The sequence below is a fragment of the Mauremys reevesii genome, linkage group 1 (genome assembly GCF_016161935.1).
Source record: "Mauremys reevesii isolate NIE-2019 linkage group 1, ASM1616193v1, whole genome shotgun sequence".
Taxonomy (NCBI): Eukaryota; Metazoa; Chordata; order Testudines; family Geoemydidae; genus Mauremys; species Mauremys reevesii.
The window spans coordinates 127,441,335-127,725,345 of NC_052623.1; the positions used below are offsets into that span (position 1 = coordinate 127,441,335).

Sequence of the window (284,011 nt, forward strand, 5' to 3'; positions counted from 1 at the left end):
ACTGCTTTGGGCGGCAAAAACGATGAAGGCAGCCCTGGAGTAGGCACTTGAAATATTTGTTTATCCATTTCAAAGGAAATAAATACTATTACCTAAATTCAAGCTCAGCTAAAGACAACAGAATTCTACTAGAGATATTTGATCCATTATTACCAGAAATACTCTCTCCATAGGAATTTTATGCATTTACTCTCTGAGCCAAATTCAGCTTGGAGTAAATGGGTAAAACTTCCCTATGGAAGTATGTGGGCCAAAAAAAGTGATGAGACAAAAGGTTATGCAAATTGATCATGAAACTTGTTTAAGCAGCAAATTAATGCAATTTACATAATACTGTATGCAGTGTTGTTGTAGCTGTATTGTTCCCAGGATATTAGAGAGACAAGGTGAGTGAAGTATCCTGGCACCAGTAACCACCACATGGACCCTACACGACACTTGAACATCAATTTATCAAGAGTGTCCAACAAAAGATATTATCTCACCCACCCTTACATAGTACTAGTATTCAGTGAGTGTGCAAAACAAATATGTCTTGCATGCTGAGGGAACAAAAAGGGTGTGTCTGCAGCAAGAAAAGGAACTTATGGGAGAGGATAAGATAAAGCATGCCTGTCCCTTTTTTAAACCTATGTCCCCATCATTCCTAGCAGTAGCCAAATTGAGCCTGGGCATAAACAAATGCAACCCACCTCTGACTGCAATGGGAGAGGCAACAGTTTAGGGACTGCTATCATCCAATGGAGAAAGCATAGATCTAGGGCTCAGGAACTTGGGTTTCATCCGTTCCTGTAGTACGTGTCCCCTAAGTATGTGACACGGGCACGTCATTTAGTTGCTCTGCACCTCATTTTCTCTCTTTGTACAATAGTACTTTGTCACAATAATACTTACCGGCCTTGGCAGAACACTTTGAGATCTATGGATAAAAAGCTAATGTGGGTAAGCTCTTATCAGTTTACACATCTATAAAAATGAATATCAAGTTCCTCACACTAATCATGGAAAGGTTGAGTAAAATCATTTGTAAAGTTCAAAAAATCCTTGAATGGAAAGTGGTAAAGTATATTAGTAAGTACAATGCGCAATATTAGCATTATTATTGTGGAAAATATCTCAAAGGCAGATAAGTGAATCTTTTATCTGGAGACATTAATTGAATAATAAAGATTTACTCCTAATTCAATGTTCAAAAAGCTTTAGATCCACAAAAAATTTTCAAGTTGCAGCTTCTACTACTGAATTTCTTTGCTCATTAGATCAATAAAGGAAAAAGAATGGTTCGCCTTATGGCCCAGTTACTGAAATCTGGCAAAGCTTATACTGAATGTATTTATATTGCTGATGTGAGATTTGAAGAAGCCTTCATTTACTAAACTGACACATAGCATGCACAATTTGGGGGTGTCTCTAAACTTCTGTTTAAAATGTATGGCTTGCCCTCAGAGTCAAGTGAACATTTTTGGATATTTAATTTGCCAGAGTAATTTCCAGATGACCAGTTTCCTCCAAACAGTCCACTAACACTAAGTGAGACTAAGGGAGCTATTAAATACTGGGTCTGTTACTTGGGAGATCTCCATTTCTAGATAGCATTCCTGCTGATATTTATAAGAAATATTCTGATTCACTTATATGTCACATTCTAAATATTTTTAATTCCTCCAAAGAGACAATGCAGGTGGTTTAATATGCATTACAGGATAACTTTAATTTTCTGTCCAAATCAGCTGTGGAGCCAAAACAACCTATAATGTAGGCCCATCTCCCTTATAAATGTTGAGAGAGGGCTCCTTGCCAAAAATACATCCATTTGCATCCAAAATATAATAACTAGTTATGTTCATACAGCCTTTTCTTACAGTGGGAATTCCTTTAAATGATCTTTGACACCCTATCAATGGTTAGTGATGGGTGAACTTCAAAGGTACCGTTCATTAAAGCATCTAAAATACGACTTGTTTCTCCACACTTCATTGAAACTCTTTAGTTAGAAAATCTTTTAACATCTGTCATACTCATGAGTTGTTCAATATTTGCAGCTTCCAGCTAAGCCACATATGTGAAATATTGAACAACAGACTCTATAATATCTCTAATACTAGAAGGGAATGAATTTAGGTTTGGGTGAAAGATATTTAGGATGGTTCCTACTGTATCAGCAGGACACACTCTCTGTTCCTAATATAGCAGTTATAGCTGAGAAGGCACTTCCAGGTTGCATTATCTTTCGATAGCTTCCTTTTTTCAATAGGTGGGGGGCCCTAAACAGAGGAGGATGGCATCCCAGGGAGACTTGCTGGCTGTGAATGCCCTGTCAGCATGGCTCCATTGGAGCCATGGCGCTCGTAATAGGGGGAGGGGCTTCTTGGGGACAGAAAATCAGAATGGGGAAACCAAGGGCCCTGGTTTCCCAGGAATCCTCTGAAATTGTCCACATGTTTGAAGCTTGCTTTTCTGAGGAACGAGGAGAAACACATACTACTTCCCTATCAGAACAATTAAGGACAAAAATCCCCACACAGAGAACTTCCCAGTTTATTCCTTCCTTAGCTCCTTCTCTCAGCTTCTCTATGATTAGAGGAACTGAGAAAGGATCTCTGGAATTGCCTCCCCAAAACTACTTTTATGTTTTTTATATGTAATTGTAATATAATATATGGTTGTTGTCACAACCCCTTTCTCCCCCATCTCCCCGCCAAGTCTGTCATCTTAGATATGCCCCTAGAGAGGCAGCCACAAAACATGGGCCTCTACCACTTGAGTTAAAGGAGTATATTTATTAGCTGGTAGCAACAGTAGGCTGTTATCCTGTATGTGGACCAGCAATTAGAGGGAATGTGACACTCTTAGGGCATAGGTACACAGGGATTTTAAATCAGCTTAGTTTATTCCTTCTAAGTGCACCACATTAACTATATCAAACACAAGTGCATCCATACAGCTTTGATGGGTGGCCAGTTTAAGGGCTTGTCTTCATGTGCATATTGCAGCAGCGCAGTTGCACCAGTGTAGCTGCACCCTGCAGTGTTTTAGTTAAGACGCTACTATGCTGACAAGGGAGTTAATCCATCTCTCTGAGGAGCAGTAGCTATGTAATGGGAGAAGCCCTCCCATTGACATAGTGCTGTCTACATCAGGGGCTAGGTTGGTATAACTATGTCTCTCAGAAGAGTGGATTTTTCATGCTGTTGAGTGATATAGTTATACCGATATAAATTTGTAGTGTAGACCTGGCCTAATGTACTTCCCATGTTAATAATTACACCCCCACACCTCTGCACTTCTTCCAATTAACTCTTCGGCATTCTGGGGAGATATTCCATTGTGTGATGTTCTGCCACTTAGCTGTGAGCTTTCTGGGATTTTTTCCTGGTGCATTATGGGATGCCTACAGGAACCCCTACAGGAATTCTGGGACTTGGGGTCAAACTAATAAACTCTCACATTTCTTTTCCTGGTATCCCATCATTCATCTTTATTTTGCCAGAGCCATTTTCAGACTGCTCTGAGGCAGCATGAAGAAGACACTGCTGAGCACCATAATCATGACAGTCATTTATAGGAACATGTACTGGCAGTCATGCAGCTGGATGCATTTGGATCAGTGGCTTTGGAGGGCTTTGAATGCCTTGGCAATACTTCTAGGGATGGAGGAGTAGCAGGAGGATGAAACTGAATAGTTACTTCTGCAGGGCATTTATCTGGAACCGCTTCTCTTGGTGGAGTGCTGATTCTGGGCTTGGTCATCTAGCTGGGACTGGTGGAAAGGCTAGTGAGGCAGAACTGGGGTGTCCAACAGTGACTGCTTAAATCCAGGATTTGGAAGGCTACTTTCCTAGAGATCATCCTGGAGCTACAGAGTTACACTCAACATAAGAGTCTGCATTTGGCCATCACCAGCTGGAAGTTTGCTACCCCTATTGCTATCAGTCAATAGCTAATCAGTTTGGTGTTGGTAGATCAATTGTCAGGACTGTTGTCATAGAGATTTGCAATGGTATTCAGAGAATGCTGCTGTGTTGCATCATAAAGCTTGGCAGTGCATAGGAGGTTATTGACAGCTTTGCACAGAGGAGGTTTCCAAACAGTAAATGGGTTACTGATGGGACTCATGTAGCTCTTCCAGGTCCTCTACACCAGGCCAAAGCCTCTTTTAACAGGAAGGGTACTTCTCCATGGTGCTGCAAGACTGGTTGATCACCATGGCAGGCTCATCAATATAAATGTGGGGTGGTCTGGAAAGGTCCATGAGGCTCCTTGAGGATGTTTAGAATCTCAGACCTGTTCTCTGGAATGAGCAAGGGAACATTTGCTTCCCAGACCGCCAGGGAAATTAATGGTGGTGTGATTCCTTCTGTCACCCTGGAAGATGCAGCTTAACCTCTGCTTCCCTGGTTTATGGAAGCTTTTACTGAATTCTTGGACAAAAGAACGTAGTAGCTGCAAAATGGCAGTGAAGTGTGCATTTGGAAGAATGAAGGGTAGGTGGAAGTGCCTACAAAAACATGACAATGGTTATTCTGCTGGTGTGCTGGGACCACGACTTATCTTGCTGACCTGTATCGCCTCATTGATTCCTTGTACTCCTTTGTCAGGAATCTGTCTGTTGTCTTATACTTAGACTGTAAGCTCTCTGGGGCAGGGACAGTCATTTTGTTCTGTGTTTGTATAGTGCTTGGGACAATGGAGTCCCAGTTCATGATTTGGGCTCCTAAGCTCTATGGTCATAAATCATAGCTAGTAATAATAGTTGATAAATAAGAAAGTTGGATATTTCTCATCATCAGGCACAGGGAACCACCTGGTGTGAGAGGTGTCTGTTTATGGGACCCTTCAGGAGGCAGGTAAGAGATCTGCAGGAGGCGGTGGCTTGTCTGCATATCATCTGGGAGTGCAAGGACTTCTGCAGGATGCACATGGAAACATATGGGATGGAGGATGTTAGCTGACTACAGATGATTACCAGGTTGGCATTGCTACAATCTACCCCACTTGGGTGTAGGGAATCTGAGATCATACTAAAGGGACTAGGGGAGAGAGAGCGTAAAGCCCCATTCCCTTCAAACACAAGTGGACTGTTTAGCTCAATTTGTGTCAAAGAGACCCCTGCTTAAGCAGATGGGGGCACCCCAAGGATTTTTCAGTGTCTGCACAGTAGAAGGTGCCTGTCAGCAGCATGAGAACTGTGACAGATGGAAATACTTTTTCCACATTACTTCCCCCTTTTATGGGACCCCTGTACCAGTGCTGTGGATGGAGTGTTACAGGAGGTAGCAGCAGAAAGTTAGCCATTGCGTGTGCCCCTGTGCAGGCTGTCCTTATGTTGGAGGATGTTACCCTGAGGAATGTCCCCAGGAGACATAAAAAAGATCTGATTTAAAATGACAGTAGGCAAACCAGGAAGATATGCAGCACCGCTATTTACCAGGGTGGTGTTTCCCCAGCTGTTGCAGAAGTGGAAGAGACACACTAGTTATATGAGTGGCCCTGATAAGGTTGCATTGCTTTGCAATGTGTGTGCCATAATAAACCGCTATCTTTCCCTTAAATAGAATCATAGAAGCATAGGGTTAGAAGGGACCATAAAGGTCATCTAGATTCAAGATTTGTTGTGACTAAACCATCCAAGACAGATGGCTATCCAGCCTCCTTTTGAAAACCCCCAGTGAAGGAGCTTCCATGTCTTCTCTAGACAGTCTGTTGCATTGTCCTACTGTTCTTAGAATTAAGAAGTTTTTCCTGCCATTTAATCTAAAGCTGCTATGCTGTAGTTTGAACCCATTACCTCTTGTCCTGACCTCTGTGGCAAGAGAGAATGATTTTCTCCATCTTTTTAGGGCAGCCTTTCAAGTATTTGAAGACTGCTATCATGTCCCCCCTTATTCTCCTCTTTTCCAAACTAAACATACCCAGTTCCTTCAGCCTTTGCTCATATGGCTTGCATTCCATCCCTTTGATCATGTTTCTCACTCACCTCTAGATCCTTTCCAGTTTCTCAACATCCTTTCTATACAGCAGTGACCAAAATTGACCTACCCAGGGCCGAGTATAGTGGTACTATCATCTCCTGTGACTTGCATGCTATGCCTCTGTTAATGCAACCCAAAATTACATTTGCTTTTTTTGCAACAGTATTGCATTATTGACTCGTGTTGAGGTTGTGATCCACCACAACTCCCAGATCCTTCTTAGCGGTACTGCGGCCAAGCAAGTTTTCCCTAATTCTGTATTTATGCATTTTTTCTGAATTTATGCACTTTTTTCCCCTGAGTGTAGAACCTTACATGTGTCTTCGTTAAATTTCATTTTGTTGTCTATAGCCCAGTTTTCCATTTTATCAAGATTCTTTTGAATTTTACCTCTATCAACACCTCCCCCAGCTTTGTGTCATCTGCAGATTTGATCAGTATGCTCTCTTCCTACATCCAGGTCATTAATAAAAATGTTAAACAACACCAGACCCAGAACAGATCCCTGTTTAACCTATCTCCAATCTGACATCATTCCATTAATTGTTACTTTGTGCTTGTGATAGTTTAACCAACTATGTATCCACTTAATGCTAGTTCTACCGAGCCTGCATTTCTCCAGCTTACTTATGAGAATGTCATGTGGGACTGTATCAAAAGCCTTGCTAAAGTCCCGGAATATTATATCCACCACATTCCCCTTCCCACCAAAACAATTACCTTCTCAAAGAAGGAAATCCAGCTGGTTTGGCATGATTTGTTCTTAGTAAATCCATGCTAATGATCACCCCTGCTTCCTCCAGGTATTTGCAAATTGACTTGAATTCATTCAAATTAGTCAAAAGATCTCTGCCATGTTATTTACTTATCCTGATCTGCATCCATTCCCCTTTATTGTCTTTGGTAACTTCACTAGTCATCTGGTCACGTGTTAATTTTTGTGTGACAAATGAAGCAAAGTAGGCACTGAGCAACTCCACCTTCTTATCTTCCATTATCAGTTTGTCTTCTCCATTGAGCAGCAGACTCACACCATCCCTGATCTTTCTTTTTTTGTAGAATTCCTTCTTTTTGTCTCTAACATTTCTTGCCAGCTGTAACTCATTCCTTGCTTTGGCTTTCCTGATTTTTTGTCCCTACAAGATTGTGCTGTTCCCATGTATACTTCCTCGGTGACTGCAGCGTATCAGGAGAGAAAATTAGTAGAAAGCATCTTGGGAAAGTGGGTATGGGAGCTGCACATGTGGCCAATGGTTGTGGGATTTGATACTTCAGGGAAATAAAAAAATATATAGCTGTCAGTTCCTGGCACTGATGCCATTTTGATCACACTACAGGTGGTGTTAAATGCCAAACAGGTGAAGAGAGCCTTCTAGCTTCACCAACATGGTGGCAGACAGCTGATAGCTGGAAAATCCTAAACAGTTGTGATGTAATGCAGTACTACTTAATGGTAGAGCTCTCCTCCGCATCATTTTCAGGCTGGCTGTTGGTAGAGCTTTCCTCCACAGCAGTTTCAGTCTAGCTGTCTGAATGTGGTTCTTGTGTAATCTCTGACCCTCCCAGGTTGTACAGTTCTTGGCTGCTCAGAAAAATCTCTTGGTCAGACGCCATGCTATACATGGTATCATGGATGCTTGTTGAGTTGTCCTGAGTGCTTAATGGAAAACTATCTACTACATCATTCTTGAGTGTAGAGGTGGCATTGTTTGCAAAAATGTGATCCTGATGTTCATTTTATGGGCAGGTAGTGGGAGCATTATCCAAAGTTCTGCTCTTGTCCCTTGCCTTTAGGTACTTCTACTCCTTTGCTTTGACTTGGCACTGGGAGTGCTCCCTCGCCTTCAATTGCTCTGACAGTTTCTTGTAGATATCTGCATTCTAGTGACTCTTCTCCAGATGGGACTGGACATGCAGCTCTCCAAAGTGGGCAGTCAAGCCCAGGAGCTCAACACGGGTCCATCTGGAATCATGGTGGGCATGGTTGCTCTAATGGGTATGTGACTGTGCATGTGTGAAATCACTGACAGATATGGCCATTTCCAACTATATCCTTACTGAATTAAGTTATATATAATTCAATAAGGTAAGTTTATCTTAGGAGTGCATTGTACTAAGAATGCGAAGGTTTATATATTGTGAACTGCTATGTAACTTCTTTAAGGAGGAGACATGGTTAATATAAATCCTGGGAACCCTTCAAGGTATCAAGGGACCCTTTTGCAACAAAATGTGCTAGACTAACAAAATTAAGTGGGATTCCTAGGAGCTAGTTGGGAGGAGGGGAATGAAAATTACCCCCATCTCTGGATCCATCCTTTTGAAGCTGCACCTTGGTGAGAAACCCATTGTTTGGCTAATTACCTATTAACAATCTCTTCAAAGACCCAAACTTGAATAGGAGGGATTCAGATTCATGAGGGTTCTTGTTCTGAGCAAAAGGTGTTCCGAACTTGTAATGATAGGAAAACCCCTTGGTGAGGTTTGAAAAACTGTTCACCTGCCAGGCCCCTTTTTGGAGATGGCAAGATCTCTGCTAGGCTTATTAACATGCTTGTAGGTCTAATATGTTTCTCTGTAATGCTTTCACCTTCAGAATAAATGTGCTTGTTACAAAAGAGCTGTGTGGTAATTTATAACTGCTGGAAACTATGCTGTTTACCATCTCTGAGGAGAAAAGTAAAGCAGGCCTGCTTAGGCATTCAGTGGGGAATTCAACGTAGGTTGGGAACTGTACAGCCTGGAAACACGCTGGTCGGAAGAGAGAAAGTTGAAGATCTCCACCCAAGAGAAGCATCAGCTGGGGAGGCTGGAAGATTAAGATTGGGTGCCCCTGCTGGACTGTAGAGAGGGGAAACGGATGTAGTTGCCCTGAACTGAGACATTCACCCCTACCTGTTATCAGAAAGGGGCACACACAGTTGCATGTCTGCATTTAAACATTGGCAGTGTTGTTGTAGCCGTGTTGGTTCAAGGATATTAGAGAGACAAGGTGGGTGAGATAATACCTCTTATTGGACCAACTTATGAAGAACAATGTAGTTCTAAAATATCTCTCACCAGCTGAAGTTGGTCCATTAAACGATATTACCTCATCCACCTTGTCTCCCTAGCATTTAAATGGACATCTGGTAAAGATGACCTTGGAGCAGAGGAGGGCATACAGGTACACAAACAGGCAGATCCAGGTGTGAAGCAAATATCTGTGGGATAGCAGTTGGAGGACTGCCAGAAGGGAAGTAGTTAGGAATGTTTCCATATATACCTTAAAGCAGACAAACTCCCTGCAAAGAAGAGGATTCATTACTGTGATCCAAGATGCCAAATAACTGGATTTTTAAAAACGGCTCTTTAATGTGAATAAACTAAAGCCAACTTATACTTATGTCAGTATAAGTATACTTATGTCAGTATAAACTAAAGTATAAGTATACTTATGTCAGTATAAACTAAAGCCAACTTATACTTATGTCAGTATAACTATGTCACTCAAGGGTGTGAAAAATCCACACCCCTAGGTGATGTAGTTATACTGACCTAACCCCCTGGGTAAACAGCACTGTCAATGGGAGAGCTTCTCCTGCCAACATAGCTACTGCCTCTCAGGGAGGTGGATTAAACTGTGCCAACAGAGAAGCTCTGCTGTCAGCGTAGTAGCATCATCGCTAAAGCGCTATGGTGGCACAGCTACACCAGTGCAGCTGCACCGCTCCAGTGCTGTACGTGAAGACAAGTCCGACATTAATCCAAGTCCGACATTAATCCTGGTCCTTCAACAGTGTATTGCATTAGCCACAATGCTGGAGTAATTTTTGCTTTGACTTTGCAAGTCTTTAACTTTAAGTAGATATATTAAAAAACAAACAAACAAAAAGCTACTTGCAGCTTCAGAATGGCTTTTCCACTGAGTTAAAAAACACAAACAAACAAAAAACATCTCACATTCTCATGGGGATGCAGATTTCCCCCCTCCCCCTTTCTGTCCATTAATAGTTAGATATTAAGATTCATTCATTCTAAAGAGGACTTCATGACTACCTGAGTCAGATTCTGAAGTCGTCCGAGGTGAACAAGATGGGGATATTTCCATTTCAGAGAGGTCAGCAAATCATCAGTACTCAGCAATAGATCCTGTTTTAATATAGGTGACATAAGCAATTGGACTACACTAGCAATGTTCTTCTATACAGTATATTTCAGGCTTACAGTAGGAGTTTGATTCCTCACTTAGGAATCTCTGACTTGGAAGTAAATCACAAGTCCTTTACAGTTATTGCTCTAAATAAACTAGTTTTTCCCCCATAGCTGATGTTAGCTGAAATCCTCGAGAGCTCACTTATCTTGGCATATGCTCTCTCAATTCCAAGTGCACTTGCTGTCATCATTACGTACAGTACACTAAGAGCCATAGTCTAATCTTGCCACATAATCTGAAAAAAAAAGTCTTGTTACTGTAAATACAATGACAGATTTGGTCAGACACATAATGGCATTCACAGTGTATCAGAGATAAGAATATGGGTCATCTTGAGTCTTGCATCTTTCATACCAGTGTAAATGTATTGACTTCAGTGAGAGTGCTCTGGATTTACATCAAAATAAGACCCTTAACCTTCAGCATTGACTTTGTTAGGTGACATTAATGCTGTTAAGATAATTATGGTTTCCAATTTGCATTAATTACTGCAAATGGTTTCCTAGTTCCTGGCCATTCATGGTCCATGGGACATGAAGGCAATTCCTTCAAAGAAAAAGTGAAGAAAAGAACAAGATCTTGTACTGAATCAGCTAAAAGGGAAAGCAGAGCACTAAATGTTAAAGGGAGGCTAGGTTTTGTGATGTTCGGCATAGATTTGTGAAGAAAAGAGATGCATACATGTCTGAGACTGAAGACAAGCTTATCTTTGTCTATTCCTTCAGATAAATAGTTGAAGAACAGTTCATCTTTGTGAAAAATATGATCTCCAGGAAGTGTTGCTAAGGTCAGTGAAACTTACAATGGTATGAAGTACTTGTTGTGTATGGTGGTACACCTACAGGCTACCACTATGCTTACAGCCAAGGGTGTAATTCCCAGCTCATGTAGACATGGTTATGCAAGTTCTCATTGAGCTAGTGTAGCCATGGTAGCATAGGCAACAGACAGTGGTGGCACGGGTTAGCCGCCCTGTGTACATATGACAAGGTCCAGGTGGATTTGTACTCAGGGCAGCTATCCCTTGCTAGTGCTTGGCACTGCTTGTGCTACCATGGCTACACTACTATTTTTAGCACACTATCTCATTAAGAGCTAGTGTGAGTATATCTATATTAGCTGGTAATCATGCCCCTAGCTCCAAGTGTTGGTGTAGACATAGTGGTATGCTCTCTAAATACTGCTCAAGTCAGTGAGACCCATGATGATGTTTCAGTCAAGTATTGCTTGTACAAGTTAAAATGCACTCACATTTCAATAAGTGTTAACAAATTCAGGAACAACATTGTTATCTAGTCTTGGAGCAATATTACGACACATGATATGACTAATTTATGTTAATAATTCTGTAGTGTGAATCTCTGGATTGCTATAGGATTTGGGAATATCTCTCACTATTGTCTTTTCATCCAAGATTGGTGTGCTGTGCTTACCTTGAACTCAGTAGGACTACTCACATGAGTAATGTTACTTATGTAGGCATGTCTTTACAGTATCATGGCTAAAGTATAAGTGAGGAAATTCATGAGAGATTTAAACATATAGGGCCAGATCCTTGTCTGATATTGGCAAAGCTCCAGCTCCATCAATGAAGCTACACTGATTTACACCAGATGATGATCAGGCTCATTCTGTATAAATCGGACAGTGCAGATAACATTCATCCTAGATTATTAGGAAAAGCAACTAACAAATGTATGGTACAACTGATCACTGGTTCTGAAAAAATAATGGGCTACTGGGCTACGCAAAACTTAAAAAAAAGCAAATATTATAGCAATTTAAAAAAAAAGACCTAATAGTTATCCTGGCAATTACCATTCTATATGAGTAACTGCTTTCCCTAGTTAAGAGACAAGGTGTGTGAGGTAATATCTTACATTGGACCAATTTCTATTATGAAAGAGACAAGCTTTTAATCTGCACAGAGGACTTCTTCGAGTCCTAGTAAGCAAATGCTTAATCTGATTAAATCCTCTAAGCATCTAGTAAAGTATAGGGCCTTCTCTAATTTGTATTGGACACTTTGAGCCACTTCATCAGTTGGGGTAAGTCAGTCATAGAGCTAGGCTGACTTACACCAGCTGAGGATCTGGCTCTGTTCAAACAGACAAGTTTCTGTGTAACATCAAAGAAGCAATTTGTGCTCTATAATATAATGCTGAAAGCGTGAAGCAGAATAGATGGCACAGGGGACTATTGAGTTATGGAACTTTTTAAAGTCTAGGTTATTTGTACATATCTTACTAAAATCAGCCACTGCACTGTGGGCATCTAGTAGCAGTCCAGTAGAGCGATTATTAAAATAAGAAAAAAGTTTTTGCTAACATTTTAAATTTTCCAACCAGCTCTAATGTTCAGTGATTTACATGAAATACCATAAATAGACGGCTTCATTGTGTTTCTTAGAGCGCAGATGGTCACATTAACAAAAAAATCCACCCCAATTTGTCATCTTGTCATCAGTCTCCATAAAGAAGCCAAGGACTTAGGGACCTCAGAGACTGAACTATTCTCACCTCTAGAACAAGTTGTTCCAAGTCATAGGTAAGCCACATTGATTAGAAGCTGTAAATAAGCCTCTTCCACCACTACCCATGCTGTGCCCACTATATGGAGTTTCCAGAAGACTTTCAATAATTCAGCACACACACACATACGCATTTACGTACACAAAGAATAATTATACAAAATAAATCAAATGAGAGGGAGAGAGATGGGGTTTAGCTGAAATCCAACCCTGCACAGAGGGCCAGCACAAGGAATATGCACATCTTAAGCCCTATTTTAGCTATTGGGGCTTAAATAGGATTTAAGTAGCAGATAGGTCTTAAACCTATTGCACAACAATGACTTTCACCCTGGGGGCTTAGCTTGGGTTTGGGGAAACTACACCCAACTTTTTGTATGCTACCAGACACTACTATTAGTTCTACCTATAAAAAGAACTGACATACTTCTATTATGTTGCCACAAAATATTTTTCTTGCTTTTTAAAATTATAACCTTTTACTTGAAATAAATATATGGAAAGCTTGCAGTCTGTCTGGGGAAAGCAAGAGCTGTTCATTAAGAGCAACTGTTATGAACAGCATGTGCTAAATTTTTACCCTGTTCTCTCTTCCTGGTCAAAAGGGTCCTCTCCCACCTCCTGCCACCTCACCTTTTCTCTGTTAGGAGCATTGCAAATGCACTTAACATTGTAGGGACAGTAACAGTTTATTGTTAGACTCTAAATATGTTACATACAACATGTGTTCTGATTTTCAGTTGATCATGCTGTACCAGAGGGGAGGAAATGCAATTATAATAAAAATGACACACTAACTGGTATTTCTGAAGGCAGTTTTTAGAATTTAAATTGTGACCTCAATGTAGACCATAAATATAAAATTCATATGTGCTCTGCTTCCTGCATATAATTACCTATCACAAGGTTCATAGTTTAAATGAAATTCTTTATGAAGCAAGAAATGGTATCATAGCACACTCTGGCTTAATGCCCTTCAGGATACATCAAGCAAAGATATGTTTTCTAATTTTAAAGAGAAATAAAAACATGTGGAACATATGCATGTTTGATGCTGTAATCCTATCAGAATATTTTTGCTTTTATTCAATTTTCCTCACTGAATGCTTCCTTTTCCTCATCCATTCAGGGCGGGACATCAAGTTCCCTGAGATAGCTAGTGATGTGAGCAATCTGCATGATCTTTCAGATTCTTTTTCACCTTATTCCCTGGGTGTCAAATCTCCCTCTTCCCCTTCCTCCAGCCTTCCCTGTTCCCATCTGTTTAGACATATGAGTTAGGTAGAACATATAGCAAATAAATCATTTTTATCCTCATTAATCCAGATCCTGTACAGAGTTTGTTTTTATTTCTTCTTAATCTTCATCTTTTTTATACCTATGGGATGGCCCCCAATACTTTCCGTGCAGTTGGTTTGGGTAATTTAATCTTAGAAAACATGGATTCACTGGCCCTTCCCAAAGGTCACCTCCAATGGCACCTGACATGCTAACCTATTCAGCTCCAGCAGAGTGTTCTCTCTGCAGTGTACAGAAGTGTAGAAACCACCTCCATGGACACACTGTCATGCCCCTTTCTGTATACAGAATCAGCAATATTTAAACAGTATGGAAGTCTTACATGGGTCTTGTGCACCAGGATGAATGTCACCCGTTGTGATTTGAGAAATCTCTAAATTCAAGGCCCATATTCCCCTCTGTCTAGACATGTGGTTAAGTTGATCAGCAATGGCTGCCATTCACATGTAGCAAATAAAACATTTTTGTCCTCAAGATTCAAGGATCTGTATGGAGTTTTTCTTCATATTTTTATACTCTAAAACTTTCCAAGAAATCTTTAATCACTTATGGGCAAATGCCAGAAATGTCCATATCTATCTTAGTCAGTGGATAACCTTATTCTTTCTTCATTATCTTATTTCCTCTTGATGGATTTGTCTTTGCTCTCAAGTTTCCTATGTTCCTTGGTCTCTTGTTTGAGAATCTTAATAGTGTACTCAGTGGGGTGATCTGACTGGTTCTTACAGCTGCACATATGAACTTTTATTTTGAAAGTAGGGAGCCTGATTCAAAAACATCTTCAGGTCATCACCACTTGCTTTCAAATGCTTTCTCAATATTCTGTCATATCTGGCTATCTAAATGGGCATTTCTGTATGGTTATAAAAATGTGGGGGAAAATTACATTTTTCCAAATAAATATTTTGCTCTGTATCTTGGCTTTAAAAAATTAATTTTAAAATTGTCCCTAATCATGAAAACAACAATATAGTTTATGCTTTTTATGAATATATTAAATTAAACAATTAGTTAATTCACTTATGTCAGTGATGAGCCCAAAGATCATAGCAAATCTCAAACTAGTATTTAGGAGAAGATTATGGAACATCTGGGATTAATTTGCAAAGAAGACATCTTACAAAGATGGCAGATGTCGGGTAGCATTGCTGCCAATAGTGTGACCATTTTGAAGATTGATTGCTGTGCAGAGAGGGTAAAAAGGTTAGAGAGCATGTTAAAAATCTGTCAATGCAAAGTGCATTTTCACTTTTTTTTTTCAATTTGATGATCATATACACTGGGAAATGGAAAAGAAAACTACTCAGTTATTCCATCCTTTCCCTTTCCCACTGCAGAATTGTTCCATACTGTATTTTTGCCAGTGCTTTGTGCATTCTAGTTTAAAATAACTGAAATATTGGGGCTTCATTCACTTTTTTTGAAGACAGTTTCACAGTCCAAGGTCCAGATTCTCTTTCAACATCATGTGACTAATTCCTAGTAAATTCAATATGGATTGCTCGTATTTTCAAGTGGGAGACGGGATCACATCACTAGGCACTGTTTTTTCTATTGCACTTAGATTCAACTCTTTGGACTCTACTAGAAAATTCCTTTCTCTTCTTGGGGTCTATACTCTTCAGATACTGTAATTGTAGATGGTTACCATATCATCCCCTTAGGGTATATCTACACGGGGATAAAAGCCCTGTGGTTTGGCCATGGTTGTCTTGGGTCAGCTGACTTGGGCTCGGGATATGGGGCTAAAAATTGCTGTGTAGATGTTTGGGCTTGGGCTAGAGCCTGAATGCTGGGATCCTCCACCCTTGCAGGGCCCCAGAGCTTGGGCTCCAGTCCAAGCCTGAATGTCTACACAACAATTTTTCAGCTGTGGAGGCTGAGCCCTGCAAGCCTGAGAAAGCTGACCCAAGCCATCTGTGTGATTTTTTTAATCATTATGTAGGCCTACCCTTAGTTGTCATTCAGCCATGGAAGTTACACATTGTTATTTATTCTGATCTGTCCTTCTAAACCTTAAGGAACTCTACTGCCCCCTCAGTACATTGTATAGCTTTTCTCTAAATTCTCTACTATGTCAAGAATGGTGATCTATATAGGGCATCTATTATTACTATTTATTGCTATTTATTATTAACTTAATATAGACTATAAAGTGTTACATTAATTTAGGTGCAGTGCCACTCTTAGATCTCATTATTTTCACTTACCCCAATGATAATATTCTTGCTCCTATTTGTCCATAAGTATCAGCTCTTTGGAGCAGGAGTCATCTTCTTGTCCTATGTTGGTGCGGTGCCGTGATCAGTGAGACAGCAGTATGAATGATAAATAACAATCAAAGTTTATTGGCATGCATTCAAACAATCTCACAACATCTATTCCTTACTAGTCATAGTTTTCATTTGTAGATTTTTATCCTAAATGGTGTTTCCATATCTTCCAGTGCCAAACAAAATCATGTTACTTACTACTTATTGAGAAAGTAAATCTTTCTCCTACATTTTCCCTTCTGTTTGAATGATTTATTTTAGAGAACTACTACAGAGTTTTATTCTGTAGAACAATCCTGTCTGCATCTCAGCTTCTTCTTTTATGTTGAAATATTAGATACAAGTCCTTTCTTTTCACAAGCTCCCAAGGAAGGATTTGCTTCTTCAGATCTTCTGCTTAGCTATCTCCCTCTTCAAACTTTTATTTGGATTAAGCACATTTGATATTAATCAGTCCACAGTACAGGCATCTGCCATCTAAGACCATTACCATTAATTTCCATGTAAGCCTTTCAAATACCCAGACATCTGGATAAACCAATCCTGAACTTCTCAGGTGAGGCTGCATAATACAGTATTTCTTTTGGGTAGCCCACTTTTTTGTCCTGAATCCTTATATTACTTTTCAACCGTGTGAATGTTGCAAAACTTCTTATACTTGGTTTACTTGGGTCTAAATGGGATATTAGTAAAGCAAAACATACATCATTCAGTGAACGCAATCATGTCTGGAAGTCTCCATGTGTTGTGGAGTGATCCCAGGCTCCCCAGCCACATAGGTATCAGTTGAAACACCTCCCTTATCCTCCCCTAGGGAGGAAACCTGGGATCTATTTATGTGTTCTTTGTAGTTGATAAAAAGATTACAAATGGCTGGTTAACATTTTGAGTTTATTCTTTACTACTGATTAGCATGGCCAGTTTTAAAACATTAAAACAAATGAGGACATACTTTTAAAATATATTTTCTTTACTGCTCAGAGCTTCTAGGGAAGTTAGATATCTAAGCCCAAGGGTCAGGCAATTGGTTCCAGTCTAGAGACTCAGACTGGAGAAATTCTCCGGGGCTTTTGTTATGGAACAGAAAGAGAGCTGAACCGTTAGTGAAAATGTATGACTTCATTGCATGGAGAAGTGTGTGTGTGGGAGTAATAATAGAGAGGTACCTCAATCACTACTGTGCGATAATTTTAATGAAGAAAATACGATCTGCACTCCTCAGCAAGGATTTAACAGCAGAGTGCTGTACTGAGATCCAACATTATTAACACTTCATTACAAAACTATACTGAAGCATAGAGCACACTAAGTATCGCACATAATTAAAAACTAGACTATTGGTGTCACATGGATTTCTTATTGTGCTTATTTGTTTACTTATAAGTTTATAAAATAAAATCAGTAATTGGCAATGGGGTTTCAGATACTCATAGAATATGAATATTAAATAAATAATTGTTAACCGTAATGGCAAACAAAGCATTTTCACTTACTTAAATTACATTCCAAATCCATATATGGCAGATGGACTAGTTTCAAATGAAGTTTCAAATGAATAACTAACCATTTGTCAGTAATGCTTTGCAGCTTTTCAGTGTCAAGCTTTTCCCAATAAATTTGCTAAATATTTTGGCCCCTCTTGTCAGTCAGTTAGAATTAGGATTTTCTAAATAAAATGGAATCAGCAAAAACTCTCAAATTATCAGACATGTGCAGTTGATAAGGAATTTACTAATCTTTGCCCTGTAATTGCTGACCTTTGCAATTCTCCTCATGAGTCTTTCAGGGCAATATTGCCGCTGAGAGGGAAACATGCACATTGCAGAAGCTACTGTCTAATATCTATACATTGACCATATTGGCAAGTAATCTCTCTCTCCATCTCAAATCTAAATGATATCAAACAAATTGCTTCTGTTGCATTTTTTTTTTCTTCACCTCACAGATAGTGATTGTTGATCACCTCCTTTCAGGTCTAGATAAAGGACATGCCACAGGCACTAATTTACTTAACCCACAACCATAGTGTCAGTTTTTCCTCTAAACTCAAACTCTGTCATCACCATACTGTTTCTTTGTCCTGATTCTCTGCCTGTCCCCTGCATGGCTTTCAAATGAGTTTATTATAATTACAGTGCTTGTTGTCAGAACCCCTTCTTCTGTCTCTTGAAGTGCCTCCCACGGTCATTGCCGACTCCGGAGCCCCTTGTTGTCATTTTTTACATTAATGACATTCCCAGCATACCTGAAACCTGAAATATTTATGTTTGCAGATGACAGTGTTCCTCTGTTTGCTGCTAATGTCTCTTCTCTCCTTTGAAAAGGCATATGTGATCAAGTAGCTTAATAATATGCAGTACCTCTCTCATCTCTGCCCTTCTCGCTTGACAGAAATGTGGTTATACTTTTTTCCTGCTAGCAGATTAGTTATCCTTTCATACAGCACAAACTTTACAGTTCTAGAAAAGTAGCTTATCTGCCACTTTAACAAGCTACAAATGACTTACATCCTTGGAGGTGGTCCCTTCAGGTCAGAGTTGAGTTCATTGGCAGGTCAGTGTTGGGGGAAGCCTGCACAACTTCTAAATTTTGCTGCACATCTACGATAGGGAGTGGACTGCAGTTTCCAGGACTGTTCTTTACAAACAAAAACAAACAAACAAAAAAACAGGAGGAGAGAACCAGTATCTTTTCTGAGGGCTAAATTCATTTGTAGAAATTAAATAAATAACTCTAGTGAAACATTCTGATTAGTTCAAAGGAACAGAGTTCTAATCTATTTAAAATATGAAGTACCTTTGGATTAAACCATGTAAACTAATATTAACTTTGGGAATGCTGTGAGTAGGCAGGTAAAAAGGGAGAGAAATGCTGAGGAAAATAAATTAGTGGAAAAAAAAGGAAATGTTGGGAATTTTCCTTTTCTTTCAGTAAGAGATCAATGTTCTTCTAGTGCTGAAAAGTGTACTTTTTTGGTGTAAAATAAAGAAAGGAATCAGTCTAACTCGTGGACAAAACTGCATCCATTAAAAATTAAACAGGACAGGATGGCTCAGGTGGATGATAATTCAACTCTAAATCATCAATTAAAACATAACCCCAGTTGGTAGAAACCAACTGCCCTGTACATCAATATGTTCATCTCCAACACTTGGTTTCGGCACAGAAATCTAACTGGAAGTTAGTGCAGCATTAATTCCTCCAAAGTCACTTTCATGGCTGCTACTGAGTAGCTGCAAGGAGACTCAAAAATGGTATTAAGGCCAATGCAGTCAGACAAAGTTAGTATGTAAAGTTATGTTGCAGCAGGATGGGCACTCCTGCCTCTGTGTGTCTGAGGGAGCTTGGAAGATTTGTGGAGTAGGCAGGGAATGAGCTCCTAAACTCCTCCCATGAGAGGTGGTGGTGTTCTGAAAAATGTGAGCAGAATCATACAGAGTTTTCAGTCCCATCTGGTTTTCTGCAGGGGTCTGTAACGTTCCTTAAGAAGGTACACAAAATCAGCACAGCAAAGCAGTTTCTGTGAAGCTAAATCAGGCTACACTCAAAATGGAAGATGCAACCTTAGATCTGCATGTGGGCTTTCGCTCCATGAGTCTGTAATAAACATGATATTACTGGAGAAAGGGGCAGGCCTTATTGTTACTCCACAGCACCTCTTTGCCAAGTGACCATAGCAGACTAGAAGAGAGTCTGTTTCCATTTTACTGTATGTACATAAAATGTCAATGCCCATGGCAAATGACCTCCACCTGTACATAGACAAGGGTAGTACATTCATACTCTTTCTTCTGAACCATTCAATACTGTTGATCACCAGATAAACATGCCCTATCTTCAGGAAACTGCAGGTTCAAATTAAAATGCCCTGAAAGGGTTCTGGTTCTTCTTAGACTGAAGACAGACAGTATCCCAATTGTTCCTCTACTGCCAAAGCCCTCACTTATGGTGGAATCCCACCCAGCTCAATGTTCTCCCCCAGGTTATCCAGCATCTATATGAAGTCACTAGGAGAGGCAGTGAGACAACATGGACAGCAATGCCAAAAGTATGCAGTTGACATCTGATAGATCTGGCAATTCCCTGCAATGTCCTGGACAAACCTTGCTGAATTAAGTTTAAGTATTCTAGGACTTCATTGCATTAAATATGTGAACGTCTTTGAATTCTTGTGGGATTGTATGTAATGTCTCTTGGGAGGAGATATGGCTAATGAAAACCTTGGCAAGTATTATGAGCTTCAAAAGACTCTTTAAAAAAAAACCTGTCTGCCAGAAAAGAAAAAACTTTTACTTAAGTGGATTTCCTAGGAAATACTTGGGAAAAGAGGAAATGCAAATTCCCACCTCTGGACTTAACCTTTTGAAGCTACGGCCAAAGGAGAAACCTACTGTCTTCCTTTTTTTTCTTCCACCAGCTGCATATGTTTCTCCTTCCCAGAGGCTAGCAAAGATTAGAAGGTGAAAAAAATGCACTTGGTGTGAAATGTTCTCGGAGCTCATGCTGTCCTCCCACACTGACAGCACAGCAGAATGTGCGGAGGCAGACAATGTCAGAGTGCAGGAAAGCACAATATGAACGCGAGGAGAGATGGCGGGCTGAAGATGATAGGTGGGGTCAGCTTGCTGTCAGAAGGCAGGAGTCAATACTCAGGCAGCTGGAGCATCAAACTCATATGCTCCAGTGTATGGTTGAGCTGCAGGAAAGGCAGCAGGGGCACAGACTGCTGCTACAGCCCCTGTGTAACCAACTGTCTTCCTCCCCATTTTCCATAGCCTCCTCACCCAGATGCCCAAGAATGCGGTGGGGAGGCATCCGGCCACCCAGCCACTCCATCCCAGAGGATTGCCCAGGCAACAGAAGGCTGGCATTCAATAAGTTTTAAAGTTTAAAGTGCAGTGTGGCCTTGTCCTTCCCTCCTCCATCACCCCTCCTGGGCTACCTTGGCCGTTATCCCTCTATTTGTGTGATGAATTAATAAAGAATGCATGAATGTGAAGCAACAATGACTTTATTGCCTCTGCAAGCGGTGATTGAAGGGGGGATGGGAGAGTGGTTAGCTTACAGGGAGGTAGAGTGAACCAAGGGGAGGCGGGGCGTCATCAAGGAGAAACAAACAGAACTTTCACACCGTAGCCTGGCCAGTCATGAAACTGGTTTTCAAAGCTTCTCTGATGTGCATTGAACCCTCCTGTACTCTTCTAACTGCCCTGGTGTCTGGCTGTGTGTAATCAGCGGCTAGGCGATTTGCCTCAACCTCCCACCCCACCATAAAGGTCTCCCCCTTACTCGCACAGATATTGTGGAGTGCACAGGAAGCAATAATAACAATGGGAATATTGGTTTTGCTGAAGTCTATCCAAGTCAGTAAACTGCGCCAGCGTCCCTTTAAACGTCCAAATGCACATTCTACCACCATTCTGCACTTGCTCAGCCTATAGTTGAACAGCTCCTGACTACTGTCCAGGCTGCCTGTGTATGGCTTCATGCGCCATGGCATTAAGGGGTACGCTGGGTCCCCAAGGATAACTATAGGCATTTCAATATCCTCAATGGTTATTTTCTGGTCTGGGAAGAAAGTCCCTTCCTGCAGCTTTTGAAACAGGCTAGAGTTTCTGAAGATGCGAGCGTCATGTACCTTTCCTGGCCATCCAACGTTGATGTTAGTGAAATGTCCCTTGTGATCCACCAGTGCTTGCAGCACCATTGAAAAGTACCCCCTTTCAGTTTATGTACTCACTGGCTTGGTGCTCTGGTGTCAAGATAGGGATATGGGTTCTGTCTATCGCCCCACCACAGTTAGGGATTCCCATTGCAGCAAAGCCATCCACTATGGCCTGCACATTTCCCAGAGTTACTACCCTTGATATCAGCAGCTCTTTGATTGCATTGGCTTTGATTGCATTGGATCCCAGCAGCTCCCACAGTAGATTTGCCCACTCCAAATTGATGCCCAACTGACCGGTAGCTGTCTGGCGTTGCAAGCTTCCACAGGGCTATCGCCACTCATTTCTCAACTGTGAGGGCTGCTCTCATCTTTGTATTCTGGCGCTTCAAGGCAGGGGAAAGCAAGTCACAAAGTTCCATGAAAATGCCCTTATGCGCGCGAAAGTTTCGCAGCCACTGGAATTCGTCTCAGACCTGCAACACTATGTGGTCCCACCAGTCTGTGCTTGTATCCCAGGCCCAGAATCGGTGTTCCATGGCATGAACCTGCCCCATTAACACCGTGATGTGCACATTGCTGGGCCTCCTACTTTGTGAGACGTCTATGTCCCTGTCCTCATCACTCTCGTCACTGCGCTGCCGTCGCCTCCTCGCCTGGTTTTGCTTTTGCAGGTTCTGATTCTGCATATACTGCAGGATAATGCGCATGGTATTTACAGTGCTCACAATTGCCGTGGTGATCTGAGCGGGCTTCATGTTCCCAGTGCTATGGCGTCTGCGCTGAAAAAAAGGCACGAAACGATTGTCTGCCGTTGCTCTGATGGAAGGAGGGACGACTGATGTCATGGCTTACAGGGAATTAAAATCAACAAAGAGGGTGGCTTTGCGTCAAGGAGAAACACAAACAACTGTCACACAGAGTGGCCCCCTCAAGGATTGAACTCAAAACCCTGGGTTTAGCAGGCCGTTGATTTCACGGAGGGAGTGGGGAGCAAATGAATACAAAACAAATCTGGTCTAGCTCTTGTTTTGATCCGCTCCATCTATCTTATACATCTTAGTCTGGCAGCAGATGGTGCAGTATAACTGCTAGCCATTGTCATCTCCTGGGTGCTCAGCAGAAGATGCTGCATTACAATTGCTAGCCATCGTCATCTCCTGGGTGCTCGCCAGTATGATTGGGGAATGACCTAGCTGAGTCACTCTCATGTCTGCCCACGCGCCCCTGACCGGCCTCACCGAGATTGGCTAAAAGAGCACCCAAGAGTATGATGACAATGGCTAGTAGTTGTAATGCATGGTCTGCTGCCAAAAGGCAATGAGCTGCTGCTGTGTAGCAATGCAGTCCCATGTCTGCCAGCACCCAGGAGACATACAGTGATGGTGAGCTGAGTGGGCTCCATGCTTGCCGTGGTATGGTGTCTGCACAGGTAACCCAGGAAAAAAGGTGCGAAACAATTGTCTGCTGTTGCTTTCAAGGAAGGAGGGAGCGAGGGAGAGGGGGGGTCTGATGACATGTACCCAGAACCACCCACAACACTGTTTTTGCCACATCAGGCATTGGGATCTCAACCCATAATTCCAATGGGCAGCGGAGACTGTGGGAACTGTGGGCTAGCTATCCACAGATACCCACAGTGCAATGCTCCGGAAGTCGACGCTAGCATCAGTACTGTGGACACAGTCCGCCGACTTAATGCACTTAGAGCATTTTGTGTGGGGACACACACAATCAACTGTATAAAAACGATTTCTTAAAAAAATGGCTTCTATTAATTCGACCTAATTTCGTAGTGTAGACATACCCTAAGAATCAGAGGAGTGAAGTTCTGGAACAGTCTTCCAAGGGGATCAGGGTGGGGTGGGGGATGAGGGACTCTGTGTGTGTGTTTGTGTGGGGGGAACCTAACTGGCTTCAAAAACTGAGCTTGATAAATTTATGGAGGGGATGGTATGATGAGACTGCCTACAATGGTACGTAGCCCACTGGCGACTGCTAGCAGCAAATATCTCCAGTGGCAATGATGGGACACTAGATGGGGAGGGCTCTGAGTTACTAAGGAGAATTCTCTCCAAGGTGTCTGGCTGCTGGGTCTTGCCCACGTGCTCAGGGTCTAACTGATCACCGTATTTGGGGTCAGGAAGGAATTTTCCCCTGGGTCAAATTGGCAGAGATCCTGGGAGTTTTTTTGCCTTCTTCTGCAGCATGGAGCATGGGTCACTTGCAGGTTTCAACTAATGTAAATGGTGGCTTCTCTGTAACTTGAAGCCTTTAAATCATGATTTGAGGACTTCAGTAACTCAGCCAGAGGTTAGGGGTCTATTACAGGAGTGGATGGGTGAGGTTCTGTGACCAGCACTGTTCAGGAGGTCAGACTAGATGATCATGATGGACCCTTCTGACCATAAAGTCTATGAATCACTGATCTTTCCTGTTCAAAAGGCAGGCTTCTGCTCATTGCACAAGCTGTGTGACCTTCACCTTTAGCCCCAGATACAGTGAGTTGCATTAATCCAGTCTGGATGTCAAGGATCACAGTGACTAGTTTCTCATCAGGATTGGAGTACCAACATCTCCACTGAGCACTAAGAAAGATGGAATTTTTGCTGATATCTAAATATATAGGAGATATGATAAGTGTAACATGACTGTGTGCTAGTGTGATATTTGGCAGGCAGATGTCCCCAGCAGCTCAGTGTCCTTGCTAATTCCATGCCAGGGTAACATCCTCTATTGCAATTGCTAAAGATGATGTGAGGGTGAAATTTAAAAAATAATAATAATAATAAAAAAAATCTAAGGATGAAGTAGCAGAAACCCTCAGTTCTTTCCAGCCCATTGTACTTAGTGTGACAGGAAAGTTAGTCTTTGACATATAAATAAGCAAAGAAACATAGAAAAAGAGAAGTTCAACCACATAAAAATGCAATATGCAATCTATAAAAATAATCCTGTCAGAAAATGGTTAGAGCTACATAAAATGCATAGAGTAGAATCCTACTCTCATGTACTGTGCCTGAAGCTACACCATGTTGTGCTGATCCCATCAGATATCCCAAACTAAGAAAAGTTAAGTCTTGCTTGTACTTCAAGGTTCTTCCCCAATCTGAACTTTAGGGTACAAATGTGGGGACCTGCATGGACACTTCTAAGCTTAATTACTAGCTTAGATCTGGTAACACTGCCACCATCCAGAAATTTCAGTGTCTGGATCACTTTTTGTTCCCCAAAACCTTCCCCTCCCTGGGCAGCCTTGAGAGGCTTTTTCACCAAGTTTGTGGTGAACACCGATCCAACCCCTTGGATCTTAACACAAAGAGAATTTAACCATCCTCCCTCCCTTCCCCCACCAATTCCTGGTGAGTCCAGATTCAATCCCCTTGGATCTTAACACAAGGGAAAAAATCAATCAGGTTCTTAAAAAGAAAGCTTTTAATTAAAGAAAGAAAGGTAAAAATTATCTCTGTAAAATCAGGATGGAAAATACTTTACAGGGTAATCAAATTTATATAGCCCAGAGGAACCCCCCTCTAGCCTTAGGTTCAAAGTTACAGCAAACAGAGGTAAAATCCTCTCAGCAAAAAGGAACATTTACAAGTTGAGAAAACAAAAATAAGACTAACACGCCTTGCCTGGCTATTACTTACAAGTTTGAAACATGAGAGACTGATTCAGAAAGATTTGGAGAGCCTGGATTGATGTCTGGTCCCTCTTAGTCCCAAGAGCGAACAACCCCCAAACAAAGAGCACAAACAAAAGACTTCCCTCCACCAAGATCTGAAAGTATCTTGTCCCCTTATTGGTTCTCTGGTCAGGTGTCAGCCAGGTTTACTGAGCTTCTTAACCCTTTACAGGTAAAAGAGACATTAACCCTTAACTATCTGTTTATGACACCATCAGATATCCCAAACTAAGAAAAGTTAAGTCTTGCTCGTACTTGGATAAGAACCTCTAAGGAACAACTAGGAGCTGCAGGAAAGGGCAAAGCAATTCAACTGACAACATTCTGGATATAACTGTATCAATGCACCAGTGTTTCAACATAGGTCTAAAGGGCACTGTACTGATGGAGATGTCTCTTGGATGAGATGTAAAAGTCACACCCTAATCATTTGCGGTGATTTAAATTTCCGAGGGCATTTTTAATTTAGTCGGCCTTTTAAAATTTATTTGGCCTGATATCCTGCCCAAATTTTAACTCAAGTAATTACAATCTACCATTCTAAATTCCCCTTGAAGTTTCAATTGGATATGATAGAGTTCTTCACTTCTTTTTGTAAACAGTGGCATACTTTTGCTGTGAGCTGGTAAGCACCTGATGCATTTCAGAAGGCATTCCAGTGGTGGATATAGAGTATATGTTTTTAAAATCACTTTGGGATATTAAATATCATTGTGCATTCCCCTTGTCTGGGTACCTACAGAATCTTTTGATCATTGTGATTTTTTTTTTGCTAGAAAAATAGTTTGAAAAAACTGTTTGCTTTGAATTAGTTTTGACCTCCCCTACATGGAGAATTTATAATCATTGTGCTAAGCCGTACTGAAGCTTCAGTTTACCTGAAGCTGGCAAAGACTAAGCACATTGGTTTATTATGTGCACTCTCCTAACCCAATCAAGTTGATAAATATATAGTCTTCAAACAATAACTATAAATCAGAATGCATTTTGGGTAAGATATAGCTTTGTTTTGTTCAATCATGTATTTGTGCAATCACAAAGTTTGAATGAATGTTCAGTTGCTCATATAAGTACTGTTCAGAATGAAGGTCTGCATTGCCTTGAAATAACTGACAAGCTGTGATGATGAAAAATACTGATGCTTAGGTCCAGTGTTGCTGATTTAGCAGTATGAAACAATAAATCAAAACATTTCCATAAAGAAAGGGTGCAATGATGATAGGCACTGCAAGCAAGAAAGGGGAAAACTCAAAAATCCTGCTCCCTGTGGATCCTATAAGAATCAATTGCTGCTTTCGCCATCCTGATGGCTCTGCAGATAGTGAAACCCCAGATTCAAAATGAGCTGTGGGAGAGCAGGGCTTGCAAATACAACAGAGGAAATACATTTAGTCCCTTGAAGAAATCATTCATGAACAACCCTTAGTGGTCAATATATTGTGCTGTATCAGCCGTTTAAAACATACACAGTGAGAGGGGCAATTTGTAATGGCTTAGTGAACCAGTACTTTTTCACAGGACTGTCATGTTATGCTCCAGAACTTAACCATTCATTTAAAAAATATTAAAAGATTTTCTGCTGCTTTTCATATTGTGTAGTAATTTATATGTATGCAAGGTGAGTACAGAGTGGGTGTAAATCACAGCTTTTCTGGTTTGTTAGCCTTTTTTTACCTACTTTGCACAGGTGTAAATAACTGTATCAGGTAAAAATCAGCAGAGAATGAGACCATGAGTCTCTGGGCATTATCTTTGTAAAGCTAAACCTTGAATATATGAGTATAACCGATGCAGCCATGTTTGCCCAAGTCTACAGGTAGCCTACAACAATAACTGGGAGGGGTGTAAACTGTCCTATCCCTTTCAAATGGTCATTAATGCTTAAGACAGTGAGCTTTGAGATTTAAATATAGCAGATATAAATGGCCAAAGCTTCATTGACCTAACCCAGAGCAGCATTTAAAATTCAAGCCATGTTGCTTATTGGCAGCTGGTCACGTGATATTGTTTGTGCACTTGGATTGGATGGGCATTAATCTTATCAGGAGAAAGCCTTGGAAAAGCACTCTAGGAAAGGATGGTAGTTTATGGAGAGAGTCATTTCTCGAAACTTATAATTTCACTTCTCCTAACAATGGGGCTTATAATTTTTACAGGAACTCAATGTTATTCTGTTCATCTATTTGGGACAGGAGACTTTTAAGGCTGCATAATGTAGGGAATTTTAGAAAATTCTAAACACTTGGGCTACCATAGGACATTTGCAAGGCATCGTTCCTGTATGAATTGTTCAAATAGCAGGTTTATTGGCTGGATCAGAGTATATGTTTATATTTTCCCTAATGCTTTCCCACAGAACAACTTCATATGCAGATGCAATCCCAGTTGCAAAACATGTGGTCAGATTTTTTTCTGTGACTCATTTTAACTGTGTTTGTGCCAGGAGTACAGTGATGGGACTTGTCTATGCAATCTGAGGCAATATCCACTCCATATATAATGTACCCTTTCCAGTGCAAATAACCTTGTAATTCTGGCCTTGAAGTTGTGAAGGCAACATTAGCACCAGATGAATCCACTGGAAGAGAAAGCACATGCTTAAAGCAAGAGCCAGAACAAATTCTCCAGATGTTTCTGTCCAGTTTAACACGGGTTAGTCTTTGTCTCTGTTTATAATGCTTACAGAGTATATTCAAAGAAGCACCCCCATGTTGCTGAAAATTATTTCCTTACTGCTTCCTTCTGAGAGATGAACATACGTAAATTGTTTATGAAAGCTCATCTCTGACAAAATGTATCTACTTTCCTTGAGGTACGTGATTTACCAAAATCTCCATTTAAGGGCTAGGAACTGGGTGTCTCAGGGGACTGGTAATGAGATACAGAGAAGAGTTCTGTAAAAGTTCAAAACAAAAGCACAAACCATGTGAATCTCACCTGGTTTTATGCCTTGTTGGAAAGAGCCACTTATATTTCTGCATAGGAGTCAGACACAGTTTGTGGTATTGCATGGTTTTGATATTAAATCAGATGAAACACAGGGGTGTCAACTAAATTTTCCTTTGAGAATCTGATTGTGTTGAACCCTAAACTCAAACTGTAACTCACAATTATAAGGATTAACATATAAAATGTTTGCATGAATCTCTGAAATAAAACAGCAAATTTCCACACAGCTCTAACAGACAGACTAGCATCTCTATGGGGCAAATACTGCTCCTGTATTTAAACTCCCCTGGCAACTAACCTGATGCAGTTCTGCTTCAGAAGGTGAAGCAAGTTTCCATGTGGTCATGCAAAGGGTGGTAACCCTAAGCAGTGCAGAGTCAATTCCACAGGGACCAAAATACAATGGATAGAGCCAGCGTGGGCTGTGGAAAGGATAGGAGCAGTGCTAGAGCATCCTTTGCTACATGTGTTTTACTGTCCTCCCTTCCTGCAAAGACGATGCATTTGAGGGCTGCAAGAATTTCTGTAGAGGGGCTCTGTAGCCCGATGAGAGATTTCTCTACCCTGTGTTCCTTGCTTTGCACAGACAAGTAACCAGGCTGCTGCATTGGATTTGGACTTTAGTCACCAACCCAGGTGGGTGGGGACAAAAAGTTTTGAACTATCTAGTTGTTTAGCGTGACTTAAGTGAAGTAAATAAATTGTCCTCTTCCTGCTAACAAGCCACCATCATCTCTAGTTGGTACCTTTTTGTTTTCAGTCTCTCAGAAAGGCCAAGCACTGACTGGGCATGGTCACTGAATTATTCTTTAATCCCCTAGAGATGGTCACTCGCTATAAGGGTTGAGACATATTGTTGCAATGATATGGGGAAGCTTGTAGGTCTGTCCATTCATAACTCTTCTATGGCTAAAGAGGGGATTTCAAGGATATAAATAAAGCACTTCCATCAGCACTTAATTTGCTTGTAAAAGCGGGAGGGGATATTTGTCTATTAGGGAGAAATATCAAGTTGAACTTGCATTCCTTGGATGGGAACAATTAAAAGGAAAGCCCCATAAAATATGTCTGTTCACAGGAGAGACCCGGACAATGCAGCAGAGCTAGACATAGCACCACTGAAAGTAATGCTCACACTTGGCTTTCAGACAGACACCTGCTCTGAAAATCCATGACTCAATGGACCATGTTCATTAACCCACACATTATTTTCTAATATTGTCACATTTTATTATTCTGAAACTTGGACAGTTCCCATGAGTAAGGATCATCCTCCAGAAATGCACTTTGCATTCTATGGGGAGTGAAGGGGAAGTTGGAAGAAAATATAGGTTTTTTTTACATTATTGACATTAAAAGTCTAACAATCTGGACATGTCTACACTGATTTTGATGTTCATTCTTGATGTGCAGCTCAGCAGTGAACATTGACCTGACTAAACCAAAAATCTCTTGGCATTTTTCTTTTCATACAACTCATAAGATAAGTGTTAGGGCTTTTGGAAAGCCAGACTCCAGGCTCTTCCACTTTCTCTGTTTCAAGGAACCGAACTTCTTCATTTGATTACTGATTCCTTTCACCTTCTATGATGGGTAAGCAAAGTAACCTCACAAATTATTGTGGCTTCATGTCTGGGAGGATTTGGCCTTTAATTTTCAGGACAGTACTGTTCCAGAATTCCCTTCAGTCTTTGGTAGAGCAGAGCCTCAATCTCCAGTGACTGTAAATCCTTGCAGAAGTCAATCAAGGAATTTCATTCAACATCCAGAGGGAAACCCCTCTCTAGATCACTGAGTCTTCCTGGGGTGAGTGACCTTCCTTTGGACCTTTGCCAAAGTTGCCGTAAAGTACAGCACCAACCTTGCTCTGGTGTTTTCAGTTAAACGAAGGGCCAAGAATGATTTTCATCATGCCTTGCACCTTTTTAAATTTTAGGACAAATCAAATGTGAAGTTTGGAGATAAGAAGGTGGATAGTTTTAGTTGATTTCTTCTGCTGAAGAAGTTTGCTTCTAATCTCAAGTAAGGTTAAGCATACCCTACACTGAATCTCAAAAATAGAAATCCTCTACAGCTGCTAAACTTCAGAAAGTGATGCATAATTCTTTCTTTGAGAAAAACCATCAGTTTACTGACAGGAGAAACTTCACTACAACTTCTAATTAAAAAAACCAGATCTGTGTAATTTCTCAGACTGTCTTCAGCAGTGAATTACTGTGTCAGTGTGTTTCAACATCTGTGATAACTTTAGATGGCTAGTCAGAAGTTTGTCATGTTGATAGAAATCTACCAAGACAAACAAGGCAATTAATCAGAAAGTTATTTAATTTTTAGACTATATAAGACTATTATAAAAGCAAACCATGGTGCTTCTAGAATCAATCATTTTTAGTTGGAAATCGACCAAGTAGGAATTTATTTTATATTATGCAGTTAAGTCTTCAAAACAGTTTTTTTTTTTTAAGGGGAAAAGTGGTACAATAAGATCTGTTACAAAAAAAGAGTGAGGCAAAAGAGAAGCTAATAAGGGTAATAGGGAAAGAAAAGAATGTGCTGTATTTGTAATTCTTACAGGTGGGAAGCTAAACATTCCCCTGATGGCAGCGGGATTCTATCTAGGCACTGCTCCGTTTTTTCCTTGATGGCTGCTTTTAGCATTCTGTCACATTTACTTTCTTTGTATTCCTTTCTAGAGGAAATAATATATTCCTATAGTAGCAGAATTACATTCTCCTGCTTTGAAACTTCAGCTTTGACTAGACAAGATTGTGGCAACTGTCTTTTGTTCAGTCTTTTAAACGATATCCAGAAAAGTGTGTGTTCTTGCTCAAAGGAAGGCTTCAGCTTGTATTGTATCAGATTGTATCCTGGAAGCTTTTTCCTTCCTTGTTTTCTCATTCTTGTTTCTTTTCAGACTGTTTCTGTATCCTTGAGCGCTACTCAGCAACTTTTAGACTAGCCAATAAGAATTTGGAGGGATGGGGAACAACTTAGCAAACACCTTTGCAGAGCAGATCATTGTTTCTGACTGTGTGTTACTTGGAGGTCAGACAAACAGATTTGTTTAAAATGATATTTTATTGACTTTTAATACAACAGTGAGGTGAGACATCAAAATATCCAGATGACTAATTAAAAATACCAATATTGTCATGTATCAGAAATGACTCTAATAATGAGAAATTCCATTGCACCTCCCTCACGAGATATCTGGAAAGTGGGGGAAAGGTGTTATAATCAAACAGCATTATGTAATTCTCATTAGTGTCTTTTTACTAGGGCCATTGCCACAACGAGGCAGCCATAATGGGTCTGGAATTGGTGTGCGGCCCAAGAAGAAATACAAACGAATGCTGAGCAATTAAATCAAAATTAATCTGGGACATATACATTTGCTGTTGAAGCACCCTGTGAAGCTAAGAATTTCTTTGGATTTCAAATGTATTTACAGCATGTAGAAATTAACCCTGTGTCTCTCTTAGGGGAACTGTAACATCAAGGTTCTGCTGTGCTTAATGGCCCTCTCTTTCATTTCCCGTGTATAACCAATTGGGCCCATGTTCCTTTGAGAAACAGGTTCAGATTCAACACCTGAGGGAGGTTGAATTAGTGTGGGTTATAAGGAAACAAAAACAAACTTATTGTAAGACAAGCTGCAGTAATTAAAAAAACAAACAAACATAGCTCAACCTCTGCCCTCACCAGTTCAGGCCAATTTGTAAATAAAACCAATAGAAAGAGAACATGTCTCTTGAGACATACAGGAAGAAAGGGAAGATATTAAGTTTTGAAATTACAATATAATACAGCTAAATCAAAGTACCATAAACGCTCATGTAATCATTGCAGAATGACGGTTACAGAATCGTTACTGCAAAAATAGACAGAAACTGTTGAGGGAAGTTAGAAAATTTACAAATTCATTGCAGTTTCAGGCTCATAATATGTAGATAGCTGTCAAAATACTTGAGTCTGTTTATAATATTGTTTCTAATCCTGAATCCTCGGGAGCCACCTGAAGGTCCACATCTGAGGCTTTTTGATTTCTCTGATCATTAAGAGGGAGATTTCCAGAGGCACAAATAGGTGTTAAGGGCCAGATGCTCAAAAAGATTTGGGCATTGTAACACCGAGCATCACACTGCCTAATTGGTAGGCTGCTAAAATATAACAGGAACAATACTGAGATGCTCAAAGCCTGAGGTAGCTGTGTGGGCTCCCATGGAATGAATGGGGAGAGATAGGTGCCTTACAAAGTGGTGATCAAAGGGAAAATAGATGAGGTTCCATTGGCCAGATGCACAACAATAGATAGGGCCTAGCTTCTACTGATTTCAATAGAAGGTAGGAGTATATATCTGTAAGGGTCTGGTCAAGGCAGCCCAAGAGACTCATAACAGCAGCCTTGAAGCTGGCATGCACAAATAGCCTTCCCCCCTCAGAACAGTAGACCCACTGAGGAGGTGTAAGGAGCTTCTTATGGTGAAAGCACAAGGACATGTACAGAACCATCTAAAAAGTGCTATCTTCAAACATGAAATCGTAAGGACACAGACTAAGACACTTGACTGTGAAGATCTACACAGCACAGCACACACCAGGACTCAGAGTTTAAGGCCAGAAGGGACCACCAATCTGACCTGTATATCACAGTCCACCACCACCACCCAGCAACATTACACAAAACCCATCAACCAAAATTAGACCAAAGTATTACAGCCCACAGGAAACTTGAGTGTTACATGTGACAGAGCATAGATAGACCAGTGCCCGGGGCCCCAGCAATGGAAGGGAAATGATTAAATGAGATATAACCAGATGATCCTGGCAAATGACCTGCACACACACACGGCAGAGGAAGGTGACCCCCCTCCCAAATAATCACTGCCAATCTAATCTGGAGGAAAATTCCATCCTGACCCCACATATGGTGACCAGTTAGACCCTGAGCATGTGAACAAGAACCAGCCAGGCAAGTACCTGAGAGAATGCTCTGTGCCACCTCAGAGCCCTGTCCCATCCTGCCCAGTGTCCCATCTCCAGCTGTGACCATTCCTGATGCTTCCAAGAAAGGAAATTAAAAAAAAAAAGACGAAAACCCAGAATATTCTGGTGAGTGGGGGAAATTCCATCCTGATCCCTGCAGGTGGTCATCTGGAAGCCTGAAGCATGAGCTTTTAGGAGCATAAACATAAACCTGAAGTGAGCTCTAGGGCTGTTTAGCCCTGTGCCCAACCCTCAAGCAACCCCATCATACAATCACACCCATACATTTGTCTAGCTCTCTCTTTAAATTATTTAAATTGTTTGCCTCCACAGCTTCTATTGGGAGGCTGTTTCAGAACCTCACCCCTCTGATGGTTAGAGACCTTCTAATTTCCAACCTGAATTTGTTCATAACTTGTTCATACCGCTTTGTTCTTGTGCCACCTTGTTCTTGGTCCTTTAGTTTAAATAGCTCTTCACCCTCCCTGGTATTTACCCCCCTAATGTATTTCTAGAGAGAAATCATACCCCTTCTCAGACTTCTTTTTGCTAGATTATACAAGCCAAGCTCTGCCAGTGTCCTCTCATGAGATAGGTCATTCCCCTGATCATCCTAGTAGCTATTCTCTGCACAAATAGACAATACACTCTACACATGGTAACTTTAAAAATCCTTCCAAACACCAGAGAAACATGTGATCTAAGACACATACAAGAGAGCAGAACAACCAAGAGGAAGGGGAATATGGGGGACTGAATTGCACTGTTACAGACACACACAAAAATGTCCTATCCCTTTTCCACAGGTTCAGCCACCTGGGAGACCCCAGGCAAAGCACATCCTAGCAGAAGTCACAATCATCTTCCAGAAATGCCCTGCACCTATGGCAGCAAGGACATCATCGAGCTACGCATTGGAGCTGTTCAAGAGAACAGATGAAGGTGCTGTCTCCTGTCATGGGAAACAGAGCTGCTGTACCCCCGGACTTAGCTACCTCCTTAAAGGATATGATGATCCAAATGTATGCCAGAGTGCTGGCTGGCCTCTGGAAAAAATCAGATCCACCATGAACTCATTCCTCTGCTGAAACACACATGCTCCAGGACCACCCAGAAGCCTTGTCAGGCAAGGAAAGAAGACAGCACAGATGCCCCCCACCCACTCTTCAAAACAACACCCTACAGGTTCCCCTACCATACTGCCCCCTCTCCCACTGTGCATAGCTCCCACAGAACACCACAGCAGGATAGTGAACACTCCAATGCTGACCGCTGCCACGAAAGAATGAAGGGAGGGGAAGGACAGGAGTTTCATGGTTGGACACATCAGCAACAGCCACCCTGAGACAGGCACAGCCCACCCCCTCACAACTGGCCTAGTGAGGGAACCCCAATGCTCCATTGGGACCACACACAGGAGAGGAAAATGTGATCAAGAACATGGGGACACACAGATCTGTACTAGGAAGTGGAGTCCCCTCATATCCTGCTCCTCTCCTCCACCCCCAGAGAACAATTCTTTGTTTATTAATTCCTGGGCTTGGGGGCTTTATTTTGGGCATAGGCCATAGCATTCCTGTTCTGGCAGTCCTGTTCTGTGCTGTGACCCACATGGTGCTGGATGATGTTCACACTTACTCATTAATACCCAACATTCATTAATTCACAATGAGCTCCTCTGTCATTAGTGCAAATTAGTGACATTCTGCTATATAATTGGCACTTTGAATAACATTTGAAGTTGAACAATGACGATGCACTTTAGGAAGCATATGACAAAATATGGGAAAGCAACAGGCCCTGATTAATGCTTAGGTGTTTTACTGAAGAGGGATAGACTTAAAGTTAAATATGCGGTTAAATTCCTTGCTGATTTGAGGCCTTAGCCAATATTATATCTCCCACAGTTCAGGGAGAGTGTCTGCCATTTGTGAATCAGGCTCACAGTTTAGGAGGCTTGTTAAACCCAAGACTAGTACTGGATTTCAAGTAGTGGCAGTAGCTGAGAGCACTTTTCCATCTCTGCCCAGTAAAGCAAATGCAACTGTTTCTTTCAGATGCTGACATTGCTGCTCTTGCTCATGGGCTTGTCATTTCGACACGAGACTGCTGTAATGCTTGGCATGTGGAGCTACATCTTGACACCACCTCAAAACAAAATCTGGTGTAGAATGGCTGCTTTTAGGGCCTTGTCCAGAACACACTGAAGTTAATGAGAGTATTTCCATTAACTTCAGTGTGCTTTAGATCTGGGCCTTTAAGCAGAGCTTCTGTGGTAAGCACATAACACTAGTGTACCAGGATCTATACTGACTACCTGCTGGTTTAAGATATTGGTTGACAGTACATGCCATTAGTTCAATACACAGCATTCAGTAAGCAACCACTCCGCTGAAGAGACTGTGAGGGAATCTTATCTTCATCAAGCTATGAGCTCAAGGGTGGACAATTGGGTGAAGGTGAGAGATAGGTAAATGCTAAAACATTAATGCATATGCTAGAAAAATAACAAAACTATAATATTCCTTAAATAATTATAATGTAATCAATATGTCATCAGTACTCAATTATATAAAGATATATATAAATAGTTATGCTTTGTCCAGTGCAACTTTGTTATTTTTTTAAAGTCAACTTTACTGGAAGTCAATCCAGTTAAAGGATAAAAGGATGCTAGATGGAAAGTCTTATTGAGAATATTTAGGTGTGTAGATCTGCACTTTTACATTTTTTACCATCTAAATCGCAGTGGAATTCAAGTCTTTGATGCCTGTTAGATCCACTTTTTATGAGACAGAATTTTTAATATTAGAAGTTGGATAGTACTAAAGTAACTTCTGAATCCCAGTTGTTTAAGAAAAAAATGAGGAATTCAGTAATAAAAAACACTGATTCTTCTCACATAGAATTTCTAGACCTTGAGCTAGATTCTTCACACACACACACACACAGTTGAGGGCCAACTTCTGTCCTGTTGTAGTTCCTCTCACCCCTTCCATGCTCTCCACCCCCGCCCTTGTTTTTCAATAATCAGTAATGGCATTTCTAAGGTCATCAAAATTAATGAGTTATTATCAGCTTATTTCAAATTTTACAGGAAAAAAGGTGCTTTTGTTACTCAGAACCCTCTGTGCCCACTTCATGGCAAAGGCAAATTTCATAACATTGCCAGTTTGAACAGGATGGGTGTAGCTGGACAAAGACCTTGGCCCTGTTTAATTTCACTAATGATGAGTTAATACACGTATGGTTTTATGTGTAGCAAGTACACATTTAAATCCAAATGGCTTAAACACAGAATTCTATAAAGCTAATATCTGACCTTTTTCAGATCTCTCCTCAAGACTATCTTCTAAGTGATGTCCATGGGAAACTGACTACACCTAAGATGATACTGGAACTTAGGCTCTTTTATGCGTTTGATTATGTCCCATAATTAAAAACAAAACAAAACAAACAAGCATAAACCCATCTTTTAAATATTTCAGAACCATCAAACTATGCACATTGATAGTCTTTGGGACCAGTGATTTCCCATTCCTCTTGCCCCTGTTCTTCCTCCCCAGTTCTATCCTTTTGGGTTTTTTCAGCCACCTGTTGCATTAAATTAGGCCCTAACTCTGCAAACGCTTACACAAGTGAGTAACTTTATGTATGTTAGCAGTCCCATTGAACTTTAGAGACTGCTGTCACTGTTACAGAAGTAGCTACAACTTTATCCCCTTTCTGGTGTCTCTGAGTGCACCCCACCAGGCTTCATGCCGTTACCTTCCTGGGGTGTAATTTTGCAATTCCCTCACTCATAGATCAGGCTCTGGGTTACAGTACCAATGACATATCAACCATGCTGACCCAGCAGATCTGAGTGCAGTTTTTCCCTTTGTGCGCCTGCAACCTGTGGTGAATAGAGTTCTCAGACAGCCTGCTTAAAGGAGAGGATTGTTTTGTTTTAACAATAGGAACATAGTACAACATGAGAAGAAAAAAAAAGGATTTTAAAACAACAGTCTATATGCATGTCTGTCTTATCTAAAGGCTTTCCATCCTCTACAGAAGCCTAGGAAAGCCTAACTTCTTCAGATATCCCTGATGGGTGTCCATGTGTGTCAGGCTGAACAACATCTCATCAACAACTGCTCCCCTCCTCCCACAAGATAAAGTAACTTCTAATCCAGCCTGAGTGCTTTATTTTCTCAGTTCCTGGGCTTTTAGGCCCTGCTGTCCATAACCAATTTGGAAGGGCTCAGTGGAGGTCGAGACAGTCTCTTCAGGGACAACAATTCTCCCATTGTCCTGCAACAGCTCCTAGTGTTTGCTGAGGGGTGTCTTATTTTGAAGCATTGTTATGGCTGCCTGTCTGTTTCCCAGCAGCCCTGTTGATTGAACCCAATATATAGACACAGAGAAAACATCCAATAACCAGGTCAACATACAATATTGATATATTTTTACAGAGCTGCTCCACTTCCACCACAGCTAGTCAGGTGCATAAAGTTACTCACATGCATACGTGTTTGCTAGCTAGGGGCTTTAGATTGTGAGTTCTTTCAGGCAACGCTCATGTGTTTCTAAATGTTTGCCAAGCGCCTAACACAATGGAGTCTTGATCTCTGACATGGTGCTCTTGGACTCTACCAAAACGCAAATAATAAATGACAATAGTGATTAATCATTAACAATAATGAGGGATTCACAGCAGGGTCCTTATTACATGTAACCATTCTTCAGATTCATGTGTAGTTCCATACTTGTATTGCAAACCTCATAAACAGAGGAGGTCAATGGGAAAATCCATCCGTGAGGACTGTGGTGTAATTATCAGTCCACTCCCTCTCTCTCATTTGAGAGCTGGTCAGGAAATTATTTTTCCCCATAATTTTTTTGGACAAAAATGAAATTTTTCAAAAATCTTCATTTTTTTCAGGTTTTTAGGCTGATTTTTAAAAAAGAGTGAATGTATAAATCATAAACATGGGAGTTACTGTTCTCAGGTTACCTCGGTAAACATACAGTGTAGTAGTATATTTTAAGCAGTGTCATTCACAGTAGATTTCAGTCCACTGAATCTAACTTTGTAGTTAGAGGATGACTTATAATTACTGAAGCAAATGATGAAATACCATAGTAAACAAAATGACCATAAGGGGCACACTTCCATACAAATGTTTATCTTCATTAATGTTGAGGTGAAAATGGGCAGCCTGCCAGCATAGTAAATGGATATTAAAGTCAGATACTAATCCTCTCCAATAATTGCTACAGGTACATTAATTAATTGCTAACTTACAGTGGAATTCCTATGGAGGTGCATATCCCATTGACATAAATACCACATTAGTTCATCCCGATTTATTAAAATACCAGATGAATTAATAACGATTGGTCACTTGTTTTAAAGTGTTCCTGTCAGCTAACAGATGGAAAATCCTAATTCATTTTTTCTTGGTCCATTGTGTTATCCATGTTGAGCCCTTTTGGCATTCATATAGTGGTAGTATGGAATTCCAGAAGAATTCTGTTATACAGGCATTGGAAATTATTAACAATTACAGGGGTTTCTGTATTCCTTGTGTTACCAGCAAATAGCATATTCCTTAAGTTCTTGTCACGTGGAAATTTTTTGCCTCCCTGATTCCTTCGTTGTTTAAAACTAAAGCATAAGTGGGAGATTTTTTTCCCCTGGTATCCTGATAGCTGACTAAATTAACACTGCTCTCTGATCAGCAAATGACTGGGCTTTGTGGGACCAAAAAAAGGGTGATCAAACAGATCATCCGCCTGGTTTGACAGGTGTGGAGTTGAGTTGCACATGTACCTCTCCTGTGTCTGACATCAGCAGCAGGAGGGGTGGAGTAGTTCAGGGAGTTAGTGCATTTACAGTTGTTACCAGGGAAACAAGAAAAATTGCAGCCATACTGTACTTTATGTAATATAATCAGAATCTGGCTGCAATCACAGAACATTTGTCTGACATTTTATAGCTATATACCATACAATACAGTAAGTGGTGAAAAATGCCAATATTTTTATAAGAACTTTTGTTATGGCATGGGTTTGTCTTACATAAAACATTAATTAGAATTTTTAAGACAGGAACTAAAAGGGAATGAGAAATATAAATATGTCTATGTTCACCTACCTGCTAAAATAACTAAATTCAGTTTTTATCACAACGTCATTAATCTTCTTGCTTTGATAGGTCAGTATTGCAGATGGTGCTTTTGTACTCTGAGGGTATGTCGACTTTGCAATGAGAGCATCCCACAATGGTCTCACCTTCTTTTGGCTCTGGGAGTGAAAATCTGAGTTTCCACTTGATAGTACATGGCTCCCACTTCTCTAAGCAAGTTAGTCAATCCTGCTCCATTGACAATACACAATAATGCAAACTGCAAACAAAAAATGTGTGCTGAAAGAATGGTAAGGTTTCAGAGACAAACAGGAAAACATTGGGAAATGTCAGAATAAAGTTGCTTGTGCAATGTTGATTCTATCCCCTTGTGTTTATGCATGTTCATTGTCTTGCCCAGCATCCCCTAGGAAGAGGGGTAAAACCTCTGTGGAATAGGGTAAAACCCTTGTCTCTATTCTAGTGCCTCAAACACAAAATGACTATATATTCTGAGCAAGGGGTCCTGAAGAACAAAGAGCATAGTATCACTGCACATAGGGACTGAGTTAAAGTTACGCAGGCAGTCTTAATTCTTGTATTTCCTAACTATTGCTTACATAATTCTGCATTCTTAACATTCTTTTAATGTTGAGGGTTGTTTTCTTTTCATGTAATTTTCTAGTGTTTTCCTTTTCATAGCAATTGTTCAGGGGAGGAGGAGCGGGGAGTAATCCTGGCTAGCTGTACCTATGAACTCTGGATCCACTGCACAAACCTGTACCACTTGATCTAAAGGAATAACTGGTAACAATAGAAAGTTGTTATCCTCTAAGTGGACTAGCCACTAGAGCGGGGAATAAAACAAATATTTCCCCAGTGCCGTACATGGTTATTTACTAGATTGTAAAGAAATGTTAAAAATCATGAATCCTGATTTCTAGTCTTTGTTCTGGAGACGTGTAGGCCCAGAACTACTAAGACACTTAGGTGCTTTAACCCCAGATTTAGGCACTACTGAAATACAGAGACCCACAGCTCAATTGCCACCTACCCCTGTATGTACCTAAACTCAACTAGCACCTAAATTTTCACTGTAAAATTTCCTATGCATGTAAATTTCTTCCTCTGGGCATGTTCAGTGCTGCCTTAGGTAGGGACTGGGACATGTATCTTTTGCCGAAGCCCCAGCGTGATTCTCAAATGAGATGGAGATAGGTGTTCCACTGCCTATCTTGCCTACAGGGTCTGATTCGGCAGGTGTACTCAGAATATATCCATCTCCACAAAAAATATCTGGTAGGGGAGAGAGGAACTCCCCTCCCCCTGCCAATCTTTAGTGGTTAGGCTACTGCTTCAGCATGTGGGAAACCCCCTGTTCAATTTCCTCTTCTACCTGACAAGAAAGGATGTGAACAGGAATTTCCATCCTTTGTGGTGAGTGCCCTAACCGCTGGACTACAGAGTCATTCTCACTCTCTTGTGTATTAAATAATTTAATATTAATTGGCCAGAGTAGAATGGCTTCAACAGGAGAGATTGAGGGAGCCCCACATCAGACTGTCTCATAGCTCAGTGGTTAGGGCCCTCACTTCAGAGAAGGGGAAATGACTGTGGATTGCAAACAAAGATAGGGGGCCCCTTGTAGTCTAGATTTAGGCTCCTAACTCTGTGAGAGGTAAGGGTGTTGGGGCATAGCCTTTTCACTGGCTTCTCCCATTGGCTGTCTTAGGAAGCTCCCTGCCTAGTACGTTGGCTTTGTGGATCCCATTCTCAGGTCAACCATTGTATATGGAGCCTAATGTGGTGTATTAAGGACTGTGTTGGATTCACAAGCTATCATTTTAAGAATGTGGGGCAGGGGATGGGGGCAGCTCCTGCTTACAGCCTTTGTAGGAAAGCATAAGATCAGAGCCAGTCTGGGTGCCTCCATTTAGAGATCTAGCTCTGTATCTACCATATAGGTGACCAAGTGGGGGTCTGGAAGCAGTGGCATGCTCATGTAGTTGATATATAGGAAGCTCTTTGGAACTGGAGGTGCTCAATGCAGATGAAAAGTTCATACATTTTAGCAGCAAGCTCCTAACAAATTCCACTGAACATGTACACATGACAGTTTTCAGAGACATATAAATCAGCCAGGTCTGCTGGGCATAGCAAAAGGCAGCATTGTCTCCAGTACCTCTGCCAAATTTCATTTTCCTGCTTCAGCACATGAAGCTACTCTCACTCTTCAAAGAAAGAGGTGGAATATTTATTTAACATTGCAACACTATCTCAGATATGCTTTGCACTGCAGCTTTTCAGAAAAGCTGATCATGAGGAAGAAAGCCAGCATGAAAATGTTGCAAAATTCTCAGCAACTGAGAATGGAAATGTCAGGCCACCTTGACTATTGGCATCTCTATTAGCTCCCTCCTCAATGATGACTTGCACTTTCATACTGTCAGGTTTGTCACACAGAGACAGAGGCAAAATGGACACTAGCAACAACAGCAACTTTACCATTATAAAAAGGTTATAAACTGTATCCAGCACTCAGTAAAGATGTGCTGCTTTATTCTTCACACAGCACAGACTAGTGACTAAACATTATAATTCAGTTTAAGATTTCTATCACATCTTCCCCCTTTATTTTTGCTTTTCCTCCATTTTTACACTTTTAAAACTATAAAACTAATTTTAAATAACTTTAAATCTCAAGCCATGTCTCTTTGTTACTCATCCCTTAATCATACTATTTTAAAAACTATATGGCCAGAAGGGGTAATGCTTGGTGATTAGGCTGTCTTCTATTTGCAAAGGATATCTTTTGGCAGGTTTGGAAAAGGTGAATCATCTTCTTCTCCAGATTCGGCATTTGCACTTTGTAGAGTCTGCTCAGTGGATTGTTCAGTCTCTGGAACAAACTGAAGATGTTGACAGTGTCTGTTGAACTTCCCACCATCTATCTCATCAGTGCATCATCTGTGTGAGGCATTCTTTTTCTTTTTCAGCAGCTAGGGTTCTCCATCCTTTTCCTGAATCCAGTTTGACACAAACAGGTCACCAGATTCCACATTAGGCAATTCTCTGTGTAACAGTGGTTATGAAAGTGTTCATAAACTCTCCCCCCACCCTTTTTGATCTGATTTGGCTATTTTTCTCAGGGTCTGGCCTCTTTCAGGCTACATTGTTTTCCAGGGTTGGAACAGTCCCGAGTTGCCTTCCTATCAGAAGCTGGGCTGGGCTATAGCCAGTAGCTACAAACAATGTTGATCAGTCGCTCAGAAGAGCAAGAAATGGATCTGCTGGCTTCAATATATTCTTGGCTGTATGCACAGCCCCTCAGCCTCTCCATTTGCTTCTGGGTAGTGAAGGCTGCTAGTGATATGTTAAAAATCATATTTTGTTTGGAATGTCTTAAATTCAGCGGTAGTGAATTGTGTTCTGTTGTCCATCAATAATTGTTCCAGAATACTAAATGGATGAATGTGCTCTTTAATTTCTCAATAGCATTGCAATATGTTGTATCTTTCAAATATATTACTTCAATATATCTAGGAAAATATTCCATTACAGCTAAGCAAAGATGTCCTCTGAAGTCACATAAATCTGCTGCTAGCCTCTTACAGAGTCTGTCTGATAGGTGTTGCTATTAAAGGCTTTTTTTGCATTGTGTTGATCTGTTAGTTCTGCAATGTTCACATGAAGATACTTTATTCTTCATGTCTTTGCCAATTCCACGCCATCACACTGGCCGATTGGCCCAGTCTTGGCATTTAGTTAGTTCTTGATATCTTTCCTGAATGAGAGCTAGAATTTCTCCTCTCAAAACTCTTGGATGACTGTGTGCAGGGGCGGTTCTAGACATTGGGCCACCCCAAGCACGGCGGCACGCTGCGGGGGGCGCTCTGCCGGTCGCCGGTCCCGTGGCTCCGGTGGACCTCCCACAGGCGTGCCTGAGGAGGGTCCGCTGGTCCCGCGGCTCACCAAAGCCGCGGGACCAGCGGACCCTCTGCAGGCATGCTGCCAAAGGCACCCTGCCTGCTGCCCTCCCGGCGACCGGCAGAGTGCCCCCTGCGGCATGCCACCCCAAGCACGCGCTTGGCGTGCTGGGGCCTGGAGCCTCCCCTGACTGTGTGATCACCTTTAACTATTAATCCATTGGACTAATTTAATTGTCTGACTACAGAAAAGTAGTCTCTTGCCACAGCCATAGTGCTCTTTAGATACTTGGGCCATCCTGCCTGAATGTAAGTAAACTAATAACTGCTTGGAGTTGCTTATCTGCCAAGGTTGCTTAGCATGTATCATTTCCTGCCTGATACTGGCTTGTAAACTTCCAGACATCCATGACTTTACATCTTCCTCTAGCCTACAGGCGCTTGACTGCAATTCTGAGCTGTCTGTTATTACCAGATTTTTACCAGGAATTTATTCAGTGATTGAGTTAACTTGCATTAGCCTAATCAAACGATGTTGGCATCTCAGCAGTGCTTGATCCAGGCCTTTTCTGTTGCTAAGGGTCATGTGACCCAAGAATGTTTTGATGCCAACTTGCAAGGAGGTGCATAGGGGTTACAAGAAACTCTTGAGTATGGATGTATATTCTAGTTCACCAAATAATGTCATCTGAGGTCTCCAATGAAAGCTGGTGTCACATTGGTCATCAGTATCATTTGTGAAGTGCATGTACAGATGTTATGTAAAAAGTTATGTGTATAAAAACTGAAAATATGTTCTTTAAGTCTGTATCAAAGTACTAGTTACCAGTAAAGGTGAAAGCAGGATTTTTGTCAGATAAGAGATGTTTATCCTCTCTCTGTTCACATGTAAACTGAATGTAGACTTATTCACAATCGGTCTCCTATCAGCAGCCTGAACTGAATGCAAATGGAGAATTGTATGAACTTCAGAAAAAAACTAACAGGAAGAGAAAGAAAACATGTTATGATTTTGTTTTATATGTCATTATTTGTTACCTGTATTCTTACTCACTGTCCCTTGAATCTCTAGTCATTGATAACAAATTTATCCTTATTTTCATTGTAAATATATCTCAGTGCTGTGATGTTAAGCAAAGTGATGATCCTGAGTTGAATTTTGCAAGCTGTTCCTTTGGGAATGGCAGGCCTGGCAATTCTGTCAGTGTTCAGTGACTAAGGGGCTGGACACTTCAAGGGAAAGCTCCAAGCATTTTCTAGTTGTTGTGTGCCTGTCGCTAGCTGTACAGAGGGAACAAATCCTGTACTGGGTAGGAAAGGCGGGTTAGGGGCTGGAAGGTAGTGCTTGTGCTGCCAGAGGTTGTTGGTTTCAAGGAGCTGATCCATACCAGGCACAGATATGACTGCTTCACACTAAGGTCAGGTAGTGGTGAGGTGCCTCACAACCTCGGTTTATGGTCTGTTACCAGTTTAAATGAAACCAACCCACACAAATAACTGTAGAAATTCTCACATGCCCATACACTTGACAGACATCCCTTTCCAATATGCACATATTGTTTTGCTCCTTCTGTAAGTGTACGAGAGCAAAATGCAACTGACTTCCACACAGATCCATCTAACTGTAACAATACACCACCAAGGCCATAGCTACTGGCATCAGCAATGACCATTGTGAGTTTGTTTATATCGTATAACTTTAAAACCAGAGCAGTTGAAATCACTTCTTTTACCCTTTTGAAAAGAGTCTCTTGATTTGTCCCCCATAGCCAGGATGTATGTGACCTTAACAATTCATTCCGTGGTTTTGTCACTGTAAAAAGGTCTTGTAGGGTACAGGCCAAGATAACTTACTATCCACAGCATGTGTCTCAGTTCTGATACATTGGTTGGTGTATTAAATTCTCTAATTGCTTTTATTTTCTCAAGGCTAGGGCTAATTCCATTTTTGTTTATTATCTGTCCCCAAAATTCAATTTGGTTCAGGCAGAAAACACAATTTTCTTTATTTAGCTTGAGTCTGGACTCACTGATTAAGCTCAGAACCTCACTGAGGATTTTGTCATGTTCTTCCATTGAGGATCCATTTACTAATGTTGTTCAGAAAAATGATACCCCCTTTTACAGAGACAAGGTGGGTAATATCTTTTATTGGACCAATGTCTGTTGGTGAGAGAGACAAGCTTTTGAGCCACAGAGAGCTCTTGTGTGGCTGGAATGTTTTTCTCTCTCACCAACAGATGTTGGTCCAATAAAAGACATTACCTCACCAACCGTGTCTCTCTTATATCATGGGGCTAACATGGCTACAACTACACTGCATACCCCCCATTTATGTTCTTTAGCAGCTCTGCCATCTTTTTTTGAAAAAATTCAGGAGTGCTGGTCATCCAAAAAGGAAATCTTTGAAGGCAAAATCTTCCAAAGACAGTTTAGCATTCTGATTGGCTAAAAGAATTTACCAGAAAACAAATGAGGTATCTAGCTTGGAGAATACATTAGATCCTGCCACTTTAGAGATGGAGTCTTCTAGTGTTGGGAAGATATATTTTTTTCTCACTACTGCTTCATTAACTCTTTTAAGATCTATGAAGATTTGATTTTCTCATTTTTCTTTAGTGCACCAAGCAGTTGGCTCAAGGATTTTCTCAATTATGCCATTCTTTTCCATTGTCTGTAACTTACTTTGTAAAGTAACAGGATAGGAATGGGGCATATGTAGACTATATGATTCAGCATTGTCACAAGTTTATCCCTACTGCATCTCCTTTTAAAAATCCAATATCACCAAATATTTCATCAACTTCTTCCACTTTTCTCTGATCCTCTAATCACATACACATTAGAATGAAAGCTTTTCTCTCTAAAGTGTTCTTTGTTTTTGCCTTACAAAGCACACGTTTCTGCTATGTCATATAAGCCTGTTATGAAAGATTCCACAGACTCCCCATGTTTTTGGAGACACTGGTAGAAACATGCATGCTCATAAACCACATTACTTATAAAATGTTCATCAACCTTAACCAGCACCAGAGCATAATTGTTTCTGTGGCTGTCTTCTCCAAAGGCAAAGGATTGAAAAATGTGTTTGGCTTCCCTGCCCAGAGCACAGACTCCATACGCTTCTCATGGAGCTTAGCTGCAATGAGAAAACATGCAAACTGCTCCTTCCAATCAGGCCAGTCCGATCTGTTGAAGCTAAAGCTCTCTGGGGTATGACCTGGTGTCTTGACACAATTCTGCTGTTTAGATTGTTTTTCTTCAGACACCATGTCAGGTTCATTACACAAAGACAGAAGCAAAATGAATGCCAGCAACAACAACTTTATTGTTTGTTTGTTTTTTTTTAAAGAGAGAGAGATTGTAGGCTGTCTCCAGCATTTGGTAAAGATGTGTTGCTGTATTCTTCACACAGCACCACCTAGTGACTATACATAGTGCAGTTTAAGCTCTCCATCACTATACACTTGCATTCCAATTACCGTATTTTCTGCACCATAAGGCGCACCGGATTATAAGGCGCAGTCTCAATTACGGGATCTATTTCTGTACTTAACCCATACATAAGGTGCACCGTATTATAAGGCGCATGCTAAAACATACGGTCTACAAAAAAGGGTAACGGTGTTCATAGTGTAGTAAAAAGGTAACGGAAGCAAAACAGTGAGTTTAGTTGAACTTTATTCTACTATTTAACAATACACTCACATTATTTTTTAATCAATCTTCTCCCACAAATCCATCAAAGTCCTCATCTTCTGTGTCTGAATTGAACAGCTGGGCAATTTCGCCATCAAACATGCCGGGTTCTCTCTCATCATTGTCGGAGTCAGTCTCGTTGCCAGGTGGCTGTTCAGCAATGATGCCGGCTTTCGCGAAAGCTCGGACAACAGTTAAAGCAGATACCTTAGCCCAGGCATCCACAATCCATTCACATATGGTGGCATAACTCGCCCAGCGCTGCCTCCCAGTGTTAGTAAAGGTGTGTTCGCCATCTGTCATCCATCGCTCCCACGCCGTTCGCAACTTCACTTTGAACGCCCTGTTTACACCAATGTCCAGCGGTTGGAGTTCTTTTGTTAATCCTCCCGGAATGATGGCAAGCTCCGAATTCATTTGCTTCACTTGGTTTTTCACAGTAGCGGTAAGATGGGAACGCATGGAGTCGCAGATCAACAGGGACGGTGATGCGTGGAAAAAACCATCCGGTCTCTTTACATACACCTCTCTCAGCCACTCTCTCATTTTCTCCTCATCCATCCAGCCCTTTTGATTGGCCTTAACGATGATTCCAGCTGGAAACTTTTCTTTTGGCAGCGTCTTCCTCTTAAAAATGACCATAGGTGGTAGTTTCTGTCCATTACCGTGGCAACCAAGAACAACAGTGAAAGCCGACTTCTCATGCCCCGTGGTGCGTATCAATACCGTGCTGGTCCCCTTTTTCTCCACAGTATGGTTCACGGGGATGTCAAAAGCGAGGGGGAGCGCATCCATGTTGGTGATGTGGTTGGGCTGGATCTTTTTGTCAGTAATCTTGTTACTGCAGTAGGTGCGGAAGATGGCCAGCTTTTCTTTGTAATCCGCCGGCAGTTGCTGCGCCACGGTAATTCTTGCGCGGATGGAGAGATGACGCCTTTTCATAAAACAAAAGCACCAAGACGGACCTCCTTGAAAGTGTTCGATCTTCATGTCTTGTGCTATCGTTGTTGCCTTCAGTCGAATGGTGACTGTAGAGACGCTTCTCCTGGCTGTTCTTTGTTCAATAATACATTGTTCAAGTTGGTCTTCTAACTGTGGCCACCTCGATTTGTTCCCGTGGAAACTCTGTTTCGTCTTCTTAACTTGGCGCAGTTCATTTTCTTGCTTCCTCCACTTCCGAACAATAGATTCATTGATGTTGAATTCTTTCGCAGCTGCTCTATTCCCATTTACAACCGCGTAACTGATAGCCTGTAGTTTGAATTGTGCCTCGTGAGCATGTCTCTTCACTGGTGCCATTTTCGGGGGTCCTTAGACAAACAAATGTTGTTTTGCAGCATACCGGTAGTATACCTACCGGAGGAGTGGAGAAGGTAAACGTACATACTGTACGTATTATGTAATGTTCTCTGATTGGTTTATCGCTGCCAGTGTACGTAGTTTACGTATTACGTCCCTGTGTCAGCGAAAAATGGTCCGACAGTCAATCAAGCAAAGCGCTTACCAAAGTTGCACAACAACATTTTTACAGATTTTGGAACTCAGTGCACACATAAGGCGCACCGGATTATAAGACGCACGGCCAATTTTTGAGAAAATTTAAGGCTCTTAGGTGCGCCTTATAGTGCGGAAAATACGGTAATTCAAAGAGTTTTAACAAATGCGGAGAAGTTAAGCTTTAACACCTAAGGGGACGGGGGGGCTATTATTCCTGTTGTACAGATGAGGAAACTGAGGCACAGAGCAGGCAAGCTACTTTACCCAAGGCCATATAGCAATTAATTAGGAAAACTAGGATTAGGACCAACCTCTCCTGACTCCTACTTATTTCTCCTCTATTTTAATTGCTGCTCACAAAGTGCCTTAAACATAAACACTATCAAAACCATCCTCATTCACTCTGACTGACAGCAGCTCTTCCTGAGCTGCAGAAGTTCCCTGTGCTATCTTCACAGGGGTGGGGTGGTAAAGAGGATGTACAGTTGTGTATTTTAATTACAGACATGTTTTACTCAAGGAGAAAAATAAACAGATGAAAAACGCCGAAGCATGTCAGATCTACATAATTAATTGGGGCTCCAGCTAGGGTGCCACTAGGTTGCTGGCAGTCAGTGAGTTTAGCAACAATTCGAGGATGAAGAAGGATGTGAGGAAAGAAAACGAAAACATGCTCAAAGCCTCAGATTTTATTTTTTAATTGAGAGCATATTAAAAACATCACTACTGTGCTCAGTCATCTCAGCGAGCCACATGCTCATTTAAAAGCATAAATAAAAAATAGAACAGTTTAAAGTATTTTCTTCCAGAATAAAAGTAAGAAAGAACCCCTCAGAAAGACTTTTTCTTGAAAAATCAGCTTCCAAAGAAAAGCCTTAGAACAACTAAAATCCCGCTTTTATAATGGAACTTGTAATTTAATGAGGAAATTATTTATGAAGTATTTGCTCTGCACCTGAAAATACCTCCAGTGAAATTATATTTGGCAACCTGAAGCACTTTGAAGTCGATGGAGTGGCAATAAAAATTAGGCCTTCATTAAAGAGCAGTGCCTTTTCCCCAGCAAACTGGTACAGCCTCGAGAGGTCAAACTCTGACTGCCACAGAGCTCTGCCCAAGTCCTGCCTGTGTGCTACACATGGAAGCAATTTTGCCCATATTCTCTGCTGTTCTCTATGAATTTTTCTCTTGCATTCCCTTCCCTTCTCCCCACCCCGCTTTTTTAAGGCTCCCTTCTACAGCTTTCATGTTGCATTTAGGAAATTAACAATAACTGTCAAATTACTCCACAAATAGGAGAATATAAGTTTGGAAGGAGTAGAACTTGCCTTTTGCCCTAGGGCCAATTCAGCGGAGGAGCAACAAAGGGATCCTTGAGAGGCATTTGGATAGGCTGCTTCAGCAACTCCGGCTTTTATTTTATCAACTGCACGCAATTTTTCCATTGGAATTTTTCCCCCCTTCCTGTAAGTTATTCATTCCCCTTGAGCACCCCACTTGCGCTATGGAATAGAAAATGTACTGAGAACTATTACTATGACTGGGAACTATTACAATGACTTTCAAGTGTACGTGTGTATTAACCCTTACTAAGAGATGGGGGAGGGGTGTCGGAATAGGTGGTTCTGTGTCAAATTATATCCAAAAGACTGATTTTGGTTTAGAATAAATGATTCTCACTTGTGCATACAGAGGCAATATAAGGAGGGGTGGGCGAGGGGAGAAAATAGTTACTTTAATTAAATACTGTAATCTATGGGGGGAAAGTGTGAGAAGAGAGCTCTGAGGAATTGTAATCTATGGAGATGTAAGCTAATTACTTAATCACTTGCATTTGTAAATCTTATTATTGGAAAAGAAATTACTGCAGTGATTAAATTACAGATATTTATCTGCTAATAGCCCTGATTAACTAGTGATGCTAATCTGTCATTTTGAAAGCCAATATTAACGGCATCAATCTCGCAGAACAATAAACAGTTTATATGAAAGAAAACTTTGTCCTTGTAAAGTCCAGATGTGCAAAGGGAATGTGGAATGTGTGAGATTCTGGAATCGGTTTGCTGGATCATAATAGTTGATTTTCTCACATTAAGTTGTTTTGGCCCACTAAGTCGTTGTCAAGCACAAAGGAATACTTAGTTATGAACAAATGCTGTCTTATACTGCAAAAGCAATTTACTTAGCAGCACTTCTAGGGTAAATAAATAAATCCCAGGCATAATTTATTACCAGAAAGTTATTAAGGCTCCAGAAAGCAGGTAGGCCAGGGAGAGTTATTAAAAAGTCTTGCTCACACAGGTTTCAGAAAGAAAAGGTACCTGATAAAAGCCAAAGAAAGGCATAATGTATCTTTTTTTGAGCAGATACCTGACTGATGCTATTGATTTTACCTTGGGTTAAATAAACTTTTTCTTTTTAATCAAGGAAAGTGATGAAGTGGAAAAGTGGAAAGACTGGTGCCTTAATTTCCTCTACATTTTGCAGGATGTTTTAGAAGGAAATGAAACTCCAGCAAATAAGCCCAGGTTAGAACATCAGAGGAAATTTGCTGTTTAGTAGACAATGGCTAAAGTACCCAGAGATCAAGTTTCCTGTTTAGGCTGTTCAAAAATGTAGTGGAAAAAAATGAAAAAATAGCCACAAATGCTTGCCTTGCTAGACTTGTACCTCAACTGTATCTAGAAGTGTAGTCTTTATGATGACCAGATGTTACTATTTTCTGGGAATATTCTGCTTTTGCAGGAGCTACTCCAGTTTCCTGATTGATTTTACTGAAGTTGGTGTTTTACTTTGGTGTTTTGCTTTGGTTACAGTATTATCAGCTAGCTGGCTTGTCTCACCTTGATAATGTCTACCATGCAGAAAAATACTACAGTATTTTACAGTAATGAAGCAGAACACTATGGTTCAGATAGTGACATGAGTCCAGATTCTCAAAGGTATTTAGATGCCTATCTGCCATGGAAGGTAGGCACTTAAATGCCTTTGAGGATCTGGTCCTCGGACTACCGCCTGCACAGGCAAGTAAAAATTCTTTACACATCTCCTCAGGCTTCCTAGACCAGGGTTCCAGTTACTCACCTGCTTACTCCCTCCCCATAACAGGTGGGCAGAAAGTAGGCAGAAAATGGACAGAGCCTTACCTCCACTCTTCTAATCTCCTGTCAAAGTAGTGGGGGCAGGAAGGGGAGGATGGGAAGAGTAGTAATTTGCTGTTGGCATAAGCCAGCAGTAAATTATTACCGTTCCCTACCTCCAGGAAAGAGGAAGTAGGTGAGGAGAGGAATTATGAGATAGAGATGTCTGTCTCAGTCATCGTGCCTCCCAGAAATACTCGTGGATGGTACAGCTTATGCACCACCCCTTGTTCGTTCAGGGCTGCACCTAAAGTGACTATCTGGCTGTATTGCAAACCATATTTTGGACAGTTGGTGTAAAATACTGTACTTTTTCCCAGTTAATAAGTAACTATCTCAAAGATGTTTATGGTTGAATTTAAAGAGTAAATGAACAGAAGTGCAACAGAGTCTGGGGTGCTCCAAATCTTGGAGTTTGTCACATCTCATAAGACTAGCAATTGAAGTTCCCCAGACTTTTCTGAGTGACAAACTTATGTATAATTAATTGGGAAACCTAATGGAAATTTCTACTGGTTACAACTGGCAACTAAGTTAGGTTTTGGAACAAAGGGATATGTGTATTTGTCCGCTAGATCAGGGGCCTATTGGTGCCATCAAATAAAATCAGAGGATTCTAAAGTTTTCTATTGGAATTCCCATGAGAGAGGTGCCATCTTGGGATTCAGCACAGAGACAGCTGAGTGGAGATTTTATCTTAAAAGTAAGGAAAGTGTGAAGGTTAAATGATTGATCACTGTTGCCAAAACATCATAATTAAAATGGGGTTACTAAAAGCATTCTGACCTACATCACAGTAGTCTTTATGTTCCAGGTACTGTATAAACCCATAGATTTGTATAATTACCACTATTAAATATTAAAGCTCTCCAGCATCCCCCAATGGCAAGTATCTCCAGTCAGCCCCTTTTCAGTTTCCAGATACATCTCAGATCTTCTAGTGGAAAGAATCACTGACCTATCCCAAAACTTGTTTTCTCAAGGCATGATCCCCAAATCTTAGCCATAGAATCATAGAAATACAGGGCTGGAAGGAACCTCTAGACAGTATCTAGTCCATCCATCTGAGTTGAGGGAGGATTAAGTGTACCTAGACCATCCCTGACAGATGTTTGTTTAACCTATTCTTTAAAACCTCCAGTGATGAGGATTCTGGTGACAGGGATTTCACAACCTTCCTATGTAACCTGTTCCATGGCTTAGCTATCTTTATAGTTAGAATGTTTTTCCTAATATCTAATCTAAATCTCCCTTGCTGCAAACTAAGTCAATTACTAAGTCAATTACTTCTCATCCTACACTCTGTGGACACAGAAAACGATTGATCACCATCCTCTTTATAACAACCTTTGCCATACTTAAAGACTTTTATTATGTCCCCCTTCAGAGTCTCTTCTGTACACTAAATATGCACAATTTTTTCACTCTTTCCTCATAGGTCATGTTTTCTAAACCTCTTCTCATTTTTGTTGCTTTCCCCTGGACTTCTCTCCCTTAACACTCACAGTTTCACCACTTCTCTCCCCATTTTCAAATGCCTGGAGGAAAAGATGAGTCTAGAATAGATAGATTGGATACATGTAGTGCTGGCTGGAAAACAGGATTCTTTACTCTGGGAATTTTCATGGGGAAAAAAATCTCCATTCAAAATTTTCCCATCTGGAAACAATAGTTTTGCTGTGGGAAGATTCCAATTTTTAAAAGAAAGTGGAAAACCTGCTTTCCCCCACTCTTTTTGTTACTGATTTCCAACTTTTGTCAATTGGAAACCAGTAACAAAGTTCCGACAGGAAAAAATGAATGCGACTTTTTTTCACTTGAGAAATTTAAAAAGTAAGAGAAAATATTACTTTAAAAAGTGAAAGTGTTAATTTCTATCTTTATTTATATTTCCCCCACATTTCTGAGGGGGGAAAGGAAAGAAAAAAAATTGAGAAAAACTGGGAACCTTACCACAATTTCAAAACAACTATATTAAACATACAAAAAAAATCCCCAAATTTGTTTTTTTCCCCACATATTGTTGAAAATTATATTTTTTTGAAAAAATAATATTTCAGCAAGTTCTTATTTTTAAAGAAAAAAAGTACAAAAATTCATCCAGCTACAGATACAAGCCGTTATCAAGCTAGAGGTAAAATAACATGATAGGAAAAGGAAGACAGGCAAGAGACTAAGTGAACAAAGTATTCAGACAAGGGATAATAACAACAAAGAGAAAAATAGGTAAGAGTTCAAAAAAGAATGTAAAATAGAATGTAAAATGTAATCAAATATGTGTTCTGTTCTCCTATGTATAGAGAACAAAATATATTCCTTCATAGTGATTACTTATTTCAGGAAAACAACAACAACAAAAAAAAATCCCCATGAGAAAATCCTATGTGTGTATTTGTGTGTCCTGGGTTCAAGCTGGAGTAACTCTGAAAACAAAATGGCTGCCATCTCTGCATATTTGCAAAGTCTGTAAAAATGTCAATGTGCCATACATGGGAAAACAAAGGCATCACAGTTTGACAGCTACATACAGGACATTCCTCCCCAGGAATTTTTCATTATTATTTTAAGTTTAGTCAAGTGGGAGGTCTGTATTTATGTTGTGGTTGACCATGCCTGTCAGGAAGGGCATTTGGCACTTGCTCTTCTTCTGCACTTTGAGATTCACTTCCTGCTAGAACATTTTCCAATCATGACACCTCTGTCTTCACAGCTCAGGAGTAAAGACTGCTCACCCTCCCCCAGTGCTTCAAAGTGCATAAACCATAATTTAGCCCTAAGGAAATGAACCAATTACAAGAAACCTGGTTTAACTTCCTGCTGCTATAGATAAATGGGGAACAGCATTGAGAATAAGCCTGTAATTTTAAGAAATGTAGCTAGGTATTCAGCAACTACAGTCAACTGGCTTCTTTTTAAGAAACCCCATCAATTTCTGTAAGGCTGTAATAGCTGATTATGGCATTTGAGGAAAACTACAAGATTATAGTTTCCATATTCTAAACAGAGTACTGTCTTTGAAACTTCCTGTTCTGGCTACAGATTTCAATATTTGAATGGTGGTATAATCAGGCACCAGTCTACAAACTGCAAACAGTCTGGGTCAAAAGATGGTTTCATTTCTGGAAATGGAAAAACACAGATATACTGTAGAGCCTCACACAGATAAGTGACACAGATACCTCCACAGCTTAAGGTTAAATTCAGTTTGAAATAAAACTTTGTAATGGGAGTAAAGGACTAGTTGATCTACTGCTAATACTGGTCTGAAAATGACCCTCTTTTGGTGGAGTACTTGTTCTGAAAATTATGCAAAACAATAAATTGGGCAGGATATTCACTCCTGAGGCTGTTCAAGGGTAGCCTCATTAATATTCAGCACCACAGCCAAAGCAAGAAACAGATAATTCAGAAAAAATCAGTGCAAGTATATTTTTTTAATGTCTAAGGCTCTCTCTTTAAAATGTTGGATCCTTCCAAACCCAACCCAAGTGACATAATTGGCACACTGCATGTTTTGCAGATAAGTCAGCACTAGCAAACATTAATGGGATGCGTATAATACACAGGTGCATGACTTTGTGTTTACCAGATAAACAGCAGACAGACTTTTTTTGTTTTTTGAGTGTATATGTGAATGCCTTAAAACTGCAGCCATACCCTCTGAGGGCTATCAGATAATATTGTCAAATCTCACATGTTAAACAAGGTCAGTCAGGCTTAGTCAATATTGCATGGTGCCCTCCAAAGAAAACCCAGGAAGTTGTAATGGTAATTGAGTGTGGTGGCAGCATTCCCTCTGACTCAGAACTGAGTCAGTGTTAGGACCAGTCTGCTATGGAAGCTGCTGTCTTTCAGATGAGAAATAAAACCAAAGCCCAGTCCCTTTAATGACACTCTCCCATTACATATTTGGCAAAGGCAGTAGTGCTCGCACTACTGTGCTGGCCAGATTCTCACTTGGATCATTAATACAACTGGCCAAATTGTTCATTTTGAACAATCTAGTAGAATCGTTCAGCCCTTTTATTTGTTCACAAATTGTCTCATAACAAAGTCATGAATAAAAAAAATGCAATTCAGAATTTTTCAGATGAATAATTTGCGCAAACAAATGTTCCATAAAATTGTTTGCAAGCTGGTCACTGTGGGCCAGATTTTAAAAAAGAGTTAATCTCTTAGCTACGTATCTGAAAAGAAGTGGCTGGACTTTGCTTAGTGCCCAGCAGCCTCCCATCAGACCATCCAGTCCAGACTTTACACTAGGTTCTGTAGCTGAGGCCTGACCCAATATGAGTAATTAACACATGGAGGGAGGCCTCATTTTTTGGAAGATAGAATTAGGGACATAAATTAATCATCAGGTTGAAAACAGAATGTTTGTGCTAAATAAGCTAAGTAGGTCAGTAGGCTAAGAGGACAGAATGTCTGAGCCAACTAAGATAAGAGGGAGAACACCCAGACAATTATTTTATTATGAATTAGATAAAAAGGGACAAAATAAGTTAGGAAGGTAGAGATTAGGTAAAGAGGAAGCTGAAGCATGGACAGTGCATGGACAGTGCATGCTGCACAGGGATTGATTCCTGCAAAGCAACCAAGCCAATCCAAAAATGTGTGGTGCAATATATAGTAAATGCAAGAGATGTGTATGTATAGAAAGTGAGAAGGTTTATGTGTCACTTTGAAGTTGTGATAGACCCTGCATCCATCCCCACTGCGTTTGAGTCTGATCAACTCAGTGTAGCAGTGCTGTATGCCAGATAAAGATACCTGAGTAATGCAGGCTGGAAGCACACTGAATTGGGAAGCTGAATGGAAAGAGATCTTGGAGGGAATCCCAACATTAGTGATGTCATGAGTCGACTCGGATCCATTTGTCTGGAGCAGGTAACATACAGTTTATTATACATGTAGCTTGGCTGACAAGGTTCACTGCCCAGCCCCTCAGCAAAGGCATTAGATGGGTTCAAATTAGAGTGGGTTAAATCAAAAGAAGGTCCCTATGGAGACCCCAGAGATTTATTAGGGGGAGATTGGGACCGATTGGAAAAGGAACAGACAGATAATGCTGGGTAAGAAATGCAAAAAAGACAAGCAAAAGACTATGTTGTTACAAGGCTTAATATTGGGAATTGAAGCCTTGAATAAGCAAGTAAAGGACTTAAAGATAAAGGTCCACAAAATAGAAAAGGAAAAGAAAAGTCAGGAGGAGCAAAAGGAGATTGATAAGGTACATGCCATAATTTACCTACTTCAGCAGAAAGTGGCCCCAGGGATTCTGGGGGAAGGGTCGGAGAGATCAGGAACACAGAAGACTGGGGGTGCCATTTTGTCATCTTAAGAAAGAGAAACTGAGGGAAGAAGAGAAGAGATTAAAAGCTCTCCGGGGGGGGGGGCAGCCCAGTGAGCAGCCTCACTTGGTAAACTCCTAATAGGGCTTACAGACCCCCACGCCACAGCTGTCTTTTGTAGTGCCTCTTTAACAGGAAGGCTGGATATGCCCCATGGTAAAAACCACTATAGCTGATTTCCAACCTCAAGACCCCACCTATCCTTGGCACTAGACTTTATCTACCCTACTGCCCAGGCATCCAGACCTCAGCACCAATCCCTGCTAAATCCTCAAGCCAATAGTTTTGCCTCAAGCCAATAGATTTCTTATTTACCTTCTCCCTTGTCAAGACCCCAGGCCACCAAACTGAGTTATTCCTCCCACACCCTTCCAATAGCCAACAACCTATCTTACTCTTCCACTCCTTTGGAAGCCCTCAGGCCAGCAACTTGAGCTATACTCCACAGCCAGCAGCCTATCTGGGAAGTATTGCTTTGTAGGACAGTACTTTAGTGACACTAAACATGACAACAACAACAACCATAGAATCATAGACTCATAGAATATCAGGGCTGAAGAGACCACAGGAGGTCATCTAATCCAATCCCCTGCTCAAAGCAGGACCAAAACCAACTAAATCATCCCAGCCAGGGCTTTGTCAAGCCAGGCCTTAAAAACCTCTAAGGATGGAGATTTCACCACCTCTCTGGGTAACACATTCCAGTGCTCCACCACCCTTTCAGTGAAATAGTTTTTCCTAATATCTAACCTAGACCTCCCCCACTGCAACTTGAGACCATTACTCCTTGTTCTGTCATCTGCCACCACTGAGAACAGCTGAGCTCCTTCCTCTTTGGAACCCCCCTTCAGGTAGTTGAAGGCTGATATCAAATCCCCCCTCACTCTTCTTTTCTGTAGATTACGTAAGCCCAGTTCCCTCAGCCTCTCCTCATAAGTCATGTGCTCCAGCCCCCTAATAATTTTTGTTGCCCTCCACTGGACTCTCTCTCCAATTTTTCCACATCCCTTCTGTAGTGGGAGTCCCAAAACTGGATGCAATACTCCAGATCTGGCCTCACCAGTGTTGAATACAGGAGAATAATCACTTCCCATGATCTGCTGGCAATGCTCCTACTAATGCAGTCCAATATACCATTAGCTTTCTTGGCAACAAGGGCACACTGTTGACTCATACCCAGCTTCTTGTCCACTGTAATCCCCAGGTCCTTTCTGCAGAACTGCTCCTTAGCTAGTTGGTCCCCAGCCTGTAGCAGTGCATGGGATTCTTCTGTCCTAAGTGCAGGACTCTGCACTTGTCCTTGTTGAACCTCATCAAATATTTTTTGGCTGAATCCTCCAATTTGTCTAGGTCACTCTGGACCCTATCCCTATCCTCCAGTGTATCTACCTTTCCCCCCGTTTTGTCATCTGCAAACTTGCTGAGGGTGCAATCCATCCCATCATCCAGATCATTAATGAAGATGTTGAACAAAACTGGCACCAGAACCAACCGCTAGGGCACTCCGCTTGATACCAGCTGACAACTAGACATCGAGCCATTGATCACTACCCATTGAGTCTGACAATCTAGCCAGCTTTCTATCCACCTTATAGTCCTTTCATCCAGCCCATACTTCTTTAACTTGCTGGCAAGAAAACTGTGGGAGACCGTATCACAAGCTTTGCTAAAGTCAAGGTATATCACATCCACAGCTTATCCACAGAGCCAGTTATCTCAACATAGAAGGCAATCAGGTTGGTCAGTCATGACTTGCTCTTGGTGAATCCATGTTGACTGTCCCTGATCACCTTCCTCTCCTCGAAGTGCTTCAAAATGGATTCCTTGAGGACCTGCTCCATGATTTTTCTGGGGACTGAGGTGAGGCTGACTGGTCTATAGTTCCCTGGATTCTTCTTCTTCTCTTTTTTGAAGATGGGCACTATATTTACCTTTTTCTAGCGACCTTGGTCCTCCTCCAATCACCATAAGTTTTCAAAGATAAAATGGCTAATGGTTCTGCAATCACATCATTCAACTCTCTCAGCACCCTTGGATGAATTGCATCTGGCCCCATGGACTTGTGAATGTCCAGCTTTTCTAAATAGTCCTTAACCTGTTCTTTCACCACTGAGGGCTCCTCACCTCCTGTCCATACTGTGCTGCCCTGTGCAGCAGTCTGGGAGCTGACCTTGTCTGTGAAGACCAGGGCAAAAAAAGCATTGTGTACTTCAGCTTTTTTCACATTATCTGTCACTAGGTTGCCTTCCCCATTCAGTAAGGGTCCCACACTTTCCCTGACCTTCTTGTTACTAACATACCTGTAGAAACTCTTCTTATTACCCTTCACATCCCTTGCTAGCTGCAACTCCAATTGTGCTTTTACCTTCCTGATTACACCCCTGCTTGCTCGAGCAATATTTTTATACTCCTCCCTAGTCATCTGTCCAAGTTTCCACTTCTTGTAAGCTTCCTTTTCGTGTTTAAGTCCACCAAAGATTTCTCTGTTAAGCCAAGCTGGTCACCTGTCATATTTGCTATTCTTTCTGCACATCGGGATGGTTTGTTCCTGTACCCTCAATAAGGCTTCCTGAAAATACAGCCATCTCTCCTGGACTCCTTTCCCCCTCATATTAGCCTCTCAGGGGATCCTGCCCATCAGTTCCCTGAGGGAATCAAAGTCTACTTTTCTGAAGTCCAGGGTCCGTATTCTGCTGCTCTCCTTTCTTCCTTTTGTTAGGACCATCTCTGGTCACTGCTGCTCAGGTTGCCTTCTACTTCTACTTCTACTTCCCCTACCAATTCTTCCCTGTTTGTAAGCAGCAGGTCAAGAGGAGCACAGCTCCTAGTTGGTTCCTCCAGCACTTGCACCAGGAAGTTGTCCCCAACACACTTCAAAAACTTCCTGGATTGTCTGTGTGCTGCTGTATTGCTCTCCCAGCAGATGTCAGGGTGATTGAAGTCCCACATGATAACCAGGACCTGTGATCTGGAAACTTTTGTTAGTTGTCTGAAGAAAGGCTCGTCTACCTCATCCTCCTGGCCTGGTGGTTTATAGCAGACTCCTATCACGAAATCAACCTTGTTGCTTTTACCTCTAAACTTAACCCAAAGACTCTCAACAAGCTTTCCTCCAGATTTATACTGGAGCTCTGAGCAATCATACTGCTCTCTTATATACAGTGCAATTCCTCCACCTTTTCTCCCCCACCTGTCCTTCCTGAACAGTTTATACGCATCCATGACAGTGCTCCAGTCATGTGAGTTACCCCACCAAGTTTCTGTTATTCCAGTCACATCATAGTTCCTTGACTGTGCCAGGATTTCCAATTATTCCTGCTTGTTTCCCAGGCTTCTTGCATTCATGTACAGGGCCCTAATATAACTAGCTGATTGCCATACTTTCTCAGTGTATATCAGGAAGCCTTGCCTGTTGCACACTCCTCCTTGTGTTTCCTCCTGGTATCCCACTTCTCCACTTACCTCAGGGCTTAGGTCTCCATTCCCCGGCGAACCTAGTTTAAAGCCCTCCTCACTAGGTTAGCAAGTCTGCTTGTGAAGATGCTCTTCCCTCTCTTTGTTAGGTGGATCCCATCTCTTCCTAGCAATCCTTCTTCCTGAAACAACATCCCATGGTCGAAGAATCCAAAGCCCTCTCTCCGACACCACCTGCATAACCACACACTTACTTCCGCAATTTGATGGTCCCTACCTGGGCCTTTTCCTTCAATGGGGAGAATGGATGAGAACATGACTTGCACCTCAAACTCCTCTATCCTTCTTCCCAGAGCCACACAGTCTGCAGTGACCACTCAAAATCATTCTTGGCAGTATCATTGGTGCCCACATGGAGAAGTAGGAAGGGATAGCTGTCCGAGGGCTTGATGAAGCTCGGCAGACACTCCGTTACATCCTGAATTCTAGCTCCAGGCAAGCAGCACACTTCTCGAGTTTCCCGGTCTGGACGGCAGATGTACTGAGGTAGTAAAAATAGTAAAAACAGGACCTAGCCTCTCTAATTTAGTCTGATGTTTCAGAAGCCGCTGAGCCTCTAGGTGCCTCATAAGAGTGACTCCATCTATTAATTTGCTTTTTGAAATCTTGCCTTTTTGATCATGTTTAAGGGTTCTGTACTGAAATGTAGCAGACTCTGTGAAGAAGTGCAGCAACAAAGATGTGACTTTGGTGAAACAGACACGTGCTGACTATGCGGACACATCATGAGTTCCTGAAATATATTATGCTACTGTGCTATCTCCTCACAAGAAAGTCACTTTGTTCCATGGAGGATGAGGGGCCTATTGCTGAAAAACTTCACAATGTCTCACAATAACTCATGTGATAATTGTACGATTACTGAGTTACCACTGCTGCATTTACCCCCACAACACTGATACATATTGAGGCTGTGAAAAATAGGAGATGACTGAAAATGGAATGGGATCACTCTTCAAAACACATCCCAATGTTTAAGGGAGTGCTGAATTCTTTTACTGACTATTTTAAATTGTTTAGTAGGCATGGACAGTTTTGCTCAGTGGGCCCATGGCTCCGAGAATAATAACAAAGGATTGAGCTATGTTGTCTCAAAACCCAGTGTTAAGCTGAAAGGGGCAAATTTAGCTCTTCACTGCAGCCTTTTTGCAAGGTTATTCTGGCACAAAGTGACTACAAAGGACCACTCACTCCACTGGGGAAATTCCCCAGGTGTATGGAAGTAGGAGGCACAAGTTAGAGCAGATTCAGGACCGCCCTTGCCTATGGCGTGGTCTCCAGCTGCAGCAACAGAATAAGGGAAGCATAAGCAGCCACCTCCTTTCTGTCTCTGGACCAGATCCAGTGCCAGCACAAGGATGAATCTAGCCCAAAGTGTCAGCCTGAAAATACCGTCCCTGCCCAGAGGCCTGTACACCGCCACAATTCCTTCTGGACACTGACCTATTTGTAAAATGTGTCATTTTCTGGAGTTTTCAATGTTTTCCTTTCTTCTTTACTCTCAGCTCCAGCTCCCTCAGCTCCTCTTACTGGTAACCCCTCATAGTTGGTAAAAAGGAAAAAAAAGGAGGAGGAGGGTCAGAGGAAGGTTGGATGAATAGGCAATTAGTGGGAAAACTTATGAACAATAAGGAAAATGCGTTTGGGAACAGACAATTTTTTTTCTTTTTAGCTCTTCATCTCATCTCTAGGAATTTTTTTAATGCATATCAGGCTTAGGTAAAAATCGTGCATCTTTCATGATTGTTTCATTCTTCTTTTATGGTACTATAAATATTGAGGTAATAATGGCAGTATGGGAAACCATTTAAATGAGAGAAATCCAAATTAATGGGTAAGCTAGAGCAGAGTCTTTCATTTGCAGACTTCATGATCAAACCACATTAAAATCAGCGAGACACAAACCCACTCTGTGTACAGCCTACAGATTATCTAATTTGGAACCTTTCTGTTTAGAATCATTAAGCCACTACTGTACAGTACCAACCATTAATTGGACATTTGGATTCTAATGACTGGTGTTTGGGGACAGAGGTTGGGAATACTGAAACCAGCCCTGTGCCTTAAAATGTATTCATTTAATTTAAAGTCTTTACACAGCATTACAAGTTATTTAAAAGTTAAACACTTAGACACACTGTTCTGCATCCAATGCAATGAAAATATTCACATTGAGATTTTAAATTACCTCTTTTCAGTTAGAGATGCCAATTCCACTAAGTTGCCTGAAACATCATTTACATAGGGCCATTACATCAGGTGATTTTTTTTCTCTCTCTCTTGTGTTCAATGTCTGGTTTCTCTAATCCTCACAGACTGTGAGGAATAAAGGCTTGCTTTATGCTGCCAATTTCTTTTACTTCACACACTGGCACTTGTCAATATTCCTTACCACATAAATTAGGCAAATATTCTAGGACACATAACAGCTTTAGTAGTTTGCTGCCACTTCTATGTGGCTGTACTGTAAATGCATACATATTAATTATTGGAAAGACAGGACTGCTTTGATATTGCTAGCCCGCAAATGGTAGCTCTACCAGATGAGCTAATGAATCAGTTCCATAAAGTGTTAGTATTCTTAATCAGGATCACATTTTTTAATAGACAGCAGAATACATTCTTGAGCTATTTAGAAAAAAAATTACCCTATAACCAAAGGAATTCTGTAAACGTGTGCTTTTTTAGGGCCTTTCTAGGAGAAGAAATAAAATATATTTCCAGCGTACATTTCTTACATTATTTTTGGGGATGTGTTGAAACCAAAACATCCTCAAACTCTGAGGTAGTTTGGATCCAGATCTAGAGTTTGAGGATTTTTTTTTCTAAGTAGCACAAGAATGCATTCTGCTGCAATAATTCTGTCAGCCTCCTCTGGTACAGGAAATACAGAGATCAAATACTTGTACTGAGTCTAAATCAAAGGAGATCCAGTGCCCATGGGGAGCTCTGACAGTTTACACTGTTACCCGGGGTTCTTTCAACCCAAAGCTCTTGGTAACTTTACTCTGTGCGAGGAGGTGTCAGGAAATAAATCAGGGGAGATATGGCCATCTGACCGATAGATGGCTGGCACAAACAGGACAACACAAGAGTGCTTTCACTTAAAGCTAAACTTTACTAGTCTCAAGCACTTACACAAGTCCGCAACAAGATTAGTAAAACACCCCCAACCCTTGATAATTATCAAAGCTGAGTGCGGCTTTCAAGTGATACAGCGGCAGCCCGTCTGCCTCTGGGGAACACAAGATGCATCCAGAGGGAGAGACCAGTCCCACAAGAGGCCCCAAACGAGTCCCCTTATTTATACATTAGGAATAGAATGACACGTCCCTTAAAGAAACCTTGTTAAGTAAGCAGTTTCAATGACCAAGCAAGAGGCTCCTTCTGATTATTGAATAACCAGGTGTGGGTTTTTCCACAACTTGCAGCCTTGAGACCTCAATAGACATTCCTGGGGCATATCCTTTTAAAACGCATGTATCCGCAACTTCAACACAATTCTTATCAGGAAGGACGCGGGGTCAAGCTGCCCTTTCAGTGGCACCCTAAACCCCCCTCCCCTCCTGCCTTGGTCAAGCTGAGACTTGCTTTTAACAGCTTGCTGACTAGGGTGTCTTTAACAATAAGCCATAGTGGTTTCAGGCACTTTACTGGTTTGCCAAAGTCTCCCCATACAACATCACTTGAAGCTCTGCCTCCATGGCTTCACAATTCCTAAAGTATCAGAGTAGGGGTTAGTTAGTCTCTCTCTCTGTAAAAAGCAAAGAATCCTGTGGGCACCTATAGACTAACAAGCGTTTGCAGAGCATGAGCTGTGGGGTGAATACCCACTTCTTCAGATGCAAGTCATCTGAAGTCATTCCTAAAGTATGGCTTTGGCTAGACTGTGGTGGCATATTATTATGGGCAGTTTACTACAATCCTAAATTATGAGGTAGGAGAGGTTATCTCTCTTCACATGCTATTAAGTGCACTGACATCTTTTGGGATGAAAAGCACTATGTCAATGTAAATCTGAGTTGCTGACATTTAGCCTATCTATAGATTGATTATCTATAGATTTTCAAAGCTAACATTTGAGTTCAGACATACATTTTATTAAAGGAGGAGAAGGCCAACACTGTGGAGGGTTATTGCAAATGTGAATGCAGCGCTTTCTGCAGGAAGAGGTCCTTGGACACAGACAACTAAGAAGACTATGTGGAAGGAGGAAATGGTGCCAGGGAGATAGATGACCAATCTCCTTGCACGAATTGCAAACACAGATACAGGTGTGAACTGTCCTTTCTGCATAGAGATTCACTGGGCACCATCTGGTTCTTTGCTTGGATTGTTGTTAATTACTAGTAATGTGGCCATTTTTTTAGTCTGATATTTGTTAAGGAGATGAATTTAGAAATGGGACCTGAGACGATATTTTTATGCAGCAGTTATTCCAGATACCTGTCATAAATATTCTGTCCCTTACTTAAACCATCTGTTGTTACCTCCAGCATAATGGATTAAGATTGATGAGGGTTTTATTTCTACCATTTACAATGGTAATAGATTTAATAAAGACTAAAAGTGTGGAAACACTCTTAAAAGCATGTTTGAACTAATGCTGGCTGATTTTTTTTTTCATTAAATGTATGTAACAAAAACAGTTTTCATTTCATTCAGAAATTGTCACCTTTTCCCTTTTTCACTGAAATAATTCAAAACAAAAAAAAATTCCCTTTGTTTCAAAAAATGTTGTTTCAATTTTTTTTTCAGTTCTCTCACTTTTTTACTCCCCTCACTTTTCTTTCTTACAAAAAAAAGAGGAGGGAGAAAAATGAGAGGTTCCCCCCCTCCTTGCATTCTCTCTCTCTTTTATTTTCTCCCTTTTGCTTCCCTTTTCTGGAGAAGGGGGCGGGTTAACAATGTGAAAGAAAGTGTTACCTTCTCACATTTTTAATATTCTAAAATCTTCTTTCACACTTTTCCACTGTATAAAGAGGTTGAAGAGCACTATGTGTCGTTCAACTGGGTGTGGGTGAGAAGGAGAGTGAGTTAGACCTTTTATGGATTTTTTTCATGCTATAAGATATGAAATAACATTTATATTATTAACTATTTGTTCATATGCAAGATTATGGCCCTGATTCAGGGCAGCACTTAAGCTTGTTCTTAAAGTTAGGTATATACTGAAATTTTTTTGACCTAGTTTTTTTACTGGAACTAGTAATAACTACCAGTAAATAGCTATTATTCCATAAAGGGACAGACACAGCTGCAACCCAAAGCACTTTGTCCTTTAGCCAGTAGGTGTCAGTTATCATGATATCTCCATTGGTCAACTAAACAAATTTGATTATCAGTCTTAATCTATAATGTATGAAAAACAAAATGCAACAATAATGGTTTTATTATAACTTTTTAGCCTCTTATGAACATATACGGTGGGATTTTCAAAAGGCTCTGTGATGACATAACTGCTCTGATTGAAATGAAAGGTAAAGCTTCCATTGACTTCAAGGGGAGCAGAGTTAGGCCAATACTGTGTGTTTTCAAACACCCCACCCATAACAACTGAATGAAGTACTAGACATTTCAGTATTGAACTTTCATTTGAAGCCATAACCCACTGAAGTTTCTTATTAGTATCCTTGCTGGTGGGCACAAATAGCTTGTGAGTCACATAAGTTTGAGCAGCTATTTTGTACAATTTGCTATTCATATCACCAGTGTGAAGAAGACACAGTTCTTACCAAACAGTACAACAGTGCTGTTTTTGTTATAAAGTAGGGTGGCTGATGTCCTGCATCTTTTGCCTGAGTTAAGACATAAGGAAAAGAGTTCCCTTCAATGGTGCTTCTCTGGATTAGATTCCTTTCTTTGGGTTTGCCCAGAATTTATTTCAGTCTGAAATCATGTTCTTTGATACAAGCTCCCCAAACTACCACATCATCTACAAATGTTTCAACTTTGATGCCTTCAACAGTTCATTGGAAAAGAGTTTCCATGGAAAACTTCTGATGCCAAATTTATTCTGAATGGTAGATGTAAAAAAATAGTACCCAAATGGTGTATTAAATGTATAGCATTTGAACTCTTGTCATTTCATTTTAGCTGCCAAAATCCTGACCTTACATCAATGGTTGAATAATATACCATATACCATAGTACTGGAAAACTTGCTTGTAATTTCCTCTGTCGTGTAGTGGATCATATTTCCTTTGCACAACAGTGTTTAGGTCTCTTGTGTCCAAATAAACCCTCTAATTTCCATCAGCTTTTATGATAAATAGTGAATTTACCCATTCTGTGTGCCTTTGTGTAATTTTTGATTACTTAAAAGCTTTCCATTTTGTCTAGTTTCTTTGGAAACTATCTGTCATCATCACTGGTACTTTCTTTGCTAGAGGCCTTAGACTGATATATTTTATACTGTGATAATCTTCCAAGTATCCCATACCCACATTTTGTATTCAGTTTGAGTGTCAGAGACGGTTAGTAGAGCTGCTCAATTTTTTTTTTCTGACAACAGGTTTCCATTAGAAAATGTTTATTTGACAACTCTGAAACATTTCACTAGAAAGCATAGATTTCATTGAGATTGTCACAGGAAATGATCAAAATGTATTGTTTCAATGTGGTTGAAACATTTTGTTTTGCCTTTATTGTTTTGACTTTGATATACTGTACTGTATTATACTGCATTATATTATTCTATAAAAATTGAAATGATCAAGCTATAATGGAACTTTTGGCCTTATCAAAATGATACATTTCAATGTGAAATGGTCAAAGTGAAACTTAATTTCATGGAAAATTATAAGATTTTGACTTTGTGTTTCAATCTGGGACAAAACTAAATTTTGAAATCTCAGAATCTCAGAAACGTATGCACTCTTGCCTCCTTTTCTGATTTTGCGCTCCTCTCTTGTTTCCCAGCTGTTTGGATCAGGAACTGTGTCTTCTTATATGTATAGATAGACATAGCATATTATGGGTTCTACCATAAAATATGGAATAATAGCAATTCCTGATCCAGCAAAGCACTTAGCCATACACTTATCTTAAAACACATATTCAGTCCTACTGAAGCCAATGGAATTAATCACATACTTAAAGTTGAACATGTGCATTAGCCCTTCACTAGACAAAATGGTCAGCACTTTGAAGGAGTGATCCCCAGTTTTCCAAATTCTGTATTAGATCAGACTATAGTTTTTAGGGTTGTATTTGATTGTGCCTATTGGGTTTTTTCTACTTTGTCTCAAGTTCCGTGCATTCAGAGTGACTGTCCAATCCTTCTGATTCCCAAAGCCCTTTTTTCCCTCTCCCTGGGTATCTGAGGCTTATCTTCTCCTCAGTGACTTTTGGAAATTTCTGTTTTCTCCTTCTCCTTCCTATCACTTTCTTTGCTCTTGTCTTAAACTGGGACATAAGTGGTCAATCCTAGTGGTCAGAGCCATGGTGTTCAGGAGCCAGGAACCAGAGACCAGAGACAGAGACAGTCAGGAATCAAGCCAAGAGTCAGAGACAGTCAGAAATTGAGCCCAGGGTGAGAGCCAGAGTCAGTAGCCAGGGGTGGGGTGTAGAAGCAGGGATCTGAAACAAGGCAAGTAAAAAGGCAGTGTTGTGACACTCTGTACCCCAAAGCAACACCTTGGCACCCCATATTCACTAGGGTGATATAATTATGACATGTTTTGTACAAAGTATGCTGTGTGAGGTATCATTTTAAAAGTCTTGATCTGTTGAACATTAATATCCTGTTGGATTGTACATGCCATGCTTGTATGCGGAATTATGAAGTTTTACTTTGTGTGTGTTACTGAAATATGTTGTAAGGTTGTGGACACCACAACCAGCCTTTCAGCTGCAACAGTGGAGCAGCCAGATATGTTGATGGCTCATTAAGGGGAATCCACACTCACAAGGACTATCCCAGGAACTGTATACAACAGAGACTTATCAGAGAGAGAACTTAGACAATGGAGACTGCTTGACTCATGTTATAGCAAAAGATCTTTCCAGCAAGCTGGAGGAACCTATAAAGGAGGGGAAGTGACATCATCATTTGGCCTCACTCCCCCCAGAACTCAACACGTGGAAACATGTCTGGAGAACAAAGACTGAACTGGGGAAGTGGTCCCACTCTGGAAAGGAGAATCCCAGCTTGTGTATTAAGGAACTATACCATCAGGGTGAGACACTGCTTGATTCAAATCCTGTCAAGTTTATAGATTTCAGATTGTGATTTTACTTTTATTTCTTAGATGACCAACTTTAATCTGTTTGTTTACTGCTTCTAATCACTTTAAATCTATCTTTCTTTGCAGTTAATAAATCTGTTTACCTAAACCAGCATGTTTTGCTTGAAGTACTTGGGGAATCTGCTCAGGAAAAAAACCTGGTGCATGTCCTCTCCACATTGAGGGAGGGGCAGACTGGGTATAAGCTTACACTGGTCAGGCTTCTGATGGTACAGCTCTGGGGTCCTAGGCTGAGGAGCTGGGGTAATTGGCTGGAATCTCTCTATTGTTAGTTCATGAGTGGCTACGAGAATCATTCATGTAACTAAGTTGGCTATGTCCCTGGCTGTGGATGTCTGTGCAAGTGCAGGACCTGGAATTGGTTGCAGCTTGTCACAGAATCATAGTGAGAAAGGGAGCCCAGTTCCAGGTTACACCCTTGGGAGCCCGTCACAAGGGTCTAATGTGTATGCCAGCCAGCCAGTCAGTCTACCAGCCTGGCCGATCTAACTAGCTGACTGACCTGCTGTATTTTTCAAAACACAAGGCAAAAACTCCAAGATACATCCTAGTGCTATTTTTTTTTTGGCAATTATTTTACCTTGACAGAACACATATATCATTATTTAAATGTTATTAAGGTGGTAAAGTGACCCATAAAACATGCCTTCCCTTTTATTATGGTGCTGTTGTAATCATGATCACACTAACAATGCTTGCAATACATTTATATTAGGCAAAATATTATCAGACAGTATTATTGATGTGGCTTAATAAAGGGAAAAAATTAAGAGTGGTGGATCTGATTTCTCAAGAGAATAATCACTGCCTGGTACCTATAATAACTCTTTTTTCTTCAAAGCTATGTACTTTAGAAGACAGAGCTGATGAAGCTCATTGATCCATCCAAGTTTCTTCTGCTATCTATGTATGTCATCTAGCTCCTTAATATTCATACCTCTCTTACACTTGCTTTGGGGTAAGATTCCTGTTTAACTACTCCAGGATGTTTAACTTCATGAATGCAATCTTAAAGTAATCTGTTACTGTATGGAAAAAGTAGCACACTGTTCCTCTAATATATTTAAATTATATGTGCTTTTTCCCCGTAACTGCTGGTATTTTACAGTATCATAGGCTTTGACTACGTCCTATACTACAGATCAAAGTGGACTGTGCAGCAGCATATGAAAGGGATGAAATAGAAAGAAAGATATAGATGCTTCTGCTCTTAGTTATCCCTGTAATGGGGTAAACAATCTAAAAGTACAATTCCTGAATGGTTATATTTCTAGGTGGGAAATATCAGGCCAGAAAGTCAGTGCTTTTAGTACTTGGGGCCCCAATTCAGCAAAGCCCTTAAGCATATGCTTCATTTTAAGCATGCGCTTAAGTTCAAGTGAAGTTAATAGAACTTGAATACATGCTTGAAGCTAGGTAGATACTTAAGTGCTTTGCTGACTCAAGGTCTTTTAATCCCAGAAAAAATATTTATGAAGGCAATATAGCCCCAAATCATGTAGCAATGCAGTGAGGGGCATAGCATAGCATTGCCCTCAAAGCCAGGGAGTGGCAAAATTACGAAAATAAAATGTCCTATCCAGGGGTTCTCTAGTAGCCATGGATCAAAAATGAAAGCCGAAAAACAATGAACCCAACATCCTAAAGTTTGGACAAATGGGACCTGGATCTGAACTACCCCTGGTTTTAGTTTTGCAATAACAATAGGCTAATTGACAAAGATTTACGAAAACAGCCTCTTTTTAGCTCCCCCTTATTCTACAGATAACGTCATGTTAAAAAATTCCCACATCTTGGTGAGGATACTTAGATAACTTTAATTAAATGAGAGAGAGGAAGAGACACACAGAGAAATAGTTTGAAAGAGCTGCTCCAGTAATTTTGGGGCTATGCCTATGTTACACCACTGTATGTATTTAACACAAGTTTGGGAGCCAGGACTCGTGAGTTCTATTTGCAGCTTTGCAATTGCCTCCAATGTGTCACATCAATTAACCTCCTCCATGACTCAGTTTAACAATCTGAAAAAATAGATACTCTAATAATACTAACTTGCAGGGCTTCACTGAAGTTTTGTGAAGGTCCTTACGTTTCTGTTGACAACGTGCTCCCTGAGATTTCTGGATGAAAGTTGCTACTAGGTGCAAAAGTAGGATTGTGAAAAACACAGTAGGTTGCATAGCCTAAAAGAATAGTGGCTGGAAGTATGTTTTATGATTAATGCGCAGGGGTAGGTTCTATTCCCAGTTTCGATGCTCACTTGCTGTGTGTGACCATAGGCAAGTTATTGTGCCTCAGTTTATTCAAATATAAAATGGTTAGAATTAATATTCAGCATAATTAATGTTTAAGTGCTTTGAGAACATGGGATGAAAAGTGCTATAGATGAGCAAAGTATTTTTGCTTCAACCTCTTTAAGAGTGAATCCCCTAGCCACACATTTTCAAAAAGTCTACATTCCTTACGAGAGCTAAATGACTAATTCAAATGAATAATTTATCTGAAGAATTTTGCCTTGTTTTCTCTTTGCAAATTGTTCTCAAATAGGCTGAAAAATTCTTGGGTTTATTAGTTATTGAAAATTGTTCACAGATGTCTTCAGTGAATAATTCTTGATCTGCAGAATATTGGCAAACATTTTGTTGCAAATATTTGCAGTTTTCATTGTGCTGTTTGTGCTGTGTTGTGTTTCTTTTCTCTGGTTGGATACCTTATGCAATTAACCTATCCAGTGTGAGTGGCAAACATTGAATTTTATAACTGTATATAAAATTCAAAATTCACAAATTCATGGATTTTAGGGACAGAAAGAACCATTAGATCATCTATTCTGGCCTCCTGTATAACATAGGCCATAAAATTTCAGAGTTTCTCCTCTGTTGAGCCCATTTACTTGTTTGACTTATAGCAAATCTTTCAGAAAATCATTCGGTCTTAATTTGGAGACTTCAAGAGATGGAGAATCTACCACTTCCTTTTATAGTTCGTTCCAATTGTTAATCATCCTTGCTATTAAAAATATGTGTCTTATTTCTAATATTTATTGGTCTTGCTTTAACTTCCAACCATTGGTTCTTGTTATACCTTTTTCTGCTAGATGAAAGAATTCTACGTGAAGTGATTTATACCCTGTAATCAAATTACCTCTTGATCTTTTTGATAAACTAAATAGAGTGAGTAAGTCTCATCGTAAGGCATTTTTTTCAAGCCCTCAAATCATTTTTGTGGCTCTTCTTTGCACCCTTTCCAATTTTTCAAATTCCTGTTGAAAATATGGGCAGAACTGGTTGAAGAATTCCCATATCAGTCTTACCAATACTGTATGCAGAAGCAAAATTTATGAAGTGTTGATTAATCACATACATTTCCCAATCAGGGAATAGAAAAAAACCTGGTGAGACTTATGTCATTAATCAACACAGCATGAATTGTGAATGTTACAACTGAATATTGGGTTATGAGGCACCTCGCACTACCTGCCCTTAGTGTGAAGGAGTCTCATCTTTGCTTGCTGTGGATCAGCTTCCTGAAACCAACAGCCTTTGGCAGCACTTAGATATATTTATAGTGAAAATAAGAATAAGTTTATTATTAAAGACTAGAGATTCAAGTGATAGCGAGTAAGAAAACTGGAAACAAATAGTTACGTATAAAATAAAATCATAGCACACTTTCTAGGGACTAAACTTACCTAATTGGTTAACCTCCTGTTTAAATAAGTTTATCTCAGAGTCCTCTTCAGCATTTTCAACCCAAGCTAGCTGAGACCCCACTTTCATGAATGCAAAAACACTATCTGTTTACTTCCTAGGGGCAGGATGATAGGGTGTCTTCTTTCTCGTCTAGAAATACCCACAAATATAATCCCCATTACTTATAGACAGGATGAGCCCGTGGCTTGTTTGTTTTTTTCCCTGTGTGCTCCTTTCTCACTGATTTCACATCTCTCAGTTAACAGTTGACTTTTATGTAAATAGGCATCCACCGTGTTAGCTTACAATGCTTACTTTACATCCTGTCACAGAGATACACGGTTCTTACCGCCTGCCTGGAGGAACTGGTCTGAGACCTGTCACCTTTTGATGACCTGCTTTGAACTTACAGGCTGAAGAACATAATTTTCTAGTCCAGATACATAACTCCTCACACAGTACATGTACATACATGTCACAGTCATCTTGATGACTAGTGTGACACCAGATTTCATTTGAGACCTGACATGACTTTCTTTGCTGAACCAGAATGTACATACCAGAACCAAGAGATGCCTGTATCCTTCTGCACTCCCTTGGCATTTGGCATTAAGAGGTTCTTGGGTCACAAATATACAATAAGAAATGTATTTTCAAGTAATAGCCAAACTGAAAACCAGCTTTTAATGGACATCTTGTAAATCTAAAGCACACAGGTGCTGGAACTAGAGGTGCAGGGAGAGCTGGAGCACCCCCTGGCTTGATGTGGTTTCCATCATATCCAGGGTTTACAGGTTGGTTCAATGGCTCTCAGCACCTCCACTATACAAATTGTTCCACTGGCCCTGCTAAAGCAAGTGAATATTTGCAGCAAGCAAACAAGAAAAGGTCACAAATATGGCTGGACTGAAATTTTCTTTTGAATCTGAAAGATAATTTTTTACATAATTTGTGCAGGTGTATTGCTTATGGTGTGTTTCAGTGGCTCAAATGCCTGCTTTAAGGCCTGACCCAAAGCCCACTGAAGTTAATGGCAGGATTCCCACTGACTTCAATTGGGTTTGGATCAAGCCCTTGCAGAGCACAGCTACTTGGCAGCATACTGCAGGTTATATGAATGGACACTTCCCTTTACTCTAAGCCGTCACCATCTGTTCTGTCCTCTAATTGCAAATGCAAAATGAACATAATTAAATATTGGCATCACACAAAAATAAGTTAGAAGTTATTTCAATGAAGATGTGTGTCCTTTATTAAATGCAACAAGCATCTAGTCTGTGGGTTTGAGGTGCTGTTTGTTTTGTTTTGAGACACAGGTGAGGGAAATTGCTTTTTCCTGACAGAAAGGATTTGTTTTTATAAGCAAACTGGAATCTAGTACATGAGGGTAGCACTCTACAACAGTTGGTAAATTGCACAAATTCCATAAATACAGAGTCAGGGCTGAATTCTCTTCTCCTGGGGCAGTATGAGAGTAAGCGGCAACAGAAAGATTGTGATTATACAGTATTCTGGTTATTCAGGGAAAATCAAGCTTGGTGCATGTACCTGTGGATAGCTTCACTGATCAATGAATGGCTAGCACTTCTAAATAATGCCAAGGCTCTATCTGCATTATAGTTGCATCTTAGGCTACTCACCTCCTTTACATTGGCCCAAGCCGAAATCTTGCTTTTTACAGTGGTCTAGACTCCACCTAATCTAGGGATTTATAAGGCTTCCAATACCATAGTATCTAAGCACTTCACAACTTTAATGTATGTGAGGTAGGATTAGCTGGATTTTACAGATGAGGATCTGAGGCACAGAGAGTGGAATCCTCAAAGGTACATAGGTACCTAAACCCCAGGTTTAGGCTCAGGTGCCTAAACTCACTTTGCACCGAAATTTTCAGGGTAAAAGTTCCCTAGTCACCTAAATTATGGCCTCTGAGCATGTGCACTGCTGTTCCCCTCTAGGCATCCAGACACCTACCTCCCACCTAAATCCCAGAGCAAATCACAAGCTGAGGAAGACAGGCCTTCAGCCACCCATCTCATGAACAGAGCCAAATCTGATAGGTGGCCTCTGAGCACACCTACCAGCTTAGGTCCCATTCAAAATCTGGCTGGAGGAGGTGGTGGTGCCACCCACCTTGTACCTTTTAGCCCAGTGGTTAGAGCACTAACCTGGGATGTGGGAAACGCAGGCTCAATTCCCCCCTCTCTGCCAGAGGAGAAGAATGGATTTGAACAGGGGTCTCCCATTTCTCCTGAGAGGGCTCTAACCACTGGGGGATTGAGGTTGTCCTCCCTCAGTTTCTCCTTTTGAACCTGTTTCACTGTGGCTAAATAGTGAGAGTGACTGGAGCAGGGGACTGAGGGAGAAAGAATTTAAACTGGGGTCTCCCACCTCTCATGTGGGTACCTAAGCACTGGACTACAGAATTACTCTTGCTCTTGCTCTCTCTTGCGGTTAAATGTGTTTAATTATTTATACACAGTGCAATAGTCATTGGGCTGAGGGGTGGGATGGGGGATAACTATGTAGTCCAGTGGCCAGGGCTCCCACCTGTGAGGTGGGAAACCCTGGGTCCCCCTCTGGCAGAGAGGTGGCATTTAAACCTGGCTCTCCCACATCCCAGGGTAGTGCTTTAATGCCCCAAAAAGTTATAAGAAGGGCAGCATCACTGTCTCCTTCTCCAGCTGTTTTGTGTGGAGCAAGGCGGGTGACTAACTAATTCCTGCAAGAAATGCCTGAGGCGCCAAAGCCACCTTACTCTAGGTTGGAGATTCCTGTTTGTGGATCACTACTAAGCAGAGCTAGGTGCCTCTCTGCAGCCTGAACTTAGCCGGGCTAGGTGTGAGAGAGAGAGCAGGGCTTAGCATACACCCGCCATGTTGGTATCTCCCATTGGCTAGTTTAGGTGGCTCTCTGCCTAGCATGCTGGCTTTTGCAGATCATATTTTGAGGTGCCAATCTCTCCCCATTCATTCTATAGGGAGCCTAGGGACCTAACTCAGCCTTTGTGGATCACAGGGTTGTTCCTGTGATTGACTAGGTGCCTAAAAGTTAAGAGCCATAGCATTCAGCATTGCAACACTTAAGTCCCTTTGTGGATCCCGCCCAACGAGACTAAGTGACATAGTGTGACTAGATCCCATAAGCATTCTGGAGCAAGGATTTGAATCCAGGTCTTTTAAGTCCTTGGCTGGTGCTGGTGCCCCAACTATAGGGCCATCATCCTTCTCCACTAGGTTATTTACTTTCTCATAATCAACATTGCCGGTTATCCACTGCACCCTCGCAGTCTGACCCACGGCTTTAGTATCACAGGTGCTGGAACTACGGGGGCAGAGGGTGCTGCAGCAGCCCCTGGCCTGAAGTGGTTTCCATCATATGCAGGGTTTACAGTTTGGTTCAGTGACTCTCAGCACCCCCACTATACAAAGTATTCCAGCACCCCTGTTTAGTATAAATTTAACATATAATCATTTCATCAAGAAGGAGCAGCTCTCGACTGAATGATCAGTTACAAGTGAAAGTTGCACCAGTGGGCACATGAGTCAAGTGTAACTTCTCCTATGGCTCCCAAGTGTGCCACTCCCACCTTCCTGAAAGCTGTTGTAAAACTTGTATAAGTGCTGAGCGATATTTAGGGCACAATTCACTAATTTGATATCGCTATCGCTCTTTGTTAGAAAGAGGCAGACTATGACAGAGACATCAATTAGCCTCATTCATTAATTTTTAAAGATGGGCCTGAGATGCAGAATTCAAATCCAAGGCTGAACTTACCCATATTTTAGGGATGTTCTGAATCAGTGTTTCAGATCAGACCCATGAATCTGAACAGCAAAGTTTGGATCCATATCTAGCTCTGGGTTTTCCCAAAGTTCAGTGGGGGCTGGGAAGGAGGGCCCATGTCTGTTGCTTTTAAATGCAAAGGTTTGTTTGGGGCAGATAATGTCAGATTGGGAATATACCTCACCCAGTGTGAGCAGAAAGCAGTTTGTTTTGCCGGCAGTCCTGTTGAAGTGTTAATTTAAAGAAGCAATAATATAACTCTTAGTTCAAACATTTTTTTCCATCACACTGCTCTATTAAGACACTTGGGTAGCCAACCAATGTTACCTGAGCTCGGTGGGCACTATTTTCTTTTGGTAAAAGGGCACTAGAGCAAATTTCAACAAGAAGGAGCTGAAAGGGCTTATTTAAAAAAATCAACAATCCTAAATAAGGCTTGAATATGAAAGGAAAATATGAAACAGATGGGAATTATTGAGACATGTTTTCATATCTTTCTTTTCTTTTAAGATGTTTTAAAAGTTTCCTTTGCTGCCTTGGCTTTCTGCTGTTGAGTTACACGAGTCAACAGATTTGTTCAGCAGCAGCAGCTGGGAAGTACTCATTGACTGCGCATTGTAGGGCTGCTAAATGAAGTCAATGGGAATCTTGCAGTGGGCCCCCAAAGCAACTTTGCCACTGAGTTCCGTGCAGCCAGGAGTTTACCCCTAGTGCCCCAGACACAAATCTGGGCACCCTACTTACCAACCCAACAAGCTGAGATGTAAACGGGTGCTTCTGTTTGTCGCACCTCAAATCAAGTGTATCTCTCTTTTGAGTTAGAGGCTTGAAAACTGTAACAAAGATGAGTATGGGTATGTTTGAAATGACGCTGGACTCTTCAGCCCTCTTGTACCTCAGCATCTGAGAAGGAATTTTTATCTCCTTTTCTGCTCCTCCTAATTAAGACATAGTGGCCATTGCAGCTCTGGGGCCCTTTCTTCAAGCCATTGTTTCTCTGTATTGTTTTACTGACACATTAAAAAAAAGTCTGAGGGGCAGGAGTCGCATGGTGTTTTCTCCTGACGCTTCAGCTTTAAAGCTGGGACTCAGACTGCTTCACTCTACAGCTGACAATTTAGCAAATGGTCCATGTTATGCTGCTTTGATCTCGTGAAAGTTTTCAAAAATTTCAGCCTTGAAGAAAGCTGCAGACTCAACAGATCCCCCAGTTCATTAGCAATCCTTTAGCAGTTCCCAACAATTAGAGCTGTCAGCCAGCTGAACTCCGTTCCGAGGCCGCACATTCAAAATCCCTGACTAATGACTTGTTAAAAAGGCTTGACAGTATGTTGCAATTTGTTATAATTGAATCTAAGCTGCATTAGCTGTTTGAGGGACTGAAATGTTTTCAAACATTACATTGATTTAAATTAATGCCACAAAAATATTCAGAAATCGTGTCTGTCACATTCAGTGCTAATAATCATGTTCTCTCCATTTCATCACCAGTTTGAAAGCATTGTCAGAAAGGCAGTTTAAGTCTTCCCTGCCCCTCCCCACTTTACATGAGAAGGAAGGTGACAATCCCTATTTTTCATGAAAGGGAAGTGGTAGATAACTGGAGGAGAATCAGTTGAGTCTCCTGGGCTGGTGTACGTAGAGGTAGAAAAATTTGCACAAGCAATTTGCTTTAAAAAAACTCCCATAAAGACTAATTTGCTAAAAAATAAAAACTTACCAACCAATTCTCTGTTGATAATGAGAGAAAAGGAGGGACAGGTTTTTTACTCACTGCCTGTCTTTATTTTAACAATGGGCCAGGAATCCGAACAGTGGGACATTTGACAACTGAACATTCTGCACAAGCTTGATGGTTAAAAACTGTATCTGCTTTCAGAACAACTTTCACTAGAAGAGAGTCAGACAGCGCAAGATATCAAAGCAGCTTTATGCTCCCAAAATCAATCATTTGTCCTATTTTCTTATAATTCTCTGTTCTTATTATAGTAAGTGTCACAGGAAAGCTGGCCCTCTGTGACTGAAATAGGTCCAGCACCCTGTGCTGGGAGCAGCTGTTGAGGCAATTAAGGGGGTGGGGCTGCACCTGGGCAATAAAGAGTCAGATGGAGGTGAGCGAGGGCAGAACGAAGGGGGAATGACAGAGTGAAGCTGGCTGGGCAGGGATTGGCTCCTGCAGTGGTCCTGGAAGAAGAGAGGTGAGGTTGGGTAAGAAGAGCCAGCTAAACATTTTGTTTTCCTTTGGGAGAAGGAAGGCCAGTCCTTGTATCTTCTCCAGCTGCTTAGAGTCATAGAACTGTAGGACTGGAAGGGACCTTGAGAGGTCTTTTAATCCAATCCCCTGCGCTCATGGCAGGACTAAGTATTGTCTAGACCATTTCAGACAGGTGTTTGTCTAACCTGCTCTTAAAAAACTCCAATGATGGAGACTCCACAACTTCCCTAGGCAATTTATTCCAGTGCTTACCCATCCTGACAGTTAGGAAGTTTTTCCTAATGTCCAACCTAAATCTCCCTTGTTGCAATTTAAGCCCATCGCTTCTTGCCCTATCCTCAGAGGTTAAGAAGAACAATTTTTCTCACTCCTCCTTTATAAGTACGTTTCATATACTTGATAACTGTTATCAAGTCCTCACGCTCTCTCTCACACTCACTCACACGCACAGTCTTCTTTTCTCAAGACTAAACAAATACACACACACACAGTCTTCTCTTTTCCAGACTAAACAAACCCATTTTTTTCAATCTTCCCTGATATGTCATGTTTTCTAGACCTTTAATTATTTTTGTTGCTCTCCTCTGGACTTTCCTCAATTTGTCCACATCTTTCCTGAGAACAGGAAAGGATAGTACCTCAGACAGGATGGGCTGTGACCAGCTTAAGGCTCAGGGGAAGATTTGTTTTTGTGCTTTTGGAACTTTGTGTTAATAAAGAAACCAGACCCCAAGAGGGGCTATGATTGGATAAGCAAGACTGGATGAAGTTTTGTTTAAGGAGCTTGAAGATGGGGGAAACAGAAAAGGCACTGTACAGGCATCTCTGGCCATGAAAGGGTGCTGGTGTGGAGGTCAGCCCTCTTGCAGTTCATATTAGAAGGGTCTTGTTCTAAATTGTGATTGGCTGGATCTGTATTTTAAAATTTTGAATGTTCCAGAGTTCAGGAGAGAGGTTTCAGCTCAGTCCTTCATAAATATAGAGGCCACTTCCAGAAGTGAGCTCCAGATCCAGGTTAGGATTTCAATTATTCCTAAAGTCAGGGACGTTTGGATTCAGGGATTTGCTTTTAAATTATAGGTGTGTATCCATCTGTAACAAAAGGACTCTTTTTAGCTAAAAAGGGTGAAATGTTCAGGTTTTGCAAGTGCAGCATCTTCAGCTGCACAAATGTATTTTAAAGAACATTTGTCCCTGCATTGTGTGTATGGAACTGTACAGGATTTGGGAGCACTTCCTGAACTACAGCAATCAGAGAGCATGACTCCTCCCTTTGTCTAGCGTGAAAATGAAAGCTGGCCCAGAATGGTGTTGACTGAGCTGAGCATACTAAGGATAGACTTCATTTCTCTAACCTCTCTGGAGACTCTCTTGACACCAGTTCTCTTCTTCCAACATGCACCGAATTGATGCCCACAAAACTTCTGAATATGTAGGGGGAGCAGATTTGTACTGTTTGCATTTTTGGGTGTGCTGGCTATAGTAAGAAAAGAAGCTTTCAGATTCTCATAATGAATCAGACATCTTTGAAAAATCTGATTGTTTGAATAATTAAAAAAACCTGGCTGTGTATGCAACTAACTCCTCTCATCTCCTGATTCTCCTTTTCCCCACAGTCCTAATTCCCCAACTGGTTGGGAATTAGGACCAAATAGAAAAGGAGAGCCTATTATCTATACAGATATAATTTGTAATCACACACACACACACACACACACACTTATGAATTATACTTGTAATAGATTATAGGGTACATAGAAGCTGGGAAAACCATATTTTAGTATTGCAATATTTAAATAAATACATACAAACACAATATGGTTGTGATAATGAAACATCATTATTTGGACACTACAGAATATTCTTGAAGAAATCGACCATGCAGATCAGGCAGAAGAATGTAGCCTTCAGAAATGACTTGGATACAAATGTAAAGGTTCTTTGATGCAAGGTTGTTAAAATATGTGTGTAGCTTTAAAGGAAATGGAATACATTTTTGATCCCTGTGTGATTTCTACAACTTTAGGTTTATATATCGGTAAAAGGGAGAATTGGGAAATATAGTTATACCTAGACACTCTTTTAATCTTGCCCAATTCACAAATGAATGTGGATCATGAAACTGCTTATATGACTGATTTGTGAACATTCCAAAATTTTAGACAGTCAATTTTATCTTTTTACAATACAACATCCATACCTGTTCCAATGGCAAAAGAATTAATTGCACTTCTAGGCACATAGTGCTCACCATAGTTACCATTAAACAAGTCACAACAGAATCCTCTGGTAATATCAAGTAAGATTATTTTCTTATAACCATTCTCTTCAAATATTATGGGCCTAATTCCATTACACAATGAACTCCAGTGAAGCCCTACATGTAGCCTTTGATGAGTCACATAATATTGCTCGTGACACAGGAATAAAATCAATTCAAATGCCATTTCAGTTCAAAATGCTATTGTTTATTAGATGCTTAGGCAAAGAAAGTTCCAGAACCATCCATGAGGTTGTGATGAGGAATTTATATTCTCACAAGGCCATTTCCTCTTAATTAAACCTTCCAAAGTTCCTTATGATGAGCTGGGTAACAAATGTCTCTCTTGTTCCCCCTAAGGGCCTGCACTATGAGCTAGGGTGGGTCCCTTCATGTACTTATGCTCACACAGGCTTGCATCAAGCTAGTATGAATATAAATAACTAGTGGTGTTCCCCAAGGGTCAGTCCTAGGACCAATCCTATTCAATTTATTCATAAATGATCTGGAGAAAGGGGTAAACAGTGAGGTGGCAAAGTTTGCAGATGATACTAAACTGCTCAAGATAGTTAAGACCAAAGCAGATTGTGAAGAACTTCAAAAAGATCTCACAAAACTAAGTGATTGGGCAACAAAATGGCAAATGAAATTTAATGTGGATAAATGTAAAGTAATGCACATTGGAAAAAATAACCCCAACTATACATACAACATGATGGGGGCTAATTTAGCTACGACGAGTCAGGAAAAGGCTCTTGGAGTCATAGTGGATAGTTCTCTGAAGATGCCCACGCAGTGTGCAGAGGCGGTCAAAAAAGCAAACAGGATGTTAGGAATCATTAAAAAGAGGATAGAAAATAAAGACTGAGAATATATTATTGTCCTTATATAAATCCATGGTACGCCCACATCTCGAATACTGTGTACAGATGTGGTCTCCTAACCTCAAAAAAGATATTCTAGCACTAGAAAAGGTTCAGAAAATGGCAACTAAAATGATTAGGGGTTTGGAGAGGGTCCCATACGAGGAAAGATTAAAGAGGCTAGGACTCTTCAGCTTGGAAAAGAGAAGACTAAGGGGGGATATGATAGAGGTATATAAAATCATGAGTGATGTTGAGAAAGTGGATAAGGAAAAGTTATTTACTTATTCCCATAATACAAGAACTAGGGGTCACCAAATGAAATTAATAGGCAGCAGGTTTAAAACAAATAAAAGGAAGTTCTTCTTCACGCAGCGCACAGTCAACTTGTGGAACTCCTTACCTGAGGAGGTTGTGAAGGCTAGGACTATAACAATGTTTAAAAGGGGACTGGATAAATTCATGGTGGCTAAGTCCATAAATGGCTATTAGCCAGGATGGGTAAGAATGGTGTCCCTAGCCTCTGTTCGTCAGAGGATGGAGATGGATGGCAGGAGAGAGATCACTTGATCATTGCCTGTTACGTTCACTCCCTCTGGGGCACCTGGCATTGGCCACTGTCGGTAGACAGATACTGGGCTAGATGGACCTTTGGTCTGACCCGGTACAGCCATTCTTATGTTCTTATGTTATGTTCTTAAATAGTAGTGTAGCTGCAGTAGCAAGGGCAATGGCAGTGGAGGCATGGCTTAGCCATGCCAAGTACAAACCCTCCTGAAACCGTTGGGTGCATACTCAGTACGGCTAAGCCATGCTTCTACTACTGCTACCCATGCTGCTGTGGCTACACTGTTATTTATACCTGCATTAGGTCTCGTCCAGCTAGCACAAGTGTGTATATGCAAACAGGGGGAGCACACCCCTAGCTTGCAGTGTAGATGTAGCCATTCAGGTTATTACAATTCCTTGCCATATTTAAATGAATATTCAGCTGAAGTCATGGTCCCATCAAGGTCCCATTACATAGCAAACCTCATATCAACAATTAAGCCATTTTTTAAAATTATGTACCTAAAGTGAGGCTCCTAAATCCATATTTCAGCATGGACTGATTCCAATTTTCCTCCAGGGTAGATTGGCAGTGGCCCTGGAGGTTTTTCGCCTTCCTCCGAAGCATGGGGCAGGGGTCGCTTGCTTAAGGAGTGGGTGGATTGGCTTATGTGGCCTGCATCTTGCAGGAGGTCAGACTAGATGATCATAATGGTCCCTTCTGATCTTGAATTCTATGATTCTATGATTCTATGATTCAATAGTGCTGAGTATCCAACATCTACTGAAGTCAGTGGGAACTGGTAGGATATCAGCACTTTTGACAATAAGGCCATGAATTTAGGTGCTTAAATATGGATTAAGAAGCCTGAACTTTGAGCACTGTTTTTTGAAAATATAGAGTAAAATATACTCACTACATTAATGAAATATACGAGTATGTAACTGACACATTTTTGTTCTGAAAATCTGACTATTTCATCAAAAAGATGCAATTTCCCCTTGGATAATGGATTTGTATTTTCCTATTGAATTTCTGAGTCAGTTTTTACACCAAAGCAGTACTTTCTGATTGGATCATGCAACAATCATTCCAGGTTACTTTTTAAAGCATCGCTCACCCTCCTTTGTGAATCACTTTAATTTTTTTAAAATTTGCAATGTCCTTTGAGAAGGCTGTTTGCTTGAATGTTTGGTGTAGTTTCATTTTTGTTCATTGATGTTAGTCTGATCAAAATATTTAACATACAAAATAAAAGCTGATATAGGGAAAAAGTGTAATCGCACAAAAGTGTTATATCTACAAAAAGAGCCAAGTCACAAAAGGATTATCCATTTATTTTAAATAGCCAAGTCAAACAAGACACAACTGGGGTTAACTTAGCTTTCCAGGCATTCCTAAACCAATACTTGGGAGGTCGAAAGAGAGAGTCAATTAGCTCCAATTGTGCCTTGTTTAACTTGGCCAGTTGAATAGCTAACCTTTTTGTAACTTGGCTCTTTTTATAGATATGACACCTTTGTACAACTGAACATTTTTGTAACTTGCATTTTTTATTGATGTTACATATTTTTGATCAGATATTGCTTTTTTTGGCATGGTAGCAACAGAAGTAAATAGTGAGAATGCAGCCATACGTTGTATTTCCAGCAGAAAACAAATTCTTAAGGGCAGAATTTTGAATGAAATCACAAACTCAACAGGCTTTGTATTCAGAAATTCCTGAAACAAAGCCAGACACGTAATCCACTGGACTATACAGAGCCTTTGGTGAAAACTTGCTGGAGTCTCCATGTGTTAAAGTAGCCACCCTAAAGAAGCATCAGTAGTCCCCTAAATGTAAAAAAACCCAACACAAATCTATTTTAAATGAGCATAAAAAGAGCTACCAACTTGAAAAACTGTCTTCCACAATTTGTTTTGCTCTTCATATGGCATCTTGATAGCAGGGTGAAGAGCATACTATTCATTAATGCCATGGATTAGATTATTTTTGCATGAAAAATGTCACTAAAATTATTTTTTGTAGTACTATGGCTAGAAAACTTGGTCCCGCTCACAAAGTCTGAGTGACTGAGCTTTGCTCAGGGGAATCAAAGCTGTCATTTACTATAATTCTCCCCCAACTCAAGAGGTAGGGTTCAGGCCCCTAACTACCTTGCAATCCAGTAGCAAGCTCCATACTTTAATTAGTGGTGAAATTCTGAAATCCCAAGTCCAGGAAATATGATGTTTTTCATTGCAGCAAGTCCATATCCTGGAACAGTTAATGATTATGAACTGTATCCGGAAGCCCTAACTCAGGGAAATCTAAGGACTTGTCTACACTGTGCATTAGTTCAGTGTTTTTCAATAACTGGTCTGTGCACCGGCACTGGTTGCCGAGATCTCCCCTGACACAGCTTAGGAAGGCAGCAAGCTGGTCTCTGACTTAAATTCTAGAGTACACCAATGTGTTGTGCACTAACTGTCCATGTAGACCTTGTTGGCACGCACTAAAAGTTCCCTAGTGTGCATAGCTGTAGTACTGTTTAAATTGGTACTACATCAGTGTGCACTAAGAGAACTTTTAGTGAAGCACCACCAGGGTCCACATGGCCAGTTAGTGCACAACATGCTAGTACGCACTAGTGTTTACACTCCAGCTGGTGAGTACTAATGTACCATGTCGACAAGCCCTCAGAGGGCCTATTCTCCTGCTGCAGGATGCAAGTACAGTAACTCCCACAGAAATCAGTAACAGCTATGGGTGCTCTGATCCTCCGAAAATCAGGCCCACGATTTAGGTGTCTAAATATGGATTCAGATGTCTATCTTTAGGCACTTACGTTTGTAAATTATAGCCTTAGCTCATAGACTGATAAAGTATTCAGATCATAAAGCTTGATAGTGATTCAGTCTCCACATGCATTCTCTGTAGCAATGGGAAAGAATTAAAAGAGATCCAGATAGTGCATCCATAGCAAGTGTTGAGGGCCCCCTTTTGAAATTTTCAGGCAGGGATGTTAAATACCTAGTTGCTAGCTGAATCCAGCTTGCTTGGTATATTTTCATGGCCCTTGTGGCATATTTAGATTCTGCAGAATCTTCTAGCCCTCATGAATGTGGCAAAACTTTTTTAAATGCAGAGTGAGTATAACTGAGGCAAATGCTATCTGCCTGAGTCTGCAGAAAGCCTGAAACAATGACTCTGAGGGATGTGAACAACCTCCTAGTTAATTTCATTAGGCTCTCAGTTTTAAAGCCCAGTGATGATAATTGAACCATTTCATTGCTGCTAATTTTAGCAGATGTAAGGGGCTGGAATGAAGCCCTCAGGAGATGGGAAATAAAAGTTGGCACAGGTAAGGAGTTATAGAGGGGAGGAGGGGAGAGAGAGAGAAAGGCAGGGAAGTGGGAGAGAAACAAAGAAATGAGGACAGCGGAAAAGAAATGAAAGGTAGAAATGATGATAGGATAAAAGTGATGCCAAATATAATGAGAAGATCCTGAACAAATGATAAATAATAACTAAAAGTTTAGTTACTACATACAGACCATCCCAGGTTTGATCTTTGTACAAACCTCCTCAGGCAAGAGACCAGAATGAAAATTAGAAATTTGCCATCTCCACTTAATGAGTTTGCCTGGCTTAAGGTGTATAACACAGAGGACCTAATTGGCCCACGAGTCACCAAAAAGTGAGTCAGCCCAATACATGGGTTTGCAAGTGTGAGGGCTGCCAACTTGGCATACCAGGAATTGAAGCAGGCACCACCAGAGCTAAAAGAACCAGGCTCTCTGGCTGAGATATGCATTTTTGTTGACCTGGCTCAGAAGGGGACATGTAACATGTAGTGACCAGTGGGTTATTTCATAGATTCCAAGGCCAGAAGGGGCCATTGTGATCATCCTTCTGTATAATATGGGCCATAGAACTTTCCCAAAATAATTCCTAGAGCATATCTTTTAGAAAAACATCCCATCCTGATTTAAAAACTGTCAGTGATGGAGAATCCGCCATCACCCATGATAAATTGTTCCAATAGCTAATTACCCCCGCTGTTAAAAATGTATGTCTTATTCCTGGTCTGAAATTGTCTAGCTTCAACTTCCTGCCATCAGAGCATGTTATTATCATCTTTATCTGCTAGATTGAAGAGCTCCATGGTGAGTGCTGAGTGATATCAGCTTCCATGGTAGCCAATGGGAGTTGAGGGTCCGCAGCACCTCTCAAAAGGGATGAAGTATCTGAGTACTGGGCTCAATGTGCACAAGATTGTATATCTTAACAGCAGCACACTTATTTCCCCTATTAAAGAAGAAGGTAAGAGTGCAGTCATGTTGTGCATGGCACAAAAGTGTAAAGTGATGGGGAAGGGGATGAAAGAGAAAGCAGGAATTATCTCCCAACAAACCAAAACCCAGCTGACAGGACAGTCATTCAGTAATGGGAAATCCAGGGCCAGTAGGTAGATCAGATACAGTTGAATGATAGCCATGACCTGTATCCGTTACTACATGGTCTATTTCAGAGTCTAGCAAGCCAGACTTGGGAAAAGAATGAGTAATGCAGAAGGAGAGGCTGCCAGCAAACTCTCAATACTGGTTTCATAGTATAGAACCTGTAGAGAAACACAAGAGGCACAGTGACACTGTGTCAGTGCTCCACCTGGGGGAGTTAGGTCCAGCTTCTACTGATGTTAAATGAAAGGTGCCTATTGATTTCAAAGGGAGTTGGGTCAGGCCCTCCGTACATAAGACATGAAATGTGAGTAGAGAAAGAAAGGAATGTATTACCAGCCTGGTATCATCCAATGATTCATCCTTTGAAGATGAGCCAGTGATGAAAATGAACACAGAGAGTTCACCTACAGCAATCAGCAATGGCCACCACCACACTGATACCATGACTGCGTGCTTGTATGGTATGCACACATTGTAGATACCTCTGGTGGCTTTAGCTTGTATTCTTTATACAGTCCGCAGAGCAACATTCCAGGAGTGAGCATGCTATCTGGCCATCATTTCACCCATCCTTTGCCACTCCCTTTTCGGATTCCTAGTTTTTGAAGTATGCCATTTGAATGAACAGTTGTCTCACTCTCTCGGCCACAATATTTGTTTCCCAGTATGAAGCTACCACTATTAAAGTGTTCATGCAGGCTGTCCATCCTGCCTATATTCATGTCATAAATTTAACTTTTTGACTGTAGCTAAACAGGTGATCAAGCCTGAGAATTGCTATAGAAATCTTATTTTGATAGATTACAGCTATCTTGGAGCTTATGTACCTACTAGTCAGTTTCCAGAGTGTCACTAGGAGGTCTGATAGGTGTGCTTTCCTTTTACTTGTTTTATTTGGAATGTTCCAAATAAGAAGATTTAGTGCAGGTCATTCCTAAACACATTGGCCCAGGGAATAAAAGAGTTTCCTTCTGGATGAATTGAAGTTACCTGCCTCACAATACAATGCTAATGTATGTGGTCACCAAGCCATCTGGAGATAGCATTTCTTTCTGATATGTGATTATGATGTACTTTAGTTGCTTTGTCTAGTCATATTCCTTAGAATTACTGAGATACTGGAAATGCTTGCACTTCCCTACCCTGCAAAAGAGTCATGCATTTTCATTACTTTTAATTTAAAGGACCTTTGGCAATTTAAAGAGGTTAGAGATGTATTTAGCTACTGCCTGGAATTAATCTGACTAAGATGAACACAGCTCTCATCAATTCCTGGAGATCATGGATAATTCAGTGTCAGCTGTGGCTGGTTTTTCATATGCAGGGCAATGAAATCGTATGTACCAAGTCAGCTGACAAAATAAACTCTGTAGTTAGCCCTCTGATTTTGTCATGAGAACACTTTAATACTCTGAAACCTTTAATTCAGCAGTTTTTCCTGACTATGCCTTCTAAAGATGTTAGCTTTCAGAGTACTCTAAATAATGTTAAAGGTACACACACCCTTACACTTTATAGCACAGTGCCTTATGTTGTAGTTTGCTGTAGTTCTGTCCATGCTGAGTCTAACATTAACTTCCTCCCCTTCAAACTAGCAAACTACACAACTACACTTGCAAACTACAAATCTTCAAGCCTAGTGAAGGGGCAGAAAGAATACACTGAGTGAGAGGCAGAGCTCACTATGGGAGACAGGGAGTCAGAGGAGGAGGGAATGACCATTAATTAAATAGGATAGAAGAAAACATATCACAGGGGAAGTGGCATAGAGAAGAGGACTATCCTTTCTGAAAGACAGGCAGCTAGGTGTCGTGCTGCAGTGTCACATTTTGGGGTCCAATTCAGGCCAGTGAGAGGTTGTGTGACCTCAGGGAGCAGTAAGGAGCAAAGATTGGCCTGTGTTTTAATCCCTCAACACAAGAAGCCTCTGTGAGCACATCACCCCTGTGCTCCAATCTCTCCATTGGCTTCCAGTCCATGTCTATTGCCAGTTCTAATCCTTGGTCCTGATCTTCAAAACCATTAATAAGGCAAGAATCAGCAAACCCATCTCCATCCACGATCCATCAAGGCAGCTGTGCTCTTTTCAGACATCGTAGTCCTCAAATTTAGGAGAAAGTGCAGAAAGTGTTCTCAGTCAAAGGTTTATAGCTATGGAACAAGCTCCTATAGGAGATAATCCAGAATGTGACCACTTCTAGGGCAGGTCACAAGCCCTTTAATAAACCTCTACAACCACAACTAGAATGCTGGGGTGTAAATGGGAGAACTATAGATGTATCCCAAGCAAAGCTTCCCATAACCAGGTAAAGGAAAAGAGCAGAAGACCCCATGAAGGTCACTAGAGATTTTGTCATGTGAATCTAATTTATCTAAGAAGCTCTTATACAGTAGGGTGATGGGTGCTATAGAAAACCCTAAAACACCTAGATAGAAATTGTGATCCATTATCTTTTCTTACACAAGTTTTCTTTGAGAAGTATCTGTTGGACCCAAATCTTTTCTTTAGTATCAGATGATAGAAATACAAATCATCCTCGAGGCAAAGCTAACATTTTCTCAATTCTAGCATTTCAGCACTTTTTGGTTGTGGCCCTGTAAGGAGGAGCATGGATTAGTAAACTGTATAAAGTATGAAGGACTATTTTGTGGTGCTATGGCAGTGAATTTGTTGCATTTTCAAAGACTTCCTATATTTGCTCTTCAGCCTACTTCTGATCATTCCACCACTGCTGTGATTTGATGTGGTGGTGATTGTTTCTACAATAGACTTAAATATTTGCAGGGATTGTCTACTCCTGCTCTTTATATCTTTGCAGTCCCTGCAAATGTCTTTCAGGCAAGACTATCAAGACAATGTATTTGCATTCTAGTGAGTTCAGCCAGCCTGGTGTTGAATGATGATTGGCTTATGGAGTATCACTTTTTCACAGTCAGTCTGTGTGATTCAAAAGGCACAGCTGTTGTGTGTGTGTGCGGGGAGGGCGCTGCTAGATTTTTCAGGCATTCATCAAAACATCAGCTACTAAGAAGTAATAATCAGCTGTTATGGATGTCTTTAGGCATGGACTTTTCCATCAACTGTGCTATCTCACTGTGGCAGCGTGAAGGACTGACAAGTCTTCTTGATATATGAAGTCTTAATTTTTGGTTCAGAAAATATACCCTGATAACTGTTTAAATGTGAAAGGTTACAAAATGAAGTATCTCACTGTCTAAATTGCAGCCTTCAAGGCACAATGAGTCTGTTAATCTCGCTATATAGTTACTTTATGGCAGCTTGCATGATGGAATTTCTTCTTAGCACAATAATAATGCAATCAAAAAAGAAACTGTTAAGCTGTGGTATTTTCCCCCCTGCTTTGACTTACTTTAATGCTACCAGAAGATTCAAGAATAACAGGTGTTCTGTTGGCATCACTTAGTCCCATGACACCTCATGCATAATATAGTCACATTTGTATCACATATCCCTGATTGCCCTTGAAGTTCACATTTAGTGCGTAAAACAAGACTGGTTTTTTTTCTAACTAGCCAACTGCAGAAGCATACCTAGGATTCACTACACAACTCCAGAACTGATCCTTGCCATTGCAGAATCCTGTGGCATCAGTGCTGATTGCTGGCCTGCATTCTAAATGTCTTACCTATATCACATCGTAACATTGCACAAGTTGTGGGAATTTGCCCAGTGAGAGCTGCTCACAACCCAATCATTCTTTATTAATATTACTATTTATTACCTGTATTGCCACAATGCCTAGGAGACCAGGACCTCATTGTCCTGGGTGCTGTACAAACACATAGGAAAAAGATGGTCCCTCCCCAAGGCGTTGTTTGGAAACCTTACAAAATCTTGCACTGCTCTTCAGCACCTTAGAACCTGACACAAGAGATTCCTGTTAGTGATGAGTAAATCCTCAGAACTTAAGTGTTTAAATTTACTTAAGATAAGCAATTGCCCCAAAGTGCTGCTTATCCAAAACTCTTGGGTCTGCACAATTGAGCTGGAAATCAAATGACATGAGGCACTCGTACATTTAATCCCGTCTGCTATAAACAGAGAACCATGAACATTCATTGGATAGACAAACAGAGACATTCTAAGCAGGGGAATTGCATTAATGTTAGAATCCTTCCAATGGCTTTGTATGCAAACTAAATCTTCTGAAGCAGAGCCAGTCAGGAATTCCGCTGTCCTTCCCCACCAAAAAGCAGTTTTTCATTGGATATGCTGATTTGTCGAAATCAAAAATATCAGTTTCGACAAAACTATCAGTTTTGTTCAACACATGATGAGCAGGATTTCCTGTCAGCTCACCTGGTGGACTGCTGGGGACTGGGATTTCCAGGCTCTGTTGCTCCAAAGCAGGCTCACCATGCAGACTGCCCAAGGCTTTCAGTGTCTGTGGCTCTGGGGCACCCCCATCAGGTGGAATCAGGGACCCCGGGCTGCCAAGTTCTCAGTTCCATGGCAGGGAACCTGAAAACCCCGAAAACCAAGCTCAAGCCAGGGCTTCCAAAATCCATGCTGTGGAGCTGGGATCCCTAGCTCCCAAGCGCCAAGGCTCCTGGCTGAGTTGTGGCTCTTGGCTCAGTTGGGGTTTCTAGTCTTTCATCTCCCTGTCAATCCACTGGGTTTTCCCTTCTCTGCACTAGCCAGATCCCTGTGGGAGACTGACCTTGCTGATCTGTCCTGGGAGAAAAAAATTCTACCTCAAGAAGAATTTTGACAGAAAGACCTTAATTATAGAAGAGAACCTCGAAGCAGGTGTGCTTGAAATTTCAGAGGAACCCCAAACCTGGAACTAACCCAATATACTTTTCATTTCCCTGAAGAAGGTGCATGTGTGGCAGAGGGATCAGATTGCATTGGAAATTTTTCTATTTGATGACATGTACATCTAGCAGAGCCTGGTGGAAAGAGGTGCTTTAAGTGGTCCTTCCTTTCTGTTGCTTAACAGCAACTTTACATGGCTGAGGACCAGGGTGTGCCTGGGGTTTGTGGGGATAGCTTGTCTGGAGTTCCAGTCTGCTCCCATTAAAGTAAGTGAGATTTTTGCTACTGGCTTTAAAGAACAGGATGAGACCTCTGGAGCACAAGCTGCATGATCTTGCCACTGACTAGATCTTGCCATCCTAATCTTCTCAAGAGAGCTCATTTATCTTCTTCAGACTCTCATCCATGACATGCTTTGGCTTCAGACAGGTATCACCAAAGGACTCTTCAATACCTTCTCTTCAGAGACTAGCATTTTCTTCATTTTGTGGAGTCTGAATTTCCCTAATGATCAGTTTAGCTGCTTAAAGGGTAATTCCTTGGAGCCCTAGGATTGCCTGGCCATCACAAAGGCTAGATGCACAAGAGCCAAGAAGGAAAAGAAAACCAAAATAATGAATCTACTGATATATTTAGAGTATGAGACTGTCAGGATTTAGGAAACTCCATAGTTCAGAAGGCTGCAACGTGTCTCCACAGCAACACCGTCTACCTCAGTTCTCTACACTGGGTTCCCACAGAATTTTGAATCAAGTTCAAGCTCAGTCCTAATTTTCAGAATTTTCCATGGCCTCATCCCAGGATATCTAAAAGACCATCTAAACCTCTGAGGGGAAGACCATGGTTGACAACTATGCTTCACTAGCACAATGGAACTCAAAAATAAAAGTAAAGCTTATCTGTGTGGGAGACAGAAATTTCTCTGGGGATGGTCCAAGACTGTGGAATGAACTCATCATTTTTTCTCTCCAAATGTAAGGCCAATTTTATTAATCCTCTCTTCCATAAACATATAGCAACAGGCAGGTATATTTATATTAAACTAACAAACAGAAACCATACAACCTACTAAAACAAGACTCCCCATTGCACACACTTCTCCCTCTGGGAGAAGATGAGAGAACAAACAACATGTGACAGATGTGTAGTCATGTTACTTAATGCACTCCTGGAAGTGCTCAGATGCTACAGTGATGAGCGTGGTATAAAAACCTATACAGACTAGAATAGCATATCACATGAGGATGCTGAAGTACTTTATAGTTCATTAGTAACTAAGGAAGATGTAAGTAGAGTGACATGCAAAATAATGCAAAAATTGATACAGGATTCAGTTGATAAAGAATTAAGAGACATTCAACATAGTTTTATGGAAGATATGTCTTCTCATACAAACCTGATTTCATTCTTTGAAGAGATTACAAGTTTGGTTGATAAAGGTAACAGTGCAGATGTAACACACACAGACTTTTTTAAGGTATTTGATGAGTACTGTAAAGCATTCCGATTAAAAATTAACACTCTACTATATCAATAAAGCACACATTAAATGAATTAAGAACTGCCTAACTGACAGATTTCAAAGAGTCGTTGTGCATGGGGACTCATCACTGAATGGGGGTGTTTATAGACAGGTTCAGCACTCTGCCTGACAATAGTCAACATTTTCATTGATGATCTGGAATAAAATATAAAATCACTGCTGATAGAATTTGTGGATGATACAAAGATTGATGGAATAGTAAATAACGATGACAGGGTAGTTCTAAAGCGTGATCTGAGCTGCTTGGTATGCTGGGCTCATTCAAACAAAATGCGTTTCATACAGCCAAATACAAAGTTATACAAGTAGGAACAAAGAACACAGGCAATACCTACAGCGGGGGTGGGAGGAGGGGCCAGGACTGCCTGGGGGGAGGCAAGTGGGGCAATTAGCCCCAGGCCCCGGGCCCCACAAGGGCCCCCATGAGAATATAGTATTCTATAGTATTGCAACTTTTTTTATGGAAGGGGCCCCCGAAATTGCTTTGCCCCAGGCCCCCTGAATCCTCTGGGAAGCCCTCCGAGGGGCTGTATCCCGGAAAGCAGAGACCCTGAAAAGGCTTTTGGGGATCATAGTGAACAAGCAATTCAGCAAGAGCTCCCAGGGCAATGTTGTGGCAAAATGGGCTAATTCAATCTTTGGATGTAAAAACCAGGGAGCAATGACCAGGTGTGATGACTAAGAGGTGATTTTTCCTCTGTGCACAGCATTATTGAGACCGATACTGGAATACTGCATTTAGTTCTGGTGTCCACATTTTAAAAAAGTTCTCTTGGCCTGTAATACAGTGTCAGCATAGGCTTTGAGGAATTCATTATGTTCCATCCTGTCTAAATCAGGCTTTGGTTTCCACCATTGGCACTCAAGTTTCTGCCCCTCTCTGTTCGTCCATTGCAGGGCATCAGCAAACCAAGGATTTGTGTGGGCAATGGGGAAGAAAGGCTGTTTGAGAGACAAGTGTATAGTGGTCGTGACTGATTAGGTCCTTGACTAGAGGAAGAGGCATTGTCCTTTACCACACTTGCAATTTGTGGGAGTCCATGTGTCTTTGTTGTCAAATCAGGATCATGGGTCTTCCTTGTTGCTTGGAAGGTCTCTGACACAGGGAATGCTCTTCCATGTATCCCTGGAGTGTACAATACCCCAAAGGGAGCATGAAGGACACACGACTTATTGCTAATCCACTTTGCACTGTTTTGCTTTGCAGGCCAAACTCACCAGAGGGAAGTTGTCCCATCACCCAATACAGGACAGTGATTTAGTGCCACAATTTAGCTCAGTGACTGTAAATTACTTTTGTAAGGTCAGTCAAGTCTGTAGCAACATCAGGAACTTAAATCCTGACTTCCTTTGAACTACTAACCGCTGCTTCTCCACATTCCTAGACAGCTTTGCAAAGTGAAGATTATCTTCTAAAATCCACACAGAGTCTTTTCTCTATTTGCTAAACGTAATTTCAGAATAGAGTGGGATCTGTCTTTTTTATTTAAAATTCAGTTTACACCTCCCCGCCTCCCCCCCCAACCTTATTCTTTAAATAATGAAATATGTACTATGGACAATAATAGGTGCATACCCGCAAATTTCCCCTTAGCTTGTTGCTCCATGGCTCCCTCTACAAAACCCTCTGACTGTGCAGAATAAAATTTATTTATTTGTTTGTTTGTTTGTTTATTTAATTCATTTTCCTTAGTGTTCTGCACCCTCCACATGGATATTTCAGATCATGCTGTTACACAAGCAAAAGGGTTCCATAAATCAGCATCTAGTCATCATACATAAACATTTTTTTAGGTTTGGGGTTTTTTTAATCAGAGCCAGCATTATATGCACACATATATATGTATACATTTTCCTGGCACATTTTGTATAATTTAAATTATTTTGGTATTGTATGTTCTTTCTTCTGTTCCCATGGATTCGTTAGAATGAATAATTTCTGCCAATAATGAACACAGGAATCCAGTACATGAATACTCGACGAGATGAATAAATGTATAGGCTTTACATATCCATTTGTGGTGAATGTATCATGGAACAAATGCACAGAAGCTGATTTAACTAGCAGGCAACACAGATAAAATTGATGGCATCTAAGTGTAATTATATTACATGCAAATAAATAAGGAGGTATAGATAGCACTGTGATGGGTAGGTGGATATTGTAATGAGTATCAGGGTGGTGGAGGGGCCCTCTGCACAGACAATGCATCACTTCATGGCTTTAAAAATGTAACAGCCATAGAAAAATACCAATAAGCAGCAATGGTAATAGGTAGAAAAATAAATGTATTCAGAATGAGACAAATTAGTGAGGGCTAGGATGAGGTTATGAGTGCAGAAATGAATTTGTGCATGTGGAAGGAGGAGGTGATGGGAATATGAGGTGACATAACTGTAGGCCCACTGAAAATGATTGCAGTCATGCCATCACAGACTTTGAATCAGGCCCCACAAGATGGAATACTCCATATGTAGCATGACCATGGTCCTTTGAAACCTTAGTTATGTTGTTTTCTTTAATTTTTGACTAGATTAAAAACAATGTATTTTCCCAATTCCTAAACCTTTGAAAATCTCCCTTATGACTAAATAATACTAAGTATTTTTAAACTAGGTAATGTTTTTGAGACGCTCAATCATCTGATGCTGTGGCTATACGTAATACAGCATAAATGTAAACACTAGGAGAAGTTTTGACTTAAACTTTACCTTGGCTGTTTCAATAAAATGCAATTTAATATAGCAAAGAACATGTTTCATATCTAATGCTGACATTGAGGGATCTTCTATTGCTTTTTTTACCAATACAAATGACAGTGATTCATCAGCTTTTGTTCCACTTTATATTGCTCTCTTGCTCCACAGTTCCTTCCGCCAGTGAAGTTCTTCTAATCTGTGATAAACTTTACTTATTGAGTTCTTTTTCTTGCTGCCTCTGAATCCCAAAATATATCTCTGCAAAGGCTCTGGTATTTTCGTTACATTCCTGATAGTCACATCTGATAGTTTCTTGTCCCTCTGGAATCTGAAGAATTCTCTCTCATGTGACTCCTTTTTTGAAAACGAAGATGTAATGACCAAGGTGTTGTTCTAAAGGCTTTTGGAGTTTTTGGTTACCCTCCCCCTTTTTTGAAGAGATTTCCTTGACTTCTGTGTGTGAGAAGAGGCGGCAGAGTTAGAAAACCATATTGGTTAGCATATCCCTAAGATATATAGCCTTATAAATATTAATTGCACTCTTTGTCAGTAAACTTGATTTTGCAACACTAATTTGATTAAATCATTTTTACAGCTCATATGTTGCTTTTTATTTTGTGTGCCAGTCTATATATTGCTTTTAAATATGGGCCAAGCAGGGGTAGGTTCTGTTGTCCTTCTGCACAGCCAGATCTGTGTACAGCTTGAACTTCTCCTTCCACCAAGTCTATCACTGTGCTAGGTTTGCATTTGCAAAATCCAGCGCTCCAGAGGCCTTCAGACTGAGTTCCATGGCTCAGGTTGCCAGCTGCTGCACTTCAAACTGCACAGACACTGCCACCATGTTTCATTCACAAAGAAAAAATCTGGATGCAGGTTAAGTTGAACAAGAGGTATGTGAAGTGGAGCGATTCCATCAGTACACCTATGACCATCCACAAACCCCAAGAGATAATCATGGAAAAGCCTCTTCTTAGTGCTCCAAAGAGATTGCAGCACATGTTGATGCATCTTCACAGTTTTACCAGGTAGAGATCAGATATTGTTCAGGACAATCACTGTTATTAGCTGTATCAGCAGGGCATATATACTCATCATATGCAAGTTGGGGAAAGGGGATCAGAACATAGCGCAGATTGTATCTGATGAGAGCAGCAGTGGTTGCAGGGGTGTGGAATCCATTGTCGATAAAGTATCTTCAAAACTTATCTGTAGGCATTAAGTGAAAACTCAGTGTTCAAAACCCTATACAAAATATATACATGTGTGTTCATATATACATAACGGGCCTATAAAAATTGGAAGGAACTATAGGTGCATATAGAGGGAAGTACCTTTAATATGTGGAGGTTGTTTTTACTGGTGACTCATGTGTTAACATAATTTGTATCCCTTTCATGTTTTTCTTTCACTGTCCACTGTTGCTGCCATGAACAAACACTGTACTTGACTTTCAGAGAGAGAGAGAGACTTAAAATATTCCACCAGGATAGACTGCTTTCTTGCTTCCAAATTTTCTCGGGTGGTTAAACTCAGGAGCATAAGCATGGGTCAAGTAACTTATTGACACACACATAGACAAACACACTGGGGAAGACAAGGACCCGGGCCAGCTGCCCTGACATGAAAGGGCAGTGTGACTTTACACCGCAATGCTGTTACCCCACCTGAACTCTGTGACAGCTCTCTCTGAAAGCAAGCAGAGGGTAAGCAGGCTCCTCTTTTCCATAGGATTTTGCTTCCTTGCATTCATTGGCTAAACTAGAAATAAAAACCCAGAACCAAATATCACACAGTTTTCAGAAGCAGTCAGTTGCTATGATACAGAAAAATTGCCAAAGCCCAGACATTGATGACCCCAGTATAAATCAGGAGTAACTCCACTGAAGCAAACAGAGTTACACTGATGGGCCACTAGGGGAACTGAGGAGAATCAGGGCTACTTTTTCCAGGCTTCAGTGTAATTGTTGTTGCCTATACTTTGCAGTGAACTGCACCAATTGTGAGTGAGCTTCAGTTCCAGAGTCTATTCCAAGAATGTACAGGGAGTTTAGTTGGAAGAGGAGTTCCCTGCTCATGGTGCCTTTTTTCCCATCACAGTGATGAAGCTGGGTATGGTTATACTAAAGTAAGTTTTATTTTTGTTTTAAATAGGAAGAGGATATAAGGGATGAAGCAGCAGAAACCTCATGGAGGAAGCGGGTGAGAAAGACCTTGAGCAGGAGAAACTTCCTGCTAGGGTGAGTTGAGGTAGGATAATGAAGAAACTGGGAACCTTTAGCAATTCTCTCACTTCATCTAATAACACATAATCTAGTAACACTATATGTGCTACCCTTGTCTGGCTTACTGCTAGGAAAGCTGCCTCTAGTACATGGATGTGAAGAGGATTGTGAAAAGGAAAGGGTTAGATGTGGTCAAGGAGAGAAAGCTGAGTTAAATAGTCAAGGAGCAAGGCAAAATATCAGTGAGGAGGAGGGTGAGAATGGTAGCTAGGTAAGAATACTGCAGCAACACCAGAGAGGTCTACAATTTTAAAGAGAAGCTGTTGTATAGGTGACTAAACCCTGAGCCAAAGGACTTGCGTCATCTCTCTAGTATTTTCTTTTTCTGACAATAAATACATTTTTCTATGCTCTTGAATAATGTCACCCCTCTGCCAAGCAATAGCAGATGTGGGGGGACTTGCAGGCAGACTTCCCATTGAAGGAGAAATTTGTGATGTACTGTCTGGCTATACTTAGGGAGACCAGATAGCAAGTATGAAAAATTGGGACAGGGGGTGGGAGGTAATAGGTGCCTATGTAAGAAAAAGCTCCAGGCCTTGAACAGAGGTACTTACAAACAGCATGCAGACATTCCTCTTTCAAGGCTTTCAGCCCAAACACCAGTACTCAGTTTCCAGGGAATAACTTCCCCAACAATTGACACTAGTTAGAGAGATTAGGGCAGAGATCAAACTTGCTTTGCGCTTGCCTCAATGTTCCCCTCCCCCAAAGAATCTATAATAAAACTAACAATTTAGTATCTCTTCAAAGATGGAACATTGCTTGCACGCTATGAACTTGTAAGACTGTGGGTAACAATACTATCTAGGGAATCCTGTCATAACAGTAACATTCTTGTTACTCAGTATTTGAGCTGTGCAAATAACTGATTTTCTGTTTTCTAATCAAAAGTTAAAAAAACATTTTGGGTCAATTCAGAACAAAATTATTTCAAATTTTTGAGCAAAGTCAAAAAGTTGAAAAAAAATCCCCCTTTCCTTCATTTTAGAGGGGGGTTAAAACATTTACAATAACATTGGAGTCTATTTTGTAATGAGAAGTCATTTAGACTCAAAATAGCCATATGTTTTATTTTAAAAATGATGGAACAAAACATTTTGCTTTTTCCAGATGTTTTGTTACTGACCAAAACTATTCAGAGAATCTGACATGAATTTGCAAAGTCGTTCTCTCAACCTGAATCTGCATTTTTTCTTTTTGGCAAAAAAATGGTTTGTGCAAAAAATTTTGATGAGGTTCTACTTATTATGTTACCACACTTCAAAGTCCTGATCCTCCGCCAATGGAATTCAGTTGAAAAACTCCCTCTGACCTCAAGGAGTGGATAGATATGATTTTCTGCTTTATTTTGCATGATTATCCATTTTTCCAGAACTTTAAACGATAAGGTAAATAAAATGTAAGCAGGGTCTGAATGAATGCTTCCCTGACAGCTAGTTGGGAGGGGGAATGACTTGGGTGTGTTTATGTAAATACGGTTTGCTCCTGCTCTGCTTACATATTCAGCAGATACACCGGTGTCAAAGTGATCAGCTTTGGCTGCTGTTGGGTACAAATCACCTTAGTACTGAATGCAGGGGTAGTGAAATATGGTTACCACTGTTGTAATTATTGTAGGAATACAAGAAAGCAGGACTGTGCCTAACCTATTTGAAATGAGGGGGCCACCTTCAGCTGAAAGAACCTAGTTAAGCCAGGGGCTCAAATGTCAGAGCCCTGTGAAAATAAGAGGGGTGGGGACAGGTATCCCCAGCTAGGAGGCTGCACACTCTTATCAAGGGTCCTCCCTAGACTGGTTTAATCTGTTCCTTCTCACTGTTTAAATACAGAGATAAATAGGCTTCACTAGGAGCCTCTTTATGTTAAATGCCAAATCAGCTGAAATCTCTTGAGATGGGGCAGTGTTTCTGCCCAGCCTGCAAAGAGGTGAAAATTACTAAGAAACTGATGCGCAGAGGTCACAGCAGAGAGGCAGAAGGCAGCTGACAGTCAGCTGGTGAAGGAGTGGCTGGTGCAGTGGAAAGGCATGATGAGCGGCCAGCAGGGCGGGTTGTGAAGAGGCACGGCAAGAGCGGTGAGCAGACAGCCAGCAGGGCAGCTGGTGGCAAGGCATGGCGAGAACGGTGAGCTGGTGGCTGGCAGAAGTGGCCAGCAGGGTGGCTGGCAGAGAGGGGCGGTGAGTGAGTACCTGAGCAGCAGAGCAAGTAAGGTACCTCTTTACCCCACCCAGGGTGGGAGATGAACTCTGCAGATGCACCTCCGAACTTTAGGTCTGCACTGATGAAGGACAGCAACTGTGAGTGAGGTGCAGAGAAGGGTTGGGCACGTGAAAGGGATTTGTGGGTTGCTGGACTTAAAAACCTGAGGGGAAAAGGACACTGCCCAACCTACTTGCAGGTGGGTTTTTTACTCATGGTTATGTTTATGAACCCTATTTGCAGTGTTTTCCAAAATTAGCACCAAGTAACTTCCTTCCTTTTATTAAAAGTTTCTTTTCTACATTCGGACTCTATACTTGCGAGTGAGGAAGTATTGTCTCTCAAAGACGCCCAGGGGTGGTGTGTAAATTTCCCAGGTTACTGGGAGGGGGGAGGGGGCTCGAGCGGTTTTCTGTTGTATCAATGGAAAGGAACCCCTAGGCTTGGCAGATTTTTTATTTTTATCTTTTCTTTTCAAAGGATAATAGCAATGATTTCTAAGCTTTTTTTTTATTTTTATTGATTTCAATTTTCAGAATTCCAGGAAATTATGGGGGAACAGACAATTATTTAATGAGAGTATACACTGAGATTTTAAAAGTTAAAGCTTTATCACTTTTAAAATATAAATTGTGAACATCACATCAAAATGCACAAAGTAAATATCCATAAATCAATAAAACATACCTGGTTTTACTACTCATTTGCAAGTCCGTTTGTGACAAGCCTAATTCAGAATTTTAAACCACTGGATTTTGACTTTACCAAGTTCTCAGGCAGCATTTTTCTTATTTTACCTATTGTTTGGTTGGTTTGTATGTGTATTGTGAAAGTGACAATTACAATAAAAATCTAATCCTTCCAAGCCTACTTATAATGTATTGCAGTTTGGAGTGATGAAAGTAAAATGAATGAAAGACTCTAATTTAGGAGAGGGATGAGACATGTAGGGCCTGATTCTGCTTTCACTTTCAGCAGTTATACAACCATGTAACTCCATTCATTTCAGTGGTGTTACTCCAGGTCTACGCTGTTGTTAGGGAGAGCAGAACAAGGTACATCTACACAGCCTATGGCAGTGAAACTCCCAGCCAGAGTTGACAGGCTTGGGCTCACAGACTCATGCCACCAGGCTAAAAATAGCTGTGTAGACAGCACTTTTAAGTTGCCATTTGGGGTCTGAAGCCCACCCCCGTCCCTAGGTTTCAGAGCTTGAGCCACAACGTCTACACAGATATTTTTTGTACAATAGTGTGAGTCTCATGAGCCTGAGTCTCGTTGAACCGGGATCAGAGGTTTGCTGCTGTGGGCTGTGTAGACATACGCAACAAGGCTGATTTGGGCCTTAAAGTTAATAGAAATATTAAAAATACTCAGGAATTATTGATAATGTGTTTGTTTGGCTTCTTGGCAGCAGCCTCAGCATTCAAGTATGGGCTGGTTGCTGACTTCACACACACACATGAGTGCACGCACATATACACACACACACCCATATACACCCACACCCTACTGCACCAAGACACGGAGTAATCCACTTCAGGCCAGCCTGAGATGGGGTTCAAGTTTTCATCCATCCTTCATTTTAATAGTCAGTTATTCCTTCTCATTTCAAACCCCAGTTTCCCTCTAACTCATGTGCCATAAGCCTTTTATCTGGGAGAGCAGGTGGTTTCTGGAACTCTACCATGCTACTTATCCTGACAGCTAGAAGAGGTACCTGCTGTATCTTTCTTCCCATTTCCTTATACCGCCTCTAATACAGAGGCTCAATAACAGCCAAGAAGGGTGGGCATATGCGATATGATTTGCATTCACTCCTATAGAATACTGTAGAACTTTTATATAAGGGATGCTTTTGTTCTCTGTGACCATGTGATGAGTGAGAAACTAAAACACGAGTTTCTCCAAGAAGCATTAAGTGCAATTCCACCAAGCACACTCATGAAATTGCCAAATATATTATCTGGGAATGTTTTTGAAATGCGCATCTATCAGACAGGCATTCTCTATATGGAGAACAAAATATGCTGTTTAAAAGGAAAAATAATCCCCACTGTAAACATTAGGAAATGACAAATACACTCAGGACATATTTATGTATCCAAACCAAAATCAATTATTAAAGAGAAAGGGGGTTGGAGGGAAACAACAAAATTTAACTAAAAATAATGCCGAGTGTTTAATAGATTTGTTTAAGAGTCATAAACAAATAACCCATGAATACTTTAAAACAGTGAGTGTTGCAGGATAGAGATACCCAGAAGAGTTTATTAAAGATTCAAACACTTATGGAGTGTGCTCTAGAGGTTAGTGCAGGGGACTGCCATTCAAGAGAACTGACTTCTGTTCCTAGCTCTGCCATAGACTCACTGTGTGATCCTCGGCCAGTCACCTAACCACTGTATGCGCTGGTTTACCCACATATATAATGGGCATAATAATACTTATTTACATTAGAGTGTTTTGTGATGTCTCATTAATGAATGATTGGCAGTTTCAGCCTAGGGAAAGGCTTATTAGATAGCCACCTAGGATGCCGCAGTGCAGGAAGTATCACCACTTATTAGTAAATTTCTAGCTGGGAAGTGGACAGGGTGAGGGATTAGTAAAGGTAGAAAGCAACTTCTTTAAGCCTTTGTCCACCACTCAATCAGACCACTCTGTTTCTTCACCCAAGTGCCACTGCAAACGGTTGCAGGCTGCATTGTGTTGACAAAAGGAGGTGCTACTACCCCTGAAATGGATCTTTACTGGCTTCCGGTGGAGCAGATTACTGTCATACCAGTGAAAAAGGTCCACAGTAATTATCTTCAGTACACAACAGTTTATTGAGAAGGAATTACACAAGCAGTAAAGGGTTATATTAAGCACATAACTCCTATGTTAGACATTAAGAGCTATACATTAAGAGCTATACATTCCTTTTAACGAGTCTCTCTTTCACAGACCTATACAAACAGGCCCTGCACTAGCCTCACGCAGTTCCTGCTTGGCAAACAGAGAAGGTAGTTACCAATTTTATAGACGGCTTCTCCTCTCCTGGTCTGTTCTTCTCAGCCCTTTGGTTTGTTTTGGATTCGCTCGAGGCAAGGCCTTGGTTGCCTTGAGATCCCCTAGTTCACAGCCCTACTCGAGCCCAGGGAGAAGAGTTTTGGCTACTCTGTCTAGCAGCATTGCTTCTTCAGGCATCAATTAAGGAATCCCAAACACAGTAATTTACTTTGCTTGATTCTTATGACTTTTTTCCTCAAAGGAGTCACGTCTTAAAAGCATGCCCAATGGGCATGTGGTTACTAATTTTTACCTGATTAGTATTTTAGAAGGAGTTGTGGGGACGGGTACCGAACAAAGATCACCCCATGTTTACTCACTCATCAATCATTCACTCTATGTCTCTGTGTGGCATCCTTGCTGTAAGGTCACTATAACCCAGACCTTCTGTATCACAGTTCAGTACCTTAAGCAAAAAGCCATCCTCCTCCTATGCAGATGAGACACTCTCCTCTTTTGGCCTCTCACTTGGCATTCCCCCAATGGAACCTCACTGGCAATATACAATGGTCTGGAGTGCCTTGCACTTCCATCAGCAGCAAGGACAGAAGCTTGCAGAGGATAATTAAGAGCCTTGGGTGAGCCCTCTATGCCCCACGGATCTCCCCATCTGACTCTCTCAAACATCAGTGCTGCTTCCCTGCTGCCTATTACTCCCCTCTCCTTGGGGAAGAATCTATGGCTTTTGATTCATTCTAAGGTCTCAGGTGACCTTTCCCAGCCTCACCTGGCTGAAGAGGTGAGCTCTCATTGCTGTGGGGACTGGAGCCAAAACTAGTGCTCCAGTCCAGAGGATTTGGGGGCAGATTGTGCCTGGAGTCACTGCTGTAAGTATGATGGTATTTACCTGAGCCCCACTTCCCCACCTCCTGACTTCGAAGAGAAGGATTAGCAGTGTAAACAGACTAAATGGGAAACCTGCTCATGGCTGCATCTGCAATGCGATAGACTTTATTAAATTTCATCAAGGGAATGCTACCCCAAATTGTACACCCAGATTAGTACATGCATTACATGTATTAATAGTATTTACTTTGCAGTAGCACCTATAGGCCCCAGCACCGTTGTTCTAGGCACTGTACAAACAAATAAAGTTATGCCCAGAAGAGTTTACAATCTAATTTTAACACTAGAGACAACAGATGACTATGACATACAGCTGGAGGAGCACAAGTTAACAGGGAGACAATTGTGATCAGCCTGGTAAACTGCAGTCACAGCAACTAGCTGCCTAGCCATTGCATGGTACCTTAAAAAATGTGATCACTTTTATAGCTAGATGGATAATGATAAGTGTAACGAAAAAATTATATATGTAGTAGCTCTGTCGACACCAACTCTGCTATGGTAGGAATGTAATTCATTAGGCCTCTTGTGAGTTATGCAGTCATCTGCGATTAATGAAAATGGAAGACCGTTCCATTGCTCGCCATCCCATTTTTTTTATAGCTGTGTATGTGTTAAACGATATCAGGAGAAGTCCTTCTCCCCCATCCTGGTGAAGAGATTTAGCAAGTTTCTCCTGTTTCTTTTTTAAATATCTTAGGAGGAAATGACAGATGTGCATTTCTTCCTTTAAGAAAAAGGTAAAAAAGAATACAGCTATCCCCGTTTTCTTGTAATCCAGGCTCTAAGCAGATTTAATGGTCCTGTTATTGCTGAGCAAAATTAAGTCCTTATGAAACATGTTACAAAGTACCTTTGTAGATCCCACTTTTCAATAAAAGAGGGGTTTAGGTCATGTTGAACAATCTGCTACTTATTAGCACTTTGCTTTCAATAGGTCACCTTTCAGAGTGCAATACTCTGTTTTCATTAAGCATTGAATCCAAAGGGGCTATATTTTAGAATTCAAACAAAATATATAACTTGTATTGTGAGCACGGTATGAAGACACTCAAAGCATTTAAGTCCCAAACTCTTATCCTGTATAAATCTGTCAGATCCAATGCTTTTAGTTTCACTAAATGCTGTGATCATTAAGGCAACAGATCATATTTTTTTAAAATTTAAAACCTCAAGTGTAACATTTGTTGTCCAGCCAGTTTTCTTTTTCTAAAGCAATAAACAAAGATGATATTTGAAACAGAACTTACAGGCCATAGCATGATCATCTGGTCTACATCTCAACTTCCTCTCCAATACACCACGGAAGAAAGAAAATAAGGTATTATAAAAGTTAGTGTGCAATAATTGTAATAGATTAAAATAACTCTAGATACCATATATCATAAATTGTTTTATGAATGATTTTGTTTTATTTTTAATGCATCATCTTCCTTTCTGGTTTGTTTTAGGAATATTTTGGAGGATTTTTAAAATTCTTTTTCCTCACCCTCACTGATAATAGTTACCTCTTCTGAGAAGTTCAATCTGCGCCCTTGCTGATGTTTCCTCAGTGTTACTGCAGCACAGGGGCACCCTTGTTTGTTGCTTTTGACCTGCTTGTGAATGTTTGGCTGCTCCTATTGGCTCACATTCTGCTAAGCCATTACTTGGGTGCACAGCGGTGAAAGAAAGAAGGAGCCTTCCTACCCTTTGCCAAGCATGCATTTAATCAGGCAGAATTGGTGCCACTCAGAGGCTGCTCCCTCCCTCCCGCTTCCCTTAGGGGCACAAGGCTCTACAAATAGTGATGGTTGGTAAGTAGGTGGAGCCAGGACTCTATTTATCTCTATTCACCAGCCCAATGAGTTGGCCAGTCACATGACAGGGGTAAGCTCCTCCCCACAAGAAGGTGTATAGTGGATATGCAGTTTCTGAGGTTTCCAGGCTTCCCAAGGTATTTAGGCACAGGAGCCACATAGGCACTTAGGTGTTGCAAGGCTCAGCATCATGGCACCTACCTTTTAGGAACCTAGAAAATCTCTGGAACAATCCTGCAATCCACAAAGCTTGAGTTAGGCACATAATCTCCCTATACAATGACTGGGAAGAGACAGGTGTTTTAGAATGGGACCCACAAAAGCTAGGCAGCTCCCTGTCTAAGCTAGCCAATGGGAGATGCTGACAACAGGGGTAAGAGCTAAACTCCACTCCTCTCTCTGAGATAGGTGCCTAAATCCAGCCTATAGGCATATGCCTGTGTCACCTTAGTGATCCACTAATGGGAACCTTTCACCTGGACTCATGCAGCTTAGGTGCCTAAACCACTTATTGAGGGAATGAGTTCGGCTCTTGCCTTGCTCCACACAAAACAGCCACTGGAGGATGTTTCATTATCTGGTTCTACTAGTTTATGCTTGTTCAGTTTTGGTTGGAGGATATAACAGTAGCCAGTGGGATAGATAAACACTGACACTTGCCATCACTATTAACTTTTTGCAACCCTGTCCTGCATTAGGTAAGTGGAGCCAGGAAATGAAAAGCAGTCTCTTGCCAGCACTCCTCTGTGTGATACAGAGCGGGAGGGAATTTCAAACACCAAGATTTGTGTGTCTAAATGGTGCACACAGGACACAAATCCCTCCTGAGCTGAGCACTAGAATTAAGTGGGAAAAGAATTCTGCCATCGAGCCACCTGGAAGCAAGGGGAGAGCTCCATGGAACCTACTTGAACCTATGGGCTACATTGGGCTCCTTGGCCTCAGTGTGGGGAGAGAGGGACTGTAGGATCCACATAATAGTGGCTTCCCTGGACCCACCCCTGTCCAAGCCCCAGAATTCCCATGTGCAAGAAGCATCCTCTGAGCTGAATTCAGTGTCATGTGCCTTCTGTATGTAAGCAGAGTCAGGATGAGCTCTACCCTGACATCTGGTGGTAGATTATGGGGAGTGCAGAGTGGAAGTTTCAAGTATTTGCATTAGCATTTCAGTTATTTGCATGGGCACTCCCACCCCACTTAGCATACCGCAAAGCAGCATGGGATGGTTATTTTCACAGCTGTGGGAGCCCCAATTTCATTGTTATTGGGGCAGGAGGAATGAAATGTGACCCTGATTGGGTAAATGCGGAACTACAAAATTGTCTTGTGATGGGGGGGGGGGTTCATTGTCAGCTGGATAGTGCTTGCTAGATGGGGCACATGGGTTCCAAAACCCATTGAAAGGAGAGAGGCTGTGGACAGATATCTGTACTGGGTGGTGCAGGCTTCTTGTGTGAGCCAGAAGTACCAGTTCCACCTGTGTCTCTCTCCACTGTAGAATGTCAGAGTTAATTTTTGATTCCCTTAAGAATCTAGATACAGGTTACTGAGCTGAACGCACTGGGGCTCCCCTACTATGAGCTGGAATCACTGAAGAGCTGGACTTGCTGAGCTGAGAGCACTGAGTACTGTGCTAATGAGTGGGGGAGCCTGAAGCAACACCGTAGAGCAAAGCAGCTGGCAGAGCGGAGTGGAGCAGTTTGTGCAGCCACTGGGTGAGTGGAGCCAAGCAGCTCGCGAGGACGGCTGGAGTGGCTCACAGGACAGCTCGTGGACCAGAGCAGCTGGCAGAGCGGAGCAGCCCACAGAGCAAGCAGAGCTGAGCTGTTTGCGGGGACGACTAGTGGAAGCAGAACCCCATGAAGAGGCAGGGCAGTTGGCCCCGAAACCACATAAGGTGCCCCTTTCTACCCAGGCTGGGGAGGGGGACCTCTGCAGAGATACTCTTGAAGTCTGGGGCTGCACTGACCCAGGACAGAGACTTTTGGATTGTGGGACTTTTGGGACTGTGGGTGATTTGGGGGTTGCTGGACTCAAGGGCCCCGAGAGAAGGACATGGCCCAATTTGCTGGGGTGGGTCTTTTCTCACGGTTTGACCTATGAACTCTAGCTGAGGTATTTTCCCAATTTAATGCTTGTTGTTTATCATGTATTAAACCTTTTCTGCTACACCAAGGCTCTGTGCTTGCGAGAGGGGAAGTATTGCCTCCTCGAGGCGCCCAGGGGTGTGTGTAAGATTTTCCCAGGTCACTGGGTGGAGGCTCGAGCTGGTTTTGCATTATGTTGTGGGGAAGGGACCCCTATGTATTGAACCCGGGCCTTGCTGCTATCGTTTCGGCCCGGCAGAAGGGTTACATGTAGGAACACCCCAAATCTCTTTTGTCCAACAGAACCACATAGATTCCACTACATATGAGGTCCTCTATATGTGTGGAAACAGGATTTGCCTCATAGCGCCTACAAGGGTGTATGATTTGATGAGCAGTTAATGGTAACCACTGTATTAAGGCCCTCTGTCCACTGAAGTTTCCCTGATTTTCAGTAGGGACAGAACTGGAACCCTAAGGTAACTTAAAATATTGGAATGGTAATTATCTCTCAGCGATCTCTATTTAAATCAATATTGCTTTCAAAAACCATATTGACATAGTAATGTATACAGTATTTATACCCTTTTGCACATACACAGCATACAGTTGATGTGTACAGTATCAGTGATGATAAATATTAGCACTTTATTAGTGTCTCTCTGACAAATGATGAGTTGTTTTACATGGGAGTCTTTTTATCTGGGTGGAAAGGCAGAATTTTAATTCTCTTTATTTCTATTCTCGGTGGATTAGAAATCATTTCTCATCACACCATTAATTTTAACTGGTGTGTACATCCTTACAAGCAATAACTGTATATGTTTGGGCAATTATTCCTGAAGATGTTATTCCATTTGAGAATCCTGCATTTTAAATATCAACTCCAGTGCATATTGGAAAAGAAGGCTGTGGTTAATATATGGAAACAATATTTGTATATAATCATTCTATTGGGAGTAGTTATAGTAAGTGGATGTAGACAGTTTACAATGCACAGATTGTTGCTGCAACCTAGCTTGCCATGGGCATTTTTTCCCCTTAGTGCTGAATAAATGAGGCACAATAAATTTCTTCCCCTTAGTGCACAATAAATGAGGTCAGCATTCGACCAAATATCTCTATCATGTAAGTTAGACTGAGACCTATTAACTAAGGTTGCACTCAAGAGTCAGGAAATGTGAAAAAGAAGGTAGAATGTGCAACCTTAACATTGCCTTTTGTGCACTTTCCATGTATGTCCCAGTAGCAAACACCTCCCATTAACAAGTGCAGCCTGGGCTCTCCCTTGTGCCTGACCAGTTCTCCTGCACTGTGAAGACAGGGTGGGGCTATGGCTCCTTGCTGACCTCTTCCAGAAGGCTAGCACCAATGTGTTGTGAGCAGCATTCACCGGAGTCAGCGCTGCTTCCCAGCCACAAGGTAGCTGACTCCTGCACTCGGGCTCAAAGGGTGAATTTCTATCATTTTGCACAGCAGTGTCAAGCCAGCACTGGACCAGGAATAGAACATACAACATGTGTTTGGTGGGTAGAGTTAATAGTACCGGGATGAGTTTCCAGAACAAATTAAGCTAATTCACATTCTGAACCCCATTAGAGAATCCTGCAAAACCCCTTTCATTGATGAAAGCTCCCTCCCATAACTGGACAATGGACTTGAGTGTAAATACATTCCTTAGGCAAAACCTCCTGTATACCAAAAAGCAGAAGACTCTGACGTCTACTAACATACATCTAATTTTCTTGGGACTCACTTCAATACTACAACAATGGGCCCCATAGAAAAACTGAAGTTGGTTAAATTAACCCATATCTATACACATGGTGCAGCAGTGTGCCTAACCTTTACAAATTGCCCTTAAACTATAGCTGTAGCCATTGAGAGCTTTGCACTTAATACCAATTTTGCTGCCTCCTACATCCGGGTAGTACGTAATAAGATAGTGAAGGAAGTGAGCTTTTGTTCTTTTGTTCAAAGGAACAAATACACTGCTCCCGTGGAGTTCAGTAACATAAGTGTACAAAATTAGAGTTACAAAGGAAAATGTCTGGGTTGATATTCCTGACACAGCCTTTTTCACTGAAGTAACATCTTATACTTGCACATCTGAGATGGAATAATGCAGTAGTCCAAGATCCCAGGAGGCTCCTGGTACCATTGTCTTTTAGTTTTTTAGCCTGTGGCCTCGATTGAAAGGAGAGTTTCAGTTGGGAGTACTCCTGCTTTATTATTTTTTTAAAAATAGGTATTTCTGGTATGCTTTGTGAGGCAGGAAAAAAGGGCTTTTAAAATATTTGCTCTCTGCTCCTGTGTAAAAAGTTCTGAGATGGAGTTTGGCAATTGATGTTGAAGTAGAACTAGGCAGCGTTTGAAATGCTTACCTAGTTCACTAGTAATATGGAAGATCTAGTTCAGTGCAGTTTGGATTCATAGATGGCATTTTCCATTTCTGTGATCAAAATGCATGTGCATTTTGAAGGTTTTATGATCAGAGCTGAATCTACACAACCAGGCATATGTTTCTGAGGATTTTACTAGCCTTTGGCATGATAAGTCAGTGTTGTAATGGAAAGTGGGTATATAGGACTCAATCTTATTTGTAGTCTACAATGCTAGAGTCTTACACGTACAAGGTATTTTACATTTCAAAATTAAATTAAATTTCAACTTCAGTAGGCTAGAAAATTGAATTAACATTGTTCTCTCTACATATGTTTTCTCAGACTATTGAGGGAATGGGCTGAATGTTGGGGAGTTTATAGTCATAAGGTAGGTAGATGGGTACCTAATGCTATATTTTATACGTTTGAATAAGCAGCATATATGTATACTGAAAGCTGAGAAATGACTCTTTTCAAATATTAAAACAATATTACATTCAAGGTGAAATGTTCCCTGTTTGGTGTTCATTCTGGGCACAGCCATTTTAAATGAAATTTGGCAAAAGATTGTGACGTGTACTCCAAATTCAATAGAGTAAATAACCTAACCAGACCTTGGGTCCAGGTGAATAGGAATAACAGCTTCTGTGTACCCGCTTAATTCCCCCAGAGCAGGTGAATGAAGAGAGGTGGGGAAATGGGCGGGGCATTAGCGACACCTATCGTTCCCCCAACTGGTTGGCCAACACAGCTCTGTTAGTGTAGATCTGCAGCAAATATTACTGCCCAGAGGAAGGAGGAAGCAGGCAAAGAATTTTTACTCACATGTATGTCTGAGTCACAATGTGCCCTGAAGCTAATACTGGAGCAGTGCTGCTTATGTGCCACCCTTTGCAGGGCTGTGCCCAAAGTCACAATCTAGCCTGAAGAATGCAAAGTTTGTAACTCTCATAATTTTCCTGATGTTCACTGAAATTTGGATTCAGTAAAGACAATAAAAATAATCTCATTTTATAGTTTCTCAAGAAGGAAACAGGATGAAATGAGGGGGGAAATCTTTAATAATCAATGATCCTATTTTTTGCAAATATCTATAGAAATAGAAGAGGAAGAAAAGAGGAATGTGAAAATATAGGTTATAAGGGGTGAAATCCTGGCCTTACTGAAGTCAATGGGAGTTTTGTTACTGATTACAGTAACAAAGATATGACCCAGTGAAAATAGTGACCCAAAGCCTGATCTTTTAGTCAGACAAAATTTATAAGTACATAAAATACACAGAAACAGACCACCAGCGAGTCTTTAAAAATGTGAATGATAATAAAATAAGTTAAAAAAACCCTTCCTCTGCTACAGACGGTAGCAGTTCAGATAACCACTGCTAGATTCCACCTTACCAATTAGTGCACTGCAGCTCCAAACATGGTTCCATTGCTTCAGCTCCCTCTTCCAGTTGCCACTCTGGTCCTTTGCCCCAGAAGACAAATGCTGCCTGCCTGTTTCCATCTTTCCTCAGATGAGTACTGCCAGCCTGATCCCATCTTTCCCGGTCCTCACTTGTACTGGTTGCATGGTAACCATTTGTATACTCTGTGTCAAGGAATGTGCATTTCCACAAAGGGGAAGATGTGTGTATCAAGATGTGTATCAAGGTTTCACGCTCCGTTTCTCTCCCAAATATCCCTGTCTCTGGTCTATTATTAATTAAAACATTGAACACAGGTTCTGTTTTCTTATTTTTGTAAAAATTACCGATGAACCAATTTTGGGGGAAACCAGTTAAATAATGGCCTACCTGGTAATTTAATAAAATAAATAATTATGTGAAAAATGTTCTCTATGGATTAGAAATAAATGCTAGGCTGTGCAATCCAAATAAATATGTTCTAGGAGCATACAAATATCAGCCTTTGTTCAGGAACCCCAATGCTCCTGTTGGTATCAGATAAGTGAATACTCATGTATCTGGGTTGCTCACCTTCAGAAAGGCTTCCTCTGCCAGGACCCATACTCTGTTCCCAGGACCCTTCCTGTCCCTTTGATGTCTTCAGAGAGCAGGTGTAATCTCCTTTCCAGTTCCTCTCCAACACTGTACACCTTCACTCACTCTTTGCCAGCTCTTCAAGGGGTGCCATATGGCATTTCCCCACCAGGAACTGTCTTCAGGGGCTGCTTGGTATTGCTGCTGCCTCTCTAATCCAAAAATTTAAAAAATGCTTTCTGAGAGGTTGGAAGTTTTGTCCTTGAAATGCATCTGCTGCTCTCTGTAACAGGCACACAAAGAAGACTTGACAAATTATTTTATTATATTTATATTGTGGTAGCAATCAAAGGTCCTAATAAGACTCAGGACTCCAGTGTGCTAAGAGCTGTGCAAACAGGAAGATTTGGTCTCTTACATGCTTGCCATCTAAATTGACGAGACAGACACATAGTAACCATGTAAGCAAAATGTCAAAGGCATGTGGTTTTAAAATGTTTTTAAAGCCATCTCTCTATCTAAGGGCCAGGTGCCCCAGTCAATCGGCACCATCAGTGCAGACTCAAAGGGCCTTTCTGCTCCATGCTACAGATACAGGTTCAGTGTGAGTGTATCTTTTAAATAATTCACAGCTAACTGAAGTCCAGTCAGCCATTGGTGACAGATGGGCATTCCCCACAAATGTCAGTTGTGAATGAATGACCCCTTCTGAGCACCTCACACTGGTGATCCAACTTTATTTTTTCATACTAGCTGGGTATTGCTATTTGACTAACAGTGTGCTATGTTCCTGTATAGCTAATCCATTCATCAGAGAAATCCTTTGTCTCTGCCACTGAAAACAGGTGAGGAGCATACTAAAGCTCTCTTCCTTTAGTGACCAGCGCTATTTGTCTGCATGGGCTGTACTAATTGCCTGATTTTTGCCAGCCAATGTAACCTACTTCTCAGATTCCCTAACAGAAGAGTGACTTTTACTGGATGAAGACCGGCCCTTTTTCTTACTCACTTCTTATATTTACTTTATCGTCCTTTAATTTGATAATAAGAATACCCCAGGTATGAATTAGGTCAGTATTTCAGTTTGGCAGTATTCTCCCTAACACTGGCATTGATATGGTATGGAATTGGATTTTCCAAGCCTTTTAGATTGTTTTAATTATACAGCAGTCAGGTGAGGAATTTTTCTCTTCACAAATTAGTCTCTAGAGTCTTGTTCCAATACCTGTTAAAGGTAATGGGAGTTTTCCCACTGACTTCAACAGGCAGTCATTCTGCATGGTGTAAATGCAATATGGGTTCCTCAGTGTCCATAAGAGCTCTGTTATTTACAACTAGAAACCGACCCATAATTCTGAATGACAATCCAGTTATAAGTAATTTGTCTTTCATTTACTGAGTAACTTTTTTTAAGTCTTCCCCTGTACAAATTCTCCCTGCCAATATAGCTACAGCTGTGAACTCTATTGATCCAAGTTCTCAGAGAATTTCCCATTGGACTGGCTTGTGTGTGAATCTCAAGTCATACATGTGTCAATGCATTTCTGAGAACACAAAATCTCACGTTAATGTCTGCACAAGCTCAAACACTTGCCATTTGTTCTGAACTTCTGCATTGCACGTGAGTTCACATGATCCTAGTGTTAATGTATAGCCAAATTACTGCTGATTCTGTGCACACTGATGGTCACTGGTCTGAAGATGACCAAATCAGAGTTTGTCTCATTTCCTTGTACTCCCCCTCATTGTCTGTAGTCATCTGTGGTCTCTTGTACTCAGGTTGTAAACTCTCTGGGGCAAGGACCATCTTTTAATTCTGTATTTATACTGCACCTAGTACAACAAGTCTTAGTCCATGACTAGGGCTCCTAGGTGTTACAGTAATACAAATGATGGCCCTCTCCACAACAGGCATTTCAGACAGTAAAGAAAGTTTCAGTGAGACAGCACACCTGTAAATGAAATGTGGAAACTGAAAGGAATTACAAAAAAATAACAGGTGTGGGACGGGGGGAGGGCATTCCCATATGAAGCTGATCTCTTCAAGTGTTCAGTTACAAAGCAACCAGAAGACATAGGAAAGAGGCAAACAACAGACCTCATTTGCCAACTGGCTCTGTAAATGATAAATGAGCTGTGCCCTGAAGCCCCAGTTCAGAAGGGCACTAAAGCACATGCTTAACTTTAAGCACGAAGAATGTTTTGTAGTATTTTTGAGCCCCAGCAATGAGATCCGATGAACAATTCTGGAGTTAAAAACAAATGGTTAAATAGGGAGTGATGGCGGGGAGATACCTGGGCTCCCTGACTAACTGACTCTTCTTGTCCAAACCCAGGACTAGAATCATCTGACAGCCTGTCTCGGTTGCAGGGTGAGCTGCAGCTTAGACCCCTTTTCATCCCTCTTGAGTGCACCCCTTAGTGATAGACCTGGCTTACTGCGCCTCACTCTGAGTCCTCCCATTCTTAGAGAGGATCTCTGGGCTCCAGCCCCTGTTTACCGATCTTATTAACGTGACAACTCCAACTGCATTTGGCACCTGTAAGCCCCCCCACCCCACCCCAGGGACCAGTGAATTGATTGAAATGACTCAAAAACAGTGTCTTCAAAACAAAGCCTTGTTTGTGATTTCCCTCAAAGATATAAAGCACGGAGAGCAAAGAGCACACACACAGAAAAAGGCCTCTGTGCATGGACAACCCCTGGCCTCTTATTTAAGCCTCACCCTTTTTTGAGGCCCCGGGATCCTCTAATGTTTGGTATCCTCTTTTTGATTCTAGCCTTGGGAAGGGTAAACAATTCTCAGCTTTCCTGCACCCAGGTAGGCGGTATTCTCTAATCAACAGCTTCCCCATTATTTCCTCCAGGACTCTTGTCTATGTCATTGTTTTGTCTTTCCTTGGCTTCTTGTAATGGGGGTGTGACTCAGAACCACAGTGCCTCCTGCTGGCCATCCTGGGAATTAGTTTGGGGGTTGCCAGTATACCCTTCTCAGGTGGTGTCTCACCCATCGTCTTGTCTGTCTCCACCTCCAGGACCCGTGTCACTCCCCAAACCGCATTGTTCTCTTCTGGAAACAGCCTCGACAGTTTCCCAGTCAGTCCTTTCCCCACTTCCAGGGGAGCAAGAGTCCTTAGTCCAAACACTTGCCTCAGTGGCAAACTGCAGTCCCAATTCTAACTGCTCATCTCAGTGGCAACTGGAGTCCATTCACTGGCCACTCCACTCAGTGGCAAGTGGGGGCAGATTGGGGAACCCGGGCCCACCTGCTACTCGAGGTCCTGACCCAGGGACCCTAAAGCTGGCAGCCACGTACTGCCCCTCTAACTCTGCCGTCTCCTTCCCTGGGCCACTTCCCCGCAGCCCTAGCACCTTCTCCGCCCTTGTATTAGGGCCTCAGTCTGGCAGCCTGAAGCTTTCTCCTCCTCTGCAGACCCAGCACTGCTCTGTCCATGGTGCTCCAGCCTTCTAAGCAGCCAACCCTCCTCCCTCACCCTTCAAGGAGTGACTTCTTCCTCTTCTGCTCAGCAGCCCCTTCTTATATGGGCCAGTTTGGCCCTGATTGGTTGTTCCAATAAAGATTCTCCTGATTGGCTGGCACTATAAGCCTTTTCCTCATTGGCTGTCTCCCGCGCAGCCTCCCCAGGGTGGCTTTAACCCCTTACCTACCAGTGAGGGACAGCCACCCCATCAAGAAGCTCTTTTGATGAACTCCATAGCAAGTAACCCATAATAAAGAAACATGCAGAGGCATGTACCGCATTCATAAAAAAATATACACATAGTTTCCTTGTAGGCAACTGACAGCAGTGATCACTCTGAATTCTTTACAGAATTGTTGTGTTTATGGGAATTCTCTGACTAAGCTTTCCCATTGCCATTCCCATTCCCTCTCTTTCCCCTTCACAAGTGGTATCACAGGGCTACTACAGCTGCAGAAGGAGAGCAGGGCCAAGATCTTCAGAACTCCAACAGCAGTGGGGGAGGGGCAATGATCTCCTGTCTGTAAGACTAAGGAACTTGTGCACTGCTAAGTTTCTGAGCCACAGTGATGGGTGTACCAGGCCTGGAGGCCCTGTTCTGGAGGCCTTGCAGTCCTACTACACCCCTCCCAGAAAAAGGGCAGTAGAAGAGAGTCCTCCAAGCTACCTAGAGCAGCTGTGTGGGACTCAGCCAACTGGCTACAAGGAGCAGCCAATGAGAGCCCAGCAGACTCTCATAAAAGGAGCTGTAGGGCCAGAGTGAGTTGTCTGCTGGCAGGAACTGGAGGAGCAAGGAAGGTGCTTCTTGCTGGCTGCTGGAACTCAAAGAAGACAAGGGCTGTAAGAAGTTGGTTAAAGGAAACATAGTTAAAGTGATGTGGTACGTGGCTGCTACTTAGAGGGTCTCTGGGTTGGGACCCAGAATAGTGGGTGGGCCTGGGTCACCCCCCCATCAGCCACTGGGGAATATTCAACTGAGCCCGGAGGTGCTTGTGTGAGGTGAGTGCTCCCCATTGCAGCCAGTATAAAAAAAGTGATAGAAAAAGTATGATAGCTTTAAAAAGGAGTGTGTAGATACAGTAGAGAGCTCTCTGAAAGACCCATTTGAACATAAATGAACACAGTAAACTGGAGCTGAGGTCCATTCAATGTCCTACATGGCTTAGAAACCTGCAATATTTATACTCATTAGTATAAGTATAAGCCTATCTTTGTAGAGTACCTCTAACTATTTGACCCAGACATTTGCTATGCATTGACTTCAGGAATTCTCTCTGGGCTCAAATTTAGCGACTAACACGGCTACCCCTCTGATACAACTTTTATGACCTTCTCAGCCTGACAGTCATTTATTTGCTGAATCACTCAATGCTCTTTATCTGAGGCCTCCTAATTGAGTATTTCCACTTTCTGGTTTGGGAATGGTTTGTTAGAAAAGATTTTCCAGTGCTCAGAATGCTATGGGGGTAGAATCAAATCTCTGCCACAGACTGAGAACATTTCTGAAAAGATCACTGCCTTGTAAACTATTGGCGATTTGAACCCAACAAGAAAAGAATATCCTTTTTATTTAAGTCTACATCTTTGCTAGAATCCTTATAGTTCTCTGACCTAAGTACTGGTCTAAGCTGTAAATTGCTTATCTTTTGTCTATTGGTCCTTCTGTATACATTCTCAGATAGTACTCTGCACTGTACTAGCAAAATGCCAATAAATAAATTAGAAAATAAATAAGTATTTTGGAGAATAGTCAAATATACATCCGGGAAATGAACAGCTACACAGTAAGAAAAACATTCTAGTGGAAATTCCTTGAATATAGGCTTAAAAATGTAGAATTCTTTAAGAATGCCTGACCAAACATACTTTGAACTGCATGTGTGTTAACAACCACATAACATATACAGCTAGTGTGTGTTTAAAATAAAGTAAAATAAAATAAAAAACACTTATTTTGATGGAGCATCTTTACTTAAAATGGAATCTAAAGAGCCTAAAACATCAGAAACTCTTCAGAATTACAATTGGAAATGGAAGAAGTGCAGGTTCTCTGAGGGCTTATAGTTAATACCAGAGCATAGATGTTTTGTGTGTATTGGGGGGCGGGGGTACTATACTTCCCTAATGCTGTTTAAATTTGGTAACAAAGCATGTTGTGTATTGAGCTGATTAAGCTACCCTTTTATATCTTGACATGTACACTGACTAGACATTGTCCAGGATTTTCCATTGGCATGCTTTTTTGATTAAAAGTGCAGTTTCCACAAAGTCAAAATTTTCCCTGGGAAAATTTCAATTTTACTAAAGTTTTCCAACTTTCCATTGGGAAAAGCTAAATGAAATATTTCATTTGGTTTAGTTCAACTTAAATGAATATATTTTGGTTTGCTGAACTGACCCAAAGCATTTAGTTTCAAGTCCATTCAACATTAAATTGCATTTCCCTACAGACAAGCATTGAGTCATGGGAGTTGTAGTTTAGGTACCTGATGCCTCCATTCTATCATCTGGGCTAGGCTCTCTGGTCAGACTACAGGTCCGGTATCAATATGGTATCACCTCCAACTCAAGTAGTTCATCATAGAACTCACATGGCTGTGGGTGCATCATAGGAGATATAGTCCGGTCAGGGAGCCTAGCCCCTTAGGGAAGAATGGTGTAATCAGACCTGAACTACACAGGAAAATGTAGTTTAAAGTAAACTAATTTGGAATGAAGCTTTTTGAGTTAGCTGAACAAATCAAAACAAAAAAAAAGTGATTTGGGAGTATGCTGAACTGAAATGTTTCTGAACTAAGATTTTTCAGAAAGTTTTGTTCCGTTAAAAATTTCAACTTTTCATCGCAATTTGTGACAAAAGCCAATACTGAAATATCAGAATTTCCTGCAAGGTGGAAAATCCATTTTTTCCCTCAGTTCTAATTGACAATAATAAAGGACAACTTACAATAGTGAGCTATCAAAGTAAGAAAAATATTACAACAGCTTATAACCATTTCTGTAAAAAAATCAAGTCTGAGATTATATCAGAAACAGGCACTCTTCATAATGGCAAACCACTGGCTCATAGCTCACTAGGACTGGACAGAAAACTATTAGTCCTTTAGAGAGTAAAGTGAACTGTGAAGAATTTCAGAGAGACCTAAAATAAGTAGGTGAGTGGGCAACACGATGGCAAATGAAATTCAATGTTGATAAATGCAGACACCTTACAGGGTTCGAAATTAACTGTACCAACTCAGGAAAGGGACCTGGGTATCACTTTAAATAGTCAAGACCTCTGTTCAATGTAAACTTGCAGTCAAAAAAGCAAACAACACATGAGGACGTATAAGGAACTGGGTGGTTAATAATACAAAGAGTATAATAATGCCTTTATAGAACTAAATGGTACAGCCTCATTTGGAATATTGTGTGCAATACTTGTCACCCCATCTCAAAAAGGATATTGTAGAAAAAGTGGGGGCTAGGAGAAAGGTGACAAGAATGATCAAAGACACAGAGAAACTCTTATTAAGAGAGACTGAAAATATTGAGAAGTTTTACCTTAGAAAGGAGATGAATAAGAGAGGAGACAATAAAAGTATATAAAACAGCCAGCAGCCTAGAAAAGATAGATTCAGAGCTTCTCCCTGTCTCAGAACAAAAGAACAAAGAGATATTCCAAGAAATTAAAAGGTAGGAAATTCAAAACCAGTAAAAGGAAATCCTTTTTCACACATCATGTAATTAGTTTGTGGTACTCACTGCCACCAGACATTATGAAGTCCAAGAACTTAGATTTTAAAAGAGCTCAAACATTTATATGGCTATTAGGAATATCAAGAATTAGCCTAACCAATGATAACAAAAAATGTAGACGGCTTTTTAAACCTCCTGCCATTAGAAACCAGGCAAATTAGTGGAAGGCAAATTACCACACATCTATCTACTGTGAGGTTCTTACACTCACATTTCTCTGAAGCAACTTAGGTCTGATCCAGTAAAGCAGTTCTTATGTTCCTAAACCTTTACTAGAGCCACTGCAGACATTTCAGAATCCCTTGAAACTGGAAATCTATGCAAATACAAATACAAGCTGCAAGATCAACATCCTGCTGATCCTGCAGAGAGAAGAAGATTGCGAAGTTTGCAAATCTTGTCTTCCACATGCCTTTCAAAATTCAGTTTTAAAGTTTTGGCCAAAATACTTGCTAACTGATTAGCCCTAATGCTTTATATTTATATATATAAACCAGTTGGGAGCCCTCTCAGGAACATCAAAAAGCAGCAATAATAATAATACCTACCTCTTATAGAGCACTTTTCATTATTAGTTCTCAAAGTGCTTTACAAAGGAGGTCACTATCGTAAGACAGAGACATTATGTTCATATTAGATGAACATCAACCAGAATTCCCTAAACTTAATAGACTTCTGTCCCCTCTTGAGAGCTGCTTATTATGTCATTTTTATTGCAAGTCTTAGAAAAGGTAGGCAGTTTATCTCCTGATTAAAGATGTTTTACAATTCACTAAACTGTTTTCATATTTACATAGCATACAATCAGAAAATTCTTTCCTTCAGTGGAAGACTAGGAAGGGCTATCTTCTGTCCCTATGTTTTGCTGTTTTCATAAAGCCTCTAGTAACTATGATGTGAAATTCACTATCTGCCTAATTTGGTTCCCACTGCAAGCAATGAAAAGTGTCCTATTAACTTCAGTGGGAGTTGGATTAGGTCCTATTTCCAAAGTAAAGTATTAAAGTAAATGAGTATGAACACAGAATGTAATCTACAAATAGTGCTAGTTTACCATTTTTAAATAAGCCAGCTACTCAGTTTCTTTTGAAACTTTACAGAGGATTATCAGGATTTAAAATCAATATCAATAAATCTAAGACAATATGCTTGGAACATTTAATTACATTTCACCTCCCACCAGACTTCCAGGCCAGCTGGTTATCTCAGGGCTTCAAATACCTCAGGATCCATCTTTTCCCCCTGAATTGTTCTCAATTAACTTTGGATGCCTGCTTCAAGATCTTGGAACCAACAATCCTAGGTGGCATAATCTTCTGTTAATTTATGGGCAGACCTAACCTAATAATAATGTCCATCCTCCCTCCACATGCTGTATTTTTTACAAGTTTTTCCAGTACTGCTTCCAAGATGGTATAAGAAGGAACTCAGAAAGATCTGTTGGAATATGGTCTGGCAGGGAAAAAACCTGGAACAGCTTGTTAAGATCACACAGAACCAAAAGTAACAGTGAAATTAATCTACCTAACTGGAAATTCTACAACTGAGCAACATTATCTTGGGTGTGATATACATATATATGTACAGTCATATATATGACTGGCTCTACCATGAAGGAATTCCAGAAAAAGACCTGGCAAAGCTTCAGTTGATCTTGTACATTTTGTTTACTATAATGATACTTTTCATCCCCCTATAATTCAGGGTAACCCACTAATATACGTTTTCCAGCGACATCACTAGCAACAATTCCTCAGAGTGAGATTGTTAGAATGTGGAATAGTCTCCTAAAGAAAGTGGCAGAACCTCATCATTTTAAAATTTAAAATTATACTTGGTAAAGCACTAGAAAACATGCTGCAGGAGTGCTTCTGTACTGACAGAGAGAGGGACTAGATGAGTGGTCTCAAGATCTGTTGAGAGAATTCTGGCCCTTTAAATGACTGTATTGCAAAGAAAATTTGTATCTATGAACTGAAAATGTGTTCCTTGAACCAGGCCCTGTTACTTTTAAACTGAAGTGTTTGAATGACTACAGACAGGGAATGGGGGAACTACTTGCCAGGCTGTGGGAGTTTCAGGGAGTGTATTGGCTTTCCATGTGCTTTAGGGAGCAGCTAGTGAAGGATGAGTCCCCTTTCACAGGGCAGTGCTGGGGAGGAGAAAAAGAAAAGATGAGAACCATCAGCTCCCTGATTCTCTGCCACAGTGTAGGCTAGAGAAGCCTAGGGGCTTCTTTAACTTGTGCCAGCTGGCTGTGGTCCCCAATGGAGAATATGCCAATTGAGTATAGCAAGAGTTCAACAAATTCCAGCTACTCTCCCTCTATCATTCTAAGATACCCTCTTTGTGAGGGTCTGTGGGGATGGAGGCATACAAGCCAGATGCTAGCTCTACGCCGTGTCAGCGGAATCTCCAATAGGAGGCTTGTGGGTGGTTTGCACTGCCTTTGTTCTGCCTAAGCAATGTAAAGTGACTGGAACAGGCAGACGCTCTGCCCCAACATGTTGCCTGCAGCCCTATGAAATAATATGTTTGGCCTTCGGTCTGGAAGGATTGGACACCACTAGATCGGATAACCGAAGAAGTCTTTTCCATCTGTATTTTATCTCATATTCATCTAGAACTGTGTATTTCTGTCCTTCCTTTGAAGCATCTCATAAATTCATAGACTGTAAGGCTAGAAGGGACCATCATGATCATCTAGTGTGACCTCCTGCACATTGCAGGCCACAGAATTTCACCCACCCATGCCTGTAATAGACACCTAACCTCTGGCTTCAGGGGCGGCTCCAGGCCCCAGCACGCCAAGCACATACTTGGGGCGGCATGTGGCTGGGAGGGCGGCAGGTGGCTGGGAGGGCGGCAGGTGGCTCCGGTGGACCTCCTGCAGGCGTGCCTGCGGAAGGTCTGCTGGTCCCGCAGCTTTGGTGGAGCCTGCGGCAGGGCCACCGGAGCCGTGGGACCGGCGACCGGCAGAGCGCCCCCCGCAGCATGCCGCCGTGCTTGGGGCGGCGAAATGTCTAGAGCCACCCCATCTGGCTGAGTTACTTAACTCCTCAAATCATGATTTAAAGCCTTCAAGTTACAAAGACTCCACCATTTACTCTAGTTTAAACCTGCAGATAACCTGTGCCCTAGGCTGCAGAAGAAGGCAAAAGAAAAACAAATCTGATCCAAGGGAAAATTCCTTCCTGACTCCAAATATGGCAATCAGGTGGACCTGGGGCATTTCAGCAAGACCCAACAGCCAGACCCTGGGAAAGAATATTCTGTGTAGTAACTTAGAGCTCTCCCTATCTAGCATCCTATCACTAGCCATTGTTGATACTTCCCTATTATCTGTACTTCAAGGAAAGATGTGATTTTGAAACAGCAACTCACAGTGTAGAGAGGTGCTTGGTTCTTTCAGAAGTGTAGATGGTCAGAAGAGTCTCTAGAAAACACTATACTCTTAGGCAAGTAGCGGGGAGTGCACTGCTTAAAAATTAACACACAACTCATTGTTGTGGAAAACATACCTCTGTGGACCGCCTGGAAGTGTTCGGAGAGATTCTGGGGATCCACAAATGTTTGTACAGTAGCCTTGGAGACGTGCACCATTTAGCTGTCGTGACTGATAATTGCGCTGATCGCTGTAAGAAAGCTAAATGATCTACAGTCTACCTGTCTCCGTCTATGTGAGAAGGAGGAAAAGGATGAACATGGCAAATGGGATATGTTGGGAAGGCAGAGATTGTCAGACATCCTTGTTTGGAGGGCATCGACATTTTACCCACCGAGGCCTTGACAACTATAATAACTGATCCAAAATACCATTAAAATCCTAATTGCACATTATGATAGACCATGCACTTTTGACTCCAGAGTCTAATTTATTGAAAACGTTTACCATATTTATGGCCAGAGAATGTCAGATGTGCTTTTTTGCAAAGATGCAGTTTCTTAACTGGTTTACTAACATCATTTTGTTATTCCTACTTAGGGGATTTAGGGAAAACACAGTTCCTCACATAGTTACCATGAAGGCCTAATGTTCATAAATGCCAGGTTGTCAGTCTCATCAGGTCTAAGCAACCGAAATAGAAGGTGCTTTTTAATGCTACCCCAGAGTCAATTAAAATACAGTAATGCTGACATCTGCAGAATACAGAATGATCAAAGTAAAGAATGCCCATACAGCTTCTGACATAAAAACAGTGTGTTTGGCGGCAGAGTGACACAGTGTAACAGGTCAGGTAATTATGAGAAAATCTATGATGTATCTGTTGCAATTGCTTAGCTTCTTCCCATTATCAGAGCCATCAAACAGAACAGCGCTCTCACTTTTCCTGATGGATCGTAAAGCTAGTGACACCCTCGCTTTCCTGATACAGATGGCATCTCAGGAGCAGCTGAATTAATTTGACAGTAAATAGGTGATAGCAATTGCTGCTTCTCTTTTTTTATTATTATTATTATTATTATTATTATTTTTAATTGCACCAGGACAGCTTTTAGCACTTCTGGGAATAGCTCAGAAAGCCACTGCCATGATTAGCAATATACCTTCCTCTCCCATAAACCCCCTCCAATGCTCTGCTGCTGTTTTTATTTACATGAAAATTGCTTGATGGCAACTAAATTTTATCCGTCCCCCACCCCCACGAACCCTCTGTCTGAACCATGTGCATTAATTATGATGATTAAGGAATTCTCTGATTTTTTTGCCTTGATATGTTTATTAAATTAATGAAGGAATCTGACACATGGGTTTGTATGCTTAGGGTACAGTTACGCTAAAGCCATGGATATATTTTAGATGGCTGCATATTTTCTGCCTCAGTAGCATTATAATTGGCTTAATGGATTTTCAGTTATGTACATTGGCTTTTTCCCCTCTCTAAAGCAGACTAATTACAGCTTTTTACATTAAATTCTAATAGATTTCAATTTATCTCCTCTAAATTATCACAATAATTACAGTAATAAATTAGGCATGTAGCTGCCATTAATCTAAACAATCTGAATTGGGTATCATAGCAGTGCAGCACAGACTGCTTCCTAAATGTGTATTCAAATATATGCTTAATTGTACAACCATTGTGTGGGTGGATCTGATTTCCCAACAAACTGCAAAACACAGAAGGCGGGATGGGGCGGTCGGGGAAAGTCAGGAGAAGTGAAAAAAGATGAAATTGGAGGAAATACTGCAGAAAATTAACAATGTCCAAATAATGATTTCATGCAGGAACATACCTGGTGCTTCCTACCAGCCCACAGACTCCTTTGCTAATCTCTGACCCCATTTTCCCTCATACAGATATATATATTGTAAGGTGTTTTCTCTGCTTAGAAAGAGCCCTAAGGTCTCATTTTAACAATGTGGATAACGGTACCATTATACTTGAGAAGAGGAGAAGCACTTAGATAAGTACCCTAATTAGCATTACCTGTCTTGGATATTCCACAGATGCAAACATTTGGGTTCATAGATTTTGTATGACACTACATACACACACATCCCCTATAGATGTATATACTTCTCTGGTTTCTCAAACCGTGAAGGTGCATAGAGCCATGTATGGTATACTTGTGTGAAGTTTTGGCTGCTTCCACTGTAAACTTTAACAGAACAGACTGTTGCAAGTGTTCACAGTATTAGACAGGTGATGTTTGTAAAAAGCCCAAACTTTCAAATTCCTGGACTGCAGTTACATAAAGTGTACTTAGAACACTAGTACTGTATTTATATTACATAATATTTTAAAGCTTTACTGAATACAGAACATGAATATCTAATGTACACTCTCAACTGAGCTTCCATATGCAGAGACACTTACTAGATTTTTGTTATGTTTCCTCTGGATGAAAAAGAAATCACTGACTTCTTCTCCGGGTGACTGTATCATTTTTGCAAATTCAGGAGCTTCTGTGAACCAGGAAGGCTTCAAATTGGTAATGCTTAATGGCACATCGATTTTTGCCGCCTTACAACGGAATTCCTCTGGAAGGCTGCATGACCTCTCCATTAATATAAAATGAGCTCCTTGTGATACTTTAATGAATATTCAGAGTCCCCTCAGTGACATGAGTAACATTTGAAACCTTTATGCAATTTGAATGGGCATTCACCTAACCTAATCCTCGGAGCAGTTTCATTCATAGTACTATTTCCTGTAATCTGCTTACAAGGTTATGATTTTCTAACTGTTTCAAATTTGCCACTTAACTCCAAACAAAGAAATGGCAGCATGCCAAGACAAATGATCCCCTCAGTGACTGTGTTAGATTTGTTGTAAGCGTGCTGTTGTCTAGATACTACTTCCTGTGTGGAATACTGCAGCATTAGAGCAACCTCTGTCCTTTGTCTTGAGTTAGTGTAAAATGTTAATCTCTTAATGCTTCTTCCTAGAATTCATTTACGTAGTATATCACGTGGTAAAAGCTCAGGACTGGGACTTGGGAGGTCTGCAACCTATTCCTGTCTCTAACACAGACTCACCATGGCCAGATCCACAAAGGGATTTAACTGCCTAAAGCCCAGATTTAGGCACTTAAATCCCAGTTTTAAGCACAACTGTGATCCACAAAACCACCGCTCAGCTGCTGCCTAACCCTGTAGGTGCCCAACTGAGGCTTTATGGATACTAGTGACTTTTCAAGGCACCTAAAAGTTAGAAGTTGCAACGCTAAGCATTTCAATGTGCCTAAGTCCCTTTGTGGATCCAGGCCTGTGTGAATTGCCCTGTGTCTCCGCTTCCTGAAATTTACTACCTCATAGGAGTGTTATGAGGCTTAATTAATATTAATATATTGAAAAAAAACCATTTGCCATCTTTGATCGCTGGATGACAGAGAAACACAAAGCATTCTGATGTTAATATTAGCTAAGATTGTTAATAAATGCACTTTGTCATTGTGATATTTGCAACTCTACCATATTTGGATTTTAAAAAGGTACTATGGCAAATATCACAATGGCAAAAAACTATGGCAGTATGCTCAGGACATACTGATGCATTGTTGCTTGGAAAAAAAAAAGCCCACCATAAAAGATGTAGCCCTAAGATTATTTGGGAGGGAGTATTTGACAATCTCACGGTAGGTATACACCTCTTGAGAAAAACAAATGAACAATCGTGTGTGTGCCTCAAATTTAGGGCCATTGTTAATCAAAGTTTAGGAGACTTTCGATCAGGTCCTTGGAGAGCTGGCAGAAGAACCTGCAAATGTTGCTTCGTTCTTGCATCTGGCACAGGGCTTGAAAGCCTTCTCAAACTGTTCCTCTTCGCATTTCCACACCCCAAAATACAGCTAAAAAGAAACATCATGAAGAGGGTTTTCTATTCTGCAGCATAGTATGTTACTTTGAATGTCACCCATTTTCTCCATTACCCATTTTACATAGTATATACGTACTTATTAATCAATGCATGACTAACAGGATCACAGAAAATGTGTGACTAGGGAGAACCAGGTTTCAGAGGGGTAGCTGTGTTACTCTGTATCACTTAGTCCTTTCCCTGTTCTTACCTGCTGTTCTCTGCCTCCTGGGAATGTATTCTTCTTACAGACTGGGACTGGGACTGTTCAGCTTGGAAAAGAGATGACTAAGGGGGGATCTGACAGAGATCTATAAAATAATGAACAGTGTGGAGAAAATGAATAAGGAAGTGTCATTTTCCCCACAACACAAGAACCAGGGGTCACTCAATGAAATCAATAGGCAGCAAGTTTAAAACAAATATAAGGAATTACTTCTTCACATAACACGAGAACGTAAGAACGGCCATATTGGGTCAGACCAATGGTCCATCTAGCCCAGTCTCCTGTCTTCCAACAGTGGCCAATGCCACGTGCTTCAGAGGGAATGAACAGAACATGCAATCATTGATTTTTCCATCTTCTGTCATCCATTCCCAGCTTCTGGCAGTCCGAGTTTAGGAACACCTGGAGCATGGGGTTGCATCCCTGACCATCTTTGTTAGCAGCCATTGATTGATCTATCCTCCCTGGACTTATCTAATTCTTTTTTGAAACGGTTATAGTTTTGGCCTTAAGAACATCCCCTGGCAGTGAGTTCCATGGGTCGACTGTGTGTTATGTGAAGAAGTACTTCTTTTTGTTTGTTTTAAACCTGCTGCCTAATAATGTCATTGGGTGACCCCTAGTTCTTGTGTTATGTGAAGGAGTAACTTAACACTTCCTTATTCACTTTCTCCACACCATTCATGATTTTATAGACCTCTATTATATTCCTCCTTAGTCTTCTCTTTGCAACACACAGTCAACCTGTGGAACTCATTGCCAGGCAATGTTGTTAAGGCCAAAAGTATAACTGGATTCAAAAAAGGATTAGATAAGTTTATAGAGGGTAGGTCTATCAATGGCTATTAGTCAAAATGGTCAGGGACACAACTCCATGTTTTGGGTGTCCCTAATCCTCTAACTGCCAGCTGCTGGGAATGGACGACAAGGGATGGATCACTCAATAATTGCCCTGTTGTGTTGGTTCCCTCTGAAGCATCTGGCACTGTCCACTGTCAAAAGACAAGATACTGGGCTAGATGGAGAATTAGTGTGACCAGTATAGCAATTCTATTTTTTTTATGTTCTTACATATAGATAATATCCACCTAAATTATTCCTCAAATGAATAATGGAATTTACTGCTCTCTCCCAGGTCTAAAAAATGTACCATATAATAGCAGAACAAGAGGAGGGAAATTAAAGTATTTTCTAATAACGATTAAGTGTGATGATAATATATAACTAGGTTTTTTTCTTTTCAGTCCTAAATTTGCATTAGCCATTCTTCATTTATGTGGTGACATTTTCAGATTGTTTATAGCCAATGGACAGAAGGATGAAAGGCATAAGTGAAATAAGAGGGGAAAAATTGCATAATTAACTTTCTAAATTAATTCATGACCCAGTTTAAGAGGACAAGGAGGGGGTTAGTAATTAATTAAGGTGGGAAACCCTGTGGGCCTGTGAGATTTGGAGAGTTTTAACTTACCAGCCAGGTTAAAAGGCTTTCTAAGGGTATACTCAGCCCTTACTGAATCTGGAGTATAACTGATAATCAAAGGCAAAAAAACAAACAAAAAAACCAACCAAACAAAAAAAACCATTGTAAATGGATTTCAGAAAAAAAATCTCAAAAGCAGAAATTTAATTAGGAGGAATCCTAATGAATGCTTCCTCAGAATGCTAGAAAGTATAAACAATAAAGGCCAGATCCTTAGCTGCTGTAAATCCATATAGCTCTGTGGACTTCAATGAAGTTATGCTGATAAACACAGGAGGTGGGTCTAGGCCTGAATATTTAAAATCATATTATTTAGGCCTTCTGAACTTCATAAAAACCAAATGATTATTAATTAATTATTATTGTAATAATAAAGTTATATAAATAGAATTTTCCACTCTATAGAAACACTGTAATTGGGAAAAATAATAATTACATTTCCTACCCATGTAGATATGGATAGACATGGCTCATATTTCAGTCTCCAGAAAATCACTTGATGATGTTCACATGGAGCTCCCAACATTCCTGGTGTGCATGCTAGAGTAAAGCAGCATTTGGAATATGCTTGTCTATATTTGAGTCCTTCTTAAAGACCCATTTCAGCTATAGTGGGTGCTCAGAGACTACAGAGAGGGGTACAGTGTAAGAACTCAAGAGAGCTGAATAAAATAGACTTATTGACTTGCTTAAAAAAAATCTTAGCTTGTTGTTCCCTTTCTTCTAGCCTCAGCCTATTTGTTTCTCTGTCCTTAGACTGTCAAATCTTGATGGTTAGGAACCATTTCTTCATGAATGTCTGGAAAATCCCTAGCACATTGTGGGCACCACCATAAACAAACAAATAAACAATAACCCTCATCATATGAATCTGTGAAATAGAATGTTGTTACTTCTCACTGGCAATATTGTGTTTGAAGTGGAGCACATGGCTCACTGTTTTATTTAGTCAGTTCCATATTTGGATCATCTGTTGCTAGATATCAAGATTAATAGATTTCAGCTGACTTTTAATGCCACCTTCTTTTTGCAGCTGGTATTGGCTCTGTGTCTCTGTCTCTCCAGCATTTGGCAAAGTCTCAATCAGAGTTCAAACACAGTCACATTGGCTGTAATTATGCAGACAATCTTTACTTTTTCCCAGTTGCCCTCCCTGGAATATCAAAGATTTAAAAAAAAAAGTCAGAAGAAAGGAAGTGAAAGTGGTACTACAAACTGTTAGAAAATTAAGGGAAAATGAAAATTCTGATCACTGGAGACAGGCTTCTGCTAATGGAATTTGGGTCTTTTTTTTTTTTTAAGTCATGCTAGCTGCGTTCTATTAATGTTCCCTTCGGCAAGTAGCAATCTTCATTGCTCTATGCTTCTTTTTTTCTTTATCATACTGCAGCATTTTGGTGTTAGAATTTTAAAATTAAATCTTCTTATTGTGCAGGCAGGATGTCCAGTTTTATTCTATCAAATGCCACAGAAACAAAGGGTACAATCCATTTTTCCTGATAGAAGCCAACAGTTCGTAAGAGGTTTGAGATGAGTGTGAGGATACAATTTGCCTAGAGAGTGCCTGAGGATCAAGACAACCTGACTTTCTACGGAATGAGTCTGTCAGCTGGCATCTTGCAGTAATTGCTTCCCATGGCAGGACCTTACCAGCCGAGGGAGGACTGCTCTCGTCAACCCAAGAATCAATTTCTACAAGAGCAGAATGATAATTGTTTGCTAAGGCTTGGGGAACTTGTTGCCAAGTCTGAAATGGGGGCTGGAGCTATGATTGGCACTCATTAACCTGGGATTTGGGTTTGATCATTTACCTTATTCAAAGGAAGGGGGGGGGAGCTCTTTTGTTTGGAGGAAACAAATGAGATCAACTACAGAATGGGAATCTGGATGTCAAGCCTGAAACCAAATAGCTAGCTTTATTCACTCAAATGGGACCAAATAGCATGCAATGTGAGGTGAGTTGCATGTTTTTCTTCAAGTATAAATAAATATCTCTTTGGAATTTTGTTCTGAAATATTCTATAGTTTGTTTGTTTTGTCCATTATGGTAACTAGATCATCACACTGACACCCTGAAGTTGTATCGCTTGGCTACATGAACAAAGAAAGAACTAAAAGACATGTCACAAATACAGAAGACTAATTTTAGGCTGCCATACACATAAAACAAGTTTTAACTTTCATATACCTTTATTGTCTATACTTGTAAATCCAGCCCACTACTACAAATATTTACTATGTCTGAGCATAGTCGTCTACAATCGTATCATCTGCCAGTGCTGAACACAGTTTGTCCTGGTGTAACTAACCCCCAAACTATGTTCAGTCCAGGATCAGTTATCATGATTGTTAATAATCCTGTTCAGACATGATAACATTTTGTAGTGCAGATCAGACACATGGGGGGAGATTTTATGGTAACAAAATCTCTGTCTTTGACCTTAATATTATTTTCCTATTTTCTGGTAGAATGCTACACTACTTCTTGATGCCTACAGGCTGGTACAACACGTTTTAGTTCTAGATTAGAACAATTTAACATAAATCTTTCTAACAGGTTTAAAGCAGGAGAAGGACTGGTTATGTGGTTAGGGCACAGATGTGTGCTTTAGGAGACCAGGGTTCAATTTCCTTGCTCTACAAAATTCTTGTGTGACCTCAAGCAAATCATATAGGGCTAGACTTTCAAAGGTAGTTTAGACACCTAGTGAGATTTTCAAGAGCACCCAAGAAATGTAGATGACTGAGTCCCATTTTCAACAATGTTTTAAAAAGTGTTAATTACGCAGTTTTGTGCCGCTGAAATCATCTGCATAGGGAATTTGAGGTCTATGGAAATGCATCCATTCAGACCTGACACTGAAGCCATATAGCACACTCAGTATGAATTAAAAGGTTGGAACTAACCACACTATTTTGTGTTGCAACTTAAAAACATATGCCCCCTATTTCATAACTCCAATTTCACTGAAACTCTGTTCCTATTACTCTTATATTCATATACACTGTTGACCTAACCTCTAGCATTACACTGTGACCCTGGAAATGTACCAACTTTTTAATTCTCTTGCTCATGGTTTGATCAAATCTTTTCATTTGCATTGTTTGCATGTGCTCTATTGCTCAACTTTCCATCTACATTTCATATAAATTTAAAATACAGTAATCAGAGCTGTCTGAACTGGCCTGCTTGAACCAAGAAAGTTATGTGATGGGCCTTGGTGCAATTTCAAACCCACAAACCACTCATGATTTGCTCTAGGTTTTTTTTCCAGTCTACAAAATTTACCACACCGCACCACACCTTAAGCAGGAGGGACGTTGTCCAGGCTTGCCAGAGGAAGAGTAGCAGCGAGGAAAGCTTGCAAAGTGGCAAGCCCAAATGAGAGAGGCCCTTTCTCTACACAGTAGGTGAGGCAGCACCCAACCTCCCTTCCCTTCAGGTGGCAAAATACCAGGTTTGGGCAGGATCTGCTGTGGACATCATGCTAGCTGCTCCTTTTAAGGGGAGCTGGGAAGGAAATTTTCCCTCACCACCAGATTGGCCTAAGTGGAGTTGGGGGCTTTCACCTTCCTCACAGTGGGTTCAGGGAGGGCTTGTTATGGTGAGGAGAAAAGGGGGTTAGGCTGTATGTCACGACTCATTATGTGAGTGTGGGGCGGATGTCCACTGCAGGTACTCCATAGGCATCCAGTGACCAGATAATGGCTTGGTAAAGGACTTTAAAAGGAGGTGTTGGTTAAAGGAACAGAATGGGGGGAGGAGGTTTGGGGCTCCTATGGATGGTACAGCAGAGAGCCAATCCCCCTTTCTTCTAGTGCACCTTAACCCTCTTATGGGAGGCGGGGGGAGCGTGAATGATAAGACCCAGCCATGGGTTGGCTGGGAGACCTGGATGGAAAATGAAGTGGGACTGGTAGAAGCCCCTACGTAGTTATTGAATGAACATGGAGTTGTCTGCACTGTACACTTGTATCTGCTGGGTAGTCCCAGACATCTAATAGTAAAGTTGTAGCCTGATTAAATGCATATCAAGTGTCTCCTGTCCTTCTTTTGGTAGAGCCGGATACTTGCATAGTAGCTTATTGAGATTTTTTTTATATTAGGATAGTTTTTAATTTTATCAGGTTGTGATTCATGATGAATTTTGAGTTCAAATCTGATTCATTGACATAAATCACATGATGGAGGTCCTGTGGAACTTCTCCCCTTTCCTGTGCGCAGTGGTGGCTAGAGACTCCAATGGTGGATGAGGCACATACATTTAGGGAGCTAGATTAGCTAGTCAACTCAGCTAAGCAGAAGGCAGCTTGACTTGCTTTCTAGAGAAAGAGGCTGCATTTACTTGACCTCTGAAAATTCAGCTTAAAAATAATTGTTCTAGCCCCTTTGTCCTTCTGCGTCTAGTAGGCAGTGGCCAATTATACCACCAGTTTTTTGGAATTCCCCAGTTATCATGCACTGCTTCATTATGTATGTTTGAGCTCATGTGATAATTATATCTCAATTTGATATTATGGAAATTAATTTTCTCTTCTAAACATTCTATTGTTGCATCAGAACTGCATCTTAGTCCCAATTCCAGTGATGCAGCAAGTTAGCATGAATGGACATGAAGTCACTGAACCCAAGCCTTGCCTATGGACTCAATAAGCTTCAATCATGAAACCCAGCTTTGTTAGAACGGTTAATCTTTCTGAGTGTCACATCCAGCAAATCCATTTAAATTAATCTCACACCAAAAAAAAATAAAATCATAGCCCCCTTGCTAGCCAGTCCTGGAAAGAGTCACAAATCTTAAACCAAAAGTTCATATTATTTAAGGAAGAAGGCTTTCAGTCTAAATCATACTGTCTGTCTCTCAGTACCTGGACAACCAAATGATGCAATGGTTTTTAAACAAACAATACTTTCTTATGTATTTACCCATATGTCATTTTCTACTCCCTCTGATTAGATCAATATGTTACTTCACATAGGATTCTGAAGATGACTGATTGTTGTTCCTTACTGTGGCAAGAAAGACTCACACTTGAATTCTTCTCAACGTGCATTCAATGCTTCAGATAGTTTACATCAAACAATTAATGCAAAGTTTCCTTTTGATTTGAGAGATGTATTTGATACTTAGTGCACTAGACCCAACATTTTCAAACTTGGATCCTTGAAGCTAGGTACTTAAAATCACATATAGATGCCTAAATGATTATCTTCAAAGGCATTATGCACCTGCAGCTCCTACTGAAGTCCAGTGCCTAAGCAGGGATTCAGGCACCTAACTGTAGGATCTAGACCCACAAAAAGATTTAGGCACCCAAATCCACAAAGAATTTGATGACTTTAGGGGCCTAAGTCCACAATTTAGATCCTCAAAACCACCACTCAGCTGTTGCCTACCCCACAGTTGCCTGAATTCCTTATACAACTAAGTTTCCACCAGTATAGTCACCGTGGCACCTGAAAATCTGCCTATGAGCATGCATAGAGCCACCTAAATCCTGACACCCATTTCTTGTCAAAGCCCAGTGAGCTCCTTAAACTAGACACTCTCCTGCCTATCTCGCCTGCAGGTCCCAATCCACGAGGCATTCTCAGAGACTGCCTAATGGGCAGGAGGAGGAGGTGGTGGTTCTATTTATACAATTGTAAAGAAAGAAAATGTTCTCATGGAATGCAAACTTCTGGCAGCTGAAAAAAATATTTAACCCCCAGAAAATCAGTGTTATCTTACTCCTCGTGGACAAAAGTGTGCAGTGCAGAAGGAAAGGGTATATGAATGTATATCATCCTTCACTGCAGCCAGTGAAATGGATCAGCTTCTGTTGGATATCACTATGACCATATTCCCCTGAGCTACAGGAGACACTGTATCTACACCACATGACATATGGGTTAATGTCACAATTTAGCCTCAAATTAACGTCATATAGGTCAACATTTTCAAATTTGGGAATCTCCCTACTTAGCATGCTGGCTTTTGCGAATCCCATTCTTGGGTCAAACTCTCCTCATGCATTGTATGCATAACTGGGTGCATAACTCAGGGTTGTGGATTTCCTTAGGTGGCAAGGCACCTAAAGTTAGGCACTGCAATAGTGATTCTAAAGCACCCTTTGTGAACCAAACCAAATAGTTATGCAAGAGCCTATTTATGTTTCCAAATTTTGCATATGTGACTATGGATAGTTAACCTAATTGACTTACCTGCCATAGCTAATTTCTGTCTTGTCATTCTCACTGATACCTATCCCCATTGGTATAGGCCATCAGCAGGGTAATATTGTAAGGACTGTAAAATAAAATAATATAGGAAGGACCAGGCATATAATTATTTGTAAATGGCAATGGTCATCAAGAATTTTCAGGATAAAAAACAGTCTCCGGAGCTTCCGTTTTCAGGCTGCTTACTATCAGTTAGATTCTGCTCCTGTTATTTAAATTGAACAGTACCTTAATCTTCAGTACTCCTGTTCAGAGCAAAGTACTATTCATTCTGAGTAATGGGAACAGAATCAGATCCTGCGTGACTAATTACATTCACATAACAAGCATGCTGGAAGCTATGGAGTAATACTACATCTACCCATTTTCCCCCTGCCCCCATCACTTGCACAGGGACTCTGTCTCTGTGACATCTACCCAGCCTGCACCTGGCCCACCCACAACATCACCTCTAGTCCAGCCTCTGTTTGCCACACAGAGGGTGTGGCAGCTCTTCTGTAAGGCTATTGTACCAGTGTTTCCCCATCCCAAGGCATAAGTAGTGCAGAGCCCTGCACCCCTTGGCCTTCCACATTGGTGTGAAATCACCCACCGTGTGGTCCCCAGGATTAGTCAGAAAAAATGTTGTATTTCATTTTTAAAAAACAAAAAGTCAGACACTTCGGATACAAAGTATGTGAAGAGTATTCAATGTTTGGGAAAGGTTTATTCCAGTCTATTTCACTGGAAGGCTGCCAGAGGCAGCTTGGAGCCTGTGGGGGGGAAAGTGTTTATTGTGGTCAGTGTGGTAATATCAGAGGCAGCAGGAGCAGAGCAGGATGGAGCTGCAGCAGAAACAACTTGATTGTAGAAAGTGCAAAAGTCAAAATAATCAGCCTGTGAGAAGTCCAGAGTGAGACGGATACAGTTGGTCTTTGGAAAAACTGGGAGCTAATTTAATGAGCTTGGTGGCTGTGAAACAATTTAGCTGTGGCATGGCCTTTGTGCCAGAAACATATAAAGAGGACATGGTGCCCCATCCGAGTACCAAAACAGAGGCTTAAAACATTGACATTTCTGTCTTCTCTTCTTATATCAAACCTGCATAGTGTGGCAAACCTGTGCCCTCTTCATACAAACCATACGTGCCCCACGAAATGGTCTTAATGCTGTTTTTCTGCTTCCTTGTAATTTCTTATTTTTGTCTTATTTTCCTCTTTCACAATGGAAAAAAAAAAGGTTAGATTAGAAAACTTCAATTAAGCCTTTAAAAAGACCATCTGCTGAATGCTGACTGGGGTTTCATGTAAACAAAATGCCTGCGCTGGTTACAAACAAATGATCTTATCTATTGTATTGTGTTACAAATTAAAATTAGATTAAGCCACCTACATGGTACCTCCGCTGAATCTTAAATTTCTTATGGAAACTGAATGTTTGCTGCAAGTATTCATTCGGCCTGATGAGAGCCTCATTATTTTTGTACCAGCAGTACACACTGGGTATAGCATAATCAAAGCCTGGGGGTACGTATTAATTATCCTTTTGAATAGTGATGAAATTTTAAAAAGATCTCCTTTAGGCTCACATCATCAGCAGATGAAACAAAGCTTTGCACAGCTTGTGAGCAGTGGCTCACATGTGTTTTTACATCTGTTCAGGATATTTCAATTTGAAGCGCAACAAGCCAAGTCTGGGATTAAAGACCAGGATAAAAAAAAAATCTGCAACAACAAACAGGCCACACCCCTTCCCATCTAAAAGGGGGGGGGAGGGGGGAATTAACTTGTTAAAAATGCACAATTCCAATGTTTTGTATTAGTGTTATTTAAAAGAGGGATTTAACATTTAGAGTCTGTCATGTTGTCTACGTGCCAGGGCTGATTAACTGGTCACCTGTTATTGTTCCTTGATTGTTGCATATAGCAAGATTCCAGTTCTGTGCTATTAGCACTAGATGTGATCATGCTAGCGCACTGCTGTTTTCCTCTTTATTATACATTACATTAGAATTAAAGGGAAAGGAAGCTTAGCTCTTCTGAATTTGTGCAGATCAGTGTTTTTCCAGCTTACAACAAGAATGAACAAATGATTGGGAGAGAGCAGAGCCCCTTTGTCGATAGACTTTTATTATCCTCTCTGAATTATGTTACAATTACATGGTAATTGCTTTGAATGAATATGAATGCATCAGATACAAATATTTTAGTTGGGCAATGTAGAAGCTGTGAGTGACAGAGAGCAACAAAATGCATGATTTAACTCCTACTGCTGTGATGGGGAAAAAACCTAACTGTTCACTAAGGATTGAGATGTGTCAGCCTTATCTTTGAATCTCCTGTTTGTTTTGAGTGTGTGATACAATCATAGGGCCAAATTCTGCAATGGTAATGTAGACAAGTTCCACTGAAGGGAGCTTTGCCTCTATAAGGACTGCAGGATCAAACTGATAATATTTACAAGTCTAAATGTCCATTTTTTTTGTTTTCATTCCATTTCTTTCTCTCTCTCTTTATCACTTGAGAAAGGTGTAAATACCATTAGAGCCAAATTTTAATGAGGAATAAGTAGGTAGAATTAATGGAGTTCCATCTGCTTACACTAGATCTGAATTTGGATCATAATATTTACCTATGATGTTAAAAGGTTCATTTACTTTTGGACAATACATAGGGCCAAATTCTACTCTTGCATACACATGTACAGTTCTCAACAGAAGTCTCATGATTCTTCCCATGGAGTTAACACGATAAGTTAATTTTTACTCATTGACTTGAACAAAGATTGTACACATACATGAAGGTAAAATTTGCCTTTAAGCCTGGAAAGAATACCTTCGAGCTCTTATGATATCAAAAGTATTTTGAAAAGGTGCACAGTAACACACAAACCACCAGGAGCCTGTAAATATATTCTTTGAAATGCACAGTTCTTCAGTACGTTAGAATGTTTTGAAGCTGTGTAATATTTATAAAATTTTTTAAAGGTACATATAAGTCACCTGGTGGATTGGGCAAAAAGGAACCATTGCACTCCGGAGGGTAAAAATATCTATATACATGATGCAAACAAACAAAAAGCATCTTAGTAATAACAGTGGACCATTTCAAGCCATCATGCTAATCTCTGTTAGTGTATATTTTAAAATGAGCAGGATTATTGGAATCATTTGATTGGAATCGGAACCTCGTTACCAGCTGCTGAAATACTGTGCCCTAAACTTAGGGCAAGCTGCTTTGGTATGTGCGTGAATCTCTTGTTAAAGTGAGTGGAAGCCTCACAAGCATCTGAGGACAGAATTTTGCTCACAGGTTGAAATCTCAGGGCTTTCTCCTGTTCCCATTGGTGTCACTGGTTGTTTTGCCCGAGTAAGGATTGAAAGGAGCAAGCCCTTATTTAGTTATGATATATTTTTCATGCAAAGAATGAATGCTGCTATTATTAAACATTAACAATGCTAATGAGTGGAATAACATACTCCAAATTGTGTGGCTATAGTGAGAGAACAGCTGTTGGTGTTTTTGCCTAGGTGCTGCAAGTCCTATCATTTACTGTTCTTCACAAGATCCATAGCATGAGCCATAAGAATACATGCTTAAAAACATGATTAAAAATAGTTACAACATATGGATAGTAGCTAATCTGCAAACATGAATAAAAGCTAAACTATTTATTTTTTTAAAATGTAGCACGGCTTATATAAAGCCTGTAGCATTTGAATAATGAAACTTTTTCTGAGTTAGAAATGACAGTGTTAAAAACTGCTTTCCTGTAAAATAAAGTGACCAAAAGTATTTTTTTTTCATATTTATAAAATAGTGCTTGCAGGCTGACACTTTGCATGCCAAGTTTCAGCCTAAAGCGAATTTTAACAGCTGACTTATAAACCCCTAAAAATAGGGTTTTGTAATGGAAGTGCTGACACAACTTTATCTATCACAGTGAGAATAGCACAGCTATAATTAAAAGCACATAGTGTACTTTGTCTTTGACTAACATAAATAGCTACCAGGATAGCTTGCAATACAGTTTCTTCATGTTACATTGACTGCAGGACAAGGATAAGCTAATTTTTATTTATGCCCACTGCTGTGAATTATTAAAAGTTAGTGTCCATTAATTTCTCCACATACTGATATGCACACACCCCTAAAAATCCCTACAAAGTGGAGGACACAATCCAGCAATTGGAATAGACCATGACACTATTTTAGCACAATATTGAGGCAGAACAGGGTTGGTTTACCTATCCAAATGATAAATTAGAGGTTCAGTTGGCTCCAATTGAAATTAAAATGAATGCCCATTGACTAGTCAAAGTCTTTGGAGTAAAGAAGCCATAAAAATACAAAGCACTGTTGTTGTTTTGCAGTGACAATTTTTCTAAAATTATATTTTACTCGATAAGTGCTATGTAATTAAACCGAAATGACCAATTTTGATTTCCCAACACATTTCTTCTTTCTTGTTTCTCCTTCCCTCCCACCATCTACTATGCGTATATGTCCCTAGCCTCTTCCCTGGGAGTTCACTTCTCCCTTCCTCTACCTCACTCTACTTTGCAGGCCTCTCCCCATTTGTCTCCTTCCCCGTAAGTGCTTCCAGTATTTATCAGGTATAGACTCTGTATTCCTTGCACATCTAAAATTCCCATTGAAATCATTGAGCATCAGGGGAAGCAGCATCAGGCTTTTTGTGCCTGTCTCTACTCCCCCTTTTCTGGGAGGCTTTGCAGGTATAAATTAGGCAGTAAAACAAATGTAAAATCCAAGGCCCTCATTCTGCAAACACTACATACATTAATAGCTTTACATGAGTTACTGTTCACTTGCATAAGTGTTTGCAGGATCTGGCCCCTATGTTATAAAGTACTTTTGATTCAACTATTTGGCAGAGACTGAGTAGAAATTGTGCCTGTCCGACATGAAAATACCTCTGTGAGCCACTGGTAGACACTGCCATTTTCCAAAAGCAAAAAAGTGGGTTTTAAAAGACAATTCTTCCAGGAAAGAACATGCTCCCAACAGAACATACCCAAGCTGGATACAAGGGGGCTGATCCTCAGCTGGTGTAAACTGTCACAGCTCCATTAAACTGCCCCAAGGATTTTTGGAGAAGGATTTAAGAGAGTGAAATGGGAGATACAGGAAGAAAGGACAACTTCCTAACCAGGATACAATAAAAGGTGGAAAATAGATAATAAAGAAAGAATAAAATAGATAATCAAAGACAGCCAAACATTTTTGGATGAAAAACACCCTTTTTCTAAATGAAATATTTTGTGGAAAACATTGTTTCTTTCTAAATGTCCTGGTTTTTTTAAATTAAAAACAAAAAAAAATGAAAATTATGGAAGGGTTAAAGATCGAAAACAAATATTTTTCAGTTCATACTAAAAAAAGTTTGTTTGTTTTGTAGTTAAACAGGAAAATGTTTCACTTCTTTTGAAATTTTTCATTGGAAAATATTTACCAATCCAGTCTAGTGGAAAATAAATATGAAAAAAATTAATTGACAGAGGCGTGTTTTATTGCTTATAGTTTAATTTGTCTACAGATCCTTTGGGGATTTTTTTAGGGGCATAATTCTTTTCTTTTATTCCTAATAATATTTATACAGGATAATGCTAAAAATGCAATTTATGCTGGGACATCTCTTTTCAGGTGGCTTCGGTGCTTGTATTTCGGCCTCATGCCTAACACAACCCACCCAAGGCACAGCAATATCCCAATATAACACAAACTTGGTCATGTCTTGTTGCTTAAATAACACAATAAGGAAATTAAAAGGCTTGCTGGATATGATTTTCATTGTTATGGAATATGTAGCCCTGAAGATTTTTTTTTTTTTTTAGTACCTATGGCTGAAAAAAAATCCTCTGACTAAACTTCTTTTGATATTAATACAAAATACTTACCCTTGTCCATCTTCACAGATCTCAGATCATGCAGCAGTATAAGCACTTTCATATTTGTCGTAATGTGATACAGCAATAGTGTGCCATTTGTCAGTTCTAAGGCTGGATCAGTGTAAGTTTAATGCCCTCTACTGGGAGAATCAATAGGTTAAGTGATTTATCTTCAGATCTCTAATCACTAGTGTTGGAGCCTTAGAGATGTGGTTACTGCAGACTTAAAAATAAAAAGCGTTACTTAATTCACCAATGTAGTCCTTTCACCAAAATATAATGGGGGTGGAAAGAGAACAAGGCTCTAATTAATACCAAAATTCGTTCATGAAACTGCAGTGCCAGTAGCAACAAGAAAAGAATCAAGAGCACAGGATGCAGCTCCAAAACCATACTGTTTTAATGCAAAAGCATTCAGAAATACTGAATAAAGCCTGAACCCTCAACATATCACTCATGGGCAGAATCCTGTCCATGTATGGAGCCCCACTGACCTCACTGGGGGTCTGCAGGAGTGCAGGAGTCTGAACATATGCAACAAGCGGTAGCATTGTGATATTATTGTGCAAGTACTTTGTATGGTATCGATACTCATTGACTGAATATAACACTTCTGTCTGATTCCTTGAAAAAAATGTTGGTTACACTTAGGAGTTTGCTTAGTAAATTCAGCTTTAGAAATGTGCAAACAACCAATTTTTCAGTTTGGGAACAGAATCAAATAATCAAGAAAAAATTAAATTCAGGCCACTCTGAAATTATTATTTTTTTCAAATTTTGGCAAACCAAAGAACTCAGATCTTTTTTGTTTCAGGTTGAATGAAATGCTTTTTTTGACCCAAAGGAAAATGTTTTGGCTTTGAGGGATTTTTCTCTTTTCTTTAAATAAAATTGAATTTAAAAAATTAAAATTTGAAATTAAAAGTTGTTTAGAATAAGAAAAATGTAAAGACTTGGTTTTGAAAATGTCAGAACAAAACATTTCAGATTATATTTTTCTGAAACAATTTAGCAAATTCAAAAAATTTGCAAAATATTTCAGTCAACTCAAATTTGCAGTTTTGGGCAAAAAAGTTTTGTCTGACAAATTTGACCCACATGATAGCCAGCAATAAAAAAATCTGCATTCAGTGGCTGGTGTAGGCAACACAATTGCATAGTGATCTCTGTATTGACATTCAGGACCTTCTTATATTCATTCCCAATTTGTCCTTCACTCCCCAGGCCAGGAAAGGTAAATAAAGTTGGGAAGGCTGACTGATGGGTTAGTTCCTAAAGGGAAAAAGTGGCTCCCATAATTTAGCAATGACCCTACCGAATAAGAGCCATGGTGGTCAATGAGGGGTGTTCATTCAAATCCTTTAGCTGGGAGAAGGATGATTGTATGGCATATCAGAAGGCCACATAAATGGAAGAAAAACATATGATAGGAAAAAAGGGAATACAAAAAATGGGACAAGAGTTTCTTACACATTGAGAAAGGCAGTGCAGCTTCACCTTTGCATCTTCACTCTTCACCTTGCAATGAATTCAATGGGAGTTTTGCATGCGAAAGGTCTGTGGAATCTTTTTTTCCAAAACAGATTAACATCAGGAACCATTAAGAAGGAGACAACAGATGAGAAATTTTCCTTGTGGAATTTTCTGCTAAATTGTTTAATCAACTGGGGGAGGGGAAAGGAGTTGCCTTCTGATTCTGGAAAAGGGTGTGGGTCCCACAGAGAAACCTTAGGAATTCCTCTAGGATCTGAATGGATTCTGAGAGCCCATTTAAACAGGAAAATCCAGCCTTTGCACTGACTCCCTCCCTAAGTCAGCGCACTGTGCTATGTAATGTCTAGGCACTACTGGGTGGGATACAGAAACTGTTTCCACTTTACCTCTGAATTTGATCACTTGCATGGTATTAAATTAAACCCATAATGATCTGAGTGGCTATTTTGTGCTTTAATTCCCTTTGCTTTTCCACAGCGGTAATTACATAAGAAAGAAAAAGAGTCAGATATAATTGATTGAACTGATTCCAGAAGAAAATGTTGCTCCTGTTCCTCTTTTGCTGTATTTGGTGTTAAAAATAGATCTGGATGAATACTGCCAAAAACAATTCTATGAATATTCCTTTGATATTTTTTTAATGGATTAACTTCAGCTGTGTTCTTTGCCCTTTTGTGTGCACTTTCCATGAACATTTAAACAATCTAGTTTGTTCATGCAAAGAAAACATGAAGCTTGTATGTTTGAATCGTCACAAAAAGTGAAGATGAAATTGGTTTCTATGAGCATTCATACCAGATACATGTTTACAAGGTTTATGCATATCCAATAAGAGAACAAGAATGGTGCCATGTGACATATGTGACCAATCAAAACTGAGAATATGGTTCAAATTCACAACAGATTTTAGGGACATATCTATTAGAACTGCTAAAAAATATTTTTTTCAAAATTTTGATTTATTTTAACAAAAATATTTGCTGATTTTCAACCAGGTTATAGAAAAATTGATTTGTTTTTGAAAATTAGAAATTTTGACTTTTATATTTTTGACCAGCTGCACTATTTAGACATCATGTTTTCATGACTGGTGTGTAGTGAATACTTATTTGAATACTTGGTGTTTGGGATTGAGTGTGATTGTCACATGGTATGGCTTCTGTTCCCCCATTGGAGAACATAACCTTTAGAAACAGAGGAAGTGACTGAAGAAAACATTGAGATGTAGGAAACACAATAGTAAAATAGAGAAAAAAAGGAAATGAGCTGGCCTAAGGAAATTTTGAGACATTTAAAATTTTTTACTGTCCTGTTTTGCTCAAGACATAGTTAACAATATAACTGAGCCCCAGATTAAAAAGTAGTTGGTTCCTTGCACAGTGGGGGGAGGGATATTATTGATACCCTAAAGCATTAAAAAATCATGAGTCAGGCCATATTAAATAACATGTGATCTTTAAAAATAATAAATTTTAGGTTCAGTTTATTTGTCTTCTGGTTTGTGAGCTGCTAAAGTATAGTCAAGTCATGTTTTCAAGCTTTGCTTATGAATTATGAAGGCCAGAAACTTACCTATAAAATATGAAAGCTGGGTTTTTTTTCATAATCCTATGAATCCAGGACCTGGGGCTTTGATAAAAACACCAGATCATGTGAGATAAAATCATGACAGCTGGTAGCACTGAGGAATGTGTCTGCAATGTGGAATGTTGTATGAGCCCTAGAATCCCAGCACATCTGCAACTGGCTGGAATGTTGGTGGGCAAAGCCAAGGCACTACCCCTTCCTTGTTGCTGCTCATTCTCATCCGTATGAGCAGGGGTGGAGATATACAACCTTGTAGAGGTTGCTTTTTTTCCTCCCACCCCATGCAGCTACTACTGTTCTGGGTAGGCAGCACAGAGGGGGAAAAGGAGGGTCTCATATGTTCACTTCATCCACTGAATGGGCATGTAGGATGGGTCACACTCTAGTCTTACAATCACTTGACTGACAGTTATTTCCAAAATGAAAGTGTGGCACAAAATGGTTACATGAATGTTTTCAGAAAAGTGAACAAAAAAGGGAGACCAAACATAGTCAGATCAAATCATGTCTGCAATTTAGAAGTGATTGCTATCTTTGTCTGTCTGTCTGTCTAGGACCTCATTACCACAGTATCTGACCTATGGGCTTATAGTGCTTTTGAGGCCAACGGGAAATACTGCCATATCATAGCCGCAATCTAAATAAGCATGGAAAACAATTGTTATTTCAGGTGGTGAGATTCCCTGGAGAAAATAACTTTAATTAATTTATTTTTCTAATTCATAAAAATGCGCCCAAGCTGACCTCTAGGCACACATGCAAAAACTGTAAAATCAGATTCCTTCATTAATGAATGGACACCATGTCAACTAATATGGGTGCAGGGAAGGGAAAAAAAAACCTCCTCCCCAAATACAAGCAAAACTCAAACCACCTCTCAGAAATAGCCTTTGTAAATAGATAGATCTGGCAACATGCCTTGAAATTCATCAGTCTTGGATGACGGAGAAAATGGATTCCATTGTTGAGAGGTCACTGGCCATATACACTGCCACTCTTTTTTTTTTTTAATTTGATTTTTTAGCCATATGTAGTCAGTTTTTTTCTTCCCTTAATCTTACTTCCTTTTCTCCATAATTTAAATACAAAATAATAACATTTTGAAAAGTTGATTGGAGAAGCAGTGTGGTCTACTGGAAAATGTGCAAGGAACTTTTGGTAAAAGGATAACTGCTGCTTTATTCAATTACTAACAGAGGGTGGGGAGAGGCAGGGAACACCCACTAATGAAACCAAGGAAGAGATAGAGCCTGGCTCCAACCCATAATACTCTGAGTAACCAAGTTAACCCCTTTACTATCGCACTGGACTGAGAAATTGAGTCAGGAGACCTGGATTCTATTCTGCTTTCACAGGTGTGTTTGCATCAGAGCCAAAATGCAGGGAAAGTGTGGGTTCAGAGACATACCATTACAACAGCTAGCACCAATCAGAGCAGGGTCCCATGATGCTAGGCCCTGTACAAACACAGAGTAAGACAGTCACTACCGTGAAAACTCACATTACTTCCATTTTCATTTGTCTTGCCTTGTGATGGCCAACTGTCCTTGGAGAGAAATATCATTTTCAGCGTATGGTTTCTTATTTTTATCCACATGAAACTGGCCATTCTGTAAGATACAGCTCTGCAGTGTGCATATTGAACTAATGCTTGATGGAGCATATGAGAGAACAATGAGTCGCTCACCAAACAACTGAGACCTAGGCTGAGGAGTTACCCCATAAGGTCATTTCAAAACTGGACTTGGAAAAAAAATGCTTTAAGGCCTGGGCTGCACTGTGCTAACACCGGTTCAACAGCACTGGTGCAAGCTACATTGGTAGTCCTCCTATGGCCAAACTCCTAGTTGCTGCCAACATTTTAACACTGTGTCATGGAACCCTGCTCCAAGCAGGCCTAACAGAGAGTGTTAAGACTGCCAGATGCTGGCTACACTAGAGCTCCCAAAATTACTAACACCAGGGTAGCTGAACCAGCATTAGCAACAGTGGGGATTTATTAGAGGCGGCATAAGAAAGAGAGAGGTGATGGGTGAAGTGATCCATATGGACCCAGTCTATCTCCCATTGAAATCCACTGCAAAATTCCCATTGATATCATTCAGATCAGGTCCTGTATACTTATCTCACAGAGGTCTCAGAGCCTTAAATAAAAAGTGCTATAGAAGTTCAAATTATTATTATTATTATTTCATCAGCAACTGTGGATTTTCTATTAGTACCTTCTTGTTTTGCATTAGAAAATAATGTAGCATGGCATACTTTATAAATAAACATATTTGAACATGATGGAATTTCAGCTGCTATGTGAGCCAATTTTTCAATATTAAGAAAGAAAGTTTGTGTCTGGGCTTCCCATATAAACCCCTATTTATAACCCTGTGGGGAAAAAATATCCTTTGGGGCTGAAACCTAGTATACAAGTTTGAACAGACCAGGTTCTGTTCAACCTAGAGAGTTTCTGCTGAGATGACTGCAGATCAGTGCAAAATTTCTTTAAATTTTTAGGCTAGGAGGAAATCTGTTTTTCCCTACAATTCTGCTAAAAAAGATCTGAGATATTTTTTTCTGATTGTTGTTGTTGCCAAGGAACAAAACACACAATGGGTTTATGTAGTTCATTTTTTCTTACATCTCTTTTAAAAAGAATTTTTAAAAAGTCTAACTTGACAAAATTTATGGCCTTTGTATTTGCATATGGGTGCGGTGGACCCCAGCTCCAGGATTGTGTAATCATATGCTTACCACACGGACAGCTAACTATTTATGCTGTACTATCTCTCTGATCTTGTATTAGCTTTCACACCCTTAGTACCGTTCCCAGACCTGAGGAAGAGCTCTATGTAACACAAAAGCTTGTCTCCCTCCCCAACAGAAGTTGGTCCAATAAAAAAAATTACCTCACTCACACCGTCTCTCTAATATCTGGGACTGACACAGTTACAACAACACTGCATACAACATTGACAGCATGGCATAGTAACTGTTCCGAAAGAGAGAGAGAGATTTTATCTGTTATTTATATTTATCCCAAAATAAACATTTTTTAAAAAAAAAACTAGCAACATTTGGAACTTAGTCCATCTCAGTGTCTTTTGCTACTTGTTTATTAATAACTGAGAGACTGGTATCGACAATCACGTTTTTCAGCAGTTGAACATGTTATCTGTTGCGCATGGGGACAAAAAGCATCCTCAAACATTCATATGCATTCATATGACCTGAATTTGCAGCTGCACATCAAGTAAGTGCATGTATAAAGCAAAAGTCGTCTTGTGTGCACAAATGCGAGTGCATGCATACAAATTGTTTCTGCCTTAAAAAAGAGCTTTCATAATGGCTGCTGTGCAGGTGTAGTGAAGGTATCACAGTATTTAAGGGTTTAAGGGTTGAACGCAAGAAAGGAACTCTACTGAATCAAGATTCCCCACAGATTTCACTGGGACTGGACTGGCACATTGCTAATGCTTCTCAGTTTCCTGTGCACTTCCACGGAAGCCAAATTGATTTGGAAAGAGAGGATCCAGTTGGAGTATGAAGACATCTGTAATCTACTAACATAATATAACCTGAGGACATGTATGCCCTAAAACTATATTAAATTAATATAGAGCAAAGAAATGCACCAGTAACAGGACAGTATATTTCCAGTACCAGCTGAGATCCAATAAATCTGTTCAGTACATGCCACAGTGCCTTAATAGTACTGGAAGAGATGCAGGATGTTTTCCCCATCATAGTACACTTCTTTGCTGTGCATCACATTGTAAACACTCTTTTAAGGATAGTGGTTTGGTTTTGCATAGATAAGTAATTTTTGTGCCATGTGTCTGTAAATACATCATACTGTGTATACTACTAATGTGCTACAGAAATCTCAGCCTATTCTAGCTCCCCTCTTCTATCGTGTTAGCATCTGTTTGTGGTAGGCTGAGATGATGAGGTGCTAATATGATACAGTGAAGGAAGTATAATCCCTGAACATTTTTGTGTCACATTTGTATAATATACTACACTGATCTGACCAGACTTTCATGTGCTAGTACCCTAAGAATGCTATTCCAGCTCCCCGCTCATCAGTGCCTTTGAACATTCGTGAGTGATTTCCTGTACATATTCCATGTAAGAATGTGCACACATTCTTTTCCTGGTCAACAAAGGAGGGTTTTCTATGGCTATTTGTTTTCAGAGTAATGACATTCAAAAGCGAATTGCACTAAAGAGGGAAATGTGTTCAGTGTTGTTCTTTTTTCCTCTGGGTCAGAGGTAGAAGAAATAAAAGGTGCAGACTCTCCAATATCCTCAAACATCCATTCAAAAGGCTTTGTGCAGCTGTCGGGAGCAGATTTTTTTTAAATGTTAGATATGAATCTACAGGTTGCAGAACAAAAACACAAACTAAGATGTCTGAGTAGTCCGTGGGACATTAATTATTCAAAAAGCTGTGTGGAGCAGTGGACTGGGTAACAAATTGAGTTGTGGGAAGGCCTGGTTCTAGTCCGAGCTCTGTTGTTGACTTGTTGTATTGACCTTCGGCAATTGTATGTTCTTCCTTTTCCCATTCCACCCTTTCTTTGTCTTGTCTATTTAGAATGTAAGCTCTTCAGGACGTGCAGGCAAATTATACATTTAGAGTGTATCCCTTCCTGTGTGTCTGTACACAGGGCTTAGCACAATGAAGCCTTGTTCTTGGTTGGGGCCTCTAGTTGCTACTGTAATATGAAAAAAACCCAACACCCCAGCATCTAGCAAATAACATAATATAAATAAACTGGATAGTATTATATTCGTTAAGTGTAATGGGCCTCATCCAGCAGCCTTTACTCAGGAAAAGAATCCCATCTGAGAGAGGCTAAAAGAGACAGGTTTAAAACTTTGGAAAGCTGCTGCTGATTCAATGCAGATTTCTCCTGTCTATGCAGCCAGAGTGTAAGTTAGACACAAAAACCAGATATATAATTGTGAAAACTGACCTCACCGTAAAGGCTCAGTGGTGGCAGGAAGACACAACTCCATCGTGTAGGTAGTTAGGAAGTGCAGGCACGATATCTCCCAGAGCTCTGGGGAGCCCAGCTTTCAGAAGGTGTGGTGTGTGCACCTCCTCCCTTGCAAGGGGTCGGGTGTAGTGGCTGGTGATGACTCTTACACCACTTTGGGGAAGCTTTCCTTGACCGCTTTTTATCTTTTTATTTGAACAACTGGAATATAATCTGCCTACAGGTCTGAGCTCGGAATCTGAACTCCTGCCTTTGTCCTTAACAACAACCTCTTTACGAGAGACTGTCATATGTTTACTTTGGACCTGAACCTGCAAGATTCTGAGCTCCTTCAACTGTCATTAAAATCAGTGGCCTAGAGATCACCCCCTCTGACAAAAAGCCCTAGGAAGGAGGGGTCTAGCAAAGGAAATCTCAGTGAGGATCCTCCTTATCAACAACAAGAAAGGGTGTGGCCCCCACCCAGACTATATGCCCTCTACCTGGATTTGATCCTGTGATGTGCTTAGTACCCTCAACTCTCATTGGGTAGAAGGAACACGGCATCTTCCAGGGGTCCTCAGCACTCTGGAGCCTCAAGTCCCCTATGTGGATACCAGGCCCTAGAGGGAGCCCTCTCTTCAGTTGGGAGCATCCCTCTGGGGGCAAGGGGCAGCAAGAAGGTACAGAGTGGTACAGATCATGGGAGCCCTGCATGGCAATGACCAGGGTTGGCGGGGCATGAGGATGGAAAGTCCGGCGAAAGTTTGGAGCTGGGGCTGGGGTAGGTTCTGTAGAGTTTCTCTACCTGTGCTCCATTGTCTGGGGAGGAAGATTCCTCCCTTTACCCCTCATAGCTTCACAGACTTCATTCCAGATACTCAGGTGGCCTCTGGGATGTGGGTTGTAGTTGTACTGAATAATTCAAGGAAGGCTAATGGAGGACTTTAAAGTGTTTTGGGGGGAGGAGATTGTTTCTTTTGATGTATTCAAGGTCGTCCACTGGATACTGTGGAAATAACCACACTTTCTGAAACATGAGATGGAAATTAGCTCAATATCTCTGATAGTTCACTGATCACTTAATTGTATATTCGATGTATTTTAAGAACTTTGCTTTGAAATGAGTTTGTTTGCAAAGTCTTAATTTTAAAACCTGGGCCTATAGCGGGGGAAGGACCTAATGTAATTGCTGGGGGTAAATCCAAGTTCTTTTCTCTAACTCTTGCAGCACTGATTCAGTCCTAAAGGCTAGGCTTGCTAATAAAAAGCAGTATCCACCTTTCATAACTCTCCTCTCAATGCTGCAATTCTGGCCACTTTGGGTCACCATGGAACTCATATATATAATGTCTCAATTATTTTTAAAAAAAGGCCCACAGAAGGCCCATACATTATACTCAGCTGCTAGATCTGACTTGAAAGTACAACATTAATTAATTAAATAAACACATTACCGTGTAGCATATTTGGTAGCTTTGGACTGAATAATCAGCACTTGTGTTAGTCATTGAAGAAAGAGCATATTAATAGCTGGGCTACCTAAGGTGTTATTATTAAATAATATATGGAGGGGGCTGGTAACATTCAGGTCTATGTTTAGACTGACTCAGAATATTGATATTGTTTAATGTACACACACAAAGTGACATTTACAGTAATCTTTGTTTTAAAGGTGTGGTATATGTTAAGGTTATTACCCGCCAAAACAAATTATCTGGTACCAAGTATCAGGGAGTAGCCATGTTAGTCTGTATCCACAGAAACAAGGAGTCCAGTGGCACCTTAAAGACTAACAGATTTATTTGGGCACAAGCTTTCGTGGGTAAAAAACCCCACTTCTTCAGCTGCATAGAGAAGAAGTGGGTTTTTTACCCATGAAAGCTTATGCCCAAATAGATCTGTTAGTCTTTAAATAATCTGGTGTTACCACCTGTTGGGAGAAGTGAGCAGTGGACACATTTTTCCGTGTCCTGCATGCTGTTCTAACACAACCTACTGTATTGTAAGGGAGAAAGTGAATGCCAAAAGATACAAACCTGAAGTTTGATTATCCAAGCTAACTGGGGACAAAGGTTGTGTGATCTGTTTAGATAATCAAGTGCCAAAGAAATTACTATTCTAGTATAACAAGTCGGAAGTTTTCAATTTATGTTCTGTAAATACATGCAAGACTTCAGAAATTGGTCTTATGGGGCCATTCCTATAATAGAGCAATCCAGATAATTGAGTTTGTGCAGTAAATGAAATACACTGTAAAGGGATTAGATTGTAATGTACACAGTCTTTATTGGTGTAGATAATGTCTGCTTGAATGTCTATTGATAGCTCCACACTGCCTATAGAAAAAGGGACTCATAATTGAAATTTAAAGAGACACAGTTCAGATATGATGTTACCATGGCTTCCCTTAGAGCAGTGTTTCCCAAACGTGGGATGCCGCTTGTGTAGGGAAAGCCCCTGGTGGGCCGGGCCAGTTTGTTTACCTGCCGTGTCTGCAGGTCTGGCCGATCGCGGCTCCCACTGGCCGCAGTTCGCTGCTCTAGGCCAATGGGAGCTGCTGGAAGCGGCGGCCAGTAAGTCCCTCAGCCCGCGCCGCTTCCAGCAGCTCCCATTGGCCTGGAGCAGCGAACCGTGGCCAGTGAGAGCCGCGATCTAATATATATATGACAAGACCATAAAATTGAAACTAATCTGAGCTAACTCAACAAGTCACTCAGACCATCTTACCTCTCTACAGACTATTGTACATGACAAAAGAGAAAAGTAAATTCACAATAACTTCTTTCTTAAACATTTCTATTTTTAAAAAAGCATGAGAGAATTAATACAGAAATTAATGACAGATTTTTGTTTCATGGATGCATAGAGAATTTTTTAAATACCAAACATATAGACCAGAGGTCAGCAACCTCTGGCACGCGGCTCGCCAAGATAAGCACCCTGGCAGGCCGGGCCAGTTTGTTTACCTGCCACGTTGGCAGGTTCGGCGGACCGTGGCTTCCACTGGCCGCGGTTCACCTTCCCAGACGGGAAGTGTCGCGGGCCAAGAGATGTGCTGGCCACGGCTTCCCGCCTCCCACATTGGCCTGGGATGGCAAACTACGGCCAGTGAGAGCCACAGTCCACCGAACCTGCCGATGCAGCAGATAAACAAACTGGTCCGGCCCTCCAGGGTGCTTACCCTGGCAAGTCACGTGCCAGAGGTTGCCGACCCCTGATATAGACTCTCCTTAGCATTAGGTAACATTATGAAACTTGTCCTTATTTAGCATCTGTGCTGGACACAAGGCCTCAGATCAAATAGAAAATGCCTCTTTTTTATACTAAACAAGACTGAAATTGAAAGGGAGTTTGGGATTGTAGTTCACTTGTTACAAAAGTAATAATATTTTTTTCATATACAACATGAGTGTGGTCCTGTATCCATGGAATCCAATGGCAAAAAGAAACAGGATTAGTCTCTCTGTGAAAGTACACATTGGCCTGCAACTCTGTGAACAGGCATATACATATAATTAGTAAATGCATTTTTTGCATTTTAGAGCTTATGAAGGTAGGAAAAAATATCGAGCCAAGTACCCATTTCAGAGAAGATAATCTTTACAAGTAAATTTTTCTTTATATTTTTCTCTTCCAAATTTCATTATTTTTCTTGCACTGAATGAAATTATGACAGAAACAGGGTTGCTAACTAGAAATTATGGGGAAAATCCTGCCCATCATACTCAGGCAGGACAACTCTCTAGACTTTAATGAGACTACTCTCCTGAATAAAGCAGGCAGGATTTACATATACATATCAGGGATAAATCCTGCCTGCTTATATAACTATATATAACTATATATATAACTATATATAAGTGTGTATATATATATATAGTTATAGTTTAGTTATAGTTTTATATATCTATATATCTATATCTATATCTATATCTATATATATATATAATGTCTGTATATGTGTATGTATATGCGTGTGTGTGTGTATAAATTCCCCCCATCTGATCTGTTTTCAATACATTATCCGAGGAAATTTCTCTATCCAGACATGCTTGTGCTGATTTTTTTTCTTTCCTGTCCATCTATAAACATTTTATTTTATCTACTTGCCTAATGATTCCATTGACAGGTGACTTCAAAAGATTAGAATCAGTCTTCTTGTTGTACAAGATGCAAGAGGATCTGTCACCCTCAGCTAGCATCCCTGCCATGAGCCATTTATCGCAACAAAAGGCACTATGTTAACGACACAGCTCATCATCAGTCAGTCCTGGTGCAGGAGATGTCAAATCCACTGCTGGAGAACAAGGATAATTTGGTCTTTGCTTTTTGAAATGGAGAGATGGCAGGGGCTGTGAACAAAGTCATTGGTAAATTGGTTGATGATTCCCTGCTTCTCTTCATAGAAAATCCCTACTGCTGACCTCTTTTTTTTGGAAGGCCCCTTGGTTTTAATAGACTTGGATATTTTAGTTTACTTTCACGTGTCAAATTTGAAGAAATTTATATATATATATATATATATATATATATATATATATATATATATATATATATATACATATATATATAATTCCCTGTCCTACTGTGAGATGCTGCTTTCATGATGCTGAAGTTTAAAGAGCGGAGATTGGGGAAACTGAAGATAGTTTTATAGAAGTCTTAAAAAGCCTATGAGTCTGTCTGCTAATGACCTATTTCCTTTAATATTTTGGTCTTTCTTTTTGTAAGTTTAACACTAACGTTAGCAAGAAAGCAGCTGTCTGTTCTACAAGGGGAACGATAGTTTTAACAAGTAGTTGAGTTTCACTATGCTGTAACTAGAGGTAATTGTACAGAACTCTCAAGTACTTTTTGCCAGTCTTTTCCCTTAAGGGCCTTATTTTGTTAAGGTTATTAGTGTCTAGGTATTGGCAACTCCTTTGTTAACTCACGTGTGCTTTCTTAATTGGATTACTGAACAAAATGGAACCTTATTCTCCACTGACTGCTCTGTGCATCTTTTAAAAAAAGATTTGGGGATTGATGCAAAACTCATTGAATGCAATAGGAGTCTTTCTATTGACTTCATTGGGCTTTGGCTCATGCACTGGATGCATTCAGCTTCCAGAGTTAATGGACTCATGCACAATAAGAACCCATGATTTATAGATCTGTTGTTGAATTACAAAATTAGGGCACAAACCTGCAAATGCTTAGACACATGCCTTATTTTAAGCATGAGAAGTCCCACTGACTTCATTGGGACTTAAAGTTAAGCATGTGTGTAAGTGTTTGAAGGATCAGGGACTTAATAGCTAAATAGAATGGTGATAGATGCAATATATTTGCACTCTGCTATAGCATTTGATATATGCAATGTAGTTGTAGCCGTGTCAGTCCCCAGATATTAGAGAAACAAGGTCCAATAAAAGATATTACCGCACCCACCCTGTCTCTCTAAAGCATTTGATATGGAGTCTCATGAAAATTGGAGTCTCAAAATTAATTCAGTTTGATTTGAATTTACATGCTGTTCTGTGGTTTGAAGACTGTTCAAAGACTATGATAAACAGTCAAGTATCAAGTACTGAGGTTGCTTCACGTGTCTAGTGAGGTTCCAATGGGATGTGTATTAGGTGTTATTTATTTTAAGTGTCATTAAAGAGATCTAGAAGAGGAATTCTTTTAGTGAAAGCCTATTAAAGGAATGTTAAAGACCACATTTTTATTAAATTAACAGATGATACTACATTGGAAAAAGTTGCAAACAGTAGCTATCACAGAGAAATAATAAATAGGGGCATAGACAGAAAAAAAGATTCAACTTGCAAAAATATGATACACGTGCAGAAATATATTGTAATGAAAAATATAGATAGTCAAGAAACCAGTAATTCAGAGACGCTTTGGAGTGACAGCGAATAGTAAAAAAAACCTACATCACTTTGTACTACCTGCACAGAAATCATGTCATGAACCTTCTTTATATGTTGTCTGTGTGATGATATCTTGCACATTGTGTGCATTTACTGGAATCTCTCAATCAGAATGATATTGATTGATACATTGGATGCACGTCAGAGAAAAAGAACAAAAATTTTGTGAGGGTTGGAAGGCCTAGTTTACAAGAAAAGATTAAAAGTTAAATGTGTAAACAATAAGAGGAAATGATAATGGTTCACCAATATCTGAAGGAAGGAGGAGTATTATTTTGGGCAGTAAAAGACAGCAGAACTACGGACAATGAGCTGAACTAAAATTTAAATTCAAGCTGAAAATCAAGAAAATATTCCTGATGATAGCTCTTTACATCTATAGTATAATATTCAAAGTAATGTTGAGAAAATCCCCATCACTTGGACTAGTTAAAACTCTAATCCTATATTAGCAGGGAAATGGACTACATTACTCCCCTTTAAATGTTTATTCTGTTTGAATGATTCTACCTCTTGAGAGAATCTCACTGGCACCAGTAATATCTCTCAACAAAGAAGAAAGTTTTTAAGTGTGACCATATTTTCTCCATCTCTAACTTCTAAGATTCTTTGACAAAGATAATTATTTTTGTTAATCACCTTCCCCAGGCGTATATAGAAGTGTTTCTCCTGCCCCCACCCTGATAGCTCTGGGGTATTCTTGGCATCACTTGTTCTGTGACATTGGGTAAAACTGTACAGATTTTAACAAAAGAGGTTCATCTTTAATTCTGTGCAGTAACACAATAGTGAATCTCTCACTGATGCCCAGTTTTCCCAAAGGGCAGTATGATTCCTGCAAGACATCCCCCTTGAGCTATAGAATAGATGTAGCTGATGACAGTGCATATTGGTCACAACCTATTTGAGAGCTATCAGGGAAGGACCTACCCCGTTGGTGGGTAGACTGTCTTGAGAAGAAAGTATTCCATGATTGCCTGTGCCTTGCTAGTTGCAGTTGGAAATGGTATTAATGAAAGCTGTTGAGTAACTTGTTCAAATCCTGGAGACTGCTCTGTTGCCTGAAACCACAAAGGAAAATGAGCCACAATTTGAAAATAAACAGGCCATACCTGGGATGAAGGACCTCAGCAGGAGGTGAAGAAGATGACAAAACAAATTGGCACTTCTGACAGGATTCAAACAAAATGAAGGAAGACATGTTTTAACTGTTTAGGAACATGACATCAGCAAGAGCAGTTTTTCTTTAATAAGCTTCAGTCAGAGGGTCTGTGTTGCTACCAGATGCTAATGGAGTAGGAAGACATGAGTTCTGTCTCTGCTGGTTCTGTGAAATTCCAAGTGGCCATGATAGGTGGCACAGAGACATCTGTGAAGCTCCTGGTTGTTTGTGTTTGGATTTTAAGCTATAGCTTTAAATGTGGTGGATGTTTCATGGTTTTGGTTGCTGGCTAGAGGGCTCTGTAGCAAAGCATGTGAGTGGTCAGGATGGAAAGAGCCAGCTTAAAGCAAAGTGACGTGAGTTGTGCCTCTCTGCCTTAGGTAGCAGCCTGTTTTCTCTTTCACTGTTTTGGGATTTTTCTATGTGTTATTGTTCTGAATTCTAAGAAATAAAGTAGTATTACTTTAAAGTATTGTCACTTTCTGGCAAGAGTATTTATATTTTGTATCTAACTTCTGTGGGTGTATGCTATCAACATAACACAAACTCAGAGCTTTCTGCTGAAACCTGTCATGTCCAAGGGGATGCTAGCACCTGGTGGTAATATGACAAACACATAAGCCAGCATTTATAGGACCCGATTTATCTAACCTAATTTTAATTAAGATAGATCTCTATTTTGCTGTCTGACATTTTCTGGTTTTCTTTCTCTGTGTGTAATTTAATTATCTTCTTCCTACTAGGAACTTCTGATTGATCCATTACTATATTATCTATGGTGCCATATACCATGGTGATTGGTGCATATATGCCACTTCTTCCCTCTATGTCACCTAGGAGAAGACTGTGACGGAGTTCCCAGGGTGCAACCTGGACTAGTTTGTATGTGCCTTAATCCAGCCTTGGCCATGTCTCAGGATTGTTTTAAAACATGGCATGCTGGGATCTGATAGCAATACTCAATGTAGTGTAGACCACTTTTCCTTACTACAGTAATATTTTTATTAAATTAACACAAAATCAATATTGTTGTTGCACAGCGATAGGATTTAAAAATAGCAAATAGTAGTTTCTTGCTAGCTAGATAATGGTGGGTTCCAAAAAAGAGACAAAATGCAGTTGGTGGATTGCCTAAGTAAAAAGTTTGGGAACCACTGTCTAGGAAACATCACTATTAAAAGCACAATAACTAGTGCTGGTCACACAACTTATTGAGCCATTAAAACTGAAATGAATAGCAAACAACTAGACTTAGTAAAAGCATGCCTACAACAACTATTTTCTGTTCTTTTATCCCTTCTAATGTATCTGATGAGTGACAAAAAAATAGTGAGCATTTTCCTCATTATCTTTCTCTTTTCCTTTTCTTGGCTCAAAGGTCACCCCCCAAAAGCACAGTCTGCAGCTTATACATATTAGTTCCTTTTTATGAATGTCAGCCTTGACATCAGCAGGAGAGGGATATTTTTCTTCAGTAAGTGACTACTAAGTAATCAGGAATTAGTGATCCCTGCCCTGATTAGACTGATTAAGACCTGCTAAGAGTAAAGATCTCATTGCATCTATACAAATAAAGACCTTGTCTACACTAGAAAGTTATACTGTTATATCAATATAAGGCACTTTTATACCTGTAACCCTTCTGCCCCTCTGAGTTAGCAGCAACAAGGGCCGGGTTCAGTATCCAGGGGTTCCGTTTCAATAACACAATGCAAAACAGGCTTGAGCCCCCACCCAGTGACCTGGGACAATTACATACCACCCCCCCCCCCCCGGGCGCCTCTAGGAGGCAATACTTCCCCACTCGCAAGCACGGAGTCCGAGTGTAGCAAAATAAAGGAGGGAAACAATGTGGCATCACCATTGGAGAAACACCACAAACCAGATTATAACACAAACCATAAGCAAAAAAAACCAATCCACCTCCAAGTACGTTTGGCAATGTCCTTTCCACCTTGGGGTCTTAAGTCCAATCACCCCACAGTCCAACAACCCGAAAGTCTCTGGTCAGTGCCACCCCAGAGTTCAAAAGTTTATCTGCAGAGTTTTACCCCCCCAGCCTGGGTGGAAATGGGGGGGGGTGCACACAGGGTGTTAAGGGGGAACCTTACGTGGGCTGGGGCCAACTGCTCCGCCTCTCCGTGGAGTTCTGCTGCAGCCTTCACCACGACTGGCTCCACTCCACCAGCTGTGCCCCTCCTCCAGCCGACCCGTGAGCCGCTCCAGCCACCCCTGCAAACCGCTCCACTCCACTCACTGTTCCATGGGCTGCTCCAACATGCTGCAACTGCTCCGCTCTGCCAGCTGCTTAGCGATAGATCTTCAGGCTTCCCCACTAGTTAACACAGCACTCAGTGATCTCAGCTCAGTAAGCTTAGCTCTTTTAGTGATTTCAGCTCTTAGTGATTTCAGCTTGTAGTAGGGGAGCCCTGGTGCTGGTGCACCATTGGACCAATGTGAATTCAGGTCAGCAGCCTCTAGATAGACTCCTAAAGGATTCAAAATTAGCTCTGCTCTTCAACAGTGGAGAGAGGAGGAAGTGCAATTGGTGTTCCAGGCCCTCAAAAGGGGCCCATACCATCAGGTACACACACCAGTCCCCAACCTCTCTCAATTCACTGGGTTTTGGCACCCACGTCCCTTGTCTAGCAAGTGCTACTTAATGGATAGTGAGGCATCTCTGTCCTAACGCAGTCTGATAGTTCCTCATCCACATAATCAGGGTGACAACACTTTATTCCTTCTGCCCCAATAACAAAGAAATTGGGGATCCCAGAGCTGTCAAAATAACCATCCCAGGCTGCGGTGGGCTATGCTAGGTGGGGTGGGTGTGCCAATGCAAATACCTGAAATTCCTTTCCACACTCCCCATACTTCACCACCAGATGTCAGGGTAGAGCTCATCCTGACTCTGCTTACATACCAGAATAACTGTGTCTACACTAGGGCTTGTACTGGTATAAATATGTCAGTAACGGTATGTCTACACTATGAAATTAGGTTGATTTTATAGAAGTCAATTTTAGAAATCAATTTTATACAGTCAATTGCATGTGTCCATGCTAAGCACATTAAGTCAGCAGAGTGCAGCCTCACTACCATGGCTAGCATTGACTTACGGAGTGGTGCACTGTGGGTAGCTATCCCACAGTTCCCACAGTCTCTGCCACCCATTGGAATTCTGGGTTAAGCTCCCAATGCCTGATGGGGCCAAAACATTGTCGCAGGTAGTTTTGGGTATATGTCATCAGTCACCCCTCCCTCCGTGAAAGCAACTGCAGACAATCGTTTCGCGACAGACACCAGGGTGATTAGAAGAGCACAGCAAAGTGTGCAGCGCATCAGAGAGGCTTTGAAAACCAGTTTTATGACTGACCAGGCTTCGGTGTAACAGTTGTGTGTTTTTCTCCTTGATGCAAACCCACCCTCTTTGTTGATTTTAAATCCCTGTAAGTCAACCACACTCCCCCCTTCAAAATAAAGTAACTATTGTTTTAAAACCATGTATTCTTTCTTTATTAATTAAAAAAGATCAGATAAAAGACAAGGTAGCCTGGGTGGGGTGGGGGAGGAGGGAAGGACAAGGCCATGTTGCTTATTGTAGCCACACTAAAAATCAAACTGTTTGAATGACAGTCTTCTGTTTCTTGGGCCATCCTCTGGAGTGGAGTGGCTGGGTGCCTGGATCCTTCCCCCCCACCCCCGCATTCTTGGGCGTCTGGGTGTGAGGAGGCTATGGAATGTGCGGAGGAGGGTAGGCGGTTATACAGTGGTTGCAGTGGGGGTCTGTGCTCTTGTTGGCTTTCCTGCAGCTCCAACAGATGCTTCATCATGTCCGTTTGCTCCCCCATTAGCCTCAGCATTGCATCCTGTCTCCGCTCTTCGTGCGCACTTAATTCTTTCCGTGCCTCTGCCACTGAATGCCTCCATGCATTAAGCTGTGCCCTATCAGCGCGGGAGGACTGCATGAGCTAGGAAAACATGTCATAACGAGTGCGTTTTTTTCGCCTTATAATCTGCGATAACCACAGGGACGGAGATGATAGGGGGAGCGTAGAAACATTCTACACTCTATGATTCTGGAGGGACTGTCTGGTCACCTGTACTGCTGAGTTCGCCACGCTGACCAAACAGGAAATGAAATTCAAAAGTTCCCGAGACTTTTCCTGTGTACCTGGCTAGTGCACTGGAGTTCAAAGTGCTGTCCAGAGCGGTCACAATGGAGCACTCTGGGATAGCTCCGGGAGGCCAGTACCGTCGATTTGCGTCCGCACTACCCCAGATTTGACTCAGCAAAGTCGATTTTAGTGCTACTCCCCTCGCCGGAGAGGAGTACAGAAGTTGATTTTAAGAGCCCGTTAGGTCGACGGAACGGGGTTGGTTTTGTGGACAAATTCATTTTAAAATCAACCTAACGCAGCTAAATTCGACCTCACCCCATAGGGTAGACCATGCCTAAGAAGTCACATGCCTAACTGACATAGTTATAAGGGTATAAGGGTCAAGTGAAGGCCAGCCCTAATTACAATTTGCAAATTCATCTCTGGAGTAATTCCATTGGCATCAGTGGAGTTGCATCAAGTATGAGTTTGGCCCAATTTAAAAATATATAAATAAAAAGGTTTTAGTTAGATACACAAAAGGTTACGCTTTCCCCCCTCTACCCTGTTGTTCTCATTTAACTTCCTGAGAGCCTTTTTATGGAAATAGAACAGGAGTACTTGTGGCACCTTAAAGACTAACAAATTTATTTTAGCATGAGCTTTCGTGAGCTGCAGCTCACTTCTTCGGATGCATAGAATGGAACACACAGACAGGAGATATTTATACATACAGAGAACATGAAAAGGTGGAAGTATGCATACCAACAGGAAGAGTCTAATCAATTGAGATGAGCTATCATCAGCAGAAGGAAAAAAAACTTTTTGAACTCGAATTAATATGCAAACTAGATACTATTAACTGTGGCCTAAACAGAGACTGGGAATGGTTGGGTCATTACACTAATTGAATCTATTTCCCTATGTTAAGTTCTCCTCACACCTTCTATGGGCCATCTTAATTATCACTTCAAAAAGTTTTTTTTCCTCCTGATGATGATAGCTCATCTCAATTGATTAAACTCTTCCTGTTGGTATGCATACTTCCACCTTTTCATAAGAACATAAGAACGGCCGTACCGGGTCAGACCAAAGGTCCATCTAGCCCAGTATCTGTCTACCGACAGTGGCCAATGCCAGGTGCCCCAGAGGGAGTGAATCTAACAGGCAATGATCAAGTGATCTCTCTCCTGCCATCCATCTCCATCCTCTGACGAACAGAGGCTAGGGACACCATTCTTACCCATTCTGGCTAATAGCCGTTTATGGACTTAGCCACCATGAATTTATCCAGTCCCCTTTTAAACATTGTTATAGTCCTAGCCTTCACAACCTCCTCAGGTAAGGAGTTCCACAAGTTGACTGTGCACTGCGTGAAGAAGAACTTCCTTTTATTTGTTTTAAACCTGCTGCCTATTAATTTCATTTGGTGACCCCTAGTTCTTGTATTATGGGAATAAGTAAATAACTTTTCCTTATCCACTTTCTCAACATCACTCATGATTTTATATACCTCTATCATGTCCCCCCTTAGTCTTCTCTTTTCCAAGCTGAAGAGTCCTAGCCTCTTTAATCTTTCCTCGTATGGGACCCTCTCTAAACCCCTAATCATTTTAGTTGCCCTTTTCTGAACCTTTTCTAGTGCTAGAATATCTTTTTTGAGGTGAGGAGACCACATCTGTACACAGTATTCGAGATGTGGGCGTACCATGGATTTATATAAGGGCAATAGTATAGTCTCAGTCTTATTCTCTATCCCCTTTTTAATGATTCCTAACATCCTGTTTGCTTTTTTGACCGCCTCTGCACACTGCGTGGACATCTTCAGAGAACTATCCACGATGACGCCAAGATCTTTTTCCTGACTCGTTGTAGCTAAATTAGCCCCCATCATGTTGTATGTATAGTTGGGGTTATTTTTTCCAATGTGCATTACTTTACATTTAGAAGCAGCAAAGAATCCTGTGGCACCTTATAGACTAACAGATGTTTTGCAGCATGAGCTTTCGTGGGTGAATACCCACTTCTTCGGATGCAAGCAGTGGAAATTTCCAGGGGCAGGTATATATATATAAGCAAGCAAGAAGCAGGCTAGAGATAACGAGGTTAGATCAATCAGGGAGGATGGGGCCCTGTTCAGCAGCTGAGGTGAAAACCAAGGAGGAGAAACTGGTTCTGTAATTGGCAAGCCATTCACAGTCTTTGTTTAGTCCTAAACTGATGGTGTTAAATTTGCAAATGAATTGGAGCTCAGCAGTTTCTCTCTGGAGTCTGGTCCTAAAGTTTTTTTGCTGGAGGATGGCCACCTTAAAATCTGCTATTGTGTGGCCAGGGAGGTTGAAGTGTTCTCCTACAGGTTTTTGTATATTGCCATTCCTAATGTCTGATTTGTGTCCATTTATCCTTTTCCTTAGAGACTGTCCAGTTTGGACGATGTACATAGGAGAGGGGCAGTGCTGGCATATGATGGCATATATTACATTTGTGGACGTGCAGGTGAATGAACCGGTGATGGTGTGGCTGATCTGGTTAGGTCCTGTCCTCACAGGGCCTAACCAGATCAGCCACACCATCACCGGTTCATTCACCGGCACGTCCACCAATGTAATATATGCCATCATATGCCAGCAATGCCCTCTGCTATGTACATCGCCAAACTGGACAGTCTCTAAGGAAAAGGATAAATGGACACAAATCAGACATTAGGAATGGCAATATACAAAAACCTGTAGGAGAACACTTCAACCTCCCTGGCCACACAATAGCAGATTTTAAGGTGGCCATCCTCCAGCAAAAAAACTTTAGGACCAGACTCCAGAGAGAAACTGCTGAGCTCCAATTCATTTGCAAATTTAACACCATCAGTTTAGGACTAAACAAAGACTGTGAATGGCTTGCCAATTACAGAACCAGTTTCTCCTCCCTTGGTTTTCACACCTCAGCTGCTGGAACAGGGCCCCATCCTCCCTGATTGATCTAACCTCGTTATCTCTAGCCTGCTTCTTGCTTGCTTATATATATATACCTGCCCCTGGAAATTTCCACTGCTTGCATCCGAAGAAGTGGGTATTCACCCACGAAAGCTCATGCTGCAAAACATCTGTTAGTCTATAAGGTGCCACAGGATTCTTTGCTGCTTCTACAGAACCAGACTAACACGGCTACCCCTCTGATACTTTACATTTATCCACATTAAATTTCATTTGCCATTTTGTTGCCCAATCACTTAGTTTTGTGAGATCTTTTTGAAGTTCTTCACAATCTGCTTTGGTCTTAACTATCTTGAGTAGTTTAGTATCATCTGCAAACTTGGCCACCTCACTGTTTACCCCTTTCTCCAGATCATTTATGAATAAATTGAATAGGATTGGTCCTAGGACTGACCCTTGGGGAACACCACTAGTTACCCCTCTCCATTCTGAGAATTTACCATTAATTCCTACCCTTTGATCCCTGTCCTTTAACCAGTTCTCAATCCATGAAAGGACCTTCCCTTTTATCCCATGACAGCTTAATTTACGTAAGAGCCTTTGGTGAGGGACCTTGTCAAAGGCTTTCTGGAAATCCAAGTTCACTATGTCCACCGGATCCCCCTTGTCCACATGTTTGTTGACCCCTTCAAAGAACTCTAATAGATTAGTAAGACACGATTTCCCTTTACAGAAACCATGTTGACGTTTGCTCAAGAGTTTGTGTTTTTCTATGTGTCTGACAATTTTATTCTTTACTATTGTTTCAACTAATTTGCCCGGTACCGACGTTAGACTTACCGGTCTGTAATTGCCGGGATCACCCCTAGAGCCCTTTTTAAATATTGGCGTTACATTAGCTAACTTCCAGTCATTGGGTACCAAAGCCGATTTAAAGGACAGGTTACAAACCTTAGTTAATAGTTCCGCAACTTCACATTTGAGTTCTTTCAGAACTCTTGGGTGAATGCCATCTGCTCCCGGTGACTTGTTAATGTTGAGTTTATCAATTAATTCCAAAACCTTCTCTAGTGACACTTCAATCTGTGACAGTTCCTCAGATTTGTCACCTACAAAAGCCAGCTCAGGTTTGGGAATCTCCCTAACATCCTCAGCCGTGAAGACTGAAGCAAAGTATCCATTTAGTTTCTCCGCAATGACTTTATCGTCTTTAAGCGCTCCTTTTGTATTTTGATCATCAAGGGGCCCCACTGGTTGTTTAGCAGGCTTCCTGCTTCTGATGTACTTAAAAAACATTTTGTTATTACCTTTGGAGTTTTTGGCTAGCTGTTCTTCAAACTCCTCTTTGGCTTTTCTTATTACACTCTTGCACTTAAGTTGGCAGTGTTTGTGCTCCTTTCTATTTGCCTCACTAGGATTTGACTTCCACTTTTTAAAGGAAGTCTTTTTATCTCTCACTGCTTCTTTTACATGGTTGTTAAGCCACGATGGCTCTTTTTTAGTTCTTTTACTGTGTTTCTTAATTTGGGGTATACATTGAAGTTGGGCCTCTATTATGGTGTCTTTAAAAAGGGCCCGTGCAACTTGCAGGGATTTCACTTTAGTCACTGTACCTTTTAACTTTTGTCTAACTAACCCCCTCATTTTTGTATAGTTCCCCCTTTTGAAATTAAATGCCACAGTGTTGGGCAGTTGTGTTCTTCCCACCACAGGGATGTTGAATGCTATTGTATTATGGTCACTATTTCCAAGCGGTCCTGCTATAGTTACCTCTTGGACCAGCTCCTGCACTCCACTCAGGATTAAGTCTAGAGTTGCCTCTCCCCTTGTGGGTTCCCGTACCAGCTGCTCCATGAAGCAGTCATTTAAAGTATCGAGAAATTTTATCTCTGCATTTCGTCCTGAAGTGACATGTTCCCAGTCAATATGGGGATAATTGAAATCCCCCACTATTATTGGGTTCTTAATTTTGATAGCCTCTCTAATTTGCCTTAGCATTTCATCATCACTATTATTGTCCTGGTCAGGTGGTCGATAATAGATCCCTAATGTTATATTTTTACTAGAGCATGAAATTTCTATCCATAGAGACTCTATGGAACATGTGGATTCGCTTATGATTTTTACTGATTTCATGTTCTCTGTATGTATAAATATCTCCTGTCTGTGTGTTCCATTCTATGCATCCGAAGAAGTGAGCTGCAGCTCACGAAAGCTCATGCTAAAATAATTTTGTTAGTCTTTAAGGTGCCACAAGTACTCCTGTTCTTTTTGCAGATACAGACTAACACGGCTGCTACTCTGAAACCTGTTTTTATGGAAATGAGAGTCAGAGAGCTTAAGGCCAAAAGGTACCACCAGATCATCTAGTCTGATCTCCTGTGCATCACAGGATTAAAGTTGTAAGAAATTCATCATTTTCGTTTTGTGGAATTTTATGTGTGAACTATTAATTATTTTATTTTATACATGTTGCAACTCCCTTCAGGTTCCAGTCAAAGAACTCTTTTTGCTTAAAGACATGTAAACTCATGAATTCTCATGTTTTCAATTCAAAAGCTATCTTGGCTTAAAAGAAACCTAGCCTATTTCATACATATTATCTAGCAAACAGATTCTATTTTGCTTAAAAATGAGGCCATTTTCTCTGGGAAAGAGGGCAGGTCACAATATTCATGACAGTGAGATTATCCATGCTACTGGACCCATCTCTGAGGTCAAAACAAAATGCAATAAACCTTGAATTTAAACAGTTTTGCATTTAGCTATGAATATTTCAGCACCTCTAGTGAGAACAAATGCATGTTTGTAGAGCACTTTGAAATCCTCAGATGAAAGACATTAAGTGCAAAGCTTCATGCTACCACTAAAGTGTTAAAAATGTGTCCATTGAGGTAATTAGGAATAGGATCAAGCCTTATTATTGTTTAAATGATCTGTTGGATTCTTAGAGGCAGGACTGTGCATAGCAAGAGTGCTATTAGTGGCTTTTGTTAGAAAGAAGTTGCTGGATGCCTGAAGCAGTACTGCAGAGCAAAGCCTCATAACTTTGACCTTGTTTAAAAAGGGCTCATTCATAACTTCCTCTGTGAAAAATCCATGGTAGGAAGAAAAATTTTGCAAGGTTCCTCTTGCAGAGTTTCCTCCACATTCTTTCTACGGGGTGAGGAGGGTAGACTTACCTCTCTTTAAATGAATTGGTGGGTTGACAACCAAGGATCTGCAGTGATTGGGGTGAATCATGCAAAAATCTGCTGAAGGCATAGAGCCACCAATGTGGAGTCCCTCTACTTCTGCATTGGCTCCTGATCTCCATTGGAACAGTGTTGATGGTGACTTTTCAGCCTGTAGTTGTCCCAGGACCTTTTTTCAGAGGGGTTCCCCTGAGTAGAGAAGCCTCAAAAGAATTTTAACACAGCTTCCTTTTTGAGCATTCCCTGTGGGACTGGTGGAATGAGGATGCAAATTTCCTTGATGCATCTAGGCCAGCTTTCTTCCCTTCCTAATCATGGAGACCCAGACCTGTGAAAGCTCCTTCATGGTAAGTAGGGCACAGGGGAACAGTGGAATACAAAGGTAGTTGTTCCCTTTAGCCTGTGTGGGATGAGTGGAGAATGCCTTGACACACAGTTCTAGGGAGTACAATTCACCCAAAATTCCCTCCCCCTTCAAAAGAGCCCGATGCAAATACTCGTGAATTATTATTTTTTTAATTCTGCATTTTGGGAAAAAAATAAGTTTCATGAAACATTTCCCCCTTAATTTAAACCCATAGTTTTCCAAGGGAAATTTAATTTGAAAAAGAAAATGTATTTCTTACTAAGTGGGAACAAGTACTATGTAAACAAAGAATCCTGTGTAAAAGTAATTCTTGTCCTGCTGATAGGACAACATTGAGGATAATAAATAAATAAATAAACAAACCAAAAATGTAGCATTCCAAAACATGTGTTTTGCCAGAACAGAATGAAATCTGAACCTCAAGAATTTGTGGGCTAGATCCTCCGTTGGTGTAAATCAGTGTAGTTCTATTGACTTCAAGAGAGTTACCCATGGCTGAGGATCCGGCCCTTATATTCTGTTTTAAATACAGAATTCATGACTTTCCAATAGGTTCTGAATTTGCCAATATGAATGAGCCATTGCCATTGCAGTCCATTTCCAATATCCTGAGTCAAAACATCCAAGGTAGGACCTGAAAAAGGAATGTGAGTAAAGGCATGATGTCTCTGAGAATAGGATGAAAAAAACCAGGTGCAATACATAGGCGTGTAAAGGAGAGGAAAGTGCTAGCTTCACCCTACAAAAGGTTGGACAGAATCCAGTTCATGAAAACTGCCTTGTGAGTCAAGAAGTACAGCTGCTAGAATTTGTCCCCCTAGTGCATGTGTAGTATTTTGTATTAATGGACACATTATTAAGGCATTACAGATCAACTGGGATGGCCTTACACATACAGAGAAGTAATTTACTCTTTGACTGGTTCCATTCATTTAAGTAAAGTAGTGTAGCCTAGTAGCTAATGCATTGGACGGAGACTCAAGAGACCGTGGTTCTGTTCCCACTTCTGCTCTTGGATGACTTTGACCATGTCACTTAATTTCTCTGTAAAAGGCGCTAACGATGAAATATACTGATTATTACTATACTGCAAAGTAATACACAGAGTGAGTTAGGCTGTCGCAAATTGGCCATTAAGTTGCATTTGCTTTACTGCTGCAGTGGGCACTCTTAAAATGTTTTCTTTTACCTTTTAACTCTGGGATAAAATATGACTGGTACTAGCAGTATTCCCAATTCTAAGAACAGGAAACATCTGCTTATGCCAGTAATAGCTTATCCCAAAGCTCGAAAGGTAAAAGAAAACGTGTAAAGGTTATCCACTGTAACTCACATGCCTTGCATGCCAGGAAAAATCATAATTATATTGGGCCAGATTATGATGCCATTATTCATGTTTGGTACTACTGTATGTTACAGTTCAGAAAAACTACATCTGCATTACCCCTCCAGAAATGGCACCCATTCTCAGACTTGCAGCTCCCCAGCCATCACCTCTCTTAGGCAGAGACCTGTGTCTGTCTCCCTTCTGACTGAGATATTTCCAGGCTGCACAGTTCCCTGCCTCCACTGAGAACTCCCCAGCAAGTCAGACTGCCTAAGTAGGCCTGCTATACTTTTATCTTCTAAGGCTACAAACATTGTAATAGCCATGGTGATAAGTTACCACACAGCTCTTTCTAAGCAAGTACATTTATTGTTAAGATAAAAGCATTACAGAGAAAACATATTAAAACAAACAAAAAAGCCTATATGCATGCGAGTAAGCTTACCAGAGATTGCCCCTCCACTCCCCATCTCCAACAAGGGTTCTGGTCAATATCAGTCCCTTTCCTTGGTTTGAAGGTCTTGTCCATCAGAACAAAGGCCCTGAGTCAATTTAAAATAAGGTTATTTATTCAAAAGTCCTTCCTTTTGTCTGTTGGTCTCTGGAGAATCCAGTTTGAACCAGTATATGCAAGTTTCTCCAGGTGGTGGGGCCACTCTGGAGATCTTACCACCTGAGTGAATTTGCTTAATAACCCACACTGTTCTTAGCTCCCAGAGGGCTGTTGGTTCCCCTCCCCCATGTAATTACATACAATCCCTGGCCCACAGTGACACAAACTTAATTCAGTAAGATCTCCCAAAGACATTGCTGGATATTGCCATATCTGTCACGCTGTACTCCGTAAATACAGTATATGCCCTATTATCCAAATAGCATGGGGGGATATGGAATATATTTAGATAATTAGAAGTTTGAATAATTGAGCCATTCAGCAACGGGATGGCTTTCCCTGTGCCCAGAGGCTTGTCCTCTTCCTCCCAGTCCTAGCCGGGGTCTCTGCTGTGGCCTGTTCACTCGCTCCCATGACAGCAGGACTGCAGATGGCTCCCTGTGCTGCTGCAGGACTGGTGACACCCAAGCCCTGCAGGTTCAAGGGGTGCGTGCGGCGGGGTGGAGGAGGCTGCGGTCCAGGCAGGACTGAGCAGAGACCTTTTGGTCAAAACTCTGCTCTGCCCCACCAGGACAGCAGCCTTCCCTGCACCTTGTGCCTGCAGGGATTGAGTGTCACCAGCCCTGCAGCAGCTCCACTGTCATGGGCCTGCTCATTCACTCCTGTGACAACAAGGCTGCAGAGGGCTCCTGGTGCCACCACAGGAGCCATTCAGCAGCAGGGTGGCCTCCCACTCAGCCAGGGGCTTGTCCTCCTCCTCACAGTCCTCACCAGAAAAAGAGATCACTCTACAGAGGGCATGTATCTCACACTGGGGGACAAGGAAGAGATTTGGATAATGCAAAAGTTCGGCTAATAGAGTTTTGGATAAATGGGAGTACACTGTAGTCCCATCGACTTCAGTGGGACTTCATGTAGAGTAAGTAACTGCTGAAGAAGAGGATTGCAGTCAATTTTCAGTATTTCACAAATGTGCCAGTGCTCTAAACACATGTAGAAGTAATTTAACATAACAAGAACATTTCAGGCCCCTATTCGAAAACAATAATATACTCTCCCAAACCTCCACCCTCTCTCCTAGGAGAAGCTTAGGAGAAAAAATGACTCTTCCAATGTGACTTGAAGGTCCACAGGTTTGGGCTATGACTAACTGAGGCAGGAGACAAACTTTGTAATGGAAGATCCCTCATTGAGAGTACCTCACTTCTGGTCACTTCAGAATTAAACCACAAGATGTTATCTCAGGCATCTCAGATTATTTCAATGGCTATAATATCACATAGGGCAAGAGGCAAATTCTGAGGTAATCAGAACATTCCAGCGCTTTCCTATTTTCCAGGTCCATCACCTTCAAACTTTGGATTCGGAACATCAGCACTTCAAAGGAGCATTACCACATTCTGCCACAGCACAAAAACTGCAATCATGAAATAAATCAGTGCAGGTAATATGGCAGGAGCCATAATGTTGAATGTCCTGATTTTATATGTGTAAAATCTAAACCATAATATGGCATTAGCATAGATTTAAACATTTAACATCCTTGCAATTTTTTCTTGAAGAAGAAGAAGAAGAAGAAGAAGAAAGGAGTCTGATCTCACACTCTATACACTGAAACAAAACAGAGCTGCATTCAGTGTTGCAAAATCTTGTGATGTTATTGAGAGCCTTGTGATATCTGGAGTTTTTCTGAGAACCCCAGTTCCTGGAGTCAGGTGATAACAGGAGAATTTCAGCTTTTGTTTTTTAACAATGTAAGTTTCTAGCCCTATTGGCTCAGGAAAAGAGCCTGAAAAGACGAAGTCTCGAGGCTCAAAAACCAGCAGGCAAATAAACAGCAAAATGGTTTAAAAATCATGAGGGTTTTTTAAAATAACACAATTTCATGATATTTCGGAGCCTGATTCATATTTTTGAATGCTTGGGGTTAGCAATACTATATTCAACCTGCAATGCTCCAGCTTGATTGTGTGCACAGTGGCTCATACCTGCAGCATTACAGCTCATTGTGCTGTTCAAATGTTAGTAGAGTGCAGTGCAATAGGCTACTCCAAATGCTTCTACAATCATTATTTGTAAACTTTTTTTCCCCAAATATATTTTTTCACTAGTCCTCACTGAGGATTAAGCCTACAGCGAGCTTATGTGTCTTGGGTCTGATTCTCATCTCTCAGTAGTGTAAATCATGAAGAATGTGATTGGAGTAAATGGAGCTACATCCAGTATAAAACGAGTGTGAGAGCAGAAGCAGGCCCCTTATGACTATTTTTTTTAGAATTGTCAATGTGTGTATATATGGAATGGAAAACAGATTTGCAAAATGTCTTAACTAGTGAAAAGTATAATCTCTTCCCCCTCCCATTCTAAACTTTTGGCTTGTGTTTTGCCTTTTTATTTGTTTGTCTTGTCTTAATTATAATCTCATGAGGGTAAGAACCATGTATCTTTCTAGTTGTGGGAATTTGCTAGGCTCATATGTAGAATATGACTATGATTCGTGCTTTTACTCAGATATCACAAAAAAACCTCGACATGGAATTTCACCAAAGTCAATCAACCAACCCAACAACAACAACATAATCATCCGTGTGCTGGGAGTAAACCTGAAAGATATCAGCCTAAGCGGTGACCATTTCAGAAAGTTATTAATACTTGAAAATAGGCTCTTGTAAAGGAAATGCTTTTTGGCCATAATTATAATAAAAGGAAATAATCAACATTCTAATAAACTTACACAGACATTTTGGAAAATGACAATGGGGAAAAGAAAAGGAATGACTATCATCATTGTCATTCAGGTCTGATCTGGAAAGGAGCAGAGGACTCTCAATTGCCATTGATTTCAGTGGGAGCTGAGAGTGAGACACTGAACATCCCACACAATCCAGCCCCCAGCAGCTGTTTGTGATTTCTTGCATGCTCTAAAGAGAACTGTAACAACCCCAAAGCTCTTCTATTCCCAGCTCTTCTTCTCTTCTAGAATCTAAACTGTGTTCCTGGAAATATTCTCCTTTCCTGGCCTGCTAGCATTTTTGACCTCATAATGATGTTGTTTGCTCTAGTCACAACCTTTTGATTAAGAACAATCTTCTCCTGTTAATTATTCTGAAAGGTTGATCAATCTTCAACTACTGTATCTCTAGCAACTGACATTTCGCTTTGAAACGTCTGATGACAATTTGTCTATGTATAACTTTCCTGTTTGTTTTGGTGCTTCTTTGGGATTGTTTGCATTTTATAAGGTTCATCTGGAAAATTTTCTCTGAATTAGCTTTTTTTCCTCTAACATCATTTAGGATAATTAATACCAGATAGAATCTATTTCTCAAATATAACCACAATCAATTAAAATAAACTTTTTAACTGTACTATAATGAAATTAAAAGACCTCAGTATTAAAGGGCCAGTTTCTGTTCTCAGTTACCATATGGAATAACTCCGTTTGAAGGAAGAGTTACCACTCCAGCTGTGTTCTAGTGCAGTGGTTCTCAACCTTCACAGACTGCAGTACTCCTTTCACAAATCTGAGCTGTCTTGCATACCCCAGTTTCACCTAATTTAAAAAATACTTGTTTACAAAATCAGACATAAAAATACAAAAGTGTCACAGCACACTAGTACTGAAAAATTGCTTACTTTCTCATTTTGTCTGTATGAAATGTTAGTTTGTACTGCCTTCGCTGGTGCTTTTCATGCATCCTGTTGTAAACTAGGCTCAGATCTAAATGGATTGATGAACCCCCTGGAAGACATGTGCATACCCCCGCGCGTATGCATACCCTTGGTTGAGAACCACTGTTCTAGTATAACTGAGAGCAGCTTCTGATCCAAAGGCATGGAGTGTGTGGGAAGACCGATAAACAAAGCTACTCAATATGATCGTCCTTCACATTGAGATCGAGTTCTCTTATTCTCTTGAGTCAAACAAATTTATAAGGCACCTGTGACAAAGTTCTGAAGAGCAACAAACCAGGGCCTCCAAAATGTCCTGGTATTGGATGTGTTGTAGGTGATAATATGGCTATGTACCACCATTGGAAAGCTGTGCTGTGCATTCTGCATTGTAATGTGCCAAATCCTAATTGACAAATGAGAAAGATTTCTTCTTTGCTACCTTGTCACCCATTTGTTCTTTTGACCAAGATACAAACAGTGGTTATTAGCTGTTGCTATTAGTCTTAACTCCCTAACACAATTCAACTGTCCCAAATCAGTTAAAAACTGGAAGTAAGATTCAACTTTTTAACAGTGAAGGAAATTAATCATTCAAACCGTTTATCAAAGGATGTTGTAACTTCAATATCACATGGAGTTCTTAAATCAAGATTGGATATCTGTTCCAATTTAACCAAACTTAGCTGAGCTGGGGAAATAGCATGGCCTGTGTTATGTAGCAGGTCAGACTAGATGCTCACAATGTACCCTTTTGGCCTTAAAAATCTATGAATCAACATTTGGTGAATTGGTTTATTTCAAAACAAACAAACTAGCTCAAACAATCAGGAGCAGGCACTTCCCAGACAAACAAAGGAGGTTGCCTCACACACAAAATATATTTAAAATATATTTTGACACCTAAGCCAAACCTAGAGAAAGAAAGCTTCCTTTCATAAATAATCTTCACCTTACACATAAAAAAAATCTAGTCACAGATGAAAGTTTCCCTTTTAACAATAAACTATTTAGTAAATGTGGGTCCTTGGCTTCTCACCTTTACAACCAAATAATTAATTATGACCTCTTTAGTGCAGTTATTAAGGGTTTTACCTCCCCTTCAAATTCTTTTCCTTTTCTAACAGTGTACCTTCTGTGCTGTTGGTTCACAGGCTGAAGTAGTTGTAACTCATATGAAGCATCTACAGATCAAAAGGCTGGGGAAAAGATTTAATGAAAAGGGGCAATGTGGCAGATGAAGGGAGGGGACAGAAAATTGAACTGGAAAATGACTTTTCTTTCTCTGTTGCTGTTGATTGAGGTTATTTTGTGGGTTGCTTTGCATGGATAGACACATGGAATTTATCTAAATTTATGACAGGTTTAAATCATGCAATCCTCTTCCTCCTTATGTTAGGATGTCTCTCTTAGCTCTGGTGGCACTATCACCTCTAGCTCCAAAGGGTGTGGGTTTATCTCCGAATGCCAAACTCAAACCTGATGTAAGTGGTTTGGGATTCCACTGAGATCAGTGGAGTTGCTCCTGCTTGCCACAGGGCTACATTTGGCCCAAGGTTTTTGTGCAGCTTTAGCACTGGAGCGCAGCAATAGGGGATGCTACACAATGGGAAGCCTTGCCCTGACGATGAGGTATTAAACTGTGGTTTTCTAGTGGCTGTCATGGTGAAAATTAAAAGATCATGTGAGAGGTTTTAAAGAATAAAGGGGAACTGGAGAACATTTCCTCTCTCTCAACAAAACAGGAGATCCACGCAGAAATTCTGGCTGAAATTCCTATGTAGGCTCTAGAGAGAACACAACTGAGTGGTGCTCTTCCACCACATGAAAGGGTGCAGAATGTGCTGTCCCCCATGCTGGCTCCCCTCTAGTGCCACTTAGTCTAGAAAGTTCTTGTGCTCAGGGAGAGCAAAGACTACAGTTTGCAACCAGTCCCTGTACAAGCCTTCAGCCCAGTTTGGGGACTCAGCCAGGGCCAAACACAATCTAGCCCTATAGCTGGATAATCATCAATCCTGCCTGCTAATCTTGATGAAGAATTATTTTTAGTCCTCCGCGGATTCTCCTTGATTTTTGCTGAGGCACAAATGCTATTAAAATAATGATATTGTTATAAGGAAGAGATGTGAGATTCGGCCTTTTAACATTTGCTTGTGGGGTTAAAACTCAGCTATAGTGTCCTCGATACATTAAAGTTATGTACTTGTCAGATGACTGATCAGAGTCTTTCTTTCTTTTCTTTCTTAGCTATTGTGAAAAAAGACTCCCCTTGGAAAGAAAATGAGGCAGAGATCTGCTGCCACCTTCTGGCAGTTACTGGGATGAAATGAAAATGTCCGCAAAAAAGCTCAAAGGTGGCTATATTTCAGGCAAGGGTGACAATATCCCTCTGTCTGGTGCATGTATGTGTGTATATATATATATATAGTTTGTAATCAGTTTGTGAAAAAAGTTTGTGAGAACTTTTAGATCTTTGGATGAAGACCATATAAAATAATGTTAATGATGATATTAAGAAATAGTGATTTTCATGTATGTAATCCATTTCATGATGAAAAATTACAAAATTTTACAAACTAATAATGCTCATTATCATGTATTATTGTTATTTAGTAAGAAACTGCAGAATTTGTAATTCTTAATAGTTGGCATGTCAGCGGTGGAAAAGAATGTGTGTCTAATGAGGTATTCCTGTAAAACACTCAGGATGCTGCCACTTTGCTGCACTGTAATAATTTTCTTTAGAATTATTCTGGAGTATAAATGCTGATAATAGCTAATTATAATATATAGTGGCCATATACATATACCACAGTCATCAGTGAGGATAACTTCCAAAACCTTCATTACCAAAAGCACCCATCTGTCCCATCTGAGCTAAAGGCTCCTTGTCTACAAGAAAACAGCTAACTAAACAGTCATAGCAAACATCCATAAGAAGGGCAGTATTAAATGCTCCTCTATTAGATATCTGTATGGTCAACTAAAAACTAATGAGGGAGGTCCCCCAAAAAATATGAGACTGGTTTAAAAATCATGGAGGCTCCCTCATCCACTGTTACCTGGAGGGCATTAGTAACAGGGCAGGAGTGTTGGGGAAGGAAAGGATGGGCCAGTGATTCTGCTCTTATGTGGATCCACCAGCTATTGGCCCCTGTGGAATGGAGGCACTGGCAGCTTAGAAGCTAGGCAAAATGTGTCTGTAGCCTAGGAAGGAGGATTCTCTCCTTCCATCCCCAGTGAAGAAATCCAGTGCACAGCCTTGCTGTTTAGGCTATGTGGTAATTTACATGATGTGGCCTGAATTGCAACAGTGCCATGTGTTCTGCCCTGCCAATATTTTGTAATTGGAGATATACCAATGTCCTAGAACTGGAAGGGACCTTGAAAGGTCATCAAATCCAGCCCCCTGCCTTCACTAGCAGGACCAATTTTTGCCCCAGATCCCTAAGTGGCCCCCTCAAGGATTGAACTCACAACCCTAGGTTTAGGAGGCCAAAGCTCAAACCACTGAGCCATCCCTCCCACCTCAGTTCAGCTGAGGTAACTGCTGTTTCCTATTCACCCCAGTGGAAAAACACCTTTTGGGAACAAAATCTGTCACTAACAGAAAGTGTATTGTGGAGGCACACGTCCAGGCTCCATACTTGAGGTTCAGTTAAATAGATAGAGACCAACATTTTCAGTAATGACTATTGATTTTTGCAGGCTGCAATTTTTGGCCACCCTCTTGAAAAATATCTTAAAGGAGCCCAACTTTGGGAAAATACTGAGCACCTACCTTCAGAAAAGCAAGCCCCTTTAAGGTGTCTCAAAGTAAGCCCCCCGCCAATCACTAGTCACTATTGAAAATCTCAACCCAAGATTGTAATGACAGTTAGCCTTATAACAAAGAGACAAATAATGATTTCCTATGGTCTGTAATATATGGATGAGGGTAAAATAAATATTGCTTTTACAAAGTTACAGATTCAATTTCCTATCTCTTTTCACTAGGGCTATTGTAGGGAAACATTTGGGTAACCACATGTTTTACTGAAAAAACCCTAAATACCAGCAACATTTCCTTTCTAGGAAACTAGACATGTGAATGATTTAAAGCCTGATTCACAAATTGGCCCCTCCTTTACTCTCAAAAGCAACAGGGGGGTTTGTGGCAAAAATACATTGCACATTACCAGATTTCCAGGATTCTGCATTTTCTTATTCATTAAACTTCACATTGCATATGCATCACTTCTCCTCATATAGTTCCAACCCTAGGGAGTATACAGTCCACATGTATTTTAATTACTTTATTTATTATTTAAATTAATTTAATTACAAAAAATAACAGTCTCTGCACATGTTTGAAAATGTCGTGCTGTATAACTAAATCTTGGGTAATTGTTAAATTTCTTGCAGGCCTCCTGCTAGGAAGTACTGTTTTTCTTTAAAAGTGAGAACACTATTATATCCGTCAGTGGAAAGTTTACACATTGTATTTCTTCTTTCATATGCTGTTAAACATGAGACTCTTTCATTTCCCCCTTTCTTCAGAAGGCAACAGACCCATCTGGTAATATTCTGCAGATCAGCATTTCTTAAGGGCAGTGTGATTTAAGTAGTGGTTTGTTGAAGGCAACAAAAAAGAAACTGACAAACCCAGGTTTCAGTACTATGTGCCATCCTGGGATTAAAGTTATTCTGTGCATATGCCATGCCAAAGATGAAGTTGTCTTTAAAATGCAGAAAATAAGTAAGCAATATCCCTTCTCCAACTTTGTGTCAGACCGGCAAGCAGTGAAAATATGTCCACAGTTTGGCTGGTCTCTGGGTTACAGTAGTTACTTTTGATGTGAGAAGAGGAAAATTGGTTTGGATATATACACTCATGTGTTTGCCCAGTTTTAAAACCAAAATTAAAACACACCTTTTTTGAGGTTCTGAAATTCGTCCACAACTTTATTACTTCTACTTTCTGGCTGGAACTAGATCCACAGATACTAGAATATGAGAAGAAAGGTCTTTCCAGCTTCCTCCAGACTGAGAGACATCCCAGCAACTCTCCTTTTCTATTTGTCTTTGAACAATGTGCCCAGGATGAAGCATGTGGGAGCTGGGGACAAAGCTTTCTTTATTGGGGGATGTGGCTCTGGAACAATCTGCCAGGCAAGATCAGGAGAATCCAAAGACTGGAAAAGTTGCAAAACCTTCTTCTTTGAGAAAGCTTTTCCACTACAAGTGGTAATCACAATAAAAACACTCCATTTTATTTCCAACTGGGTATGAAACCCCTCTTTCCAAAAAATAACCCCACTATCCATGCCAGAGTTTTGATGCCCAACAGGGAGAATAACCAGAGACTTCGTGAAGTCTGCTAGGGACTTTGTTATTGCAACTGATTGGAACATGCTCACATACTGTGATGATGAACAGCAGTATAACCTAAGACAGACAGAACAAAGTAATATAGGAATAGTTCTATCAGATCAGACCAGTGGTCTTTCTAGTCCACATCCTGTCTCTAACAGAGAACCAGATGCTCCAGTCTTGACTAATGTAATAATTATGCCATCTGCAAATTTTATCATCTCACTCTTCAGCCCCCTTTCCGGATTACTAATAATTGTAATCATATAGAACACTGGTTCTAGACCAGAACCTTGGAGTACACTAATCTTAGTCTTCCACAATGTTGAACATTGAATATTTATTTCTACTCTTTGTTTCCTGTCACTTAGCCAATTTCTGATCCATGATATACTTTACTCCTCACTGAAATACAACATGGTTTCCTAAACAGCCTCTTGCGAGGAATTTAGTCAAATACTTTTGAAAATTCAAATAAATTCTGTTTACCTGTTCTCCTTCATCTATTATTTTGTTTACATATACAGAGAATTCTACAGTACATTTATAGAGTCAATGCTATTCATGTTTTGAGTTATTTCATATTTACACTGGTGTAAATGAGAGGACATTCAAGATCTATGTGCCAAATTTATTCCTGATGTAACTTCATTGACTTCACTGGAATTATATAGGGAATGAATGTGACCAAATATATATTACATGGTAGGGTATTTATAGGATGTAAATCATAGAATCATAGAAGTGCAGGACTGGAAGGTACCGCCGTAGGTCATCTAGTCCAGCCCTCTGCTCTCAATAGCTAGACTATCCCTGACAGGTGATTGTCTAACCTGTTCTTTAAAATCTCCAATGACAGAGATACCACAACCTCCCTAGGCAATTTATTCCAGTGCTTAACCACCCTGACAAGAAGATTTTCCTAATGTCCAACCAAAACCGCCCTTGCTGAAATTTAAGCCCATTGCTTCTTGTCCTTTCCTCAGAGATTAAAAGGAACAATTTTCACCCTCTTCATAACAATCTTTTATGGACTTGAAAACTGTTATCATGTGCCCTCTCAGTCTTCTCTTTTCCAGACTAAACAAACCCATTTTTTTCCAATTTTTCGTCATAGGTCATGTTTTCTAGACATTTAATCATTTTTGTTGCTTTCCTCTGGATTTTCTCCAATTTGTCCACATCTTTCCTGAAACCAAGTGCCCAGAACTGGACACAATACTCCAGCTGAGGCCTTATCAGCATAGAGTAAAGCAGAAGAATTACTTCTCGTGTCTTGCTTCTACACTCCTGCTAATACTTCCCAGAATAATGTTTGGGTTTTTTTGCAAGTGTTACACTCTTAACTCATACTTAGCTTGTGATCCATTGTAATCCCCAGATCCCTTTCCACAGTACTCCTTTCTAGGCAGTCATTTCCCATTTTGTATTTGTGCATTGATTATTCTTTCCTAGTTGTAACATTTTGCATTTGTCCTTATTGAATGTCACCCTATTTATTTCAGACCATATTTCCAGTTTGTCCCTAGCATTTTGAAATTTAATCCTATCCTCTAAAGCACTTGCAACTCCTCCCAGCTTGGTATCATCCACAAACTTTATAAATGTATTCTCTATGCCAGTGTTTCCCAAACTTGGGACGCCGCTTGTGTAGCGAAAGACCCTGGCGGGCAGGGCTGGTTTGTTTACCTGCCATGTCCACAGATTTGACTGATCGCGACTCGAACTGGCCGCGGTTCGCTGTTCCAGGCCAATGGCGGCTGCGGGAAGCAGTGGCCAGCACATCCCTCGGCCTGCGCTGCTTCCCGCAGCCCCCATTGGCCTGGAGCAGTGAACCGTGGCCAGTGGGAGCCGCAATTGGCCGAACCTCCGGACACGGCAGGTAAACAAACCAGCCTGGCCTGCCAGGGGCTTTCCCTAAACAAGCGGCATCCCAAGTTTGGGAAACACTGCTCTATGCCATTATCTAGATCATCTATGAAGATATTGAACAGAAAACCAGACCCAGAACTGATCCCCATGGGACCCCACTTGATATGCCCTTCCATCTTGACTGTGAACAACTGATAACTACTCTCTGGGAACAGTTTTCCAACACGCTAGGCACCCACCTTACAGTAGCTCCATCTAGTTTGTATTTCACTAGTTTGCTTATGAGAATGCCATGTGAGACAGTATCACAAGCCTTACCAAAGTCAAGATATACCACATCTACTGCTTCCCCCCATCCACAAGGCTTGTTATTCTCTCAGAGAAAGCTATTAGATTGGTATGACATGATTTATTCTTGACAAATCCATGCTGACTGTTACTTATCACAATATTATCTTCTAGGTGTTTGCAATTCATTGCTTGATTATTTGCTCCATTATCTTGACGGGTACTGAAGTTAAACAATTGGTCTGTAATTCCCTGGGTTGTCATTATTCCCCTTTTTATAGATTGGCACTATATTTGCCTTCCTTCAGTCCTCTGGAATCTCTTCCATCTTTCATGCATTTTCAAAGATTATCACTAAAGGTTCAGATATCTCTCCAGTCAGCTGCTTGAGTATTCTAGGATGTATTTCATCAGGCCCTGCTGACTTGAAGGCATCTAACTTGTTGTAGGCCATGTCTACATTACAAAATTATGTTGACTTACATCAGCATACAGCCACTGCAGTTATTAATTGCTTGTGTGTGTGCACACATGGCTCACTGGGTCGGCCAGAAGCTCTTGCATTGATTGTATTGTCAGTGTGGAGCATTGTAGGACAGCTCCTGAAAGACAATAACAGTAAATGTAAGCAATGCAGTGTAGACAGCATAGACACTGACTTTTCAAAGTGCCAGGGGGTGCTCGACCCCCAGCTTTGCCCCAGGCTCTGCCCCCAATCCACTCCTTCCCTCAAGGCCCCACCCACACCCTGCCTCTTCCTGCCCCTGCTCCATCCTCGCCCCCTTCTTCCCGCTCAGTTCCGCCCCTCCCCTGAGTGCGCCGTAACCTCACTCCTCCCCCCTCATTCCCAGCCTCCCTGCACACCACAAAACAGCTATTTGCGGCTCACAGGGGGCGTGAAAAGCAGGGGAAGCGCTAATCCGCTGGGCCTGTGGCGGGCGGGAGGCGCTGGTGGGATGGGGGGCAGATGATAGGGGGGCTGCCGGTGGATACTTAGCACCCACCATTCTTTCCCGGTGGGTGCTCCAGCCCCAGATCACCCATGGAGTTGGCACCTATGGTAGACATTGTAGACCTAATTACCTCAGCCATGACTGTGCCACTCGGGGAGGTAGTATTATTACATCGTCGTAGAGAGGCACTTATGTTGGCAGGAGCCAAATTTAATTATAGACACTTCCACAGCTAGGTCAATGCAAGGAAGCTTACGTCAACATAACTGTGTAGTGTACATCAAGCCTAAGTAATTTTTAACTTGTTCTTTCCCTAATTTGGCCTCAGACCCTACCTCACTTTCAGTGGTGTGCGCTCTGTTAGATGTCCAATCACTACAAACCTTTTTGGTGGAAACTGAAACAAAAAAATCATTTAGGAATTTTGCCATTCCCATATTTTCTGTTATTATCTTTCCGCCCTCTCTGAGTAATGGGCCTACCAGTCTTCCTCTAGCTTCTAATGTATTTGTAGAATGTTTTTTTGTTTCTTGTTCTTTATGTCTCTTGCTAGTTTAATCTCATTTTGTGCCTTGGCCTTTCTAATTTTGTCCCTGTGTGCTTGTTTTGTTAGTTTATATTCATCCTTCGTAATTTGACCAATTCCCACTTTTTATGGAACTTTTTGGGGTCATATGTAATTAGAAAACACTATTTATGAAAAGTATAAAGTTATTTGAAATGGCTCCTTGGCTTTGGTTCCTTATATTACTCAGATTTTTTTTACTCCATATTCCCTTTCTTCATTTTCTATTTTCCCCTCTCTCTTCTCATGCTTCTTTATGTTCATTCTTTAGGACTTTTTATAAAGCTGGGTTGTTAGGAAAAGACGTGGGTTGGACTCCAGACATACAGAGCTCATTCTGGTCTTATCTGACCATGTGTTCACTCCATGGGCTAAGAATCAACACAGAAAATGCTCTTGCTTCTAAATGTTTCGCCTTCACATTGAAAGGCTGTCTCAGTGAGAGCAATTGTATGGGTGGTTTGCAGGCAGAGAGGTGACCTTTGGTATAGCCTAGTTCCGTACCATTAAGGGCTTTAAAGATTAGTAACAGGAGCTCCAGTTGTACCTGGACACCCCTACTTTCTCTCCTGATGATACTACAAAGATTTCCAATTCCACCAGACTTGCCACTCCTCCCCCAAAAGATGTCTGCACCTAGGCCTCCACCACATGATGTTAACAGCGTACATGACAAGCTGGGTCCTGTTGGAGGTGACAGATTGTACTGGGATGCAGGGGGACTATTCCTAAGTTTGGAAAGTTTATATATATATTGGATACTTTTCTGAACCTAACCCCAAATTCTACACTGTGGAAGTTTATGTATATCATACTCCTTTCCCCTAGAGACTAGGTAAATGCAGAAGTGATCTACGATATATTTGGCTTCTGGGGAAAATGGCTTCAGTGAAGTTACTGTTCACGTTAATCCAGGGGTGGGCAAACTTTTTGGCCTGAGGGCCACATCGGGGTTGCACAACTGTATGGAGGGCCAGATAGGGAAGGCTGTGCCTCCCCAAACAGCCTGGCCCCTGCCCCCTATCTGCCCCCTCCCACTTCCTGCCCCCGGACCGCCCCCTCCCAGGACCCCCGCCCCTTATCCAACTCCCTGACTGCCCCAACCCCTATCCACACCCCCGCCCCCTGACAGCCCCACCGGGACTCCCACCCCCTATCCAACCGCCCTCTGTTCCTCATCCCCTGACCACCCCCTCCCAGGACCACTGCCCCTAACTGTCCCCTGGAATCTCACCCCCTTATCCAACCCCACCCTGCTCCCTGTCCCCTGACTGCCCTCCTGACTCCTATCCATATCCCTGCCCCCTGACATGCCTCCCGGGACTCCCACTCCCAACCCTCCCTGTTCCCCATCCCCTGACCGCCCCGCCAGAACCTTCGCCACATCCAACTGCCCCCTCCTCTCTGACTGCCCCCCAGGACCTCCTGCTCCTTTACCCAACCCATCCCCCCCCAGCTCCCTTACCAGCAGCAGGAGCTCGCAGCCGCGACACCTGACCAGAATCAGCTGCGCTCCCCATGCTGCCCAGCGGGAGTGACAGGCTAGAGGAGTGCAGCATCGCTGCGGGGGAGGGAGGACAGCAGGGGAGAAGCCAGGAACTAGGCTCCCCAGCCAGGAGCTCAGGGGCCAGGCAGGATGGTCCCGCGGGCCAGATGTGGTTCACATGCCGTAGTTTGACCACGTCTGCATTAATCCTGTCAGATAGGACTGTACTTCAGAGGGAACTGTGTATTTGGCCTATCCCAACCAGAAGGAAAAAAGTCAGGGAAAGAGGCAGGGGAATGAACAGAAAGGGAAAAGTGATGACGCCACAAAAACTGAATGGGGTTTTGCTACAATGAGATGAACCTTGGGGTAATGTAATAAAAGAATAGTAACTTAAATTGATAAAATACCTTTCAGCATGCTCGCAGTTATTAAAATCTAATCCCAAATTTAGTACTACGGTCATAAGACAAAACAAAATCAGTCGAACCAGATACTAAAATATGCATAAAAATAATGCAGGAGAGTAACTATAAGCCCTGAAAGGTCTTTTTTCTAAGTTTGGAAATATGAAGTGATTCACAAGACATACAGTCATTTTATGAAAGGGAACATGAAGGAATTAGGCAATGCAAGTTGATGGGGCTGATTGTGGACAGAGAGAAAATTCATTACACATGTTATGGGAATGCCCTAAAGCCAGGTATATAAGAAAATATGTATTCAGCATGGCTAGTAGAATATTGGTGCTTAAAATTAAAGTTACTCCAGAATTTGCCCTTTTGTGGGTAAGTAGGGAAAATGGATCTGTTCTTATGGAGTCACAAGTTATTGGGCTCGATGCAGGAATTACTGGGTGAAATTGTGTGGCTTGTTTATGCCAGAGGTCAGCCTAGATTATCACACACTGGTCCCTTCTGGCCTTAGACTATGTGCATCTATTGTATAGTTACTGTTAAGACACTGGGACAATAAAAAGACCTTGTGGAGAGAATGGAAGAAATGAATGGCTGAGAAGGCAACACTGTATAGTAACGGAAAGAAGATGTTTCTTTTTTACAGGAAGAATGGGCCAAATTCTCAGTCAAAGGACTGTTGATTTACACAAGTTGGCCATCTGCAGGAGAGGTAAAATTTTAAGGCTTTAGGACTGCATATGAATGATTAATACACCAGGCAATACAGTGTAGTCAATGTGATGAGATATGATTGAAATCCCTTCTTAAAAGGAAGAGGGGACTGGAAGTTTTAGGCAATATTTTTAAACCTAAGGTGCCTAAACAAAAGCCTGATTTTCAGAAGTGCAGACTACCCTCAAATCCCACCAACTCAATGGGAGAGAAGTGCTCAGACTCTTTGAAATCATGCCAGTTATAATCAGGTACCTATGTTTTCAGAGTCTAGCTTTAGGCACTCAGTTTTGGAAAAAACTGGTCATCGTTTTCCTTCTTCCAAAAGGGATCCCCATGTGAAGCGACTGATAAGTGTGTGACCACTGATAAGTGTGCGACTGATAAGTGTGTGGAATCCAGTAAATGTCTGGATTCCAAAGATACCGTCAGACAAATTCTGCCTTGAATTACACCTGTGCATCCACAATGAAATCTGCTGTCCAAAATCTTCCCCAGCTTACATTTGGGGCAGTCCCTCTGAAGTTGCAGGGCTGCATGGAGTTCAAGTCAGAGCAGAATGTAGTTCTGTGGGTATGGCGACACTGCAATAAAATACCTGCAGCTGGTCCAGGTCAGCTGGCTCGGGCTCACAGGGCTTGGGCTGCAGGCAGTGGCATTGGAACTGGGGTGGGGGCAGGGCCCTCCCACTATTTGAAAGTGGTACCAGAGCAGACCCCGGCCCCTTTGCCTCCCCCCGGCCAGGCCAGTGTGGAGCCCAGCTGGGGAGCCTGGAAAGTTGTGGTAGGGAGCTGTGCAGACCCTCCACCCGCCCACAGTGCAGGGGGAGTGAGAGCAGCCCCATGTCTGTGCACCCACACCCCTCCTGGCCCATGGCAGGTCAAGGTGGAGGGTCCATGACTCCATGCTGGCTCCCCACAGCTGCCCATGTGGCTCTCCACAACCCAGTTCTGGACGAGGGGGGCGGGGGGACTTGGAGCCGCAGCCCAGCCATGGTAAGAGTCATGCGGGCAGCTGTGGGCAGCTACGCAGACCCTCCACCTGCCCTGGGCGGGGGGCCTAGAGGGTGGGGCTCAGATTATGTTTGTTGTTACTTCAGAATAAAGGAAAGTCTCAGGAAGGAAGGTGAGGTTTGGATAATAACTCATTGTTAATGTGCTGTGTTTGACAGCAGAGTGGGGACACCACACATTTACAGCCATCTTCTGAATGAAACATCAAACTGAGGTTGGCCCTGACTACTCGTGGTCAGTAAAATACATCATATTTATGGATATGAGGAAAAAAAATTTCACTAGGAGGGTGGTGAAGCACTGGAATGGGTTACCTAGGGAGGTGGTGGAATCTCCTCCTTAGTGGTTTTTAAGGTCAGGCTGGGATGATTTAGTTGGGGATTGGTCCTGATTTGAGTAGGGGGTTGGACTAGATCAGTGGTTCTCAAACTAGGTCCGCCACTTGTTCAGGAAGGGCCCGCGCCGCTTCCCGCAGCCCCCATTGGCCTGGAGAAATGAACTGCGGCCAGTGGGAGCTGCGGTCGGTTGAACCTGTGGACGCAGCAGGTAAACAAACTGGCCCGGCCCGCCAGGGGCTTTCCCTGAACAAGTGGCGGCCCTAGTTTGAGAACCACTGGACTAGATGACCTCTTGAGGTCCCTTCCAACTCTGATATTCTATGATTCTATGCCTCCCTAAAATTCCCAGTGTAGTTAATCTTTACTCCTGTTCCTAAAAAGAAAACTGTTGCATACTATTGCTGATGCAGAATAGCTGTTTAATTCCACCCTAGAAATTAATAGATTTTAGTTCTGGGTAAATGGTTAAAAATTACTGTAGGATCTTTCAGGATGAACAGTGTGATATAAATGTCCAATAGATTCTATTATTATTTCACATGCAAGAATTACTCATTCCCTGTTGGGGGAAGGAGCATCACACAAGCAGGTATAGTACTCAGTGAGGATGGGTAACCTGGATAAAACATTTCCTGAATTTACCAAAAATGGCTGAATAATATACCTGCAATCCTGTCTTATGCCACCAATCCATCCCATCCATCACCTTCTCTGTTAGCTTTTCATGAACAGTTCTGGAGCCTTAACATTCCTCCTGTCCTGCAAGATGAATTTCATTGAATAGCATTGAGTTCCAGTAGCACATTTGATAATCAGTGCCTACCCTGGTCTGCTTCTGTCAGCAGTGTCTGACAGCAGCAGACTGGGGCTAAGAGCTTTCCAAGCACTGCTTTCCTGCCCAACAACACTTAAGCTGCCACCAACCAGCCAGGTGCTCCCCTTTTTCCCGTGTGTTGATGGGAGAGCACATATTCTGTTTTACCTTTCTGTATTCCATGCAAGCTACTACATATCCCAACACCAGGCCTTCAAGCCCAAAGGGCCTATAGATATTTAGCAAGAAGATGACAGCTGGTGCCACCTATTTCTGAGCCTTAGAGGACCAGGAGACATAAAGTCCTTGCACCTGCAGATCAGATAAAGCAGAACAGCAGAAAGATGAAAAGGATGTTTGGATACATTGGTCACCTTGGAGGGATGGATAGATTCTGGATATTAGGACCCCCACATACATATATCATCTGAATCCACCAGTTTGCTCATCCTTGATACCTGCTTTGCATCCTGTTTTCTTGGCAGCAATTGTGTAATTTTGAGAAGCAAATAAAAGCCCCTTTCCAATGGAAAAGCACAGCAACTTTCCAACTGAGAAGCCAATTGCAATAACTCCACCTTATTAGTATCAAATAATAGTTGGTATTTTTGCAAATTATTCAGTGATTGATGGGGGGTGCGATGATCCTGAGAAATACAGATGCATTTCTAGAGCACAGATGTTGCACTTCAAACCCTGTTCACAACACTAGAGTTCCAAACAGATTCAGAAGACAGTTCCATTGGGAAGCAAACATCTTAAGGGAGAAGCCCTTCAAACAGCAGTACGAACATGGCCATAACATTGAAAAGAAATCCACAACAGAAAATTATAGCCTAGGGTGCTTTGTAATAACAACAATAAGAGACTGAAATTCCACGTCTGCTTCACAAATGATATCAGTGAGTCCATCTGATCACTTTCTCCAAGCTCTTAGCCTTGGCTTTCCCCTTTCTGAGCCAACCTGCCCCTGAAGGTCACCGGGCTACCTGATCAGATTTTAGCATTTCTCTAATTGGTTCTTCTAGGGAAAGCAACTCAAAAGCTGCCAGTAATTTTTCTTTGTAGCTGTATCTTATAGCATTTGTAAGCATGCCAAGTTCTAAGCCATTTCTCTAACCTCTTACCCTCATCAGGGCAGGGTTCCTTGGTGATGTCTGTTACAATTAGCACTTCTGATCCCTCCCTAAAGTAACAGAAACTAATTCCACCTGAAGTAACAGGGGTCTTCTACTGGGATCAGAGACACTGGTCTGAGCCTAATAAACACTAACGCTGGAGCCTAATTTCTTCTGAACAGACCTGTTATTTAGGTTGATTTTTTGTCACATCATCCATCACAAATGCTAGTTTTAGCTTGCTGTTGTGATTCAGTTTCACTGAATTCAGGGACTCAGCTAATTACATGGTTATATACGCACAACAGAAGTTTTGTCTTATTTGCCCATTGCTGAATGAACATTTTTTCAACTAAAACTCTCTCACAGTCATCGTGTAACCTCTTGACAAAGGAAAAAATAATCACTATCCCCGCTGCAAATTAGAAAATGGCTTTATTCAGAGACAACATGCCACTCAGTAAAGAATTGTTCAATAGATTTGTTTATGTCTTATAGGGCGAAACGTCATGTAAAACAGAAGTCCTCATAGTCTGAGGGGGGGAAACACCACTCTGCACACTAAAGAGCAATTTAATCTGAGATGATTTGCCTAATCAGGAAACTCAATAAAAATCATATAGTTCACACAGCATAAACAACATATTTAGTTTGCATACTGGCATCCCCTTTTGCAAGGTATCAGCATTTCAGCCCACCCTGCCTTTGTCACGTTTATATAGTCTTAAATCTATGTTGACAAAGGCCAGTGTTGGCCAAAGTGCTGAGAGCTCTCAGTATGTGAATACTAATACATAAAATAATGGTATTGTTTTCCAGCATGGGCTGGGTAAGTGTTATTAAGTTTGATGATTAAGTGAAAAAGTTACAGGGTGAAATGCAATCGTGCATATTTTCTTTATTCAAGAGTATATCCATTTCCACCCAGGCAGTGAGGTAAATCATGCAAAGGGATTTTTCTAAAATGAGCTACATTAGATTGCCAGCAAAATAATTACATTTCTCAGCAGTATAAAAACTTAGGCTAGAATAGAATAGGGGTAAAAATTTCCAAAATAACCAAGTGAGGTGGGAGTCTAAATCCTATTTTCAAATAGGAATTAGGCATTTGGGGGTCCCAAAAGGTATTTAGGTGACTAAAGATGCAGAGAGGCACCTAGAGGGATTTTCAAAAGTGCCTAAGCAGGTTAACTCCCATAGATGCTTTTGAAAATCCTGCTAGCCACCTCTCTGTATCTTTAGGTGCCTAAATACCTTTGAAAATCTAGCCCTTGGGAGCCTAAGTCCCAGTGACTTTCAATAAAAAATTATCCACAGTGACAGTAGGGGGAGCTGTTTGAAAACCAAAAGAGCGATTGCCAGGCTGAATTAATTATTCAGAATACATTTCTGCCATTACTCTGACCTATCGCTCATATTTCTCCCACCTTGAGCTCCTACTTCTGCCTCTCATATTTTTAAAAGTTCAGACAGAAGTTATTGGCATGATGCATAAATTATTGGATGAGGCTCCTGGGCTGGAGTTGCAGAGGAGATCAGACAAAGATGGTCATAATCAGTGGTCTCTTCTGGCATTAAGATCTATGAATGAATTCATCTTTAGCTGGAAGCTTGCCAGTTGTGGGCCTGATCCGAAGCCCATTGATGTCAATGGCAGTTTTTCTATTGATTACAATAAGCTTTGGATCACGTCCTTTGACAATTTCAGGTAGCTGCTGCTGAGCAGTCATGCTGGGTAGGAAGGACTCTGTAAAGGTGATTGGCAGCAAATCAACCACTGACAAAATGAGTCACTGACAAAATAGCTACATTTTTTAGTGAAAGTTATACTGGTGATCAGTATATAAGAGATCTCAAAGTATCTGTGGAGCTTGCATAACTTTCACATTACAAGATTGCCTAACTCTTTCCATTATAAGCCCCTGTTTCCAGTGACTTGAAGCTTTGTCAAATTTTAACTGCTCACCCCCATCAGTCTGGATTTTTGGAAAGTTTCAGCAAAATGGTTCTGCCATTTCTGAGAACAAGGTTAGAGAAAAATGGGGTGTTTTGCCCATGTTAAATAAAAATTACAATTGTTTCTTTGAAGAGCAGTTGCATCTCCATATTTTGAAGCAGGGACTTGATATTTACTAAGGATATATTGCTAGGCCTAAGGAGGGCCTTTTTTATTGTTCCCAAGAAAATTTGTAAATTTACATTTCAAAATGCTCAGTAGAATTATTCAGAAGCCTGCTGCTAATATCTCTGAACAATCCATGTGCTCTGTGCATGCTCCAATGCTGGAGAGCTCTCTGCAAACCCACTACACTGAGCATGATCATGCACTATAGAGTTTCCTATGCGCAAACTGAATTTAGTATGCTCACAACCCCAATGGAAATGTAAAGATATTTTCTCTAAATACTACTTGTGCTACAGGATCCTTGCTTCATTCGATGCACAAGATAGACAATGAATGAGACAGGGGAATTCAAGAAGAGAATGGTGTTTACTTGTGCTTAAAACCCTAAACTGAGGTTCTACTCCTGACTCTACCATGGACCCTCTGGGTGATGCCAGGCAAGACATGTATCATAGAAATAGTGTTGAAAGGGCAATTGTAATTTCCTGTCTTCTGAGTGCTGGGCTTTGCATTCTTAACATTCTTCTAACATAGCATTTTTTCATCTTACATATAATTATATCTGTGACATTCTGTACTTTGGGGGAACACCCAGCACCCCCATGTTCATCCTTGTAAAATGATTGTGTGGTATCCAATGCAAAGTTTGTCACATCAGGTGTCTTAGGAAGGCTCATGATGCACTGAGCATTGTTGTTATAGTAATTGTTGTTATAGTAATGTTATAGGTTATAATTTCATGTATTAGTTATGAGGCTGAAAATGTGTCCTCATGGCTTAAAATAAGCCCAGGCAAAAACTCTCCAAGAGCAGAGGGGCAGTTCACACCTCATCAGGGCATGGATGGGACAAACCCAGCCCAGCCTCACAGGAAGAAAGGACCCTGGCCTAGACAGCAACAAAAGAATCTGTTGGACTTCGAGTGAGTCACCCCCTTCCTTTGGCCACTTTGGGACTGTGATGAGGTAATGCTCACCTGACTCTGGGACGTGGGGGGCAAAGACAAGAGGGAAGAAAGGACATGATAAAAGGGAGAGACATTTGCCGTGCTCTTCCTCTCAGACACGACACCAAGTGATTGAAGTGCTGATCAAAGGAGAGAGCCTGGCTGAAGAGCAACCAGCATCTACATTTGTAAGGGTTTTGAAACTGTTAAGATCAGCTTAGAATGTGTTTTGCTTTTACTTCATTTGACCAAATCTGACTTGTTATGTTTTGACTTATAATCACTTAAAATCTATCTTCATAGTTAATAAATCTGTTTGTTTATTCTACCTGAAGCAGTGTGTTTGGTTTGAAATGTGTTAGAGTCTCCCCTTGGGGTAACAAGCCTGGTATATATCACTTTCTTTCTTAAATTGACGAACTCATATAAGCTTGTAGCATCCAGCGGGCATAACTGGACACTGCAATATGGAGGTTCCTAGGATTGTGTCTGGGACCGGAGATATTGGCTAGTGTCATTCGATTGCACAATCCAAGGAGCAGCTTACATGCCGAGGCTGTGCGTGAATAGCCCAGGAGTGGGGGTTATCATAGCAGAGCAGGGTAAGGCTGGCTCCCAGAGACAAGGATTGGAGTGACCTAGCAGATCACTGGTCCAGATAACACCAGAGGGGAATGTCACAACATTCCCAAAACCTCTGTTAAAAGAATGATAAGCTTACAAAGCCAAGCACTCAGAAGTTAGGAAATGAGTTAGGCAATTATCAAGTTATCCTCTCCCTTTCATCCAGTACCATCTTCTGGCAATCAGAGACTGAGGCCTATCTCCTGTCTGTTGATGCCATGCTATTTGTTCCCACTTTGAACATTTTTAATTCCAGTTTTTATTTTTACCCAGAACTCTGCTTTCAGTTTCACATTACTCAGATGGTAAAAATAGTCATCTCAGAAACATATTCAGGTTGGTGTCTATGCTGTCCCATGCCAGTAATTTGCTGTTAATTATAATAATTTCCTCTGTTTGACTTTATTTAAAGCTGTGAGTGGAAATTGTCTTCCTATTTTAGATTTACTCTAGCTGCAGGAGCCTCCCAGAGCATACTATTTAACATGCAAAGAGAGAGAATTCTAGTGATTCTCTGCAACAAAATAGATAGATTAGAGATGGGTCCAAACCAAAACCCTTGTTCCAACTTTATGAAGGGTTTAGAAGCCACATTCAAATCTAAATCCAGATTTTACATCTGCCCCTCACCTCTATTTTTGAGATGACTCATTAACCTAGAACCTGAACTTGGGAGACATTAAAATCTGGATCTAAGCTACAACTTTAGTCCATCTATAATTTGAATATTAATATGCCCATGTGCACATTGCTCTATAGGTATTTTATTCTTAACTTCATGTCCTGCTTACCCAGTCTCATACGAGGAAGGCTCGCTATTCTCGCTTTTGGGGTTTGCTAAGCATCTTGTATGTCAGGACAGTGTCGTTAGAAGTTGTATTACATATTTGGTCTCAGTAAAATCCCAATTCCCCTCAAGATTGGATTCTCCAAGGGCTAGTCCACACTAAGAAGCGGGGTCGAATGAGGGTACGCAAATTCAGCTACGTGAATAGCGTAGCTGAATTCGAAGTACCCTAGTTCGAACTACTCACCCGTCCAGATGCCGCGGAATCGAAGTCCGCGGCTCCAAGGTCGACTCCGCCACCGCCGTTTGCAGTGGTGGAGTACCAGAGTCGACCGCGGCGCTTCCGGAGTTCAAACTATCGCGTCCACATTAGACGCGATAGTTCGAACTCTGAGAAGTCGAACTCACCGCGTCAACCCGGCTGGTAAGTGTAGACTAGCCCCAAGACATTTATAGACAATAATTTCTCCTGACTTTTGTTTGTCCTGGAAAGTTATGTGGCAGCTGCACCAGTCCAGTCAGTTATGCTAACAACATCCTGCTCCTCAGCAAATTCTCCCACACCACAGCTCCAGGCATCCCATGGGATAGTTCTGCTTTTGTTAGTTGGAAGTCCCTCCCCAAGCTTTCATGCTCAGGACTTGCTGCAAGTTACTTAGTGTGTAGCCATGTACTAAATTAACATTAATAGTTAACTTAGACATAGTGCATGCCTGATTACCTGCCTCTGCTTCTGTAAGAAACCAGTACTCTTGTGCTAGCTAGCTGCATTTTCTTTTCTTTTCTTTCTTTTCTTTTTCTTTTCTTTTCTGCACATTTTTGTTCAAGTTACAAGAATCTGTTGTGTAAGTCCTGATTTTAGATCCTTAAATATCGACTTCGACGCTAACTGTAGGTGTCCATCTTTAAAAAATATGTGTAGAGATGTAAAAGCTTTGAAAGGAAAATGTATTCAGATAAAAAATTTTTTAAATGAATAAATAAGGCCCACAATGGCATATAACCTGTCAGGCCAGAAAAAGATGTGCCTCACATGATACAAGTAAAAGAGAACACGCAACCCCTCAAACTACATTCAAAAAATCATATTTGATATGTTTCCATTTACCTTTATCTATGTAATCTTGTATTAAATGGTTATAATGTCATCTTATTGTGTGAGATCAAAGGAGTCTGTATTTAATATTTTCATTGGGGCAATTGTCTGTGTGGTCTGAAATTATCTTATTGAAACATCAAAACTTGTTTTAAATTTCCTCAAGTATCCCCCTTGAGCAAACCCTATATTCACATGGAAACTGTTTGCTGAGAATTGGGGTTGGCTTTTATGTATGTGAGAGAGAACATATCCTACCTTCAGATGGACCACCAGGAAATATTTTGAAGGAGGGAATGCAGCAAAGGGGAAATGTGCCACAGAATGTGAATGGTTACTGAGAAACTCCTATTATTTGATTGCTGGGATATATACATAGGGTGTCATTTGTAATATGGGTCTTTCTCCTCCTGGTTGTGAGGCTTGGGAGAGGTTTAAAATTTCCTGTTGCCAGATTCTTTGGTTTCCTGTGAGTTCAGGTAACATTTTAAAGTCTACCAATTCTTTTTAACGGGTAGCTATTGTGTATAGGAAAGACAGTATGCTTTTTAAATGGTTTGTGAGCCCTCTAGTGGTGCTCACTGCATTCTGTACTGCTAAAAAACAGTCAGTATGTAGCCAGACGTTGCAAGTTTGTGTATGTTTAGCAAACATGTTTATTTGGGACCCAACTGTATCCAGGTGGTTGTTACATGTTATTCTTGTTCTGTAAGAGCAAAAGATGCAACAGGAGCATTTGACACCTATATTCTTGGACACTTTAATAGCTAGGCATTTATTGGAGGGTCTGCTAATAACTTCAGTCCAAAATGATTAAATACAGGATGGCAACCTCAAGAGATCAAAAATAATGAGTCAGGCTCTCAAAAACTATAAGGCCTAAAAAATCATGTGGCTTTTTTAAAAAATCTAACCATATTTTTAACTGTATTTTACATTTTTAATTCCTCACTATTCCTCTGTCAATGCATGTGTGATAATTTCAGGTTGAAAAGTCAGCCTTTAATGCGCACAAATATGCACACCGCTCCATGGCTGCCCAGAGGGAGACTGTACTTATCCTCTCCTCACCCCTGAGACGGCAGTTCCCTTAGCCATTTTCTGTACTGTCTTGACACAGCAGCCACACTTCTCTGCCTTCTGCTGCCCTGGGACTTCTCTACCTGGGCTCCAGTAGCACCACTTCCTCAACTTCCCAGCCTCCTGCTGCCCCAGAGCTTCTCCTCTGCCAGGGTCCCAGCAACAGTTTTTCATGCAACTCCTTCTTTCCTTGCCTATCTGTGCTATAGGGTCATACCTGAAGGCAGGACTTAATGGCAGGGCTGGTCTCTTGTCCTTAGCCCCAAAGCTCCTGCACAGAGCTCTATCCCATGCCCCGCTCTGAAAACTGTGGGAACAGAGGAGCTTCTCATGCCACCATAAATATTACCTATGAAGAGATTTCTGGGGGCATCAGGGTGTGGCTTGCCTCAATAGACTCAAAGACTATTTGCCCTGAACCCTATCAGTGATTCTTATCATTAGTGACAAGATGGAACATCCAATCAATGCTGGTCTTATTTAATGGGGTTAAAGCAGAGGTATCATAGATCCCAGTTCAAAGGCCATTGAAGTCAGTGGGAGCCTTCTCACTGACTGCAAAACATTTTAGCTCAGGCTAACAGTGCATTGCACTGTTTAATCATCAGTAGGCAGCTCATTAGCTCATTTACTTGTTTATGGTCATTAAACAGGATAAAATTGTACAAGGGATGTTAACTTATGTTTATTCTTAAGGACATAAGGCAAACACTGACTACCTTGATTTAGGGAGAACTTCCCCCATGTTCTTGCTATTGCTTCATTGTCCATTGAGAAGGTTTTATACCTTCTGAAATATATGTCATCAGCCACTGTGAGAGAATACTGGCCTAGACAGACCACTAGCCTCATCCTTTCTGGCAATTCCTGTTTTCCTAAGTTTCTTTTCAGGACACCACTCACTCCCCAATAGTCTTCTAAATCAGGGCCTCTTTTAGGATGTTGAGGGAAGCCAATGAGATCATCTTTAACCCCCATCTCAACCCCAAATATGTCTGTTTCATTCATAACAAAAAGGGGCAATTTTTGGATTGGCAGTTGCTTTGCTGAGGTGCCCTCCCACCCTGAGGCTAGAAGCCGCAATGGCAACTCAGAAAAGAATCTGAGCCAATTGTACCTGCTCAACCCCTAAGCCTTTTAGGGGAGGAATTGCAGGTCCCAACTCTTACCAACATTGCTACCTGCAACTCTTACCAACATTTGTCTGTATTTACACATGCAAGTAGTCCCACTGATACTGTATGTCCCCCAGTAGAACTGCTTGTGAGTATGCTCATGAGTATGAGTCCGTTGCACAATAGGACCCTCTTTGCTCATATATTTTTTGTATCTTATTTCAAATGTATTAAAGCTTACACTTAAAACACCATCTAAATAATTATAATAATTTTTAATAATAAAAGAATCCTATGAGATTGAGGAATGCCACCTGGGATATTTAAACCATGCCCATCTAGTGATAATAAGGGTTTACTTCAAGGACAGGTGAGTGGCCCTTATACACCTTTAGATTGTTCAGCCACACTATATTTATGACAGATAAATCAGTCCAGAGTGTTTTTGATAGATTTTATTTAAAAGCATAAGCAAGCAAAGATACAACTAAATAAATATTTTACAAACTGAATGTACTATAACTTTCCTAAATCAAAGATGGAACAAAAACAATCAGTTTGAAGTCTCAATCAGAAATAAAATTAACATAATGCATTGATCAAATCAAGGTTACAACTGAAATAAATCAATGGTTCAACTTATCAGTATGTGCAATTAACACAACAGCTATTTAAGATAATTATAGAATTCCCGGAAGAATTATTTTGACCCAGGAGAATTAAGAGTCTCATCCAAGGGACACTGCCAAAAGCTGGTAGTGATCTCCCTGGCTGGTCCCAAGGAAACACAGCTCTTAGATTGACTTCTTTATTAGATTAGCACTTCCCCTTAAGTCCCACTGAGGAAACTTCTATTTCACTGTACTTACTGTACTTATTATTCTGTCTCTACACACACAGCCTTTATGGCAGGCTTGCACAGAGTTGATCTTTAGATCATTACATCATATTCTAGCAACTTTAGAATGAACACTTCTTTCTACCTGGGGAATCTTTTACTAATTAAACAACAGACTGGGGTTTAGTGTCTGCCTTGAAAGATACTTAAAATTGCCATGAAACACACATACATACACAGAGACATTTACACACAGATGGCGCATTGGGCATCTAGAACATCTCTGTATGCCACACAAAAATAACAAAGAAGAGGTCTCTCTTCTTTTTCTTTCTTTCTTGGGATCTTTAACTCATGTGATGGAGAGTTTGTACTATCCTATGTGAGGATAATCTACACAGAAAATGATTTAGGTTTAGGTTTTTAAATATTCATCTAAGGAAAGCATTTGTAATGTACTTCTCTAATTCATTTGGGTCCAAGTCTGCAGCTCTTTCTCAGGCAAAACTCCCATTTATATCAATGAGAATTTAGCTTGAATAAGGACTGCAAGATCAGATGCTACACCAGTGCAGGGAAATGCTCTGGCATAGTGAATGCCTCCTGCCAAACCTTGACCAGGCATAATTCTTGCACTGAAGACATGATTAAAGTCAATGGCACTATTTACATGAGTGAGAATTACTTGTATGTGTAAAGTTCTAAAGGGTCAGACTTTGAGTGACTTTTGTTGTCCTCAACTCCAACGGGAGAAATACAAAATCCTAAAACCTGGTCGTTGTAAGGAAACAAAGGAGGAAATAATTTTCTACTTGATGCTATGTAATTTGTAAATCTGCTACTGATTTGGGATTTTAAACAGTTCATAACTTAAAAGAAACAACCGACTTTCCCATTCACCATTAAGGACATCATGAAAAATTATTTTTTGACTTGTTATTAGGCTCCTTCAGACCTACTGGGCTCTTTCATGTCCCCAAATACTCAGCGCCTCTTACATTTCCATAGACCTTTTGGTTGCAACATGTATGCTTGTGTTCTGTGAATCTAAGAGTCCTTAGAAGTTTTTTTTTTAATTTAAAAAATGAATGTGTAGATGCAGTAAGCTGAATTTCTAAGCAAATTATCCTGGGGCATTTTTATAATGGTTCCTTTTTCCAAAATACCTAGAGGCACTTGACCTGTATTACTCGAGTAGTATGAGTACAGAAACACATCTGATACTACTAAGATTTATTTTGTGCTTGTGTGTGGTCTGATAGCCTAGACACATCTAAAGGGATATTTTTCCCCTAAAATTGCTAAATAGTTTTGCTCTTCAGGCTGATTTTGTTTGCAAATCTTCTGCCTAGACTTATTTTCATTTTTCAGAAGACAAAGTTATAAACCTATGCAAAAGCTGACATGGCACTGATGCTGAAATGAGAGTTATGTGAATAGCATCAGTGAAATTGTTATTCTGTCTTTTCACCTTACTTCACGTATGACAAAACCTTCAGACTAAAGTCATAGCTTCAAGAAGATAATCTACTACTATTACACTTTATATAAGAGGTGGCTATTATTACTATAATAGGCCTGATTCTCTTTTGTCCTACAACTTGTGCCATCATTTACACCAGTGCAAGCTGGGTATTAAATATCCAAATCATCTTACACACCATTCCCACTCACTTTTAAATTACAGTTTTGCAAAATAATTTGTTTGTCTTTAGGCAGCATGTTCCCCATCCAGCTAAATGAGGCCACATGTCCCTGAAACCCAAAGAAAATGAGTTTTCTTTGTGAAAGAAAAACAAAAAGGAATATGTAATCTTATTATTGTCGGAGAAAAACTCAGTTCTCACTTTTTCTTTTGGGTGCAGCAAAATCAAATACTTTATTATTTCTCCAGTAATTACAATGGAGGGAGAGAGTGTCATAGGACACAGGGTCGCCCCAGTCCCGGACAGGTCTCTCAACTGGTAAACAATTACAGCAAGCCTTTATACTTTTGTTACAGACAATAACTAGCAATCAGAAAGACAATATAGAGCAACAACTGCATTTTGCTTATACATAAGCCATTCTGCTATCTTATTTGTCTCACTCCAAGAAAAAGCAAGCCTGCATATTTGGTTATCTATTGCAAGGTCGTAATAACTTTTTACACAGTTCTTGTCCTCCGCCTCACACTATCTTCGCTTCTACAAATCTCATGTCATTAGGGTCACAGCTAGCCTAACTCTTGCTAACTGACTGACATGCATTAAAATTCCCTTCAAATTCTTGTTAATTCTTTCCCTGCTTCCACATTATATACCCTTTAATTTTCTTTTTTTTTTAGTTTCTGCTTTGTTATTCTATAGGAATGATGCTTAAACATCTCTCCTAGACAGTGCTGGATGTTCAGAGTGCAGTTTAAATAATTGTACTGATTATGGAGGATGCCTGTATAATATTGAGTCTAAATTTTGAGACTCTTTGGCTCAGTTAATGTGTAGCTAAATTCATAACAAAGTCAGGTAGTAGCTGCTTTAAGTGAGGTTTTTAATCATTGAAGAAATGTGTCCTGCAAATAAGAATGCTCTTCCTTCTTGAAAGAGGCATTTAATTTTTCTATGAATTTTCCTGTTATTGCATATGCAACATTTGTTCAAAAGGTTATGTAAGTTCTCTTTCTTTCAACTCTTTTGGTTTCTGAGCTTCAAAGAGCCACATCAAACTATCTAGAAACAGAACAAACACCGACTGGAGTTTCCTTCAGCATTCAACAGCTGTCAAATGGTGTAGGTGTAGGTTGCCCAGTGGAATGCTGGGAATTGCAGACAAATTCTTCCCTGACATACACCTGAGCCTGTTAATGTAGGAGGGAGGGGTGTCTCTTGAACCTTGCATTTTTTTCACATCAAATTGGTTGGTGCGGGGGGAAACTGGCTTATATTGTTTCAAAGTAAAAACCTGCTCTTTGAAACATTTCATTTGGTTAATATTGTAAAACAAAAAGTGTCATGATACATAGGGGCGCTCACTTTCTCCAAGCCTCCCTGGAGTGCACTCATGATTAGAAACGTCCTATTGATTTCAGTAGGAGCAGAAGCAGACTGTAACCCAGGGTGTTTTACTGGGTAGTGGCCTTTGAAAACAACTTTTTGGCTGATTTCAGCCTAAACTGGAGAATGACCTTTCAGTCAAGGATTTAGCTAAAATTAATGGAAAACACAAAGATATCTTCCACTACTTGTTTTACCTCTCATCTTTAATGGACAACATATTACCCAGGCTACCCATGTCTGCCTGCCAGTGTGCTCAGCTTTAACAGACCTTTCTGATGAGGAAATATCCATCAACAGATGGGCTTTCGGATCATTTTCATTGCTGATTGTGATCTGAAACCTCCTGCAAAGTAGCATGCAAGAGAGTTTCTTTCAAGATGGTTGCATGCATATAGATGCCATGAGAGATAATCGTGAACATCTGCTAGACTCTTTGTGCTAGTGTTTACCACTGTACTTTGTGCTGCAGTTCAAGTATTCTGAAGTGGAAAAAAAACCACACACACACACACACACAAGCATCAACTTTTTTATTAACAACAGCATGAGCAGAATATGATAAGGAACAAAGGCATGTGTTTTCAGTAGCTTTTTATTGTATTGTTCTTTTATGGTAGGTTGCACTCTGACCTGCTGCTATGTTGTCTTGTGCTGTTCTGTCTGTTGTTTCTCCTAAAGTAAACAGGGTCGGGTAAGCTTGGTATTCAGGTAGGAGGCTGCAGAGGTGCTGCTGAAGTGGTATTAGTGATCCACTAATAATAGGACTTTTTGAGAGCTGACAATCAGTTCAGCCCCGTAAAGAAAATGGAAGTTAATGAGACGTACACTCTTCAGTGCCTAAATCACTTTTGAAAACAGGACTTAGACTCCTAAATCACTCGGGTGCTTTTGAAAACTCTACTTTTAGGGTTAGATCCACAATGGGGGCTTAGACTCAGCATTGAGGCACCTAATTTTAGGGGTCCTGCCTCCTGGTGCAATCCACCACCCCGAGTTAGATGCCCAGGCTCCCTATATAGTGCTTGGGGAGAATTAGGCATCTAAAAAAGGAACTGAAAAATCAAATAAGCTGAGCCAGGAGCAACCTAAGCTAGCCGGTAGGGAATGCCAAGGTGAGAGATTGGTCCTAAGTCCTGCCCCTCAAAGGGAGTTAAGTGACTAAGTTAGGGCCAGAGGGAGGTGCCTTCCTCTGCTTGGGATTTGTACTGTGAATCCACTCCTGGAGTTAGGTACCTAAGTCCTTTCTCGCAAACAAAAGAAGGAGGAGGAGGTGCCCCCCCCAACTTATAAACTTTAGCCCCGTAGTTGGGGCATTCAGCTAGCATGTGGGAGACCCATGTTCCAATCCCTGCTCTCCATCAGGCAGAGGGAGGCATTGAACCTAGGAGTCCCAAATCCCAGGTGAGTGCCCTGACAAGTGGGCTAGAGGTTATAAAAAGGGCACCACATCCTCCTTCTTGGGCATTGTTTTTGGGGGCCTGGTACAGTTAGCAGCTTCTGCGAACACCCGCCAGATTGGGTCCCACAGCGGAGATAAACAAGGGAATGCCTATTTTGAGGATCCTGCGGGGGTTTAGGCATGAGATGGGCTCCTAGGCTGATACTGCTATGCACATGCTCACTGGCAGATTTTTAGATGCCATTGGGGACTTGATTGGCAGAAACTTAAATGCTTAGGGACTTGAATTGCCTCCAAAGTTTGGCAGCAGCTGAGCAGGGGGTTGAGGATCTAAATTTTGGATTTGAGGGCCTACAGTGGCAATTAAGTGCCTAAATCCTTTTGTGAATCTTGTCCTTAGTCTCTCTCTGCTTTGGTTCTCCAATAATGGTTAAAGGGATATTGTGAGGCTTAACGAATTAATGTTATGAGTTTCTCAGATAGTGTGGTAATGGGGGCCATATAAGAAGATAGGTCTGCTAATTTACCCCTGTCACACATAGATCCAAGGGGCGTTTACTCCTGTTGGTGAACAGAAAGAGTCTTGATCCATTCACTGCTGCTGCAGAAGAGATAGTTCTTGTCTCCATTCACACTGGATCCCTCCCACTCAAAGGATTCAGGACCCAGGAATGAAACAGGAATAGAAATTACTTTATGTTTTAGATCTTAAAATGGCTAATAAAATGGCTATTAGCCAGGATGGGTAAAGAATGGCGTCCCTAGCCTCTGTTTGTCAGAGGGTGGAGATGGATGACAGGAGAGAGATCACTTGATCATTGCCTGTTAGGTTCACTCCCTCTGGGGCACCTGGCATTGGCCTCTGTTGGTAGACAGATGCTGGGCTAGATGGAACTTTGGTCTGACCCGGTCGGCCATTCTTATGTTCTTATGTTAGGTGGGTTGTTTGCTTTTTGAGTTAAGAGGCTTCAGACCCAGAGAGGCAGAAGGCCATTTCTATATCCTAGGCTTCCTTTAATGTCCTTTCCCCTCTTCCCTTTCACTGGCAATGTATCTTTTTTGCCAGGAAGTTGTGAATACCGCTTAAGAACAGTTCTGCTAAGCCATATCCACAAACCAGGCATTCCAGGTTGTATAACTTATTAAATATTCATTAGTGCAGAGACTTGAAGTTGGGTCCCCACCTTTTCAGGTGAATGCACTAACCACTGAGCTATAGGGCAGCACAGAACAGGGAGCCAGTACTGTCAAATAATGGTTTTAATTACTGGGCGTACTTATATGAGAAAAGATAGAAGGAAAGGAAGTAAGGTAGAGCAGTGTGAGGAAAGTTATCCATTGTACCAGGTAAAGGTAAAGCCTCACCACTCACTACTATTTCAGAGCAGCATCGGTTGGGTATTTGGTAACCTAGATAATAGAAAATATCTGATACTTAGTTATTTTGCCTTGTGTCACTATGTCATGCTAAGAAATAAGCGCAACAATCACATGAATCCATTGTAAAATCAGTGTGTGGGGATGATTATTCTTGTTAATTCACCACATTGCAAAATAACCATCTATTAGGTACTCGTTTTCAAGAGAAAAAATCCTGGTTTCAGATTACTGTAGAAGCTTATCATTTTCTATAAATCAGCTCTGCACTGTACTAGCTGTAAGATACATACCATCTGTGGTAACTCAGCGACACAGAGCCTGATTCTCCATTGCACGTCCGCAAAATGACTTCAGAATCTCTCCTGTTGAAACTGTTCTACTTTGTATAAAATATATAATAGTCGCTGGACAAAAGAGCGTGAGAATAACTCTATAGCTCAGTGGTTAGTGCATTCACCTGAAAAGGTGGGGACCCAACTTCAAGTCTCTGCACTAATGAATATTTAATAAGTTATACAAAAAACAGCAGCTCCAACAGGAGACATTGAGAAGTACCTGCTCTAGTGGTTAGGGCACTCTCATGGAAGATGCAGGATTCAACTCCCTGCTCCACATCGGGTGGAGGAGGGGGGTTGAACTTGGGTTCCCGCACTGTGGGTAAGGGCTCCAACCACTCCAGCTGGGCTAAAGGTTATATGGGAGGCACGACTACCTCCTCTTCCATGGAGGACTCAATCTGGCAGATGTGCTCTAGCGAGGCAGTTGAGAGTGTCTGCCAGATTGGGCCTGCCGGGTGGGGGAATGCCTAGTTTGTGAATCCTGTAGGGATTTAGGCAGGAGTTAGGTGCCAAGCTGCTCATTGGCATCAGAACTGAAAGGGCTGTGCACGTACTACTGACAGAAATCTAGAGGACTTTACCAGTGGAGCCTCAGGTGCCTAAGGAGTGGCTACAGGGTTAGGCATCAGTTGAGTGTGGGTTTTGAGTATTTAAAATTTGGATTTAGGTTCTTAAAATGGCAGCTGGGTGCTTAAATCCCTCTTGGGAAACCCACCCTAACCCTTCATATATTTATGCATGTGTAGAACTTTAGCCTCACGTGTAGAACCCTTTGCTACTTCCATCCTTTCTTGCCACAGTTCACTTCTGATTCAGGAAGAGCAGCAGTGCGGTAAGGAGATTTGTGTTGTACGAGTGCAAACAGTTACTGTAGAAATGTAAGCTGCAACCAATAAATGGTTTAAAAATTGGCTTTAAAAGCTTTTATTAGTGTAGCCTAGTGATCGGCGGATCATGGGGAAGGACCTCTCTGCCACCATCTATTGGTGACCTGGGGAAAGAGAGAATCAACAGACCATATTTGCATGAGTGCCTCCTTTTTTGCCAGTGTGTACCTTTTGGCTGTTTTGGTTAAAATTCTTTAAGTTTTGGATATAGGGGTAATGAAATGCTATCTTTATTGTGTCTCTAAAAGGCAGCAGAACTGTACATAATATGACCTGAGTGAGGGAATCACCAAACCAAAGTTTGCCATGTACACTGGGCAGTAGAGCTTGACATGTGTAAGGAAGAAAGCTTTTGTTTTGTAGGGAGGACTGAATTTCTTGTGGGAGGAACCTTTCTCAGTAGTGTTATATATTATTGACTATGGATTATATGGTGGAGCCTTGGAACTGGTGTAATGGTCAGAGATTATAGTAGCTCTCCCCTGAAACTGCAGAGGACAGCAACAGGGCTGAATGAATTCTGGTGATGGCCTCTCTTTGCCCTCCATTCACAGAACTGAATTCACCCCAGTGGTCGGGTGGGGGGGTTGGTGATGCCTTGGGACTGGGCTCAATTAGTTTAGACATGGCAGTATTGTGGTTAGAGATGACAGCATTGTGAGAGACAACTCAGAGTTGGTAGCAAAGTGTCTCTTCATGGAAGCCAGGAAATGCTTCCTCCTAGTAGTTGAAAATGGACCTGCCCTGAGGGAATTCACAGGCTCTGGAACTTCACTAAAAAAATAAATGATGAGTGGATAGCACCAGACGGGAAAAGTCAGGGGGTGGGGAATGAGGTATCAAATGGGCATTTGTTCATCAGATGTTCACACTGGTAGATGGGGAAACTGAGGCAAAGATACTGTTGGGGTGGATGCCCAAGAAATTGAGGGTGTGTACTTACATTTGTATAAACATATGGTTGATTTATTGTTGTTGTATTTCCTTAATGGTTTGTTCCTTTTCCCCTATATATCATTTTTGTTATTTTTATACACAGACCCAGGCCTTCAGAGAAGCCTATTAAGGGGGCCCAGGGAAGGTATTTAGTTTTCCCAGAAGGGCCTTGAACCAGTGCATTTGTTAATTTTAGAAGACTCCTTCCTCCAAACATTTGAACCCAGACCTTGGCACTGACAACATCTGGCAGAAGGACTACACAGGACATTGTTCAACACGCTTTTGTTTGTTTCATTGCAAAGGAAGCAACCAAGTTCTGCTCAGACCTATGTATTTGCCATATAAATAAACTTATACATTTTGAGGAAATTATACAGCACTAACATAGCCACAACTAAACACAAAAAATGAGTGAAAATAAAAGCTGCAAACCAGGTTCCAATAAATCCTGTTATTTGTTTAAAAGAGTTGTGTGGTTTCCTCCCACCCTTCCTTTCACTGGAAATCATACATCAAAAACAAAGCAAACAATATAGATACTACCTATATGAATGCAAATTGGCTCAGTATAGGTATATCTAATGCATACATTTCATGAGACACAAATGTACAGTTTGCTTGTTTGTTGTGAAAATACAGTTCAATTAGTCTGTACAGCTGCATGATGTGCAGTTCTTCCCTTTCGATGAGATATAATTAGGAACAAGATGTACTATCTGAGGGACTCATCCCTTTGAAGAACATGGTAACTTTTGAATAAATAAAAGGGAGACGGGAAAGATGCTATGTTACCCTCCTTCTCACTGTGGGGAATTGAATATGCCTTTTTCTGACTGGTTATTTAATTTGCTCTCACATAACTAGAGGTGTGCAAATCTCTCCTAACCCACTCTGATACTTTATCTCAATGGTCATTTAACCATCCAGCCAAATGATCAGCAAAGATAGGAGGTGTCTGATCCTCTCACTGCTGCAGGCAGAAGGGAAAGTGACAACAAAATGTTAGGAAATGGCCCACCGGGAAATGAAGTTGTAAGGAGAGGCTTCAGCTCTTGCTAGCCATACTCTGTCACTGCTTCAGAAAATATCTAAAATAGCAGGCCAGGGCTGGCAGCACAGCATATCACAAGGCCTCCTGATTTATGCTACAGTGCAGCACTAGGCAGTAAAGCTAATTGGTTACAACAGTGTTTCTCAAGCTAGGCTCTGCGAAGGTACTCCAGGGGGGTCAGAGGGCCCCGCCGATCAACTCCTCCCCCTTCCTCCCTCAACACCTCCTGCTCCCTCCCAGTGCCTCCTGCATGCTGCGAAACAGCTGTTCCCCAGCATGCAGGAGGTGCTGGGAGGGAGGGGGAAGAGCCTGGGGCTGGGAGAGAGGCCTGGGGCTGAGCAGGGCAGCTTGGTGGTCCGTGAGAAATTTTAAATCAAAATGGGGGTCCTTAGGTTACTAAAGTTTGAGAACCACTGGGTTACAACATCATTTGACAGCTTCCAGGTTCATAATCTGAAAAAGGCATCACAAAGTGGAATTGTAACCAATGCACAATGTTTAATGGCACTGTCAGAGGTTGGGAGGATCTTTTTTAGACTGGCAGAAGGTGTCAACTTTCTGGGACTCCTGACTGGCTCAGGAACACAGCTTTACTCCTGCTGAGCTGCTGCCTTCTGTAGGCTTCCATGTGCTCCCCACCAGATAGCACTTCCTGTTCTCCCATCCCTGAGTCGGGCTCCAGGAGTCCATTTTGTCCTGAATCACAAAGAATCTCTTTCTCCTTATCTGTCACTCAGTGCAAAAGCAGGGCAATGATCCCGCTGTTTTCCACTCAGAAAGGCATTCAAAAAGAAATAAACAGGCCTGGAGGAAAAAGGTAAATTGACAAAGAATCAAGTGAAAGAGTGGGATGACGGCAGGAAAATGGTCAGACCTGTGGATCTGTGCAATTCAGGTAGAGAATTGTGCAACATCTTTTTTTAGCCACCTAATCACATTATACAAGTTGCTTTGACAAAAGACAGGGCCTGGTACGCTGTGGGCAGCACGGCATCATAGCACCAGCAAAGGGATGGGCTCGGCTAAGTGCGCTCTGCATGGATAGAACTAGGGCAAGGGAAAACAAAGGTGTGTCGCATGAATGACCAGGAAGAAGGGACATCACTGCACTAGTTAAAGTGGCAGCCCTACTGCTTGTAATCCCTTGATTTAAATTTTAAAAAACCAACCAACCAAACAAAAAATCACCTTGCTGTAATGGGCTATAAATTATCCTGAGGTGACAAACCATTTGTACTGAAAATACCAGCAAGTGTGTGGATAAGAAAATCATCTGCATTGGTCTGGGGTAGCCCGTTACATAGCATTAGGCCCCAGCCCTGCATTAAGATCCATGCAAACAGACTGTAGTGCCTGTGTGAATTGCAGTATGAGAAAGCATAAAAATGTGTACTGCTACAAAGGAAGTTGTTTGTTTGCAAAAAAGGGAAGAAAAACTCAAAGCTCTGAAAGTGTCCACATAATAAACTGCACGAAATGGCCTTCTAGTCCCCAACTAGGGTTGCCACGTGTCCAATTTTCAACCAAACAGTAGTAAAGGGACCCTCCCGAACCCTTCCCAGACTGGTGAAAATGAGCGTGTGAGTGAGGATGGGGAACAGCGAGCGATGGAGGGAGGGGGGATTGAGTGAGCAGGGCAGGGCCTTGGAGAAGTGTGGGGGCAAGGGTGTACGGTTTTGTTCAGTCCGAATGGGCAATCCTATCCCCAAAACAAGAGAAGAATAAAATATAAAAAGTGGATTCCAGATTTTCATGCCTACATTTTCAAATGATTTTAGGTACCTCCAGTGTGCGGGGGAGGGCCCAGCTTCAGTCACCTGGCGGGGCTGAATGCTCAGTGCTAAGCACCCACCCACATGACATCAAACCCCTTTTAGGTATCTCAAGTCTGGCACCCAAAAATTCAACCCCCCCAAATTATTAATCACTTTTGAGAAATTTGGTTTTAAAATATGAAGTCAATTGGAACTGGGGAGTCTAAAAAAAGCACTCTTAAAACAATTGTTCTCTAATCTGCTGTATAAAAGAATACCACATTTTTAAATTAAGTCTCTTAAATTTCCTTGTATGCGTCTTTAAGAGAATAAATTATGATAAAATGATGAGACTGCTGACAATGGCATGTAGCTAATCTGCATTTGCTAGCAGAAAGTATCTCCAACAGCCAGTGATGGGACACTAGATAGGGAGGGCTCTGAGTTACTACAAAGAATTCTTTCCCAGGTGCCTGGTTGTTGGGTGTTGCCAAAATGCCCCAAGACCAACTGACCACTATATTTGGGGTTGGGAAGGAATTTTCCCCTGGGTCAGATTTGCAGAGACCCTGCGGTTTTTCCGCCTTCCTCTGCAGCATGAAGCATGGATCATTTGCAGGTTTAAACTAGTGTAAATGATGGATTCTCTGTAACTTGAAGTCTTTAAATCATGATTTGAGGACTTCAGTAACTCCACTAGCGGTTATGTGTCTATTACAGAAGTAGGTGAGTGAGGGTCTGTGGCCTGCATTGTTCAACAGGTCAGACTAGAGGAGCATCTGTCCTTAAAGTCTATGAGTCTAAGATACTCAAATCTGTAACTTAAGTTATAGGATAACCACAGGAAGAACTTGGACGGCTATCGCAACATCCTGTTGGTTTTTGTTTTTCCCACTACATACAGGGGGTCAGAAATGGGATCTGATTCACTTACTCATATAAAAACATCATGGAAAAGAAATTGTCCTCAGAAGTATATTTGAGTTTGTAATAATATTTGAAGTACCTCAGACAGTTTTAGCATAATAAGTTGCATATCTTGAACATCTGATGTGGCAATAATTTGGTTATGATAGCAGTCAAGGGATTTTCTGAAATCACTGAACCATCTATACTTCAGTTATTAAATGTCACACCTCTTAATTGGTATAGTACATTTTCTCACTTCCCCTCCCAAACTGTATATGTGACACATTTTGGGCTAGATCCTCAGACACCACAGAATGACTAAAGCCTTATCACATGTAACCACAAGAATCAACTTCAACACTTGTAAGAAAACATCTTTTATATTTCTTAATCAATATTTTTAACAGCTTTGAATACATGTCTAGATGCATGTGGAAGACAGAAATTCTATTTTGAAAAGAATTTTGAGATTTAAAAATGTGGCTTCATTCTGAATCAGAACAAACTCCCAAATGTATATTCACAAAGGTCCAAAAACACAAATTGTTTCAATTGATCAAAATGTTTTGTTTCTGTTTTGACTTTTTATTTTATATTATAATATATAATATAATACATTAAAAATTCAAAATGAAAAGTCATTTTAAAATATAAAAATTGATTTATTTTCCTGAAAAAAAGTCAACGTGCCATTTTTGACATTGTGGTGACTTTTCTTTTTCTTTTTCTTTTTTTTTCTTTTTTATTTTCTCCACAATGACATTTTGGTAAAATCAACATTAGTTCATAAAGCATTTTATTTCAAAGGCACTTTACTGTCTCACAGAAAATGACTTCATCAGTGGTTTTTCTGACAAGCTTCATTTCCATACAGTAATGTCAATTTACACTAACTGAGAAGCTAGACTGACATATTAATCCTTGGTGTACCTACTTTGCCTTAAATAGACTTATGCCAGGGATGAATTTCATCCTAGATGTTTGACTACAATGTTTGCTTTCAAGAAGCATGCACATTAAATGATGTAGGAAGACATACAAAACACAGTTTGGATGAATCAAGTGGGTTTTCCCGAGTCTGCTATCTAAGAGAACAAAAATATGACATATTTTAGCTGAAGTTGGAACACATACAATAAAAGGCTGATATATGAACAGCAAGTCATTAATAAAATCTACGGTTGCTGAACATGCTAAAAGAAGATTTAAAATATCAAGCAAAGATGAGACTTTCTCAGTCAAATCAATCCTGCATTAAGGGTAAATTATCCCATTTGCCTACAAGAATGTGTCTATTATATGAAGAGAAAACCTTAAGGACATGGGCATGACTAGATGCTATGAGCCTGATCTTGCAATAAGGTCCATATACACAGACTTCTGTGCCTGCATGGACCCCCTACTACATTTGAAATGGCTGCCCAAACAGAGCTCATTGCAGGATCAGGACCCAGTGTGATTCTGTACATCCTCACTATCATATTCCTGGGGGCAAATTCTGTTTCTTTCAGATGCTAGCTCCATTAGGTGCGGTGCAAATGTTCACCCACCCATGAGAGCTGCTAGAAGCATTGTGCTTGCGGCAGGAAGGATGACTTCTGGAGAGCAGAGAGTGCACAGCGCCTGCCATCCCCTTTGGAAAGGTGTCGCATGTACTCCACCATCTTCTGCTACTGGGTGAGACGGAGAAGGCAAGTTGATGATGCTGCCTTAACTCTTACATTTTCAGGCCACTCGGGGAGGCTAGTGCTATTGTTTTCATTAACTGCACGTAATACGTGCACTCTCTCAGACAGGGCCGCCCAGAGGATTCCGGGGGCCCGGGGTCTTCGGCGGCGGGGGGCCCTTCCGTTCCGGGACCCGCCGCCGAAGTGCCCCGAAGACCCGCGGCGGGGGCCCCCGCCGCCGAATTACCGCTAAAGCGGGACCTGCCGCCGAAGTGCAGCCCGGTCTTCGGCGGTAATTCGGCGGGGGGGGGCCCCCGCCGCGGGTCTTCGGGGCACTTCGGCGGCGGGTCCCGGAACGGAAGGGCCCCCGCCGCCGAAGACCGGGCTGCGCTTCGGCGGCGGGTCCCGCTTCCCCCCCCCGCCCCGGCCCCAGCCTCTTACCCCCGGCTCCCTCCTCACCCGGAGTCTCAGCGCCTCACCGGAACAGCCGCAGCGTGTGGCCGGCGGCCCCTGAGCTCCGTCTCGCTCAGTGCCACGGGGGGAGGGGGCGGGGCGGGGAGCTCCACGCCGAGCGGAGGGAGCTGAGCTCCGCCCGGCGCTCCCAGCCCCGCCCCCTCGCCACGCGGCTCTGAGCGGGGCGGGGCTCAGGGGCCCCGGCGGAGAGACGCTGCGGCGCTGTCTGAGGACAGCGCTTGATGTGCCAGGGCTCCAGGAGAGGGGCGGAGGCGGGAGCCTCCGCTGTTCTCTTGGGGGCCCCTGCGGAGCCCGGGGCCCGGGGCAAATTGCCCCCTTTGCCCCCCCCTCTGGGCGGCCCTGCTCTCAGAGCAAGGACTGTGTTTGTGCCCAGCTCTTAAAAGTTGTGCAGTGAGTGAGAAGGGCTCCTTGAACGCTCGCCATGCAGGACGGGGCTCGGTTTAGCCATAGAGATGGGCCCGCACTAGATCCCCAAAACCAAATACACCTGAATTGCCATGCCCTCTTGTTTCTCTAATGGGCCTGCATAAGCTGTCGCTAAATTCTGGGAAGTTGCAATCCAGATCCAGATTGGATAGCTTTCTATGTTATGCTAGGCAAGCCTGATCCTAACTTTTTACTGTACTTAGATGCTCCTTTAAACTCATCAGGATCCTGTGTACCTTTTCCAGATACCATATGTTCCTACTGCATTAAATAGTTTCATAAGATGACATACTTGTCTTCATTCATACAAAACTTAAAACTCCTGAAAGAAACTGTATCACTGGCTGCTGGTGGCAGGCAAGTGTTATGAGCAGAACTCAGATAATCTCTTTCATTCATGTTTGACAATTCACAAAGCTTTTCACTAGCTTCCTTCTCATCTTCCTGCTCAGTTCTCTCCTCAATGATGCACTCATGTTCTACACATTCCATCTTGGTTTGGCCCATTGCATTGTCAGTTTTGTCAATCCATTCCTAGGAGAATGAAATGTTGGTGTCAGCACATGCCCTAATTTCATTTGAAGCAAGCACAGGCTACAGTGACCTTCACCATTGCTCCAGTAATGGCATGAACCCAGGACCTACACAATTGAGAGATGTCATGTTGGAAAGAAGGAACTAGCAGGCAAGCAGGAAATAAGACAAAAGCAAAAAACATGAATGCACACAAAGAACAAGGAAAACTTCAAGAAAATTACCACTAAGGACACCTTCAATGTTGGATTTAATTATTATATAGCACTTACAGTGATAGGTGCCTTCAAAATACACTAGATGAATACATTACATCTCTCCCCCCCTTCCATTTGTCATGGTTTTGCAAATTCTTTAAGCCAAGTCCTACCTCAATCAAAACTCAAATTGACTTCAGTGGGATATTTGCCTGATTAAGGATCAGGCCCTTTATTATTATTTTGCATTGTATTATTAATTATTATTATTTTGTATCTTTTCAAACTTACCTTGGGCAAGTACATTTTTGACTCACAAGTAAAACATTATTATTGATTTTCATTTTCATTACCATTGTAACGGTGGCCCAGTAGCTATTATGCATCAGATAGTGAATATTCCTAATTATTTTGCCAGGCTGCTTTCAGCTATAGCATAGTCTAAATGGTAAGGTGTTGGGCAGATTCAAGAGTATTCAAATAAAAATGATCTTCATGTAAGCTACATACATTTCAACTTAACGGGAAGCAAACACTAAGTTCGTTCCTCGGTCAGGCTGTCTGAAGATTTGCTGTTTCACAGCAAGACGTGTGCTAAAGGATTGGAGGGAATAGTGGTAAGCCAGGAAACCATGGTTAGTTTTGTAAAGGACAAAGGCTTGTGGCTTTTTGTGACAGGAGATTATACAATTTTTTGGCAGGCTGTGATCTCTGCTTTTGATACTGGCCACTATTGCTTCAGTCTTTCCCTGTCTATCTCATAGTTATTATAGAATACGAGGGTTACAAGGGACCTCAGGAGGTCATCTAGTCCAATCCGCTGCTCAAAGCAGGACCAACCCCCAGACAGATTTTTGCCCCAGATTTCCTAAATGGCCCCCTCAAGGACTGAGCTGATAACCATGGGGTTAGCAAGCCAATGCTCATACCACTGAGCTGTTCCTCCACTTACTGTCTTTTCTACTTTCACTACAAACTCCCCTGGGCAAGAACTGTCTTTGTACAGTCCTTAGTACATTGAGTCCTCTTCTATGATTGGGGTCCCTATGTGCTACTACAGTGCAAATAAGTAATAATAATCATTCTTCTGTAAGACCAGGTGGTCAAGTAGTAGGGTGAGAGGCTGCTTTTGGATCAGAGAGCACTTAGTTTAAACTTCAAAAGAGACCACAAAGGTAGGCTGCATTTTTTAAATTATGTGCAAAGTAGGATTGTTGTGTTGGAATGAATGCAACCTCACCAAGGAAGTTCAAGAGTGCTTGGATATTTACCTGGAAGTTTCCATTATGATCATTAAAGAGATCAGAAAATATATGCTTTGGGTCAGGTATAACAGGCATGACTGACTTCTGAAATCTGTAAATAGAACAAAACAAAGGAGGGTAAGCATTCAGCTGCTCTAAACTGTGCCAGCTGGTAACTGTCCCAAAGGAACTATCAGTTGGCAGGGAATTACCTGAGCACAACATATCCCCTCCCTTCTGGAGTTGTGGTGTAGGAGCCAGTCATAGTGGTTGTATGCCTGCTGCAGAACTGAGGCCTGTTTCTGCTTTTCTGCTATTCAAAGTAGCATAAACAGAGTGCAGAGGAGAAGCAATTCTGGGCCTATAACATCCATGGACTTTCCAGTAACACTCCTCTCCAATAATGTAACTGTGGTACAACAGCATGGAATTCTTCAGAGGAAAAAAGCTAATTCTGTGGTTTTGGCAGTTGGCAGCTTTTGTAGAGCTGTAATAAGTGTACTGTAGATCTAAAATGATGGGCACAGACATGCAAACCATAAATCTTAACATTGGCATCATCTTGGGCTGACTTTGTATGACAAAGTATGGGCTGACTTTGCTCATCAGTGCAACAGAGGCTGATGCCAAAATCACTGGTGCTTTGATCTTGTCCAGTACTGAAGCTGGCAGTTGACAGAGAAACAAAGGAGTGAAAGTCAACTTATCAGTAATAGGAAAAAAACAGTTGGTTTTAAAAATTTAATTTGGGCTCTACATAGGAGCAATAAATAAAGTGGAACAGACAACATTTTGCCCTGAAAAACTCTCTTTTAATTTCCTCTGAAAAAACTACTCTAGTCTTGGCCTATGTAGGCCTCATAGGACTGGAAGAGTCACCTCTGCACCCTCACAATCACCCTAGTGGTCCCTGAAAATGAAAGGAAGAAAAATCTGGGGAAGTACAAGAAAAGGAAGTTCCATGGTGCGGCATATCTGGAAGCCTGAATTAAGGTGTTGGCTTCCAGCTCCTCAGCAGCCATTAAAGCTGACTTCATTATCAGGTAAGTAATTGAGTGCCAAGTAGTGTGATCTTGAAGTCAAATCCAGCAATAGCATGGGAATTAAAAGTAGCTCCTTCCTGGCAGCCAGTGTTCAGACGGGATTCTACACTTGGCAATCTGAGAAGCTTCAAGTACAAATCAAGAGGTGCTGCAAGGCCACTGTATGGAATTTCATAGTTACTCTGGGAAAGACTGAGGCTATGTCTACTCTACAGGCCTTACAGTGGCACAGCTGTATCGCTGTAGCTGCCAACTGTAAGGTCTCTTGTGTAGCCGCTCTGTGCCTACAGGAGAGAGCTCTCCTGTCAGCATAATTAAACCACCCCCCAAGGAGTCAGTGGGAGAGCTTCTGTCGGTGAAACTTATGTCAGTCAGGGGTATGTTTTTTCACCCCCCTGACCAACAAAAGTTTTACCAGCAAAAGTGCTAATGTAGACAAACCCTTAGCTTTCAAGGGTTTGAACAACTCACAACTCACAACTCACACATTGTTGGAAGGCTGACAGAAATTCAGCTGGGAGAGACAGTGTCTCTACTTTATTTTTAAGTCCTATTGATGTTTGGAAAGAGATGGTTTGTTTTATATTAAATGGGCAGATGTCAAGCCTTCCAAAATGTAGCCATTAGCTGTATTATCGTTATTTGTATTACTGTAGTGCCTGGGAGCCCCAGTTATGGATCAGGACCCCATTGCACTAGGACAGAAGTTCCCAAACTTGGTTCATGGCTTGTTCAGGGTAAGCCCCTGGTGGGCCGCAGGATGCTTTGTTTACCTGAGAGTCCGCAGATACGGCCACTCGCAGCTTCCAGTGGCTCCGGTTCGCCATTCCCAGCCACTGGGAGCTGCGAGCGACCGTACCTGTGGACATTCAGGTAAACAAAGTGTCTCGCGGCCCACCGGGTTTACCCTGAACAAGCCGTGAACCAAGTTTGAGAACCCCTGCACTAGAACAAACATGTTTTCTTTCATGTAGCCTTCATGCCCAGAGGCCCTTTCCCAGGTCCACCTGCCATGCTTCCACTCTTTCCTGTTCTACTGCTTTGTCAACACAAGAAAGTTGTACTAATTTAACTTAATATCAGTGTTTTAAATAATTTGCCTAAACCAATGCAAACCCTTGTATGGATGCTTTTATTTGAGGTTAAGGGCGGCTTATTTTGGTTTAGCTTAAACTGATTTCTAACTCATTTGAGCTAGACCAAAATAAAATACCCCTGCTAGCTTTAATCTAGCTAGTAGAGCTAAAATAGCAGTGAAGACCTCACAGTACACACCCTACCAGAGGCTAGCAATGCCAGTACACATTCAGGATTCTGGAGACTTGTACATCCTGTGCTGAAGCCCATGCTGCTGGGTCTATACTGCTATTTTTTTAGCAACCTAGTTAGATTAAAGCTAGCATGAGTATGCCTACCTGAGCTGCAAATCACACGTTTGATTGCAGTGTAGACATAGGCTGAGTTACTTCACAAAACACACTTCTTCAAGGAGAATTTTAGTCTATGGTTATACACACACACACACACACACATTTCTTTTCTTCACCACCCTCCCCTCACACATCCCTGCCCTATATTTGTCCCCTTATATTGTGCCTGTCTTAATTTAAGTTGCTAATCGCCATGCATAATGGTTATACAATAGAAATATACAAACAATAATGGATATTCTCAACTGCAGCTTCTTTAAACACCATTCAAGTTCCATAATAGCTATCACTCTTGCCACATGCACCCTTTTAATATTTAGTACTGTAGCTAAAAAAACAGCCTAAATTCTCCTCGGAATTGCAAGCCAGAAGGACTGTTAACAAGACAGAATGCTCAAAAAATTGATTTTCTTTTGCGTGCTCACAGCTGTTACAATTATGTTGCTTCCAACGTGCAGGTTGGTGCCACAAAGTTTCAGTTTTTGTTTCTCACATTTCATTTGTAATAGATCGGATGGGGCAGGAAGGCAAGTGAGGGAGTTGGTAGGAAGAATCTAGTGCCAATGTTTTATAAACCCCAGCCAGGAGATGCTATTTTTAAACTATCTTTACAATTGATAAAAGAAAGAGAAAAGCAAATGCAGATGTCTTGGGGCTTTGATCCCACATTTGTCATTCAAGCAGTAATTTAAGTAAGGATTATTACAATAATACTATTTCCATCCAAGGGGCCCGAAGTGCTTTCCAGGTACTACTGACAGAATCTTCACAACATCCCTGAGGGTTAGGGTAGTCTTGTTAAGGCAATTAAACAGATCAGGAGCCTGCCACTCTCTTCACCTCTCCTATCCCCTGCTCCTCTACCACTATTTGAAGCCCTCCCATGTAATCACCCTTTACACCTTTTCATCTTTTACCTGCATCCTTTTCTTGCTCATCCATTCCACCACCACCTCCCCTATCTTCCCCTTTCACATCTTTTGCACTCCTCCTCTTTACTTTTGTCATCCTTTCTTCTTTGTTACCCTGCCTTTCTCACCCTGCCACTCCAACACCCTTCCAACTGTCACTCTTCAGATAGAAGGAAATTCTCACTTTCTGTTCTTAGCTCCTCTAGTAGAAAGTATGTGTCTGCAGCTGCAGAGTTCCCTGCTTCTATGGCGGTGAGGGTCGGGATCTCTGATTATAGACACTCCAGAGACATGCTCTGTACAGGAATGGCAGCAGGAAACTAAAGAATGAATGATTGGGTCGGCAGTCCGTAGACTGTAGGCTAAAGGTGTCAGAGATTCTTTGGTTGGGCAATGATTTCATGGCATCATAAAGATCAGTGGGAGTCTATTAGGTTGGGGAGCATATTTAATTATTCTTTGTTTTCCAGTATCATCTACAATGTGTGAGGCACAGGACACAACCACAAGGAACACGCAATCCCTGCCCTTGAGAATTTGCACTTTAAGAGGACAAACAACACTGGATGGTGGGAGAGGGAGAGAATCAAAATATGCATTTTTTTTTACATATGTTGTATTATCATGACACAAATATCAGTAGGGACCAGTAACACTTACCTTTGGCATTTGCACACAAAAATCTGAATGAGGAGTATTACTAGGACTGCCAGCACAGAAATTAAAAGGATTACATTGTATGACAGAGGCTTTATATCATCAGCACATGAATCTAGGAGTAATCACAAAAATAATATTTTAAAATGTCATGTTTCTATAAATGTAAATTTATAAATGTACCTATTGCAGATGTTTAAAACACTTTAAAACAGCAATGTTAAGGAAGAAACAAGACAAACTAATCTAACTCTGCAAAAGAAAACCACAGTTCCTTCACTCTTGCAATGAAATGCCTTCTGGTGGTGTTGGAGAGACAAGGTGGGTGAGGTAATATCTTTTATTGAACCAACTTCTGTTGGTGAGAGAGGCTATGTCTACAGTACGGACTTTACATCAGCACAGCTGTACCACTATAGTTCTGCTGCTATAAGGTCTCCCATGTAGCCACTCTATGCCAAGGATAAGCTCTCCTGCTGGCATAATTAAACCACCCCCAAGGAGTGGTGTTAGCTACGTCAGCAGGACAGCCTCTCCTGTCAGCATAACCCTGACCACATCAGCACTTTTGACGGTGAAACTTATGTCGGGGGAGGGGAGGGTGCCAACAAACGTTTTACTGACCAAAGTGGTAATGTAGACAAAACCAGAAGCAAGCTTTTCAGCTTACACAGAGCTCTTCTGCAGGTCTGGGAGACTACGTTCCTATAAAGCCTAGTGAATGGCACTTTGTGGAGATCTGATTTGAAGGTGTGGGGACTGAGTGACTGCCTGTGTTTATGTAACTACAGCAACTTTCTCTATTGGTTCATGGTACTCATTGCGAGTATTGCTTTCCAGCAAAGCGATAAGGGATCATCCAGACCTACTAAAGCTGATGAAAAGTGTCCTGTAATTTAATGTGGTCTGTCTTTGAGACTGTATTTAGAAGAACGAGGCACAGTATGGCACTAGGGGTCTTCTTAGATCCAAAGCTTCTACTTGATGTTCATGTAGCAGCTGCTGGCAAGAGTGCCATTTTTTTCATTGTGCTTGGCGAGGAATGTGCAAAAGAAAAGGTCAGAGGCAGACATAGCCAGAGACATGATTTTCTGGAGTGCTGCATCTTGAGATGTGGCTGCATCTTGAGACCACCAAACACTGAAGCTGGTGCAGCAGGTGGTTACTTGCTTATTGATGCTGTAACACTAGTGATCAGTGAGCTGCACTTTCTGCCTGTTTGTAGACGGAATACAAAGTGGTGATTTTAACTTACAAATCCTTAAAAGTGAGGTGGCTACTTGGGAGACACCTTCTCTCGGCTTACACTGGTAGAGGTGTCTCATTTTAAACATGATGGGATTGCTGGTGTGGCATTGTCTGTGAAGGCCACTCAGCTCTGGGTTATACTTCCACCTTTGGCCTGCCAGAACCTGGATCTGTTAATCATCCAGACATGCTGAAAAGCCCTTCTGTTTTCGGAAGATGTAGGGAATGATGGGCTGATGGTTAAAGGCATTTAGTCTTAATTGGCTCTGGGTATTTCAATTTTATTTTTATTGGCGGTTATTGTGGTATTCTATTTTATTCTATTACTATATTGCACTACATTCTTTGTATTATCTCAATTATAGTGATTATTGAATGTATGAACTATAGCTAAATTTCCCAGAGCTATGGATGGGAATTTTGCATTTATAAATCAAAATAAATAAATAAATAGCAGCAAGGAACCCTGAAGAGTTCTATCAAACTCAGCAGCATATATATCTTACAGACTGGCAAGACAAAGTAGATAAAACTGTGGGAGAAAGGAAAAGGTATTATCTAGAACAAAAACATTAAATCATACATATGAGATCTCAGTGGCAGAGGCAGCATCTTTTCCTTATTTATCTCTGTCATTGAAAAATTTCACACAACATTTGAACAATCCATGAATCAGCTTTGTGTATAATTATCAGTGTCACTGTAATTCTGAAATTGTGCAGTGACAAACTTCCCACTTTAGAGGGAAATTGTACAGGGCCTAGCACAATTGGAAACTAATTTCAGTTAGGGTATCTAGGTGCTACTGTAATACAAAGCCTGTTTGTTACTGGCCAAATCAGTACTTGCTTGGGACAGTTACAGCAACATAGATATGAATTGAAGGATCAGGCCACCAACCCCAATTTGCATTCATGAATCAAATTATGTTTGAAAGGGCTATGAATTAACCTGATCCATCCATCATCATGATGGCAAATTGCAAAGGGACGTATTCTCCTTGCAGATTGAGCACCACCCACATCAATCTCTACCTGGTCCTTTAGGTGGTCTGGCTAGATATTCAGTTTATGTCTATTGCTGGCAAATTTATTGTGCCACCAAAGCTTTTGGTGAACAGATGATTGTCAGCTGTGTAGCAGCATTCCTAGATAAACATGCTTCGTAATTCATTGGTATTCCATCCTATTAATATCTCTGTACCAAGAAAGCCAAGTGGCTGTCGGTTTCAGTTTCAAATATCCTCATTTCTGATCTTGTCCTGCCACTTAATATGGAGCAGTGATCAAGTTTCACTGCCATACAACAGAGTCAGTATAACCACAGTTGTGTAGATCCACAACTTCGTAGTGACCTTGATGTCATGACCTCCCCACAGAAGTCACTGAAGAGCTTGAAACATGGCAGCAACTGTCTGTGTCACTTCCCAAGTATTTGACAGATTCAAGGGAAATTCTCCACTTCCATGTTATTGTCTTAAATCATTGATGCACTTCAGGGCAAAGGCCAGAATTCTCAGTGCTGCTTTAGACTCGGTTGTTCCACTGTTGACTAGATCTTTACTTTGAATTAACCTGATGCACCACCTGACATCCCGTCTCCCAGCCTCCCCTCCTCTGATTGTATTTCCAGCTAAGAATATGAATGTATCTTAGCATTTACCAAGTAAGCTGCCATTTCTCCAAACTGTTACCTCTGCCCATTCGCTGGCATAAGGAATTCTATTGCAATCGAGTGTTCTTTCCAATCTAACCCGGAAGGAGTAGCACTTTTCAGGATCAAACCCTTGCTCTTCAACTTTGCAACATGCAGATTTTCTAGACTGGACAGGAAGATATTTGATCATTAATTATTAGTTCCAACATATATTTTTCTTCTCACCATATTATACTATATCATTGTAATAACAAACCTGAGAAATGGGCTGACACTGTTGGGATTTTGTGGTTCCCAATGAGTCATATGCTGGGTAGAATCAAGGGACTTCGATTTGATGCGATGCGATTCAATTCGATGCGATTCAATTTGATGTGATTCAATGTGATTCAATTCAACAAGGCTTTATTCAATGTGCACAAAGGAGAGCCCCTGGTACGAAAATCAGGCAGAGTCCCTCCAGCAAGGAGCCCCTCCCCTTGCTATTGTATAGCACATGGCACTTACATAACAAGTTACATAACATGAACCTCTAACCAATAAGAGTTAACCTTTCCATATATGGATTTGTTTCTCCCATGCCCATAGTTCTCCATTCCACATATTGTGTTCAACCCCCTCCCCCTGGCCTTCTCTAGAATGTTCCTAGGGTGGTGAGCCACAGCATGCCTCCCTATGCATAAGCACTCTGCAAACCACATTTTATCCAAAATGAATACAAGCATCCCTTCAACACAAATAGAACATGCCCAAAAATTTTAGGAGCTCTGGATCTTGGATGGATTTTCCTCGTTCCAACCCATTTCTACCATTAAACAATGATACAATTGAGTTAACATATAGTTCTTTGTTACATTTATGCCTCAATAATTATTTACAGTGAAACAAACAGAATTAGCTTTGGTCCACAAAGCATACATACGTTAGTTATGAGCCTAGGAAGAATTAATTCCATGAAATGAAATGTAAAGCTGGTATTTATGTTCTAGATAAATAAAATGCCTGGAACATTGTCTCTTTCCCATCTCCTGTTCTCTGTTGTTTTTCTTCTTTCTCCCATTTTTTCATCTTCATTTCCCACTTATGACTCCCCTCCCTGCTCCCATTCTTTATATATTGCCTTTCCTCTATGTCTTCTTGACATGTGCATATTCAGTGAAGTGTAACTCCCTTGAAATGTGGTCATTTACTGGAATGCTGACATTCAGCACACATTAGATATCCAGTAGTCTAGCAAATGTTAGGGCTTGCCTTCACTGATAAAAAAGATGTGTTTTTTACTGGGGGTAACTAACACTTCTGAGCTATCCTGAGGTAAAAATACAGTGAAGACCAGCCACTTAGTTTACCATGAGGTAAACTCCTCAAGGCCAATCCCTGGAGGAGGTATAGGACTGTTTTGCTTGACAACTTTACCTTTCTTTAAATTAAAGTGTCTGGCCTTCAGCATGTATTTACCTCAGGATAGCACAGGTGTGTTCATTACCCCAAAGGAAAAAAATGCACCTTTTTTGCAGTGAAAACTAGTCCTTATTCTGCTGCCAGCCCATCAAGTGTATGTTAATGGGATGGGATGGGCCTGCTGGGAAAACCTATGCTGTCTGTTCTGTGGAGGTGCCACTCCCGTCTCTTTCCTGTGTTAAGTGAAAATTGCAAACTCTACTCACCTGCCATTCTTCGTCATACTTGCTTTTATACTGAAGTTCAAGCTGCAAGCACCTTGCTGGTGTCTTTGGTTTATTACATTCTATAGTAACTCTATCTCCTTTCCAATGGAAGGTTATGTTTTCAGGTGGATTGGGTTTTACTGAGGAAAAAAACAGATACAAATTACACAATACCCTTTTAAAATGAATCACTACATCTCACTTCAAACCACGGCCCCCACCCACAAGCCTTCCTGGAATTCTTTAGACTGTTATGCAGTTCAAAGCTCCTGAAAGGTTCAGTTCTCCAGCTGGCCTGTTTTCTGTGCATCAAAATGTAATTCAGACCCATGGCATCATGCATTTGTGCTGTTCTAAATTGACACATTGTGTACAGATGGTCAGCTGTTATGGACACAATATTTTGAACCATTTGATTGTTTACCTCTTAGCAGTGGAAGTTGCATCTTCATGAGAGTTGGAGCATAACACCCCTTCCTAAAGTACATTAGTGCACCCTCTCTTTTGATCCACCCCACCTGCAAAGAAATCTAACTACTTTATTCCCATTCCTGTAGTATCTGAGCACCTGGTAAATATTACTGAACTTTCACAACACCCCTGTGAGGTCTGAAGCACTATTATCTCTGTTTTACGGATGGGAGACTCAGGCACAGAGATCCAAAGTAACTTGCCCAATGTCTCACAGGATGTTTGTGACAAAGCTGGGAATTAAACCTGAGTTCCTGAACGCCACTCCAGTGCTTTGGCCATAAAACTACCTTTCCTCCTGGGAAGCTGTCCTAACTTTATAAGACATGCTCAATGATGTTCTATAGCTGGTTTATTTTATTTTATTTAGTATTAGTTCCTACTATTCTGTAGATTTCTTTGCAATAATAGTCATTACATGTTGAACCCATAAGACACATCTACATACATAAAACCAATAAAAGTGTAAGAGAAATAGAAATGCCTTTCTCTTACTCTTTCAGTGCTTTCTTACTGTAACCTGTTGTCATTTTGGCATTGTGATATCATATATTTACCCCTCCACTATGAAAATGGAACCAAGGCTTCCAGTTGTTGCTACATGTATGTTTACATGTTTTACATAGTCAACTATACTAAATATTTCAAAATCCAAACATACCTCCATTTTGAGTGTTCAAAACCCAGATCTCGATCTGAATTTGGGGGCCTTTATTCAAAACAAGTAGCCCCAGTGAAGACAATGTGACTACGGAAGTAAGTGTTGAAGAAGCCGCCTCAGTATACCCAAACAGAGAACAATATTCTATTTTGTCCTTCCTGATAATATTTTATACACTTAACTAATTCATCGTCTTCCTTGATAATATTTTATACTCTGAAATAGTTCTCTCTCTTCATCTCAGACTCAGTACAAAAGAAGATCATTGAAGGCACTAACATTGCCAAGGAATTTGGTAATGTCATTACTCACTCACTTACTAAAGAAATCAGATTTTAGCATATAATAGAAAAGCTCTTCAGTTCCATTCTTATCCTTAAAAGAAATGTTAAGAGTGGGTCCCTCTGTCTTGAAGAGACAGCCAGAATTGTAACCTTGGTCAAGTATATAGTTGGGGCATTGCTTCCAAGCTCTGTTTTGAAGAGCTGTGCCAAATCTACAAGTAAAAACAAAATAAAATTAGTTAACGCAGTTATTTTGTTATCTATTGAAATGAGTAAGCTGCTTTTTGTCACTTTAGCTTATTAAAATACTTCTCCCAAATGATATTTGCATGGGAGATTTATAAATGGGATTTTCAAAGTGGAGAAGGGGAGTCCAGTACCCAATTCCCATTGCCTCTCCAGACATCTGTTCTTTACAATTTGAGATTGTGAGATTTCTTTAATCTAAGAAGGGAAGGGTTTGCTTTAACAAGTGTGTCAGACATTCACCCTTTGATGACATGTCCTATTTCTACACCATACTACTGGAAATGCTGTCTCATATACCCACTAACAATTGAATAAACCTCCTACTGGCTGACTTGTCATTGACCCAAAGCAATTATAAAGGTTTCATTTCCATTTTCAGCTTCAACTGATTGTGGCACAGCTCTTAATTAAACACCAGCTAAAGCTGTGAGTGTATGTGAAAAATGGTTCCAAATGTTCTGACACATGGTTGGGCATCAGAAGAATGGACAAAACTGTGGGTGTAACCACCTGCATGCCGCTAAGTATTCAGCAGATCTGATGATTAGTTTGGAAAATAGGGTTGTGGTGTGGAGCAAACATGAACAAGTCTGCATATTGATCTGAATCAAATATAAGCTTCTCTTTCATTTGCGGGTGTAGCTCAAACACAACTTGGACTGAGTGAGATGTCTAAGGGTACGTCTATACTTACCGTCCGGGTCGGCGGCTAGCGTTCGACTTCTCGGAGTTCAATATATTGCGTCTAATCTAGACGCGATATATCTGTAAGCAGAGTCAGGATGACCTCTACCCTAACATCTGATGGTAAATTGTGGGGAGTGTGGAAAGAATTTCAGCTATTTGCATTGGCATGCCAACCCCACTTAGCATAACACACAGCAGTCTGGTATGGTTATTTTCACAGCTGTGGGAATCCCCAATTTCTTTGTTATTGGGGCAGGAGAAATAAAATATTGTCACCCTGATTAAGTAAATGAGGAACTACAAAACTGTCTTATGATAAAGGGTTTCATTATCAACTAAATAGCACTTGCTAGACAAGGGACATGGGTTCCAAAACCCAGTGAATGGAGAGAGGCTGGGGACAGGTATCTGTACCTGGTGGTGCAGGCGCCTTGTGTGAGCCAGAAGCACCAGTTCCACCTATGTCTCTCTCCACTGTGGAATGTCAGAGTTAATTTTTGATTTCCTTAAGAATCTAGATACAGGTTACTGAGCTGAATTCACTTTGGACCAGTAGTGCACTGGCACTGGGCTCCCCTACTGTGTGTTGAAATCGCTAAGAGATGAATTCACTAAAGAGCTGGAATTGCTGAGCTGAGAGCACTGAGTACTGTGCTAACGAGTGGGGGAGCCTGAAGCTATACTGTGGAGCAGAGCAGCTGGCAGAGTGGAGCCGAGCAGTTTCCGAGGACGGCTGGAGTGGATCACAGGACAGCTGGTGGACCAGAGCAGAGCAGCTGTGGGATGGGTGGAGCAGCCCACGAAGCAAGCGGAGCTGAGCAGTTGCGGGGACGACTAGTGGAAGCAGAACCCCACGGAGAGGCAGGGCAGTTGGCCCCGAACCACGTAAGGTGCCCCTTTCTACCCAGGCTGGGGAGGGGGACCTCTGCAGAGAGACTCTTGAACTCTGGGCTGCCTGACCCGGGACAGAGACTTTTGGATTGTGGGACTTTTGGGACTGTGGGTGATTTGGGGGTTGCTGGACTCAAGGGCCCAGAAAGAAGGACATGGCCCAATTTGCTGGGGTGGGTCTTTGCTCACGGTTTGATCTATGAACTCTAGCTGAGGTATTTTCCCAATTCAATGCTTGTGTTTATCTCATGTAATTAAACCTTTTCTGCTACACCAAGAGTCTGTGCTTGCGAGAGGGGAAGTATTGCCTCCTCGAGGTGCCCAGGGGTGTGTGTAAGATTTTCCCAGGTCACTGGGTGGGGGCTCGAGCTGGTTTGCATTACGTTGTAGGGAAGGGACCCCTATGTATTGAACCCGGCCCTTGCTGCTATTGTTTCGGCCTGGCAGAAGGGTTACATATCGAACTCCGAACACCCTCCCGTCGACTCCGGAACTCCACCACTGAGAATGGCAGTGGCAGAGTCGACGGGGGAGCCGCGGACTTCGATCCCGCGGCATCTGGATGGGTGAGTACTTCGAACTAAGGTAGTTCGAGTTCAGCTACGCTATTCGCGTAGCTGAACTTGCGTACCTTAGTTCGACCCCCCCCCCTTAGTGTAGACCAGGCCTAAGGGTAGGTCTGCGTTGCAATTAAAACACCCACAGGTGGCCATGTCAGCTGATTCAGGCTCGCAGGGCTTGGTTCTACGGGATTGTAAAATTGTGGTGTAGATGGGCTGCCAGACCCCCACAAGCCCAAGTTAGCTGACACAGGCCATGGGTATTTAAGTGCAGTGTAGATATACTTTCAGAATCACTAAGCAAAGTCCAGGGGCGGCTCTAGGCTCTAGGCACCGCCCCAAGCAGGATGGTGCACCGTGGGGTGCGCTCTGGCGGTCGCCAGTCCCGCGGCTCCGGTGGACCTCCCGCAGACGTGCCTGCGGAGGGTCCGCTGGTCCCGCGGCGCCAGTGGACCTCCCACAGGCATGCCTGCGGATGCTCCACCGAAGCCGGGGGACCAGCGGACCCTCCGCAGGCACGTCTGCGGGAGGTCCACCGGAGGCGCCTGCCGCCCTCCCGCGTCACGCCGCCCCAAGCGAGCGCTTGGCGCGCTGGGGTCTGGAGCCGGCCCTGGCAAAGCCATTAGCCAAGGGGAAGAGGATAGCCACTGCCAATACTTACCTGTAAAAAAAAGTCACATTCCTGTCAGGGAAATAGTCTTTAGCTTTCCATATTATCTGCATCCGTTCACCATTGAAATTGACTGCTGTGATATTGATGGTTTCTTTCAAACCTGTCATTGCAATGACAGACAAAACAATTTCAACCCCAGAAATCAAGGACATGACCACACATTTATTAAGAGACCAGAAGTTCTGATTTAATTACTCCACAGTCACAGCCACATTCAAGGCAGGGAAATAAGACTAAAGGACATATAGAGGTTAGAAATATGGGTGGAAAATAATAATGGTATTGATATTGGAAAAGTGCAAAACAAGGCCTCTGCAGAAATATAATCTGAAACATTTGGAAGGAGAAACCTGGAGAACAGTAGTGAATGAACTACACCTAGGAACTGTTAGGCCTGGTCTACACTAAAAAATTAGATCGCCCCAGCTGCATTGCTCGGGGTGTGAAAAATCCACACCTCTGAGCGATGTAGTTAAGCTGACCTAACCCCCCGTGTAGACACCACTAGGTTGACAGAAGAATTCTTCCATTGACATAGTTACAGCACCTCAGGGAGGTGGATTACCTACACCAATGGGAGAACCTCCCAGGTTGTGTAGGTAATGTCTACCCTGAAGCACTGCAGCAGTGCAGCTGCAGTGCTGCAATTGTGCTTCTGTAGCATTTCAAGTGTAGACAAGTCAATAGTGTACAACAATAGATATGAGTCTGCAAAGCCATGTGGCAGCACAATAAGCCCATAAACATATGCAGAGACATCACACAGCAGAGCAGGTTGATGTCAGTCCCTCATTATACAACTCCAGTATAACCGCCCTGGAAGATTTCATTTTGTTCTGTGCAGCACAATACCAGAAAGATGTCAGCAGATTAGGAGGAATGCAAGAAAAATTAAGAGAGTAGCAAGAAAAGAGAGTAGCAAGAAAAATTATTAAGTATTTGGGAAAGAAGAATGATGGTCCTGATTTCTTATCTCACACCAGTTTTGAATAGTTGTAACTCCAGTGTCTTCAATAGATTTACTGCAGATTGGTAGCAGTCTGAGAGAAGTATCAGATCTGAATTTGGGTAGCTTGTGGGGCTATACTGAAATTCAGTTCTGAATAGCTCTTCAGAGGAAATCTAGCCAACTTTCTGATATTTGGCTTCAGCCAAATAATATTTCAAATACCTGCTTGAAGTGGAATCATTAGAAAGTGGCACTGCCTCCATATAGTATATGCAGCATCACTGATTTGGCCATTTTTTATCCCTCTCCTTCTGAATTAGTTTGGCTAGTGTCCCAGATTTGGATCAGTGGATTAAAAAGGAATTTTATGGTTTCTCCCAATGGGACCTGGCCACTTCTACCTACCTCCTTATGGCCAGGTCACCTCAGAGCATCTTACTATCCTCACATCCTCTTTCCGCTCCCATCCTCCTGCTCCCCTCTACCAGACTTCCCTCTCGCTCAGATTCTAGGCATCTGATCAAAGCCAATGCTGCTTCCAGTTATTCAGGCTTGATTAGAATACCAAAGTGGTACATAAAGTATATTCCTCAGAGCCTGACTAACGGACATGATAAACAGATACAAATATTTGAAGGGTGCATATATCAAGGAACCAGAGGAATTCTTCTGAGTTATACAAGAAGCATAACTATAGGTAGTGGAATGAAATCAAGAGTAAGAAAATTTATGCTGAATATCAGAAACAAAACTCCTAAAAATGAGCTTTATAAATTGTAGGTTCCAGTTATCACATAATACAAGAAAAATTACTATAGGGAACAATTCTCCACTTGCAGGATACAGGTGATTGGGCCTGATTCTTATTGACACAAAGGCCGCTTTACACATCTCTGGCCGTGTGAAAGGGCCTTAAGTGGGCATAAATTATACCTGTGAATAATTAAACAAATTTATTGTGTTCTTTTCATTATTTTCCCATCACATCTCTTCTTTTCAATAAAGATCCCATATTATTAAATTTTTAAAAATTGAAATATTTTATATTAGTGTATACAGAACACTAGACATCTTGAAGTCCCTTTACACACATTAACTCATTAGTCTTCACAACATCCTGTAGAGGCAGGCAAATAAATATTTTGATTAATATTATTATGACAATTTTTCATTATAGAAACCAAGTAGGAATTGTTAATTTTCATGTGTTAGAATCATAAAAAACAAATAGTGCATGTTTGCATTGCATGCTTGTTTAATCACATACTTTGAAGGCTAAGTCAAATTCAATGCTCATTTAGTTTTCCAATGTCAGAATGCACTGAGTTATAGGTGAACATAATGGCAGGCAGTAAAGAGGTGTTCCTATCCATATGTAGGAGCCATATGTAGGATCCAAAATGACTCTGGAGTACCTTAAAGCTCATATGCTATCTGCTGGCTATGAGTCCTTCTCAAGGGGAATTACTTCTTCAATGTCTTTCAGCCAGCTATTGTTCTATGGAACTGTGAGACATAGCACCGGACTTTTTTTAGGGGAAGTACTGGTCTGAATTTCCTTATATACACCTGAGAAATATTGTGGGTGGCCAGATGTGAACATTTTTGTATTAATTCCCCTTCAAATTTGTGGTGACTATTCGTACATATCTTGAAGTTTCCTCCTACATATCACAAGGACCTCTCAACATACTCATAAAAAATAAACCATAATTCCTGTTCTTTTGAACAAGTCTATAATTTATTTCTTTTAACAAGGAATAACTAATCCCTGTGGAAGATGGCAGTTTGGCATTTAATCCTTGGTCTCAATGGTGAGATTACCAACAAGGATGCCAGCTCTAGGGCTAGTTGTGATGATGGGGTATTTTTGGGATGTGGACACAAGTGCACTGAGAAAGGGATCAGAAAATGTAACTTATTTTACTTAGAACACCTCATAGCCATCATATGCTAAGGGCATTTGATCACTGCTGACCTCCTGTCCATACTAATCAGTGACTAAGAGGTGAAAGGTTCTGTAATCCCATTATCAATCCCCTGAACCAACACTTCCTCAAGGCCAAATCCTGAAGCTCTTGATTAAGATTCTGCCTTTCCCTTCCATGTGCAAAGGGGAGCCTAAATGGAAAATTCCCCCATAAACCCCCAACCCCATAGAGGCCTCTCATCAGGAACTATGTACTGTTCCAAGATCTGCAGACTCTGAGTGGACACATCAGCGAAGCCACCGGGGCTCCTCTGGAGTCCTTTTCAAAAGAAAATAAAGGCTGCCAGGGAAAATCAGGGTCAGCTTCTGCCTATTTAGAGAGAACACCCTTACCCACCCTTACACACCCCTCATAAGCACAAGGCAGAATCCCAGGTTCTGTGATCACTTCCTTCTGACATCCCAGAGGGGTTGGAAAGGGATGGGGACGAGGTGGGGCCAGGGGTTCTCGTCCTCCATGAAAAAGCCAATAGAGATGATTGGTCACAAAGGACAGAGTAAGTTGCTTCCCACAAAGAATGCCTCCTGGTTCTTCTCCTGTGGGAGGATAGCTCCATACTATCCTATAGTATAGGCTGTGCCTTAAAGGCTCAATCTAACCCTGGATAAAGACCTTATATTGTGGTTTTATATGCTTTTTGTTTGACCTTAAAGACTGTCATTTTGATTCCAAGCCTGCAAAGACTTACCCATATGCTTAACTTTACATTTAGTCCTCTTGTCTTCAGTGGGACTATGTGCATTGTGTAAAGCTAACCACATGCAGGAATCTTTGCAGAATCACGGCCTTATTCTGCACATAACTATAGGCCAGCTGCATATTATGGACTGGAATTCTGGGATTTTCACATCTGTATTTGACATCTAGCAAAATGGTCACTGATGTGCACACCTTGTAAATACATTAACAATAAACAGTGATTAATTAATAGAAAGAGAGTGGGAGGTTATAATAAATCATCTGGTGAGGTAGGAACAATCTGATGTACTCTGGTTTCTAAGAACTTCATAAGAGGTAAGTGATGACATAACCTGTTAGAGATTTTAAAATAATGTACACAATTACAGAGGACTTATATAATTTTAAATACCTTTTAAAATCATTTGATTATTAAAGTATGCTTTGCTGTTGAGGAAATGAACATCAGATTCTGCACTTTTTTGGTTTGATTTAGTATTACAAACACATTTCACAGCCCTCTCCAATACAATATGTGTTCCAGAGAAGGGACCAGGGACTAGATCCTCAGACTCCCCCTGAAATTAATGGGAATAAAATACCTTTGAGGATCTGGACCAGTGGGGGCTTCAGGCACCAGCGCTCCAAGCGCGTGCCTGGGGCGGCAAACCGCTGGGAGTGCCCTTCCAGTCCCTGCGAGGGCGGCAGTCAGACAGAGGGCCGGCTCCAGGCCCCAGCATTCCAAGCTGGTGCTTGGGGTGGCAATCTGCAAGGGGCGGCAGTCCCTGTTGTTTTGCCCTCAAGCAGCACGCAGAATTGCCGCCGCGGGCGGTGGGGACAGTCCGTGTGCCCTTAGGGCGGCAGGCGCATTTCCGCAGCGGCGGCAATTGGGCGGCAGCTTCTATGTTTAGCTGAAGCCGCCGTGGACAGCTAAACATAGAAGCTGCCACCAAATTGCTGCTGCCGCGGAAACGCGCCTGCTGCCCTAAGGGCACACGGACTGTCCCCACCGCCCTCTGCGGCAATTCCACACGTTGCTTGGGGTGGCTAAAACTGTAGAGCTGGCCCTGGACAGACAGCCTTCGGCAGTGCGCCTGCGGGAGGCCAGCCGGTTCCGCGGATTCAGTGGCAATTTGGCAGCAGGTACACCGGAGCTGCAGGACTGGGGACCTCCCACAGGCATACTGCCGAAGGCAGCCTGCCTGCCTTGCCTGGGGCAGCAAAAAAGATAGAGCCACCCCTGATCGGGACCCATGCTCTCTCCTTAAGTATTGGGACAGTACTGTGTGCATCTTTACAAATAATAATATAAATAAAGAAAATGTATTATATAATATTTTCAAAGGTTGACTCAGATCAGCATCCAGTAGTTTGGATTCTTTTCCATAGCTTATCCGAATGTTGACAATCCCCTCTTACGCACTACACTTCCTGCCCCTTTTGCTGCAGGGATGCTTATTGTCCTCTATGGGCAGACACTGCATTTTTGGAAGGAGAACCATCTTCTGCCAGTGGAAAGTGGCTTTCATGGGAGTCAAGTCACATAATTTTAACTTAGGGGGTGAGGGTGGGAACAAGGTAGAGTGATACAATGGGATATTTTCTCCCCCTTTCATAGGCTTCATGATTGCAAGGAGGATAGGTGGGATGGTCTCAAACATTGAATTATCCACACAGTCAGGATCCTTACAAGCCAATCTGGTGCCTCATTTCATAATAATTGTAGCCTCTATTTTGCCCACTGCCCCACAGTTGCACAAGGGCAGGGAGGTCACATGACAACCCAAAATGACAGGGAAGAAGCAGGGTTATTAATTAATGATCATTATAATTATTTGTTACTGTAGCATGGCTGGAAGCCAAGGCCCCATTGTGCTAGGTGCTGTACAACCATACAGCAAAAAGACAGTGCCTGCCCTGAAGAGCTGTTCTGGATCCATGCCCTGTGTCAGCCAGCAGACATGGCCAAGAACTCAGTCAGGAGCCTGCTGCACTGCTGGAAGGGCCACAGCAAGGTCAAACGCTTCCAGCTCTGGGGAGAACTCTACTTTTGTTCTCTGCGGGAAAATTCTTGCTGGAACTCCAACAGGATTGATGGTGCACCACATGGCCCTCAAAGACAGGGTCTTATCAGCACAGTTGAGCACTGAATGCACCAAAGTGTGTCGAAGCATAAATACATGAAATATGTGATCTCTGCATGTGCAGTAAGTCGTCTGATAGGAAAAATAAGCAGAAAATGTAACTATTAGTTGAGCCCACCATCCTCAATCATTTATGCAAGTAGAACCCAGAGCAATTAGGTAAGCAGCAGAACTGAGAACCACAAGTTATGTTTTTCTTTATTATTGAACCAAAAGGAACACTGAAATGTAATGGAACAGACAAAAAACACTTATCTACAAAGATAACAGAGTGGAACACAACTGTTCTGGAACGTTGCAGTCTCACCAAAACAACAAAACAGAACAAAAAAAACCCCACTTCTGATTTCCCCAGACTGATTAAACCTAATAAGTAACCACACATGCATTAGCTCCTAGCCTCCTGTATTGAACCAACCTGAGAATGATACCCTGCAACTGATCCTGCAGCCGCTGCTTGCACTGAATATTACTTATCCATGACAGCAATCTCATCTAAGTCAGTAGAACTACATGTAGGAAATAGTGCTACTCAATATAAGCAATGAAAAGCATGAAATGAGCTCCCATGACTCAGAATAAAAGGTAAATGAATCCCTGTCTTAAAAATGAGAGGGAGTGAGATGGAGAGAAAGAGGAATAAGGAATACATATGCCTAGGGGAGATGTATTCCTTATTACATCTACTGGGCTTCATAGCAGGCGGAAGTGGCCCACAATTGGTAGGATCAGCAGACACTGCAGTACCTAGGCCTACTAGGCTGATTCTCCACAGCGTTGCATCTTGTGAGGTCATTTATCCGTATACAAATTGGATCTAACATGTGTGAATAGTAGAGTGTTACATCCACTTTGTAAATAACTACACCAGGTAATTAGCACTGGAACATTGGTCCTTGTGTCACTGAGTTGCCATAAGTGATATGTTTCAGACATATCATATAATATAGAACAGATTTATAAAGAAAATGATAAACTGTTGGAAGAATCTTAAACCATGATTTTTTTCATGAAATTCAGAAATGAAAAACAGTAACTTAGTGTTAACAAGAATGAAGGTTAAATTATCACCCATGTGTGCTGGGTGGGTTTTCTTTGTGGATTTTTGAGTCAATTTGTTTATTTCTTAGCATGAGTAATAATGATACTATGCAATATAACTAAAACCTCAAACAGATATTCTAATGTCCAGGTTACCAAATATCCATTCTGTTACTGTGGAATAATAATAAGTGAGGTTTTTCCCTCTGGGAAATGTATAATTAAGTATATACTTTTTCAGTATCCACAGGTCAATGGATAGCTGCATATTTTCCCACATATTGTTTAATATGAAAGAATATTAATTAAGTCTTACTTTAATCTCTTGTTTTTAATATGAATGTCTGGCCAGAAGATTGCACTTCTATTTTTGTACATGATCCCTGCTAGCATAATTCATAACTTTGGCAGTGTGTACCACTCCTCAGAGTTTTAGGAGGCCCTCCCCTTATTTCAAACACAACTTTACAAAGGTCTTCCATTAATGTGAACTGGAAGAAACCATTTTAAATATTTCTGTTCTATCCCTATAGATATATAGATTTGTAAAGAAACAGGGGTCAAATTCATGCCTGGTGTAGCTCCACTGAAGTCATTGTGACGTTACACCAATGATAAAGCAGGCCTTATTTTTTTAAAGGGTATTATACTGGATAAAACATGAAGCAAATAAAGCATCCACATAAATAATGTGAATCTGCACATCAGGTTTTAAAATTAATATCTGGAAGTTCAACTTACTTTGTGCAAATGGTTGAGAAGCCACCAGGTTGCCCAAGATAAAGATTGCTGCATGGGCTGGAAGGACTAACCCCATACTTGCAAATTTTCATTAGGCTCTGATCAGATTATCACTGGAAGCCTTGCTAGCATTTCTTCATGAGTAATCTTAACCTCCAGAGTTCACCGCTTAATATCGGAGACTGGAAGGAACTAGAGGAAATGACAACAGGAAACAAAAAATTAATTTTCATGTAGATACAAATGTATGAATGAAATATATATTACTACAGGACAGCAGCACTTCACGTGTCTGCCTATGTTATTCACATTATGTGATACCACTGTTAGGCAGAAGAATAATAGTGATTGAATAATAATAATTACTAGAATAAGGCTTAATCATGCCTATTAGCCGCTGCTCTGCTTTGGGGCACAGGTATTTTTAGCACTGAAGGCACTCCAGGACTCAGTGCACCATGACACACTCCATTACCTGGCTCTATTACTGACCACAGTTCCACAAGCAGGGGGAGAGCAGGATCCATGAGTAAGCAAAGGAGAGGGGGCAGAATATTCTGACATTCTGGGGAAGCACAGTAGCTGCTATAGCCCCGAAGAGGATGCAGTATGTTTTCCCCTCTGCAGCTAAGTGGTCCCCTGGTTGCTGTACAAGGGCCATAAGATGATTTTTTTTCTTGCCACACTTTCTATTGGCTAAATCTCAGTTGGACTGCAGCTGTAGGAAAGAGGTCAGGTGCTGCTGTTATTCCAGACCCGGGTGGGAAGGAAGACACAAGGAATAGGTTCTTTAGCACTCCCCTCACTAGTCCATAATTACTAAAGAAATACGTTGGAAAGGATATATTTTAAGTCAAAGCTACTAGATTCCCCTTTTCTTCATTCAGGGACTTACACTGACTTCAGAAACCAATCCTCATGTTAAGCCATTGGGGACTGTAACCAAAGCCCCTTAAAGTCAACAGAGAGACTCCCACTGATTTCAGTGGGTTCTCAGACAAACCCTAAGGAAGGGATCTCCTTGAGCATGCCTAGGTGACAATCCAACTGCGTAAAACAAACTGACTCCACAGAGATGCTGCAGGAGTCAGCAGGGAAAGAGTTAACCACCGTTTCAGTTAGCTTGGCAATTACCTGTTTTTATATATTTTTTCACAGATAAATGATCTTCAGTCCATGAACTAAGATGCTGTGAGCCCTGAGATCTGTTCTGCAGTGCAGCCACCATAGCTCAGGTTTAGGGCTTTGTTAGGGAACGTATAAATGATTAACTCACTCTCACCCTCTTGGTCTTTGCTCCCTTTGCTCCTGAGACTGTGCCACAGCCAAGTTAGTTTGGAGCCTCTGCTCCAGCCTAACACCGCAAATACCTATCCCCATGTCAGGATGGAGAGGAGAGTCCAAACTAACCTAGCTCCAGCACAGCCTCCCTCAGGCCCAAAGGGAGCAAAGACCAAGAGCAAGTTAATCATTTATAGGCATGGGTGCTGAAGGAGGCTGAGCTGAGCAAGGTTGTAAGCTGCCAGGTGACAGCTGCTAAAGAATCATCCAGAGAGCAAGGGCAGTGCCTTCTCTCCTAGGGCCTGACCCAGCACTCATTAAGTCAGTGGAAATATTCCATTTGAGTTCAATTATCTTTGTCCAATAAGCAACTCCTGGCCCTCTGCCAGCAATTGTGTCCTTCACCCAGGATTAGCTGCTTTCAGAATTGCTCACCTATCTCATCCTGCAGCATCTGCAGCTGCTCTCACCAGCTTCCTTCCTCTCCTTTTTATTCTCCTACCTCATCTTCAGTTTGAAAAGGGCCTTTGATCATCAGATAGCTCAGCAAAGTAAATTGCCTCAGACAATTTACTTGTTCCTTCTTCTAGGGACCCAAATAAACAATAGCCTATGTGTAACGTCTTCTTCTTCTTTGTTGTTTTGCATTGCTACACATTCCATGGAACAGCTGATGGAAATGCAAATGGAAAGTTCACACTGGTTGTTCCTGTCTGCAGTGCAGAGCACTGTATTTTTATTACCAACACAGCACTCTCAGTGTGCTCTGTGCTGTACGAAGTGGAGAAAGACACATTAGTAGAGAATAGTAAGGTCTGATGCTCAGCTGCTCAACGAGTTTATCAGTTTAAATCAATTTAGCTCAATGGAGCCAATTTGCACTAGTCTGGCCTTCAGTTTGTACTATTCTGTGAATAGTATACTATTCTGTGGCCTGAGGGCTCTAGTTTGCCTATACGGCACAACCCCTCATTGCAGGCAGAGTGAGAGCTCTAGGTGGCATAGACACAATGTCTCCAGAAGCTCCCAAAACATCCAGAAGCTTCCAATCATCTCTTAAGAAAGTGTAGTGTACCTGGTGCAGATACATGGTCTGCATCTCACCAACGCCCAGTGATTCCCCACCACCTTTGATGCAGACAGTGCCCCTAGCAGTGCTAGCTTTGCATTCTCATTTTGTTGAGAGATGTGTAAAGACTGTGCCCGTCCAAGCATGGGTGAGATGCAGTGGATGGAGGCAGGATAGCAGGAGATATCATTGGTAGTATCAAGTGAATAAGACTTGTTTTGACAATATTTCTGTGCGCTCAGACAGAGAGGAACTAAGGAGTATGGTCGGTGTTAGTCAGCCCAGGCAGAGCACAATGAGGAAACAATAGGAGTTAGTACACCTTCACACATTTTAAGTTCAGAGGGGACCCTTATGGCCAGCTAATCTGTTCTCCTGTATAGCACAGGCCATAGAATTTGACCCTGTAAATCCTGCATTGCAGCCCAGCCATGGGAGTAATCCATGACTGTAAATGAATATTGTGCATTGGAAGAAGGGCAGAATGGCAACATTCAGATTCAAGCCATCGGTGGAAGGGCTCAGACTTACATCTGTTCATCAACCATGCGATGTCATTTCAAAAGGGGCAAATGCCATTCTGCTGTGTATTAATAGGAGTGTCATATGTAAGTCACAGGAGGTATTTGTTCTGCTCTGCTCAGTAGTGATGAGGCCACAGCTGGGGTACTGTGTCCAATTCTAGGCACACACTTTAAAACAGATGTGGACAAATTGGAGAGAGTCCAGCAAAAAGAAACAATAATGGTAAGAGGTTTAGAAAACCTGACCCATGAGGAAAGGTTGAAAGAACTGAGTATATTTAGTCTAAAGAGGAGAAGGTTGAGAGGGCACATGATAACAGTCCTCAGATCCGTAAAAGGTTGTTATACAGAAGACAGTGATCTATTGTTCCCCATGTGCACTGAAGATAGAACAAGAAGTAATCACTTTTGAGAAGAGAAGAAATTGCTCTTGTACAAAGAGATTTAGGTTGGGGGATTAGGCAAAATGTTCTAACTGTACGGGTGGCTAAGCATTGAAATTGGTTACCTAGAGAGGTTGTGGAATCTCCATCCTTTGAGGTTTTTAAGAACAGGTTAGACAAACACCAGTCACGGCCTTGCCCTGGCAAAGGGGGATGGACTAGATGTACTCTCAAGGTCCCTTCCAGGCCACATCTTGAATACTGCATGCAGCTCTGTTTGCCCCATCTCAAAAAAAGATATATTAGACATGGAAAATGGGCAACAAAAATTATTAGGAGCATGGAACAGCTTCCATATAAACAGAGATTGAAAAGCTTGGGGCTGTTCATCTTGGAAAAGAGACAACAAAGGGGAGGGAATATATGATAGAAGTCTATAAAATCAAGAACAGTGTAGAAAGAGTGAATAAGAAAGTGTTATTTACTCCTTCGCATAACACAAGAGCCAGGGGTCACCCATAGGAATTAATAAGCAGCAGGTTTAAAACAAACAAAGGGAAGCACTTTTTCACTCGACATACAGTCAACCTGTGGAATGCATTGCCAGGAGATGTTATGAAGACCAAAAGTATAGCTGGGTTCAAAAAAGAATTAGATAAGTAACCTCTGACTGCCAGAAGCTGGGACTGGATGACAGGGAATGGCTCTCTCAATAATCGCTCTGTTCAGTTTATTCCCTCTGAAGCATCTGGCATTCACCATTGTCGGAAGACAAGATATTGGGTCAGATCAGTGGTGGGCAAGCTGCAGTTTACGGCCGCATGCAGCCCATCAGGGTAATCCACCGGCGGTCTGCCAGACAGTTTGTTTACATTTGCGTGGCTGCATGCAGCTCCCAGTGGCCGCAGTTTGTCATTCCCAGACAATGGGAGCTGCGGGAAGCAGTGGCCAGCACGTTCCTGTGGCCTGCGCCACTTCCCGCAGCTCCCATTGGCCAGGAATGGCGAACCACAGCCACTAGGAGCTGTGGGCAGCCATGCAAATGTAAACAAACTGTCTGGCGGACTGCTGGTGGATTACCCACGACTAGGTTAGATAGACCATTGGTCTGACCCAGTATGGCCATTCTTATGTACATTTCTATATTTTTATGTTCTTCAGAAATCCCTGCAGATTTCCCTTATGCAGGGTTTATTCTTGAGCAAATGATTTTTAATTTTTGATGTGTGTGCAAGAATGTTATCTATTTAACTTTTAGCTTGCCATCAAACATCATTTTTGTCTGTTGTAGATTCGGCATGTGATTACAGCATAAACATTTATCACCACTGGAAGTTTCCTGTTGCCTCTCAGTCACTTGCATCATATCACTATAATCTGCATGACACTACAGAACTTTCTGACTTGATCTTTCATTCGTAGTTGAGCATTTATCATCACCCTAGTGTTCTGACTCAGTTTGCTTCCATGTCAGCAAGTATGATCCACAGCAAGCAACAGCTGAAAGTCTATGAACAAACGTAAGGCCAGGTCTACACTACAGACGTACGTCAGTGTAACTACATCACTTGGGGGGTGAAAAATCCACACCCCTGAACAACACAATTATACCAACTTAACCCCTTATCTCTCACATTGACATAACTACGCTGACAACACTACATGTCTTGTGTAGGTGGATTAACTACGCCAACAGGAGAAGCTCTCCCGTCAGGGTAGTAGTGTCATCATTGAAGCGCTTCAGCAGCACAGTTGCCGCAGTGCAGCTGCGCCACTTCAGCCTTTTAAGGGTAGACCTGCCCTAAGAGACTGCAGCAATGTACATCAGATATAATGGCCTGAGTTTCCATCATCCGGCACCTTGTGCAGTCATTGGCACCAGTGCAAAGTGACTATAAAGTGCTGCCATTCTGAACTGCTCACTTCATACTCAGTTTGCTCTGGATTCAATGACTATCTCAATGCAGAGCCAGTAAAATTATATTCCACAAAAAGCTAAATGACAAGAGCATTATTAAAGTTGCAAAGTCAAGCACTCAAAAATTAGAAAATGCCTGAATTAAGGTTCCTGTGAAACCTTAATTCCTCCCCCTTGTATGTATGCTTTATGACACAGTCTTTAATTACATGATCATGTGCTATTTTTTCCAACTACAGGACTCCTGTCTCATTCACAGGATGGGCAGTGTTCACTTAATCAGCAGCTATTCCATATTTTGCTTACACAAAATATTCAAGGTGTGGCTCCAGGCCTTATTTCCTGTGCACAGTTCAAACCCTGCTCTGAATATAGAATTATTCATTTTCTCATGGGCTTTTCTATGGCACTCATCAATATCTGAATGCTTCAAAACATTAATACATTTATTTTCACAATGTGCCGCTGTGGGGAGGGCCGTGGGGTGTATAATCCCTATTTTACAGATGGGGAATTTAGGCACACAGAGATTAAGGTCAACAGTATCCACTTATTCTAGGTTTCCAATCTGAGATGTTTAGGACCTGATTTTCGAGAGTCCTTAGCATTAAACTGCATTTTATATGTTCAAGCTCAGTTCCCATTGATTTCAGTGGCTGCTGTGAGTGCTCATCTCTCCCACAAATCAGATGCCAGCGATCTCAAATTGGGTATGCAGAAAATGAGGAACACACAGTGGCCAACTGTAAAGTCTTTGGTTTAAGTGACTTGCCCAGAAGGGTTGCCAATTTTGGTTTGATGTATTCCTGGAATTTTCATCACACGACGTAATCTTTTATTAGAGATTACTCTTCAATTCCTGAAGACCTGGGGTGGCAGGTTTGTAGAAATTTTGGTGGTGCCCAGAACGCCCAGAGGCCCCCCTCCAACTCTGCTCCCCACCTGCCTAAGGCTCTGGAAGGGAGTTTGGGTGGGGGGGAGGAGGTCTGGGGTACAGGCCCTGGGCTGGGGTAGGGCATTGGGGTGCAGAAGGGGTGCAGGCTCCGGGAGGGAGATTGGGTGCAGAAGGGGTGAGAGGTTGAGCTCTGGGAGGGAGTTTGGGTGGGGGAAGGAGTCTAGGGTGAATATCTGGGATGGGGCATGGGGGGGGTGTGTAGGAGGGGGTAAGGGGTGCAGGCTCTGGGAGGCAGTTTGGGTGCACACTCTGGTAGCGAGTGTGGAGGGCTGGGGTGCAGGCTCTGGGACGGAGTTTGGGTGCAGGCTGTGGGCTGGGAGTTCAGGCTCTGGATGGGAGTTTGGGGACTGGGGAGGGGGTGTGGGAAGGGGGTGGGGGTGCAGGCTCTGGGACGGAGTTTGGGTGCTGGGTGCGGGTTCCGGGGTGGGGGTGTAGGAGGGGCTGAGGGGTGCAGGCTCTGGAAGGGAGTTTGGGGATGGGAGGGGTGCAGAGGGAGGGGGTGCAGGCTCTGGGAGGGGGTGGGGGGCACGGCACTTACCTGGGGCTCCTAGGCAGGGTGGGCTGGGGGTCTCCACGCACTGCTACCCTCAGGCACTGCCCCCGCAGCTTCCTGTTGGTCGCAGGGGCACTTGAGGCGGGAGCAGCAGGCATGGACTCAGACCCGATGCAGCCCACACAGAGGCTGCAGGGAGGGGCCGGCAGCCACGTGGAGTGTGCAGGCAGGAAGTTGCTCAGCTCCACTGCACTGCCGGTGGTGGGTGGGAGCCCCAGGCCATTTTAAATCACCTGGGGGATGCATTGGGGCAGAAGGCAGGGCCAAGGGAGAGACACAGCCTCAAACATTGCTGGAGCCAGGCCCTGGGCTGGGAATATTCCTGGTGCCCATGCACCATGGGCCCATAGAACTCGCCGACCATCCTGGAGACTCCAGGACAATCCTGAAGGGTTGGCTACCCTATTGCCCAGCATCACCCAGGAACTCTGTGGCAGAGACAGGAATAGAATTCAGTTCTCCAGGGAGGCATTTCACTATCTTAACTCTAAGCACATTCTTTCTCTTCCCACAATCCCTTGTATCTAGCCATAACTTTTTTCCACCTAAAAATGCACACTTTGGTTGACCGAAATATTTTGAGAATTTATACAGGTTTTGCTTAATTGTTTTGTCAAAATAAATGGGGGGAAATGTGAGGCTAGATTCAGAAAACACAGGAAGTGGTGCTCCTTTGTATCCAATAGCCCACTCACTGCAATCCCCATTCTGCAGCAGGTCTTCTATGTCCCAGTGAGTGTCTTAACCAATTGGCTATTGGGTATAAGTGGGACACATCCCCCTAGATTTTGTGAATCTAGCCTGAAATTTCAGTTGATTTTATAAAATGAAAAGTTAAAAATGCCTGGAAACAAAATGAAACAACATTTTGTTAAACCCAAAACAAACAAACAAACAAAGTCTGGCTTTTCAGTTCACTGAAAATCTTTTACAAATTCAGGTTTGGGTGCCCTGAAACAATTTTTTTTTTTGATGAACTGGAATGAGCCAAAAAAATCAGTTATTTGCATAGCTGTAGTCACTCTTTTCTGTAACAAATGAAGATAGAGACCTACAGACAAGTCTCCTTTATAGCATTACCCTGCTCCATCCCCAGAGCAGGTCCATCCTGTGTACTGAATGAGATAGGGTCCTATGGAAAAAATAGTATGTGACTATGTAATTATAGACTGTATCAGAATGCATACGCACAAAGATACCTCAAGTCTGACATTCCTAACTTCAGATCTACCACACAGGCTTTTGACATCTGAGCTAATGGCAGAATAATAGCAGTAACAGGTTGTCATCCTCTACATGGACCATCACTAGAGGAGGATGGGAAACACACTTTGCTTGGGGGTTTCACCAACATTTGCTGAGAGCAGGTCTGGATACAAATTCTGCTTCTGTCCCCTTTGTCTAAAACTGGCTGAGCCAAAACCTTGAATGCAAACACTATACATCTTTGGGGTATTTGAAATCCAGACCAAAGTGTTGCAATTTAGTTCTCTCTCTAGATAAAAATGCACAATCAACATATTAAATACATCTGACAATGTTGTTTTAACCACAAGGTCCTCTTAGGAATTAACCTATGAGAGACAAAGGAGTAATTGTATAAGTGTATTTATGATGGCCTTTTAATCATATAATCATTGATGTTGGCGATTAAGATTGGGTCATCCAGTTGCTCTGTTTGCTGAAGCAGGATTTTTTTCACATCACTTGCTAGTACTCTGATACAGTTTTAAAGTTTCCAATTCTCTGCCCTATTCTTTTCCAGAATAAGGAATTCAGATAGCTTCACTTGTTCTGTTGTTGTGAAAGATGTAGCTTCCTTCTGACCCCATGTGACACACCAGAGGGCTTGTAAGAGAGACTGAACTTTATTCACTTTTGCAAGGAACAGTGTAAAGGGGTTAGAACAGGTGTTCTCAAACGGGGGGTCAGGACCCCTCAGGGGGTCGCGAGGTTCTTACATGGGGGGGGGTCGCCAGCTGTCAGCCTCTACCCCAAACCCCGCTTCGCCTCCAGCATTTATAATGGTGTTAAATATGTTTTAAAGTGTTTTTCATTTACGGGGGGGGGGTCACACTCAGAGGCTTTCTGTGTGAAAGGGGTCACCAGTACAAAAGTTTGAGAACCACTGGGTTAGAAGGAATGCTGCCCAGAATAGAGGCTGATCTGTTTAAACTGGACTAGGTGATAAATCACCAAGCCATATACTTATGAAGCTGCTCTGCCATAATAATTTTTGTTTTGTGATTGTGTGGCAGAGAACATGAGTAGGAAATAGTTGTGGGAAAGTATGACAGTCTACGTGGGAGATGAAAGAAAAGCAAACAATGTGAAAAATCAGCGGCAGTCAGGGAGAAGAAATGTACTAGCACTAACTTAATTCATCTTCACTGCACCTTCCCCCACATCCTAAAAACTAAGAGAAAATACATAATGTGAAAATGGCAGCCAGTGTTTCCACTATCAAAGGGAAAGAACAAGTGATAGAGCAAGATACAGCAGCAGTAACCTCTCTTTCTTCCACTCCACACCTATTTCATCCCATGGGGGCTCTGATCCCTAACTCCTCTGAGTCATCCCTTTCCTGAATTGTGATAAAGAATTCAGCCAAGGGGGATTTAAAAGCAGCACTTCTTATTTGAGTTCTCAGGTGGTTATTTCAGGATACATAAAACAAAACTGATTAGGCCTAAAGGGGGTGATGGAATCTATAATACATATTATAAGGAATAGAATCTCAGCAATTAGAAGTCATGGGGGTTAAATAGATATTTGAAGGTGACTCGAGGCTTGCCACTTTACAAAGATAATGTATTCCATAGAAGCTATTCATTGACTGAAGCCCTGTTATTTAAATCTTGGTTTATCTTGTAGACAATGAGAGAAATCAAATTGATTTTGAGATCATATATTTTTCTCCGCACCTGGGGAAACTGTAAAACATCAGGCATAACTGTGTTAGTTAAACATTATTATTATTTATTATTATTTTACTTCAAATCCTGGGGTCCTCACTGAAGTTCGGTTTTTCACAGACTTCACTCACCCAGAATTCCCACCTTATCAGCTAGTGACTTTAATGAGAGGTTTGCCTGAGTAATATCTGCATAAAAATGGAGCAAGGATTTCAAGATTCAGCCCAACGATAAAGTTATGGTCCTCTTTTGTTTCTTATAAAAAGATGGCAGACAGATTAGTGAGTTCTGTCATTGTGGAAGGTGAATGCAACAGAACTATTAATGCTGTCATTTAATTATTTAGTATTCACATCTCATTCTTTTAGAGCCCCAGGCATGGAATCATCAACTTTGAACCTGAAGAATATATATGCCTCAGCTGTTTCCGTGGACAGTTCAGTCTCAGTCCATACTTAGTTAAGAGGAAACAGCACATCCATTGAAGATCTTTCAATACCATTTTCCAGGATGCAGAGCCTGTATTGCTGCTTTCCTGGCTGTTTTTATGAAGGTTGCTTTCTTAACAGCTTACATGTTCCTAGTGTCTGGAACAACTTGTTACAACAATATACAGGACAAAATCCTCTGTAATCTGCTCTTCCGTGGATGATCAATTTCTGTCTGGGATGTCATGACAAATAGTTAGCTGGGTTGTCCTTTGAACTCTGTGTCACTTGGTATAGCTGCAACCAAGAGACCATAGTTCTATCTGAGCTGCTAAGCTAGATGCAAACAAGTTAGGTGAAGATTCTTTCTAGTGCTTCGTGATCTGTTGAGCTGTTCCCCTCTAACTGCTTGGATACTGCTGGAATCTATAGAGGGATACTTCTATACGATGTGTACAAACTGACATGGAAAGGACAGGATTCTCTGTTTCTTTCTATGGGGTTTAGAGTAATTTCTGCAGAACTTTATTTAGGGCTAAATTGTGGCTTTACAGGCAGCCCTGTGTAAAGAGCAATGCATAGCTTTACTACCCCAGGAGTAGTCCAGAGAAAGAGTTCTTCCACTACTCCCCCTTGCTCTGCCTTGCTCTACAGAACCTTACCAGAAGCTGATTATGTTCCTCACCTGTGCTGACTCCACTGGCTAACACATTGCAGAGTGTAGGGGAGTCAAGGCTTCACCCTCTCCTGCCTCTCTTTCCCCCTCTACTCTCACCTGCTTACTCACACAGCCTGTTCACCCCCTGATTCTGGAATGGTGATCTAGGGAAGCTGCATGGCAGAGGTTCGGGAAAGAGGGATATAAAGCTGGGCCACAGTTTGCTCTTGTATCAGTACAAAATAGGTTTTTATCCCTACCTTTCATAAGGAGAGGGAGGATAGGAAATGGAAGGGGTGAGCCCTACAGGAGCATGTGATGGTGATAGGGGAGGGGATAGCTATCAGGAGAAAAGAGGAGGGGAAAGAGTAAAAGGAAAAGCTACATGTGGAGAAAATCACTAATCTGATTGGTTGTTTGGAGGCTCAGTCACATACTGCTGCACCCATGATGGGAAGGAAACTCCATGAAGTTCACCTTGGAATTTCCAGTGGGCTTTTCTTTCTTCTGTGGGCCCTACTTCTAGAGAAACTCATCAAGGAATATATAGAAGGTTATAGTTTAAGAGCTTTTCCGGAGAAACCTCTGCCTATTCAGTTAAATCTGAGATACTGAAACTAAGATAAGGAAACTCAGAGATTTTTTTCCATGCTTTGTTTCATATGTAGAAACTTTGTACATTCATTTTCTCACGCTACAACAAAACAGAAATTTTTGCTGCTGGATGCTTAATTAGACTCCTGGGTCAAAGTATGTTAATGAAATAAATTGTAGCCTAACCAGTAGTTCCTGCGTCATAGAGCAAAAGGCCAAGAGACAGATGGTGCTCACTGCAATGTCTACACCGACAATGGCAAGAACAGAAATCATTCCAGCTGCAACACCAGCTGCAATAACAAAGGTATTTCTCATCCCTCAAACCGGCAGTTCACTTTAAATATTGGGGGTAAAATCCTGGCTTTGTTGTAGTCAATGGAGATTTACCATTGATTTCAGTTGAGCTAGGATTTCATCCTTAGACTTTTTGAAATGATGGACTTGCCCTAGCAGCTCCATAGTTAATATTGTAGTGAAAGTTGGACTTGAAGCAGACTAAAATCCCTGTTCTTCACACTATAATGAGTGAATCTTTTCTCCACACACTATAGGCCAGATTTTCAAAGAACTTGACTTGCATTTAGGCACTTAAACGAAGTGGCCAGATTTGAAAATGCCAAATTGATGGTGTGGCACGTGCCTTAAAGCAGCACCCTGGAACCCCTGTATTCACCAATGTCATATAATTTTAATGTTTTATACAAAATATGCCTTGTCAGGTAGCATTTTAAAGTCTTGATCTGTTGAACATTAATACCCTGTTGGATTGTATGTGCTATCCTTGTATGTGGAGTTATGAAGTTTTGCAGTGTGTGTGTTACTGAAATATGTTGTGAGGTTGGGAACATCCACAACCAGCCTTTCAGGTACAACAGTGGAGCAGCTAGGTGCTGTTGAGGGCCCAATAAAAGAAGTCCACAATCATAAGGACTATCCAAGAACTGTATAAAAGTGGAGACTTCTCAGAGATATCACCTAGACAATGGAAACTGCTTCATAGGCCAGCTGAATGCATCGCTCTTCACAGGCCAGCTGAATTTCCCATAGTATTTTAGACAGTTTGTTATTTTGGTCAACTTGCTAACTTTGGCAAAAAGAACATTTTGAAATTAGTCCTTTTTGAAATTCACCCTGAGCTGCTGTGTAGCTGTAAGTAACCGCTGTGGCCTAAACCCCTGAAGAAAAGGGAGCTCCCTAGTGACTCCTGTTGGTGAACAGGGAAAAGAGTGGCCCAGAGCTGCTTGAGAGCTCCAGATGGGCAGGGAGTTTGCTGGGGAGGGAGCTCTCTGCCAGCATCTGTTAGTGAGCAAGAGAGAATGACTGAATGGGCCAGGCCCCATTTGCATTACAGTTGTAGGACAGTTTGGGGCATTTTGCATAAAATACAGTTAAGTTTTCAGTTTGGGGGCAATAAAATGTTACTGTCCCTGGTGGGAAGGGAAGGGAAAAGAGATCTACACCAACTATGCTTGGGGGAAAGGGTCACCCTGACTGACCATGATCAGATTCAGCTGGGTAAGTGAGCCTGGAGATGGCGAAAGAAACAGAGAAAGAAGAAAGGGGCTCTGACCTTTTTCTGGGAGTACCTCCCTGCTGAGAAGGATTGTGTCAAGGGTCCTATATTCCATCAATCCCTCTCTAAAGAGCTATGATGAGTCAGTTATAAAATGGAGGACAGAGTAAAGCTGAGGTGGCTTTGGAAGCAATGGCTGGCGCAGATGCAGCAGTGGCTTAGTGACTGTTCTGAGGAAGCTTGGGCTGAAGCAGCAGTCCCTACCCCAGGGACTTTGGAGTAGACCTCCCTACCCAGCAATTAAAGCTGAAATCCTTCTTAAATCAAATCTTTGGTCCCTGTCAGTCTCCCGTGCCCATATAACATACATAAAAAAAACAATTTGCAGCTAGGAAACTCGGGATTGCCTAATGCCAAGGTGCCACTTCTATAGCTCCCATTTCTCTCTTTAAAATGCTGTTACTAAAACAAAACAAGGATGCACCAACAGTGAAATGAACAATGAAATTAGCTGAAGTGAACCAAAAACTAATTTGAAAAGTCCCTGTCGTATGGTAGTTAGAGCAACTTGAGAATTAGACATGCCACTAATTCTATAAGCTCTATTCTAAAAGTTGTCTTCTCAAAAAAAGAGAAGTCTCAATAAGCCCATCAACATTGCTAGTTTCCCCTTTTAGGGCCTTGATTGTTTGTTTGGGGCTTTTTCCAACTGCTGATCCAGCCTTTGGTTGTGGCACTCCTTTAGTAACCACGGTACTTACTCAGCACAGGAGAAAACCAAAGTAGTAGAGAGAGATTTAATGGGATCATATGCAGGTAACAACAGCATTTATCACAACAGTGGGTTTTTCCAGTTGAGGCTTCTGCAGTCAGTTCATTTCCTATAAGCAGCCTTGCCACACCACTTCCAAAAGCCATACAAATGAGTTCCTCTCTTGATTGGCTTGTATGTGGGATGCTAACACTGGGACCTTCCTTAGCCATCTTCTTCAGGAACTATGGCAAGGACTCACTGTCATATTTTTTTCCTTTGGAAGACACTGTTACCTACTCTGTTTCTGCATTTTTCATCCACGCTACACTATAGTAGTAGCTAAGTTTCATCCATAGCAGCTGGTCTCCTGTTTGGTTTGAAAACTCTTGGAGCAGAGTATTGTAACAGCCGGCTGCCGACAACATAACAAAACAGTCTTTAAAAATGAATCACTACTTTAAATAAAACATATTGAGGATGCAGCCCCAGTGGTGAATTGTTTATACATCATACACGATACTGCAAATCCATCCTAGGCACAAGAATGACAGGAAGGAAGATAAAGTACACACCACTCTCACAGTAGGGTGTTAAGGATTTTAAAAACAACAAAATAAGGCTTAGGGTGGAGGGTGGGGGATGGTACATGCCCTCTTCCTCATGAAGAATTTATTATATTGTTTCCTACATCTGGAATATCAGCTTCCTACCCCCACTGAAAATGATAGAAAAGAAAGAGAATGGCAGTGCTAAGAGGTAACAAAGAGTATTGATTACAGAGTAGTAATCTACAGAATGGCCTTTGTAGCACAAATAGGCATTTACGTAAACTAATCAACTCCACTAACACTGGTTCACATGAGTTGTCCGAACAGTCCACCCTCTCTTCAGTGAACAGGAGTTGCACAGATTTAGTGGCACTCTCACGCTGCCCCTCTATATTTGGAGATAAAATATTTCTAAATGCTTATATCATTTCTAATATGGCTCATTATTGTTAGTGCAGACTGAAAAATGAAAATATGGTTTGATTTAAAAATTCAAAAAAAGTAAGATGTTTTCACTTTGAAACTGCTTTTTTGTTGTTGTTTTTCTATCAAACATTTTTGTAATTGTTATCATGATTTTTTAGAATTTTTTTTTACCAAAAATATCAAAAATGTAATCAAAATGGGTATTCAATGAAATCATTCACCAGCTACTCAGTTTTTGTCAAATGAAAAATTTTCATTTCCCTGAAACCTTTTTCATTGAATGAAAAATTCAATAGCCATTTCAGTAACATTTCTGGTAAGGTTTTTAATAAAATTTTAATTGAAACTGTCAATTTTTAAAAGAAAAACTTCAGTAAGGTTGACAATGTTTAGTGGGGAAAAAAAACAAAGGTCATCTTTCGTTATTTTGGGGCCTGTTCCCACACCCATAAAAGTAAATGGAAAGATTCTAGCTGGCTTCAGTAAGCATTGAATCGGGCCTTTAGAGAGAAGCATTTGCGCCATCGCCACCTGCAGCCTAAAGTCCTGATTATGGTAGAGTGGTTAAATATACCCCCAAGGGTCCCCCCTCAAAAAAAAAAAATTAAGTACATCAAAATGATACACTTGTATCTTATAATTAAGATAAGAAAAATAAGAAAAAGAAGTAATGGATAAAATATTATTCACAAGCATATATGAGAAAATGTTGCACCTGTTTTTCAAAATTATTTTAAAAATGTGCCATGCTTGTATGCATAATTTGCAGCGTGCAGTTACAGTGATTGTGCATGCAAATCAAGTAATTCTTAGCTGAATAAACAATTACCTGATTTGTATAATCATGTTAATTTCTGCATGCACATTAGGCACATAAATATTTCCATTTAATTCAGAAAACCAGGCTCTGTAGAACTTGGCACATATCTTGGTTTTACCATACATTTTTATCAACTTTCACCCCAAAGTCATTTAGAAAATGATTTAAGCCTTGATAAAGTTAAGCATCTTCTTAACTTTAAACAGATGAGAAGTCCCCTTGATTCCAGTGGGACTACTCCCATACTTAAAGTTAGGCATGTGCTTAAATATCTAGTGGAATTGGGCCCATGGAGACTACCCTTGGGGATCATTTAAATCCTCACTGAAATGCAGTTATTCCTAAGGTAGGTTAACCAGCACCACTTTCTGTACAATTTAGGACAGGATGTGAAGAACCATATAATCAGAGGAACATAGGACTACAAGGAACCTCACAAGGTGATCAAGTTTAGCCTCCTGCACTGTGGTAGGACCAAGTAAACCTTGACCATTTCCCTCAGGTGTTTGTCCAACCTCTTCTTAAAAACCTCCAGTGATGGGGATTCCACAATCTCCCTTGGAAGCCTATTCCAGAGCTTAGCTACCCTTATAATTAGAAAGTTTTTCCTAATATCTAACCTAAATCTCCCTTGCTGCAGATTAAGTCCATTACTTCTTATCCTGTCTTTAGTTGAAGTGGAGAACAATTGATCCCTGTCCTCTTTGTAACAGCCATCAACATATTTGAAGATTGTTATGAGGTTCCCACTCAGTGTCCTTTTCTCAAGACTAAACATGCAGTTTTTTTAACCTTTTCTTGTAGCGCAAGCTTTCTAAATCTTTTATTTTTATTGATTTCCTCTGTAATCTTTCCAATTCATCCACATCTTTCCTAAACTGTGGCACTCAGAATTGGACACAGTACTCCAATTGAGGCTTCACCAGTGCTCAATAGAGTGGGACAATTACCTCCCATGTGACACTCATTTTAATACACCCAGAATGATACTGGATTTTTTCACAACTGCATCAGACCTCGGCAGGTATTCCTCATTTTGTAGTTGTGTATTTGCTTTTTCCTTCCTAAGTGAAGTACTTTGCATATGTATGTATGTATGTATATATATATATCTTAAATCCATATAAATAAAGATCCAAAATAACCTCTAATTTTCTAGATGTTTAAAACTTGTATAAAGGAGAATTTAGTGTCATTTAAGGATTCATCAGATGAAGGTCACAGAGCCAACAAAAGGAGTACAAGAAATTACTTGCAAAATTACAGATTAATTTTTCCATGATGCCCTTATTTTTAAAGAGCCTGATCCTACAAATCCTTACTTGCACAAGCAAAAAGTGTCATTGGTTTCATTGGGTGAGGATTACTAATGTCAGTAAGTATTAGCAGGATCAGGCACATAGGAAAATGTCTGGAGGGGTTAATCAGAACCGAAGCATTGAGCCTTTTGAAAAAGTTATATTTTTCATATTTGTGAAACCAAGACTATAAAGTGGTAAGAAATAATTCTATGGAATTTCTTAAATGTAAGGAATGAAACCTGAGGATGAAAGGATGGAGGGATTTTTAATAGTTTTTGGCTTGATTCTTCAGCTTCCATGCAATGCTGAGTTTAGGAGAGCTGAAGTGCGTTATTTAAGCTGTCTTCAATTCTGCCCCAGGTGTTGGTAGCATATGTTCTGAACTGTTTCAATATTTAACTGATGAAAGCTGAAGCATTGTTTTCAAACTGTATAATTGTATTTGGAACACTGGTGGAGTCCCAAAGATGTGGAAGCAATCTAATTCTCTCTCTTTAAAAAAAAAAATCCCACCTTGGTTCTAATTATCCTAAAGCCTAACTTCAGTTGTAAGTAAAGCTGAAGGAAACAATGAGTCATCCTTGTTACCATCTTTTCAGACTAAGACTACACAGCTCACTCTGAATGCTTTTAGTGGCCAACTTATTTTATAAGTTGAACTAAGAAATTCACACTGTCATTATATATTACAGTGTACAGCTGGTTGAAATTTTTCATCAGAAAAATATTCCTGCCAAAAAAAGGGGTTTTGTTAAAAATGTCATTTTCCACAGGAAAATGTCATTTTCAATGACATTTTTCTAGAGAGGATTATTAAATGAAATTAAACAAATATTCATTTCATTTTCAATTTAAATGTTAAATATTTGGTTTGGTTTACAAAAAGATAACAATTTTGGAAATTTAAAATATCTGATTTGTCCCTGTTTCTCTCCTTCCCGCTCCCATCTTTTCCCACTGAATGCAATAGGGGGAATAATTTCTACAGTCTCAATCCTGAAAAAGCATACACAGCTTCTTACCTTTACTACTACGATTAGTTTTATTGATTTCAATGGGACTATTTGTAGTAATAAAATTACTCCTGTTTGTACTGTCAAGATCAGAGCCCAATTTTTGAAAAAGCTATGAAGCAATGAAAGGAAAAATGAAACACTAACCTTGCCATTCTGTACATTTTCAGAAGTTGAGGAAGTTTTGAGAAGTTACAGAATAGCAGAGTTACAGATTCCATTTTTCTTCCTGCTATTCTGTAAATTTTCCAAAGTTGGGGAAGGTTTGGAAAGTTAGATTGGAAAAAGAAAAAACAAAACCGAAAAAACCTACATTGGACATTAGTCATTTTTTTGCATTCAGTGGCAAAAATAATAATAATAAAGGAGGAGGCAGGGAAAGAGTAAAAAAGGGAAATTTCAAAATTCATTTTTTTCTAAAATTGTTGGGGGGAGATTAAATAAATTAAATATTATTCCATTTTGAACCCTACAAAATGGAAACACATTCAAAAATTTGAAATTTTATGTGGAAATTGTTTTCTCATTTTTCAACCAGCTCTATTACATTGTCTTTTCATGATTTTTAGGATGATACAGCGGTTGTCTGCCAATTTTGTTTTGTCTTGCTACAGGTGCGACAAAGTATCAAACAGCATAAAGGGGAAATAAATTCTGACTTTTAAAAAAATGTCTGCAGGAAAGCTAAACATATAAGTAGGTTTGATAGAATTTGATTTTTGTGTATTTATAATTTCAATGGATAGTATCAATGTTTATTTTTAAGCTTTTTTATTTTTATTGATTTAAATTTCCACAGTTGTGGGAAATTATAAGGGGGCTAGCCTAATTATTTAATGGCAGTAGATGTTGAGATTCAAAAAGTTTAAGCTTTATAACTGTTACAACTCAAATTGTCAAACACATATGACAAAATACACAAAGTAGATATACTTAAATCAAACTCTCGGATAGGTTCTCAAGCAGCATTCTTTTTTTCTTTGCCTGTCAGTTTTGATTATCAAGGGAAATATTTTTTTTATCATTTTGTGTCTGAACAGTGAAATCAACATTTACTGATACAAATCAAATCCTTTCAAACCCACATATAAAATGCTGCCTGCAGCTTCACATAAGAACATAACATAAGAACAGCCGTACCGGGTCAGACCAAAGGTCCATCTAGCCCAGTATCTGTCTACCGACAGTGGCCAATGCCAGGTGCCCCAGAGGGAGTGAACCTAACAGGCAATGATCAAGTGATCGCTCTCCTGCCATCCATCTCCATCCTCTGACGAACAGAGGCTAGGGACACCATTCTTACCCATCCTAGCTAATAGCCATTTATGGACTTAGCCACCATGAATTTATCCAGTCCCTTTTTAAACATTGTTATAGTCCTAGCCTTCACAACCTCCTCAGGTAAGGAGTTCCACAAGTTGACTGTTCGCTGCATGAAGAAGAATTTCCTTTTATTAGTTTTAAACCTGCTGCCTATTAATTTCATTTGGTGACCCCTAGTTCTTGTATTATGGGAATAAGTAAATAACTTTTCCTTATCCACTTTCTCAACATCACTCATGATTTTATATACCTCTATCATATCCCCCCTTAGTCTTCTCTTTTCCAAGCTGAAGAGTCCTAGCCTCTTTAATCTTTCCTCGTATGGGACCCTCTCTAATCCCCTAATCATTTTAGTTGCCCTTTTCTGAACCTTTTCTAGTGCTAGAATATCTTTTTTGAGGTTAGGAGACCACATCTGTACACAGTATTCGAGATGTGGGCGTACCATGGATTTATATAAGGGCAATAATATATTCTCAGTCTTATTCTCTATCCCCTTTTTAATGATTCCTAACATCCTGTTTGCTTTTTTGACTGCCTCTGCACACTGCGTGGACATCTTCAGAGAACTGTCCACGATGACTCCAAGATCTTTTTCCTGACTCGTTGTAGCTAAATTAGCCCCCATCATGTTGTATGTATAGTTGGGGTTATTTTTTCCAATGTGCATTACTTTACATTTATCCACATTAAATTTTATTTGCCATTTTGTTGCCCAATCACTTAGTTTTGTGAGATCTTTTTGAAGTTCTTCACAATCTGCTTTGGTCTTAACTATCTTGAGTAGTTTAGTATCATCTGCAAACTTTGCCACCTCACTGTTTACCCCTTTCTCCAGATCATTTATGAATAAATTGAATAGGATTGGTCCTAGGACTGACCCTTGGGGAACACCACTAGTTTCCCCTCTCCATTCTGAGAATTTACCATTAATTCCTACCCTTTGTTCCCTGTCCTTTAACCAGTTCTCAATCCATGAAAGGACCTTCCTTTTTATCCCATGACAGCTTAATTTACGTAAGAGCCTTTGGTGAGGGACCTTGTCAAAGGCTTTCTGGAAATCTAAGTACACTATGTCCACCGGATCCCCCTTGTCCACATGTTTGTTGACCCCTTCAAAGAACTCTAATAGATTAGTAAGACACGATTTCCCTTTACAGAAACCATGTTGACTATTGCTCAACAGTTTATGTTTTTCTATGTGTCTGACAATTTTATTCTTAACTATTGTTTCGACTAATTTGCCTGGTACCAACATTAGACTTACCGGTCTGTAATTGCCGGGATCACCTCTAGAGCCCTTTTTAAATATTGGCATTACATTAGCTAACTTCCAGTCATTGGGTACCGAAGCCGATTTAAAGGACAGGTTACAAACCTTAGTTAATACTTCCGCAACTTCACATTTGAGTTCTTTCAGAACACTTGGGTGAATGCCATCTGGTCCCGGTGACTTGTTAATGTTGAGTTTATCAATTAATTCCAAAACCTTCTCTAGTGACACTTCAATCTGTGACAGTTCCTCAGATTTGTCACCTACAAAAGCCAGCTCGGGTTTGGGAATTTCCCTAACATCCTCAGCCGTGAAGACTGAAGCAAAGAATCCATTTAGTTTCTCCGCAATGACTTTATCGTCTTTAAGTGCTCCTTTTGTATTTCGATCATCCAGGGGCCCCACTGGTTGTTTAGCAGGCTTCCTGCTTCTGATGTACTTAAAAACATTTTGTTATTACCTTTGGAGTTTTTGGCTAGCCGTTCTTCAAACTCCTCTTTAGCTTTTCTTATTACACTCTTGCACTTAAGTTGGCAGTGTTTGTGCTCCTTTCTATTTGCCTCACTAGGATTTGACTTCCACTTTTTAAAGGAAGTCTTTTTATCTCTCACTGCTTCTTTTACATGGTTGTTAAGCCATGGTGGCTCTTTTTTAGTTCTTTTACTGTTTTTCTTAATTTGGGGTATACATTGAAGTTGGGCCTCTATTATGGTGTCTTTAAAAAGGGCCCATGCAACTTGCAGGGATTTCACTTTAGTCACTGTACCTTTTAACTTTTGTCTAACTAACCCCCTCATTTTTGTATAGTTCCCCCTTTTGAAATTAAATGCCACAGTGTTGGGCAGTTGAGGTGTTCTTCCCACCACAGGGATGTTGAATGCTATTGTATTATGGTCACTATTTCCAAGTGGTCCTGCTATAGTTACCTCTTGGAACTCCTGCGCTCCACTCAGGATTAAATCTAGAGTTGCCTCTCCCCTTGTGGGTTCCCGTACCAGCTGCTCCATGAAGCAGTCATTTAAAGTATCGAGAAATTTTATCTCTGCATTTCGTCCTGAAGTGACATGTTCCCAGTCAATATGGGGATAATTGAAATCCCCCACTATTATTGGGTTCTTAATATTGATAGCCTCTCTAATTTCCCTTAGCATTTCATCATCACTATTACTGTCCTGGTCAGGTGGTCGATAATAGATCCCTAATGTTATATTTTTACTAGATCATGAAATTTCTATCAATAGAGATTCTATGGAACATGTGGATTCGCTTAAGATTTTTACTTCATTTGAATCTACACTTTCTTTCACATATAGTGCCACTCCTCCCCCTGCACAACCTGTTCTGTCCTTCCGATATATTTTGTACCCCGGAATGATTGTGTCCCATTGATTGCTCTCAGTCCACCAGGTTTCTGTGATGCCTATTATATCAATATCCTCCTTTATCACAAGGCACTCTAGTTCACCCATCTTATTATTTAGACTTCTGGCATTTGTGTACAAGCACTTTAAAAACTTGTCCCTGTTTATTAGCCTGCCTTTTTCTGATGTGCCAGACTCTTTTTTATGTGACTGTTTATCATCTGATCCGGCCCTTACATTATACTCTTCAGTCCTCTGCTCCTGACTATAACCTGGAGATTCTCTATCATCAGACTCTCCCCTAAGAAAAGTCTGTGTCCGATCCACACGCTCCTCTGCAGCAGTTGGCTTTCCCCCATCTCCTAGTTTAAAAACTGCTCTACAGCCTTTTTAATGTTTAGTGCCAGCAGTCTGGTTCCACTTTGGTTTAGGTGGAGCCCATCTCTCCTGTATAGGCTCCTCCCATCCCAGAGGTTTCCCCAGTTCCTAATGAACGTGAACCCCTCCTCTCTACACCATCGTCTCATCCACGCATTGAGACTCTGAAGCTCTGCCTGCCTACCCGGCCCTGCGCGTGGAACTGGGAGCATTTCTGAGAATGCCACCATAGAGGTCCTGGATTTCAGTCTCTTTCCTAGCAGCCTAAATTTGGCTTCCAAGACATCTCTCCTACCCTTCCCTATGTCATTGGTACCTACATGTACCATGACCACTGGCTCCTCCCCAGCACTACACATAAGTCTGTCTAGATGCCTCGAGAGATCCGCAACCTTTGCACCAGGCAGGCAAGTCACCATACAGTTCTCCCGGTCATCACATATCTACGTTTCTAATAATCGAATCTCCCATTACTAACACCTGCCTTTTCCTAGAAACTGGAGTTTCCTCCCCCGGAGAGGCAACCTCAGTGCAAGAGGCAATCCCAGCACCATCTGGAAGGAGGGCCCTAACTACGGGAAGGTTTCCCTCTGCTCCCATTGACTGCTCTGCTTCCCTGGGCCATTCTTCCTCCTCAACAGCACAGGGGCTGTCTGAGCAGAGGTGGGACAATTCTACAGTGTCCCGGAAAGCCTCATCAACATACCTCTCTGCCTCTCTTAGCTCCTCCAGTTCCGCCACCCTGGCCTCCAAAGTCCGTACATGGTCTCTGAGGGCCAGGAGCTCCTTGCACCAACTGCACACATACGCCACCCGCCCACAGGGCAGGTAATCATAACACTCAGTGCAATAAACTGGATAGCCCCCACTCTGCTGCTGGGCTTCTGCCTGCATTGTCTCCTAGTTAATGGAAGGGTGGTTTACAGAAAGGGGTTTTGAAATGTGGTTCGGTTTATAGGTTTTATGGGGACTATAGGGAAGGGGTTAGGGCTGGAGAGGACTCCTACTCCCTTCCCACTCCCCTTCTAAACTCCCTTGCGAAACTCCCTGTTAGCAGCCCCTGTTCGCAAAGACCATACTGGACTGTGATAATACTGGATCTCATGAAGTGTGCAGGGTTTGGGGCCTGCCCAGTACTCACTTGGAGGGGAAATCTACCTGCTGCAGGAATAATGGTGCCTGTGAGTCAGTAGGCAGCATTCTTCTCACTGAACTACTGACTTCAGTAGGCTTTGGATCAAGTCCTAAGTAGTAATTACCCTAGCAGAGTAAATATTCTGCTCTTAGAGTTTCTAGGCCTGCTGCTCTCTTGCCCTGAGTAATCATTTATACCAGTGCACAGTGAGTTGAAAGTGAGGGGAGGCTGGTTCATTGACCACTTAGAGTGCCGTGTAATCTACACTGTATGCTGAACATATTCTCTTAGGCAGAGTCCATTGTATAAATATCCTAATGAGAGGTGGAGAAAGAAAACACTACTAACTGGTGGCATTAGTTCCATGCCAGTAAGCGGATGAACCATCAGGTCAACATCACCTTGGCCAAAACACATAATCACCATATACAAGGCAAACCCTGCCTGGGGAAAAAGGGTTTACTTATCTTTCATTGGAATAGCTAATGAGGATACATAGCTATGACCCAAAGAGCTCCTTTATGCCAACTGGCACACTCAACACACTGTTGTCAGTATATTTAGCCAAGCAATGTCTTAAGGTATCATATAAAAACTGGTGACACACTGGTCATGAATGTCACTCCGTGATGTATGTATAGGTTGTGTATGAAGAGTTATATGTGTGCTGGAAATATATTCTTATACTGTGTTTTGGAGGCAATGAATAAACAAGCAAGTCAACGGAATGTGGATTTACCTGTCTGGGCAATGGATAATGAAACAATATATACATATACTGTAAACAAAGCCATCAAGCTAACAAGCTATGGCAGAAACACCTGGTGAGCACACCAGGAGACCTCACCTCCAGGAGGTCTTCCTGGCTCTTGACACAAAGAGAATGGACTTTGGGAAATACAAGAGGAGCACAAAGATATTCTTCCTATCCATCACTTAGGGGAAAGCACCCCTCTGCTTTTGTGAATGTTGGATCCTCCTACTGGAAGGGCTGGAGATGCTGGTAGCTTGATGCAAATAAGAAAGCTGTTCAGCCAAAGGTTGTAACTTGCTACAGCTATGTCTTAGACATTAGGAAGCATGTTTTATTTTATATTATTTGTAACCTTTTTCTGTTTCTGTCATCTCTGCTTAGTATGACTTAAATTTCTGTTTTTTATTAATAAACTTATTCTTAGTTTTACTACAAGCTATCTCAGTGTTGTGTTTAAGATACAGAGTGTCCTCGGAGAGACAGGAAGATAATGTCTCTTTGGATATTATCTCTTTGGAGGCAACGAACTTAATAATTTCTATGAGTGTCCAGTGAGAGGGACTGGACACTGCAGAGAGACATCTCTGGGGAACTCAGGGGTTCACTGAATGTTACCTGCAAGGCAAGGTTAAGACTGGCAGAGCTGCATGGAGTTTGCTGGTGAGGTGCACAGACTGGTGTGTCAGGGAGCTGACACACAGTTTAAGCTCCAGCAGAGCTCTCCCATGCTGATGCAGAGAGATAACACAGTGGTTTACCATTCTGGGTGCTCTGAGCAGAGTATCACAATAACACAGCTTAAAATGACAAAAGATTAGGATGTGCAGCAAGAGTAATGGTAAACACCCTGCATGATATTGTAAAAACCATGTGACATGAAATCATTATCTTGCACTGTATTTAAGAAAGCTACTTCCAAGCAATCTTATCTTTGCTGCCTGAAACCTTGGCTGAAGACTTCATTTTAATCATTTCTACCTGGTAAAACAATGAAATAAACTGAACTTATATCAGCAAAAGAGATAAGGAGATAAAATGAGATGAGAATGGGAGTTATTTTCTTAGTAAATATCTTCTGGGCCTTACATTCTAGGGCAATGGCTTCCATGAAAATAGTAGATAGCAGACTTTGGTCCAACAGAACATTACAAGAGGATGGTGTTCCATAGGTCTATTAGATTTGGACAGACATATTTTTTTCAATTGTTCACAGACTACAAATTTAAGTGCTTACTTTTTGAGAAGTTTACACTGTGCTTCTCAATATAATCAGCAGAAAAGGTTGAACTATTCCTCATGAGCAAATTATCTCTTGAATTTAGCCTTTATTTTTTCTGTTAGCAAATCATTTGAAAACCAACCCTGATTTCTGTGTCTATATTAGCAATACATAAGTATTAGCTAGATAGTTTGGACAAGATGTTGAGCCTATGGGACGATCACAAACTGTTTACTTTGAGGATTCACTCTTTGCTATTCATTTTGCATATTTGGTCACCTAATTCTCATGGTATTTTTTGAACACTGTTCTTTGGCAGGATTTGACCAACAGTAGTAACAAATGTGATGGGGGTTCCAATTATTATTATGGTAGTGCCCCAAGGTCTCACTCGGATAGGATAAAGGCTTTGTCTTGTACAAACACAGAGAAAGAGACATTCCCTTTCCCAAAAATCTTACAGTCTGAAGCCCTAATCCTTCAAGGATTTATTCATGTGCTTAAAGTCCTATTGAGTACAATGTACTACACACATGTTCACATATTCCTGCATAGGCTTTGCAAGATCAGGGCCTGGTTTTATGACAAGAAACTGCTGCTAAGAAGAAGTAGATCATAGATCCTAGGTTTAGAAAGAACTCAAAATTTTGAGGCTTGAGCTGTATCTTGTCTCTGGTAAAATGTGAATTTGAACATTTTGGTTTTGTTTGGTTTTTACTTTGTTCCCTGGTAGCCCTAGAAGGAGGGTAAGAATTATTCTCAATAAGAATCTTACAATTTTTGCATAGTATTTGTTCCTATTTGAACAGATACATATTTTATTAATTAAATGTTATTAAAATGTAATGGTCTAAATAATGGAGACAAATATTTTATGAAACTCAAAAAGCTTAGGAAACTTACTTCTCTATTTTTTTTTCAAGTTCTAGAGGTTTTGCAAAACCCCAAACTCCCTCTTCCGTGCTTCTGGTTAAAGCAGAAATATTATAAGAGCAAAGTCCATCTTGTGATATTTTATCACTTCCTTCTGTGAAAGTAAAAACTGCAGGGGAAAAAAAATCTAAACGTGTTCAGTCGTTCAAATTGATTCAGTTCAGATATAGTTTGAGAATTGGGCTCAGAAGTTTGAATTTGATCTGACCCCATTTATCCATCTTGCTTCAATCCATGGTTGTAAAATGTCACTTCTATACCAAGAAAGAAAATGTATCAAAAATTCAGCTCTAATATTTAGCCACTAATTATACACATCTTGACTGAGGATGAAATCCTGGCTCCATTGAGGTCACTGGGAGTTTTGTCACCAAATTCAGTGGGGCCAGGAATTCACTCTGAGAATTCTCAAAGTCACAAAAAATTGCAGTATACTTTATTCAAGAAAGGTCATAGTCTGAAGAACTTATTCAGTTTTGACTCAGACTGAACTCCATCTGATTTCAATGAGAGTTTTGCCCGTGGAGCTCTTTGAAATTTCCCATCAGAAAATGTTCATTTCATCAAAATCAAAACTTTCCAAGGGAATGTGTCACCTTTGGTGAGCTTTCATTTTGAAAGAACTTTAAAAAATAATTTTGATAAGGTTGAAATGGAACATTTTGATTTTTCACTTCAAAATGAATTTTTATTTTGAAATTTATTATATGATAAATTATAATATAAAAAATTTAAAAAGTCAAATCTGGAATGAAATGCTCCAGTTTTATCAAAACAGAACATCTAAACTGACCTGAAACAACAAACTGTCATGGGAAACTTTGGATGGTTTTGTTCCGATTTGGAATTTAAATATCAGAATTTCACATCGAACAGAGATTCCAAATTTCAACCAGCTCTTTTTGCCTGAATAAGAACTTCTAGGCTTGATATAAATTTGTAATGACATAATGCTAAATTCTCACTGTTTTTAAACTTAAGCTCCAACTCTGCAATCACGTGTGAATAATTTTATACACTCTGGGCCCTCTGCTGTCCCTCCTTTTGGGCCTTCAGTGGCTGGAGAAGGACCAGGACATTTTAGCTATTTGCCATTATGTCATTATGTCATGATGATGCTGAACAATGACTGCCCTCACTGCAACTAACTCAACACATTTCTGCTCCCTCAGCCCCCCCACCCCGCACCCCCCACACACACACTGAGAATATTTCAGGCAAATAATTTTACATACAGTGAAGTTGACAATATAGTATTTTGTTGCTTCTGAGATGAGTGGAGACCAAGAATAATGGAAAATAAAACTAATCCAGGCTTCCTTCATTAGCAGTCTGTGATGAGACTGTAGCAGTGCTAATAGGGATTGAGATTTCTGGAGACTGAAGATGTCTGCTCTGCCTTTTATTGGGTCTGAGTTGAGGTAGTCTAAGAAAGAATGCTCAATCTGTGTTCTGCCCTTTGTGTCCTAATAGAGGTGAGGCTATTAAAAAGAGGCTGTCCCAGGCTGAAAGTTTGGTTAAATATAAACTTGGTGAGGAGGAGAATTGGATTGAGGGAAGGTTTATTTGTCTATTTCTATATAGACAGGCACTGGCAAAAAGAGATTATTCCTATAATCATGACCAGACATCTGTGGTGGTAACTTGATTCCTGAAGATTTAGGATTACCCACAAATAACCAGTGAAAATAGAACAGGAGTACTTGTGGCACCTTAGGGTACGTCCATACTACCCTCCCGGGTCGGCGGGTAGCGATTGACTTCTCATATAGTCAATTACATCTGTGCAAGGTGGGTGTAAAACACTACCAGATCGGAATGTCCTTACTTTACATCCATTTTGCATGGGTATAAATGATGGCATAAGGTTCAAGGCAGAGGAAAATCAAGCTCTCTTTGTCTCATCTCCATTACTGTGCTGCCTACCCACAAGTGTGGGGCCCTATAACCACGATGCGCAAGTTCTCCCTCTCTTCTCATTCTCCCCTCAAAGGAAAGAGTTACCCTTACACTGGAGAAAAGGGTGTAGAATGGACATCCTGCCAGTGACGGACTAGTCGCTTGAAGATCAGACCCTTCTCCATCCTTGCCTTGCATCCCTCTCTTCTCTAGCAGCACAGCTAGGGCTGCCATGTCATTGGCTATTACTCCTGCACCCTATCACCGCTCCTAGATGGGGTATAAGAAGCAGTAGTGAAGTTACTCAGTTTGGTGGTGGCCAGCAGCAACTGACAAATGGTGCTAGTCAGGGGCAGCTCTATGTTTTTTGCCACCCCAAACACGGCAGTCAGGCAGGCTTCGGTGGCTCGCTTGCGGGTGGTCCGCTGGTCACACGGATTCGTACCCGCTGCCGAATTACCGCCAAAGCCGCGGGACCGGCAGACTTCCCACAGGCATGCCGCCAAAGGCTGCCTGACTGCTGCCCTCACAGCAACTGGCAGGCCGCCCCCTGTGGCTTGCCTCCCCAGGCACGCGCTTGCTGCTCTGGTGCCTGGAGCCGCCCCTGGTGCTGGTTGCTTCTGATGGAGTTAATTTAGCAGGGTGCCATGAAAATACACAGTTCAGTGTCACCTGACACAGTGCATTTACAGAAAGAAAAATAACAGAACAAGATGTATTTTTCTCTATTCTCTTATCTCTTGGCCCATAATCTCTTCCATCAAATGGGTATGGTGCAGATAACACGAAGAACATGAAGTCACATTCAGAGGTATTATCTAGGCTTACTGATTAAATAGATTATTTCAACCTCACTGCTTATTCAAAGAGGACCTTTTAGGCAAATAGTTTTATCTGCTTTGCCCTGAATCATGGATGTTTGTGGAATGAGACACCATTACTGCGCCAGTATATGTCATCGGCGATTCCTCAAGATCGAGGATGATCTCTTTAACTGATTTTATTTTTCATGTGTCCTCTGGTGACTGAGGAGTCAGATCCTTGAGCCACAAAAAGTAGATGTTCCCTCTCTGACAAGTCTTCACCAGTTATCGCTATCCTGGGCTGCTGTCTCCCACTGTGTGGTATCAATGCCATATCTCTTGATGTTTATCTTGAGGGTGTGTAATGGCCTCCCCATTTCCTTTCTCCTTTGGTGAGTTGGGCATACAGCAGTTGTTTTGGTAACCATATATCAGGCATGCGCACACAGTGCCTGCTCCACCTCAGCTGGTGCTGGATAATCAGGGCCTCAACACTGAAGATGTTGGCCTCTCTGAGGACACTGACATTAGTGCGATGGTCCTCCCACTTTATGTAGAGGATCTTCCGAAGAAAGTGCTGGGGCTGGCGTTCCAGGTTTTTCAGGTGTTTTGTTTAGGTCACCCAAGTCTCAGAGCTGTAAAGGAGAATTGGGATTACCACCTCTTTGTAAACTAAAAGTCTAGTATGCGTTCTGGTGTTGTGATTATTGAAACCTGGCAAGACAGTCTGCCAAAGGCAAGGCTGGCACAGAGGATTCTGTGCTGAATCTCAACATCTATGTCTGCCCTCTGAGAGAGATGGCTGTCAAGATAGGCAAAGTATTCTACATTTTCCAGTTCTTCTTTGTCGATGTAGATCTTCCTTGCTGGGTCTGATGATTGACAGGGGACTGGCTAGTGGAGAACTTTTATTTTGCCGATGTTCAGAATTAGCCCTAGGCTTTTGTAAGCTTCAGAGAAGCAAATAAGGGCTGTTCATAGACTCTTCTTTGAGTGTGCAACTACAGCACAATCATCTGCATACTGGAGTTCGGTTATTGTTGCCGATATTACTTTAGTTCTGGCACGGAGAGGCGAAAGGTTGAAGAGGTTGTCGTCAGTCCGATATTGGATTGCAAAGCCCTCAGTAGATGGTCTTGGATTAATGCTTTCATAGCTGCTAAGAATATGGAGAAAAGGGTGAGTGCCAATACACATCCAGTTCAGATGACAAAGGGTTCAGAGGTAGAGCCACTGCACAGGATGAAGTCAGTCATCTGGTCATTGAGGAGTCTTACAGTGGTGATAAATTTGCCAGCATATGTATATCTGGTTTGATTCACAGTCTAAGAGACTCTACATAGATTTGTTGTAAACAGGCACTAGAGCCCCTTCATGGCTCCATGACAGTGGAATGAATAGTCATGAGCTAGTTGTATTCATTTCACAGCCTTCACTTTCACTGCTTTTGTCAAACATACAAGAGCAGGCACTGATATTCTATATGAATTAGCTCATACTTCTCCACAAATGGAGTAAAGGAAGAAAATGCCAAAGTGCAACGTGCAGAATTGTTTTATATTCTTCCAGTTAGATTTGCTTTCCTAACATCCATCTCCTCACATGCAGAGAAAGCAGGGAGTCTAACCCCAAACCCCACAGATCCCAGCCTTCCTCTAAATCAGGAGTCGGCAACCTCTGGCACGTGGCTTGCTAAGGTAAGCACCCTGGAGGACCGGGCCAGTTTGTTTACCTGCCGTGTCGGCAGGTTCGGCCGATCACGGCTCATATTTGGGTAGATTCCTCCTCCCAGGGCCAGAATGCCACTGCAACAGTAACAACAGTGCCTGCTTCTGCCTCAGACCTCCAGGCCATGGCAAAGTGGCTGAAAATTTTAAAATATTTTTTTTTGCACCACTTAATTAGCATTTGTGCAGCCCCAAGTACCAAACACACTGTGGCAGAGACTAAGCAGGGTCTGCCATGTAGAAGCACTGTGCTAATTTATTTTTAAGCTTTTATCTTTCAGGCTCTAAAACCAAAACATCAGGAGAGCTGGTACCAGCTGAAGAGTTATAAAATACCATGGTTATAGTGTCACGACAAAGTCTGTGTTCAGTGTTCTGTGTTGCATGTTCTCTGTTGCATGTTCTGTGTCTGTCTCTAGTGGTGTCCTGTGCTAGCATTGGGTCCAGAAAAAAAAATACTACACTAGACAGAGCAAATGTCTTTTCCTCTCTCTACTTCCCCCATGTCCATCCAACTTATCAATCACCACTTGTGTCCAAAAAAACTTTGGTCTCCAGTGCATCAGGTTTATTTTTTGTTAGGTTTTATTAATACATTTGTTTTGTTAGTTACATTTGCTTGTATTGTTAATTCCACACTTTTCTCTATACACTCTGGTTCTACTTCCCCAAGTCCTAAAGGGTAGTTCTTGGGCCCCCATAACCTGTAAGACCATGGCCCATAATTGCAGGGCCCCATCTTTCAGGTCCCCAAAAACCTCTTAAGTACAACTGTTAAAAATAGGGAATTCTGCAACATTTTAGCAAATAAATGTTAGTTTAAGTCCAAATCAGCTTAACCTTGCATGTCAACTGTGGTCCTCCAACAAAATCTTATTTGTTGTGTGTGCTTAAGAACCTCAGTAACTTTTATTGTTTGATGGCTATTGCAGCATCAAATGTACCCAATTATTGTAATGGTTTTAGTTATATTCACCTGGTTGTAATTGTTTGGTTTGTTTACAACAGATCACCTGTGCCCTACCATAACAACAGCTACTGTAATGATCATAGATCAAGGGGCAAAGTGTTAGCAGCCCCCCCAGTAGATAAATGTAAATGCAATGTCAGTACTGTTTTTACAAAACAAATTACAACCTACCACTGGTATGATATATTCTCTGGATGATCCCCAACCACCACTGGCATCCTACCAGTAATGCTACATCCCTTAATAGTTGTCTTAGTATTAAATTGTATTTATATTATTGAAATGTTTAGCATGTGCTTTTGGATAAAAAGAATGTACAATAGATTGAAATCACAAACCCATGTTGCCTCACAGTACCTTCTTTTAAACAGGTTACATAGAAAGTGACACTAACGAGTATATGTATATCGTAGTGTCAAAAGGGGGATTATGTAGGGATATTAAAGAAGGTTTATATTGAACATGGTTTATATGAAAAATGATTTATTGATTTAGTGTTAATTAATACTTTATAACTTAAGGTTTATGTTAAAAGTAAATTTGTGATTCTAACCTGCAAGCCACCAGCTGTGTCTGTGTGAAGACTGCTCAAAGAAATACTTTGTATAAAACTTGTTAAACATTAATTAACTCTAAGTAAGCCAAAACAGTAGCTGTTATAGTGTATAAATAGAGACCCCCACCCTCTGTAAGTTTTCATCTCACTTTATCTTTGATTGTTAAAAGACAGGGAGTCTCACATAAATTGGTAACACCCCAAAAAGTAAAGAGACAGTGAAATAGATGTGATTAAGATAGAAAATGTATGTGAATAAATGGTTAGGGAGTCACCAGCCTGAAGAATTCAGTGTCGGCTGAAGAAGGTGTCAAGTGGGATCAACCAGATGACCCCCAGAGGGCAAACTGGAATCCACCCACCACACCTCAAAGGAAGGAAAAACAAAACATCTAATAACATGGAGCCAGCCATCTGCTGATTGATTTAGCAACAGCAAAATGAAGCAACTCTCATGAACTAACATAGGGAAAAATCCCTATAAAACTGGACTCTAAAGAATAAGAACTTTGAGTCTATGGTTCTGCTGCCAGCCTCCAGGAGCATCAGATGCATCTGACACAGACTCGGCTCCATCCTCATGACCAAGATACCTGGCCAGTAACTTGGCATGAGCAACATCTAGGCTGGTAACTATAACATCTATACAGAACCTGAATGAATGATTTTGTGAATGAATGTGTGTGTGTGTGTATAAGGAATAAGTAGTAATAGAAACAAGTAGAAAAACATTGTTTTTTGTTTTGTTATGGTATTTACAATAAATGTGGCATCTTTGCCTTATCCCTCTTAATAAGATCCTGCTGGTTTTTATTATATTGGTATAACAGTGTCGGCAGGTTCGGCCGATCACGGCTCCCACTGGCCGCGGTTTTCCATCCCAGGCCAATGAGGGCAATGGGAAGCCACAGCCAGCACATTCCTTTCCCATCCCACTTTCTGCTGCCCCCGTTGGCCTGGGATGGTGAACCGCAGCCAGTGGGAGCCACAATCGGCCGAACCTGCCAATGCGGCAGGTAAACAAACTGGCCCGGCCCGCTAGGGTGCTTACCCTGGTGAGCCATGTGCCAGATGTTACCAACCCCTGCTCCAAATTATTTAGTCAACAGTATTCTAAGCAATTGAGAAGCTAGATGGACCATTAGTCTGTTCTGGCATGATGATTCCTAATAGAATCCAATTGATTATTTGAGCTATTTACACCAAGCACCATCTATCTCTGGTGAAAAAGAAATCTTTATTTTTTAAATATTGTTTCTGAGTGATGTTTACAAGACAGAATCGACGTTAAAAAAAAGCTTCAACTATCGCAGGGATCGGCAACCTTTGGCACGCGGCCCACCAGGGTAAGCACCATGGCAGGCCGGGCTGGTTTGTTTACCTGTTGCGTCTGCCGGTTCGGCCAATCGCAGCTCCTACTGGCCGCAGTTCACCGTCCCAAGCCAATGGGGGCTGCGGGAAGTTAATGGAAGTTAATAGGTGCTCATAAGAGCTTGTACTCTGCCTGGGCTTTATAGGCAGAGAGGATACTCTGGATCCTGAGGTGGCCCAGGATAGGTAATGTGGTTGCCAAACTACTCCTCCCACCCATGGCTGGAGCCTGACTCTGCCCAGCTATGTATAGCAGCCAGACTTTGGGTAATGTTGCCAGGAGATAATTAATTTCCCATGTCCCAGTGAGGAGAAAGATTAAGGGTAGCTGGTCGGAGCTTTGCCATTGACTTCAATGGGAGCAAGACTGCATGGGCCCTTACATTGCAATGTTAACACTGTCTTTTGTATTGAATGTATTAGGACCAGGGTCAGTGCAACCACTAGGTAAAGGGTGCCAAGATTTGGGGGCGCCAAAAAGCGGTGCCCAAAAATAGGACCAGATAGGAATCAAGACGCTGGCTGCAGATCGCAGACTGTAGTGAGGACGTATTAAAATCAACCCACGCTCCCAATGACTTGCTCTTCTGCCATTTAGAAAGCCAGTGAAGTCCTTTGATTAGATCGCAGACTGTAGGGAGGACATGATAAGAACCACCCTCCCAATGAATTGCTCTCCGACTCCTGCCATTTAGAAAGCCAGCAAAGTCCTTTGATTGTGAATCGATAATTGTACAGATATTGCTGTGTTGGTAGGCACATTACAATAATAGCTCCTCTGTCTTGTAGATTGCACAGCAGCCAGAAGAAAAGTGGAGCAGCTTGCGACGGGAAGGGTAAGACCCCAGCTGGGGCTGAGCAGTGCTGTCAGTACAGGGCAGGCTGGGGTTGGCTTGCACATGGCATGCTCGGACTGTGGGCTGCAGGTTTTCCAGGCAGAGGCTCTGCTCCCTGGGGAGAGAAGGGAGGGATGCCGTGGCTGGCAGCTCTCCGGGCTCTCTCGTGTGAAGGGGCGGCTAAGCCGCTTTAACCCAACTCCCTGCGCCCCAGCTTTCTACCCTCCTGACCCTGCTTTGGCATGAGGGAAGTGCACTCTCTGCCTCACAGTCCTGCCTGCCCCACGCCCCCTGCCAGAGCGAGAGCCCAGCATTCAACTCCCCAGCCCGGGCGCAGGATGGACTCGTGAAGGCAAATCAGGTGACAGGCTCCCATTGCCCTGTTGCAATTGCACTTGGCCCGCTGCTGCATGCCAGGGACTGGAGAGGAGAGTGCCCATTTCACCTTGCGGCTCTTTGAATCCTACCCCGCTTCCCGGCCAAACCCAGATTGCGCCCTCTCCCCCCTCCACACCCAAACCCGGTCTGCTTCCCTTCCCCTCCCCAGCCAAACCCGATCCTCCCAGTGACCGAAACTGGTCTGCTCCCCTGGCACTCCTCAGCCAAACCCGATCCTCCCAGTTACCGAACCGGTCTGCTTCCCTTCCACTCCCCATCAAACCCGATTCCCTCACTGACTGAACCCAGTCTGCTTCCCTTCCCTATCAAACCCGACTCCCTCTCTGATCGAACCCAGTCCGCTTCCCTTCCCCACCTAACCCAATACCCACTGGACCCGGTCTGGAACCGGTCTGCTTCCCTTCCACTCCCCAGCCAAACCCAAACCTCCACTGACCCGAACCCAGTCTGCTTCCTTCTCCTCCCGGCCAAACTCGAACCATCACTGACCGAATCTGGTCTGCTTCTCTTCCCCTGCCCAGCCAAACCCGATCCTCCCAGTGACCGAACCCAGTCTGCTTCCCTTCCCCACCAAACCCAATCCCCCAGTATGGCGGAGTATCCGCCATTCTAATTTTATAAATTTTATTAATAACAATAATTTGATATTATAAAGGTAGAATAAACTGTAGGCGATTTTCATATGAAAGAATGAAGGAAGAAGGTATATGTGACTAAAAAGGGTGTATTTCTGATTACAATCAACATTGCTTAATTTTAAGAAAAAGTCATCTTGATCTCTTAATCAATGTTTACGTCAAACAGTTGATGAAATTCAAAGAGTGACTCACAGTTAGTAAGTGACATGTATTCTCTATCCTTTACTTTTAATAGTGACCAAGAAAAAGAACTGATAGGAATAAAATTTCATTTTTTTCATTTTCAGTTGATGCAGCCTCATGGCAGATACAGAAAAATTGTTTGGGGCACAGTTTCGGGGAGGGAGGGTGCAAGGTAGAAGCTTCGCCTAGGGCACAAAATATCCTTGCACGGCCCTGATTAGGACAAGTTCCGTTGTCATTTTTGCAGTGACGGGGAGAACTGCACATATCCTTTAGCATCTGTGTAACCACAAGAATGAGCTGCATGCTAACAGAACTCTTTTGAAATCATGTGCAATAAACACATACTGGTTACAAACTGTTTGTGTTTTTCTCACTTGGGTTTCTTCTTAGATAAGTAATTTCACATCTTTACTTTCCCTGTAAAATATTCTCTCATTTATGCTATTTATATAGCCCTTAACACCACATGAAGAAAAGTATAATTTCCTTGTTCATGGAGGTTTAAGAGCTGGTTTGTGAGTCACTGAGGTCTTTTAGTCATTGTGTTAGTGACTCAAATATCAGCATCACTTTCCACAGTGCTTCTAAGTAGGAACCCTACTAATTAGTTCAGTCGCCGAAATGTTCTCCTTGTAAAATTTGCACAAATATCTTAAGGAAAGAAAGATTTCCACGGATTGTTATAACTGGCCTGTCCCCAGCAGTGCACATATTTATATAGTCAGAGCTAGGCTCAGAAACTGCAGCTTGAATTCAACCCACATACTGCATCTTCTGGAGATTTTTTTTTCTTTGCTGGTCAGATGCCAAATTCAGCTTTAAATCCTCAGTTTCATACAACAGGTCCTCCAAGCTCATTTGGAAGGATAAATCTTTTGCCTTTAGTTGTATCTGCCGGATGATTCCGAGAACTGAATCATAGAAATGTAGGGTTGGAAGGGCCTTCAAGGTCATTTAGTCCATCTCCCTGTGCTGAGACCATCCCTGAGAGGTGTTTGTCTAACCTGTTCTGAAAAACCTCCAAACGGAGATTCTACAACTGCCCTTGGTAACCTGTTCTAGTACTTAACTGTCCTTAGAGTCAGAAAGTTTTTCCTAATATCTAACCTCAATCTCTCTTGCTGCAGATTAAGCCCATTACTTCTTGTCCTACCTTCACTGGACGAAGAACGATTGATCACCATCCTCTTTATTGTAGTCTTTAACATACTTGAAGACTATCAGTCTTCTTTTCTCAAGGCTAAACATACCCATTTTTTTAACTTCACATTTTCTAAACCTTTTATTATTTCCCAGTTTGTCCCTATTTTTTTATAGTTTGATGCCCAAAACTGGACACAATACTCCAGCTGAGGCCCTTCCACTGCCAAAGCAAGCAGAACTATTACCTCCCATATCTTCCATATAACACTTCTGTTAATATATCCCAGAATGATATTTGCCGTTTTTGCAACTACACCACATTTTTAGCTCCTATTCAGTTTGCGAGCTACTATCACCCCCAGATCCTTTTCTGCAGTGCTCTCACTGAGCCAGTTATTCCCCGTTTTATATTGGTGCATTTGAGAGCTGTCTGGTTAGTGCTAAAGTTTGATTTCCACCATTAGAACAAGGCTGGCCTGGGCTAGAGCACTTCACATTCAAAATCCCATGCCTGGATGAGTTAGGTACTGTGTGTCACAATTCAAGGCAACTTCACCTGTATTTATCCTTCATGGTCCGGCAAGGGCATCTACTCTTGGCTTCTCCCTCCTTAGTCATCTTCTCTTGGGCAGAGACCTGTATCTCTCTCCCTCCTGATCACTGTGTTTCCAGGCTGCAGTTCCCTTCAAGACCCCCCAAGAGGTGTTCCTGTGGTTACATGTTCATAACCTTCTTAGCTCAGAACAAACACCCCCATGATTCTCTGAGTTATTTCTCAGGATGTCTGGAGTGGCTCACATCTATGAGTGACTACCTCAGGGCAGGCTGTCAGAAACAGGGCAGACATCATAAACTGCTGGTATGTCCTATAATTAGATTTCACCAACCCAGTAACAAATGTGAACTCCTGGATCACTGTACCAATCTTACCATGGAGTCACAGACTGTCGCTTTAGATTCTCCAGTCTATCTTGCCACACCAACAACTGGACTTCATGCTAAAAGGTCACTCAAACCAAAAATCACAGTACATCAGGTTTCTCCCAGTCCCAAGAGACCAGTCACTTAACCCAGATCAATTGGTACTCTGCATCTTACACCAAAGACAATGCTGGGAGCCAATTCTATAGTAAACGAATTAAAGGTTTATTAGCTAAGAAAAGGAAGTGAGAGCTTTTGAGAGGTTAAAGCAGGTAAACTGTATGCACAGCTAAGTCACAGTTTGTAATTCCAAATGGTAGCAGAGATGTAATAAACTGCCAGTTTCCAAAAAGTGTCTCTCAGGGCTATCCAGAATAACTCTGGGGATCTCCGTCTTCTCGTTCAGTTGTTCTGCTCTGTTAGAATCCAAACAGTCCAGAGATGAAGGATCTTTCCTGAATCCATTCTTATAGCTTCGTCTCACAGAAAACAAGCTGACAGTATCACTACCCATGTGGGCTTTTCCTTTGATGACCGGGAGTGAGGAATGCATTTAGAGTCTTTGACCTCCGATCATCAAACATGATGATGACTTGCTGTGAAATTACCACTTTTCTGGTAAAGATCTTCATTTGCATTCCATACGGCTTCTTTCTTCTTGATGGGTTATTTAATTACAGGGGTATTCACATATAAATGTTTGCTATTACATTATAACGGGATACATATAAGTGAAAGTGAAGTTTAAACACCAAATACTCTCTTATACATTTAACAATCACTTTGATCTATACTAATACACAAGTGAATTGATCTGGGGCTTTGGCATGAGCTGGCACTTGGTCTGCCAGCGTCACATTATTCCTTTATGTCACTTGGGCCTTTTGATACTAGGAACAGATCGTTCGTAGACAAAGGTCCCTGTTCCATGGAAAAGCTTTAAAAGATCAGATCAAGAGGAGTGCCTTTGCATTCCCCTCCTCCTAAATATTTCCTAGGAAACTTACTCAACAAACAGTCCATTCTTATCTTAGTCTGTTGTTTAAAAGAGTCCTTTGAAGCTCGTAATATTACTCAAGCTTTACATTAGTCATGTCTCCTAGAAAAGTTACATACAATCGCACATAAACATTTGCATTTTCAAAACAGTCAGCTCCTAAGATACTTAATTCAATAAGGGTTACCTTAATTCAGTAAGGCTTGTCCAGAAGATTGCCACACCTGTCACACTGTGCAGAGAATGTTGTTTCAGTTTAGATTTAAATTGAAGATGCTTTCATTTGTAAAAAGCAGATTTTCAGTGATTGTGAATTCTTTTGTTGCAAAATGCCTTCTTCTTTTCTGTATTCAGCTTAGCTGAAGTCATAAATGGCATTTGTTTTATGCCAGTAATGGATAGTTTTCAATAGCAGCTGGCAGCATCTTGCTAATGTTTGTTCAAGGCCCCTTTCAATCAAATGAGTGTGAGATATACGTGTAAAATAGAAAGATACTACAGAAGGCCAAGAGGCAGTAGGGTCCAGTCAGAGCAGCCTCAACTGTGACTCAGGAGACATGAGTTCTATTTCCTGCTCTGTGACACTGGGCAAGTCACGTCACCTCTCTGCGTGTCTGTTTTACTTCATGCCCTTTGTTTGTGTCTTCTGTTAGATTGTAAGATCTTTGGAGTAGGACGTGTCTCTCACCACGTGTTTGTACAGTCCCAAGCACAAGGGAGCCTTGATCTTGGGTTAGGGCCTGTAGATACTGCCACATTATAAATAATAATAAGGCAGAGTTTTGATTAATCTAAAGGGGTTTCAATGCAAATACAGTGGTACATAACCAGAGGAGTAAGAGTTCTGAATAATAGGGAGGAGGAAGAGAAAGGACGTGGGCAGGGACAGGAAACTGATTCAATCCTATTTCCTCCCATCAGAAGGGTAAAAGTATTAAAACTCAGCAATGAGGGGAAGCAAAATAATACAAAAAAGGTGTTCATGTAGCAATACAGTTGAGAGTGTAATTTCACAAATGTCAGGGGGCCAAATCGTTGCCCAACTAGAAGACTCATTCCCATTACTCTGCTCTTTGTGTAGTCATTTACACCTGGACAATGCACATGGAGGTTAATGGGTGAAAAGTGCACTCCAGTCCTAGATTGCTTTGTGCAGTTTTGATGCCACAGAACAGACGTAGGCTATGTCTACACGGCAATTAGACATCCCCAGCTGACCTGTACCAGCTGATTCGGGCTGGCGAGGTCATTTAATTGCAGGGTAGACTTCTGGGATGGACTGGGCTGGAGCCCAAGCTCTAGGACCCTGTGAGGTGGGAGGGTCTCAGAGCTCAGACTGCAGCCCAAGCCCAGAAGTCTCCAGTGCACTGAAACAGTTCCACAGCACCAGCCCTGCCAGCCCAAGTCAGCTAGCACAAGCCAGCCGCAGATGTCTAATGACAGTGTAGACGTACCTCTAGAGCCAGTTTATACAAACAGCTGAGGATTTCCCTATTGTAGGAAAATCCTCAAGTAATATAGGGCTGATACAGCCGAGCCTATGCTACCTCCACTGTTAGCCCCTTGTGCAAAGTCCATTTGGGCAGTGTCAGCTGGAAGGCTGTGGCTGCAGCACTCTGTATTTTGGAAATCCCCAATTACTGCAATGACATCTCAGGCTGCTCTAATTTACACCAGGACCGAGTTCATCTCATGGCACCCCCGAGAATCAGGGAATCACCAGGTGATAAGCACAGCTTGTCCAGACCTAAAGACCGGGCCCAGAAAATGTAGTGTGATTGTTCCTACAGATGTGTATGCATCGTAATAGGGTGTTTCATTGCATAATCACGGAACATGGATAGTGGTATGAAATGCACATATGTGAGAAAAGAGTGCACCATTTAATTATAAATTGTGTTCACACATTTGAGTCATCTAAAGTAACATTGGATATAAATGGTCACATCACGTTATCAGCATATGCAGTGAAATTGAAATGTACATGTATGCCTCTAGGAAAATGTGTAGTCCAAACATGCCAGGAGTATATAACTGAGATTCTTGAAGGTTTATTGGGATATCTGAATCAAAATGTAGCTGAAGAGAATGAGAATATATATATATATATATATATATATATATATATATATATATATATATATATATATATATATATGGTGCTGGGAAAAAGTTCAGTTTAAACATTATGTGTAGTCATTTGCATCTATGCATAATGGGTGTAAAACCTCACCAAACCAGGATTCTTCACTGACATACACCTGACTAGCATTACTGAGATTGTCCCTCTCTAGTCACCCTCATGGGGAAGTATACAGAGAAGGAATTCCAATAGCCCTCATAGCATTTCTAGAGAGGGATGAATGTGTTTAGAGTAGGTTCCTATCCTTTTGAGGCTGCTGTACATATATAACATTCACACACTTTATGGGGCTAATTGCAGGTGTCCCATCATCTCTGTTCCATGCATGAGTCATCCATAAGGGATGCTTTTAGAATGTACCATCCCTTGTCTGCATGACTGAGAGTCATCTAAGGAAGAATTTACTCCCTTGTTGGGGCACTGAGGTGCACCGCTCATAGCCAATGCACCCTGATGTCATTATCCTGAGCCTGACTGCTGTATCCGGCTAATCAAGTCAGACTCGGTCCCTGAAAAGGAGCTGGGAAGCTAAATAGCCTATACAAAGTTCTCTTAAGAAAAGGTTCCCCTTCTTCCTTCCTTCCTTCCTTCAGAACCTAGTGTGTCTCCTATGACTGTAGAACACAGGCAGCCTGCAACCTCCCAAGGAGTCTGCACTGCGGAAGATTTGGGATTACTGCATTTACTAATGACATAACTTAGCTTGACTAGTTGGCATTAATTTGTATGTTGTTGACTGTGTCTTCGGTGCCTCATAAAACAGTGTAGGCTAATACGGAGAAATAGGCTGAGCCGTGAGAATCAGTGGCATTTGTGAGGTGACTGACTGACACCTAGTGTTTGCAATCAATTCACATGGATAAAAATGCTTTCTAAATACAGCCGGAAAGGTCTTCTTGAACCGTGGAGTAGAAGAAGAAAGTCTCCGTTGCCTCAGTAAAGCACATTGCTGCCCTAAAGAAAGTGCGGAGATGCCGCAGGGAAACCTCAGAAAAGATTGTGCCTCAGGAGTGCATCAGGCTTCCCTCTGTGGTTGGTTAACGCTGCTGGACAGTGGTGAGGTGGACAGTGGAATACAGAGGATTTGCCACCGCCCCATTCCTCCCTGCGCCTTTTAGGCTGGTTAGCAACACCAGAGGCACTAGGACCAAGTACCTCCTAAGTAATGGTGCAGTGGATGTGCTCCCCCTGGGCACTGGGGAGCTCCTAAAAGCATTGTATATGTCCTGATGATCTGTGCACAAGGAATGTGGCAGGGCAGAAACTGCCCAATACAAACTCACTGAAGGAGTAACTAGAGAGAGGAGCATCTCTACACTCCAAGAAACCAAAGGCCAATAAATTGTAACTGAAAAAACAAACGAATGAAAGAACAACAGCAAGAAACCCTCCTGATTTATTGAAACACTTACAGTTGCATTGCTATTTGCAGTGTTGTAGGCATGCTGATCCCAGGATATAAGACAAGGGGAATGTGAGAGTTAACACTATTTTGCTTGTTAATAATCATATATTAGTATAATAGCATATTTTTCTTCAGCCTCAGACATGTTTAGCATCTTGTAATATTTTTTTCATTCTTGTATGCTAACACTAATTCCATTGGCAGGATGGTCCAGTCTCACCGGGATTCTCCATTGCTTGCAGTCTTTAAATCAACGCTGAATGACTCTCTGAAAGATAAGTGTTAGCTCAGATGGATGTTATGGGCTTGATGAGGAAATTATTGGAAAACATGTTGGATGAAGTTCTGGGTGAAGTTCTTTGCTTTGGACTAGATGAGAATAGTCCCTGCTGGATTTAAAATCTATGAATCTTGATAGACTCAAGTTTTTCATAGCACATGTTCTCTTTTCTCTAGGCAGTCATTTTACAAAAGATTTTTGTTAAGATTGTGGATTTTGGATGTGCTGTGCCTAGGAAAAAATGGTAGACAGAATGGGACATGGAAGCTTGTGGGAACTTGGCAGATAAGTATGTGAGAGCTGAAGTGTTTAGACTTCAAGGTCGAGGCTAGTTTTTATCTGCTGGTAGGCAGTAAATAGGATGATAAGTCAAACAGGTGTTAGGATGATAATTACCCTATGGGGTTACAGCTGCGGCTGTGTAAATTTTGTTAACCAATTAGCAACTGCTTGCTTGCCTGCTTCAAGAGTATAAAGATGTATGCTGGAGAGAAATAAAGAACCTTTGCTGCCAATCAAACTGACTGAAGAACTTTGTTCATATACGCCTGCGATGCAACAAATGGTGACCCCGACGTGATTGAATGAGGACAGTGTTGGTGGCCTGAACTGAAAGGAGAAAAAGAGAGGCGCACCTGAGTCTCAGTGTGAGGCGCACCTGAGCTCAGTGTCGGCGGCGGCTGCAGGGCGTCCAAGAGAAGGGCGCACCTGAGTTCAGTGTCACCTGAGCTCAGTGTCGAGTGGCAAGCCGCAGGGCATCTGAAAAGAGAGGCACACCCCAGCCCAGAGGTGAGCAGCTAATATGGGAACCACTGCATCAGCGGAAGAAAGGACGGTGCATGAATGTTTGATGCGCGTTATCCTCTGCTGCGGTGGGGACGGAGAAGGGGACTTTCTGTTCAACCAAGTACAATTTTTGATAAAACTGTTTGGGGCGGCTAGGCTCCGAGCTTTGGAAGTCGGTGGCTCAGGGCGATAAGGAGGCCTTCTCCTGAGTCCAGTATGGAATAAGGCGAAGGAGATAGTAGAAACTCTCGTGGCCGAGGCAGGAGTGCAGGTGGCCCTTTCTGAGCTTTAATGCCTTCTGTGTTGCCGGTTGGAGCCAGAGAGTTTTTCGGTGGTGAGGACACGGTGATACCTTTGGCTTCCAACCCCTACCCTATGGATGATGTTGCCCCCGCTACCCTCCAATGTGGCTATCGGCCCGACATGATTGATCCTGCTACGGTCCTGTTACCCCCGATACACCCGAGCCTATGGAGACAGCCTTGCCGCCTCCAAAGCCATGCCGTGTCCACGGGACCTGGGGTGGAACATGTGCCAAAGCCATATCCCGATTTGACTACGTTTACTCAGTCTGATGCCTTCTATAAGGAGATGGAGCGCCAGGGTCGACAGCTGCAGCATATATGTGACAAGTTGGACCAATTGGAAGGTCTTCCACCTGGATCATCGCGATCGCATCTTCACAAGTGCTTTCATACCTCCAACTGGGGACCCTCCGGATCCGGTACAGCGCTGGCATGGGGTTTTAAGAGAAGCCATCCTTGAAGGTCTAACACCTGAGGCCTTTCCGGTGATTACGCCAGACCCTCAACACCCTAATCATAGACGGTGGCCCCTTTGGACTGGAAGTTGATCCGTGAGGCACAGAAATCGATCATGGCTTATGGACTAGATAATCCGTATGTACAGTCTATCATTGAACAGGTATTTGCTGGCCAAGCAATGTGTCCGTATGATGCGATTAAGCTAGCTGACATGCTTCTTACACCTACACAGAAATTGTTGTGGAAAGATGATTGGGCTAAGAGAGTTGACTTGGCTCTTGTCCGCAATTTGGATTTACGGATGATGATCCTCGGCGTGGCCACTGCTGATGTTGACCCGCATTTGCAAGCCCGCCTCGATCCCGGATCCTGCAGCAATCGCAGGAACTGGCTTTGGCTGCCTTTAAAGCGGTGCCCCAGATGGGAAAGCCGAGCCCTCCCTACGCTAAAATTATGCAAGGCCCATCGAACCGTATTCCACCTTTGGATCGCCGAGAGGCTATTGATAGATCTCTAATCTGACGCCAGAGGCCAGAACTGCAGTTGGACTTGATCTTGCAACCCAGAATGCAAATCCCACTTGCATATTAGCCACCTTGCCCAAGACTGCGACCCTGATGGAAATGATTGAGGCATGTGGTAGATGCTTGAGGAGACGGATAAGGCAGCAATTCATGCTAAGGCACAGGCCTCTGCACTGGCCGTGGCATTACAACCCCTGCTCGGGCGACAGCGGGGCGGAAAACCCGGGCATTTCGGCGGGACTGCCCTATGCAAAATGAGCAGCGGGCCTCTGATGTGTTACCTGAAGCTGCAACTGGCGCGATGTGATAAGTTTGGACATCACGAGAAGGATGGAACACCGCTGCCGGAACGGATTTCAGAGCGCCCACAAGTGCCTCCAACCAGCAACCCGGCTGCCTGCAGCGCCGGAGTGGACTTGGCCACAGTGACAGATGTAGTTTTAGAGACTGACGAGGTTCAAGTTCTTCCTTCCAACACCGATGGCCCATTAGGATTTGGATTGAGTGCCCTTTTGATCGCAACATCGAAACAAGGTATTTTTGTTTTGCCTGGCCTTATTGATGCCGACCATACGGGGAATATTGGGATAATGGTACGTGCCCTTTGTCCCCCTGTGACTATAACTGCTGGTACACGTCTTGCTCAGTTAATACCTTTCGAGGATGTGTGCGATTGACCGCGGGTCTCGAGGGTTTGGATCCACTGGCCCTCCCCAACCTGCCTTTGCTATGGACATCACTAAGCCCACCCACACTGCTCGGCTTCAGGGATCCGATGGGCGGCAGATCACTCAGGAAGCTCTTATGGGGGATACAATGCAGAGTGGGGTAACTGAGGCACCTGTGACGACAGAGGTAGAAGATACTGTGTTTACCTTGGAATCAGAGCCCACTGAAGCGGTTGCAGCTGAGGCCCCATGCAGAATGATGTAGGAGATGCGCCATCTAACCTAGTATCAGAATGCCCAGGGGCAGTTGTAAATGGGGCCCCTCTACAGAGCGCCATGTGTCCTCAAGAACTGCCTGTGTGTAGAAAGGGAGACGAAGAGGAGCAAGAGAATTTAGCTGTGCAGCTGGCAGATACTGGCTCACCCATTTTTAGTACTGAAAGCTCTGGGGCTCAAAAAACATTTGTGCCTGTTACAGCTGCAGCAATTGAAGAACAAATCATTGCAGAAACTGTAACATCTATGGAAACCTCAGCTGAAACTTTAAAGCCTTTAGAAGCAGTGCCTGGAAAACTATTTCCTGAACTAGTCCAAGATATTACCACTGCTCATTCAGGATTTGAGGCTGCAAACAGTAGGACTGAAGAAACTGCAACAGTGTCAGTATTAGAGATGACTGCTGCAATGGTGGATGGAATGACTGAGAAAGCAACAAGATGTACACACCCTGAGCCCCTGGAGAACAACTGCTTGTTAGCTGTGCCAGGATCCCGTTTGTTTGATCCTCCCTGATTGATTTAATTGATTGAAATAATTTTTGCTTTGCCTGAATGTATAGGATGGTGTCCTGATAATTTAGAACTTGAACCACGATGGTGGTGGAACAGAAGAAAAAACACTCACATCATTGATATTGCCAATGTCTAGAAATTCCTGACTAAAAAGACATTGAGAACTGACCCTGGTAAAGAAGCAAAGAATTGCACACTGGCAGGAAGAAATTTGGGACTCCTGCTAAAAAATGTGGTATTGATTGGATTTTGGGATTTATTTTACAGGCTGCGCCCTGTGTTGTGGAATTTTTTTTTTAGCATGTATTGCCCTCCCTAATTGGATTGTAAATGGTATTACCCCCCCATTACTACCCCTGTTTTTTAGAGCCTAATTGTTTTTTGGTTTTTAAAGTTTGAGAAAACTCAGCCAAAAGGTTTGTTGAGTATTCTCAAAGGGGAGTTTATGGTGTTATTTAGGCATAAATTTAGGTAATTTGGGAGAATGGCTTTGAATTTATGTGACCCAAAATACCTTTATGTAAAGTGCTCCCAGGCAGGCACGCAATAGATAGAGAACTTGAAGAGGAAAAAGGATCGGGCCCAGGCGGCGGGCAACAGACAACAAGCTTGGAAAACTGGTTGATAACTTTGAGGGTGTAGTTGATAGAAAGGTAATTAACTACAAGCGAGTAATGTTAGGCAGAGTAAAAGTTAACTCTGTGGTTGCTAAAGGGAATAATAGCTGAATTTTGTAAAATGCTGAGAGAAAAGTTTTGGTGTTTTGAAATTTTTGTAAATACATGTAGGCAAAGAAATTAGTTTGTAATTGTTTGGCTATGAATAATTTTGTTGCATTAGCTGAAGAATGTATATTGTGATATGTAATTGTAATTGTATTAGGCTACGGGCATATAAGTGGTGATTTTTTTTTAGGGTTTAAAAGTAGAAGTTAATAGTAAGAACCCTTAAGCTGTGAATAGCTTTGAATTCAGAAGTAAGCCAAGATGCAATTGTATTACTGTAAATGATTTAATTGATGATGTAATTTTTCTTTTTTTGCCTGATGGTATTAAGGGTATCTGTATATTGTATGTGATGATTGCTTGCCCAGTAGGGGTAGTTTTGTTTTGTTTTTTAGATATTAAGAAAATTGGTGTTAGCTGCATAGCATTTTATGTACCATGCATTTATTTATAGAGTTAAATTTATGTTCTGTGTCTTATGTTTTGTTTGGTGGTGTTTATTTGTTTGTTTTTCTGGCCAGAATTGTCTTTTTTATGTGGTTTATGTTGTGTTTTCTCCTCAGTGTCAGTTTGATCGCCTGACATCTGAGGGATGATTTAATAGAAGTTTGCCACAAGTTGGTGTGCTATAGAGAAGGGGACTCCTGTAGAATTTACACCATTTATTTGTTGTGCTTTGTTTTTGTTTGGTGTTGTTGGGGTTATGTTAAGAATTGCATGGTTATATAGGTTGGCTTTATAAAGTTTTAATTTTGGTTTGTGATAGATTGTAGTGTTATGATGTTATGAGTTGGGAATGTTTTGCTTATGCCTTTTTCTTTTTTTATTTTTTTATTTTGAGAAAGAGATGGGAACTTGGCAGATAAGTATGTGAGAGCTGAAGTGTTTAGACTTCAAGGTCGAGGCTAGTTTTTATCTGCTGGTAGGCAGTAAATAGGATGATAAGTCAAACAGGTGTTAGGATGATAATTACCCTATGGGGTTACAGCTGCGGCTGTGTAAATTTTGTTAACCAATTAGCAACTGCTTGCTTGCCTGCTTCAAGAGTATAAAGATGTATGCTGGAGAGAAATAAAGAACCTTTGCTGCCAATCAAACTGACTGAAGAACTTTGTTCATATACGCCTGCGATGCAACAGAAGCTATTTTAAGAGTATATGGTGGACATAACTGTAGAGCTTTGTTAACTTGATTAGCTGGATTCACTGGTATTTACCATTGTTCTGGTTTTACTTAATTTTGCTCTAAGTGAACCCCCTAATTAAAAGTAAAACTTAACTGAAATCACAGGCTCTCATACTTGTAACCCAAGGGCATAATTAGGTTTGCACAACACTGGGACCTAGTGACCAGCAAACTGCCAGGTGTTGTAAGAACTGAAACTAAGCTTGCAGGTTTTAGGAAAGTTTTGCCTTGAAAGTCCTGGCCCTGGCTTTTCTGCTAATATTGCCAAAAAGAGTATCTGTCATAGTGCAGGCTGGTGCTCTACAAATTTCCCTCACTACGCTATTTTGTAACTTCATATTTACCTGCAATATTATGCATTTTTATGACAGGCAGCCTGTTCCTTTCAGCGGAAAGCAGATATAGTTTTACTAAACCCAAGATTTCAGCTTAGCACTGGGTAATTAAAGGTATGAGTGGAATCATACATGATAATAATTGAGGAAAAAAGGACTGTGTATAACATTTAAACCTGGTCTTATGGGGTTTTGCCTTTCACTTCAATGGTGTTTTTCCCACCAGCATGTCATGCACACACGTCTCTTTTTTATTTAGATATCACTGAATATGGATTTTCATGCATTTGAAATTATGAAGTTACATTATATCTGCCATACTTCAGTTTGCTGAAATCTCTGCTTGTTGGAGTGACTAAATTAGCACAGGAAATGAGGTCAAGATGGGCCTGAACCAGAACCTTGAATCTAAATACCAGTATACTTTGCTGGTGGAAGAGTCAAACTTTGGACCCAAATATTGTGATTCAAACCCATCTCTGCTCAAGAAGAGTATCTTGAGCAATGGTGACCACAATATTGTTAGCTGCAACTAAATACGCTAGCCTACAATTTCTTAACAGCCAGCCTATCAAACATTACACCTCTAAAAATTCACAGAAATTGATTAAGTACTGTGAAAATTAATTTAGTTTTATAAGTACATTTAGTCCTGACTTACACACTGTTTTTTATATTGGGATAACTATGTTATTCTGTACTGATATAGTCATACTTGTGCTATCCCTAGTGTGCACAGTTATACTGACATTAAGGTTCCTTATACTGGAATTGTTTATTCCCTTTCAGAAAGGAGAATAAGCTATCCCAGTATAATACACATTTATACCTGTATATCATGCATCCACATGGTGATGGGGGATGAACCACTTTAACTATACTGGTATATTGCAATACTGTATAACTTTTGTGTGTAGACAGACCCTTGATTAAGCCAACAGGAAAGCTTTAAAAATAGCTGAATCAGTGAGAGCATGTCATGTGTCCAGTAGGTGGCAGCAGTGAACCACTAGTGTAGTCTGCAGGCACTCTAGCTCAGATCTGCACATGCCCAGGTTTGGGGATTGCTTTACTGGCAGTGCCTACGAGGGTCTTACTTTCGGGCAATTGTGTAGTCATCAGAGCACAAGGATGTAACTGTTGTGCCTCGTGAAGCTTCACTGTGGTATATAGTACCCCCAAGCACCATGCTTTTCTGGGTGGGTGTATCTCACTACGGTCCCCATTCAGCACAGCACATAAGCTAGGTATTAGACACATACTTAAGTGTCTTCCTGAATCAGGGCCCAGGAGATGAAAGAGTGAACATGACAATTCCTAATATTTCATAGGGCTTTATAATGTTAAGGATAATTTTTGCATCCAGTGCCCAATATCATTAATGAGATTGATGTTTCTGCATAAATGGAGGGAAACATAAATCCTCATATGCTGTGTGCACTACAAAAGCTTTTAAGAAGTCCCTGCCACTTGAGAGCTAGATTTTGGAATCCTTACTCATGCTGGTGAGCATTTTACTCACAGGAACATCCTCACTGACTTGACTGAGACTAAACAGATACCTAAGTGCTCGTCAACGTGAGTAAAGGTTGTACAGGGGACAGGCTGTAAGTAAATTATGTGTTATAATACTGTGGACAACTAAATATATCCCTGCAACATAACAATAGCTCTGAAGAAATTTTTCTAGGCTCACAGAGCATTAATACTAGAACTGGATGCAATTATTTGGTCGATACATTTTTTTGGCCAAAAAAATGAGTTTTGGTGACACCAAAACAATTTGCAAACTCCTGTAAATTTTGTAGAATTTTTCATTTTGAAAAAATAAAATAAAATAAAATAAAATAATAGATTATTATTTACTATAAATAAATACATATATAAATTTAAAATTTGCGTTTTGATGTTTTTGATCTAACCCAAAATTATTTTGTTTACTTTTTGAAATGGGCAACAAACTGAAAAAATCTATTATTCACTTATCTCTAATTAACACCAATTTAATGTATAGCAGAAGCACTACTTTCAGATACTAAAAATGTATTGAGTATATAATGGACATTTTAAAACTATACACATATAAATTGGCCTTGTTTGCAAAATAAATTATACTGTTTTATAACCTTCTAAGAAAAAGTTATTTAAAGGTGTGTTAAACATGCTAGTTCGAAATTGAAATTCTCTGTCTTAATTACAGGTACAATGAGCAGAGAAACAGCAGCAGGAAAATAGCCCTCACACAGTCCTGCCAATGTCCCTCAGCCCTGGACTGGGCTTTTTGGCTGAGAATGCCACAGAGGGTGCTGATGTGACTATGTTTTTGTTAAGTAAATGTCTCGCAGAGTACAGGCGGTGCTCTACAAGTTTCCCTTACAAAGCTTTTTGCACCTATTTGAACAAAATAGGCCTAAAATGAGACCATTCAAGACAGAGTAACTTTGATTTTACAAACTGGTCATTCGGTTTATTGTCCGGTAATGATGACACATCATTTTCACTTGTATAGGCACCATGTGTCACTTTAAATCCCAACACCAGTTGTGAGCTAAGACTCTTTCAGGCCAAAAAATATTATTCCATGCTCACTGTTGCCTGATTCACCATTTGAAGTCTGAACTCCAGAAGTCCTTCGCTATTGTGTAGTATTTGTTTACTTCAGCTGCATTCCTGCTATTTTAATACTTCCACCTTATGAACTCTAGATCTTCAACTGCAGAGAAAGCCTGTGAATTAAGGCCTCTTGTTTCTAAAATACCTCCTCTGGTGGTTTGAGTTGAAGAACTGATACCTTCACCTCATGCCGTGTAACACTGCGAGTGTAGAATGGCTGCCATGTCCAGCCACAGAATTAGCCACATTTCCGAGCTATCGCTAGAACTACAGCCAGTAGAGTACTTTGGGTGTCTGACCTTCTGAGTGAAAGATAAATGCGTTGGTAATGGTACCTTTCATTTACAATTAAGAAACAAAAGCAGTTGCAATGACGGTCTGAAACAGGATTTGATGTGTAATAACTAATAACATTTCATAGGGTACAGGATGATAGTTGCAGGTGGGAGAGCACTGGCATGCTTACCTGACACAAAAACTTCATGCCACAGAGGCAAGTAACAATAGCCAGGATGCTGTAGATCATTTGGCACTCTCAGCGGTTGCTATGGGCCTGTCCCAGTGCTTACCAAGGTCAGTGGGAACCTTTTATTTATTTCACTGGGCACTGGATCAGGCTTTATGGTTATCAGCGCCCATTCTTAGTATTCTTTGTGGAGAAAGACTGCAGCCTTCTCGATGACTCTTCACACAAGCTATTACCTGACTTTGCAAGTCCAGGGTATTTTGTTCCCTCTCAAGGATCAG

The 284,011-nt window shown here is 41.4% G+C and overlaps 1 protein-coding gene and 1 long non-coding RNA gene across 3 annotated transcripts; one reads left to right on the forward strand and one right to left on the reverse strand.

Annotated features, from left to right (window-relative positions):
• Positions 1-116,729: 116,729 nt before the first annotated feature.
• On the forward strand, positions 116,730-174,640 carry LOC120384423. 2 transcript variants are annotated; one of them, XR_005588877.1, is made up of 5 exons: positions 116,730-116,834; positions 130,144-130,663; positions 131,971-132,119; positions 169,829-169,933; positions 174,409-174,640. It is a non-coding gene; the product is annotated as an uncharacterized LOC120384423 (long non-coding RNA). The 2 variants fall into 2 exon arrangements; XR_005588878.1 differs by lacking the exon at positions 169,829-169,933.
• Positions 174,641-209,850: 35,210 nt separating this feature from the next.
• On the reverse strand, positions 209,851-233,788 carry CRLF2 (cytokine receptor like factor 2). The gene is made up of 9 exons (XM_039522070.1): positions 233,702-233,788; positions 232,568-232,759; positions 225,012-225,123; positions 222,000-222,175; positions 220,548-220,687; positions 218,887-219,046; positions 215,980-216,091; positions 211,963-212,047; positions 209,851-210,494 (listed from the first exon to the last, which is right to left on the reverse strand). The coding sequence occupies exons 2-9, from the start codon at positions 232,641-232,643 to the stop codon at positions 210,237-210,239; spliced, it is 1,119 nt and encodes a 372-aa protein (XP_039378004.1). The 5' UTR covers positions 232,644-232,759; positions 233,702-233,788; the 3' UTR covers positions 209,851-210,236.
• Positions 233,789-284,011: the final 50,223 nt, after the last annotated feature.

Bases quoted from the DNA above. Each gene is read 5' to 3' on its own strand.
- CRLF2 (XM_039522070.1), bottom strand. From the start codon at position 232,643: ATGGGGTTAGTCCTTCCAGCCCATGCAGCAATCTTTATCTTGGGCAAC. The intron at 222,176-225,011 runs GTAAGTATTGGC...TTTTACTTGTAG, and splicing joins AATGTGACTTTTTTTTACAG to ATTTGGCACAGCTCTTCAAA. The intron at 220,688-221,999 runs GTAAGTGAGTGA...TTTTTTCCTCAG, and splicing joins GCTAAAATCTGATTTCTTTA to TAAAACCCAATCCACCTGAA.